General features: G+C 44.8%; 1 pseudogene; it reads left to right on the top strand.

Annotated features, from left to right (window-relative positions):
* Positions 1–118690: 118690 nt before the first annotated feature.
* Positions 118691–266999, top strand: LOC141109867 (uncharacterized; annotated as a pseudogene).
* The last annotated feature ends 21359 nt before the right edge of the window (positions 267000–288358 follow it).

Raw genomic sequence — 288358 nt, 5'->3', positions numbered from 1 at the left:
CACCAGATGGGGGATGTCACTTGCCACGCTGCCTGCCACCAGATGGGGATGTCACTTGCTACGCTGCCTGCCACCAGATGGGGATGTCACTTGCCACGCTGCCTGCCACCAGATGGGGATGTCACTTGCTACGCTGCCTGCCACCAGATGGGGATGTCACTTGCCACGCTGCCTGCCACCAGATGGGGATGTCACTTGCCACCATGCCTGCCACCAGATGGGGATGTCACTTGCCACGCTGCCTGCCACCAGATGGGGATGTCACTTGCCACTATGCCTGCCACCAGATGGGGGATGTCACTTGCCATGCTGCCTGCCACCAGATGGGGATGTCACTTGCCACGCTGCCTGCCACCAGATGGGGATGTCACTTGCCACGCTGCCTGCCACCAGATGGGGATGTCACTTGCCACCATGCCTGCCACCAGATGGGGATGTCACTTGCCACTATGCCTGCCACCAGATGGGGGATGTCACTTGCCACGCTGCCTGCCACCAGATGGGGATGTCACTTGCTACGCTGCCTGCCACCAGATGGGGATGTCACTTGCTACGCTGCCTGCCACCAGATGGGGATGTCACTTGCCACGCTGCCTGCCACCAGATGGGGATGTCACTTGCCACGCTGCCTGCCACCAGATGGGGATGTCACTTGCCACCATGCCTGCCACCAGATGGGGATGTCACTTGCCACCATGCCTGCCACCAGATGGGGATGTCACTTGCCACTATGCCTGCCACCAGATGGGGGATGTCACTTGCCACGCTGCCTGCCACCAGATGGGGATGTCACTTGCCACGCTGCCTGCCACCAGATGGGGATGTCACTTGCCACCATGCCTGCCACCAGATGGGGATGTCACTTGCCACGCTGCCTGCCACCAGATGGGGATGTCACTTGCCACGCTGCCTGCCACCAGATGGGGATGTCACTTGCCACCAGATGGGGATGTCCCTTGCCACCAGATGGGGATGTCCCTTGCCACCAGATGAGGATGTCCCTTGCCAATGTTGTCATGCTGCCTGCCATCAGAAGGAGGAGGGTGGAACAGCGGTGCGGGCAATGAGAGATGTCATCTTTCTCCCACGCCGCCGCACCGCTGACACTACTTGCTACTGTACTCTCAATTTTTTTAAAAATGGCGCCGGGCGGCGCAATCACGCTACTGCGCATGCGCCGACCGGCCGAGCGCTTACGAGCTTTCCCGAGCCCGGCCGGCTTCGGAACGGCGCATGCGCAGTTGCGTGGTCGGCTCGCGGCCATCTTTTCTATGGGCACTGGTGCCCATAATAGACGTTAATGGGCAGCACGAAAGGGGGGGCGGCCGCGAAGTCGCTGCAGGAGCGGCGCCGCCCCTACACCACTGCCGCCCCGAGGCCTGGCCTTGGTGGCCTTGTGGCTAATCCGGCCCTGCTCATGTGGCCCCCTTGATAACACCCTTATTGGATGAAACACGTCTGGGTGGGATATTTGGTGCTAACGTCTTGTCGCTGTGCAATTCCGGATCACCTGTGAGTGATTTTTATCTTTGTTTTATGCTGTTTTTACCATTGGAACATTAAACTTACCACACTATGGAAAATAAATCTGGATTCCTGGTGAGCTTTTTTTCTTCTCAGTTGCACTCGGTTTAGAGCTGACAGCGTGAGTTATACATGCTGTGATACATCCAGAGAGATCTCTACATATATTGGAAGGTGCGCGTTCAGGGCCGGATTAGCCACAAGGCCACCGAGGCCAGGCCTCGGGGCGGCAGTGGTGTAGGGGCGGCGCCGCTCCTGCAGTGACTTCGCGGCCGCCCCCCCTTTCGTGCTGCCCATTAACGTCTATTATGGGCACCAGTGCCCATAGAAAAGATGGCCGCGAGCCGACCACGCAACTGTGCATGCGCCGTTCTGAAGCCGGCCGGGCTCGGGAAAGCTCGTAAGCGCTCGGCCGGGCGGCGCATGCGCATTAGCGTGATTGCGCCGCCCGACGCCATTTAAAAAAAAATAGAGAGTACAGTAGCAAGTAGTGTCAGCGGTGCGGCGGCGTGGGAGAAGGATGACATCTCTCATTGCCCGCACCGCTGTTCCGCCCTCCTCCTTCTGATGGCAGGCAGCATGACAACATTGGCAAGGGACATCCTCATCTGGTGGCAAGGGACATCCCCATCTGGTGGCAAGGGACATCCCCATCTGGTGGCAAGTGACATCTCCATCTGGTGGCAGGCAGCGTGGCAAGTGACATCCCCATCTGGTGGCAGGCAGCGTGGCAAGTGACATCCCCATCTGGTGGCAGGCATGGTGGCAAGTGACATCCCCATCTGGTGGCAGGCAGCGTGGCAAGTGACATCCCCATCTGGTGGCAGGCAGCGTTGCACGTGACATCCCCCATCTGGTGGCAGGCATAGTGGCAAGTGACATCCCCATCTGGTGGCAGGCATGGTGGCAAGTGACATCCCCATCTGGTGGCAGGCAGCGTAGCAAGTGACATCCCCATCTGGTGGCAGGCAGCATGGCAAGTGACATCCCCCATCTGGTGGCAGGCATAGTGGCAAGTGACATCCCCATCTGGTGGCAGGCATGGTGGCAAGTGACATCCCCATCTGGTGGCAGGCAGCGTGGCAAGTGACATCCCCATCTGGTGGCAGGCAGCGTGGCAAGTGACATCCCCATCTGGTGGCAGGCAGCGTGGCAAGTGACATCCCCATCTGGTGGCAGGCAGCGTGGCAAGTGACATCCCCCATCTGGTGGCAGGCATAGTGGCAAGTGACATCCCCATCTGGTGGCAGGCAGCGTGGCAAGTGACATCCCCATCTGGTGGCAGGCAGCGTGGCAAGTGACATCCCCATCTGGTGGCAGGCAGCGTGGCAAGTGACATCCCCATCTGGTGGCAGGCATGGTGGCAAGTGATATCCCCATCTGGTGGCAGGCAGCGTGGCAAGTGACATCCCCCATCTGGTGGCAGGCATAGTGGCAAGTGACATCCCCATCTGGTGGCAGGCATGGTGGCAAGTGACATCCCCATCTGGTGGCAGGCATGGTGGCAAGTGACATCCCCATCTGGTGGCAGGCATGGTGGCAAGTGACATCCCCATCTGGTGGCAGGCAGCGTGGCAAGTGACATCCCCATCTGGTGGCAGGCATAGTGGCAAGTGACAAGAGATGGTGGCAAGTGACACGCTCAGGGCTCCCAATGATTCTGCATTATGGTGAGTTGAACTATTTCAGTTTATATTACAATGTAATGATAGAAATAATGCGTTTCAATCATCCTGACACCATAACAACCATGGTGCCGGGGATGATTGAAGCACTAACACCAGCCATTGCCTTGAAAAATTGCCTGCGAAAAATCCTTACACCTTGCGCGCTTACCCTGAAGTATTTTTAGTCTGTACAATTAAAGCCAGTTATTTTCAGTGTTCTCGTGTATGGAGATGCGTTTTTAATTGATCTATTGTAGAAGTCATCGATAAAGGACGTGGTGTGTGTGTTTATATGTGTGTGTGTGTGTGTGTGTGTGTGTGTGTGTGTGTGTGGGGGGGGGGGGGCGGCGGCGTTGAAGGACCCGGCCTTGGGGCGGCAAAGGGAGTAAATCCGGGCCTGTGCGCGTTCTGCTGTGATGGCAGCCATTTGTTCCGGTGAGTTTGAAATTCTCTCGATGGTAGTGGTTCAGCAATTTGTACAGAATCTGACTTATGCCCCGTACACACGGTCGGATTTTTTCAATGGAAAATGTCTGATCGGAGCGTGTTGTCGGAAATTCCGACCGTGTGTGGGCTCCATCAGACATTTTCCATCGGATTTTCCGACACGCAAAGTTTGAGAGCAGGCTATAAAATTTTCCGACAACAAAATCCGATCGTGTCAATTCCGACCGTGTGTGGCCAGTTCCGACGCACAAAGTGCCACGCATGCTCAGAAGAAATTCCGAGACGGAACTGCTCGGTCTGGTAAAATTAGCGTTCGCAATGGATACAACACTTTCGTCACGGTTCAATGTTAAAAATGGTTTAATAGAGCGCACTCTCTTCTTCTTTATAATGTGAGAAGAATGAAGTAGTTTTGTTGCTCATATTCACACAGACTTCTAACAAACTTCTTTCTTTATTATTTTTATTTATATTTATTATTTATCGGGATTCCCTCAATATATTTTGATTTGTCACATCTGACAAAATTATTTTTGTGTTGTATTTTTTTCTTTTATTTTAAGGCATAATTTTTTTTTTTTTTCGGTTTGTATTTTTTTAAAGGCTGATCTTTGTTTTATTTTATTTTTAGTTTTACTCCAGAATATTTTTGTGTGTGTTTTGTGTGTCAAGTTACCACAACACCATTGATATCTTGTATTATTTAATCTCAAGGAGATTGCTTGGTGTTGGTGTCCCTTGTTAATTTCACATTGTACTTTAGAAATGTATTGTACCTGAATCCTCACAAACAAACTGTCCTTTCTGAAGGAAAAAACACATAGGAGAGTATAATTGAGACAAAAATTCCTTTATTAAGGGCTCAGAACCAAACAAAGAGGGGGGCAACGCTGGAGAAACAGCAGAAATTAGCGAAGCCTTGGACCCCCAGGGCAGACATCAATTCTATAACATCAAAATTGGTGGCCTGAGGAGTCCATATGTAAGAGAGTGCAATCTGATCCAAAAGTCCCCAACAGGCTGCATCTTTTGCCAGACCAGACTGAACCCAGGGTCATCACTTTCTGGTCTTCTTTCCACGCTTCCTTCCTGGCTGTGGCTCTGCTGTTGGAGATGTGGCAGGAGGAGGAGTAGGACCTGGAAGAGGAGGAGGACTAGTAGGACCTGGAGGAGGAGGAGGAGGAGGAGTAGGACCTGGAGGAGGAGGAGGACCATGTGTGAGGTCACAAATGTGGGTAGCAGATGTTATTTGGCCCCTCAACCCCTTATTAGGAGCTTCCCACATTAAGGACTCACACATGAGTTGTTGGCCCTCCTCCATCCGCTGCATTTTGCAGGCAATTATGCCAGCAAAGTCCTCCTCCACAGTGTGGGGGCTCTCAGGGCCTCTGTAGCCTTCCAAAAGAGGCCTATGGCAGCCTCCTCCAGGTTACTCATCTTCCTGCCACTTTCTCTTTGCAGGTGGATGGGAGGGACCTGCATATCAGGCAGCCTGCTCGGCCCAGCCACCTCCTGGCCGAGACTTCCCTGTGTATGAAAAAGGTACATGGTTTTACTTTTTGCATCATCAATCACAATCATAAATTAGTACTCCAAACTAACATCTAGTTAACATCATTGATTGGACAAGCAGAAATATTTAGAGAAATGCTATACCTGGCTCAAGCTGGGCTCCTCCACATGTTGCTGCCTGGAAGGCCCAGGTTGGGCGTCAGAAGCCTCAGCTGGGGGGGAAGGAAGCGTGGAAGGAAGTCTGGAGAGTGATGACCTGGGTTCAGTCTGACCTGCCAGAAAATGCAGCCTGTCATAGTACCACATGCTGGGGACATAGATGTCATCTGCAGCTCCGGATCTCTGGGAATCCTGGACCTTCTTGTGCTCCCTTAGATATGTACTCCTCAAGCCACCAATTAGGATCTTCAAATAGGTCATGTCTGCCGTGGGGATCACCTGCTTCACAAATTCCAGCAATTGATCCAGCGCTGCCTTCCTCTTTGTTTGGTTCTTATAATGTGGTTGAAGATTGCCATAAAGTCGGTATCTTTCAAGATATCCATTTTCACTGCAAGACACAACACAAGACAAACCCTAATGTCAGGCAAAACTCTCCTAATCTTGTTACAATATAGGCCTCAATCTAGAAGCAGTATAGGCCCAAGTTTGGCTCTTACCTTCGTTATCACGATCGGCGCCTCCGATACTCCTTCCTCTGCTCACACATCGTACGTACTACACACGCGTGCTACGCTTTATACACACTGCGCATGCGTGTAACTCCGCCCGCCCCTGACAACCTTTCTAGTCTATTCCCCGCCCCTTTTCGTTCGGCGCAGTGGGGGAAGAGCACATGGCGGAGACACAGCAGGTGCGTGCTAATTATAGCAATGAGGAGGAGGAAAGCCCAGATCCGGAAACGTCCCGATCCAGAAGAAGACGATTTAAGGCCTCAAATATGTCCTTTGGTGAGATGTTGAAGATGGTCAACATCCTGAAGAAGGCTGACTATGATGCGAAGTATGGACCTTACCCCAACCCCAATGTCCGAAAGGCCAAGATCATGGCGAAAGTGGTCAAAAGTCTGCACCGGAATTTCGGGGTACGTCGATCGAAAGATCAGCTCAGGAATTTGGGGTCGGACCTGAAATTACGAGAACATGAGCAGTACAGAAAGATCCGGAGAGTGCTGCAAAAAAGTAAGTAGTTGTGCTGTGTTCCTATTCTTTTTGTCTTTATTACGTTCGTGCTGCTCCATGTGCTTTTCTTAAGTGTTGTACAGTTTAAAATGGCAACTTTCATGTTCATGGGCACATTATTCGTTCGTATCAAACATTTTTCTTTCAGCCTATAAAACACCATTGTTTTGGCCATATGCATTTGCCCACATTTTTTAGGGCCTACTTGTATGAAAATAATTTGGTTGTGTAGATGGGTTTATTACTAGAATGAAATGCAAACTAGATTCTGTGTAAGGAGAGGACACTCAGCAGCTGTTTTCACATTTGGACGCTGGAGCACTAGTGTGGGACACAAGAACACCCTTTTTATTAGGGGGTCCACACAGGTGCTCCAGTGTATACTATAGGGGTGTCTCCATCTGTGAAGCTTGTACCAAACAGGTAAAGTATTGAAGCTTGACAAAGGACACTCAAAATTCTACATCTTGGAACTCTGCCAAAATAGACAATTGTACACCACTTCCAAGCAATGTTTCCTATTCATAGTTCTGCCATCAAATATCTGTGTGCTAAGTATACCATTTTTGTTTTACATAGGGGAGCAAAGACTCGGAGGACACCCCTCATCCGAGGAGACCAGAGACCCCCCACCTAGGGAAGAAGGGGAAATACCCCCAACACAAAAAGAGCAGGAGGAAGAAGACGTGGTGGAACTAGTCACCACAACAGGTGAGTGTCTGCAACCACAGGCTCAGGTAAGAGATGGATGCCAGCATATTTATAATACCTGTTTTTTTTTGGTTTCTCTCTTTTTAGGTGGTCGTGATGTTGTGGATCCAGGGCATTTCACCGCGGAAAGTGCACAGATCCTGATCGGGGAAATCATGGGGTGTAATTTAGCATTGGAAAACCTCAAGAAAAACATCAATGATGTTATTCAAAAATATAATAACATCATTGATGTTTTGGGGAGAGTTTAAAACCCCTCCAAATCCCTTTTTTTTTGTGTGCTACAATGTTAAAAATGTTTTAGCGATTTTTAGAAAAGCCAAATTTTGAGGATGCACACAGTGTGTCAACATGTGCTATCTGCCATCATGGGAGATCAATGGAAGCGTTTTGGGGGTGCAACCCCTTCCTCAATAATAAAGTAGCTGAGAGGAAGGGGTTGCTCCCCCAAAACACGTCCCTTGATCACCGGTGTTGGCAGCTAGCACATGCTGACATTCGTAAATTGGTGTGCATCTTCAAAATTTGCCTTTTCCTGGGGTGACTTCACCCCATCTGAACGCAATATCAAACACAGTTCCTAAATACTCATGTCTGATATTGCCTTCAAGTTCTACCTAATGTGAACTTTGTAAGTTCAAGATTTGTGTCTTTCTTGTTGTTTTGAAACATGCCTGTTTTATCTTCAATGGACATTTCTATTTTTGATAATGCCACCCCAAAAATTTTTATACAACAAACATGTTGGTTTGTTTTAAAAACCTTTTCTAAATGCACATGTGATTGTGCAGGTATTAAAAAGATTGTTAATCAAGAATGTGTGGATTATTGTCTCAATGCTACAACACTTTTGTGGTGATGTAATTGCTGCTTTCTGTGACAATGGGTGTTATTTCCTAAGGGCAAATCCACTTTGCGCTACAAGTGCAGTTTCAGTGCATTTTCAAGTGCACTTGTAGTGCAAAGTGTCTTTGCCTTTAATAAATAACACCCAACAGTGCTTTGTAAGGTTACTCAATCACGCCATTTTCGGGACTCACCACATTTCGGTCAGGGTCAGCTAAAACAAACACAAGCAGTAAATGTCACCAAAGATTTGCTTAATTTTTTTTTTTATTTGATCAAGGTTTCACAAATTGTCTGGCATATTGATAGCCCCCCCTACCCGCATAGAATTCAAGGTATCTTAGCCGGACATCACGGGCACTCAGGGAGGGAAAGCCAGGACGGCCACTTTTATTATAATTCCGGCCTCAGGCCCAACTGAGCCAGCATAGTTGGCAGAATGTTGCTGTAAAAAGTTATGTAGAACACAGCACTCCAGGATTATATGATTCAGTTTATACTCCGCCATATGGATGGGTGTAAGAAATAGGCGGAACCGGCTGGCCATGATTCCAAATGTGTTCTCCACCACTCTTCTGGCTCTGGCCAGCCAGTAATTAAAAACCCTCTGGTCCAGGGTGAGGGTCCTCATCGGGAATGGCCGCATAAGGTGGTCCCCCAGTGCAAAGGCTTCATCCGCAACGAAGACGAATGGGAGTCCTCCCACATTGTCTTCTGGAGGTGGCAAGTCCAAGCTGCCATTCTGGAGACGCCTGTAAAACTCCATCTGGGCGATGACTCCACCATCAGACATCCGGCCATTCTTCCCCACGTCCACATACAGGAACTCATAATTAGCCGACACCACCGCCAACATCACAATACTATTGAACCCTTTATAATTATAATAGTATGACCCCGAGTTGGGTGGTGGGACGATGTGGATGTGTTTCCCATCAATTTCCCCTCCGCAGTTAGGAAAGTCCCACCACTGGGCAAAGTGGGAGGCCACAGTCTGCCATTCCTGTGGCGTGGAAGGAAACCGTGGAGGAAAACAAAAAAAAATTGTCTTTTTGCACATTAAAACATGGAAAGCAGATTAGACACAAACATTCTTGGCCAACATCAAGATAACATTTATTAATGGGAATTTTTAAACACCAAAGTATAAGGTACACCTATCAGATTCCCCCTCCCCCACCCCCTCTCATGGGCCATTTCTAACATTATAGGGGGGAGCTCTTGGACAGGTAACCTTCTCCACTTCATTGAGAGATGAATGCCTAAATAATGGGTATTACTTTGAACAGTCCCTCCTTAGTTACACTATTGGCAGCCCACTGGACAGGTAAGAAGTGTCATAATACAAAGATATAAATACACACTGTACACATTTCAGCACATTTGGAAATTCTGCTATTACCTATCAAGATAATAATAGGATACAAAAACTTTAAACAGCACCATTTTAAGGTATACAGGCAGGCCTTTGCACTACATGCTTTGGGGAATTCATCCATAAATCTGAGCACAAAAGAGATGGGTATAGTGTGTATGGGTTTGGCAAAGTCAGCAGATAGATGATTGAGGATAGATAGAGAATTAGTATCAGCTGACTTAGCAGTTGGGGGGAGGGAGGGTTAAAAATGATTTGGGGACACCCCAACAAAAAATCCTCTGGCACTCTGCCTGAATTTAAAGCACAAATCACATTTTAAAACATTTTAGGGGGTGTTTGGGGTAAAGCACTACTATGGAGCTGACAAAATACATTGTTAAGTGACTACATGAGGTGAATATAGGGCCTGTAGACCATGCTGGGGAGGTAAGTGAAGGCTAATATGTATGAAGGAGCAAAATAATAATTACATAAAAATCCAGCATGCATGAGGACAAAGGGGACATTCACAGCATATTACAATCATGGTAATTAGGGAATGAGGAAAGAAATACAATATATTATCAAACATTAAATACAATAAAATGAGATATTAAAGGATAAAAATCTTACCTTAATATACTCCTTCTGCAGGACCTGAATGATGGCAGAACAGGTCTCTGGGATGATGATCCCCAGATCCTGGGGAGAGATGCCTGTCGAGAACTTCAAGTCCTGCAGATTTCTCCCTGTCGCCAAGTACCGCAGGGTAGCGACGAGCCTCTGCTCCGGAGTGATGGCTTGCCTAATGCAGGTATCCTGCCTGCTGATATAGGGGGTCAGCAAAGCCAACAAACGGTGAAATACGGGGTCCGTTATCCGGAGAAAGTTCCTGAAATCATCAGTATTATTCTCAGGGATCTCACGGAGCAAAGGCATGTGACAGAACTGGTCACGCTGGAGCAACCGATTCTTGGTCCATGAACTCCTCCCCACCCTGTTCATGGACTGGACTTGTGTCAAGGTCAGGACCCCAACACCAAGCCCCCGCACAGCACGAACTCTACGAGGAGTACGTATACGCAACATGGCTAGAAAACGGTCGGCTGCTCAGAACGAAGTAACAGAACACACTGAAGAACAGCAAGGCCTGTGAAGAGCGACCTGAAAAACAATAACGAAGGAACAAGAACACAATGACTCAAATAAGTCACGCGTAGCTTGCTGCACGCACTGAAGAGCAGATACAAACCCACAAGCACAAACTGAACAGCAGAAAACGATCTGAAAACCATGAGTCTGAAAAAGCGCGAATCATCTCTCACCAAACTTTTACTAACACGAGATTAGCAAAAGGAGCCCAAAGGGTGCCGCGCTTGGTTCTGAACTGGCCTTTTCTAGTCTCGTCATACGTGGTTTACGTCACCGTGTTCTTGGCGATCAGAAATTCCGACAACTTTGTGCGACCGTGTGTACGCAAAACAAGTTTGAGCCAACATCCGTCGGAAAAAATCCTAGGATATTGTTGTTGGAATGTCCGATCAATGTCCGACCGTGTGTACGGGGCATTACAGTATCTCACAAAAGTGAGTACAGGTGGTGCCTGATCATCTGACTCTCCTACTCACTATGTTCTGGAAAGCTCCAGAAAGACAGGGGTGAAGCAGCCAGACTTGCAGTCTCCAGAGCCCACAACAGCCCAAAGCAAAAACACAGCTCTGCTGGGTACAGGAGAGAAAAACAAATTTTTCCTAATGAAAAACCCTAGCAGCCTAACTAGGATGGTGCTACAAAAGTCTATGAAAAGAAAAGCATAGGGGGGCCACAAGCGCAGCACCAGAAGATGACGGTGCAGTGTTCTCTCAACAAGCATATCCACTCATTCATTAGTGCTGAGTGATAGTACACTTTGATGTTAGTGGATATTGGTGTTTTACTGAAATTTTTCAGTAAAGATTATTTGCACAAGGAGGCTCTTCCTCAAATGTTTAAATGGTTTCTATGGCGGAGTTTGTTTGTTAAGAAATACTTTGGCTGCCAAGCTGGAATCTTTTTAGAACCATCTAGAACCACTTTTGACCTGCTCATTTATTTAAGGGTTCAAAATTAGGAGGTTGGTTTATTAGCTTTGAGATGTTCTGGTGAAGTAGATCTGGCACATTACTTCACTGAATCCAGTTTGCACAAATAAAGTGGAAACAACCTACATTTTGTGGACGAAGTTTGTTCTGAAGCACTTTATTAACTTTATCTCACCATCTTTGAGAGGTATTTCAGTTGTAAACATTATGTACTTACAGAATGCATGGTGAAAATAGAGAACAAACACTTTATGGCACACCTTGCATTGCTCTGAAAGTGGTTTTCTATGGCTATCCCAATGCCCCGTACACACGGTCAGAATTTCCGACAGAAAAAGTTCGATGGGAGCCTTTCATCGTATATTCCGACCGTGTGTATGCCCCATCGGACTTTTTACGTCGAAAATTCAGACGGACTTAGATAGAGAACATGTTCTATATTTTTTCCGAAAAAAACGCTCGTCTGTATGCTGTTCCCACGTACCAAAAATGACGCATGCTCTGAAGCAAGTACGAGACGTCGTACGTGTTGTTCCGTCGTACGTGTTGTACGCCACCGCGTTCTTGACGGTCGGAATTTGATGTGACCGTGTGTATGCAAGACAGCTTGAGCGGAATTCAAAACCGGTCGTGTGTACAGGGCATCACAAGTAAGGAGCGTGCCTTTTTTAGGTGAAATGAAGTTCATTCATCCAGCATGTTATATACACAAACTACATAATACTACATTCAAAACGTAATTCAAAGAATGTGGTTCTTTCTCTGTCATTCTTATTGGTCTCTTTATGGTTAAATAGCCAAATTTTGCATGGACCAACGTAATACATACTGTATCTTTCTAGGAAAAACAATCACATTTTTCTGTAGTTTTTTTTTTTTAAACATGACACACAGCTAATAATCTGATGCTTAGAATAAGAGGATATCCTAAAGGGATTGATTTCATTTTTTTAAATGAAGTTGGAAATACTGAACTCTGAGTAAAAGGGTTTAATCCTGGATAATACTTTCCGGTACTGCATTTACTTTCTCTGCGTTTACTGTTTCTTTACTAGGTCTGTCAGTATGATTGACTGATTGGTTGACTGATTTTTCATGTTTCTATACAGTAATTTTTTTTAACCACTTGTCTTACCAGCGCCATTCATAAATGGCGGCTGATAAAACATGATTTTAAACGCATTCCCATCTGCTTCTAGGTAATATATTGTGTGCACTAAAAGTATGTATACTGTATCTAATTATCTTAAAATTAGTATTTTTTTATTTATAGATTTTTTTTTTTATCAGAAAAAGGTTTATTAAAAGAATAAACATCCATTTGAAAAATACAACTGCATGTACATCAATCTGCTAAAGTATATTGTATAAAAGGTTGAAATACATACAACAGCAAGAAGAGTGGAAAGACGTATTACGTATAGCAATGACAGGTATGCCTCCGTTACAGAGCATAGGCGCAATAGTGTAACCGTGGATAGAATAAAAACAACAAAACACTATAAAACAAATCCTAATATTTGTGACCCAAATGTGCATGACCATGTACAATATAGACAATACCACCCAAAGTACTAATTGCTTCAATGTATGCATACTTATGGAACCCCTTGCAGAAGCCTGTCCTTGACCAGTTGATGGGGTGCAAGACCTGATGAATCCAGCCAAGGCTGCCTCATTTTATAAAAAAAATGAGATACATTCCTGTGTTGGTATGTAAGCTTTTCTAGTATTAACATAGTGTTAATTATTTATAGATTTTTTATAATTTCTAGTATATTTTAAAGTGTAAAAAAATATAATGTTTGGTGTGGGGAATAATCTTGATGCCTTAAATTTGCATTTTAACATGTGTGGAAAAACTAAAACTAAATTAAAACTAAAACAAAAATGGTAGCGACGTGGGTGTATCTATCATCAATATATCCATTTCGACACTGAATTTCAATTATTTCTAGCCTCTTCCTTTTAATCAGAATGATCTTGAGGTTTGTAAACTTACGTTGTGAAGATCATCATACGTTTAATTCCTTGAATTCTGTGACATGTTATCACTATGTCCTGTGGGTAGGCACTGCTGTCACACATTTCACAAAGCCTACCTTCTAAACTACAGAGATGCTGAGAGGAGGAGTTTCAGGAGGTGGAGTCAGTACAGGAATCACAGATTGCAAACTGCATGGAACCATTGGATATGTAGTCCTTAGAAATTGAAAATAAAAAGCAGAGGAGAAACTGCAAAGCATGCAAGGGATCCAAGTGCAATGTGTAGAATATGTGTAAGTGTTTGAATGTTGCACAGGGTTGAGTGCAGACTGTGTGTATTTTTGCATGTATAGTGAAGGCTGTATGAATGTTTACTGTATGTATAAATCACAGGACTTTGTGCATGTGTTTGTATGTATTGTATAGGACTGTATGAATGATTGTGTGTATAATGTAGGATTGTGTGGGTGTCTGAATTTTATAGTGCTATATGGTGTGTTTAAATCTACAGTACTGGACTGTGTGCCTGTTGAGCAGAAGCGTAAGTATAATACACAAAATCAATAATTTGCTTTTTGGTGTGCCCTGTGTTTCTTATTTTTATAAAAAAAAACAAAAAAACAACTGATTACTGTCCGTGAAACATTTTTTATTTGCACCAATATACAATTTTTTAGGACAAGCTTTTGGGGTATGTCGCCTTCTTCAAGGTCGAAGCAGTACTGCTTGGACCTCGAAGAAGGGGATATACCCCGAAAGCTTGTCCTGAAAAATTGTATGTAGCACCCTCGTCCTAAAAGTAGGGCTACAGGTAAACTTAGTTATGCTGGGTGGTAGCCAGCTTGGCTAATTTGTAGAGTTTAGTGGTCAAATGACTTCTGCCCTAATCCTGTTGGCTGTGGTTTCTCCCCTTCGTCAGTAGGTGGTGTTGCCTTTGACATTGGAATGATGAGCTACAGTGAAGTTCAGGTTATGGATAAACATATCTTTCTCAGCCAATCAGTCTGGTAGCTTTGCATGCTGGGAAAAGGCATTTATCAGGAAGAAGTCAGGTGATCAGGGTCAGTCTTCCCGCCCAGGGCTTCGGCCTGGGTGGATGTGTGTACAGTTCCTGGCTGCTAGGCCTGAAGCCTGAGGCCTATCCAGGTGGCTGCAGGCTGCTAGGCCTGTCCGAGGACTATCCGGGTGTTCAAGTTAAAGCAGAGGAAAGCCTGCCAAAGATCCAGAAACTTTTCTAGAGGGATGGAGTTCTGAGAAAGTACCAGAGTTTACTCTTCATGAGCTGGAGGCTATGAAGTGGCTGGGAGGACTTCAAGAGAGAACTCATCCAAGAGAATCTGAGATGAAGCTGTGAGTAAAAGTTCAGTTACTAGAGGAGACAGCCTGTCCTACAAAGTACAGATGTGCTGGTTCAGCTGGTTCAGCTTTCCTGTACTGCTGTTTACCTTATCTCACCTATTTTTGTCTAAGGAATCTGCCAATCTGCCTCTTGCTGATCGTTATTAAGGGTGTCCTGTGCCCGATCCCCTCTCTCCCACATTTTTCCTGTTAAAGAAATAAACTTCACTTTTGTTTAAGCTTAAAAGTGACGGCGAAAATGTTATTTTTTGTTCACCACCCATCATGGCCATAAACCTGCACCCTGAGAATGTATGTCGGCCATCCCTACCCCTGGTAGTCACCATCAGGCTCCCGGAAAAATGGGGTAGGCTCTACATGTATGTTAGTGCCAATAAAAAAAGTATCATGGACAGTACTCATTTTGTTGCAAGTGCACTAATACGACTACAATCACTTCAAGCAAGATGGATGATTTTATTAAAAAATGATTTATGGTCCCCAAGTCCAACCGCTTGCCGACCACCTCATATAGGAGTAATGCGGCAGAGAACAGAGCAGCTCTCCTGCACTGGATCACGTATCTAAAACATGATCCAGCTTTTCTGGGTAGGGGGCGCGCAGAAGCACACAGCCAATCAGCGGGTCCCAGCCAATGATTGCCGATGACAAATGACAGGACAGAGCTCTGTGAATGTAAACAACATTGTTTTTTAAAAATCAGCACATCCCAAAACAGCACACAGTGAAAAAACCCAGCACTCTAAGGCATGCATTTAACCCCTTGATCTCCCTAGATGTTAACCCCTTCCAAGCCACTGTCATTAGTACAGTGACAGTGTATATTTTTAGCACTGATTACTATATTAGTGTCACTGGTTCTCACAAATTGTCAAAAGTGTCAGTTAGAGTCAGATTGCCCACCATACTATCTCAGTCCCGCTATTTTTAGTCGCTGATCACTGCCATTACTAGTATAGAAAAAAAAGAAAAAGAAATTCCAGCATATATCACATCACAGTTTGTAGACGCTATAACTTTCAGGCAAACTAATCAATATACGTTTATTGGGATTTACCAAAAATATCTAGCAGAATACATATTGGCCTTAATTTATTAAGAAGTTTGATTTTTATTTAAAAAAAATTCTTGTATATTATTTATAGCAGAATTTTCAGGTTTTTTTTTTTTGTTTATCGTGTAAAAACTAAAAAACCCAAGTGATCAAATATCACCAAAAGAAATCTCTATTTGTGTGAAAAAGGTGATATAAATTTAATTTGGGTAGTGTTGCATGACCACGCAATTGTCAGTTAAAGTAACGCAGTGCCAAAAAAGCAAAAAGTGGCCTGGTCAAGAAGAGGGGTAAATCTTCCAGAGGGCAAGTTTAAAAAAAAATAGTTTTAAAAGAAAATAAAACTTTAGATGCTGACTGGTAATCATTAGTACCAGGCACCTTGTATTTGTTAATTTATTGTTTTGAAACTACCCTAGTCCCTAAGTGCTCATTGCCTCAGTCCACCCCACCCTCTAAAAAGTGATCCTTTTTTTTTTTACCTCTCCATAGTGTGGTTCCTCTTGTTCACCTCTCCTCTTATAACACTGCTCATCTCTTCCTCCTCCTGATGGCGACACTCATCTCCTCTTTAGACAAATCACTTTCTACCATGCATACACTATTCTAACTAAGCTTACCCCAAAAAAGAATTGTAAGGTCTACTTAAAGCAGAGTTCCAAAAGTGGAACTTCCGCTTAACTGCATCCCCCCCCCCCCCCCCCCGGTGCCACATTTGGCACCTTTCAGGGGGGAGGGGGGAACGGGTACCTGTTTTCGACAGGTACCCTTCCCCCACTACCAGGAGACTGCGCCACAGCACCGTCCCTCTGAAGTTTGGCACCCTCCTCCTTCCCCTGCTGCCGGGCCAGTAAGAAATCACAGCGCGCTTTGCACATGCGCAGTAGGGAACCTGGTTTCCCTTTCCAGGAATGGCAGCAGCAGCACCCGGGTGCCAACATTGCGGGCTGCCTGGTCAGGCAAGTGTCCATATATTAAAAGTCAGAAGCTACAGTATTTGTAGCTGCTGACTTTTATTTTTTTTCCCCCAGGCTAGAACTCCTCTTTAATAGCTAGCAATTGTTGAAGTAATGAACACATTGACCAGGAATATGTCATATACAGCACAGTTTACAGAATGCAGGGGTCAGGAATAGTTAGCACAGTGCCTCTTTGTTGGTGGTCAGTAAGAAAAAAAAAATGTCCCAGTGTCAGTGGGAGAAAAAAAGGTCCCATGTATAGTGAGTAGGTGAAAAAAATGCAGCAACATTGGTTATCAGTGGCAGAAAAAAATATCACAGTATCGGTACGAGGTAAAATGGCCCAGTGTTAGAGCTCATGCATACGGCCATAAGAGGGCCATACTGCATTCAGAGCCCCTGTAAAAACTTTCCCAGGACCTGCAGCTGCTGCATACTGCCACCCTTAGACAGCAATTAAAAGATATTGCTGTATACTTGTAAGCGGGTTAAAATGTAGCTAGTTAGGTACTGCCCGAGACAGGAGTGTAAGGGTTAATGCCTTTCCCAGTTCCTTGGTTTTGGCTGGTTATCCTTGGGTCCGACCCACTGAGCCTGTGTTTTAAAAGAGGAGCAGTGGTCGGAGGAGAAAGTGGGAGGGAAGTAGCGAAAGTGGTGAGAGGTAACCAAAAGCCTGTGAGAGAACCCCATGAGGGAGAAGACTGGAAAGCTGAACCTTGGTAGAGGACAAGAATGCCACCTGCTACTGCCGTAAAGTAGAAGGTCCTCTGTACCTGGAGCTCGTCCCTGAAGATACTTGTTACTGGGAAATGCCACTGATGGATCCCTGTTTTTTCATGGACTCTACCATTGCAGGTATGTTAGGGCAGCACATAGTCTGGGTTAGGATTAGGGACATTGGAAAAATCATGTTCTTGGATTTTGAGATGTTCATTTTGCACTTTTCCAAGTAAAGCTTGTTCCTGCCTGGTCTGAAGTTACCCAAGGCATGAGATGCAAGTAACTGATACATACTGTGTAGTCTATGGTTTGGGTCATTAAACACATTGGGGTATGAAGACAGCTCTGTAAGAATTAGTCTAATGTGGAGTGCAAGCAAGTGGTCATTAAAGTGGTAGTAAAGTCAGTCATTTAAAAAATTGCTGACAGGCAGGCTTTTTATAACTGAAGAGACCCTAGAGGCATCTTCTGTCATAAATGACAACCCCCCCACCGCTTGTCAGAGGGCAATGTGATCTGAGCCACAGCTCAAACCCCATTTACAGCCTGCTCTGTGTGCCGCAGCAATGGGACCCCAATGCGCATTCGCTGGAGTGATGTCACCAAGGCCCAGCCAACCAAGAGGCCAAAAATACAAAACCCGTAAGGAAGACAGGGTGAAGATGGAAGGCAGACGCGCTGACGTCATCGTTTCTATCCCATTGCGAACGGGTGCATGCAGGCCGGCCGGCTGATTTATATTACATGCTGTTTTATTCGTTCTTTTTGGGTTCCCATTGCTGAGTTATTGGGCCTTGTTGTCGGTGAGTCCCGGGTGATCCTCCCTTTATGCTGAGACAGATGGTGGTGTCCCCACTGAGTGGATTTCTGGCATAAGCTTCATTACAGCTTACCTCTGGTAAACATATATCTACATAGGTGGTGGATTCTTCTCACAAGATGTTTTTCACTAAAGTTTTCAATCACTATTGGTGGAACATATTGCAATAAGGACTGTTGATATCAGAAGTCACTTTTATTGTCACGGACTTTATCTTTTTTTTGTCACTTTTTATATTTATCTGTATCCAGTTTTATAGCACATTTCTCTGATTATTTTTCACATATGTATTGTGTTGATATCTAATTTTTATATTGATCACTTTATAGCATTCGAAATAATTGAGGATTCATTGAATGCTTGTATTTAGCGCGGTTCTTTTATGTATTGTACTTATTTGATTCTTCTACCTGGGAATTAGAACTGCAGCTTGGGGGTGTGGGGAAGCGCAGTAATTTTTTATTTTTTCTTTGAAGATGGAAGTGCTGGGGACCTGGGAGAGCCCTGAAAGTGCGTTCCTGGAGAGCTTGGGTTGTAGGTAAAGCTGTCATAATGTACTAGCATGCAGTGTATACTAATACATTATGACTTAAACCTGCAGGGGGACCATGTCTTTTATTTTGCTCTAGAGACTTTACTACCGCTTTAAACATGTGCCTGAGATAGGTGGGATAGCTTCTTGCAGGAGGGAGTTGTTGTCGGTACTCTCTCCGTGAGTGGTCTGTCTCCCATAGAAGCGGGAGCAGATTCGCACTGCAGAGGTGCATGCATGGAGTCTGCACTATGTGCACAGCGGGACCCCATAGCATTACTGGGAGTTAGGTAATAGGGTGGGTCGATGTGGACAAGGCTCAGCATATCCCTCCTAAATGCAAATTACAGAGATGTACTTTGTCACGGGGACCTGAAAGTTAACTGGAGGACAGTTATGGTACAAGTGTACATGGTGCATGCTCATCATTAGCATCAGAGGCTCACCTTTAGGTTGCGTATTCTCCCACGGCGGCCTCAGCCTTGTCCCAGGGCATTGATGAAAATGGCATGGAAGTAAAGGTACCCTGTGTGTAGTTAAGCGATCCTGTTAAGGTGCCTAGCGTAGCCCAGAAGTACCTACCCTGGGGTAGGCCTCTCATGTGACCCTTGCTTGGCGCCCAACAAGGAGAGAAACATGAAGGACATGATGACCACCCTGTCACCCTGACAGCCACCCCACAACACACTGCTATGTGCTGCGGATTTGGTAAAGCATGTAGTCTATGCATGCTTTATGCAACCCCAGTAAAGTTTTTACAGAGGCTCTGCACACTGTACAGCCCCCTAATGGCCACGTGCATGACCCCTGAATGGGTAGAAAAATGATTCCGATGTTATGTCAGTGTGAGGAAGAATGCTCGGGAGGTCACTATGGTCAGACTCCTAACTAATGTGGTGCCTGAGCTCAGGGCACAATGAAGCAGTTTATCCCAGACTTTCCTTGTGACACTGTTACATGCAATGCTTTTTTATATTATCAGAAACGGGAAGTATATAAGGATTTCTCACTCTCCTGTAGCCATGCTGGTCAGAGGTCCTTGAAGTATGTCTTCCAGCACCCAGCAATTTGACATGGATTAGGTTTGTGGGACATTGGGATTTTTCCTAACTCCCAGGATAGTCCAGTGGAAATTGAGACAGTTGGGGGTTATGCTTTGGAGTATCTGACTAGGGAATGGTGACAGTGTCTGGTTGCATAGTGGATTTGTTGAGATTTACCCTCATTTGCTTTCAAAAAAGAAAGTGATATGAATTCTCTCCATCAGGGAGGCAAGTAAAAAAAGTAAAAAACACAATTTTTACCAGAATGAGGAAAGGTTAGAACTTTCACTCTTTTTTCTTTGCCGAACTTTTGGCACTTTGACAGGTTTTTTTTTGTTTTTTTTTTTTCTTTGACCATTATCATCCACTTTCATTTGTCGTATAGGCTTCACAATAATAGTAATGCTGGCCATGCCCTAGTAGGATGTCATTAGAAAATCTTTATTTTCAGAACAACCATTTCATTTTCTAAACATATATGACCATAGTGATGAGAAAGTTTGAAGGAACAGGATGGAAAGGCACAGCTTTGTGAGCGATTACATGCGTTCAGCCACGAACAGCTGCAGGAATTGTCAGGCTCCCATTGCTTTTGGTAGAGCTTCCCGCCTACCGCTAATTGCAGGGAACCCTGCTGGGTCTCCCACAGCTAATTGCAAACTGCCTATTCCCAAGTATGAATGGGGCCTTAAAGGAATATGTAACTGCATCTTTACATTTTATTTTCATAACTTTATAAAGTTCAACTTTACAAACTAGAGGGGAGGCAAGTGCACAAAACAGTACAACATTCTCAATCACTCAGTTATCATTTTAAAACTGAGGTCATGTTTACACAAATTGTCTGACTATATGGAGAAGCTGTATCTAATTACGAGTAGTGTATATGCAAAATGATTACTTAATAGTTGCTGCATTTTACACTTTACCTTATGGTACCAGCTGACTGCTGTTCTTCGACATAAGGCTGATGCTGGGGATGTCCGCTGGAGATGTCTGGTCTGTGGGTAGACATGTACTTATGTAATATGACCATGCATGTCTAGGTACAGTATGGCTTTCTTTTAACAAGCTTGTGTTTTGTTACCTTCTTCTGCCCAATGGTAACTCATGATATCAACTTAATAGCTGAAGTCCTCTTGATAGTTGGTAATGATTTTCACTTATCTCCATATCATTTGCCATCAGTGTCACAAGAAAAAACAGTAGTGTTGTGAGGTTGCCTAGGCAGAAGCGACAAGAGGGCTCAAGGTCAGAGCACAGAGAGAGAGAGAGCAGATTGGCTTTCCAGCTGGAGAAACAGAGATTAAAACGACACAGTTTCAATCACTAATCCCATCTGCTTAACGTCAAAACATTCCACCAATTCCCAAAGACAATCTTCAGAGTTATTATCATGCACTCTGGTACAGAGTGCCCTCTAAGCCAGACATAGGTAGATGTTTATTTGAGGCAGCAGTCTAGACTGGCAGTCGGTGCATTACATTTAAAGGAAATGTTCGATTTCATAGGCCTACAGGGATTTTTACTTGAGGTGTAGGAAAAAAATCTGAGGGTGCTTGTGGTAAATCTGTTCAGGGAAGGATCACATCCTGTCATTTTACTTTAGCCCTTGAAGCATAGTTGCCAACATTTGAAAAAATGTTTAGGGACACTTTTTTTCTGTGTGGCGAGAAAGCCTCTGTAGGCAGGGCAGAACTTCCCTGGGGCATTCATATATAATGGGTGGTGCGGAAGTGGGCATGGTTTAAACCAATGCAAAATATTGGGCGTTGCTTAAAGGGGTGTGGTTCAAGAATCTGAGCTGACTTACATAGTGCACAATGTAGTAATGTTAAATAGGAAATGCACAGTGCAGAATGAGGGAGGATGGATTATACTGTGTGTGTAGGATGGTGATGACTGACAGCCATCCCCACCAGATAGAGACCCCAAATAGACCGCATGCAAACTTCATTGAAGTGGAGGAGGATCTGAGTCTGTATGTATGATTAAACTCTGTTACCCTGGTGTTTGGCAATATTGAGTGAACTAGGCTGCTGACTGTCCGTGACAGCTTAATTCTGCCGGGACAAGGTCTGAGCAAGACATCAGTCGGTTTTCCGTGAAAGTCCCTGGCAATTAAGGACTGTTGGCAACTATGCTTGAAGTAATGACTGATATTCACATACTAAAAAAAAGCCTCACTCTGAGATAATCAAGTAGTTTATGGATGTATGGTAAAAAACAGAAAACAAACCTACTTTTTACATATGCCATATGCTATACCTATGTTATGATAGCACTGCCATATACCTGAGTATAGCAGCACACAGTCACTCATGTCTACAAGAGGCTGTACACTACACAAACTGTGCAACAAGTTGCTAATGAAGTGCAGAGAGCCTAGCAGATCCAGATGACAACTGGGCACTCGCCACTTTATTATCAATTGTTTTGTGCAGTTTGATTATTTACAATGCCATGGCTGCAGAATAAGCTATTAGGCTATGTTCACACTGCTGCAATTCATTTTGAATCCAATTTCCAGTGTGATTATGTTATGCAACTTGGGTACAACTTAGATGTGGAATGCATGTTCTATGGGGCCAAATCGCACTGGAATCATACCAACGTTGTACAGGAACAAGCACAGATGAAATCAATTGTCATGCAATTCTGTGTGATTCAAGTTACATCTGAAACTGCACTATTGTGAAGGAAGCCTAAGGGGAATTTTTTACTAAAGTGGAACCTACCCTCAATCCACTTTCTAAAGATCCACCCTTCTTTTCAACAAAAGCATTATATATCTACCTTTTTTTACAGTCTTGTAACCCAGTGGTTCTCAACTTCAGTCCTCAAGTACCCCCAACAGTCCATGTTTGCAGGCTTTCCTTTAACTTGCACAGGTACTGTAACCACTTGCCAACCACTGCACGCCGATATACGTCGGCACAATAGCAGCGGTGGGCAAATGGGCGTACCTGTTCGTCCCCTTTAATTGGCGGTACTAGCGGGCGCGCGCGCTGCCGTGTACGGCGTGACCTTGCCCGAGGGTCCCGCGGACTAGATGTCCGCTGGTGTCCCGCGATCGTGTCACGGAGCCGCAGAACAGGGAGATGCCTATGTAAACAAGGCATTTCCCTGTTCTGCCTAGTGACATGACAGGGATCTACTGCTCCCTGTCATCGGGAGCAGTGATTGCTGTCATTTCAGTGGTAACCCATCCCCCCCACAGTTAGAATCACTCCCTAGGACACACTTAACCCCTTGATCGCCCCCTAGTGTTTAACCCTTTCCCTGCCAGTGTCATTTACACAGTAATCAGTGCATTTTTATAGCACTGATTGCTGTATAAATGACAATGGTCCCAAAATATTGTCAAAAGTGTCCAATGTGTACTCCATAATGTCGCAATCACAATAAAAATCACAGATCGCCGCCATTACTAATAAAAAAATTAATAATAAAAATGATATAAAACTATCCCCTATTTTGTAGACGCTATAACTTTTGCACAAATCAATTAATATACGCTTATTGCAATTTCTTTTACCAAAAATATGTAGAAGAATACATATCGCCCTAAACTTAGTAAAAATATAGTTTTTTTATATATTTTTTTGGGATATTTATTATAGCAAAAATTGTCGCTCTTTTTTTGTTTATAGCGCAAAAAATTAAAACCGCAGAGGTGATCAAATACCACCAAAAGAAAGCTCTATTTGTGGGGAAAAAAAGGACATCAGTTTTGTTTCGGTTTAAAGTCGCACGGCCGCGCAATTGTCAGTTAAAGCGACGCAGTGCCGAATCGCAAAAAGTGCTCTGGTCAGGAAGGGGGTAAAATCTTTCGGGGCTGAAGTGGATAAATAGGAGTCAATGGCTTGGTATTTTGTACAGCTATTTTATCTAAGATAAATTCCCAAAACATGGCCTGTTTGGGGTACTTGAGGACTGAGGTTGAGAACCACTGTTCTAGCCAGTCATGGGTCCTTCCTCCTCTTCCTCCACAGGGGCTACTTTTTTCTCCTGGAGTGAGCCCCCCTTAGTCCAAGAGTACTGTGAGCCCAGGCTGGGTGATGATGCACTCCCAAATGATGTGTCATGATGATCACATGATCCTGCAAATGCAGCTTCCTGTTTCATGGAGCGCTGTGAATTCCCAGGGCCATGACACTGCCCATAGGCTCCCATGTTCCAGCTGTTGTTAGCGCTCCTTTCCCCTGCAGCAGCCGCTCACTAACACAGGGGAGCTGGAGTTGCAGTGACTGGACCGGTGCAGATTTAAAAAAGGTAAGTACACAGATCTTTTTTATGCAGGGTATGCAGGATAGATAGGAGGGGCGAGAAAATTTTTATGAATAGTTAGTATTAGTCTTATCTTCCTTAACCACATAAGGACCAACCGCCGCAGTTATACTGCGGTAGGTTGGCTCCCCTGGGCGAATTGCTGTCATTGTATGTCGGCCGCTTTAAATAGAATAGGAGGCGCGCGGTGCGTTGCCAAAGCCGAAGCGCGTGGCCGGCGGCCGCGATGTCTGCCAGCCACCAACGATTGCTCCGGAGAGACAGAACGGGGATCTGTCAATGTAAACAGACAGATCCTCGTTCTGTCAGGGGAGTAGAGAGATATCTGCTGTTCCTAGTAATTAGGAACAGCGTTCTCTCTCCTCCTCCAGGCAGTACACTCCCCCCACAGTTAGAAACACCTCCCTAGGGAACACTTAACCCCTTGATCGCCCCTAGTGTTAACTCCTTCCCTGCCAGTGACATTTATACAGTAATCAGTGGCTATTTTTTAGCTCTGATCGCTGTATAAATGTCACTGGTCCCAAAAAAAGTGTCAAAAGTGTCCGATCTGTCTGCCGCAATGTCGCAGTCCCACTAAAAATCACTGGTCACCGCCATTACTAGTAAAAAAAAAAAAATTTATAATAAAAAAAAAAGCCATAAATCTATCCCCTATTTTGTAGACGCTATAACTTTTGCGCAAATCAATCAATATACGCTTATTATGATTTTTTACCAAAAATATGTAGAAAAATACATATTGGCCTAAACTGATGAAGAAATTCGTTTTTTAAAAAAAATTTTGGGGGATATTTATTATGGCAAAAAGAAAAAAATATTGTTTTTTTTTTCAAAATTGTCGCTCTTTTTTTGTCTATAGAGCAAAAAATAAAAACCACCAAGGTGATCAAATACAACCAAAAGAAAGCTCCATTTGTATGAAAAAAAAGGACATACTGTTTGGGTACAGCGTCACATGACCACGCAATTGTCACTGCGATGCAGTGCTGTATAGCAAAAAATAGCCTGGTCAGGAAGGGAGCAAATCCCTCCGGTCCTTAAGTGGTTAAAGGAGTTGTAAAGGCAGAAGGTTTTTAAGCTTAATGCATTCTATGCATTAAGCTAAAAAAACTTCTGTGTATAGCAGTCTCCCCAGAAGCCCTTAATTACTTACCTGAGCCCCATTTCTCTCCAGCAATGTCCATGAGTGTCTTAGCCATCCGAGACTCTCCTCCTGAATGGCTGAGACACAGCAGCGGCGCCATTGGCTCCCGTGGCTGTCAATCAAAGTCAGTTAGCCAATCAGGGGAGAGAGGGGTCAGGGCTGGGTCAGGGCTCCGTGTCTGAATGGACACACGGAGCTGTGACTCGGCTTGGGTGCCCTTATAGCAAACTGCTTGCTGTGGGGGCTCTTGACAGGAGGGTGGGGCCAGGAACAGTGAAGAGGGACCCGAGAATAGAAGGATCCGGGCTGCTCTGTGCAAAACCAACTGCACAGAGGAGGTAAGTATAACATGTTTGTTATTATTATTATTTTTTTTAAACGAGACTTTACAATCACTTTAACTGCTTTCCCCCTTTGTTACATTTGTACAATCAGTACAAATGTGGTTCAGTTAAGTCTTGCCTGATTGCAGAATAAAGCAAGCTGTTGTCTATAGATCAGTTACTGTATTTATGACATACACTGCATTAGGGTAGGCTATGAAGGAGTTTCTGTTATAAGAAATATTGCGTGCAAGCTGTTATTAATTGTCAAGAAAAGGGCTGACTAGCTTAGAAATAAAATTAAAATATGCAAGTGACATCATTGATGGTAAAACACTGGGCTGCTCTGTGGTTCTTAATGTGACATAATGTTATACCACTTCCTTTACTGTCTCCTTTATTTCCTCTAAACAAGTTACAGTATGCTTTTATAATTTTAGAAATGGTGTGTATATATATATATATATATATATATATATATATATATATATACACAGTATATGTATTTATTTTTCACAAATTACCGTATATTTGGATGGGTTTGAAGTGTATCTACACTGAAAAACAAAAATGTAATATATTGCAGCTTAACAGTCCTTAGATGAGGTGACTGTGTGTGTTTTCTTTGCTAGGCTTTTTTCCCTTTATTTGTTCCTGGTAATCCTGCAAATAACACACATCTTGTCCTTTTGTGGCTACACTAATTCCTCCACTGTATCAATAGAGGCAGTTGTGGTTGTCCCACAGGCTGGACATGTCTGCCTTCGATAATCTCTATTACATGGTGGTGGGAGGGTTGGAATTTCCAGAAGTTAGATAAGATTTTTTTTTTTTTTTGTCTTTTTAGCTTAAGTGAAGTGATGAGTATTCTATATTTCTGGCAAAATCAAGAAATATTTTCTGCACTCACTGAAAATGTTTTTGCCAAAAAAAGAAAACAAATGCAACCACTGCATCTAAGCATAGATAAGCTATAATTTATTGCATTTTAGTTTTTGGGTTTAATATGCTTCCATTCTTGTCCACTGCATCTGGTCTAGTCTTCCAATAAGGCACTTGGGACCTTGACTACTTTTTTCTAACTTTGTAACTTTCTAACTTAGTAAGTTTTGGAAGTTTTGGCTGGGGGGTAGGATGGGGGGAGTTGCTGAGGACAGGAAAAGGGCAAAGAACAGTTCACAAACAGGGGTCAGCCAAACCACAAAGGAATGACCTGCAAATGATCTCCAAGTATTAGGTGAGCAATAGTTGGCTCAATATTGCACAATTGATTATGGAAGGGTTGCACTTTCTGTCTGTTTTTAATACTGTCTGTGTGCCCACTGAAAAGATTACCTCTATTTCCCTTGGTGACCAATTTACTGGGATTAAAAGCAATAGGAGATCCAAAATGTTATGTTTTTCACCAGATCAGGTTTTTAACCACTTCAGCCCCGGACCATTCAGCCGGCCAAAGACCAGAGCACTTTTTGCGATTCGGCACTGCGTCGCTTTAACTGACAATTGCGTGGTTATGCGACGTGGCTCCCAAACAAAACTGATGCCCTTTTTTCCCCACAAATAGAGTTTTCTTTTGGTGGTATTTGATCACCTCTGCGGTTTTTAATTTTTGCGCTATAAACAAAAAAAGAGCGACAATTTTGAAAAAAAAACGCATTATTTTTTTTCTTTTTGCTATAATAAATATCCCCAAAAAATATATAAAAAAAATTTTTTTCCCCTCAGTTTAGGCGGATACGTATTTTTCTACATATTTTTGGTAAAAAAATTGCAATAAGCGTTTATTGATTGGTTTGCGCAAAAGTTACAGCGTCTACAAAATGGGGGATAGTTTTATGACATTTTTATTAATCATTTTTTTTTTACTAGTAATGGCGGCGATCAGCAATTTTTATCATGACTGCAACATTATGGCGGACACATCGGACAATTTTGACACATCTTTGGAACCATTCACATTTTATACAGCTATCAGTGCGATTAAAAATGCATTGATTACTGTGTAAATGTGACTGGCAGTGAAGGGGTTAACACTAGGTGGTGTTGTAGGGGTTAAGTGTGTCCTAGGGAGTGATTCTAACTGTGGGGGGAGGGGCTACGTGTGACACATCACTGATCACCGCTCCCGATCACAGGGAGCTGTGATCAGTGACAGTGTCACTAGGCAGAACGGGGAAATGCTTCTTTACAATAGCATTTCCCGTTTTTCTTCTCCGTGAGATAATCGCGGGTATCCCCTTGGACATCGAGTCCGCGGGACCCGCGATCCTACTCACAGAGCTCGCGGCGGTGCACACGCGATGGCACGGTGTCAAATTCAAAGGGACGTACAGGTACGGCCATTTGTGCAGCCGTGCCATTCTGTCGATGTATAAGTACATGCGGCGGTCGGGAACCGGTTAAAGGGAAATCATCCAATAGGACAACTTTCTAAGCTGGAATTGTGATCTTTCTATGTCTGGAGAGATTTCCTCTAACTTCCTGCTGTAACTCCAGATAGGAAGTGAAGCAAAGTCTTCCCATCAGGACACAGACAGAAAAAAAATGGAGAGGGGTTGTAATCATTCCCTGTTCTGCCCAAATTATAAAAAAAGTTTTGTCTATAGATATACTTTTATGATCTATCGATGCATCATTTTAATTCACAGATTAGTAACATGTTATCTTTACCAGCTATATTATATTTGATTTGATTTTACTTCTTTGACCTGCTAATATTTTCAAATGTTATTGGGTTATTAAGAAGTTTCCAATGAAGGCACTGTGCTTTTAGCATTGACTAGGGAGATACCTGATGAGTGACTTCGGATAAGAGAGACAAATAATATAGCATAGGGTGTGAATTCATTTCAACACCATTTACACTCAGTGTTTCTATCAGAGCTCTAGCTGGAAGTCTTCCAAGGTTGCCTAAACCATTTTCCCCAACCTGACACCAGTCACTGGCCTCCTGTAGAAACAGATGCCTGTCTTGTGTTATTTGTTTCAAGTGGCAGTCCTATAAATAGAGCTATGAGAAGATGAAGCAGAACGTGTTCTGCTTTGTGAACAACATGAACCGAGGTGACGGAATGAAATATTTCCACCTTATCAGAGAGGTGTTCATTGAAAGGTGCTTGACGTCAAGTGAACACGGTTAATTTTGTGCCTCAAGTAGGAGCAGAAAGATCAGCATTTTATAATATCCAGCCCTGGAAAAAATGTGTTCTCTAGTTTTGGATTCAGGGAAAATATTGCACTTATGTTAGGACTGCATGATGCTGCTAGAATGCTGTAATTGCATAGATGGCCCCTCAGCTTGGGAAAGGTCAGTCAGTGCAAAAGCTATTCAGTGATATTACTTTTAGGGAACCTGAACCTAGAGGGCATGTAGGCTGCTATTGCTGACCCTTTCTTCCAAAACCAGTGTTTTCCTGGACTTCATGCTAATCCTATGATTTTAAAGCTTTCTGCATCACAGACCTGGAACAAAAAAGAAATGCCCCTCGGCAAGGCATTGGGACATTGTAGGACCTACTTCAATATATCTTGTTTATTGTTGGTAGTGGCAGCTTTTTGGTGAATAAGCCTACAATCTTTGCACCTATATGACTAGTGTTTGATTATTGGCTATCCCACAGTCATTTTTTCCATTGGATAAGAGCTTTGCCGTCTCCTTTCTGACTCCCACACCTGCCCCCAGGGAGAGATAGCATGTGCTTTTGGACATGTGACACCCTCCCCCATTTATGTTTGTATCTATATCCCTCATCTCCTGTAGAAGCGGGATGCCCCCACGAAACACGTTGAGGTAAAGCAAGATTTCTTACCCACAGATTACACCTTAATTGCCTATTGTTATATGTATTGTGAATTATTCACCTAATTGATGCTCTAGGTATCTATTACTCTGTGGTACAGATCTAAGGGAGGGTAATTTTATTGCCTTTTTCTTTTATGTATTATGTTTTTAGATACATTTGGAATAATAAAAATATATTAATTTTATATTCATGAGCCTTTTGTGGCACCAAAAAAGTACACCTTGCCCCCTTTTACTTTTTTTAATATAATTTAGAATGTTAGTTTTGGAATTCTTGACATTTCACAAATTACAGAGACCTGGAATAGGTATTCAGATAAGGTATGACTTTTCTTGACTTAACCTGCGGCTCACTTATACTGAATCAGTTACTTAAACTATTGGCATTAGAGAGAGGCAGGTAACTAGTGTTTTTAGAAGGTGATTGGCAATCACAGCCTACATTATTTCTCAAACTCATAAATGACAAATCTTTCAAACTGTAAAATCAGATAATAAATTCATCAAAAGCGGCGCTCCAATCAGAAAAAAACTCTGATTGGCTAGCATATGTACAATGACACATACGAACATAAATTGCAAGATATTGAAAACATAGTAGCAAAATAATCATAATAGATAGTGATAAAGGAAAGTCCATAGTGAGTGAAGATGGTGGACCTAGAGTAATCTGCTGATGAGTGCACCTTTCACCAAACTCCTCCAAACTGTGCTCCACACACCCCGCTGGGGTTCAAACTCACCAAAAAGATGAAATAATCAAGCCTCAATCAACATTGCTATCTTGCCCCATACACGGATCGATCCACGCAAGAAAGTCTCAGGAATCTGGGAACATGAGAAGAAAATCTCCACATAGGACAGTTCCGTTTGACTTTTTATTGTGCTCATCTGATTAAAAATCAATCAATACTTGCATAAAACTTTCACATGCCTTGTCCAAGTCGACCGTGTAGATTAGTATCGGTATACTGGTCTATCTCTACCTAATGCTTAGGAGCCGGAGAAGCCTGAAGCACAGCCGGAACGATCTTAGTGAACTCACCGCTTAGCACTTCCTCCTTCCAGTTAGCAAGCTGGGTCCTTGGAATGCACAGCGTCTGTTGCGTCACTTCCGGTCGCCGTAAGATCACTCCCTGACACGTTTTGTCATTACTACTTCGACTGAGGGCGTGGTCTTACGGCGCGGTGTCCCGGAATTTATTTAGAAAATCCCAATTGAGATTAACTCTTTACGGCCCTAAAACCACCATACTTAGAAGAGGCACAATGGAGGTTAAGGGACATCAACCATAGGTAATCTATTACTAGGTATCCCTTGGTCATTACCGACACAAAACTACAGATCATTACAATAACAGTTCATGTCGTGTCTCAACAATTATACGGGCATTTATGTACAACATATAACTAAAATCTGTTGTCACATTATTCTCCCGTATATATCCTCTATACGAGTATCTGGTATAATTAAAACATACAAAAGTCCATTTAATCTAAAAACTATTATTTACACATTCAATTGAAACCTCAAAAAAGATTTTAAAACCTATAACTATCTAAAATTACTACAAAACATTTATATAAACTATATTCAACACAATAGGTTAAAAAAGAATTAAAAGGACTGCAAAATATCATCAAAGACAAAATTAATAAAATATATAAGTATAGAAAAATATGCATATACTAACTTATCATACATATAATTGACATATACATACTTCCAAAATTGATATTTAAAAAAAATAGAGAAAGCAAGAAGGTAGTTCTTAAAGGGACACTCTACCTCCAATATCTCTTATAAAACATAAAACTGTTTCAAAAACTGTCGACGGCCAAAATTAATATACACAACCCCACCATCTCAAACTTTATGTATTTAATAGTCGCTTATGAAACAGTTTATATCTAGTTCTATGTTTACACCTTTAGTGTATATGTCAAAAAAATCCACTGGCTGTCTCTTTTTGAAAGCTCCCTTACCAAGTTTGAACCTCTCCATGCTGGTTTAATGTGGTCAATCCCCCAGAATTTCAGACCAGAAGGGTCCTGGTTGTGATGTAATTTAAAATGAAGGGACACATTGTGGTCTTTGAAACCTATTGAGATGTTATGAACATGCTCAGCTATTCTAATCCTCAAAAGACGTTTGGTTCTCCCTATATGTATTAACCCACAAGGACATTCCAAGGCATAAACCTCGTGAGTTGTATCTCTGAGAGATGGTGGGGTTGTGTATATTAATTTTGTCCGTTGACAGTTTTTGAAACAGTTTTATATTTTATAAGAGATATTGGAGGTAGAGTGTCCCTTTAAGAACTACCTTCTTGCTTTCTTTATTTTTTTAAATATCATTTGATGATATTTTGCAGTCCTTTTAATTCTTTTTAACCTATTGTGTTGAATATAGTTTATATAAATGTTTTGTAGTCATTTTAGATATTTATAGTTTTTAAAATCTTTTTTGAGGTTTCAATTGAATGTATAAATAATAGTTTTTAGATTAAATGGACTTTTGGATGTTTTAATTATACCAGATACTTGTATAGAGGATATATACGGGAGAATAATGTAACAACAGAATTTAGTTATTTGTTGTACATAAATGCCCGTATAATTGTTGAGACGTGACATGAACCTATGATTACCTATGGTTGATGTCCCTTAACCTCCATTGTGCACCTTCTAAGTATGGTGGTTTTAGGGCCCATAAAGAGTTAATCTCATTGGGATTTTCTAAATAAATTCCGGGACGCCGCGCCGTAAGACCACATCCTCAGATGAAGTCGTAATAACAAAACGTGTCAGTGAGTGATCTTATGGCAACTGGAAGTGACGAAACAGACACTGTGCATTCCAAGGACCCAGCTTGCTAACCAGAAGGAGGAAGTGCTAAGCCGTGAGTTCACTAAGATCATTCCCGCTGTGCTTCAGGCTTCTCCGGCTCCTTAGCATTAGGTAGTGATAGACTGGTATACCGACACTAATCTACACGGTCAACTCTGACAAGGCATGTGAAAGTTTTATGCAAGTATTGACTGATTTTTAATCGGATGAGCACAATAAAAAGTCAAACGGAACTGTCCTATGTGGAGTTTTTCTTCTCATGTTCCCGGATTTCCTGATTCCTGAGACTTTCTAGCGTGGATCTATCCGTGTATGGGGCAAGATACAGATGTTGATTGAGGCTTGATTATTTCATCTTTTAGGTGAATTTGAACCCCAGCGGGGTGTGTGGAGCACAGTTTGGAGGAGTTTGGTGAAAGATGCACTCATCAGCAGATTACTCTAGGTCCACCATCTTCACTCACTACGGACTTTCCTTTATCAATATCTATTATGATTATTTTGCTACTATGTTTTCAATATCTTGCAATTTATGTTCGTAATACATATGCTAGCCAATCAGAGTTTTTTTCTGATTGGAGCGCCGCTTTTGATGAATTTATTATCTGATTTTACAGTTTGAAAGATTTGTCATTTATGAGTTTGAGAAATAATGTAGGCTGTGATTGCCAATCGCCTTCTAAAAACACTAATTACCTGCCTCTCTCTAATGCCAATAGTTTAAGTAACTGACCCAGTATAAGTGAGCCGCAGGTTAAGTCAAGAAAAGTCATACCTTATCTGAATACCTATTCCAGGTCTCTGTAATTTGTGAAATGTCAAGAATTCCAAAGAATTCCAAAAAAAGCACTAACATTCTAAATTATATTAAAAAAAGTAAAAGGGGGCAAGGTGTATGTTTTCAATATCTTGCAATTTATGTTCGTATGTGTATTCTCCGCAGGGTTAATCCTGCGGAGAATACGGAAAGGCCCAATAAACTGAGGTGCCAACTTCAGAGAGGGAACACGGAGTCGGAGGTTGCGAGAAGACAGCCAGACCCTGTCCCCAACCTGGTAGGAAGGCGCAGGCAGGCGTCTGCAGTCAGCATGGAGTCTGCACCTATCATTGGCATGTTGCATAACCTCCTGGACTTGTGCCCAAATGGAATGAAGACCATGGTGATGTTCCTCTAACGCAAAAATGGAACAAATGAGTCAGGCAACATGGAAAGTTGGAAATCATAGTTCGCAATAAACGGGGACAATCGGGAACCAGAATTCAAGGCACTATTGTGAGCAAACTCCGCTCAAGGTAAGAGGTCCGACCAGTTGTTATGATGGTCAGAAATATAGCAACGTAGGAACTGCTCCAAGAACTAGCTGGCTCGTTCTGCGGCCCCATTAGACTGCGGGTGATACGCAGAGGAGAAAGCAAGCTGAATTCCCAACTGTGCACAAAAGGCTCGCCAGACAAGGGACACAAACTGACTACCCTTGGGTAGCCCATGTAAGCAAAATATCTACCAAGCCAAAATGGAAGCCAGTTCCTCAGATGTGGGCAACTTCTTAAGTGGAATGCAATGAGACATTTTCGAGAACAGGTCAACCACCATAAGGATAACTGTGTTGCCCTGGGAGTTGGGTAACCCCACAATGAAATCCATAGACATATGGGTCCGAGGCCTCTCTCCATTGGGTATGGGTTGTAGGAGACCCACTGGAAGGTGTCATGGAGTCTTACTCTGAGCACACACGGAACAAGCAGCTCCGAAGGCGGCTACATCAACACGTAGACTAGGCCACCAGAATTGTTGAGAAATGGCCCAAAAGAGTTCATTCTTCCCAGGGTGGCCAGCAGCCTTGAGAAAATGGTAAGCCCGGAGCACGGCAGTACAGAGGCTCTCAGGGACAAAGCAGTGGTCACAAGGTTTCTTAGGAGGAGCATGGACCTGAGCAGCAAGAATTTTGTCACCCAAAGGGGAAGTGAGACTGGTGCGAACCTTACCCAAGATACAATTAGGAGGAATCACAGCAACCGGAACCGACTCCATCCTGGAAGAGGAGGAAAATTGTTGTGACAAAGCGTCAGCCCTTACACTCTTAGTAACGAGTAAGAATTAGATAATTCAATTGAAACTTGACAAGAAAAGAGCCCATCGCACCCTTCTGGGAGAGAGGCATTTAGCCTCAGGTAAGAATGTGAGCTTCTTATGGTCAGTAAGAATGAAAACCGGCACAGTGGTACCTTCAAGGAGATGCCTCCACTCCTTAAGGGCTAAAATGATCGCTAACAACTCTCTGTACCCAATCTCATAATTGAACTCCTCAGGGGACAATTTCTTGGAAAAGTAGCCACACGGATGCATAGCGCTCTCAGAGGTAGGACGTTGAGACAGAAGGGCGCCAACTCCAGTCTCCGAAGCATCAACCTCAAGGATAAAGGATAACGTAGGATCAGGATGTGCCAACACAGGCAGCCTTGAGACTCTCAAAGGCCTTAACAGAGTCCGGTGACCTACTCTGTGGGTTACCGTCCTTTCTGGTCAGGTCAGTCAGGGGTTTGACCAGGGACGAGAAGTTACGAATAAACTTCCGATAATGATTGGAAAAGCCAAGAAAGCGTTGCAGAGGACGTATATCTACAGGTCGGGGCCACTGTAGGACTGCTGAAAGTTTCTCTGGGTTCATCGAAAAACCAGGGGTGGAAATTACATAACCCAGGAATTTAACCTGTTCACGAAGGAACTTGCACTTCTCCAACTTACAATAGAGATTGTTTTCTCTCAGCTTCCCGAAGCACACGACAGACATCTGTGTGGTGGCTCTCTAGGGACTTGTAAAATATGAGGATATCGTCGAGATAAACCACCACACATAGCTGCAACAAATCTCGGAGGACATTGTTGATAAATTCCTGGAAAACTGTAGCAGTGTTGCAAAGGCCAAATGGCATTACGAGGTTCTGGTATTAAATGCAGTTTTCCATTCATCACCCTCCTTAATCCTCACGAGATTGTATGCCCCTCTCAAATCAAGCTTAGTGAAAACCGTTGCTCCCTTGAGGCGGTCAAATAATTCGGTAATTAATGGAATTGGATAAGCATTCTTAATCGTGAGAAGATTGCGACCCCTATAATCAATACAAGGTCTCAGTTCACCACTCTCTCTCTTAACAAAGAAGAAACCAGCACCGGCAGGAGATGAGGATTTGCAGATGAAACCTCGAGAAAGTGCATCTGCAACATACTCTTCCATGGCCTTATCCTCCGAGACCCACAAAGGGTAAACCCGGCCACGAGGGGGTATGGCATCAGGTTGAAGGTCAATTGCACAATCATATGACCGGTGTGGAGGCGAACTACCGGCTTGACCTTTGTCAAAGACTTCGCTAAAATCGCGGTACTCCTCCGGCAGGGAGGAGAGTGAAGAGGTGTGCAGGACCTTAGCCATTGTCAGACTTCCACGTACCTGACCGATGAGCCCGATATAGCAGGGGAAGGTCTCCCTTACATGTCTGGTTTGCGGTCGCTGGTAGTATGAACAGGAGGCACGGGAGCACAGAGTGGTATGAGAGCCTGGCGGGTGACTGCGGAAGTAAAGGCCCAGGATCCTGGTGCAAGTGGATTGGTGATTGCTGATCACTAGTCAGCTGGAACACAGGCAGCAGATGCAGAGCAGGAGCAGAGCAGGCAGGTCAGGTCACAGGCAGAGTTGGCAACAGGCGGGCAGCACAGTACAGAAGAGCAGGCAGGTTCAGAGTCCAGGTCACAGACAGGGTTGGCAACAGGTGGGCAGCGTAGTACAGAGGAGCTGGCAGGTTCAAGGTCAAGGGGTCAGATGCAGGCAGAAAACAGAGAATAATCCGATGGGCAAGGCGGGTAGTCAGGAGATCAAACGTTCAGATAGGTTAACAGGAACACAGACACAGGGAGCTGCAGATCAGACAGCACCGAGCAAAGTGTACAGACAGCCTAAATAGGGCAATTGGCGCCAAGCACCGTGCACACACGCACACCCGCACGCGGCCACACAACAGCGCGCACCGGCGCACCCCAGGGCGCCCAGTACTGAGTCCATTCCAGGAGCTTCTCTGACAGCCATCTTCTGAAAGCATGTCTTACTGCATTGTAGCGACCAGGAGAGAACCTCAGCACGAAGCCAATCGAAAGAAGGGCTGTGCCTCTGTAACCAAGGATAACTAATAACCAGCAGAAATTTAGGTGAGGAAATGACTTGGAATTGAATTATATCATGGTGAAGAGCCCCTACAGCCATGGACAACGAGTCAGTCTTATGAGTCACATGGGCAGGCTGTAGAGGTCTCCCATCAAGAGCCTCAATGGCAAGTGGAGTGGCACGCAGCTGCAGCAGAATCAAGTGCTTTGATATATAGGCAGCATCAATGAACAGGCCTGTAGCCCCAGAGTCGATTAGAGCCTGTATCTCGACGGACGACTCAGCCCTAGAAAGGGTAACCAAAACCAGGGGCTTATTCTTCTGGTTAACTGGGGATGAAACAACGCCACCTAAGGTCTGTCCATGACAGGATCTCAAGGTTCGAGCATTCCCTGGACGGGTAGGGCAAGACTTCAAAAAGTGACCTGCCTGGCCACAATAAAGGCACAATCTCTCCCTCCTCCTAAGGGCTCTCTCATCCGCAGAGAGATGCGTGAAGCCCAAGTGCATGGGTTCACCTTCACTAACCAACTCAGTACCAGGAGGTATGGGAGATGAGGGAGGCAAGGGTAGGACTGCAAAGCTCAGAGACAAACGTACAGGAGGCTTCCACAAGCGCTCCTTAAAAGAGAGTCTTTCTCTGAGTCTGGAGTCAATGAGGATGGAAAATGTGATCAATTTCTCCAGCTCAGTGGGTATATTTCGGGCTGCTATCTCATCTTTGATGGTATCCGAGAGACCATGAGAAAAAGCAGCCACGAGGGCCTCATTGTTCCAAGCAACCTCTGCTGCCAGAGTACGGAATTCAATGGCCTAATCTGCAACTGTTCTCGTACTCTGTTTGATGGACATGAGGCACTTGGCAGCAGAAGCAGAGCATGCAAGAACATCAAATTCACTTGGCAGCAGAAGCGGAGCGTGCGGGATTGTCAAATACCCTTTTAAAAGAAGCCACAAACTCTGGGTAACTCAGGACAATGGGTTTTTGCGTCTCCCATAGAGGATTTGCCCAGGCCAAGGCTCTCTCAGAAACCGAGACAGAAGTACAATTAAATCACACTTGTTCAATAATAAAAGTAAATAGAACAAGCGTAGTCAAAACATAGCCAAATTTCGGTAACCGTAATGGATAGTCAGACAAGCCAAAAAGTCAGGAAGCCAGGAATCAGCGTAGTGGAACAGCAAGCAGGATCTGGAGCCAGAAGCAACGTCAGCCAAGCAAATCTTTAACAGGAACTCAGGAGAGAAACTCTGTGATGTTGACCAGGCGAAGGCAGAGATCATCTGGGCTGGACGGCTTAAGTAAGCAGGACTGACAAGCAGGATATCATCAACAGGTAAGTCACTGTGGAGACATAGGAGCTGGCAGAACTGACAGCTGAGTGGCCAGCTCAGAGAAGGAAGGGCTAAGCCCAACCCTGACAGGACGTTTTCTTGGCCACTTCCGAATCAGTAGAGGGCAATCAGTGAACGTGCAAGGGGATTAATGACTAGAGGGCAGTGGATGGATCCTCTTTCCCTCATATTTTTGTGCCTGTCGAGTTGGATGGTTTGCTGTCTGAAAGATCTAACCGCTATACTATAAGCTGTTTTTTGTGCTAAGCTGATGATATCCTATTTGCCCAGTGCTGCCGGGCTGGACGCCTGAGGCACCAACCCTATATCATCTGTGCTGTTATGATTGCTTTATATATTTTCTCTTTCTGTTTTTCGGCTGTTTTATGTTTAGATTAATATGTTCTCATAGGATACCTGATCCTTGCATCTCCATCCTTGACTGCTCCTCAGCGTTACTAGCCACCCCCGTTAGGGCAGATCCATGACTGAGTATCTTGGGTGCTCAGCTAGGGACCTAAGGGTTACGTGTTTTGTAGACTACTCCCACCCTCCCCTTTTGCTACCCCCCTTATTTCTCTACTAATTTCCCTGCCTTCTCCTCTCTCCTTACCTTTATCTGTGGTCTCTGTTTCTCTCACCTGGGGCCATCTTGTGCAGTAATTCCCAGTCCAGTCACCTGCTCTTTCAAATTTTTTGTGGTTTGCCATGGGTCACTTTAAGGTCACCTCCCTCAATGTGCGAGGTCTAAATGTCCCAGAAAAATGCTCTTGGCTGCTAGCTGATTTATGGAAATGTAAAAGCCAAGTTTCTTTTTTGCAAGAAATGCATTTTAGGAGTGACACTGTCCCTAGATTGACTAATAGACTTCCCGTTGGCACACCACAGTCCCTCACCTGTTACAAAATCCAAAGGGGTCAGCATTTTGATTGTCAAGTCAGTGCCATGGTCCTTTGGTGAGGTGTGTATGGATGCTCTGGGCCGCTTTCTCTTACTTAAGGGAAAGATTCTGGATGTGCAGGTCCCCTTTGCTAACATCTATTTCCACAATACAGATCAACCCCAGTTTCTGCGAGACCTTATCTCGATGCTTCTGGCATTTTCGGAGGGACTCCTGGCCTTCGGAGGGGATCTCAATTTATCTATGTACCCTTTGCTTTATGTGTCACGTGGTTCCTCTCACCTTGCGTACTCTTGTTTGAAGTGCTTAAAAGCAGACTTGCAGCTTCTACATCTGGTGGATCCCTGGAGGTTACTGTATCCCCAAGAGCAGGATTACTCCTATTTTTCACTGGTCCATCATACTTACTCACACCTTCATTATCTTATGATCACACACAGAGATTTGCCTAGAGTTGAATTCATACGCATTGATGTCATCTCGTTTTCAGACCATGCCCCGGTCCATTTGACACTCCAAGTGGGTCCAGTTACACTGAGCCCCCCGTCTTGGCGGCTGAATGAAGCACTGTTACAATCAGACGATATGAGGGCTGAGCTGCAGACTGCCGTGACAGGAATACTTCTACCTTAACTGGGATTCGGTTGACAACCCTTTGATACTATGGGAGGCACATAAGCCTGTTGTCCGAGGGGTCCTGATTAGGATTGTGTCCTGAATTAAGCGGGAACTAACCCGTCGGACAGATGAGCTCTTGTCAAAGCTGCACAACTTAGAATGCTCTCACAAAGCGAGCCTTGCTGTCTACGGATGCGGAGAAGGCTTTTCATAGGGTGAGCTGGCAGTTCATGCATGCAACATTGGAACATATTGGGCTAGGGTCTTCAATGATGAGCTGAATTTCCTCTCTCTATTCACGCCCTTCAGCTGCGGTTAAGGTCAATAAAACTCGCTCAGATTTTTTTCAGGATCACAAACGGAACGCAGCAGGGCTGTCCTCTATCGCCTCTAATCTTTATCCTCTCCTTGGAACCCTTCCTGTGTACGGTATAGTTAGACCCTGGAATCCTGGGCTACCGGAAAGCCTCTAGGGTGCATAAGGTGGTCGCTTTTGCGGATGATTTGATCTTCTTTTTGTCTGACCCACTGGTGTCTCTGCCGAAACTGTTACATTCAGTACAGACATATGGCACATTGTCCAACTTTCAAATTAACCTGTCGAAGTCCTCAGATCTCCCCACCTTGCTAGATCAGGCCATGGTGGATAGCCTCCGCCCCTCCTTCCCTTTCCGATCTGGTGCCCGATGTTATGCGCTATCTGGGAGTTAACATTACCTGAGACCTGGCTGCCTTTTATCAAGCCAGTTTTGATCCACTGCTTACGCGAGTGAGGGCTGATCTCTTACACTGGCACACGCTTACCCTGACATGGTTCGGTTGCTGTAATGCCCTGAAGATGACCTTACTACCTCTGATCCTGTACTTGATGCAGGCGCTCCCTATCCTTCTGCCTCCCTCCTTTTTCAAACGCATAACCTTCCTATTTCATGAGTTTATCTGGTCCTATCAAAAACCACGTATCCAGCTTCAGTTCCTCCATCTTCCTAAAAATTGGGGTGGCGTGGGTTTCCCTGATGTAAGGGCCTACTACAGGGTGACGCATTCCACAAGGTTGGTCGACTGGTACTGTCATGTCGAGGCTAAGCACTGGGTGGCTATGGAATTGGAGGATTCAGGCAGCATAGCAAAAAGTAGGCCGTGGATTACCTCGCCGCTCCCTAGATCACTTAGTGACCACCCCATGTTGGGAAGCACCCTACAAGTATCTAGGGCAGTGTTCCGTAGCACCTCGATCTCTCCTCTGCCCTCCGCCATGATCCCTATTCTGGGAAATCTGGAGTTTGAGCCTGGTCTCCAGAGCCCTCAGTTCCTCCAGTTGATGTCCTGCAAGCCGAGCACATATCTGGGAATTCTTGGGGTCAAATGGCAAACTCTCCCCAGCCGTGCTTGCCTCTGCAGCCGACACTCCTTTAAACTTTTGGAGCGGTCTCCAGCTTCAACATTTTCTGGGTCAATGCTCTTGTGCTCCAGGTATCTCTCGCCAGCTCACCGAGCTGGAATGTCTGTATTATAAGGGGGAATCAATTCGTCATGGCCTTTCTACCATCTATGCTGCCTTGACTCGGCCAGCGCCTGACTTCTCTCCTACATTCCTCTTGCGCTGAGAGACTGACCTTGATATGCAATTCTCCGACTCGCAAAAGGAAAAAATCCTTCATTTTGCGCATAAATCCTCCATAGCCACTAAGGTGCAAGAAACCAGCTATAAGATCCTGACGAGATGGTATAGGGTACCTACGACCCTCCACTGTATTTTCTCGCAAGGACCTGACACGTGCTGGTGATGCAATGCTGAGACAGGTACTATGTTACACATTTTTTGAGTCTGCCTGAAAATTAAACCATTCTGGCAAGAGGTGGCCTGCACTATCAAACATCTGACCAATGTTGATCTAGTTGACAATCCTGCGGCATGCTTACTGCACCTCACGCAACAGCCCATTAAAAAATACAAGACCTCTCTCACCATCCAGCTACTGAATGCGGCCAAAGCGTGTATTCCCTTGTGCTGAAGGTCTGTGAATCTGCCTTCGAGGTCTCTTTGGTTTTCCAAAATCTTAGGGACATGGAGCACCTTACAGCCACCTTCCACAATCGGGAGGAGTCCTTTCATGACACATGGAGACCATGGCAACATTTAGTTTTCACTGATACGTATTTGCAGGCGGACTCGCAACACAGGTGATTTCCTCTCTGTTTTTTGCAAGGTTCTGGGTGAGCGAATTTGCCTCTCTGGCTCTCTCTACTCTTCAAGTCCCTATCTTTTGTCCTTTGGCGCACGCCCCCTTTATCTGCCTCCCTTTCTCTGTTCTCCTCACTCTCCTCAACCTGATTTCCCTTCTATTGCTCTCTCCCGCTCAATGTGAGCTCTTCCAGCTTGGGAACCCCCCTTGCTGCAGTTTCCTCGCTGCGTTTATGTAGCCGATCGGATATGATGGACTTTGTCCTCTTATCGAATTATGTTGACCGCTCGGGATCCTCCCCTGATCCCAGTGTTTCCCCCCTTGTTTTTATTTTTACTCCACAGGGTTACATTATTGTGCTAGGGCTTTCTACATAGAATTAGTCCCTTGGAGATGCTTATCGTTGTGCCCCCTCAATTAAGAATATTTTATATGTGTTAGATATGTTACACTGAGTATGCCTTGAATCTGTTAAGCTGCCTCTGAAACGGCGATGAATATTCAATATGTGTCTTTAACCGTTTCCGGACCAGCCGCCGCAGTCTCACTGCGGCAGGTTGGCCCGGCTGCGCAAAATGACGTTATACTAGGTGATGCGCGCAGCCGGCTGGGGGGGCGCGCGTGCCCCCCCGCCATCCTCGACGATCGGATTCGATCAGAATCAACCCCCAGGCCCAGGCCAATGATATCTGGCCTGGACCTGGTGATCAGTCCTGACAAATGAGATCCTTCCCCTGTCTGTGTAACTGTAAACACTGACAGGGGAAGTGATGTCATCTCTACTCGTGTCAGTCTTTTCGTTCCAGACCGAGAGGAGAGAAGACATCCAAGTAAGTGCACCAACACTACACTGACACCAGGTCACGTAAGCACACAATTCACCCTCGATCACCCCCTGATCACCCCCCAATTAACCTCTTCACCACCTGTCACTGTGTAACCCAGTATAGCAATCAGATTTTTTTTGATCGCTGTACTAGTGTCATTAGTGACACTAATCAGTGTTAGGGTAATTAGTCTTAGGCCCAGATAGGTCTAGGGATCCCCCTAACCCCCCCAATAAAGGTTTAACCCCTTGATTACCCCATGTCACCTGTGATCACAGTATAAGTGTCACGGGTGACGCAGTTTAGCTAGTTTATTTTTTATAGTGTCAGGGCAACCGCCGTATTTTACCCAATAAATGTTTAACCCCCTGATCACCCGGCGGGTGTTCAAAGTTAGGTTTTAGCGTCAGATAGGGTCTGCGTCGCCCCAGGCAGCGTCAGATCAGTGCCAGTACCGCTAACACCCACACACGCACCATACACCTCCCTTAGTAGTATAGTGTCAGAACGGATCAATATCTGATCTGATCAGATCTATACTAGCGTCCTCAGCAGTTTAGGGTTCCCAAAAATGCAGTGTTAGTGGGATCAGCCCAGATACCTGCTAGCATCTGCGTTTAGCCCCTCCGCCCAGCCCAGCCCACCCAAGTGCAATATCAATCGATCACTGTCACTTACAAAACACAACACACATAACTGCAGCGTTCGCAGAGTCAGGCCTGATCTCTGCGAATGCTAACAGTTTTTTTAGTAGCCTTGAATCAGTCGCTAACAGTCAGGAGCTTTTTTACCTGTGAGTCTCACTAGTGTACCACTAAATTTAGAGACCAAAATGTCAAATCGAAAGTACATTAGTGAAGAGACATACATGTTTCTGAGCATGACAGATAGTGAAGAGGAAGTCACTCATCTGTCAGATTCAGGCTCAGAATACAATCCTGTAGACGACAGTGGCACCCTGACAGATAGCTCTGACGACAGAGTTGTGGTCACTGCTATTCCTTCTGGTGAAGTGGCAAGCACCAGCGGCCTAGTACATCCTGGTTGTACATCCAGCACTGCAGTAACACGTGGTGACGTGGTGAGCCCCATGAGTGCAGTTCAAGCTGGCGAGGTGGCAAGCACGAGTAGTGTCCCACTGCCAACAAGAGGACAAACACAGGCCCGTCGTGCCCATAGTGCCCTTCCTGCTGCATTCGCCAATCCTAATTGGGAACCCACCACTTCTGCAGCACCCGTACTTCCCCCATTCACTGGCCAACCCGGAATTCAGGTGGAAACAGTTGATTTTACGTCACTTGATTTTTATTCGCTGTTTTTCACCGAAGATCTCTATAGATCTATTGTGGACCAAAGCAATTTGTATGCTGGTTAATACATCGCCGCTCATCCCCTTTTGCCCCTTGCCAGAGATTGGAAACCAATTACGGTTTCCGAATTTAAGACCTTTTTGAGCCTATCCCTCCTCATGAGCATAACCAAAAAGAATGAGTTGCGGTCATATTGATCCACTGACCCAATTCAAAATATGCTTGTTTTCTCTGCCTCCATGACCAGGACACGTTACGAGCAGATCTTGCGGTTCATGTACTTCAGTGACAATGAACTCTGTCGTCCTTGGGGTAACCCTGGATACGACTTCAACCAAAGTTTTGCAGCCTTGTTTACTCCCGATGATGTTGTATGTGGACAATTATTACACGAGCGTGCCACTTTTTAGTCACTTTTTTGATTGTGGAATTGGTGCATGTGGCACCGTGCGATCTAATCGCCGGGGCTTCCCCCAACGGCTTGTAGAATCCCATCTTAGTTGGGGGGAGAGAGCCTGCTTGAGGTGTAATAATTTGATAGCAGTGAGATGGAGGGATTCACGGAATGTTTTCGTTCTGTCCTCGCTTCATGCAGACACGGCAGTCCAAATTCCTACGGTGACTGGTGTTGTGGAGAAACCCCTCTGTGTCCATGAATACAACCTTAACATGGGAGGGGTGGACCTTAACGACTGGTTGTTGGCGCCGTACCTAATTGCCCATAAGGCCAGACGCTGGTACAAAAAAGAGTCTGTATACTTATTTCAACTGGCTTTGCTGAACACTCATGTGCTATACAGAGCTTCAGGACAGACTGGATCCTTCCTTAAATTCCAAGAAGAGATCGTCAGAGCCCTTCTGTTTCCAGATGGTGCTCTTGCCCAACTTCCCAATCCAAATGCAGTGAGCCGGCTGCATGAGAGGCATTTTCCTTTTGTCCTCCCTGGTACCCCTACCCAAAGAAACCCCCGTGTCTGCAGCAAACGCGGATTTAGACATGACATCCACTTTTATTGTCCCTACTGTTATGGCCAACCTGGTCTCTGCATTGGTGAATGTTTCAAATGCTACCACACACTAGTGGAGTTTTAGCATAGGGTACAGCACTACACAGTCCTAGGCACACGTACACAGGGTCTCGGAAGATGTGATGGCCATCACATTTTGAGAGACCCTAATCTGCAACGTTCAGTTTACAGTTTTTTTACAGTTTTTATAAAAGTGAAAAAAGTGAAAAAAAAACACACAAAAACACAAAAAAATATAAGATAAAAAATCCAAAAATAGTTGTGGTTCTCTCTCTTATGTTCGCTCTTTACTGTCCGCTCTACTGTTCGCTCACTATTGTTCTATATCTATTGTTCTCTCTCTGTTTTATTTTTACCATGTTTTATTGTATTTGCTTTGCAGATATGTTATACTGTAATGTTTGTTTTATTGTTAACCATCATTTGCCTAGCAGGTACGCCATGCAGTTGACAGCAACAGTGTTTGCTCCCACGATTTATAAAGCTGTGACTCCAGCGCTGTCGGAGGTGATTTCACCACTATAGTTAAGAAAAGAGCATATATGCCGAAGCATGGGGGTAGCAGGGGTGGAGGAGTGATTTGCTCCTAACTTTTGGGGCGGATGCCCCCATGCTTCGGCATATATAAATGGCGCATGTATGCCCATCATTAGAAGTGGGTGGATGAAAGGAGGTATTCTAATGACCAATCTCTTTTTTTCGTTCAGCCCACAGGCTGTATGAAAAAAAAGATTACAATATATGCCCAACAAGGACCAGCAACGTACTGGTATGTTGCTGGAATTTGAGTGGTTATACCAGAATGATGCCTGCAGGTTTAGGTATCATCTTGGTATCATTGTTTTCAGCCAGCGGTCGGCTTTCATGTAAAAGCAATCCTAGTGGCTATTTAGCCTCTAGACTGCTTTTACAAGCAGTGGGAGGGAATGTCCCCTCCCCCCATCTTCCATGTTTTTCTCTGGCTCTCCTGTCCCAACAGGGAACCTGAGAATGCAGCCGGTGGTTCTGCCAGCTGACCATAGAGCTGATCAGAGACCAGAATGGCTTCAATCATCTCTATGGCCTAAGAAACCGGAAGCTACAAGCATTTCATGACTTAGATTTCGCCGGATGTAAACATCGCCATTGGGTAATTGGAAAAGCATTTCATCACACCGATCTTGGTGTGGTCAGATGCTTTGAGGGCAGAGGAGAGATCTAGGGTCTAATAGACCCCAATTTTTTCAAAAAAGAGTACCTGTCACTACCTATTGCTATTATAGGGGATATTTACATTCCCTGAGATAACAATTAAAATGATAAAAAAAATGAAAGGAACAGTTTAAAAATAAAATCAAAAAAAAAAAAAAAAAAAGCACCCCTGTCCCCTCCTGCTCTCGCGCAAAGGCAAATGCAAGCGTCGGTCTAGCATCATATGTAAACAGCAATTACACCATGCATTGAGGTATCATCGCGAAGGTCAGATCAAGGGCAGTAATTTTAGCTGTAGACCTCCTCTATAAATCTAAAGTGCTAACCTGTATAGGCTTTTAAAGGCTTTTAAAATGTATTTAGTTTGTCGCCGCTGCACGTTTGTGCGCAATTTTAAAGCATGTCGTGTTTGGTATCCATGTACTCGGCCTAAGATCATCTTTTTTATTTCATCAAACATTTGGGCAATATAGTGTGTTTTAGTGCAATAAAATTAAAAAAAGTGTGTTTTTTCCCAAAAAAAAAATGCGTTTGAAAAATCGCTGCGCAAATACTGTGTGAAAAAAAAATGAAACACCCACATTTTTAATCTGTAGGGCCTTTGCTTTGAAAAAATATATAATGTTTCGAGGTTCAAAGTAATTTTGTTGCAAAAAAAAAATATTTTTTCATGTAAACAAAAAATGTCAGAAAGGGCTTTGTCTTCAAGTGGTTAGAAGAGTGGGTGATGTGTGACATAAGCTTCTGAATGTTGTACATAAAATGCCAAGACAGTTCAAACCCCCCCCCAAATTACCTAATTTTGGAAAGTAGACACCCCAAGCTATTTGCTGAGAGGCATGTCAAGTCCATGGAATATTTTATATTTTGACACAAGTTGCGGGAAAAAGACAATTTTTTTTTTTTTTTTTGCACAAAGTTGTCACTAAATAATATATTGCTCAAACATGCCATGGGCATATGTGGATTTACACCCCAAAATAAATTCTGTTGCTTCTCCTGAGTACGGGGATACCACTTGTGTGAGACTTTTCGAGAGCCTAGCCGCGTACAGGACCCCAAAAACCAATCACCGCCTTCAGGCTTTCGAAGGGTGTAAATTTTTGATTTCACTCCCCACTGCCTATCACAGTTTTGGAGGCCATGGAATGCCCAGATGGCACAACCCCCCCCCCCCCCCCCCCAATGACCCCATTTTGGAAAGTAGACACCCCAAGCTATTTGCTGAGAGATATGGGGAGTATTTTGCAGATCTCGCTTTTTGTCACAAAGTTTTGAAATTTGAAAAAAGAAAAAAAAAATACATTTTTTTTTTCTTTCTTCATTTTCAGAAACAAATGAGAGCTGCAAAATACTCACCATGCCTCTCAGCAAATAGCTTGGGGTGTCTAATAGCCTTCAAAACTGTGATAGGTAGTGAGGAGTGAAAATAAAAAATTTACGCCCTTAGAAATCCTGAAGGCGGTGCTTGGTTTTCGGGGCCCCGTATGCAGCTAGGCTCCCAAAAAGTCCCACACTTGTGGTATCCCTGTACTCAGGAGAAGCAGCAGAATGTATTTTGGGGTGTAATTCCACATATGCCCATGGCATGTTTGAGCAATATATAATTTAGTGACAACTTTGTGCAAAAAAGAAAAAAAAAGTTTGTAATTTTTCTGCAACTTGTGACAAAATATAAAATATTCCATGGACTCAACATGTCTCTCAGCAAATAGCTTGGGGTGTCTACTTTCCAAAATTGGGTCATTTGGGGGGGTGGGGGGGGGGGTGTTGTGCCATCTTGGCATTTTATGGCTTTCAAAACTGTGCTTTGTTTTTCGGGGCCCCGTACGCGGCTAGGCTGCCAAAAAGTCCCACACATGTGGTATCCCCGTACTCAGGAGAATCAGAAAAATGTATTTTGGGGTGCAATCCCACATATAACCATGGCACGTGTGAGCAATATATCATTTGGTGACAACTTTTTGTAAACTTTTTTTTTTTTTTGTCATTATTCAATCACTTGGGACAAAAAAATTAAATATTCAATGGGCTCAGCATGCCTCTCAGCAATTTCTTTGGGGTGTCTACTTTCCAAAATGGGGTCATTTTGGGGGAGTTTGTACTGCCCTGTCATTTAGCACCTCAAGAAATGAGAGCCAGTCATAAACTAAAAGCTGTATAAATTTCAGAAAATGTACCCTAGTTTGTAGACGCTATAACTTTTGCTCAAACCAATAAATATATGCTTATTGACATTTTTTTTACCAAAGACATGTGGCTGAGTACTTTTTGGCCTAAATGTATGACTAAAATTGAGTTTATTGGATTTTTCTTATAACAAAATGTAGAAAATATCATTTTCCTGACAGGCTCCATGACAGCATACGTGTGGGTTGACCCCGCCTCCATAACTACCCAATAGGACCCCTCCCTATAAATTTCAGCTGTGGGCTCCCAACCGTGTTCCTTTTTTGTCCTCCTCCGTAGGACCTTTTGTTTGGTTCTCCTACCTGAAGACGATGTCCTGCAATCGTATCGGCCGACCGATGTGATGTCTCATCCCTCCAATAAGCCTTGACTGTTAGCAGGGTATGGAGTGTATTGCAGAGTAAGCGCTGAAGAGCTGGAGTCATTTGGAATGAAAAGCACGCACAGGCCGATCGCCTAGCAGTATGCAGGTGGCCATTATCTGCCTAAAAGCCCGGTGTGTGTATGGTCGTTCCGGCCGAGTCGATCGTAGGTGGTGGTGAGCATGTATCGCCTTCATGGCAGCAGTGTGTATATTTGTTGTTGTTTGTTTTTCTCTCTTATGTGCCCTTTGTTTAATTGCCTATGCAACGGCTGGTTCCCTGTGCGTTCCAGCCGCCACTCCCTCTACTTCCAGGTTCTGTCTGCGTTCTGCGCAGGCGCAGTCCCGGAACGAAAGCGAGGCCTGGTTCGCGCATGCGCTCGAGGACCGCGGGCCTGTCGCGGCCGTGACGTCACATGGCGCCAATTTTAAAAGCCTGGGGAGGCTTGCAGAGCTCGGGAATGATCGTGGGCATAGCGGCGACTTCCCTGAGCACCTGCAGAGCCTACCCCAGGTAAGTGCAGTACAGATGGGTCTGTGCTTGCCGTTTTGCTTTCTGGTATATCTGATGTACTCTGTGTTCACCTGCAGTGATTCCCAGCATCAGCCATGGACTCTTCACTGCCTCCTGGTGGCCAGTCCTCTCGCAGCAGGTAGGAATTGAAAATATTTTTTCTTTACTTGCCTGCTGGGGGGAAGAGAGTGGAGTGTAGGGCATTATTCTGACTTTGTGCCTTTCTCTTTCTCTATTCCTGTCTTCCTTCTTTCCTTAGCCCTTCTAGGTCTGACCAAAGACAAAGTAGTTCCCGCAGAAGGAGCGGGTCATCTAAATCACACCACCAGCATTCCTCCTCTGGCTCTAGACACCATGGTTCATCCTCTAAGTCTAAAGACCACAGTAGAGGCTCTCCTCACCCCCCCTCATCTCATAGTAGGGGACCGGAGAAAATATGTTGGGGATGCAGGGCCCCAGTTCCCGCCAGCAAGTCTCTCTGTGACCGCTGTTTCTCTAAAGCAGCTAATGAGAGGGAGGGTGCAGACCAACACCTGGAAACGCTAATCAAGCGAGTCGTGAAAGAATCGCTGCAGGAAAGAGACGCTGCAAAGCCTCGTGATTCTCCTTCAGATCCACTGATTCCCCTGTCAGGAGGAGGTCCAGTCCAGGAGACGTGGGAGTCTTCTCAACCTAGTCACCAGTCAGCTCCCCCTTCAGATAGTGGGTCAGAAGCAGATGATCCTGGGATAGGCTTTGAATATGCCCTGGTTCCTTCTCTGGTGAAAGCTGTTAAAGACGCTTTGAATTGGGAAGACCCAATTATTTCTCCTGCTAAACAGAAAAAGTTTTTCAAACAACTCAGCAAGGAGCGTCATTATTTTCCTTTCCTCGCGGAAGTAGGAGCTATAATATTTGAAGAATGGGGCAAGATGGATAGAAAAAGCTCTATGCAGTCTAAAGTCTCAAAACTATACCCTTTCAAGGAAGAAGAGGTTAAACACCTTGAGTCAGCTCCCTTGGTAGATGCTGAATTAATGAGGCTTGTGAGGTATGTGACTCTGCCTCTTGAAGATACATTTCTCATTTAAAGATCCGCTTGAGAGATGGATTGATACTTAGAGGTATCTCTGAAGAAGCGGCTAAGAGCTCCCCTATTCAGAAAATCAGGCTTGCCTCCGCCTTTCTGGGGGAGGTCTCTATTGACATTATTCGCCTAGTGGCTTGGGTGATGTTGTCATCGGTCACCCGTCGGGCCTTGTGGCTGTGACCTTGGTTAGCGGATCCAGCCTCTAAGCAGGCTTGGTGCTGTATTCCATTTGAGGGTTCATCCCTCTTCGGCAACAAGCTTGATAGCGCCATTACCCGGGCTACGGGTGGTAAATCGGGGTTCCTCCCTCAAGCTAGGCGTTTACAGAACCAAAAACGCACCTTTTCAAGATCGCTGAACACCGACCGTGCTAGGGAAGCACGTAGTTATAGGCCTGGTCGGGAATTTTCTAGATCCTGGAAATCCAGGCAGTCCTCTTTTAGAAAGCCCACAAAAGGGGCTTCTACTAGTAACCAGGACTCCACTAAGTCCTTTTGAAATTGGGCCCACTCAAACATGTCAGGTGGGGGCTCGTCTGCTCCACTTCCGGCATGTTTGGGCGGCCTCAATTCGGGATTTCTGGACGGTCAAAACAGTGTCCTCAGGCCACACCTGGGTCTTCAACAGCACTCCCAGACTAAGATTTATACCAACAAATCTTCCAAGTTCAGGGGAGAAGAGACAAGTTCTTTTAGCTTACATAAGCTCTTTATTAGCTCAAAACGCAGCCATTCCTGTTCCAGATGGCGAACAAGGAGAAGGCATGTATTCCTCTCTGTTTCTGGTACAGAAGAAGAACGGCACATGGAGGCCTGTTATAGACCTGACTCATCTCAACCGGTTTATCCGAAAGGAAAAATTCAAGATGGAGTCACTATTAACGATTCAACAATTGGTTCATCTAGGAGACTGGTTGGTGTCAATAGACTTGAAAGACGCCTACTTTCATGTCCCAGTGGCAGCAGACTTCCAAAAGTTCCTAAGCTTTGCTGTAGGCGATCAACACTTACAGTTTACCTGCCTTCCATGTGGTCTCACGACATCACCTCGGGTGTTTTCCAAGGTTCTGTTGGCTGTTGTTGCTCTGCTCCGATTCAAAGGAGTTCGTCTTCACCACTATCTAGACGACCTCCTCCTTCTAGCCCAGCACAGGGGTCAGCTTCTAGAGCACAGGAGTCTAGCCACTCTCCAAGAGTTTGGGTGGCTCCTGAATTTGGAGAAAAGTCACCTGATTCCATCTCAGTCTCTCATATTTCTAGGTGCCCATTTCAACACACTAGAAGGCACCATCTTGCTACCCGAGGAGAAGATTGTGGTGATCCGGGACAGGATCCGTTCAACACTTGCTTCATCTCACCTATCCGCTCTTCAATGTCTGAAGGTGATTGGCACAATGGCAGCCACCATTCCCATGGTGAAGTGGGCTCAATGGCACACTCGCCCATTCCGGAAAGGGTTTCTCCAACAGTGGGATTCTCCCAGCAAGAATCAGCGCATCCTCCTCACTCCATCCATGAGAGAGTCTCTCCTTTGGTGGTTCCAAGGGAAAAACCTCCGCAACTGCCATTGGATTCTCCCCATCACATGGGTCACAGTGACCTCAGATGCCAGCAATCGGAACTGGGGTGCTCATTGCCTGTCAGAAGTGGCTCAGGACAGATGGAACTCGCCATCTCGGAAGACTGTATCCAACATTCTGGAACTTCGAGCGGACTTTCAGGCGCTCAGATCCTTCTACCATCTGATAAAGAACTCCTCAGTGATGCTCAATGGACAATACAACCGCTGTGGCCTATATAAGGAAACAAGGTGGGACTCACAGCTGGTCCCTCCTACGGGAAGTGGAGCCAATCATGAACTGGGCTCAGAAGAATCTGTCCAACATTTCGGCAGGCTACATTCCGGGGGTCCAGAATGTTCAGGCGACTTTCTGTCCTGTGTTCAAATGGACAACAACGAGTGGTCCCTGCACAAAGAGGTGTTCAAGTGGCTCCTGACATTGGGAGTGTCTCCAGAAGTGGATCTGTTTGCATCCCCATGCAATTACAAACTCACCATGTATTACTCGAGGTTCTGGGATCCCCAAGCATATGGGATAGATGCCCTCACGGATCAGTGGAGGCTCAACAAGGCGTATGCCTTCCCTCCGGTACCTGTGATACTCCAGTTATTCCGCAGGCTCAGAGCATAGGAAGTGGAAGTCATGGCAGTAATACCGTTTTGGCCCAACAGGCCATGGTTTCCCCTCTTAACTCTCCTCAGTTATCGGGATTCAATCCCTCTGCCTCTCAGGGCGGATCTTCTGTCCCAAGGCTCTATCCTGCATCCATGCCCTTCTCATCTACATCTCAGGGTTTGGTTTTTGAGAGGGGAAGGCTTGAAGCCTTAGGTTGTCCAGAAGAAGCCATCCTGACGCTTCTGAATGCCAGACGGAAGAGCACTAATAGAGTTTATGAACGTATCTGGTCCAAGTTCACAGAGCACATGGCCTCTAGACCTAATCCTTGTGGTTCTCCAAAAGTCCAGGATATCCTCAGCTTTCTGCAAACAGGGTTGGATTTGCCTCTAGCAGTAAGTTCCGTTTGTGTGCAAATATCAGCCATCTCGGCGTTTACAGGAATTTCATGGGCTAACCACACCCTGGTTCGCCAATTCTTCAAGGGTGCTATCAGGCTAAGACCTCAAAGGAAACCGAGATTCCCTAAATGGGATCTTCCCCTTGTTCTAGATTTTCTTTCCACGCTTGGAACGGATCCTGAAGATCTTCTATCAGTTAAAGACCTCACGCTCAAGTCCGTCTTCCTGGTGGCAGTAACTTCAGCCAAAAGAGTGTCTGAAATCAGGAACTTAGGTTCCAAAGAGCCTTTCCTGACCTTTTTTCCGGATAGAGCAGTATTAATTCCCATGTTGGGCTCAAACCCTAAAGTGACATCTATTTTTCATGAAAATCAGGAAATTGTGTTGCCTACCTTTAGCACAACAGAAGGTCAAGATGTCCATCCCCTTGATGTGGGACATACTTTGAGTCAATACTTGGAAGCTACAGAATCGTTTAGACAGACAGATTTTCTTTTGATTCTTCTACGGGGAAAAAACAGAGGAAAACGGGCCTCAATCAGATCCATCTCTGCTTGGATAGTACAGACCATTCAAAGGGCTTATAAAGCGAAGGGCTTGGCTCCTCCAGAGGCAGTGACTGCACACTCAACTCGGAGTATTTCAACCTCGTGGGCGGCTTCTCTTCATGTCGCACCCGAAGTTATATGTAGAGCGGCTTCTTGGTCATCTATCAATACATTTGTTTCCCACTATTGCGTTGAACCAGCCGCTTTGTCATCCATTAATTTTGGTTTGAAAGTGCTGTCAGTGGACAGTGTTAAATAAATTTATTTTCTTGCTCAGCATTGTGCCCACCCGGGTGTGTTTGGCGAGTTATTTCCCACACGTATGCTGCCATGGAGCCTGTCAGGAAAACGGAGAATTTATATCAAATACTTACCGTAATTTTCCTTTCCTGATAGGCTCCATGGCAGCAGGAGTCCCTCCCAATGCTTGGAGTAGGCTAGTTACGAAACACGGCTGGGAGCCCACAGCTGAAATTTATAGGGAGGGGTCCTATTGGGTAGTTATGGAGGCGGGGTCAACCCACACGTATGCTGCCATGGAGCCTATCAGGAAAGGAAAATTACGGTAAGTATTTGATATAAATTTTCCGTTTTTTTTCCAAATTTTTGGTCCTTTTCCGTTTATATCGCAAAAAATAAAAATCGCAGGGACAATCAAATACCATCAAAAGAAAGTTCTACTTGTGGGAAAAAAAGGATGCAAATTTCGTTTGGGTACAACATTGCATGACCGCGCAATTACCAGTTTAACAGCGCAGTGCCAAATTGTAAAAAGTCTTCCGGTCATTGAGCTGTCAAATCCTCCGGGGCTGAAGTGGTTAATAGGTGTATATTATTGCGACTTGTTTATATCATGCTTTATATCGTACAATACAACTGTTGGTTCAATAAAGGAATTACAAAAAAAAAAAAGAAGCAAGTCTGGGATAATGTAGCACATGATTTGGGATGATAGAAATAAGTGCATACCTCTGCATGATGTAAATACTTTGCATTGTTACATGAAAATTGTTTTTGTTTTGTCTGTTTTTTTTATATTATTTTTATTTTATTTAATACATTTTATTTTTTTATTACTTTTTAAAATATATTTTATTTCACCCCAGACCAGTGGATCCCTCCTTTCAACAAAGATCAGTGGATCCTGCCTTTTACTGCAGATCAGTGTATCCCTCCAAATCCTCTTAATCACAAGAATTTTCACAAAGTCAATCCTCAACCCTCCCTCCGCATTCATCTACATGTATGATTTAAAAAAAAAATGTATTTTCAGCTTTAATTTCATGTTCATATTGGCCAATTGCTGTGGCCATTTATTACAGTCACTGGCATCTATGGTGCCTTTTCTTGTTGTTCATTTCATTTCATCTTGTTGTTTCATTTTCATAAAAAAAAAAAAGGAAATACTTTTTGCACTTTATTAATAAACATTTTTATGGCAAATGCATTTATGTGTCATCTATTTATTTTCCAGTTCTTAGAAATGTTTGAGCTGCACTGCAGCACAAAGTGGGATACTTTTTCACCAGTGTGGGGTAAAGTTTCTATTCTTGGAGAATGGAAGCCTTACCTCACACTGGTGAAAAAGACAATACACATTTTCATCCCTGTGGGGTAAATTCCATAATTCTCATGCAGAATACCTCACACTGATAGAAAAGTACCATTCTCTTTTTTACCTGTGTTAAGTAAAGTTTCCATTCTCGAAGAGCAGTGGCCTTACCTCACACTGGGGAAAATCATTTATATTCTGTGCCACATGGAAATGAGGAAAAGAAACAAAATTAGTAACCTATAGCCAAGAGGATGGACCACTATGAGATTTGAGTCCACAAGTATCAGGACACGTCTGCGTCACAACCATGGAATGTCATAGAGCGAGTAAACAGAGATTGGGAAACAGGAAAGGCTGTTACCAGGCGCTAAATGTGTATATTATGTGTGAATGGATTACAGGGACTTACCACAATGAGTGATCAGAGACCGGGTCACACAGGAGGCTATGCCATTGCTCTGAACATGGAATGTATTTGTGAATGTTGTACTAAGAGGTACCACAGATGAGTGATTAGAGACTGGATCACCACAGAGATAGTGCCAAAGCTCGAAATAAGCATGGTACTCTGCAGCTAATAGACACAGTAGTTAGATCTAGCACACAAAATAATGCAGAGCTGAGAGCCCGTACACATACTGGCAAGCTTGGTCTCTTGCATAGTTATAAGCACAATTAAGTTTTCAGTGACTGCTTCATACCATGGGCTGTTCCATGGTACTCGACCTGTAAAGTGCTCTGTGGCTAATAAACCAGTAAATTAGTTGATATTGAACACCAGATGCAGAGTCCAGTGCCTAAAAGTCACATTACCCACAATTTTTGATCCTGGAGGGTCTAGGTTCGGCTCCCAAGGTGGTGTTGAGGATTAGCTGACCAGGATAACTGCTGTATAGAGAAAAGCTTAAGCAGGATGCCAGAAGTGTTGAGTGAAGAGAAAAAAATCATCCTCTGAATATCCAGAATGTTAATATAAGAGTAGAAAAAAGAGAAAATGCCAACCTCCTAGAATACTAGCAAAGAAATAAGCATGATGGTTGGTGGTAGGGTTCGCTTAACTTTTTTTTTTTCGTTTTGTCAATGTCTAGCCATCTTAAAGGCAACAGTATAACCCACTTGTCTATGATCTTTTTGTTATCCTAGTGTCCGTTAATGGATGATAAAGAAAGGTGGATTGCACAGATATGGGTAGCTGTATAACTATGCACATCTGCACTTCTCCTGTACAAGGCGAGCTTGGTTTTAATTCATTGCGTTAAAAAGGTTTTCATGAACCTGCTAGGAGTGGTTATTCTCATTCAACTAGACTTGTTTGTAAATGAAATTACAAAAAGGGTGTAGGTGTGGCGCTGTTCTCTTGTTTTAAAGTATATGTGATCTCAATTCACTTGCCAGTCACTGCTTTAGATATTTAAACAAACATGAGTGCAATAACAATGCTACAAGTGCAAACAATAATCATATTAAATATAAAATAATAACAATTATAAACTGATTCCCGAAATTGATCAATAGTATTAATATAAACTGATCAATAATTGAATGGATAAAATATAAAGTGACCAGTGCTCTTCATTCATGTGTGACTTCAATCCTCAGTATATATTAGCCAAATGATACAGCACCTGTGACTTTTTGGATTATTTTCACATATTGAAGGACTGCACATACAGTATATGTATATATATTTTCAGGGACTGCACATATATGTATATATTTTCAAGGACTATATCATTTGGCTAATATATACTAAGGATTGAAGTCACACATGAATGAAGAGCACCGGTCACTTTATATTTTATCCATTCAATTATTGATCAATTTATTTTAATACTATTGATCAATTTCGGCATCAGTTTATAATTTTTATTATTTTATATTTTATATGGATTATTGTTTGTACTTGTGGCATTGTTGCACTCAAGTTTATTTATATATCTGAAGCAGTGACTAGCAAGTAAATTGAAATCTCATATACTATAAAACAAGAGAACAGCACCACACCTACTCCCTTTTTGTAATGATATAGTATACTCCACCTAGGTGGCTGTATCTGTAGGGCCATGGCATTACAAACGCTCCTGTGTCGCACGGCTCACCTAGAATCTCCCACTGTGTCCTCCCCGGTACAACCTGTGTTGCAGGCCGACACTGCTGCTGCTCCAGTCTCTGTGCAGGCACCTCGAGTATTACCTCTATAAGAGGTATGCCTGGTTCTGCTCTGCTTCCGCAGCGATTTGGTAGCAATCCAGTCCAATGCAGAGGGTTTCTCAACCAGGTTGGAGATATACTTTGAGATGCTTCATGATTTCTTTGCTTTCTGAGAGAGCCTTGGCCTGGGCAAACCCTCTATGGGAGGGTTGTCTTCAGCTACTCTGAGTTTGTGGCTTTGTTTAAAAGGGTATTTGACGTTCCCGCATGCTCCGCTTTTGCTGCCAAGTGCCTCATGTCCATCGAACAGAGTACGAGAACTGTTGCCAACTATGCCATTGAATTCTGTACTCTGGAAGCAGAGGTTGCGTGGAATAATGAGGCCCTTGTGGCTGCTTTTTCTCATGGTCTCTCGGATACCATCAAGGATGAGATAGCAGCCCGAGATATACCCACTGAGCTGGAGAAGTTGATCACGTTTGCCATCTTCATTGGCTCCAGACTCAGAAAAAGACTCTCTTTTAAGGAGCGCTTGCACAAGCCTCCTGAACGTTTGTCTCCAAGCTTTGCAGTCCCACCTATGCCTCCCTCACCTCTCATGCCTCCTGGTACCGTGTGGATCAGTGAGGGTGAACCCATGCACTTGGGTTTCATGTGTCTCTCTGCGGATGAGAGAACATTTATGAGGAGGGAGAGATTGTGCCTTTATTGTGGCCAGGCAGGTCACTATTTGAAGTCTTGTCCTACCGTCCAGGGAACATCCGAACCTTGAGGACCTGTCACGGACAGACCTTAGGTGGCATTGTTTCATCCCCAGTTATCCAGAAGGATAAGCCCCTGGTTTCGGTTACCCTTTCTTGAGCCGAGTCGTCCGTCGAGATACAGGCTCTAATAGAGTCTGGGGCTGCAGGCCTATTCATTGATGCTGCCTTTGTATCGAAGCATTCGATTCCGCTGCAGCTGCGTGACACTCCACTTGTCATTGAGGCTCTTGACAGGAGACGTCTACAGCCTGCCCATGTGACTCATGAGACGGTTCCGTTGTCCATGGCTGTAGGGGCTCTTCACCATGAGATAATCCAATTCCAAGTTATTTCCTCACCTAAGTTTCCACTGGTTATTAGTTATCCTTGGTTACAGAGGCACAACCCCTCTTTTGATTGGCTCCGTGCTGAGGTTCTCTCCTGGTCACCACAATGCAGTGAGACATCAGGGATGAGCCGAACACTGCCTTGTTCGGTTCGCACCAGAACATGCGAACAGGCAAAAAATGTGTTCGAACACGCGAACACCGTTAAAGTCTATGGGACTCGAACATGAATAATCAATATCAATAATTTGATAGCAGTGAGATGGAGGGATTCACGGACTGTTTTCGTTCTGTCCTCGCTTCATGCAGACACGGCAGTCCAAATTCCTACGGTGACTGGTGTTGTGGAGAAACCCCTCTGTGTCCACGAATACAACCTTAACATGGGAGGGGTGGACCTTAACGACTGGTTGTTGGCGCCGTACCTAATTGCCCGTAAGGCCAGACGCTGGTACAAAAAAGTGTTTGTTTATTTATTTCAATTGGCTCTGCTGAACGCTCATGTGCTATACAGAGCTTCAGGACAGACTGGATCCTTCCTTAAATTCCAGGAAGAGATCGTCAGAGCCCTTCTGTTTCCAGACGGTGCTCCACCTCACCTTCCCCAACCAAATGCAGTAAGCCGGCTGCATGAAAGGCATTTTCTTTATGCCCTCCCGAGTACCCCTACCCAACGAAACCCCCAAAAAAGATGTGGTGTCTGCAGCAAGCGCGGATTTAGGCGTGACACCCGGTATTATTGTCCCCTCTGTCCTGGCAATCCTGGTCTTTGCATTGTTGAATGTTTTGAACGCTACCATACATTAGTGGAGTATTAGCGTAGGGTACAGCACTGCACAGACTAGGACACACTTTCACAGGGTCTCCCAAGATGCTGTCGCATTTTGAGAGACCCAAACCTGGTACCAGTTAAAAAAGTTAAAGTTACAAAAAAAAGTGTAAAAAAAACAAAAAAAAGTAAAGAAAAAAACACAAAAAAATATATAAAATAAAAAAAACAAAAATAGTTGTTGTTTTATTGTTCTCTCTCTATTCTCTCTCTATTGTTCTGCATTCTATACTGCAATGTTTTATTGTTATGTTTTTATCATGTTTGCTTTATAGGTATGCAATTTTTTTATACTTTGTTTTTTTATTGTTAACCACTTTTTTGTTTTCAGGTACGCCATTCAGCTGCAGAGCGTATTTATTTATCTTGACAGCAACAGCGTTTGCTCCCACGATACATAAAGCCGTGACTCCAGCGCTGTCGGAGGTGATTTCACCACCACAGTTACATACTTCAGCATATATGCCGAAGCGTGGGGGCAGCAGTGGGTGGAGGAGCGATTTGCTCCTGCCTTTTGCGGGAGGATGCCCCCATGCTTCGGCATATATATATTTTAGGTAGGCACAGGTTGCGTTAAATGTTTTATTTTTTACTATGTTTTTTTTTTTGTATTTTGCTTTGCAGGTATGGTAAGTATTACTGTTATACTGTAATGTTACTTTGTTTTTTTGTTAACCATCATTTGCTTAGCAGGTACACCATTCAGTTGCAGCACGGATTTATTTATCTTGACAGCAACAGCGTTTGCTCCCACGATACAAAAAGCCGTGACTCCAGCGCTGTCGGAGGTGATTTCACCACCACAGTTACATACTTCAGTATATATGCCGAAGCGTGGGGGCAGCAGTGGGTGGAGGAGCGATTTGCTCCTGCCTTTTGCGGGAGGATGCCCCCATGCTTCGGCATATATATACGGTGCATGTATGCCCATCATTAGAAGTGGGTGGATGAAGGGAGGTATTCTAATGGTGGGCATACCCACCGATCAATATCTTTTTTTCGTTCAGCCCACAGGCTGCATGAAAAAAAAGTTTACAATGTATGCCCAACAAGGACCAGCAACATACTGGTATGTTGCTGGACTTTGAGTGGTTATACCAGAATGATGCCTGCAGGTTTAGGTATCATCTTGGTATCATTCTTTTCAGCCAGCGGTCGGCTTTCATGTAAAAGCAATCCTAGCGGCTAATTAGCCTCTAGACTGCTTTTACAAGCAGTGGGAGGGAATGCCCCCCCCCCACCATCTTCCATGTTTTTCTCTGGCTCTCCTGTCCCAACAGGGAACCTGAGAATGCAGCCGGTGATTCAGCCAGCTGACCATAGAGCTGATCAGAGACCAGAATGGCTCCAAACATCTCTATGGCCTAAGAAACTGGAAGCTACGAGCATTTCATGACTTAGATTTCGCCGGATGTAAACAGCGCCATTGGGAAATTGGGAAAGCATTTTTTCACACCGATCTTGGTGTGGTCAGATGCTTTGAGGGCAGAGGAGAGATCTAGGGTCTAATAGACCCCAATTTTTTCTAAAAAGAGTACCTGTCACTACCTATTGCTATCATAGGGGATATTTACATTCCCTGAGATAACAATAAAAATGATTAAAAAAAAAATAAAAATGAAAGGAACAGTTTAAAAATAAGATAAAAAAAAAAAAATAATAAAGAAAAAAAAAAAAAAAAAAAAAAAGCACCCCTGTCCCCCCCTGCTCTCGCACAAAGGCGAATGCAAGCGTTGGTCTGGCGTCAAATGTAAACAGCAATTTCACCATGCATGTGAGGTATCACCGCGAAGGTCAGATCGAGGGCAGTAATTTTAGCAGTAGACCTCCTCTGTAAATCTAAAGTGGTAACCTGTAAAGGCTTTTAAAAATGTATTTAGTTTGTCGCCACTGCGCGTTTCTGCGCAATTTTAAAGCATGTCATGTTTGGTATCCATGTACTCGGCCTAAGATCATCTTTTTTATTTCATCAAACATTTGGGCAATTTAGTGTGTTTTAGTGTATTAAAATTTTAAAAAGTGTGTTTTTTCCCCAAAAAATGCGTTTGAAAAATCGCTGCGCAAATATTGTGTGAAAAAAAAAAGTGAAACACCCACCATTTTAATCTGTAGGGCATTTGCTTTAAAAAAATATATAATGTTTGGGGGTTCAAAGTAATTTTTTTGCAAAAAAAAATAATTTTTTCATGTACACAAAAAGTGTCAGAAAGGGCTTTGTCTTCAAGTGGTTAGAAGAGTGGGTGATGTGTGACATAAGCTTCTAAATGTTGTGCATAAAATGCCAGGACAGTTCAAAACCCCCCCAAATGACCCCATTTTGGAAAGTAGACACCCCAAGCTATTTGCTGAGAGGCATGTCGAGTCCATGGAATATTTTATATTGTGACACAAGTTGCGGGAAAAAGACAATTTTTTTTTTTTTTTTTTTGCACAAAGTTGTCACTAAATGATATATTGCTCAAACATGCCATGGGAATATGTGAAATTACACCCCAAAATACATTCTGTTGCTTCTTCAGAGTACGGGGATACCACATGTGTGAGACTTTTTGGGAGCCTAGCCGCGTACGGGACCCCGAAAACCAAGCACCGCCTTCAGGCTTTCTATGGGCGTAAATTTTTGATTTCACTCTTCACTGCCTATCACAGTTTCGGAGGCCATTGAATGCCCAGATGGCACAAACCCCCCCAAAATGACCCAATTTTAGAAAATAGACACCCAAAGCTATTTGCTGAGAGGTATAGTGAGTATTTTGCAGACCTCACTTTTTGTCACAAACTTTTGAAAATTGAAAAAAGAAAAAAAAAATACGTTTTTCTTGTCTTTCTTCATTTTCAAAAACAAATGGGAGCTGCAAAATACTCACCATGCCTCTCAGCAAATAGCTTGGGGTGTCTACTTTCCAAAATGCAGTAATTTTGGGGGGTTTTGTGCTATCTTGGCATTTTATGGCCTTCGAAACTGTGATGGGTAGTGAGGAGTGAAATCAAAAATTTACGCCCTTAGAAATCCTGAAGGCGGTGATTGGATTTCGGGGCCCCGTATGAAGCTAGGCTCCCAAAAAGTGCCACTCATGTGGTATCCCCGTACTCAGGAGAAGCAGCAGAATGTATTTTGGGGTGTAATTCCACATATGCCCACGGCATGTTTGAGCAATATATCATTTAGTGACAACTTTGTGCAAAAAAAAAAAAAATTGTCACTTTCCCGCAACTTGTGTCAAAAAATAAAATATTCCATGGACTTAACATGCCTCTCAGCAAATAGCTTGGGGTGTCTACTTTCCAAAATGGGGTCATTTGGGGGGGGTTTGTGCCATCTTGGCATTTTATGGCCTTCAAAACTGTGATAGGTAGTGAGGAGTGAAATCAAAAATGTATGCCCTTAGAAATCCTGAAGGCGGTGCTTGGTTTTCGGGGCCCCGTACGCAGCTAGGCTCCCAAAAAGTCCCACACATGTGGTATCCCCGTACTCAGGAGAAGCAGCAGAATGTATTTTGGGGTGTAATTCCACATATGCCCATGGCATGTTTCAGCAATATATCACTTAGTGACAACTTTGTGCAAAAAAATAAAAAAATAAAAAAATTGTCACTTTACCGCAACTTGTGTCAAAATATAAAATATTCCATGGACTCAACATGCCTCTCAGCAAATAGCTTTGGGTGTCTACTTTCCAAAATGGGGTCATTTGGGGAGGGGGGGGGGTTTGTGCCATCTGGGCATTTTATGGCCTTCAAAAATGTGACAGGTAGTGAGGAGTGAAATCACAACTTTACGCCCTTAGAAATCCTGAAGGCGGTGCTGGGTTTTCGGGGCCCCGTACGTGGCTAGGCTCCCAAAAAGTCCCACACATGTGGTATCCCCGTACTCAGGAGAATCAGCAGAATGTATTTTGGGGTGCAATTCCACATATGCCCATGGCCTGTGTGAGCAATATATCATTTAGTGACAACTTTGTGCGAAAAAAAAAAAAATTGTCACTTTCCCGCAACTTGTGTCAAAAAATAAAATATTCCATGGACTCAACATGCCTCTCAGCAAATAGCCTGGGGTGTCTACTTTCCAAAATGGGGTCATTTGGGGGGGTTTTGTGCCATCTTGGCATTTTATGGCCTTCAAAACTGTAATAGGTAGTGAGGAGTGAAATCAAAAATTTATGCCCTTAGAAATCCTGAAGGCAGGGCTTGGTTTTCGGGGCCCTGTACGCGGCTAGGCTCCCAAAAGTCCCACACATGTGGTATCCCCGTACTCAGGAGAAGCAGCAGAATGTATTTTGGGGTGTAATTCCACATATGCCCATGGCATGTTTGAGCAATATATCATTTAGTGACAACTTTGTGCAAAAAAAATAAAAAAATAAAAAAATTGTCACTTTCCCGCAACTTGTGTCAAAATATAAAATATTCCATGGACTCAACATGCCTCTCAGCAAATAGCTTGGGGTGTCTACTTTCCAAAATGGGGTCATTTGGGGGGGGTTGTGCCATCTTGGCATTTTATGGCCTTCAAAACTGTGATAGGTAGTGAGGAGTGAAATCAAAAATGTATGCCTTTAGAAATCCTGAAGGCGGTGCTTGGATTTCGGGGCCCCGTACGCGGCTAGGCTCCCAAAAAGTCCCACACATGTGGTATCCCCATACTCAGGAGAAGCAGCTAAATGTATTTTGGGGTGCAATTCCACATATGCCCATGGCCTGTGTGAGCAATATATCATTTAGTGACAACTTTGGGCAAAAAAAAAAAAAAAAATTGTCACATTCCCGCAACTTGTGTCAAAAAATAAAATATTCCATGGACTCAACATGCCTCTCAGCAAATAGCTAGGGGTGTCTACTTTCCAAAATGGGGTCATTTAGGGGGGGTTTGTGCCATCTTGGCATTTTATGGCCTTCAAAACTGTGATAGGTAGTGAGGAGTGAAATCAAAAATTTATGCCCTTAGAAATCCTGAAGGCGGTGCTTGGTTTTCGGGGCTCCGTAAGCGGCTAGGCTCCCAAAAAGTCCCACACATGTGGTATCCCCGTACTCAGGAGAAGCAGCTGAATGTATTTTGGGGTGCAATTCCACATATTCCCATGGCCTGTGTGAGCAATATATCATTTAGTGACAACTTTTTGTACATTTTTTTTTTATTTATTGATTTTTGTCATTATTCAATCACTTGGGACAAAAAAAAATAAATATTCAATGGGTTCAACATGCCTCTCAGCAATTTCCTTGGGGTGTCTACTTCCCAAAATGGGGTCATTTGGGGGGGTTTTGTACTGCCCTGTCATTTTAGCACCTCAAGAAATGACATAGGCAGTCATAAACTAAAAGCTGTGTAAATTCCAGAAAATGTACCCTAGTTTGTAAACGCTATAACTTTTGCGCAAACCAATAAATATACGCTTATTGACATTTTTTTTACCAAAGACATGTGGCCGAATACATTTTGGCCTAAATGTATGACTAAAATTGAGTTTATTGGATTTTTTTTATAACAAAAAGTAGAAAATATCATTTTTTTCAAAATTTTCGGTCTTTTTCCGTTTATAGCGCAAAAAATAAAAATGGCAGAGGTGATCAAATACCATCAAAAGAAAGCTCTATTTGTGGGAAGAAAAGGACGCAAATTTCGTTTGGGTACAGCATTGCATGACCACGCAATTAGCAGTTAAAGCGACGCAGTGCCAAATTGTAAAAAGTGCTCTGGTCAGGAAGGGGGTAAATCCTTCCGGGGCTGAAGTGGTTAACCACTTCAGCCCGGAAGGATTTACCCCCTTTCTGACCAGAGCACGTTTTACAATTTGGCACTGCGTAATGTCAATAAGCGTATATTTATTGGTTTGCGCAAAAGTTATAGCGTCTACAAACTAGGGCACATTTTCTGGAATTTACACAGCTTTTAGTTTATGACTACCTATGTCATTTCTTGAGGTGCTAAAATGGCAGGGCAGTACAAACCCCCCCAATGACCCCATTTTGGAAAGTAGACACCCCAAGGAAATTGCTGAGAGGCATGTTGAGCCCATTGAATATTAATTTTTTTTTTTGTCCCAAGTGATTGAATAATGACAAAAAAAAAAAATTTACAAAAAGTTGTCACTAAATGATATATTGCTCACACAGGCCATGGGCATATGTGGAATTGCACCCCAAAATACATTTAGCTGCTTCTTCTGAGTATGAGGATACCACATGTGTGGGACTTTTTGGGAGCCTAGCCGCGTATGGGGCCCCGAAATCCAATCACCTCCTTCAGGATTTCTAAGGGCGTAAATTTTTGATTTCACTCCTCACTACCTATCACAGTTTTGAAGGCCATAAAATGCCCAGATGGCACAAACCCCCCCCAAATGACCCCATTTTGGAAAGTAGACACCCCAAGCTATTTGCTGAGAAGCATGTTGAGTCCATGGAATATTTTATTTTGACACAAGTTGCGGAAAAGTGACAAATTTTTTTTTTTTTTGCACAAAGTTGTCACTAAATGATATATTGCTCACACAGGCCATGGGCATATGTGAAATTGCACCCCAAAATACATTTAGATGCTTCTCCTGAGTACGGGGATACCACATGTGTGGGACTTTTTGGCAGCCTAGCTGCGTACTGGGCCCCGAAAACCAATCACCGCCTTCAGGATTTCTAAGGGCGTAAATTTTTGATTCACTCCTCACTACCAGTGAGAAGGGTGTATTTGCGCTAACCATATATAGGAAAAAACGGTGCAGCTGCTCGTGTAAGCCCAAAATACAAAAGACCCAAACGTGTCATAAAATAGTACAAGCGCGCATCCACAAATCATTTCTAAATATAGAAAATATTTGAAACAATAATTGTGTCAATATAAATGTGAAAAATGAGCTACAAAATTATTATCCCAGATAAGATATGTTAGCACAAATCTTATCATGACCTGTGTAGCAAAGGATATATATTGAGTGTAACCAAATACACTAACCTAAATTAAACGTGATAAATAAAAAAAAAGTTAAAAAAGGGTTAAAAAAGGTTGTGTGGTTAGGTGTAACCAAATGTGATACAATATAACTCTTGAATTAATGAAAATAAAGTGTATCTATTTGAGTTAATAAAAAAAAAAAACAAATCAACAACTAAACGTCCATATAAATCCAAAATTATTCTCATGAATGATAGTCCCAATGTGTAGTAGAAAATAACAGCCACAATTCTTCAACACTTGGAAAGAAATCGATGTTCTTCCAGCTTGAACATGTATATAAAAGGGCCGCTTACCAGATATGTTGGACCACAAATTATAGAGATCGTATACGCCTGATGCATTAGCCTGCCGGCAGTGATGGTCACCACTCACACTTCGATCAAGGGAGAAAGATATCCTCATCTGATTTCCACGACCGGAGGGTAGATGCTTTCCATCTCAGCAACTTGGATCCACAGGTGAAGGAAATATATTGCCCTCAATTATGATTTTCTTTTCACAGACCGTCTTGAAGTTAACCCTTCAGTAAAAATAAAATAAAAGGGGGGGAGACTTCATAGTGCAGATGTATTCCCAGGAGTTTTTATTAAAAAGTCACTATAATTCACAGCAATTGATCACAACAAATTGTCACAACATGCTGAACAAACTGCAAACTTAAAATCCAAACCACACGGCAAATGCACAGGAAAAGGGACCGGATAAAAAGCTAGCATACAGCTAGCATAAAGCAGCAGAGGATTGAACCGACTGACTGCATAGGAAAAAAAGAACGTGATGGCGTCACAGCCACTTGCTCCATCCGCCGCGTTTCCCCTCAACAGGCTTCGGTTGGGAACGGAGATGCCCTTTCTGACACTTTTTGTTTACATGAAAAAAAACTTTTTTTTGCAAGAAAATTACTTTGAACTCCCAAACATTATATATTTTTTAAAGCAAATGCCCTACAGATTAAAATGGTGTTTTTTTTACACAGTATTTGCGCAGCGATTTTTCAAACGCATTTTTTTGGGAAAAAACACACTTTTTTAAATTTTAATGCACTAAAACACACTATATTGCCCAAATGTTTGATGAAATAAAAAAGATGATCTTAGGCCGAGTAAATGGATACCAAACATGACATGCTTTAAAATTGTGCACAAACATGCAGTGGCGACAAACTAAATACATTTTTAAAAGCCTTTAAAAGCCTTTACAGGTTACCACTTTAGATTTAAAGAGGAGGTCTACTGCTAAAATTACTGTCCTCAATCTGACCTTCGTGGTGATACCTCACATGCATGGTGCAATTGCTGTTTACATATGACGCCAGACCAAAGCTTGCGTTCGCCTTTGCGCAAGAGCAGAGGGGGACAGGGGTGCTTTTTTTTTTTTTCTTTATTATTTTTTTGCTTTCTTATCTTATTTTTAAACTGTTCCTTTCATTTTTTTTTTTTAAATCATTTTTATTGTTATCTCAGGGAATGTAAATATCCCCTATGATAGTAATAGGTAGTGACAGGTACTCTTTTTTGAAAAAATTGGGATCTATTAGACCCTAGATCTCTCCTCTGCCCTCAAAGCATCTGACCACACCAAGATCGGTGTGATAAAATGCTTTCCCAATTTCCCAATGGCGCTGTTTACATCCGGCGAAAAGTCATGAAATGCTCGTAGCTTCCGGTTTCTTAGGCCATAGAGATGTTTGGAGCCACTCTGGTCTCTGATCAGCTCTATGGTCAGCTGGCTGAATCACCGGCTGCATTCTCAGGTTCCCTGTTGAGACAGGAGAGCCAGAGAAAAACACGGAAGACGGTGGGGGGGCATTCCCTCCCACTGCTTGTAAAAGCAGTCTAGAGGCTAATTAGCCGCTAGGATTGCTTTTACATGAAAGCCAACCGCTGGCTGAAAAGACTGATACCAAGATGATACCTAAACCTGCAGGCATCATTCTGGTATAACCACTCAAAGTCCAGCAACATACCAGTATGTTGCTGGTCCTTGTTGGGCATATATTGTAATCTTTTTTTTTCATGTAGCCTGTGGGCTGAATGAAAAAAAGAGATTGATCGGTGGGTATGCCCACCATTAGAATACCTCCCTTCATCCACCCACTTCTAATGATGGGCATACATGCACCGTTTATATATGCTGAAGCATGGGGGCATCTGCCCAAAAAGTTAGGAGCAAATAGTTCCTCTGCCCCTGCTGCCACCATGCTTTGGCATATATCACCTTGGCTTTATATATCGTAGGAGCAAACGCTGTTGCTGTCAAGATAAATAAATCCGAACTGCAGCTGAATGGCGTACCTGAAGACAAAAAAATGGTTAACAATAAAACACAGTAAACAGTAAAGTATACAAAATTGCATACCTGAAAAGCAAACATGATTAAACATAATAACAATAAAACATTGCAGAATAGAATACAGTAAAAAAGAGCAGAACAATAGAGAGAGAATAGAGAGAGAGAGAGAACAATAAAATGACAACTATTTTTTATTTATTAAATATATTTTTTTGTGTTTTTTTTTTATTTTTGTATACATGTGGCAAGTATATGGTTAGTTTCAAGGAACCCTTTAGTTCCATGACTAACGTTACATCGGTATTCTTTAGGACAAAGAAACAAACTCGTCTATGTCCCAGATAATATCCAGGTGCTTCCTTCCCAGCAATGATCTCTTCATCCAGAACCCAGAGTGAAATATCTTCCCAACATTTTTCGTTCACCACCATGTATTGACCTGGCCTACAAAGGACATCATGGTCATGCATCTGACCGAGGGAAGTATCAACCTGCCTCCAGCTTCCATCTTCTCTGATCACATGTGGGTAATCTAGCCTCAAATGCGACAAGATAGAATCCTCAGTCAGTAAGCCCATTGATGCCACCAAATATACAGACCGAGTCTGCACTTCTGTATATGAGATCATACAGCATAACACCTTTCACAATCCAAACTAGTACAGCCCATGCAGGCATTCGACCACCACTTTGGATTAGTGTAAGCAACGTGTTTTGGCAAAGTCTTACTGAGCAGTGATGCTAACTCATCAGGCCTCTGTCCCTCATATAGAGACTGTACAATCAGCTCATTGTTGGTAACCTTTCCACCTGCCACTGCATGCACGCCAAAGCCAATGACAGATTTCTGTCCTACACCATCACATTCTCTACCAACCTCTCAACATGGTTGACAAAATCTTGAGCCACTTTAACCTGGGTATTTATGCAACTTTGTTGAATGTTATCAAGGATGCCACCAATCTCTCTGAGTAACAAAGCCCTGTCTGAAGCTATGGCTGCGAGTTTGTTCCTCAGGAGGCCGATGTCCACTCCATTAACAATACCCATCCCAGCTCCTATTCCCCCAATATAGTGCTGAATACATCCCTCCTCTTCCGGTTACTCCTCAGACATACGCGTCCTGCATGAACCTCATTCTGTGTCCGCACATCTCTGGGAGCAAGTCACTGGTATAATGACTGCACTTGATTCAGTGTATACTCATCACATATAAGGTAATAGGTTTTTATCAACCACTGCAAGATTTTGCAGTGCCATGTGGTGAAGGCATATTGTACCCTGGTAGCCAGCGTTTGTTCCCTTTATCTAACGGAGCATGCTACTGTGTGTATTCACTGGCCTTCACTGTGCCGGGTTTCATCCTCTCAGGTGAGACATCAACCAGGCGTATCCCCCCATACAAGGAAATTTTCACCCCATTGATGTATCACCTGGCCAACCTCTAGTCTGGCCAACTGACACCTTATTATGTATAAGCGCCAGTCTCCTGGGTACCTGCACCATATTACTTCCGTTACGTCAATACATGTCATACATTAAAAACCTTTTCTTCTTTCAATTCCTCCCTCCAGCAAAAAAAACATATATTTCCCATTTCATGTTCTGACGGATTGGATGTGTATATTCCTTCCCCAACCTCCAACCCATTGCACATGTATTACACACACACACAGAGACAGCAGGCAGATCCCAATTTCAGTTAACGGTGGAAGGTGTGGATGAGCTGACACATACCAGAGACACACACACACAGAGACAGCAGGCAGATCCCAATTTCAGTTAACGGTGGAAGGTGTGGATGAGCTGACACATACCAGAGACACACACACACAGAGACAGCAGGCAGATCCCAATTTCAGTTAACGGTGGAAGGTGTGGATGAGCTGACACATACCTGTAAAGAGACAGAAGGAATGATCAGGTGAGGCAGAGAATGAAGTGCATATCACTTGTAGAAAGAATCATGGTATAGTGTGATAAAGGTATATTTTAAGCTAGTAATATGGGCAAAAGGCCCTCCTCGAGACTCTATATCTGAAAGCTGGTTGATATGTTGCTCTGAATGTGTGTTGGTAAATGGTGAGTGAATGGACACCCCAGGCCTGTACTGCACCCCGTCCTGAAGATATCGGAAAGAAGAAGACACAGGATGGTGACATGGAAGCTGTCGCTGAAGAATGCTGGTGGTGTGTCACTCAGTGGCAAAGTGGCACGTGTTGGGAAACACAGCACGTTAGAACCGTTATTGACTGTTCCACAGGAGCTGGTTCTGAGGCCTATGTTGAGAGGTGTAACACGCGTTAAGACATTTATGGACTGTTCCATAGGGGCTGTTTCTGCACATGTTGAAAAACACAACACGTTAAGACAGTTAAGGACTGTTCTATAGGTACTGGCTTGGAAACACATGTTGGGGAGAAAACAGTTATGGGCTGTTCAATAGGAGCCGGGTCGGAAGAAGGGTGGTATGCGCCCTTTAGGCGCAAAGCGGAATATGTTGGATAACGACATGATTTAATATCTTACTTCTGGTATTTCACTTCCTGGTTGACACAGCCAGGTAGGAATGAAACACATCAAAGCTTTGTGATCAGAAGAACAATGGCTTGGCTCAAGCCCACCTACTGTGACATGTGTGATTACAGGCTTCAAAGAGAATAAGAGCTAGCTGAGAAGGCACAGGGCTAATGGAGCTGCCCCTAGTGGACAATACAGCATGCTTCCTGGAGAATGGGCAGACATTCGAAGGAATACCTCTCGGCAATATCCATTGGATAAAAGGCAAATGGGGGTGGCTACAAGTGGGCGTGTATGTTTGAATGAAAGGGGCACACAGGCTTTTGCTCTGTCTCTTTGTTGCTCAAAGCCTGCCATGAGGGTGTCCCTCTGCCATCTTGGGACTTTGATCTGACTGAGGGCTTGGGGCCTAAATTCCATGTGGCCCAGACCCCTTTTATCATCCAGAACCATCACATGAAACCATGTGTGATAAGTATCTTTGATATTTCATTGTTGTTATATGTTGTAGAGATATGCTGTTTAGTATAGTGTGTTCTGATGGTAAGCTATGTAACATTGCAATTTCTTGTAATACCTTTATGTCAGTTTTTTCCTAATTCTGCTGTTTTAGTACATTCCTATTTTATTGGGAAATAAATGTAACTTGTTTACTAAGCAGAGGTGTTTGCGTTATCATTGTGCTTATCAGACTCTTATAGACTAACTAATTATAGGGACTAGACAAATTAATACACAGATATAATATTAATTATTATAACGATTACTTCACATTTAAATAAAGGAATTGTCAAAAACTGTCTCTTGTCATTTTTAACACTTTTTTGTGAACTGGTAGGGGTACTTTTGTACCCCCTTACCATTTCACACAGGGGGGGGCGGGATCTGGGGGTCCCCTTTTTAAAGGGGGCTTCCAGATTCCGATAAGCCCCCAAAGACCCCAAAGCACCCTCCCAATGTTGAGGGCATGTGGCCTGGTACGGTTCAGGAGGGGGGGCGCTCTCTCGTCCCCACCTCTTTTCCTGCAGCCTGCCAGGTTGTGTGCTCGGATAAGGGTCTGGTATGGATTTTTACTGTTATGTGTATTGTCGGACCGACAATTCATATAGCCGCGAGTACTTTTAAATGACTTTTTTCCTTTGAAATGTCATTGAAATGTCATTTTGCTGTCAGACTGTTCTATACACGGGAAACATGTGCCCCTTTACAGGCATACTATAGACAACCCCCAGGTACGAAATTTAAAGGAATATTACACTTTTATTATTTCACTTTAAGCATTATTAAAATCACTGCTCCCGAAAAAACGCCCGTTTTTAAAACTTTTTTTTGCATTGATCCATGTCCCCTGGGGCAGGACCCAGGTCCCCACACATTTTATGACAATACCATGCATATAAGCCTTTAAAATTAGCACTTTTGATTTTTCACATTCTTGTCCCATAGACGTTAACGGTGTTCGTGTGTTCGAACACTTTTTTTGCCTGTTCGCATGTTCTGCTGCGAACCGAACCGGGGGTGTTCGGTTCAGGCCTATACAACATAGGTGCTAACTGTTACAGATTTAATGAATGTCCTGGTCCTTGTTCCTGGAAGGCATAGAATGAAGCTTGGTAGCACTTGTGAACTGATCGAGTATAAGTATGAATAATAAATAAACAATAGAACTTTGCTACATAGGGCCTGGTCACAAATATATTTAAAGAATTGCGTATGGACCAGATTTTTTCCTAGTTACTCGAGAAAGTGGAATAGTTTAATGTCAGTGAACCTCACTATAGAGTATATATCAGAAAACAATATATGTTTTTTTGAAAAAATCGGATTTAGAGATTAAATAGCTCATATTTAAAAAGTTGTGCACTTTAAGTACCAAATGGTCCTGCCAAGGGGATGGACTCGATTGAAGGTTACATTTCAGGCACGCTAAATTGTAAAGAGAGATTGGTGGTACTTCAAATAAAGGCTTTCAGGTTGTATGGTTCAATGGAAAATTCCAGAAAATCCAGAGAGAAACTATTTTGTTACTGATGACTGAGGCCTTTTCTGCAATTTGTGCAGCTTTACAGTACACAAAGAGGCCCTATACTATGGTGTCTGTGTCCAAAAAGGCAATCTAAGGGCCAAAACTAGTCACCTATGTTTCCTGTGGTCTCCTTGCACTGGATCTTTCCCCCATTACTGACATAGCATTCCCTGTTCTACACTGTGTCCCTGTGGGTCATTTTTGTTGAGGGAAAGGGCTTTGAATTCTCAATGACAGAGCTGCTGTTTGATGGCTGGTGATCTGATGGCTGCTGGAACAATATTCCAGAAGCAGCAAGAGAGGTGGAGGAAGCATAGACTGGATGAAGCAAAAGCAGTGCAGCCTTTTCTCTAGCAAGGGGAACAAGGAGAATTTCTCCCATAGACTTTTAAAGGGTGTTCCGTGGCTTTAGAATTTGCCGCGAACACCGCAAATTGTTCGCTGTTCAGCGAACTTTCGAACAGCCGATGTTCGAGTCGAACATGAGTTCGACTCAAACTCAAAGCTCATCCCTATGAGACATGCTTTCAGAAGGTAGCCAAGGTTCTGTGCACCTCTTCACTCTCTTCCCTGCCGAAAGAGTACCGCGATTTTCGCGATGTCTTTGACAAAGGTCAAGCCGGTAGTTTGCCTCCACACCGGCCATATGATTGCGCAATTGACCTTCAACCTGGTGCCATACCCCCTCGTGGCCGGGTTTACTCTTTGTTGGTCTTGGAGGATAAGGCCATGGAGCAGTATCTTGCAGACGCACTTTCTCAAGGTTTTATCTGCAAATCCTCGTCTCCTGCTTGTGCTGTTTTTTTCTTTGTGAAGAGGAAGAGTGGTAAGCTGAGACCTTGTATTGATTATAGGGGTCTCTATCGTTTCAGTTGATTACGGAGTTATTTGATCGCCTCAAAGGAGCAACGGTTTTCACAAAGCTTGATTTGAGAGGGGCATACAATCTTGTGAGGAGGGCGACGAGTGGAGAACTGCGTTTAATACCAGAACAGGCCATTATGAGTACCTCGTAATAAGGGCTTTTTTTCTCAGAGAATAGGTGCTGGAACTCACCCTCCCCGCCCACAATCTTGCCCCAACTCCGCCCACAACCCCGCCCCCAGACACACCTTCCTCAGAGGTGAAAATCACACGTTCGCTAAATAGTGGGTGTGATCGAGGCTTTGAACTACATATCACAGAAGGCACAAGGTTCAGAAAAGTGAAGTACAGTGTAATGTGCAGTCCAACATACAAAGTGCAGGGCTCAGGCATATGTAACGTAAAAGCCATTGTACAGAGTGCATAATTTGTGAGTATTGTTCAGGGGCCATTAATATGTAACATGTGACCCACCACACAAAAAGCTCTCTCACCTGTTCACAAATCCGCCACCCAACCCCCAGCTCTCACCTGTTCAGAAATCATCCCCTCCCCCCAGCTCTCACCTGTTCACAAATCATCCCCACCCCCAGCTCTCATCTGTTTACAAATCCCCCCACACACAAATAGCTCTCCTACCTGTTCACAAATCATCCCCTCCCTCCAGCTCTCACCTGTTCACAAATCCCCCCCACACACAAATAGCTCTCCTACCTGTTCACAAATTCTCCTCCTCCCCCCAGCTCTCACCTGTTCAGAAATCATCCCCTCCCTCCCAGCTCTCACCTGTTCACAAATTCTCCCCTCCCCCCCCCCCACACAAAAAAAAAACTATCTTACCTGTTCACACATTCTCCTCCTCCCCCACAGCTCTTTCACCTCTCCCAGAATGCAGCTGGCACCGCTCTGTTTGCTGTGCCTGGGCCTTTTTCAGAGCCAGTGACCTTTCCTGCAGCTCTGCCTATAGGGAATGTAGCACTGAGCCGAGGAGGAGCTTCACAGCACTGCAGTTCACTCGGCTCCGTGCTACACAGTGGTGACAAGCAGCAGGTGGAGAAAGAAGCCGAATCCCCAAGCTCCAGCCATATCTATAAAAAACATGTGGGCGCTTGCAGCGTCGGGACCCAGGACATCCATTCAGAATCATGTGCCCTGGGTGCAGTACTGACACTAGCACACAGAAGCTGGTGGAAAAAGTGAGTCTTCTACCAGCTTCTGTGTTACACACACATAGGTTGGACTTGATGGACTTGTGTCTTTTTTCAACCTCACCTACTATGTAACTATGTAACTATGACAAGTGGGAGAGGACAGGGTTGCCAAAGGTGGCAGAACTCCATTCTGGCAAGTTCCGGCAGAAAAAAAGCCCTGCTCGTAATGCCCTTTGACCATTGTAACGCCCCGGCAGTTTTCCAGGAATTTATTAACAATGTCCTCCGAGATTTGTTGCAGTTATGTGTGGTGGTTTATCTCGATGATATCCTTATATTTTCCAAGTCCCTGGAGAGCCACCACACAGATGTTTGTTCTGTGCTTCAGAAACTAAGAGAGAACAATCTCTATTGTAAACTGGAGAAGTGTGAGTTCCATCGTGAACAGGTTAAATTCCTGGGCTATGTCATTTCCACTGCTAGTTTTTCAATGGACCCAGAGAAACTTTAGGCAGTCCTACAGTGGCCCCGACCCATGGGTTTACATCCTCTGCAGCGTATCCTGGGCTTTGCCAACTATTATCAGAAGTTTATTCGTAACTTCTTGTCTCTGGTCAAGCCCCTGACTGATATGACCAGAAAGGAAGGTAACCCACAGATTTGGTCTCCGGAGTCCATTAAGGCCTTTGAGAGTCTCAAGGCTGCCTTTGTTTCTGCTCCTGTGTTGGCACATCCTGATCCTACGTTACCTTTTATCCTTGAGGTTGATGCTTCTGAGACTGGTGTTGGCACCCTTCTGTCTCAACGTTCTACCTCTGAGAGCGCTATGCATCCTTGTGGCTACTTTTCCAAGAAATTGTCACCTGCGGAGTGCAATTACGAGATTGGTGACAGTGAGTTGTTGGCGATCATTTTAGCCCTGAAAGAATGGAGACATTTCCTCGAAGGTACCACTGTGCCGGTTCTCATTCTTACTGACCATAAGAATCTCACATTCTTGTCTGAGGCTAAATGCCTCTCTCCCAGAAGGGCGCGATGGGCTCTTTTCTTGTCAAGTTTCAATTATATTGTCTCATTCTTACCTGGTACCAAGAATGTAAGGGCTGACCACTTCCAAGTTGAAGTCGGTTCCGGTTCCTGCGATTCCTCCTGATCGTATTCTGGCTATGGTCCGCATCAGTCTCACTTCTACTTTGGGTGACAAAATTCTTGCTGCTCAGGTCCATGCTCCACCTGAGAAACCTTGTGAGAATCTCCATACTGCCGTGCTCCAAACTTACCATTCTCCCAAGGCTGCTGGCCACCCTGGGAAGAATCAACTCGTTTGGGCCATTTCCCAACAATTCTGGTGGCCTAGTCTACATGCTGATGTAACTGCCTTCATAGCTGCCTGTTCCGTGTGTGCTCAGAGTAAGACTCCATGACACCTTCCAGTGGGCCTCCTACAACCCATACCCAATGGAGAGAGGCCCTGGACCCACCTGTTTATGGATTTCATTGTGGAGTTCCCCAACTCCCAGGGCAACGCAGTTATCCTTATGGTGGTTGACCGGTTCTCAAAGATGTGTCATTGTATTCCACTTAAGAAGTTGCCCTTCCAAGGAACTGGCTTCCATTTTTGCTCAGGAGATCTTCGCTTACATGGGCTACCCAAGGTGATTGTCTCAGACAGGGGTGGTCAGTTTGCGTCCCGGTTCTGGCGAGCCTTTTGTGCACAGTTGGGAATTCAGCTTGCTTTCTCCTCTTGTATCAACCGCAGTCTAATGGGGCCACAGAACGAGCCAATCAGTCCTTGGAGCAATTCCTACGTTGCTATATCTCTGACCATCATAACAACTGGTCAGATCTATTACCGTGGGCAGTGCCTTGAATTCTGCTTCCCGATTGTCCCCATTTCTGGCGAATTATAGTTTCCAACCTTCCATGTTGCCTGACTTGTTTGTTCCATAGAGTATTCCTGCGTTAGAGGAGCATCTCCATGGTCTTTGTTCCACTTGAGCACAAGTCCAGGAGGCTTCGCTTCATGCTAATGATAGGTACAGACTCCATGCTGACCGCAGACGCCTACCTGGGCCTTCCTACCAGGTTGGGGACAGGGTGTGGTTGTCATCTCGCAACCTCCGGCTTCGGGTTCCCACACTGAAGTTCGCACCTCTGTTTATTGGGCCTTTCCGTATTCTTTGCAGGATTAACCCAGTGGCTTACGCATTAGAACGTCCTTCTAATATACGTATTTTGAATGTAGTATATGAAATAGGGATGCGGGGATTATAGCAGTGCCAAAAAAAACAGAATATAATTAGATAAAATACATGAAATTTTATTAACAAATTTTAAAAGATAAGAAGTTTGTAAATCGTTACATAAACAAGGTGTGCATCAACATACAAGACATTTAAAACCATTTGTAGCGAGGTTTTACAAGATTCGGCCTAAAAGTATGGCGGCCAATCCCGTGGGTAGGTACTTGGAGGTCCTACATGTTTCGCCAGAAGTGGCTTCCTCAGGGACAGTTGGTTATACCTATACCGCTACTATATAATCTATAGAGAAAAATTAACAATCAATTACAGCAATGTAGAATCAATTACATCAGAAAAATGTTTTTTGAATATGAATGAACATTTGATATGTTTGCGAACTGTCAGGCATGATCCTGCAAACAACACCCAAAGCGCAACCATGGGTACCATAGTACCCACCAGTAAGCCAACCCATCCTCCACCCACTCCCCCATCCACCCAGCAAGCAACCCAAGCTACCCACGATGGAGAATGACAACCTGCAAATCACCACGGGCAGGTGCAGAGAGCCTCTAGAATGGTACCAAGGGCCGGGGTACAGTAAGCAGCTGCAGGGGGCAGATAAGAGGACCTGGCGGAGAATACATACAGTGTGAGGCAGATATGGCGGTTTCAGTGGGTCAGGGTCCACAAATCTACGAATATATACTGGACTAACATAGTCTCAAAGAAAATACTTACAATATTTATATATAGTGCTTATAAACGCAGGACACCAGAGCACACTCCGATTTTAGCATCAAAAACGGTTAAAATCGGAGTGTGCTCTGGTGTCCTGCGTTTATAAGCACTATATATAAATATTGTAAGTATTACTTTGAGACTATGTTAGTCCAGTATATATTCGTAGATTTGTGGACCCTGACCCACTGAAACCGCCATATCTGCCTCACACTGTATGTATTCTCCGCCAGGTCCTCTTATCTGCCCCCTGCAGCTGCTTACTGTACCCCGGCCCTTGGTACCATTCTAGAGGCTCTCTGCGCCTGCCCGTGGTGATTTGCAGGTAGTCATTCTCCATCGTAGGTAGCTTGGGTTGCTTGCTGGGTGGATGGGGGACTGGGTGGAGGATGGGTTGGCTTACTGGTGGGTACTATGGTACCCATGGTTGCGCTTTGGGTGTTGTTTGCAGGATCATGCCTGACAGTTCGCAAACATATCAAATGTTCATTCATATTCAAAAACATTTTTTCTGATGTAATTGATTCTACATTGCTGTAATTGATTATCATATACATTGTTTTCTGATTGTTAATTTTTCTCTATAGATTATATAGTAGCGGTATAGGTATAACCAACTGTCCCTGAGGAAGCCACTTCTGGCGAAACATGTAGGACCCCCAAGTACCTACCCACGGGATTGGCCGCCACACTTTTAGGCCGAATTTTGTAAAACCTCGCTACAAATGGTTTTAAATGTCTTGTATGTTGATGCACACCTTGTTTATGTAACAATTTACAAACTTCTTATCTTTTAAAATTTGTTAATTAAATTTCATGTTTTTTATCTAATTATATTCTGTTTTTTTGGCACCGCTATAATCCCTGCATCCCTATTCCATATACTAGTTTCAAATTATTGGGATGAGGTGCCGTGTCATATCGAGGACTATCCAACCATCCCCCTCTTCGTATTTTGAATGTATTTCATGTCTCCTTGTTAAAACCTTTGGTCTGCAACCGCTTTACCACCTCGGTGCCACGTCCTCACCCTGTACAGGTTGAGAACCATGAGGAGTATGAAGTACTCTTTGTTGACTTCTGTAGGTTCCGTCGGCGCATACAGTACCTGGTGCATTGGAAAGGGTACGGTCCGGAGGAACACTCTTAGGTCTCATCCTCGGATGTACATGCCCCTGTCTGAGGCGAAGGGGTCATTGAGGAGGGGGTACTGTCAGGGCTGGGCTCAGCCCTTCCTTATCTGAGCTGGCCGCTCAGCTGTTGGCTAATTGCCAGCTCCCATCTCTCTCCACAGTTACTCAGCTGTTGATGATATCCTGCTCGTCAGTCCTGCCTACTTAAGCCGCCCAGTACAGAGGAGCTCTGTCTTCGCCCTGGTCAACATCACAGTGACGATCTCCTGTGTTCCTGTTTAAAGACTTGCTTTGCTGACATCCCTTCTGGCTCCAGATACTGCTTGCTGTTTCTCTACGTTGATCTCTGACTTCTGGCTTGGCTGACTACCTGTTCCGGTTACTGAATTTTGGCTATGTTTTGACTACGTTTGTTCTCTTTACTTTTATTATTAAACAAGTGTGATTTAACTGTACTTCTGTCTCGGCCTGATTTCATGGTTTCTGACACCTGTCATGAAGAAGACTTCAGGAGGGAGAGGAGGAAAACTTCAGCAGAAGTGGGAGCGGATACCTGTCAGAATAAGGTACCCGGTCCCCCCCCCCTCCTCCCCAAAAGCTCCATTTCAAAAACAGGAGCTAGGGAGGAGGCCTTAACCACTTCAGCCCCGGAAGGTTTTACCCCCTTCCTGACCAGAGCACTTTTTACAATTCGGCACTGCGTCGCTTTAACTGCTAATTGCGCGGTCATGCAATGCTGTACCCAAACGAAATTTGCATCCTTTTCTTCCCACAAATAGAGCTTTCTTTTGATGGTATTTGATCACCTCTGCCGTTTTTATTTTTTGCGCTATACACGGAAAAAGACCGAAAATTTTGAAAAAAAATGATATTTTCTACTTTTTGTTCTAAAAAAAATCCAATAAACTCAATTTTAGTCATACGTTTAGGACAAAATGTATTCGGCCACATGTCTTTGGTAAAAAAAATGTCAATAAGTGTATATTTATTGGTTTGCGCAAAAGTTATAGCGCCTACAAACTAGGGTACATTTTCTGGAATTTACACAGCCTTTAATTTATGACTGCCTATGTCGTTTCTTGAGGTGCTAAAATGGCAGGGCAGTACAAAACCCCCACAAATGACCCCATTTTGGAAAGTAGACACCCCAAGGAAATTGCTGAGAGGCATGTTGAGCCCATTGAATATTCATTTTTTTTGTCCCAAGTGATTGAATAATGACAAAAGAAAAAAAAAAATTACAAAAAGTTGTCACTAAATGATATATTGCTCACACAGGCCATGGGCATATGTGGAATTGCACCCCAAAATACATTTAGCTGCTTCTCCTGAGTATGGGGATACCACATGTGTGGGACTTTTTGGGAGCCTAGCCGCGTACGGGGCCCCGAAAACCAATCACTGCCTTCAGGATTTCTAAGGGCGTACATTTTTGATTTTACTCCTCACTACCTATCACAGTTTTGAAGGCCATAAAATGCCCAGATGGCATAACCCCCCCCCAAATGACCCAATTTTGGAAAGTAGACACCCCAAGCTATTTGCTTTGAGGCATGTTGAGTCCATGGAATGTTTTATATTTTGACACAAGTTGCGGGAAAGTGACAAATTTATTTTTTTTTTTTGCACAAAGTTGTCACTAAATGATATATTGCTCACACAGGCCATGGGCATATGTGGAATTGCACCCCAAAATACATTTAGCTACTTCTCCTGAGTACGGGGATACCACATGTGTGGGACTTTTTGGGAGCCTAGCCGCGTACGGGGCCCCGAAAACCAATCACCGCCTTCAGGATTTCTAAGGGTGTAAATTTTTGATTTCACTCTTCACTGCCTATCACAGTTTCGGAGGCCATGGAATGCCCAGGTGGCACAAACCCCCCCAAATGACCCCATTTTGGAAAGTAGACACCCCAAGCTATTTGCTGAGAGGCATGGTGAGTATTTTGCAGCTCTCATTTGTTTTTGAAAATAAAGAAAGACGAGAAAAAAACATTTTTTTTTTTCTTTTTTCAAATTTCAAAACTTTGTGACAAAAAGTGAGGTCTGCAAAATACTCACTATACCTCTCATCAAATAGCTTGGGGTGTCTACTTTCCAAAATGGGGTCATTTGGGGGGGTTTTTTGCGACCTGGGCATTCCATGGCCTCCGAAACTGTGATAGGCAGTGAAGAGTGAAATCAAAAATTTACGGCCTTAGAAAGCCTGAAGGCGGTGCTTGGTTTTCGGGGTCCCGTACGCGGCTAGGCTCCCAAAAAGTCTCACACATGTGGTATCCCCGTACTCAGGAGAAGCAACAGAATGTATTTTGGGGTGTAATTTCACATATTCCCATGGCATGTTTGAGCAATATATCATTTAGTGACAACTTTGCGCAAAAAAAAATTAAAAAAATAAAAAATTGTCTCTTTCCCGCAACTTGTGTCACAATATAAAATATTCCATGGACTCGACATGCCTCTCAGCAAATAGCTTGGGGTGTCTACTTTCCAAAACGGGGTCATTTGGGGGGGTTTTGAACTGTCCTGGCATTTTATGCACAACATTTAGAAGCTTATGTCACACATCACCCACTCTTCTAACCACTTGAAGACAAAGCCCTTTCTGACACTTTTTGATTACATAAAAAAAAAATTTTTTTTTGCAAGAAAATTACTTTGAACACCCAAACATTATATATTTTTTTAAAGCAAATGCCCTACAGATTAAAATGGTGGGTGTTTCATTTTTTTTTTTCACACAGTATTTGCGCAGCAATTTTTCAAATGCATTTTTTGGGGAAAAAACACACTTTTTTAAATTTTAATGCACTAAAACACACTATATTGCCCAAATGTTTGATGAAATAAAAAAGATGATCTTAGGCCGAGTACATAGATACCAAACATGACATGCTTTAAAATTGCGCACAAATGTGCAGTGGCGACAAACTAAATACATTTTTAAAAGCCTTTAAAAGCCTTTACAGGTTACCACTTTAGATTTACAGAGGAGGTCTACTGCTAAAATTACTGCCCTCGATCTGACGTTCGCGGTGATACCTCACATGCATGGTGCAATTGCTGTTTACATTTGACGCCAGACCGACGCTTGCGTTCGCCTTAGCGCGAGAGCAGGGGGGACAGGGGTGCTTTTTTTTTTTTTTTCTTTTTCTTTATTATTATTATTTTTTTTTATCTTATTTTAAAACTGTTCCTTTCATTTTTTTTTTTAAATCATTTTTATTGTTATCTCAGGGAATGTAAATATCCCCTATCATAGCAATAGGTAGTGACAGGTACTCTTTTTTGAAAAAATTGGGGTCTATTAGACCCTAGATTTCTCCTCTGCCCTCAAAGCACCAAGATCGGTGTGATAAAATGCTTTCCCAATTTCCCAATGGCGCTGTTTACATCCGGCGAAATCTAAGTCATAAAATGCTTGTAGCTTCCGGTTTCTTAGGCCATAGAGATGATTGGAGCCACTCTGGTCTCTGATCAGCTCTATGGTCAGCTGGCTGAATCACCGGCTGCATTCTCAGGTTCGATGTTGAGACAGGAGAGCCGGAGAAAAACACGGAAGACGCTGGGGGGGGGGGCATTCCCTCCCACTGCTTGTAAAAGCAGTCTAGAGGCTAATTAGCCGCTAGGATTGCTTTTACATGAAAGCCGACCGCTGGCTGAAAAGAATCATACCAAGATGATACCTAAACCTGCAGGCATCATTCTGGTATAACCACTCAAAGTCGTGAATGGCGTACCTGAAGACAAAAAAATGGTTAACAATAAAGCACAGTAAACGGTAAAGTATAAAAAATTGCAGACCTGAAAAGCAAACGTGATAAAACATAATAACAATAAAACATTGCAGAATAGAATACAGTAAAAAAGAGCAGAACAATAGAGAGAATAGAGAGAGAGAGAACAATAAAACGACAACTATTATTTTTTATTTTATATTTTTGTGTTTTGTTTTTTTTTTTTACACTTTTTTTTGTAACTAACTTTTATAACTGTAACCGGTTCCAGGTTCGGGTCTCTCAAAATGCAATGGCATCTTGGGAGACCCTGTGAAAGTGTGCCTAGTCTGTGCAATGCTGTACCCTACGCTAATACTCAACTAGTGAATGGTAGCATTCAAAACATTCACCAATGCAAAGACCAGGATTGTCAGGACAGGAGAGACAATAATAGCGGGTGTCACGCCTATATCCGCGCTTGCTGCAGACACGACATCTTTTTTGGGGGGGTTTGTTGGGTAGGGGTACTCGGGAGGACATAAAGAAAATGCCTCTCATGCAGCCGACTGCATTTGGTTGGGGATGTGAATGGGGGAAGTACGGGTGCTGCAGAAGTGGTGGGTTCCCAATTAGGATTGGCGAATGCAGCAGGAAGGGCATTATGGGCACGACGGGCCTGTGTTTGTCTTTTTGGTGGCAGCGGGACACTACTTGTGCTTGCCACCTCACCAGCTTGAACTGCACTTATGGGACTCGCCACGTCACCAAGTGTTACTGCAGTGCGGGTTTGACTACGACCAGGGTGTACTAGGCCGCTGGTGCTTGCCAGTTCACCAAAACGCTACAAAAAAAACTGTTAGCGATCGCAGGGATCTGCAGTTATGCGTTTAGTGTTTTGTAAGTGACAGTGATCGATCGATACTGCACTTGGGTGGGCTGGGCGGAGGGGCAAAACGCAGGTGCTAGCAGGTATCTGGGCTGATCCCGCTAACACTGCGTTTGTGGGAACCCTAAACTGCTGGGGACGCTAGTATAGATCTGATCAGATCAGATATTGATCCGATCAGATACTATACCACTAAGGGAGGTGTACGGTGCGTGCGTGGGTGTTAGCGGTACTAGCGCTAACCTGACGCTGCCTGGGGCTGGTGCTTGCCAGTTCACCAAAACGCTACCAAAAAAACTGTTAGCGATCGCAGGGATCAGGCCTGACTCTGCCAAAGCTGCAGTTATTTGTTTAGTGTTTTGTAAGTGACAGTGATCGATCGATACTGCACTTGGGTGGGCTGGGCTGGGCCGGGCGGAGGGGAAAAACGCAGGTGCTAGCGGGTATCTGGGCTGATCCCGCTAACACCGCGTTTTTGGGAACCCTAAACTGCTGGGGACGCTAGTATAGATCTGATCGGATCAGATATTGATCCGTACAGATACTATACCACTAAGGGAGGCTTATGCTGCGTGCGTGGGTGTTAGCGGTACTGGCGCTAATCTGACGCTGCCTGGGGCGACGCATATCACCGCCGGGCGATCAGGGGGCTAAACCTTTATTCGGTAATAAACGGCGGGTGCCCTGACACTATAAAAAATAAACGAACTAACCAGCGTCACCCATAACGGTTATACGGTGATCAGTGGTGAAAGGGTTAACTAGGGGGCAATCAAGGGGTTAAAACATTTATTAGATAGTATATGGGGGTCCCTGACGCTATAAAACGCTGACGGCGAACCTAAATATTTACCTCCCTAACTAGCGTCACCAGCGACACTAATACAGCGATCAGAAAAATGATCGCTTAGCGACACTGGTGACAGGGGGTGATCAAGGGGTTAAAACTTTATTAGGGGGGGTTAGGGGGGTACCCTAGACCTAAAGGGGGCTACCACTCACTGCCCTAACACTGTAACTGTCACAAACTGACACCAATCAGTAATCAGAAAAAAAAAAAAAAAAATACTGCTTGGTGTCAGTTTGTGACAGGGGGGGGTGGTTGGGGGGCGATCGGGGGGGGATCGGGGGTGTTTTATGTGCCTGGCATGTTCTACTGTGTGTGTTTGTGTTTTGTGCACTTACATGTCTTCTCTCCTCGGCGCTGGAACGGAAACTGCCAAGCCGAGGAGAGATGACATCACATCCTCTGCCTGTGTGAAACTACACACAGGCAGGGGAGGATTCCGATTGGCTGGGAGCGATCGCGAGGGGGGGGGCCACGATCGGATGGTCTCCCCCTCGCCTCCCAAGGCTCCCAGTGAAATGCCGACCGCCGCTGGCACCGGGGGGGGGTCTGATCGGACCCCCGCCCGCGGGAGGCAGATCACTTACAGGTACGTGATTCTGCCTGCCCGTGCCATTCTGCCGACGTATATCTGCGTTAGGCGGTCGGCAAGTGGTTAAAGTGGAACTTCCCCTTTTGGGTGGAGCTCTACTTTAAATACATTAATTTCAACTTAGAAAGCCACTTAGATAATTGGTGGAATGTCTTCTTCAACACTTAAAAACAAGTCAAGTTTAATGTTACTAATTGCTGCTAGCTGTGAACTCCTATTTTTTCCCTTTACAATATTACTTTTTGTCAGTGCTGGCATTTAAAATCTCCTCCTCCCATGCTCGTCTCCAGGATTTCTCCAGAGCCTCTCCCATCCTCTGGAACTCGCTACCTCCATCTATCCGGCTATCCCCTACTCTTGCTACCTTCAGCCGATCCCTGAAAACTCATCTCTTCAGGAAAGCCTATCACGTCTCCAACTAATCTCCTACCACTTCCACCAGCTCATTCCCACCAGTTACAACCTTTTGTACCACCTGCCCCACCCTATTAGATTGTAAGCTCTTCTGAGCAGGGCCCTCTTAATCCTCTTGTATTTTATTGTATTATAACTGTATTGTCTCCCTTTTATATTGTAAAGCGCTGCGTAAACTGTTGGCGCTATATAAATCCTAAATAATAATAATAATATATTCAAAGCTCTGTAATTATATTTGGTTTTTAGGTTTATTTAATAAATAATGCAGTTTGAAGATAACTGCTGTCCTTTTTCACTGCCATATTGAAAAAGGATTTTTCATGTGGTCTTAGTGTTTTTTTATGATTCAATTGTTTTCATTGCTATATTTTGTACATTTGACACATCAAGGAACAATTTACATTTATTGAAAGATAAAAACACATATACATATCTGCCAGTACAAATAAAGACTGTGACAACACCTTTCAGATATAATGGTAATATATACATAGTAGTAAAACTTATACCCAGACAAAGAATAGGAAGTAAAATAGATTGGATAAGGGAAAAGAAAAAGGGAAAGAAAAGGGAAGTGAAGATAGGTAAAGGTTGGGACTGGTGGGGTGTGCATACCAAACACAACAAAAACACGGGGCGGAGGGGGGGGGGGGGTTAGAAAACAGGGCCATGGCCAAATCCCCTTTTAAGGACCAGATAAGTGAGCATCTGAACCATTGGAAAGACAATGGGGGAGCTGTACTAAAACTGGTGTACTCAGAATCAGGTGTAGCTGTGCATGGTAGCCAATCAGCTTCTAAATTCACTTTGTTCAATTAAGCTATGGCAATAAAACCTTAAAGCTGGTTTCTATGCAGAGTTGCACCAGATTTTGCGCTCTCCAGTTTTAATAAATAACCACTAATACGTAAACCAAGGGAACCAAATGTCTGTGTACTTTTCCATCATGTGTGTACAATTCTAGCCTCAGTTTTTCATGTAGCATAATCTGTGTGATTCTCAACTTAACCTCAGTCATTGAGAGAGTGGGAGATTTCCAGGCTCTAGCAAATGTTTGTTTCTCTGCTGTGACAATGTGACCTAAGAGGTTAAACTGGACCTTGAATAAGCCTGGAGGTTTTAAACAGAGGAGAATGATTTTAGGAGTCGGGTGATGTCTTGCCTTATTAGTCTAATAAGGAGAGAAAAGATGGATAACCAAAAGGACTGAGCCATCGCACAGGTCCACCAAATATGACAGAAGGTTCCCCAATAGTCTAAAGAAACATATGGGTCAGTAGACAGGGCCATAACAGGCGAATTGAACCAGGACATATACCATCTTGTCATAACTTTATATTTAGTCTCCACGGACAACACCCATGGGTTGGAAAACCTATGAAATCCAGCAGCAAAAGGCTAATGCAGACTTTGTTTCTGATTATAGAGTCTTGTGACCCAAAATACTTTGTGCTGTATTAAGCAAACAGCAACCAGATTGCTTATTGGTTGCTCTATTGCTCATCAAATCATGCTCTTCTTGGTCTTCTGTTGACAACAAGGTGTAATGGCCAATCTAAGCAGGCAGTAAGGGGCAGAAGTGGGCCAGAAGAGCCACAGAGTGACCACAAAGAGATCTGGTCTGCTTATCCTTAATGGATAGCTATTTTTTGGGGGTGAAACAGGGTTCTCTGCAAAGAAATAAAGTGTGTGTTCAGGCATGTAATGGAATAGATTGGCATCCCAACTAGGTGCTACCTTCTGCCAATCAGCACCTCCTGCCGTCCAAACCATTCCGAGCAGACCAAGAGCTAATACCAGCCCTTTTTACCCCAAACATCGTAAACAGGCAAGATGTGAGGTAAAATCCAAAGGAATGACTCTTTATTGAAACTCAGACACATACTTTATACCCTATAGGAGGACATCCTTCCTGATCTTTTTAACCTAACAATACAAACTGTAAACGAATATAAAAAGAATATAATTAACATAGCTAAAGGAACAGCCAACATATAGTAGAAACATTAAGCTAATTAAACAACTAGCCACGTGGACAATGCTGTGTGGTTAGAGCCCTCCTTCCCATTGGAAAATTACTTTAGAGACTAGATTATATTTGTCTCATGGAAGCAGTGCTGGAACAAGGTCATCTAGCGCCCAGGGCAAAGATGCTAAACTGCACCCCCCACTTTCCTGTTCAAGATGTGTGAGCTTAGGTGATCCTACACCCAGCAAAATCAATGTGCAGCTTCTGATCTGTCAGTCAAGTTTTGCATGGGCCTGGACACGTCCAGCGACGTTGTTGGACTTTCCTGCTGTGTTCTCTGCCTCTGCTGGTCTCTTTGTGCCAGAACCAAAACAAAAGACAGAGAACACATGACGGGCACTGTAAATATTACAGTTGCACAGATAAAGAAAAAGTGTTGAATTGTTTATGACAGATCACCTAGCTATAATAGGTTCTTAAATAAATAAAGATCAGGTCGGCTTTATCCCACAGCGCCAAGCGGCAGATAATGTACGCAGCACTACTAATTCAAGCAGCTAAATCACGACAAATACCCATCTGTCTCTTATCTTTAAATATCACAAAAGCATTTGATACTGTTTTATAGCCCTACCTACATTTCGTCCTGCAGCATTGGGGATTTGGTCCTCATTTTCTTAGCTGGGTCTCCTCATTATACAAAAATCCCAAAGCTTATGTTAAATATGCTGGATATAAATCAAACCTATTTGACATCTGTAGGGGTACGCGTCAGGGATGTCCACTTTACCCACTCTTATCTGCTCTACTTATTGAACCCCTTGCTCAATCAATCCGTACTGACCCCTCTATTATAGGTCTAGCTGGTCACCAACGTAAACTTTGCCTGTTTGCTGATGATATCTTAATCTTTATGTCACCCCCTCATATTTCTGCTCCTAATCTTATAAGTAAACTTGATCACTTTCCCCACATATCTGGTCTAATTAGTAACGCTCAAAAATCTATAGCCTTAAATTTATCTTTACCTCCTCATATTTTACAACAAGCGCAAACATCCCTCCCTTTCTCATGGTCCACTTCATGCCTTCTTTCCCTAGGGATAACTCTCACTCCCAATCTTTCTGACATTTTCACTGCCAATTATCCTCCAATTTTGCATCAAATATATATACTTCAGACACAATGGTCCTCTCCACCATTGTGTTGGATAGGTAAAATTAACGTAATAAAGATGGCTATACTGCCCAAAATTCTTTATCGTTTTTGAGTTTTACCTATTCCTGTTCCAGCATACTTTCTCAGAATACTACAATGCATTAACTTTCATTTGGGGCTCCTTGAAACCCCATCTACCCAAAAACACTCTTCACCTTCCAAACCCCAAAGGGGGACTAGGGTTTCCTAATTTTACCACTTATTACCATGCAGCTCAATTAGCCCATATCCCTAAATATCACAAAACGTGAAATTCCGCTTTGGGTTGCACTGGAAATCAATAGATTGCAACACACTTTCAATACCCAACCTCGTGTGGTCTAATTTCTCCGACCGTAAAAAAACTCAATAATCCTATAACTAAACATACACTAGCCATTTGGGATAAATTTAAATTAGTAAATGGACTACAATCTCCCCATATATCTTTTATCATTTCTTTAAAATCCACTTTTCTATCCTGCATGGTCTTCCCCTAAATCTTTTAAAGCATGGACCTCCACTAATCTAACTCAACTCTGTAAGCTAGCATCTTCCACTTCATTTAAAACTTTCCCTGACTTATGTGAAAGTCACAAACTTCCTAACTCGGAGCTCATTTCGATATCTTCAGATTAAACATTTTTTTATGCCCTATATTCATGGAAGATAAATTAACGCGCTTTGAATATATATGTAAACGTGACCCACACACTAAGGGGACTTATTTCCACTCTTTACACTCATCTTATTATTAAACACAACTCAAACCCACCATCATATGGCTAGGTGGGAGATGGATCTTGGATTTTCGTTGAAAGCAGCCGATTGGGATAAGATTTGGATCACGATTAAGTCATCCTCACAAAATATAGCTGCCTTAGAGGCAAATTACAAAGTACTCACGCAGTGGTATTTGGTCCCTGTCAGATTTGCGAAATATGTTTCAAATCATTCTCCATCTTGTTTTCATGGCTGTGGTGATCTAGGATCACATTTCCATACTTGGTGGGATTTCCCGGTAGCAAAAAATTTCTGGAAAGATGTATTTCTTATGATTTCAACACTATGATTTCAACATTCGCCGCACGATCACTTTTATCAGGGGTGGGAGAGTCCCGTCCCCCCGCCGCGCTCCGGGGGTCTTTCGCGTCCTCCCCGTTTAACTGGATGCCGAGTGAGGGGAAGATGGCCCCCACTCTGCTCCATAGCATTGAGTCAAACGTCACTTCCACCCAATGCTCTTAGAGGCGAATTTTTTTTGCAAATTACATTTTCTCATATGTAAGAGGTCCTGTCATGCTTTTTTTCTATTACAGGGATGTTTACATTCCTTGTAATAGAAATAAAAGTGACCCAACACATTTTTTTAAAAGGACAGTGTCAAAATGCAAGACAAAAAGTAAAATAAATGAAAAAAAAAATTTAAAGCACCCCGTCCCGCCAATCTTGTGCACTGAAGTGAACGCATACGCGAGTAGCGCCCACATATAAAACCGGTGTTCAAACCACAAATGTGAGGTATCACCGTGATCGTTAGAGCGAGAGCAATACATCCAGCAAAAGACCTCTTCTGTAACTCAAAACTGGTAACGTGTCAACATTTTTAAACGTTGCCTATTGAGATTTTTGAGGGTAAAAATCTGTCACCATTTCACGAGCGGGCGCAATTTTGAAGAGTGACATGTAGGGTATCAATTCATTCAGCGTAGCATTATCTTTCACAATATAAAAAAAATGGGCTAACTTTACTGTTGTCTTATTTTTTAATTCAAAAAAGTGTATTTTTTCCAAATAAAGTGCGACTGTAAGACCGCTGCGCAAATACGGTGTGACAGAAAGTATTGCAACGACCGCCATTTTATTCTCTAGGGTGTTAGAAAAAAATATATATAATGTTTTGGGGTTCTAAGTAATTTTCTTGCAAAAGAAAAAAAATGTTTTAACTTGTAAACACAGAGTTTGAAAAATAGGCCTGGTCCTTAAGTTGTTAAAAACTTAAAACCGGCCACTCTCTCCTACCGCCAATTCAAACTCCTATTACAGATCACTACAGTCGCGATTGTCAAAGCTTTAAAATCCCTGTCCTTAATAATTGCTAAAACTAAACATAGAATAAATCAAGCAATGATCTATGCCAAAACAGAGGCAATAACTCAAGATAAAATATCCAAGTTTGAGAATACAGGAAGTCTCCGAGTTACGAACACAATAGGGACTGTAGGTTTGTTCGTAAGTCGAAGTTGTTAGTAAGTCCCAACACTGCATTTGTAAGTGTGACTCCCGGTCAGAACACTGCATTCGTAAGTGTAACATCCGCCTGTACATGGATGTGGGATGTTCCGGGCGGTTGTTATGTTATCTGGGGCTCTTCTGGCTATGCAGTACATGCAGTACTGCAGTATGGGATGTGTCCGGAGGTATCCAGGACCAGCGTGAAGCACAAGTGGCCGGCATTTGAGGCCGTTCGTAAGTAGGAGTTGTTCGTAACTCGGGTGTTCGTAACTCGGGGACTGCCTGTATATGGAATCCTTGGGTGACTCACTTTTTGCCTTTCAATTTTGATGCTTCCCTGCTAAGACCTTGGTAATCTCAATTTATACTTCCATTCTCTACATTCATGGTATGTGTTTATTACCATGTACTACCCCGGGGACCCCTACTATCTCTCATTTCTTTCTTCCCTATCTATTTTTTCTCTTACCAAAGATTACTTTTTATTTTATCTTCTTTCTCTCCTCTAATTCCCCCCCCCCTCCCCATTCTCTCTCTCCTCTTTCAATTTATTCTTCATATAGTTCTGGTAGCAGAACTTTTATTTTCTTGGTTATCATTATACTAATGGTACATAGTTCCAATATGTAGTATAGGATTTTATATTCTATAATAAATGATTTCTTTTATTTTTTTTAAATTTTATTTAAAGACTATACTCTTGATTATAACTAAGACCTTTCTTTTCTATCTGAGGTCATCATCTTATATTAACCTGGTCTAAGTTGGTTTTATCCTTTCTTATACAATGTATGACGTAATCGTTTGAGTAGTTAGATCTATGCTAAAATTGTTTTAGTTAAACTACTTAAAGTTTATGTTGGAACTACAACTCAGTATTATTACCATATATGTGATCTTTTCTTTTTTTTTGCCACCATATGTACTTATGTACGCTAATTGTTAAAATTAAATAAACAAGTTTGACAAGGAGGGTAAGTACATGAACATTCTCAGGGCAATGTGATTTTTTTTATGATTACACTCTATAGTGTTGCTGACTGCAGGTTTTAATGCAAATCCCTACCATTCTTTAACCTAGCTTATTCATTATCTTGGGGTCTTTCTCCTGTTCAGAAGATTGCTAACAAAACACCTGGGATAAAACACAAGGATTTCCCCTTGTAGGTGCTCTACTGCCATTCATACTGAACATACACACATACAGGAGACAGTGATCAGAGGATTCCAAAGTTCACAGTTTGCAATAGTGGAAAATGCAGAAAAGTTGCTACAACAAAACAATTTAAAAATAACTATAACATAAATAACTGCATTACTTGTATACCTTATTTGATAATAAAAAATGAGATGATAAAATCTGAATAGAAGTCTACTGCCATCTAGTGGAATGTGGGCAAAAACTGATACATTTAGGCCTGGTTCTCTATGAAGTTTTTTCTAAAATCATGTATGTTCTGTATAGATATAATAATGTATATATATATATATATATATATATATATATATATATATATATATATATATATATATATAATATTTCAACACAGGGCCTGTTCCTGCGCCCAACAAGAGTATCTGTGAGGGGTTACAGTGTTGTGGCACCACCACCCAAGGCCCAATTTTTCTGCCCCTGTTTAACAGGGGCATGTAATTACAATTCTTGATATAATATTTCACAGCAGGGCCCATTCCTGTGCCCAATAAGAGTAACTGTGAGGGCTTGCAGTGTTGTGGCACCACCACCCAAGGCCCAATTTTTCTGCCCCTGTTTAACAGGGGCATGTAATTACAATTCTTGATATACTATTTTACAGCAGGGCCCATTCCTGCGCCCAACAAGAGTAACTTTGAGGGCTTACAATGTTCTGGTACCACCACCACCAAAGGTCCAATTTTTCTGCCCCTGTTTAACAGGGGCATGTAATTTCAATTTGTGATATAATATTTCACAGCAGGGCCCGTTCCTGCACCCACCAAGAGTAACTGTGAGGGCTTACAGTGTTCTGGTACCACCAACACCTAAGGCCCAATTTTCTGCAGAGTATATAGGGCAGGCCATATAGTATATATACTGCTGTTCAGAGTATATAGTCCCTGGGGGCCTGGGGGACCCCCACACCATTTTTTTTTAAGTTTGGGTGCGGGGTTCCCCTTAATATCCATACCAGACCCAAAGGGCCTGGTAATGGACTGGGGGGGAACCCATGCCATTTTTTTCAATGATCTTCATCTATATTGCCGGGACCCAACAATACATTACAGCCTCGAGTAGTTTTAAATGGCATTTTTTTCCTTTAGAAATATCATTTTGCTGTGGTATTGTTCTAAACACTGGAAAAATGCGCTACTTTACAGGCATACTAAGGCAGGGCTTGACAAATTTGCTTAGAATCTAGGAGCCAGCTGAAAAAGTTAGGAGCCAGTTTTTTAAATCTTCTGCCCTGCGCCCAGAACTGCATGTCTGGGGCATCGGGCAATAAGAATTGCTCATGCCTGAAGCCAAGCAAAAAAACCCCCCAAAATATTATAAAAAAAAAAAATCAACTTTTTTGTTGTTTGTTATAAGATTTTGCAAATACGTTTTTTTTCCTCCTTCACTGATGTGATCTGATAGGCAGCACTGATGAGCACTGATGGGCTGCACTGATGAGGTGGCATTGAGGTTGGAACTGATGGGCACCAATAGGCAGCACTGAGGTGCCACTGATGGGAACTGACAGGTGGTACTGATAGGCAGCACTGAGGTGGCACTGACAGGTAGCACTAATGTGCACTGACAGGTGGCACTGATAGGCAGCACTGAGGTGGCACTGATGGGCAGCACTGAGGTGACACTGATGGGCAGCACAAATGAGCACTTACATGGCACTAATGGGCAGCACTGAGGTGGTACTGACAGGTGGCACTGATGGGCAGCACTGAGGTGACACTGATGGGCAGCACTGAGGAGGCACTGATGGGCAGCACTGAGGTGGCACTGATGGGCAGCACTGAGGTGGCACTGATGGGCAGCACTGAGGTGGCACTGATGGGAAGCACTGATGGGCAGCACTGAGGTGGCACTGATGGGCAGCACTAATGTACACTGACAGGTGTCTCTGATGGGCAGCACTGAGGTGACACTTATGGGCAGCACAAATGAGCACTGAGGTGGCACTAATGGGCAGCACTGAGGTGGCACTAATGGGCAGCACTGAGGTGGCACTAATGGGCAGCACTGAGGTGGCACTAATGGGCAGCACTGAGGTGGCACTGATGGGCAGCACTGAGGTGACACTGATGGGCAGCACAAATGAGCACTGAGGTGGCACTGATGGGCAGCACTGAGGTGGCACTGATGGGCAGCACTGGGGTGGCACTGATGGGCAGCACTGAGGTGGCACTGATGGGCAGCACTGAGGTGACACTGATGGGCAGCACCAATGAGCACTGAGATGGCACTGATGGGCAGCACTGAGGTGGTACTGATGAGCAGCACTGAGGTGGTACTGATGAGCAGCACTGAGGTGTCACTGATGAGCAGCACTGACAGATGGCACTGAATGGAATTGATAGGCAGCACTGACAGGTGACACTGACAGGCAGAACTGAGATGGCACTGACAGAGGGCACTGAGGTGGCACTCCCCGTCCACAACGGCGGTAAGAAACGGGCGACTGATCATGCCCGCAACCTCATCCCCAGCTGTCAAACTGAGAAGATGATGTCGGAGGTAGGCGGGCAGTGAGAGCACGCCATGCTCATCACAGCACCGCCCACCAGAGGAGGGCGCTGGTACGCAGAAAGGAGCGCGTATCCCGCTCCAGCAGGCCGCAAAGCCGCGGCCTCAATTTTGGCCAGCCCGACCGAAGTCCGCGCACCCGCGGGGGGGGGGGGTGTGGGGGAGGCACTTTGCAGGTATACAGACCGATGCTGCGGTGTAGCCCAGGCGCCAGGATGCAATTTCCAGTCGCCATTGCGACCTGGCGCCTGGGTTTTGTCGAGCCCTGTACTAAGGACACCCCCAGGCACGATATTTAAATGTATATTTAATTTGTATTGTTTCACTTTAAGCATTATTAAAATTACTGCTCCCAAAAAAAATGTCCCTTTTTAAAACTTTTTTTTGCATTGATACATGTCCCCTGGACAGGACCCGGGTCCCCAAACACTTTTTATGGCAATAACTTGCATATAAGCCTTTAAAATTAGCACTTTTGATTTTTCATATTCTTGTCCCATAGACGTTAACGGTGTTCGTGTGTTCGAACAAATTTTTTGCCTGTTCGCATGTTCTGCTGCGAACCGAACTGGGGGTGTTCGGTTCAGGCCTATACAACATAGGTGCTAACTGTTACAGATTTAATGAATGTCTTGGTCCTTGTTCCTGGATAGGGATGAGCCGAACACCCCCCGGTTCGGTTCGCACCAGAACCCGCGAACGGACCGAAAGTTCGCACGAACGTTAGAACCCCATTGACGTCTATGGGACTCGAACGTTCGAAATCAAAAGTGCTCATTTTAAAGGCTAATTTGCATGGTATTGTCCTAAAAAGGGTTTGGGGACCCGGGTCCTACCCCAGGGGACATGTATCAATGCAAAAAAAACTTTTAAAAACGGCCGTTTTTTCGGGAGCAGTGATTTTAATGATGCTTAAAGTAAAAAAAAAAAGTGAAATATTCCTTTAAATATCGTACCTGGGGGGTGTCTATAGTATGCCTGTAAAGTGACGCGTGTTTCCCATGTTTAGAACAGTCCCTGCACCAAATGTCATTTTTAAAGGAAAAAATCTCATTTAAAACTGCTTGCGGGTTTAATGTCATGTCGGGTCATGGCAATATGGATGAAAATCAGTGAGACAAACGGCATGGGTACCCCCCAGTCCATTACCAGGCCCTTTGGGTCTTGTATGGATATTAAGGGGAACCCCGCACCCAAATTAAAATAAGGAAAGGTGTGGGGCCACCAGGCCCTATATACTCTGAACAGCAGTGCAAACAAGACAGGGACTGTAGGTTTGTTGTTAAGTAGAATCTGTTTGTAATTTTGAACATTTTTAACGTGTTTAGCTCCAGCCAAAAAATCTTTTCTAAGCTTTTTGGAAAACATAGGGAAGGGTTATCACCCCTGTGACATTTGTTTTGCTGTCTTTCCTCCTCTTCAGAAGATTTCACCTCACTTTTTTGTCCCAATGAAAAATGTTTTTTGAAAATTTGGGTTTTTTTGTGGAACAAGGATTGGAAAGCATCAGTGGAAAGGAGAAATTGTTTTCCCATATTAACTCTTACAGGAGAGAATTTCCCTTCCTAGGGGTAGATTTCATCTCACTTCCTGTTGTCTCCTTCCGTTTGCAAGTAGGAGTCATTTGTAAGTTAGATGTTTGAAAGTAGGGTCCTGCCCTATATACTCAGCAGAAATTTGGGCCTTAGGTATTGCTGTGGCCACAACACTGTAAGCCCTCACAGGGCCCTGCTGTGAAATGTTAGATCAAAAATTGTAATTACACGCCCCTGTTAGACAGGGGCAGAAAAATTGGGCCTTAGGCACTGGTGCTGGTGCCACAACACTGCAACCCCTCACAGACACTCTAGTTGGAACGCAGGAACGAGCCCTGCTGCAAAGTATTGCTTCAAAAATTGTAATTACACGCCCCTGTTAGACAGGGGCAGAAAAATTGGGCCTTAGGCACTGGTGCTGGTGCCACAACACTGCAACCCCTCACAGACACTCTAGTTGGAACGCAGGAACGAGCCCTGCTGCAAAGTATTGCATCAAAAATTGTAATTACACGCCCCCGTTAGACAGGGGCAGAAAAATTGGGCCTTAGGCACTGGTGCTGGTGCCACAACACTGCAACCCCTCACAGACACTCTAGTTGGAACGCAGGAACGAGCCCTGCTGCAAAGTATTGCATCAAAAATTGTAATTACACGCCCCTGTTAGACAGGGGCAGAAAAATTGGGCCTTAGGCACTGGTGCTGGTGCCACAACACTGCAACCCCTCACAGACACTCTAGTTGGAATGCAGGAACGAGCCCTGCTGCAAAGTATTACATCAAAAATTGTAATTACACGCCCCTGTTAAACAGGGGCTGAAAAATTGTGCCTTAGGCACTGGTGGTGGCGCCCAGAACCAAAAATGTTCTTACAAGCTATCAGCGTGATGATTGAGGAGGAAGAGGATAATTACTCAGGGATAGTCACTCAGCATCAGCATAGACAGTCTTTGAAGGGATCTGAGATTTCAAAAAAAATTATTCGGTTACATCAGCATCAGGTGCTTGGTAGCTGGTGGTGATCCAAGACTCATTCATTTTTATGAAGGTCAGCCGATCGACCGAGTCGGTGGACAGACGCACCCTGTGATCGGTTACCACGCCTCCAGCAGCACTGAATGTGCGTTCCGAAAGAACGCTGGATGCAGGACAGGCCAGTAGCTCAATTGCATACTGTGCAAGCTCTGGCCAGTGATCCATCCTCAAGACCCAGTAACCCAGAGGATTTTCGGTGGGAAAGGTGTCCAAGTCTGATCTTGCCCCTAGGTATTCCTGCACCATGTAAAACAGACGCTGGCGATGGTTGCTGGAACCGATCATACCTTGGGGCTGCGGACCAAAAAATTGTCTGAACGCATCGGTCAGACGGCCACCTTCTCCACCGCTCCTTCTTTGACTGACCGAAGCCTCAGCAACACGTTGTCCAGAAACAGGAGTTTGTAACCTCCCAGTCTCTGGGAACGCGTTGCACAGACCTTTCTGCAAGGCCTCCCGAAGATGTTTCATCCTCTGCTCCCTCTGCGATGGCAAGATAAGGTCCGCAACCTTACCCTTGTAACGTGGATCAAGGAGGGTTGCCAGCCAGTATTGGTCCTTCTCCTTGATACCACGAATACGAGGATCCTTACGCAGGCTTTGCAGGATCAGGGAGGCCATGCAGCGTAGGTTTGCTGAGGCATTCGGTCCGGAGTCCTCTGGGTCACTAAGAACGACATGGTGCGCAGCCACCTCCTCCCAGCCACGTACAAGTCCATGTGTTTCTTGGGACTGATCCCTTAAAGACTGCTGCTGATGCTGAGTGCCAGGCTCCACCTCCATACTGACACAATTTTCCTCCTCCTCCTCTTCCTCCTCGTCCTCTTCCTGTGTGATCGGCGGGCACGCAGGAACACTGTCTGGATAAAGGGGGCCTTGAGAGCTAAGGAAGTCCTCCTCTTCCTGCCTCTGTTCTGCCTCAAGTGCCCTGTCCATTATTCCACGCAGCGTGTGCTCCAACAGGTGGACAAGGGGGACAGTGTCACTGATGCATGCACTGTCACTGCTCACCATCCTCGTGGCCTCCTCGAATGGTGACAGGACAGTGCATGCATCCCTGATCATGGCCCACTGGCGTGGGGAAAAAAAACCAAGCTCCCCTGACCCTGTCCTGGTTCCATAGTCGCACAGGTACTCATTGATGGCCCTCTGCTGCGTGTGCAGCCGCTGCAGCATGGCCAACGTTGAGTTCCACCTGGTGGGCATGTCACAGATTAGGCGGTTCTTGGGCAGGTTAAACTCCTTTTGGAGGTCCGTCAGCCGAGCACTGGCATTATATGACCGGCGGAAATGCACACAGACTTTCCTGGCCTGCCTCAGGACATCCTGTAAGCCCGGGTACCTGCCCAAGAACCGCTGCACCACCAAGTTAAGGACGTGAGCCAAACAGGGCACATGGGTCATTTGTCCCTGTCGGAGGGCAGAGAGGAGGTTGGTGCCATTGTCGCAAACCACCATTCCTGCCTTAAGTTGGCGTGGCGTCAACCACCTCTGAACCTGCCCCTGCAGAGCTGACAAAACCTCTGCCCCAGTGTGGCTCCTGTCCCCCAAGCACACCAGCTCAAGCACCGCATGGCATCTTTTGGCCTGCGTACTTGCGTAGCCCCTTGAACGCCTACGGAGCACCGCTGGTTCCGAGGAAGAGGCCATAGAGGAAGAAGAAGAGGAGGGGGTGGAGGAGAGAGGTGTGTCACAATCAGCATTTTGGAGGCGTGGTGGCGGAACAACCTCCAACACTACTGCACCTTGTCCTGCATCCTTCCCAGCTGCCAGCAGAGTCACCCAATGCGCCGTGAAACTTAGGTAACGTCCCTGTCCATGCCTGCTGGACCATGAGTCAGCGGTAATATGCACCTTACCGCTGACCGCCCTGTCCAGCGAGGCATGGACATTGCCTTCCACATGCCGGTAGAGAGCCGGAATCGCCTTCCGTGAGAAAAAGTGGCGTTTGGGTACCTGCCACTGAGGAACCGCACATTCCACAAACTCACGGAAGGGGGCAGAGTCTACCAACTGAAAAGGCAGCAGTTGAAGTGCTAGCAATTTTGCCAAGCTAGCATTCAACCGCTGGGCATGTGGATGGCTGGGAGCAAACTTCTTTCGGCGGTGCAGCAGCTGGGGCAGGGAAATTTGCCTGGTACAATCTGACGTCGGTGTACCAAAAGCAGATTGCCCACAAGTACTTGGCTGTGACACACCTAATTCTACACCTTCATTCCTCTCACTGCAGGTCTCAGAGAGGACTGAAGGTCTAGTGGGGTTGGAAATCTCAGCTGATGAGGAGCAAGGAGAGATCCTCTTTGTTCTTTGGTGTGGGTCTTTTAGATACGCTTGCCAACGAACTGCATGGCAGGTCAACATATGTCTGGTCAAGCATGTGGTACCCAAGCGGGAGATGTTTTGGCCACGCGAGATACGCTTGAGACATATGTTGCAAATAGCAGCGGTGCGATCTGATGCACTCGTCTCAAAAAAGGCCAACACCAAAGAACTTTTTGAATAACGCGCAGAGACTGCAGCGCCCTGCACATGTGGAGCTTTGGGGTGTGATGCAGTCAATGTGCTGCCCTTAGGCTGGCCCCTGGAGGGCATCCTGCCTCGTTGGTGATGTGCCGCCGCCTCCTCCTCCTCCTCCTCCTCTCTCCTATCAGGCACCCACGTTGAGTCAGTGACCTCATCATCCCCTCCCTCCTCATCACTGGAGCAAACCTGGCAGTATGCTGCAGCAGGGGGAGCATGACTGCCAGATTGCTGTCCTTCTTCGGCACCCCCTCTGTCCGTGCTCATGTTACTGCCTTCATCGAGCTCAGTATCGTCATCAGAGCCTTCCAAACGCTGGGCATCCTCCTGGAGCATGTACCCAACACTGTGGTCAAACAGTTCGAGGGAATCCTCATGAGGACATGGTGGAGCTAGGGAAGGAGTCACTGATGACATTGAGCTGAGGGAAGAGGCCGTTGCTTTGCCAGACAAAGCACCCTGGGCATGGGTGAGAGAGGATGAGGAGGATGAGGACGGCTTGGTCATCCACTCGACCAAGTCTTCCGCATGTTGCGGCTCAACACGGCCAGCTGCCGAAAAAAAGGCCAAGCGTGTCCCATGGCCACGTGCTGATGAGGATGCACCGTCTCCACGACCAGCACTAGACACAGAGCCTGCTTGCCCTCTCTTATTGGCTTGTGACTGTCTGCCTCTCCTTCTTGGCCTTCCAGACATACTAATGGCCTGTAGCTGCACTAAGCTGGGATAGAACACCTGTAGTTTTCTTCAAGTAGCTTTATATACTGTAACCAGACAAGCCTGCCTGTCAGTAGGAAGATAACAGGAACGGATCTAGCTGAACACTGTGAGCAGGACGCACTGTACTAAATGTAAATAGTCTAGCTGCCTGACCGTGGTACTAATAGGATCAAATAGAACACCTGTAATTTTCTTCAGGTAGCTTTATATACTGTAACCAGACAAGCCTGCCTGTCAGTAGGAAGATAACAGGAACGGATCTAGCTGTACACTGTGAGCAGGACGCACTGTACTAAATGTAAATAGTCTAGCTGCCTGACCGTGGTACTAATAGGATCAAATAGAACACCTGTAATTTTCTTCAGGTAGCTTTATATACTGTAACCAGACAAGCCTGCCTGTCAGTAGGAAGATAACAGGAACGGATCTAGCTGAACACTGTGAGCAGGACGCACTGCACTAAATGTAAATAGCAGGAACGGATCTAGCTGAACACTGTGAGCAGGACGCACTGCACTAAATGTAAATAGCAGGAACGGATCTAGCTGAACACTGTGAGCAGGACGCACTGCACTAAATGTAAATAGCAGGAACGGATCTAGCTGAACACTGTGAGCAGGACGCACTGCACTAAATGTAAATAACAGGAACGGATCTAGCTGAACACTGTGAGCAGGACGCACTGCACTAAATGTAAATAGCAGGAACGGATCTAGCTGAACACTGTGAGCAGGACGCACTGCACTAAATGTAAATAGCAGGAACGGATCTAGCTGAACACTGTGAGCAGGACGCACTGCACTAAATGTGAATTGCAGGAACGGATCTAGCTGAACACTGTGAGCAGGACGCACTGCACTAAATGTAAATAGTCTAGAAGATAACAGGAACGGATCTAGCTGAACACTGTGAGCAGGACGCACTGCACTAAATGTAAATAGCAGGAACGGATCTAGCTGAACACTGTGAGCAGGACGCACTGCACTAAATGTAAATAGCAGGAACGGATCTAGCTGAACACTGTGAGCAGGACGCACTGCACTAAATGTAAATAGCAGGAACGGATCTAGCTGAACACTGTGAGCAGGACGCACTGCACTAAATGTAAATAACAGGAACGGATCTAGCTGAACACTGTGAGCAGGACGCACCGCACTAAATGTAAATAGCAGGAACGGATCTAGCTGAACACTGTGAGCAGGACGCACCGCACTAAATGTAAATAGCAGGAACGGATCTAGCTGAACACTGTGAGCAGGACGCACTGCACTAAATGTAAATTGCAGGAACGGATCTAGCTGAACACTGTGAGCAGGACGCACTGCACTAAATGTAAATAGTCTAGAAGATAACAGGAACGGATCTAGCTGAACACTGTGAGCAGGACGCACTGCACTAAATGTAAATAGCAGGAACGGATCTAGCTGAACACTGTGAGCAGGACGCACTGCATTAAATGTAAATAGTCTAGATAGAAGATAACAGGAACGGATCTAGCTAAACTGAATACAGTGTATATATATATATGCAACACCTGGGATGCATATATATACACAATACACTGTAAGTGCAGCTAACTGACTGACTGTTCTGCCTAATCTATCTAACTCAAATCAAATGACACTGTCTCTCTCTCTCTCTATCTCTCAGCACACCGGAACACACACTACACAGGGCCGCCGTGCAGGCGGCCTTATATAGGGTGGGGTGTGTACTAAATCCCCTGAGCCATAATTGGCCAAAGCCACCCTGGCTTTGGCCAATTACAGCTCTCTCTACTGACGGCGCTGTGATTGGCCAAGCATGCGGGTCATAGTGCATGCTTGGCCAATCATCAGCCAGCAATGCACTGCGATGCCGCAGTGAATTATGGGCCGTGACGCGCCACACGAATTTAGCGCGAACGGCCCATAACGTTCGCAATTCGGCGAACGATCGAACAGCCGATGTTCGAGTCGAACATGGGTTCGACTCGAACACGAAGCTCATCCCTATTCCTGGAAGGTATAGAATGAAGCTTGGTAGCACCTGTGAACTGATCGAGTATAAGTATGAATAATAAGAACTTTGCTACATAGGGCCTGGTCACCAATATATTTAAAGAATTGCGTATGGACCAGATTTTTTCCTAGTTACCCAAGAAAGTGGAATAGTTTAATGTCAGTGAACCTCACTATAGAGTAGGGTATGTTTTTTGAAAAAAATCGGATTTAGAGATTAAATAGCTCATATTTAAAAAGTTGTGCAAAATTGTACCAAATAGTCCTGCCAAGGGGTTGGACTTGATTGAAGGTTACATTTCAGGCACGCTAAATTGTAAAGAGAGATTGGTGGTACTTCAAATAAAGGCTTTCAGGTTGTATGGTTCAATGGAAAATTCCAGAAAATCCAGAGAGAAACTATTTTGTTACTGATGACTGAGGCCTTTTCTGCAATTTGTGCAGCTTTACAGTACACAAAGAGGCCCTATACTATGGTGTCTGTGTCCAAAAAGGCAATCTAAGGGCCAAAACTAGTCACCTATGTTTCCTGTGGTCTCCTTGCACCGGATCTTTCCCCCATTACTGACATAGCATTCCCTGTTCTACACTGTGTCCCTGTGGGTCATTTTTGTTGAGGGAAAGGGCTTTAAATTCTCAATGACAGAGCTGCCGTTTGATGGCTGGTGATCTGATGGCTGCTGGAACAATATTCCAGAAGCAGCAAGAGAGGTGGAGGAAGCATAGACTTAATGAAGCAAAAGCAGTGCAGCCTTTTCTCTAGCAAGGGAACAAGGAGAAAATCTCACTCCAAATCTTGTGACACTTGCCATCACAGAAAGCGTTGCCCCTCACACATCAGATAAACAGGTATGAAGCCAGGAAGTGAACTGATAATTTTCAGGAGGAATGCAAGACAAAAAGGTAAATCTTGAGGAGACTGCTAAGGTACAATTATCATTTCTAGATGTCCCATTTACAATATCAAATCTTCACTTGAATATGGGTCCACTTTAAGAAGATTGTGGAGAACCTCCAACTAACCCTTTTGTGGTAATGCATACATTTCTGAGTTTTGCAAACATGCCTACCATTCCACTATTCCATTCAGACTGATACCTATGTGGGGGAAGGGGGGGGGTAATTTTGAGGAAAGCCATCTTGCCATGGGTGGTAACTGAAGCAGGTTGGAAAGTGTGATTTGAATGCTTGTGATGTTAAGAAGCCAATCATCTGCAAACAAGATTCAAAAGTGTTTCTAATCAGAACCACCAATGGAAAAAAAGAATGGGGAGAGAGGATAACCTAGCCTGGTTCCTCTATAAAAATGAACTGGCAATGAGCAAGGGAGTTTAAAGTGATTGTAAAGGGTTTTTTTAAATAACAAACATGTCTATACTTGTCTGGAATTGCACAGAGCAGCCACAAACCTCATCTTTTTGGGTCCTCCGCTCCTGGCCCTTCCCCTCTGTCCAGTGCCCCCATGGGAAGCCCCATGGCAAGCCCTACTGCTGACACCCTGCCCCCCCCCCCCCCCGCTCCCTCGTCACTGGCTTTGATTGACAGTACCGTTGCCCCAGCAAAGCCAGCGAGACCCGGAAGTGAGGGGAAAGAAGAGCTGCAGATGTGCACGGCGCTGGATCGAATGAGGACTTGGGTACGTTAAAGAGGGGGTGAAGGGGGATGCTGACACCTAAACATTTTTTACCCTAATGCAAGGAATGCATTTGAGTTAAAAATGTTTAGGCTTTACTTCCACTTTAAGATAAGTGGTAGGATTTGAGGATAGGATTTCCAAGGCTATTATGAAGTACAAAATGACATGGGATTCAAAAACCTGTTCAGTGCTGAACGCATTAGAAAATTTTGCTTATTAGCAAAATCTATTGGGTTTTGAAGATTTATCAGAAGCTTAGTGAATTGATAAGAAACCCCAACTGGTGTTTATAGGTCCTGTTAAAAATGTATTTATTTAAAGGGGTTGTAAACCCTCATGTTTTTTCACCTTAATGCATGCTATGCATTAAGGTGAAAAAACTTCTGACACTGACTGGCCCCCTAGCCCCCCCGTTTTACTCAGCTGAGCCCGTTCATTCCCTTGGCGGAAACGCACTGTACCTCTCTGCCTGGGGTTCTCAGCTCTTAATTGGATAGATTGATAGCAGCACAGCCATTGGCTCTCGCTGCTGTCAATCACATCCAATGACGTGGGCGCCATGGGGTGGGGCCAAGTCCGGCATTATGAGTCTATGCACGCAAATGCTGGACTCGAGAGTGCACCTGCAAGGTAACCCCCAGGCAGAGCGCTTCTCCCAGGGGGTTTACCAATACGAGGAGGAACCGTGAGCACCGCCGGGGGGACCCCAAAAGATGAGCTTTGGGGCCACACTGTGCAAAACCAACTGCACAGTGGAGGTTAGTATGATATGTTTGTTATTTAAAAAAAAAAAAAAAAAACACGAGGGTTTACAACCCCTCTAATCTTTTGACCAATATTAACATACTTGTTTTCACATTAATTGTGGAACTTCAATCTCTCAGTCAACATTGAATATTTTTAATCTCTATGTTGCTAGTATTAGTAAATATATAGGAAAGTATATTATATTTACTTGTTTTAAACTTTTTTTAACATTTCAGTTACTTCCTGGTTTTCATGCCTAGGCAAATTATGTCATGCATTCCAGGAGTCTTCAGGAGGGAAGGAGGGGTTTTCTCAGCAAAGCACAGCCCCCTGCCTGCATGCCTGAGCTAAGGGCAGATAGATTCCAGGAAGTAAATGCTATATGAATCATTTGCCCTTACTTAAAGTGATACTAAAGTCTTGTTTTCTTAACTTTAAAAATAACAAACATGTTATACTTACCTGCTCTGTGAAATGGTTTTGGACAGAGCAGCCCCGATCCTCCTATTCTCAGGTCCCTCTTCAGTGCTCCTAGCCCCTTCCTCCTGTTGAGTGCCCCCACAGCAAGCAGCTTGCTATGGGGGCACCCGAGTCAGGCCGCTGCTCTGTGTGTTCATTCAGACACGGAGCTGTGGTTCTGCCCCTCCCCATCTCTCTCCTGATTGTATAACTGACTTCGACAGCAGCGGGAGCCAATAGCGCCGCTGCTGTGTCTCAGCCAATTAGGAGGGAGAGTCCCGGATGGCTGAGGCACTCGTGCACATCGTTGATAGGGATTGGGCTCAGGTTAGTATTAGGGGGGCTGAGGGGGCTGCTGCACACAGAAGGTTTTTTATCTTAATGCATAGAATGCATTAAGATAAAAAACCTGCTGACTTTACAACCACTTTAAGACAGCCAATGCCAGAAATGCTAGGGGGTGGTTTTCAAAGTGATTTCTCCACAAACTAAAGCATGGAGACATGGATGGGTGGGTGCATGGGCATAGCATAAGGGGTTGCAGGGGTCACAATCGCAACCCCGCCCCTAGCTCCAGGGGGCCTCTGCAGCCTCCCTATCATTTTATCGTATCCTCCACAAAGTCCAGCTCCGATCTGCCCTAGGGCCCCACAGCCATGCTCCAGTACTGGGCTTCCACTTTGCAGGCTTCCACTTTTCACTTTGCCTTCCACAGTTCACACCCCTCTGTTCTCATTGGCTGGGGAGAAGCTGTGAGACATTTCCTGAATGGAGAGGAGCATGGGGTGAGAACAGCTCGGGATAGGGAAGTGTTTGTGCTATGTGCTGGCAACATGGATCAGCGAGTTAAGAGGAGGAGAGTGCCGTCCTGTAGCCACGATGGGATTGATGTCACTGGTGAGGAAAGGCACCGCTCATTGTCTTCTAGCTGGGATTCTCTGTACCCCCCAACACCTGCCAACACTGACAGAGAAACCTTCAGAAATTGCTAAAACAAATCCCTTAACACCTCGTGAGGGGCTGCAGGCTCCAGATTTTATGTCACATGGCTTTGCCCCCCGATCTAAGCCCCCCCAAAGCCCCCTGACCACCCCCCCACCCTGGATGCTATGCCCACTGCTGAGCTTCTTTCCCAGTACAGCACTCTATACGGCTCCTCCTCTGCAGGGCTAAAATCACATTCCTTTACAACACAGCCAGTTAGCCATGATCTGCATAGGGTGTATTTGCCTACTGGAACTACACTGTCGCTCCGACCAGGGGATTTCACAGGTCAGAACAGCAACATAAAAGCCAGATACACCCAGTGAAGGCTGATAGACTGTGTGTAAAGGAATGTGATTTCAGCCCTGTGTCTTATGGGGGGGGGGAGGAGCTGTATACAGTGCTGGAATGGGAAAGGAGCTCTGCTAAATGAGCTGCCAGGGGTCCCTGTCCTCTGATTCTCCAGCAGTGATCCCTGTCCTCTGATTCTCCAGATCCCTGTCCTTTAATGTAAGGAGGAACTCTGGGAACTCTAAACTCTTAGGCCACTTTGAGTATCTTGGCATGCGGTGGGTGTATCTGCACACACGGTGGAAGTGGTGAGTGGTAGTGGGTGGGGGGCAGGTCAACTTTTGCATTGGGGCCCACAAGCTTCAAGCTACGCCTCTGGGTGGGTGAGTTTGCTTTGAATATTAAAAATGATTTAAATAGTGTTTTTGATTTGTGGTGCTCAGATTCACTGTAGTTCTGCTTTAAATATGAAGATGGGAGCCATAGCAGTAAACTAAAGCTCCCTTCAATATACTCACATCAATGAGTACAAAGAACAGCCACACTTGTTGCGATTACATTTTCAGATCCCAACACCAGACAATGAAGTATTACACACTCTGTGCAGAGATCTAACACCAGCAGATTGAGAGTAATCAGTGGAGCAGGTTAACTGAGCAATTAACCATTTACACACACACAGTAACCACCATCCACTGTTGCAGTTTTGAATTTTAAGAAATGTCTATAACATTTCAGTTTATGTTACATTAGCTCCTTACAGAGGCAAGGTTCTTTCATCTCTAATTAGAGTATTCAGAGATTCAGCTTATTGATTTTTAAAGCTCATTTAATTGAAAGGAAAAAACTGATGCAAGGAAATATTTACAGAAAATATATTAGAAAACAGACATAAGCAACAGTAAAATAAATGGGACTAAAGTACCCAAGTAAAGTTTACCTTCTGTGCAGAGTCAAATTCGCTTGCAAAGTATGTTTTTTTAAACTGTATTTTTATTTGTGTAAAAGAACAGGAGAGCATGAAATACAGTATGCAACATACATGACAAGCCTTGCCATAACAAAGGTGGAAACAATACAGGAATTTACAGGGAGCATAATAAAGGCTCAAAAGGATTGCACACCACCACCAGTAAAAATGCGCACTCACCTCCCAGATGAGTCAAAACTCATATGCAGATCTCCCCACGAGCTCTTTGCTCTCACTCTTCCCAATCAATGGTGGGTAATCCAGATGGCTCTTTTCTTAATGGTAACTCATTAACATCCAAAGAAACGGATCATCTCCCAGCTTGGCTCAAGATTCCATGAGTTCAGGACATGTAAATAATAAGTATAGAGACCATAGTGTTCTCCGTATAGTGTTCTCCATATACAAATTTATTCAAAGCCCCCAAACAGACAAGTTGCACTTGACAGACAAGACAAAAACTTTTAAAATCACATAAAAACCTCCAGAGTAGCACCGCCGTGTCCACATACACAGTGCTTGGCTTAACGTGACTATCAGCTCCTCCCTTCTAGACGCGTATCGGACAATCACAGGCCTTCCTCAGTAGATCTACAGTTTTATGTCACTATCTAGTGGTGCATTGACTCTTTTTGAACGCACAGTTTGACTTCTGGAAGAACTGATATGTTTTCAGATCCATCCTGAAAACATAATTGGATGTCTACTTTAAAGATATGGATTCAACAAACTTTTCAGCACAAATCAAAATCAAATCAAAATGTACAAATTAAATTAACAAGGTTATGTCCTCAGTTCCCTCATCTCTAAATATTACCATAAGAATGTTGTACCATTTTAGCTGCTAGAACAAAAATGTTTGTGTTAGCCTGGATCAACCTCCAAAAATCCAAAAATCAAATAGGACATTCACCCACATAATACATATGGGGTGCACTTCAGGTTGCCCTGACACATACAGAACAAACAAGAGAACGAGGTCTCTTAAGAGGGCAAAAAAACACCTGAACACTGTTTGAAAATGCAAAGAAGTTTATTTATACAAAAAATTTAAACACCACACTAAAAGAATATTACAAAAAATGGAACGGGCTATGATAGGTGACTATCACAGACCCTATTAAAATTTGACAACGTTGTAATTAAAAACAAGGGGACAATTTTAGCTGCTAGTAGAAGCAGGAAGAGCCAGAGCTGAATTATATTTTTTATTGAGCAGGTTACTGCAAGCATTTAAGACAGCTCAGGTCTCTTCAGGAATGTTAAATCGTTTGGGTTCTGTAACCCTAAAAATGTTAGAACCTTTTTATAGGATCTGGGCAGATATAATCGTCCTTGATTTGCCTTCTTCCCAGCACTAGTCAGCAGTTACTTCTTTAGCTATTTATAAAAATGTATGTAGCTGACCAGAGAATAATAAACACAAGCTATGGGCACATAATGAACATTTTAAATATCTGTAAAAGAAAATTTAGCATTATGCAAATCTGCATCAAATAATCTTTTGTTTCTCAATTTTATAAAAGTGCACTATGCCAGTGCCTCTGATTGGCTATCACATAGCTCCCAACAGTCCCTGATTTCGAGGGACTGTCCCTGATTTGGAGCATTTTGGTCTGATCTTTATAGCTGTATATAAAATGCACTTTTTATATATATCAAAAAGTGTTTTCCAGCGCTAAACCTTTCATCTGATTTCTAAATTCCAAAAGCCAATATAAAGGAATAGTAGTGGTAAAAAAAGCACTTGTGGGTTTAACCAATCTTGTTTTTTTTGTACAACTCTCCTTTAAGGGGGCATGTCAAGGGGTGTGTCCTATGCCTAAATACTTTTGCTGATAGGTGTCCCACATTCCCATTTCAAAAAGTTGGGAGGTACGCTATCACAATGATCAGTCACTGTCAAGTCCGCCCCGTCTTTGCGTTTTTTAGTGCATTTTGCAGAAACGCACTACAGTCAATTTAACATGGTTTCCTATGGATCTAGTTTACATTTGTGCATTTTGAGCCAGTGCCTCTGATTGGCTATCACAGTGATCAGTCACTGTCAAGCCCGCCCCTGTCCTTCTCTGTGAATGGAGGAGAGAGATACTTGTGATAGTATTTCTGTCAGAGAATGGTTCATAGAAGGACTGGCACACCTGCTAATGTCCAGTGGAACCAAAGATTGGCACATAAGCACATGAAATGTGTGACAGATTCTGGCGCCCAGTGGTCTATTTAAAGCCAGCAGCTTGAGCCAATAGTTGCTGAATGATCTTCAGCTTCCCCCGTGTGTTCCTGTGTTACTGATATTATTGGATTTCCTGTTACCGATCCGGCTTGCCTTTGACCTGTCTCGTCTTCATTCCTGGCTTTGACCCTCAGCTTGTTCCACTGACCCCGCTTCAGCCTGCTGATCCGTGTATGATCCGTGCTGATCCTTTGGCTTGCTCTTGGACTCTGATGCTGCCTGATTACTAGGGATGAGCCGAGCACCCCCCAGTTTGGTTCGCAGCAGAACATAAGAACAGGCAAAAAATTTCAAACACACGAACACCATTAAAGTCTATGGGACACGAACGTGAAAAATCAAAATTGCTAATTTTAAGGGTTAATATGCAAGTTATTTTCATAAAAAGTGTTTGGGGACCTGGGTCCTGCCCCAGGGGACATGTATCAATGCAAAAAAAGTTTATGGATTTTTTGGGGGACCCCCAAGCCACTTTTTTTCAATGACTTTTATCTGTATTGCCGAGACCCAACAATTCATTATAGCCACGAGTAGTTTTAAATGACTTTTTTTCCTTTAGAAACGTAATTTTGTGCAGGGACTGTTCTAAACACGGGAAAAATGCGGCACTTTACAGGCATACTATAGACACCCCCCAGGTACGATATTTAAAGCAATATTTCACTTTTATTGTTTTCACTTTAAGTATTATTAAAATCACTGCTCCCGAAAAAACGTCTGTTTTAAAACTTTTTTTTGTATTGATACATGTCCCCTGTGGCAGGACCCAGGTCCCCAAACACTTTTTATGACAATACCATGCATATAAGCCTTTAAAATTAACACTTTTGATTTCTCCTATAGGTTTTTAAAGGGTGTTCCGCGGCTTTCGAATTTGCCACGAACACCCCAAATTGTTCGCTATTTGGCGAACAGGCAAATACCCGATGTTCGAGTCGAACTTACGTTCGACTTGAACATTGGGCTCATCCCTACTGATTACCAGTGTATGACCTCGGCTTACTCCTGAATCTGCTTGCTGCCTTACTCCTAGCTGACATTCCGTGTATGACAGTTGGCCTGGTTCCTGATCCTGTTCTGGCTCTCCCTCCTGCCAAGTCTCATCTGGTACGTCTGAGGGACTCCTGCCCAGCAGTACATCCCACTTGTCAAGCCGCCATCCAGCAGACATCACTGCATCACTCAGCCTGTTGCAGCTGGCAACCCCTGCTTCTTTGGGCATAGCAATCCCTTTTACCACCTTCAGTAGGGTTGCCACTTTTACGGTTTTCTCCCGGACAGTCCGGGTTTGAATGATGTGTTTAGGTTTACTTCTGCCCCAGACCCGGACACATCATTCACACGGATTGCACCAAGAGTGACATGTCTCCCCTCTCCCTGACAGCAGCTTGGTTCAGCAGAGCAGAGTGTCAGTGTATCAAAGCTCCTCCCCTCCTCCTCCTTTTCCGTTCTGTATACACACAAGGAGGGGGGGGAGCAGGGACACGCTGATATCAGGTATGTAGAAAGTTTTTAATATGCTCTGTAGATGGAGGAGGGAGGGGGAGAGAGCGGCTGGAAAGGGGGACAAGGTATAAAATATGTGAAGTGATAGAGGGATTAGGAGGATATATGCTGGGGGGCTTTGGCAGAAGGAAGATATGCTAGAAGTGTGGTTTGATTTGAAATCTGGCAACCTCTCCTTGTACTCTCTCTCTCTTCCTTCCCTCCCAAAGGACCCCTCCAGCAAATAGCCTAACCCCCTACCCCTCCCGCTTGCACTGGCCCTCTTCTCTCACAAAGGGCCCCTCAGCACATATCTGACCCCCCCAAGCACCCCCAGCACATATGGGCACAGGCTGCATATGATGGGCACAGAGGCTGTATTATGGGCACAGAGGCTGCATATGATGAGCACAGTGGCTGTATGATGGGCACAGGCTGCATATGATGGGTACAGAGGCTGTATGATTGGCACAGAGGCTGCATATGATGGGCACAGTGGCTGTATGATGGGCACAGAGGCTGCATTTGATGGGCAAAGTGGCTCTATGATGGGCACAGGCTTCATATGATGGGCACAGAGGCTGCATATGATGAGCACAGAGGCTGCATATGATGGGCACAGTGGCTGCATATGATGGGCACAGATGCTGTATTTTTGGGGCACAGTGGCTTCATTTTTTGGCCACAGTGGCTGCATTTTATGGGCACAATGGCTGCATTTGATGGGGCACAGTGGCTGCATTTTATGGGGCACAATGGCTGCATTTTATGGGGCACAGTGAGGCTGCAATTGATGTTTTTTTTCCAGTTTGTTTGTGCCCCCCAAAAATTTTGAGCACCAGCCGCCACTGCCCCCCAGCACATCTCTAACTCTCCCCATCCCCCTGCTCGCACTAGCCCTCTCCCCAGGACATATCTGACCCCTGCATTCCCTGCAGAACACTCACAATTCAGCCACGCGCACTGTTTGCTGCGGCAAGCTATGCGCCACATTACTACTCTCTTTCAGGCCACAAAAGTGTCCCAGGTCTTTTACAATCTTATAGCGTATACCCCCAAAAAATGCCACCGCTAAAGTGTTCAGATTTGGCTTGAAGAAAAGGTGGCAACTTCGGCCTCCGACCAGGTACGTGACCATATCTCTCTCTCTCCTTGCAGAGAAAAAATGTGTGGGTAAAAATAATAATAATAATAATTAAATACAAAAAAAAAAAATACCTAGATCAAGGTTTATCCTAGGTCAGTGCCAAGATTAGTTAGTTTGAGTAAAAGGTCAGGGTCAGCCTTTTTTCAAGTCAGTGTCTGTGTTTTAGGTACGATAAAAAAAAGGGAAATGTGCATTATTGTTTTTGGGCTGTACTAAGGGTACAAGCAACAGCTAACATACACATATGTGGTATCGCTGCGATCGTCAGGAGTAGGAAAATGTAATTTGGGTTGTTCTTTGGTGGTAGGTTATGGCAGTAGCAAGAAATATATAGCTAAATTTTAAAAAAATGTTTTTTTTTGTTTTTTTTAACTATTTTGGGCCAGTTTTCCTTTGATAATAAAAAAAAAATTAGGAGATATCCATTACCATATGAATGGTTTTACTAATACATGTCAAAGTTGCAAAATTGTTCTTAGGCATTTATATTTGTTTTACTCTTAGGCGTGAAGGGGTTAAGCTCTTTGGTATACATGCCTTTCTCCCTTACAGCTTGCAAATTTAAAGCAAATCTTACAAAACAGAGAATAGGGCAACTTTTCTTGCATAGTAGGGGTAAAGCTTTTTCCTGTTAAAAAAAAAACTAGAGAAAACAAGTTATATGAAAATATATGACCCTAAGAATCTCAAAAAGTAAGCTTTAGTCCTCTTTCACACTACCGCGATCGCGGCAATGATTCTGACACGACTTTTGTCGCGATTTCAGGGAATGCCTGTGTAACTCGCATCAAAGTTGGACCAAAGTAATGCAGGGACTACTTTGAAGTCGTACAAATATGAATGGTAGTCATTGGAAATTATGGGGAACAACTTGTCATACGACTTTGCAGTCGTAGGACAAGTCGTACAAGTGTGAAAGGGGTCTTAGGCTGGGCTGCAGGGCTGGTGCAAGGATTTTTTTTCTACACAGGTGAAAGTGCAACTTGCATTACAGTTGCTTCACAAATATTACATTCTGCTCCACCACAAATATTACATTCTGCTCCACCACAAATATTACATTATGCTCCACCACTAATTATTACATTATGCTCCATCACAAATATTACAGTATGCTCCACCACTAAAATTAAAGTATGCTCCACAGATATTACATTATGCTCCACCACTAATATTACAGTATGCTACACCACTATTATTACAGTATGCTACACCACAAAATTTTACATTATGCTCCACTACTAATATTACATTATGCTCCACCAAAATATTACATTATGCTCCACCACTAATATTACATTATGCTCCACCACAAATATTACATTATGCTCCACCACTAATATTACATTATGCCCCACTACAAATATTACATTATGCTCCACCACAAATATTTTATTATCCTCCACCAAATATTACAGTATGCTCCACCACAAATATGGGATGTTAGGCAGAACACATTCTATAAAACTTTAACTTATAAAATATAATATATAACACTTGACTCATATTTGTGTGGATTCATATGGCCGCAGCCCTTTATTATAGGTATATAATAAATTATATTAACAGCATATAATCCAATACTGATATTAAAGTATACCGAAAACAACACATTAGCTCAGCTATTAAAGCTTAAGCTAATAAAATAATAACTTAAAGTCCCCTTTCAATAATGTGAGCCGCGACATGGGAGGGAGGGCGGGATGTGCTTCTTTCTTCAAATCCCCACCAACTGCACTGCTAATGACGCATTCTTCTTCTTTTATAGATGACTGCTCGTGCCAGGACCATTGATGACAATCAAAGGCCAATCATTGAATATGTAAAAAAACTGACAAAAACTGGTTCAACTGTAATTTTTGGTCTGCCAACATCCCATATGTGGTGGGCGGGACATTTCATACCCCACCCCCCACTCCTGAGGGATGGTATTGCAGAACACATTCTAAAAAACTTTAAATTATACAATATTTAACACTTGACTCATATTTGTGTGGATTCAAATAGCCGCGGCCCTTTATTATAGGTATATAATAAATTATATTAACATCATATAATCCAATACCCATATTAAAATATACCAACAACAACACATGTTAGCTTAGCTATTAAAGCTCAAACTAATAAAAAAATAACTTAGTCCCATATGCCGTGCTTATGTACCATAAGCATGGCATCCCCACTGGCCCACGGCCAATTCCACACATGACTGTAAATTCATATTAAAGATGTCCATTGCAATATCAGACAAGTGGATTTTGTCAGGACGGTAAAAACCAAGAATACCACCCTCCAAATCCACACGTCTGTAAGACAAACCATTCAACACAGGCATAAACTTAGCTATAACTCTATTAATTCTTTTACAAATTTTTTCAAAATGTTTCTATTTGGGGCAAAGCCAACGTAAACGAGGAATGATCTCCGAGAAGACCAAGACACAATTTGAAAGGATATTATGAATGCACATCAAATCTGATTTAATATGGGAAATTATGTCCAAAGTCCTGCGGAGACCAATGTCGTTGCTGTCAGGGCTGGGCTCAGCACTTCCTTCTCAGAGCTGGCCATTCACCTGTCAGCTAATTGCCAGCTCCTATCTCTCCACAGATACTCAGCTGTTGATGATATCCTGCTCATCAGTCCTGCCTACTTAAGCCGTCCAGCCCAAAGGATCTCTGCCTTCGCCTTGGTCAACATCACAGAGGCATTATCCTTAATTCCTGTTTAAAGCCTTGCTTTGCTGACATCCCTTCTGGCTCCAGATCCTGCTTGCTGTTTCTCTACTTTGATCCCTGACTTCTGGCTTGGCTGACTATCCGTTCCGGTTACTGAACTTTGGCTATGTTTTGACTACATTTGTTCTTTTTACTTTTATTATTAAACAAGTGTGATTCAACTGTACTTCTGTCTCGGTCTGATTTCATGGTTTCTGACAGTAGGCGAAGGCCATGAATTCAGAAGATGCAGTCAATCCACTTGTTGGTAATATTAAATATTACTATAAAAATTTTTCCAGATTGGATGAACTGGATCACCGCATAGATCAGTTTGCCATGGCATTACAAAAGCTCCTGAGTCGCACAGCTCACCTGGAATCTCCCACTGTGGCCGCCCCGGTACAACCTATGTTGCAGGCCGTCCCTGCTGATGTTCCAGTCTCTGTGCAGGCACCTGCCTTGAGTATTACCTCTATAAAAGGTATGTCTGGTTCCGCTCCACTTCCCCAGCGGTTTGGGGACGATCCAGTCCAATGCACAGGGTTTCTCAACCAAGTTGAGATTTACTTTGAGATGCTGCCCCAAGCGTTTCCCACGGACAGAAGCAAAGTAGGTTTCGTGATATCTTTGCTTTCTGAGAGAGCATTGGCCTGGGAAAACCCTCTATGGGAGACGCAAAAACCTGTTGTCTTGAGTTACCCTGAGTTTGTGGCTTTGTTTAAAAGGGTATTTGTTGTTCCCGCACGCTCTGTTTCTGCTGCCAGGTGCCTCATGTCCATCGAACAGAGTACGAGAACTGTTGCCGACTACACCATTGAATTCCGTACTCTGGCAGCAGAGGTTGCATGGAACAATGAGGCCCTCGTGGCTGTTTTTTCTCATGGTCTCTCGGATACCATCAAGGATGAGATAGCAGCCCGAGATATACCCACTGAGCTGGAGAAGTTGATTACGTTTGCCATTCTCATTGACTCCCGACTCAGTGAAAGACTCTCATTTAAGGAGCGATTGCGGAAGCCTCCTGTACGTTTGTCCCAGAGCTTTACAGTCCCACCCGCGCCTCCCTCACTTCCCATGCCTCCTGGTACCATATCGGTCAGTGAGGGTGAACCCATGCACTTGAGTTTCACGTGTCTCTCTGCGGATTAGAGAACCTTTAGGAGGAGGGAGAGATTGTGCCTTTATTGTGGCCAGGCATCACTTTTTGAAGTCTTGTCCTACCTATCCAGGGAACGCCTGAACCTTGCAGTCCTTTCACGGACAGACCTTAGGTGGCATTGTTTCATCCCCAGTTATCCAGAAGGATAAGCCCCTGGTTTCGGTTATCCTTTCTTGGGCTGAGTCGTCTGTCGAGATACAGGCTCTAATCGACTCTGGGGCTGCAGGCCTGTTCATTGATGCTGCCTTTGTTTCGAAGCACTCGATTCTGCTGCAGTTGCGTGACACTCCACTTGCCATTGAGGCTCTTGACAGGAGACCTCTAAAGCCTGCCCATGTGACTCATGAGACGGTTCCGTTGTCCATGGCCATAGGGGCTCTTCACCATGGGATAATCCAATTCCAAGTTATTTCCTCACCTAAGTTTCCGCTGGTTATTGGTTATTCTTGGTTACAGAGGCAAAACCCCTCTTTTGATTGGCTCCATGCTGAGGTACTCTCCTGATCGCCACAATGCAGTAAGACATGCTTCCAGAAGGTAGCCAAGGTCCTGTGCACCTCCCTGCCGGAGGAGGATTTTAGCGATGTCTTTGACAAAGGTCAAGCCGGCAGTTTGCCTCCACACCGGCCGTATGATTGCGCAATTGACCTTCAACCTGGTGCCGTACCCCCTCGTGACCAGGTTTACCCTTTGTGGGTTTTGGAGGATAAGGCCATGGAGGAGTATGTTGCAGACACACTTTCTTGAGGTTTCATCCACAAATCCTCGTCTCCTGCTGGCGCTGGTTTCTTCTTTGTGAAGAAGAAGAGTGGTAAACTGAGACCTTTTATTGATTATAGAGGTCTCAATCGTTTCACGATTTATGCCGCGTACACACGAGCAGACTTTTCAACCGGACTGGTCAGACGGACCGAGTCCGGCGGACAGTTAGACCGTGTGTGGGCTTCATCGGACCTGCAGCGGACTTTTTCGGTCAAAAATCTGACGAACTTTAAATTTGGAACATGTTTTAAATCTTTACGTCAGAACTCCGCCGGCCCCAGTTCCTATTGAAAAGTCCGCTCGTCTGTATGCTAGTCCAACAGATGAAAACCGACGCTAGGGCAGCTATTGGCTACTGGCTATCAACTTCCTTATTTTAGTCCGGTCGTACATCATCACGTACGAATCCGTCGGACTTTGTTGTAATCATGTGTAGGCAAGTCCGTTCATTCAGAAAGTCCGTTGGAAGTCCACTGAAAGTCCGTTGGATGTCCGTTGAAAGTCCGTCGGATAGTCCTTTGGACCAGTCCAGTCGAAAAGTCTGCTCGTGTGTACGCGGCATAAGAATGCCTATCTGATTCTGTTGATAACAGAGTTATTTGACCGCCTCAAGGGAGCAACGGTTTTCACAAAGCTTGATTTGAGAGGGGCATACAATCTCGTAAGGATTTAGGAGGGCGACGAGTGGAAAACTGCGTTTAATACCAGAACAGGCCATTATGAGTACCTCGTAACGCCTTTTGGCCTTTGCAATGCCCTGGCAGTTTTCCTGGAATTTATGAACGATGTCCTCCGAGATTTGTTGCAGTTATGTATGGTGTTTTATCTCGATGATATCCTCATATTTTCCAAGTCCCTGGAGAGCCACCACACAGATGTCTGTTGTGTGCTTCAAAAACTAATAGAGAACAATCTCTGTTGTAAACTGGAGAAGTGCGTGTTCCATCCTGAACAAGCTAAATTCCTGGGCTATGTAATTTCCACTGCTGGTTTTTTGATAGACCCAGAGAAGCTTTCAGTTGTCTCATTCTTATGGAGAATCCAAAAGAATCTCAAATTCTTGTCTACAGCTAAACGCCTCTCTCCCAGAAGGGCAGGATGCGCTCTTTTCTTGTCAAGTTTCAATTACATTGTCTCATTCTTACCCGGTACTAAGAATGTAAGGGCTGACACTTTGTCACAACAATTTTCCTCCACTTCCAAGATGGAGTCGGTTCCGATTCCTGTGATCCCTCCTGATCGTATTCTGGCTACGGTTCGCACCAGTCTCACTTCTCCTTTGGGTGACAAAATTCTTGCTGCTCAGGTCCAACCTCCTGAGAAATCTTGTGACCGTTGCTTTGTCCCAGAGAGTTTCTGTACTGCCATGCTCCAGACTTACCATTTTCCCAAGGCTGCTGGCCACCCTGGGAAGAATCAACTCTTTGGACCATTTCCCAACAATTCTGGTGGCCTAGTCTACGTGCTGATGTAACCGCCTTCGTAGCTGCCTGTTCTATGTGTGCTCAGAATAAGACTCCACGACATCTTCCAGTGGGCCTCCTACAACCCATACCCAATGGAGAGAGGCCCTGGACCCACCTGTCTATGGATTTCATTGTAAAGTTACCCAACTCCCAGGGCAATACAGTTATCCTTATGGTGATTGACCGGTTCTCAAAAATGTCTCATTGTATTCCACTTAAGAAGTTGCCCACTTCTAAGGAACTGGCTTCCATTTTTGCTCGGGAGATCTTTCGCTTACATGGGCTACCCAAGGTGATTGTCTCAGACAGGGGTAGTCAGTTTGTGTCCCGGTTCTGGTGAGCCTTTTGTGCACAGTTGGGAATTCAGCTTGCTTTTTCCTCTGCGGATCACTCGCAGTCTAATGGGGCCGCAGAACGAGCCAACCAGTCCTTGGAGCAAATCCTACGTTGCTATATTTCTGACCATCATAACAACTGGTCAGACCTATTACCGTGGGCAGAGTTTGCTCACAATAGTGCCTTGAATTCTGCCTCCCGATTGTCCCCGTTTATAGCGAACTATGGTTTCCAACCTTCTATGTTGCCTGACTCATTTGTTCCGCAGAGTATTCCTGCATTAGAGGAGCATCTCTGTGGTCTTCAGTTCCACTTGGGCTTTGCGACATGCTAATGATAGGTACAGACTCCATACTGACCGTAGACACCTGCCCGCGCCTTCTTGGGGACAGGGTCTGGCTGTCATCTCGCAACCTCCGACTTCATGTTCCCTCACTGAAGTTCGCACCTCGTTTTATTGGGCCTTTCCGTATTCTTCGCAGGATTAACCCAGTGGTTTACGCATTTGACCTTCATTCTAACATGCGTATTTCGAATGTATTTCATGTCTCTTTATTAAAACCTTTGGTCTGCAACCGCTTTACCACCTTGGTGCCATGTCCTCACCCTGTACAGGTTGAGAACCATGAGGAGTATGAAGTACAGTCCATTGCTGACTCCCGTAGGTTCCGTGGGTGCATACAGTACCTGGTGCATTGGAAGGGGTACGGTCTGGAGGAACACTCTTAGGTCTCGTTCTCGGATGTGCATGCCCCTGTCCTCCCCTGTGATTCCCATGGACGTTTTCCCCTCAAGCCTGGTGGTCCTCTGTAGGGGAGGTGTCATTAAGGAGGGGGTACTGTCAGCTCCTATCTAACTGCCAGCTCCTATCTCTCCACAGTTACTCAGCTGTTGATGATATCCTGCTCGTCAGTCCTGCCTACTTAAGCCGTCCAGCCCAAAGGATCTCTGCCTTCGCCTTGGTCAACATCATAAAGACATCCTCCTGCATTGCTGTTTAAAAACTTGCTTTGCTGACATCCCTTCTGGCTCCAGATCCTGCTTGCTGTTCCACTACATTGATCCTTGACTTCTGGCTTGGCTGACTATCCGTTCCGGTTACTGAACTTTGGCTATGTTTTGACTATGTTTGTTCTTTTTAGTTTAATTAATAAACAAGTGTGATTTAACTGTACTTCTGTCTCGGTCTGATTTCATGGTTTCTGACATTTGCCAGCCAAATGGAAGACAATAATGTGGAACAGGCCATTGTGAATACAAGATAAAGTTTTACGTAACTCAGTCCATTTCAAGCCACGTTGACCGTACCAATATATAGCAAAACTAGATGCAGGTAAATCTAAACATCGAAATTCAGCTCTTTTTGAGCCCAAAAGACATATGAATGTTCGATGATCCAAGTAATGTATGGAGAATCTAAAAATCAAAGGCAAACATTAGGATGCACATAAGAACTGTAGCATGTAGACTTCCACCCACCAATATTTTTAATAACAGATTCTGAAAAACCCAAATTTGCAACTAGTACTAAGTATAAAATTGATGCGCTTTAAATAAATAGTGCACAATATGCTGCTGCGACTAAGCTTAAATCCAGGAATAAAAAATGCATACATGTGAATAAAATAGATAAATAATTATGGTGCTAATACATGTGTTAAAATTGCCAAAATAAATCTTCAAATTGCTGATGTGACGGTGAATATAAATAAAATAATAATGACACTCTGAGTGCAATGTCCAGGCAGAGATAAATAGTGGGGGAAAGTAAAAATAATTAAACAGTTCCTTCCCTTAATCTAGATTGATTGACTCACTGGGTTAGATCGTTTGTATCAGGATATTTAGTTTTTCTTGCATCCCACTTTAGCCATAATACTGCTGGTGATTCGGCTCTCAGGATAAAGGTTTTATGCAAAGCAAGCAAAGAAAAAATAGATCATTGTGCAGTGAACTTACTAGATGGTACACAAGCAAAACAGGGACAAGAGATACACTCACAAACTCCCGGTCTATTAGAAGCATTCAAATATGCAGATTGCAGTCAGCCGCTGTGGACGAGGTTTCCCATAGAGAAACAGCTGCTGTTAACCTTCAGGTGTATTGCAGCACTGAACGTCCTAAGCTCCTCCCACGCGTTGCATCACTGACACATGACTTTCTCAAGGATCAAATTTGCAACTGCAATAGCAGCACCAATACAGAAAGAGTGGAAGGAAATTGGAAGATGTTCAAGCTTCAAAATTCTGAGACATCTGCTCAAAACAGCATTAAATTGATAAATCGTCAAAGGAACACTACTCTCATGTACAAGGAAATGCTTATTCGAAGGTGGCCGGAACGATAAATATTGTTGGACTAAAGATACTGCACATATAGAAAGATCTAGGTGCTTGTGGATGATAATCCAATGGCCATGGCCAAAGTGATCAGTTTTACTATTGATTAACAATGTGCGAAGAACCCTGGAAGGGAGAACCACAGAAGAAAACATCAGACCAGAACCAGCAGTTTCATTAGGAGGAAGCAGCTCTGAGATCCTAAAAGCGCCATAAAAACAAAGGCAGAAAGAAAGTTTAAATAATATTGACTTGAATGGCGAAAAACAAACCATCGTAGTTGCAGAGTATATCTTAACCAATAGATCTCCAGTAAGTGGCAATCTCTTATCATTTATTATGTGTTTTTTGCGATATGCTTTTAAGGCTTGTTTTACTGGAAAAAAAAAACTAATGCAGGAAGAGTATCCTTGTAGGTTTAAGAAAAAGACACTCCAGCCAATGTTTTCAAAATATGTGAATAAGAATATGTATGACTCATTAAACAATTCAAAAATAACAATACTAAATCTTCTGTAACGCATTTAATCGACACCCCACGATGTTGCAAAAATGAACACCATAGTTTCCATGCAGCTTCATAACATGCCCACGTGAAAGGAGCCAAGCTACTCCGAATAGCAAGGCTCACTGGAATCATATCAGTCTCCACAAATGGGGAGGACACAATAGTCCGATCAGATCTGCGTTTGGAACTGAAATCTGTCCATCTGTTGACGAGACAATGAGTCTGCAATGAGATTGTCAATACCCGGTACATATTTAGCGTTAAGCCATATATTGAGATCTAAACATTGAAATACCAAATGACAAAGAGTAGAAATAACTGGAAAAGATTTGGAAACCAAACAGTTAATCGCAAAGACATTCTCCTATTTTTAAACTGTTTATTCCATAGTTCAAGAGCCACAAGAACAGGAAACAACTCTAGAAGGACAATATTAGTAGTAAAACCTTTATCATCCATGAAGAATGCCATTTATTCGCTGACCAATGACCCTGCCAAAATGCCCCATATCCACAAGCTCCAGAAGCATCCGTAAAAAGATTAGGAGATGATGAAACCAGAGTTATGCCCCGTACACACGGTCGGACTTTGTTCGGACATTCCGACAACAAAATCCTAGGATTTTTTCCGACGGATGTTGGCTCAAACTTGTCTTGCATACACACGGTCACATAAAGTTGTCGGAAAATCCGATCGTTCTATACGCGATGACGTAAAACACGTACGTCGGGACTATAAATGGGGCAGTGGCCAATAGCTTTCATCTCTTTATTTATTCTGAGCATGCGTGGCACTTTGTCCGTCGGATTTGTGTACACACGATAGGAATTTCCGACAACGGATTTTGTTGTCGGAAAATTTTATCTCCTGCTCTCCAACTTTGTGTGTCGGAAAATCCGATGGAAAATGTCCGATGGAGCCCACACACGATCGGAATTTCCGACAACACGCTCCGATCGGACATTTTCCATCGGAAAATCCGACCGCGTGTACGGGGCATTAGAGTGTACAAGTCTTGCTGTTTGTTTGCTGTTTGTTTGCTGGGTTGTATTTTTGGGGCTTTTCCTTTTAGTTTTTCATTTGCTTTTTTCTGTCACTTTTTAAATAGCTTTTTTTTTCCTCTGGTTCCTTCAGTCTATCAATTAAGGGGGGTGGTTAATTGCTCAAAGGTGCCTATTTAACTGGGTGTAGGACTCAGTCTGAGCGTGCTCAGTCTGAGGCTGTGGAACTCGGTGTAAGTGGAGCTGGTATAAGTGGGAGTTAAAAACAGGAGGTTATAACAGGGGTCATAGTACCTGTGTAGTGTGAGTATCTGAGTGTTGTCTGAGTAGTGTGTGTTAGTACTTGTGTATTATGTACTGTATACTTGAGTATTGCAAGTGCACGTAGGTCTGCGACTGTTCTGCGATTGCACGTAGGTCTGTGAGTACCTGTGTATTGTCTTGTTGTGTACCTGTGTATTGTCTTGAGTATTAGTGCCAGGAAGCTAGCTGTTAGGTAATTTGGACAGGGTAAAATCCCCAAATCCTCACTAAATTTAATAGGTACGATGCCCGGCGGGTGTGGAGAGGCGACTCTTTGTACATCTTGCGGCATGTATGCGTTCCTTGATCATCCGATCGAGGGCGAATACTGCTGTGCAAAATGTAAGCACATTGTTTCCCTGGATGCCCAGGTTCTGAATCTGGGGAAGCAACTGTCAGCACTGAGAAGTCCCTCCATACTAAAGGTGAGCCAGGATTGTACACGGCAGGTGCCGGCAGGGGCCAGCACTGAGGCGGGTGGAGACAAACAGATGCAGGCACTAGCAAAGAGTAGATGGGTGACAGTCAGGAGGGGTAGAGGGGGAAGTGCCAGAGAGGCCGATCCAGGACTGGAGCATCCCAATAAGTACGCTCCATTGAGTGACATTGGTGAAACCAGTCAGGGACCAGCACTGCTGGAGATGAGGGACTCTCCTAGCTGCCAGGGGAAGAACTCCTCCAGTGAGAGTGGGGGGGCAGCAAAGGGAAAGGAAAGACAGATTCTGGTGGTGAATGAGGAGGGTGCAGATCTGCTGGGAATGAAGATGGCCAAAAAGTTAGAGGGGTTTTTAAACTAGGCGATGGGGGGGAGGGTCCAGAGACAGTGATAGCCAGCGCGGAAGATATTCCAGAGGGTAGTATTGGGGGCATTAGTGGTAGGTTAACCAAAGCACAAAAACACAAGGTGAGTATAGTAACAAGTCCTAGTTGCAATCTTGAAACACCCAATACGAGGACAATATGCGATCGGTCTAAACTATGTGGCATGTTCACCAATGCCAGGAGCATGGCGGACAAGATGGGTGAACTAGAGATACTGTTGTACAAGGAGGATTTGGATTTTATGGGAATTTCAGAGACCTGGTTCAACAGCTCTCATGATTGGCTGGCAAACATTCAAGGGTATACCCTATACCGCAAGGATAGAGAGGGTAAAAAAGGGGGAGGAGTATGCCTATATATCAAGAATAATGTACAAGTGAATGTGAGAGATGACATCACTGAGGGAGCTAGTGAGGAGGTGGAATCCTTATGGGTAGAGCTCCAAAGGGATGAGGCTAAGGGGAAAATAATACTGGGAGTATGCTATAGGCCCCCTAACCTGAGGGAGGAAGTGGAGACGGATCTCCTATCACAAATTGGATTAGCAGCAAGGATGGGAAGTGTTATCATAATGGGGGATTTTAATTATCCAGACATAGACTGGGCGAAGGGAACCGCGCATTCATTTAAGGCTCGCCAGTTCCTTAATGTCTTGCAGGACAATTTTATGGGTCAGATGGTAGACGCACCAACTAGAAATAAAACATTACTGGATCTACTGATTACCAACAATACAGACCTGATCACAGATGTGGAAATACGGGGCAATTTAGGTAACAGCGATCACAGGTCAATTAGTTTCAGTATAAATCACACAAATAGGAAACATGAAGGGAACACAAAGACACTGAATTTCAAAAGAGCCAACTTCCCTAAACTACAAACCTTGCTAAAAGGCATAAATTGGGATAAAATATTAAGAACAAAGAATACGGAGGAGAGATGGGTTTGCTTTAAGAGCATATTAAATAAGGGCATTAGCCAATGTATCCCATTGGGTAATAAATTTAAAAGAGCGAACAAAATTCCTGGATGGCTTAACTCCAATGTAAAAATGCATATAAAAGCAAAGGAGAAGGCCTTCAAAAAATACAAGGTTGAGGGATCATCCTCAGCATTCAGACTTTATAAAGAATGCAATAAGAAATGTAAGGGTGCAATTAGGACGGCTAAGATAGAACATGAAAGACACATAGCGGAGGAGAGCAAAAAAATCCCAAGAAATTCTTTAAGTATGTAAACAGTAAAAAAGGGAGGACAGACCATATTGGCCCCATAAAGAATGAGGAAGGACATCTGGTTACAAAGGATGGGGAGATGGCAAAGGTATTGAATTTATTCTTCTCCTCAGTCTTCACGAGTGAATCGGGGGGCTTCAGTAACCAAAACTGCAGTGTTTATCCTCATGACACAACACAGGAAGCACCTACATGGTTAACAGAGGACGGAATTAAAATTAGACTTGAGAAACTTAACATTAATAAATCACCGGGACCAGATGGCTTGCATCCGAGGGTACTTAGGGAACTCAGTCAGGTGATTGCCAGACCGTTGTTCCTAATTTTTACAGTCTATTGACTGGAATGGTACCAGCTGATTGGAGAAAAACCAATATAACACCAATATTTAAAAAGGGCCCAAAAAACATCCCTGGGAATTACAGACCAGTTAGCCTAACATCAATAGTATGTAAACTCTTGGAGGGGATGATAAGGGACTATATACAAGATTTTAGTAATAAGAACGATATCATTAGCAGTAATCAGCATGGATTCATGAAGAATCGTTCTTGCCAAACCAATCTATTAACCTTCTATGAGGAGGTGAGTTGCCATCTAGATAAAGGAAGGCCCGTAGACGTGGTGTATCTGGATTTTGCAAAAGCATTTGACACAGATCCCCATAAACGTTTACTGTACAAAATAAGGTCCGTTGGCATGGACCATAGGGTGAGTACATGGATTGAAAACTGGCTACAAGGGCGTGTTCAGAGGGTGGTGATAAATGGGGAGTACTCAGAATGGTCAGGGGTGGGTAGTGGGGTTCCCCAGGGTTCTGTGCTGGGACCAATCCTATTTAATTTGTTTATAAACGACCTGGAGGATGGGATAAACAGTTCAATCTCTGTATTTGCAGACGATACTAAGCTAAGCAGGGCAATAACTTCTCCGCAGGATGTGGAAACCTTGCAAAAAGACCTGAACAAATTAATGGGGTGGGCGACTACATGGCAAATGAGGTTCAATGTAGAAAAATGTAAAATAATGCATTTGGGTGGCAAAAATATGAATGCAATCTATACACTGGGGGGAGAACCTCTGGGGGAATCTAGGATGGAAAAGGACCTGGGGGTCCTAGTTGATGATAGGCTCAGCAATGGCATGCAATGCCAAGCTGCTGCTAATAAAGCAAACAGAATATTGGCATGCATTAAAAGGGGGATCAACTCCAGAGATAAAACGATAATTCTCCCGCTCTACAAGACTCTGGTCCGGCCGCACCTGGAGTATGCTGTCCAGTTCTGGGCACCAGTCCTCAGGAGGGATGTACTGGAAATGGAGCGAGTACAAAGAAGGGCAACAAAGCTAATAAAGGGTCTGGAGGATCTTAGTTATGAGGAAAGGTTGCGAGCACTGAACTTATTCTCTCTGGAGAAGAGACGCTTGAGAGGGGATATGATTTCAATTTACAAATACTGTACTGGTGACCCCACAATAGGGATAAAACTTTTTCACAGAAGAGAGTTTAATAAGACTCGTGGCCACTCAATTAGAAGAAAAGAGGTTTACCCTTAAACTACGTAGAGGGTTCTTTACTGTAAGAGCGGCAAGGATGTGGAATTCCCTTCCACAGGCGGTGGTCTCAGCGGGGAGCATTGATAGCTTCAAGAAACTATTAGATAATCACCTGAATGACCGCAACATTCAGGGATATGTAATGAAATACTGACACATAATCACACACATAGGTTGGACTTGATGGACTTGTGTCTTTTTTCAACCTCACCTACTATGTAACTATGTAACTATGTAACTATAATGAAACACAAACGGGTGCTTGCCATAAAGAGCATCCATTAAAAGAGTATAAAAACTTGTGCCAAATGAACAAATCATCATGAATGTCGGCAGTAACTCTAACAAAATGATTAGGGGAAGTAACTCCTTAAATAGCTCTATAAAGGCGTGTTGACAATATCCTACCCATAGGTATCACTCTGGATGCAAACGCCAACAAACCTAATAATGACCGAATCATTCGCAATTACACTGTCTTTTTGGATAAAATAAAGTCCAACATCATTCTGGTTTTCACAATTTTTTCCATAGGAACACGAAGTTCCATACCTACCGTGTCAATTTTAACACCTAAAAAAAATCAGGGAAACAGACTTCTCAGGAGCTAAAGGGGCCCCGAATAAACAACAAATTATTTGAAATTTAGTGAAAAGATATAAACAATCTAAAGTATCAGCCTTACCTACAAATAAAAAATCATCTAAATAATGTAGATGTTGCACATATGCTGAAAGTATGGTCAATAATTCCAATGTGCGAAGGGAGGGGGCCGGGTGAAACCAGAAATGTTTTTATTGAAAAGTTTCTGCAATGACACAAACACATGACCTTCAGACTGGGTAGCAATTATTATTGTGTATTAGTGTATTATTTTGTTCATACAAAATAATACATATCTATATCTATAATAATAACATTCACATATACTGGAATAATGTCCTCATAGAAAATAATAACCAATTGTACATATGTTGATTTGTCAATTAATCACACAGCAGCCTTTACTGATCACATGGATGTAAATTAAATCACTTCCACCCTGTTTATAGCCTTAAATATGTTCCCCCTTACCTGCAATGATGCAAACATATGACCTTCAGACTGATAGACTGGATAGCAACTGCTACTGTGTTCCCACCAGAAACAAAGGTCAGTCTTTTGGTCCCCCTTCTTATTAGTAAAGGTCCAATTAGAATGTGCTTTATGTCATTCAGGCTTTTCACTCTATGCTGCCATCTACTGGTGATTTAATAGAAATGCCATGAGTTTTACTTTCTCCATGACAAAACTATAATCCTTGTTTATGGGGTACCTGGTTTTGACATCCCTTACACTCTCCCCCACAAAATTTTATGTCGTCCCAGACATACGCAGATTTTAGCATAAGAACCATTCCTTTCCCCATCTCACAATAACCATAGGGAGCCACGGTTAAGTAGTAATCCAGTTACTGGAGGAACCGTCCTCCCTGCGACATCTACTCCCAGTTATGTCACAGCTTCCCACTAGGTCCAAAGCACTCATGTACCTAGTGAGATATTGTTGCATATAGCCAACTAAGTGGTAAACCTCCACAACACAGGTTTGTGCAGGTTATTGAGAAGATGAGGTGTGATGGGGAAACTAGGGGACACCTTATTACTTCTGTCCTTTTTCCAATAAGGTGGAATACCCATGATACATTACCAATACAGTACAGTATAACCAACTAATACTCTCTACCCTTTTGTTGTCGACCGACTTTATCTTAACTATCTAGTCCCATCACTTGAAGCTTTTTTTGCTTGACCTGGAATCTCTGCAGTGAGAGTGCAAGACATTTTTTTTTTTAGACACAGAAAATAACACCTAACATCTTTGACATAAGTAAACAATTCTAACATAGTAACCATTATTAGGCCGTACCATTCCTTTCGTCATACTTGCTTTAGAGGCCTTGATAAACTGGCAAGTCTCAATGAGATCACCGACTGTCATGTGAATCAGGTGCCCACTGACCACTTTTAAGAAAAAGATCTTTAGAGATAAAAGAAGCATGCTGACCCATTCTCTTATAGCAACGGACAACTGGGTGTGGCCCTGCACAATGAGCATATTCATGCTTGTATCTGCAATTGTTAGGCCATTTAAACTGACTCTCATTAAAATGAAAACATAATCCTTTAGGAAAAGGTCCAGCAGGTGTAATTGGCTTAATAAATTGTTTCTGTGGCAATAATAGATTTAGCCATTAGCCGACATCTTTTATTCCCCATTTCAAAGACCGGTGTATTGAAAGTTTTTGACGGAAAGATTCGTCATAGAAAAACCAGGAAAGACCTGGAACATTTTTATAAGATTCTAAAATGATCTCCACGTGCTGGAATAGACCACTGCATAAATCGCACAGTGTTCCCCGATAATACTTGCATATATACAAAAAGCTTGTAACCAGTTGTTGAAGTTATGAGGAACCGATCTGCGTCTATCATCTTCAAATTTATCTCTGTCTTTTTTATCAATTCTATTATCCTTATTAGAAGGCAATAACAAAAGTAATTCTATATATTACCTCTTCCATATCTTCGCTTTAATTGCAATATTGAGGTGGAAACCTATTGGCGACAATTCACACAAAAGAACTTCTTTCAAACATGCCTCAGGTACAAGAGATGAAGAGGCAGGAAAAGTCCCCGCTGACAGAACAGGGGCAGACAATGAAACATTTTGCGACAGTATTAGGTGACTACAGTATTAGGTATATTCTCTCTCCACTCAGAAGCTAGTCCCAAAGAATCATAGGGTTGAGGTAATACAGAAGAGGACGGTAACATCAGTAAAGTAGACATAGACATGGCAAGGTCTTGCAAAATCGAGGTATCAAAAGACTCACCTCTAGACACTTGTACATCTGACTTTGAAGGGTTAACTGTGCTTTGTGGTATCAGCTCAACCACTGAAACACTAGGAGACATAGGACTATGTGCATTGCTGGTCGCCATAGGAACCGAAATTACTCTCTGGCAGATCTTGGTAACAGAGGGACCATCTGGCAATATAGCTGTATTAGAGAATTGCTCAATGTCACTATTAGTAAATGTTGTCTGCAATGTTTGTTTCTTACCTCCTTTTTTTGGTAATTTTTTCTTCTTCCTTTGTCCAGCATCTCTTGTCCTGGACAGGGATTCGAATTTGCGTGGCCTCTTGCAAGTCTTCTTCGTCAAAGCCACAGGATGATCTGCACATGCTTCAGCTTCAGAGACCAGAGAATAGCCACAATGTCTTTGGCAATCTTCATATGTAGAATCCTGCATCACGGGGTCAATGGGAGGTTCCCAACGAGAGGAAGAGGCAGCCTCATCAGCAGGAAGATCTGGTGGCAAAGGTGGGAGGACATCAAAAGGAGGGACGAGGATGAATTGAGGTGGTCAGCATGTCGAAGCAGCTGCAGGGGGAGCCTTGGACGATGAGGAGGAAGGAGGAGGAAGCGGGAGACACAGCCGCAGCTACCGTGTTTCCCTGAAATAAGACATACCCCGAAAATAAGCCCTACTGTGATTTTTGGGGAGGGCTGCAATATAAGCCCTACCCTGAAAATAAGCCCTATTTGGAAGGGTTGCGAAGTCCTAAAGTGCACTATATTACAGTATTGTGTGGTCTGTGTATGTTGCTGTGGCCTGTTTGCAGTGAATACCTTTGCTGCGGTGCCGCTCGGCACTCAGCTGATCTCTTCTCTTGGCTGTCGGCGGGGGGGATCTCGGCCCCTCCCTCTGCAGGCGCTCAGCTGATCTCTCCTCATCTCCTGGGTGTCAGTGGGGGATCTCGGCCCCCTCCCTCTGCAGGCGCTCAGCTGATCTTCAGTGCTTTGCTCTTCAACAACTCGGGGCAGGCCATGGAAGTGCCGATATAAGAAGGTATTTGCACAAACTTTACCACAGCAACACACACCTTTTACACCACACAATCCTGTAATAGAGAGGGTTCCAGGATTTCAAAACCACTTATAGAATGTTCATACTGGGGACTCCTGCGTGGCAAGCCCTACCCCGAAAATAAGCCCTAGTGTGTTTTTGGTTGCCAAAATTAATATAAGACCTGGGCTTACTTTCGGGGAAACATGGTTACGTCCACCGTCATCTGAGCTGGCCCACTTCATCACTCGTTGCAACAAAGACTCCATGGTACAGCTGTAGATGTGTTTCTTTCTTCAAATCCCTGCTGACTGCACTGCTGATGATGCATTTTTCTTCTTTTATAGACTACTCCTGCCAGGACCATTGAAGACAATCAGAGACCAAGTAGGTAATATATTATAGGTAATATATTATATTAAAATATAAAACTGGTTTAACTGTCTGCCAACATCCCATATGTGATGGGCAGGGACATTTCATGCCCCACCCCCACTGCTATTATTATGCTCCACCACTAATATTACAGTATGCTTCAACAAATATTACATTATGCTCCACCACTAATCTTACATTATGCTCCACCATAAATATTACAGTATGCTCCACCACAAATATTACATTATGCTCCACAGATTTTACATTATGCTCCACCACTAATATTACATTATGCTCCATCACTAGTATGCTCCACCACTAATATTACATTATGCTCCACCACTAATATTACATTATGCTCCACCCCAAATATTTCCGTATGGTCCACCACAAATATTACATTATGCTCCACCAAATATTACATTATGGTCCACCACAAATATTACAGTATGCTCCACCAAATTTTACATTATGCTCCACCACAAATATTACAGTATGCTCCACCAAATATTACAGTATGCTCCACCACTAATATTACATTATGCTCCACCAAATATTACATTATGCTCCACCACAAATATTACAGTATGCTCCACCAAATATTACATTATGCTCCACCATTAATATTACATTATGCTCCACCACAAATTTTACATTATGCTCCAACACAAATATTACAGTATGCACCACCACTATTATTGCATTATGCTCCATCACTAATATTATATTATGCTCCACCCCAAATATCACCGTATGCTCCAACACAAATATTACAGTATGCTCCACCACTATTATTACATTATGCTCCACCCCAAATATTACTGTATGCTCCACAACAAATATTACATTATGCTCCACCAAATATTACATTATGCTCCTCCACTAATATTACATTATGCTCCACCAAATATTGCATTATGTTCCACCGCAAATATTACAGTATGCTCCATCAAATTTTACATTATGCTCCACCACAAATATTACATTATGCTCCACCAAATATTACATTATGCTCCAACACAAATATTACAATATGCTCCACCACTATTATTACATTATGCTCCACAGATATTACATTATGCTCCACCACTAATATTACATTATGCTCCACCACTAATATGCTCCACCACTAATGTTACATTATGCTCCACCACTATTATTACATTATTCTCCACCACCAATATTACATTATGCTCCACCACAAATATTACAGTATGCTCCACCAAATATTACAGTATGCTCCACCACTAATATTACATTATGCTCCACCAAAAATATTACATTCTGCTCCACCACAAATATTACATTATGCTCCTCCACTAATATTACGTTATGCTCCACCAAATATTACATTATGCTCCACCATTAATATTATAGTATGCTCCACCACAAATATTACATTATGCTCCCCTAAATATTACATTATGTAAACAGAAAAGGGAATGTGGGACTTTAAATGAGGCAATTGACTTTTGGAGGTAGAGTGGTCGGTAAACATTATTTATTTGTAACAATAATATAAAACAGATAAAAAAAAAGTATTTTCATATATCTGCACATACACATGGCATAAACGTAATAGATACATATATGTCAACTTGGCAGCACATAAGAGATACTAAATATTAATAAAGTATAATACAAGGTAAGGTTTATATTATTGTTACAAATAAATAATGTTTACCAACCACTCTACCTCCACAAGTCAATTGCCTCATTTAAAGTCCCACATTCCCTTTTCTGTTTAAGTATAATATAATAGATGAGCATCTTAATGAGATGCAATGTACAGGGACAGGGATAATTGTAGACACGCACACTCACTCAGATTGAACTGGATGGACTGGTGTCTTTATTCAACCTTACTAACTATGTAACTAACTATGTAACTATGTAACTATGTAAGTACTCGTACCATATAATGTGCCTCATTTAAAGTCCCAAACTACCCCCTCTTGATTATATGCAACAGGGATGGAGGCAATTGATTTTTTGGATTGGCAGTGTTCCCCTGCTGTCCATGTGTGAGGTCTGTCTTGGTTAGTAGTGCACCTTATTTAGGGGCCACACACTCGAGAAATCTACTATGACATATCGATATATGGTCCAGTTTATTGAGGCCCCAACTAGGAATGAAGCTCTGTTGGACCTGGTAATCTCAAACCATGCAGAGCTTATTACCAATGTTCAGATAAAGGAACACCTGGGTAGCAGTGATCATAACATGATTTCATTTGATGTTAGCTGTAAACAAGAGATACATACGGGAAAGATAAAAACACTTGACTTCAGGAGAGCAAATTTTCCAAGGATGAGGGTTGCTCTCCAGGATTTAGACTGGGAGGGAATATTGGCATCGATAAACACAGAACAGAAATGGGAATTCTTCAAAAAGACTGTTTGGGACCTCAATGCAAAGTTTATTCCCATGGGCAATAAGTTTAAAAGGCTAAAAATAAAACCTATGTGGCTCACGGTCAAAGTTTGAAAAGCTATAAACAATAAGAAAAGAGCTTTTAAAAAATATAAAAATGATTGAACACTAGAGTTGTTTAAATGTTACAAAGAATTAAACAGAATATGTAAAAAGGAAATCAAGGATGCAGGTAGGACAAACCCCAAAAAATTCTTCAAATATATTAATAGTAAAAAGGTCAGGTCTGAGCATGTAGGCCCTTTACAAAATAATCTAGAGTGGGTGACTGGGGACAAGGAGAAGGATAATTTATTAAATACTTTCTTCAGCTCTGTGTATACAAAAGAGCATGGGGGAGCTCATGTCCATAATGGGGGTGGTATTGACACAACCCCGAATGATCCACAATGGCTCAAAAGTGATATGGTCCAGAAATATTTAGACAGAATAAAGGTGGATAAAGCACCTGGACCTGATGGCATCCACCCACGGATCCTAAAAGAATTGAGCTCTGTAATTTCAAAGCCATTGTATCTAATTATTAGGGACTCATTAATGACGGGAATAGTACCACTGGATTGGCGCAGGGCGAACGTGGTGCCTATATTTAAAAAGGGATCAAAGTCTTTACCAAGTAACTATAGACCTGTTAGTTTAACTTCTATAGTCGGGAAGATACTGGAGCATTTAATAAAAGACCACATAGACGAGTTCTTGCTGGAAAAAAAACATTTTAAGCAACAGACAGCATGGATTCATGAAAGACAGAAGTTGTCAGACAAACCTGATTTCTTTTTATGTAGAGGTAAGTAAAACCTTGGACAGAGGGATGGCTGTGGATGTGGTATACTTGGATTTTGCAAAAGCGTTCGATACAGTTCCGCACACACGGCTCATGTGTAAGGTAAAGTCTACAGGCTTGGAAATATCAGTTTGTAAATGGATAGAAAACTGGCTAAAAGACAGAATTCAGAGAGTAGTGGTTAATGATTCTTACTCTAAATGGTCTAAGGTTATCAGTGGTGTACCCCAAGGTTCAGTGCTGGGACCCTTACTCTTTAATATCTTTATAAATGATATTGGGTCTGGGATCAAAAGTAACATTTCTGTCTTTGCAGATGACACCAAGCTATGCAGTGGAATAAGGTCCTTACAGGATGTCTCCAATTTACAAGATGACCTCAATGCTCTGTCTAATTGGGCATCTATGTGGCAGATGAGGTTTAATGTTGAGAAATGTAAAGTTATGCACTTGGGGGCTAAGAATATGCATGCATCATACATACTAGGGGGAGTACAACTGGGGGAATCCTTAGTGGAGAAGGTTCTGGGGGTTTTGGTAGATCATAAGCTCAATAATAGCATGCAATGCCAAGCTGCGGTTTCCAAAGCAAGCAAAGTCCTTTCTTGTATTAAGAGAGGTATGGACTCCAGAGAGAGAGATATCATTTTGCCCCTGTTCAAATCATTAGTAAGACCTCATCTGGAATATGCAGTTCAGTTTTGGGCACCAGTTTTAAAAAAGGATATCGGGGAACTGGAGAAAGTGCAGAGAAGGGCAACCAAACTGATAAGAGGCATGGAGGAGATCAGCTATGAGGAAAGATTAGAGGAACTGAATTTATTCACTCCTGAGAAGAGGAGAATAAGGGGGATATGATCAACATGTTCAAATATATAAGGGGTCCATATAGTAAACTTGGTGTTGAGTTATTCACTTTGCAGTCAACGCAGAGGACAAGGGGGCACTCTTTATGCCTAGAGGAAAAGAGATTTCATCTCCAAATACGGAAAGGTTTCTTCACAGTAAGAGCTGTGAAAATGTGGAATAGACTCCCTTCAGAGGTGGTTCTGGCCAGCTCAGTAGATTGCTTTAAGAAAGGCCTGGATACTTTCCTAAATGTACATAATATAACTGGGTACTAGCATTTATAGGTAAAGTTGATCCAGGGAAGATCCAATTGCCTCTTGGGGGATCAGAAAGGAATTTTTTCCCCTGCTGTAGCAAATTGGAGCATGCTTTGCTGGGGTTTTTTGCCTTCCTCTGGATCAACTGTGGGTATAGAATTGGGTATATTGGATTGTACGATTATGTATTTTTTTTTTATGGTTGAACTGGATGGACTTGTGTCTTTTTTCGACCTGACTAACTATGTAACTATGTAACTATGACATGTCTATGGCACTTGGCGGTATACCTGACATTGTACTATAAGTATAATTGAATTTGATCAACAAAATGTTTATATAATTGTGACAGACCTAGCTGGGACAGAGGCTTTTGGAGAGGACTGAATGCCAGCCTCTTGCCTTTCGACTATGGGCCCTGGATTTTAAGGGAACAATACTCTTTGTGAGGTGTATGCCTGGGAACCCTGAACTAATGTTACTTTGGATTTAAGTCCATGTCCCCCCCCAAAACACAAAACTCTGGGAACGCCGTATGTGCCATATTATAAATAGTGCCTGCTTCACAATGTAGTGTATATATTGTGTGTTGTCTCATGCTGTTGTGTACTGTTTGCTGTGCTAGTTTGGGGTGGTGCTGTATTCCACTATTCTATTGTGTTTGTCTGCCTTGGATCTAGGGATGTGTATTTCTATGGAGGGAGGGGGGATTCCTCCAGCAGCTCTCCTTGCTGATAAGACTGTGTGCTGATGAGACGTTGGACACACCTGACCTGTGTGTCCATTGTCATTGGACAGTTTGGCCTGCCCAGTTTTCCAAGGGTGAGGAGAAAGAGTCTCTGAGTTATTTTATCTGTTGTGTCCATGTGTGAAAATAAGGAGTTGATTCCTGTTGACCCTCAAGACAGAGCCTCGTCTCCTATTTGGGGGGGGGATTATTTGTATGGGTTCCTGGTTCAGGTGATGGAAGTGTTCGGTAGCTGCCTTTGTGTTAGGGTATGGAATGCCCTAAACAACTTTAACCCCTTTCATACTCGTGGTGTCGTTACAATAATAATGACTGTAGCGGTCATATATTTGGTATGTAATGTAATATATGTTATATCTTATCATGTGGTGCCATCTAGCGGCCAAAATATAAAAGAACTGCATCTTTATTTCTTTTATTATTCAAGTTGACATGGAAGTGTTCTGTTTGTTTACATTTGTTTACATCAGAACGGAGTCTTCTGACAACACTGTCCTGGTTGGGTGAGAGGGCTGTTGCCCAAAAGTTTCTTGATGCACTTTTATACATCCGTCTACCCAAGACAGTGTTGCTGGGACCCATAGTCCCACAAGTAAAGTCAAGAGGATTTAGTACTAGTCCCTGGTATCAAAGTTAGTTATAGTGCTGCTGCACCAGAACTTTACTTTCACATTTTCAGTCTACTTTGATCAGGAGTCCTTAACCCCTTGGATTACAAATCTACTTTGTTTTTGCTAGCAGAAGAAAAGAAGAAAAGAAGGACTGTTTAGTAAAAGACAAGGCCTTGTGTCCCTTTACTATATTGGGATAGTGTGATATTAAATAAGAGAGCTCTCTAATTGTTGTATTACACTTTATCAAGCTAATCTTTGATTTAATATAGTAATAAAGCGCGCAGGAAATAGGATAGTGCTCATAGTGAGATAAATTCACTCTGACGGTTATCCTATTTACTTTGCTACACCACTCATATATTATTTCAGACATTTTATACCTGTATTGTATCTTTGTAATATAAAGTTCAGTTGACTGTCAGACTATGTTGGTCTGACAGTACAACCATTGTAGTTTAAACCTTCTAAAACAATTACAGTAAATAAGGTTAATCTTTAAGTACAACTGTGTGAGTGTTGTTTTCCTCTTCATCACCAGCCAAGAGGAGGGTAAGGTACCTACAGACAGGTATATTATATTGAGTATTCTGAACTTGCCTTTATGCTTTCATTTTGACTGCACACTAGTACACCACAGCTGTGTCAGGGGGACTGAGATATAAAAAGGGGAAACAAAGCAGAGTACAGTCCCAAATAAATCAGCAGCTCCTTCGGGGGTCATGCTACACGTGGGGGCTCGTCCAAGATATCTATTACTCTGCAAGTAAACCCACCCTTTGGCCCAAGCATGGACCCCATCACAGTGGTCCAGTGGTGCAAAGCAGAAGGTGCTCGCTCAGAAGCGAGCGTGGCAATTGAACTCCCAGGAGAAGACTGGAAAGAAAAACATGTAAAAGAAGTTGTGCAGGCACTATCCCCAGAGAGGAAGGCCTGGGTGATAGCTGTGAGGCCAGACTATGGGACCTCCGGCACTTATGCCCTACTGGAGTGGAGCAAGGGTGTCCCTGAAAATTTCCAAGGTAACAGTGTGAAACTGTCTGACAGAACCAAATTCTGTCTGACGCACCCAGAGAGGCCAGGTGAGAACCCTACCACATCCACACAAGTGAAATCAGTCAAGACAAAAGTTCCCTCCCAGACACGTCTGACCACAGTTGAACCAGAGCTTTTTACAGCCTTAGGGAATTTTGTGGAAAAATGTCAGAAGGGCAACCTCACATATCTTGGAAATGCATACCAGAAACTCTCTGGAAGACAGCCTGTACCCCTAGAGGAAGGCAACTTTGAGGAGTGGTTGGAGCAAACCACCCAGGCCCTGGATGAATGGGACGTGCCAGAGGCGCACAAGAATCAGACGATCGCAGAGAGCTTGAGAGGGCCTGCTTCGGAAGCCATCTGGAACTTGAAGCTCAGCAAGCGAGATTGTGTGGCTCAGGACTACTTAGACATTTTACAGGATGTGTTTGGATGGACGAAGAAGGTTTCCGACCTGATCTACCAGCTGGAACACACTTATCAAAGTGAAGGAGAGAAGCTATCGGAGTATATAAGGCGTTTGGACAGGATCATACACCAGATTTTGTTGAATAAAGGGACTAGACCAGGGGTCTTCAAACTACGGCCCTCCAGTTGTTCAGGAACTACAATTCCCATCATGCCTAGTCATGTCTGTGAATGTCAGAGTTTTACAATGCCTCATGGGATGTGTAGTTCCGCAACAGCTGAAGGGCCATAGTTTGAGGATCCCTGGACTAGACCCTCGGAAGGTGGATGAAGTCTGAGCCAAGCAAGTCTTGAGGGGTGCCCAGCCATTGGACCCCATAATGCTCCAGTTAAAAACCTGTCAAGATGGTGGCATCCTGAAATACCCGGACCTGATCCGAATTGTGCGGGAAGAAGAAGCCATCCTTGAGAAGAAAAAAGAAAAGATCCAAAGGCCAAAATCAGTTGTTGGAGTTAGGACGGCTAGTGCAACTAATGGCGACCCTCAGATTGAACTTCTACAGACCCAGGTGGCACAGTTACTGGAGACGATGGCCCTGTTGACCGCCAAGCATGTCACTCCAACTGATGGAGGAGTTCAAGCACCCAATGAACTGTTAAGCCCCACAGTTGTGGAAAAGCACAAATCCTGTTTCAATTGTTGAGGAGTTGGACATTACAGGCGGGTATGCCCAAGCCCAAAAGCAGAAACAATACTTCAACGGCCGGCGGAAAACTTCAGAGGGCCCCAGTGAAGGAGTCAACTGGGTGCCCTACCACAATAGCCAACTCCAAACCGACCTGTACACCCCAGACCCCTACAATCACAGCTAGACCAAAACGGAAGAAAAAGAACCCACAGAAGCAAGGCGTGAAGGTACAAGCCACTCAACGGGGTAAACGTGCTAAAGCAAATGGATTTCCTCCCAAGCTAGTGGGACCTTCCCACTTGTCCCAATTCAGATAGAGGGGATATACACGAAAGCCCTGCTGGACACTGGAGCTCAAGTAACTCTGCTATACAAAGACTTTTATGAGAAATATCTCAAACATCTCCCCTTGAAGAAGCTGGAAGAACTGGAGATATGGGGTTTAGGGACACAGAACTTCCCCTACGATGGATACATACCCATCAAGCTTACCTTTGATCCACTTGTGGCAGGAAAGGCTGAAACTTTTGACACCTTGGCAGTGGTGTGTCCTCGCCCTCAAGGGGCTGACAGAAGTTCCCTTATTATTGAGACCAACACTGACTTGGTAAGAAGACTTCTAACTCCACTTGTGCAGGAGAAGAACACTCCAACCAAGGGAGTGCACCCCATGCTAACGCAGGTGTACCAGGATCTTGTGCAGGAACACAAGGCCCCCCCAGAAGGAGTGGGAAAAGTCTGGTGCCTAGACAAGAGTGAAAAGCTGGTACAACCAGGTGAGGTAGTCTGCCTAAAGGCCTCTATCAAGTTGAGTTGGAGGCAGCCTGGTCCCTTCATCATTCTTGAGACGGACAGGCAGAAAGAAGACATGGTCGTAAGGAAAAAGAATGACTCTTTGCGATTATGTATCGATTACCGGACACTAAATCGGAGGACCATCCCAGATCAGTATACCACACCTCGGATAGAGGATGCCCTACAGAGTCTAACAGGAACAAAGTGGTTCAGTGTGCTAGATCTTAAGAGTGGGTACTATCAGATCCCCATGTGCCCTGAAGATAGAGAGAAGACCACTTTCATTACCCTTGTAGGATTTTTCTAATTTAATCGAATGCCTCAAGGTCTGTCAGGAGCCCCAGCAACCTTCCAGCGATTAATGGAGAAGACAGTGGGTGACATGAACCTGATCGAGGTGCTGGTCTATTTAGACGATGTCATAGTTTTTGGCAGAACACTGGAGGAACACGAAGAGCGGCTGGAGAAGGTCTTGAAGAGATTAGAGGAAGAAGGCCTGAAGCTCTCCTTGGAGAAGAGTCACTTTTACCAACCCTCAGTGAACTACTTGGGTCACATTGTATCCGCTGAAGGAGTGGCAACAGACCCGCAGAAATTGGAGGCCGTTACCTCCTGGCCTAGACCAACTAACGTGACTGAACTTAGATTCTTTTTAGGATTCTGTTCTTATTACAGGCGGTTTGTGGAAGGGTTTGCCAAAATAGCCCACCCACTCACCGAGCTGTTGAAGAATCAAGAAGGAACTGGCCCACATTCAGAAGGCTTGGGAAAGCCAAAGGAAGGCCCCAGAAAGAAGAAAGAGTCCATCCAAGAAGAATGGACTCCACAGTGTGAAGAGGCTTTCAGACAGTTGAAATGGAGCCTTACCACTGCTCTGGTTCTAGCCTATGCAGACCCTTCTAAATCCTATGAATTGCATGTGGATGCCAGCCGAGATGGGCTGGGTGGAGTGCTTTATCAGGAACATGATGGACAACAAAGGCCCATCGCTTATGTGAGCAGAAGTCTAGTCCCCACTGAGCGGAACTACCCCACTCACAAATTGGAATTCCTGGCTTTAAAATGGGCTGTGGTAGATAAACTCAAGGATTACCTGTATGGTGCAGAGTTTGTGGTTAAGACAGACAGTAACACACTTACTTATCTGCTTACCACAGCAAAGTTGGATGCCACGGGCCATAGGTGGTTGGCTGCACTCTCAGCGTTCACATTCAGCTTGAAATATAGACCAGGAATTGGAAATAGAGATGCAGATGCATTATCAAGACGACCTCACTGTTCCCAGGGTCAAGAAGAAGAATGGACTCAGCTCACCTCAGAAGGAGTGAGAGCCCTTTGTGATGGAGCACAACAGCAAAATAAAGGTGGGACTAGAGCAGAAGAAGTTGGAGTGTCTGCTGCCGGAGTGCCTAAGTGTTACTGTGATGTCACTCAAATTGAAGAGGAAGGTTTACCAAAGCTGTCCAGGAGGGATCTTCGGTTGGACCAACAGCAAGATCCACTTTGTAGCCTGGTGCTGAAGGCTTTGGAGAGCAAACACCCTGACTTATTTCTCAAAAGCACTGAAAAGGAAGCCCGCGTCTTACACAAAGAGTGTGATCGGCTACAGCTCAAACAAGGGGTGGTCTACCGAAGGGGCCCTTCTGATGATGGTGAAGAAAAGTGGTAACTGTTCTTACCGGAGAAACACCGAGAGAAGGTACTGATTGCTCTGCATGACCATCACAGCCATTTGGGAGCAGAAAGGACTTTCCAGCTGGTGAAGGACAGGTTCTACTGGCCCTATATGAGGACCGAAGTAGAGGGATATTGTCACTCATGCCTCTGATGGGCCATTTGGAGAGCCAAGGACCGATGGAGCTGGTCTGTATAGATTTCCTGTGTGTGGAATCTGACTTAAGTGGAAAGGGGAACATTCTAATAGTTACCGACCACTTTACTCGTTATGCTCAAGCATTCCCTACTAAAGACCAAAAGGCCTCCACAGTGGCGAAGGTTCTGTTGGAAAAGTTCTTTGTCCATTATGGTCTACCACAATGAATTCATTCTGATCAAGGGAGAGACTTCGAAAGTGCTCTGATTCAAAAGCTGTTGGATCTCTTAGGTATTCGGAAATCTAGAACCACCCCATACCATCTACAAGGTGGCCCTCAGACGGAGAGATTTAACCAGACTCTTTTAAATATGATGGGAACTCTGACATCTGAGCAAAAACCATATGGGAGCCGGCACATTATTGGTACATGCATATAACAGTACAAAGTGTGATGCAACAGGCTATTCCCCCTACCGGCTAATGTTTGGAAGAGAAGCCAGACTACCGGTGGATTTGGCTTTTGGAACCAGTCTAGATCATACCTCAGCGACTTCTCACAGAGGATATGTGGATAGGTTGAGGAAGAGTCTGAAAACTGCTTATGATAAAGCTCAAGTCACATCAGAGAATACAGAAACAAAAAGAACTTTGATCTCAAAGTACTGGTTCAAGATTTACAACCCAGTGACCGAGTTCTATTGAGGAATTTGGGAATTCCAGGCAAGCACAAACTGGCTGATTGCTGGAAATCACAACCCTATATAGTGTGCAAGAAACTTTTAGGACTTCCAGTATATGAAATTCGGCCAGAGGGAAGCACTGGACCAATAAAGTCTTGGCACCGTAATCACCTCCTGCCTCTCACGGAAGCAGTCAGGATTACCGCACAAGAGGAGCTGCCATCCACATCCCCTGTTGTACACAGACCAGTGACCAGACTTAGGCCTGAACCTTCTGCTACTGAAGAAGAAGAGGAGATGGAGATAAGCTGGCTGTGGCCATCTGAGTTATCGGAATCTGGAGTGGACTTTCCATTCCAAGCAGGGGGAGAGGATGGTGGAATTCTTAGACCAGAAGCTCCTGAATTCATACCCAAAAATGGGTTAAGAGAAGATCCAGAAGAGTCTCAAGTTGTTTTACCAGAAATAACTTTAGGAGATTTAAATGCTGATTCTGAATCACAAGAAAAGGATGGAGCTGAGGAACATACGAACTTACCTGTAACGTCAAAAGCACAGAGGATCAAACGAGTCATTCGTCCCACAAAGAGACTAACTTATCAGACATTGGGCGAGTGTTCTGAAGGAATTAACTTTACCGCTAGGAGAAACCCTGAAAGGCCTGATACTCTTGCTTTTGATTCAGAACACCAAAACCCTAGCTCGCCCCTTGACACACCTGTACATGACATTGGAGTATCGGCTGTGAATGTACAGGACAGCTCCCCATTATGTGAGAATTGGTGGGAAGCTCCCCTGTCAGTTTTGTGTAACCGTGTAGAATCAAAAACATGTAACAGAAACAAAATTTTACATCTCTTTGGGGACCAAAGAGTACAAGCAGGGGGAGTGTGTAGCGGTCATATATTTGGTATGTAATGTAATATATGTTATATCTTATCATTTGGCGCCATCTAGCTGCCAAAATATAAAAGGACTGCATCTTTATTTCTTTTATTATTCAAGTTGACATGGAAGTGTTCTGTTTGTTTACATTTGAACATTAACTTGACCTACCCACAATGCTCAGTAACTCCCACAAACCTCAGGGAGCAGAACTGCATTGTGGGAAGGTTATAAAAAGGCTGGGGGTGGCCATCTTAGGTCTCTTGGACACGCATGGCCAGCCTGGGAGGATCTGTGTGAGGTCTCCAGCACAGCGCGGCCTACCTCCACGGAGGAGCGATCCGAGCGGCAGTACTGTGACATGCCAGAGAGCTGAACTGACGGCGGGGCAAGACTGGGAAGGAGCCAGAGGAGCCTGTCGGAGTCATCTGGGAGTTCCAGAACGTCTTGTGGTGTGGAGCGGAGCAGCACAGCAGTGCCGGCCGGCCGGAGACAGAGCCCTGTACATCAGAACGGAGTCTTCTGACAACACTGTCCTAGTTGGGTGAGAGGGCTGTTACCCAAAAGTTTCTTGATGCACTTTTATACATCCGTCGACCCAAGACAGAGTTGCTGGGACCCATAGTCCCACAAGTAAAGTCAAGAGGATTTAGTACTAGTCCCTGGTATCAAAGTTAGTTATAGTGCTGTTGCACCAGAACTTTACTTTCACATTTTCAGTCTACTTTGATCAGGAGTCCTTAACCCCTTGGATTACAAATCTACTTTGTTTTTGCTAGCAGAAGAAAAGAAGAAAAGAAGGACTGTTTAGTAAAACACAAGGCCTTGTGTCCCTTTACTATATTGGGGTAGTGTGATATTAAATAAGAAAGCTCTGTAATTGTTGTATTACACTTTATCAAGCTAATCTTTGATTTAATATAGTAATAAAGCGCGCAGGAAATAGGATAGTGCTCATAGTGAGATAAATTCACTCTGACGGTTATCCTATCTACTTTGCTACACCACTCATATATTATTTCAGACATTTTATACCTGTATTGTATCTTTGTAATATAAAGTTCAGTTGACTGTCAGACTATGTTGGTCTGACAGTACAACCATTGTAGTTTAAACCTTCTAAAACAATTACAGTAAATAAGGTTAAGCTTCAAGTACAGCTGTGTGAGTGTTATTTTCCTCTTCATCATCAGCCAAGAGGAGGGTAAGGTACCTACAGACAGGTATATTATATTGAGTATTCTGAACTTGCCTTTATGCTTTCGTTTTGACTGCACGCTAGTACACCACAGCTGTGTCAGGGGGACTGAGATATAAAAAGGGGAAACAAAGCAGAGTACAGGCCCAAATAAATCAGCAGCTCCTTCGGGGGTCAGTGCTACATGACATATGCAATATCTGTATTAGATATACCATTCAATACTATGCCCATTTTTTCTAATTATTTTTATATTAAAAAATATTTTCCTACTGGGCCTCTGTTGTTCTACATGACTCCATCCACACTGAGGCTGGTCGGGGATGGGTGGTGCCACTTTTCTTGTCTTGATTCCGGAGCTGTGTTTATGCTCCACCACAGATATTACATTATGCTCCACCACAAATATTATATTATGCTCCACCACAAATATTACAGTATGCTCCACCAAATATTACGTATGAATGCTGAAATTTGTGAATAATGGACTTTGTAGGCATGTATAAAAATAATAACAAATTTTAATACTTCACAGAAAAATCATACATATACAACACATTGTTTATAAAAGGGGTGCGGGATACTTCCTGTGGAGCAATACTGAGAAAATGCCCATGCTGAGATGTATGTATTCCTCTTGGTTGTTCCCACAGTGAATTTTATGTGAACTATTAAAATTTGTTATTATTTTTATACGTGCCTACACAGTCCGTTATTCCCAAATTTCAGCATAGATTATGTAGGATGTGGCACATTTATACCAAAGGTGTTTGATTGCCACCTGAGGGCAATGCAATCAATTAAATTCCACCAAATATTACATTATGCTCCACCACAAATATTACAGTATGCTCTACAGATATTCCATTATGCTCCACCACAAATATTACAGTATGTTCCACCAAATTTTACAGTATGCTCCACCACTAATATTACAGTATGCTCCACCATTATTATTACATTATGCTCCACAGATATTACATTATGCTCCACCACTAATATTACATTATGCTCCACCACTAATATGCTCCACCACTAATATTACATTATACTCTACCACAAATATTACATTATGCGCCACCACTAATATTACAGCATGCTCCACCACTATTATTACGACTGGTGTGTGGCTGATGTATCGTCTGCCACCACTTCCTAATACCACCCCTCTTTGCTACCCAATCAACCTTAGCAAAGAAATACGCAACACCTTCTGGATTTTAAATGGCCATAGCGGCCCCTTTATTAACAACCATAACAAAATTTTATATAAAATAAATTCCATTTTATATAACCTAACTTTTTGTACCCAGCTTAAACTGACTGCTATGTCTAAGGTTCATGAAGGAAGGTTTTCTATTGCATCGGCTGTATCACTACCACCTAGGCATCCTGGTCCCTATCAACAATTCCACCAGCTCAGGGACAAACTATTACCAATTTCTTGCCCGATGCAGCCCGATGACCGATAGCCCATTATTTCCATGATAGGGAAGGTACCCATACCGAGATAGGCCCAACCTGTTCCACACCGCATACTGTATTCCTTCAAACATTCTGACCTTTAGGAACCCAAGACTCCTGCCACAAATGCCTACCAGTGAAACCTCACACGTGGGTGGACCAGCAGAACCTCAAGGCCCACTGAAGCCCCTCCTGGAGACCCAGTAACCACATGTCTATGCCCAACGCTGACAAGTGTACTCCGTCTCCCCTCAAATACAGGCCATTGTCTCCCTCCAGCTCCCCATGGCGAACAACCAGCCCCATTACGGACAACAAATTTTGCCACCGCTTTATTGACCTTAATCCTGGCCTTGTTGATCCGATCAACAGACAGCGCGCCCCGCCACGCTGCCCTGCCATTGACATCTGACCAGACTAGGACAGTGTCCGGAAAGGCCGACCTCAAGCGGAGAAAATTCCACTTAATGTCTCGAATGAGCTCTCTGGACGCCCTAATACTGAGGTCATTACCACCCACATGCATTAGCAGCACATTGGGAGGCCTGTCCATCCTAGCGTACCGCTGAATTTCCGGTAGTACCCGGGATCACAGCATCCCTGATCCACCGAACCATTGCCTTATCCCAGGGGAAACCCAACTGCCTGCCTTCCAGCCTAACCAATGCCCTCTTAGCCACCCAGTGAACATACGAGTGGCCCAGTATCCACATCAGGCACACCGGGTCTGAAAAACATAAAGCACAAGAGAAATAGAAAAAAAAAAACATGTACACACCCTCCACTCACACAGACCCCCACAGTTAATCCACCGGCCCAACAGGGCCACACACATAAACATCCAAACAGACAACACCAGACAAGATGCCACTCCATCTGCCACTGAGCCAAATCTACGAAAGATCCCCCCCTAACCTCAAGGAAGATGCGAACGTACGTACAATCGAAAGCGGTGAGATTCCCAATGGCCAATCCGCTGTAGGGTCTGGCCACTCAAACCCCAACGCGCCGCCTCCGTGGCCGCCCCAATCCTAAAAGAATGTGAGGAATATTCCCTTAGCGAAAAACCACCCACCGCCAAACATTTTTTGAACACAGACACAAACGGGTACCTCGACAACGCCGACCCATCCTCGTGGATCAAGAAAGGACCAGGACCAGCAGGCCGCAATAACAACCAAGTCCTTATCACAATGACTGGGCATAACGCCAAGCCCGCCACTCCGCCAATTACCACTCTGGCCCCTTTTCGCATCTGGTTGGTTTTTGATTTGCGAATGAGCAACATAACATTGTCGCTCTGCACTGACACGTCCGCCAAATCCAACCTCCCAACCACCATCTTGGAAGGACTAACCAATTCGCCCACCCGTAACGCCCCAAAAATGGCCAAAACTAAAGCCGTCCTGAACGAATGTACTTCAAAGGGGGAAAAGCAGACACTGGACAGAACCCCCGACAAAACTTCCAGCATAAACAGCGACACAGGTCGCCGAGAATCTGGCCTACCCCGACCCTTCCTGTAACCCCTCAAGGCCATCCATACCATAAAGGACTTAGTAACATCCTCCACACCTCCCAATTTAAACAAAAAGGCAAGGCCTGCCATCTTACTGTTAACCGCAGCAACAGACACCCCCTCCTTGCAGTTCTTACCTAGAAAATACAGCAACACATGTAACCTATCCCTGTCGCTAGAGCAACCCCCAACGCTACTTACCAGCTGGTGTCATTCTCACCAAACTCACTCATAGGCCCGACTTCCGAACCAACACCGTTATGGTGTCAAAACGAGATCCACAAGTGACTGGGGCACAGGACTCCAAGCTGCTCTGCCTCTGGTGCCAACTGCCGGAATCTGTCCCACTGTAGGCGAGAAAGTACATCAGCTACCCCCATCTCCATCCCCGGGATATGAACAGCAAACACAAAAACATTCAATTGCAAGCTCAACAACACCAAATGATTCAGTAAATGGACCACAGGCAAGGAGAAAGCTGACAATGAGTTAATGGCATGCACCACCCCCAGATTGTCACAGTGAAATCAAACCCGCCGGTTCCTAAATTTTGATCCTCAAAGCTCCATGGCCAGCATTATGGGAAACAATTCCAAAAGTGTCAGGTTATGAATGAGATCAGACCCCGACAATTCCTCAGGCCATTTTTCCACACAACACCGGCCCTGAAAGTAAGCCGCAAAACCCACCGACCCCGCCGCATCCGTGTAAAGATCCAGTTCCGCATCTGGGACCGCAGGCCCCAACCAGACAGACTCACCGTTGTATTGTTCCAAAAACATGTCCCACACTCACAAGTCCACCCAGTGTTCTCAAATAATATGAACAAAATGATGCTGGGCCTTAACCCCCGCTGTGGCAGCCGCCAGCCGCCAGCAAAACACTCACCGAATGGGCATAATTCGACACGCAAAATTGAGTTTTCCCAACAAGGACTGCAACTCTCGCAACTGCACCTTGGAATGTCGAACAACTCCGGCCACCGTCCCCCGAAGGTCCTCGAGCTTGTCGCTCGGCAACCGGCACTCCATCAAGTTGGTATCAATGATTCCCAAAAACATCAACACCGTAGTGAGCCTCTCCGTCTTACCCTGCGCTAACGGAACCCCAAAACTTGAAAAATATGTTGTAAAGTGGCTAACAAAATTAGACAAGACTAATCCCCAGGAGGGCCTAACACCAAAAAATCGTCCAGATGTGAAATGGAACCAAGGCCTGACAAGTCCTTCATAAACCCATTCCAGAAAGGAACTGAACATCTCAAAATAGGAACAGGAAATGGCGCAGCCCATCGGCACGCACCCGTCAACAAAGTAATACCCTTCCCAACGGAAACCTAACAAGCGAACACTATCCGGGTGGACCGGCAACAGGCGAAAGGCTGATTCTATATCAGTCTTGGCCATAAGAGACCCCCTCCCAAACTTTTGAACCCCCTGCACCGCCTCATGGAATGATGCATTTGAGACAGTACATAGGGAGGGATCAATCGCATCATTGACCGACCCTCCCTTTGGGTGGGAAAGGTGGTGAATAAGATGGAACTGATTCGGTTCCCTCTTGGGGACAACCCCCAATAGCAAAACCACCAGGTCCTCGACCGGCGAAACGGAGAACGGACCAGACATCCTGCCCAACGCCACCTCCTTCTGCAATTTAACAGAAATTATGTCAGGAGGAGCATAAGCCGACTTCAAGTTAGCCAAAACAGGAGGGATGCTGGCCAACGAACTGGGGATTGGAAAACCCTCATTAAAACCCAACCATAAAGTTCTCACAGCAGCCCTTTTTGGATACCTACTTAGGTATGGTGCCATTTTTTCCACCCTCACTGGAGTTGTCCCTCTTTCCAGCATTTCTTTCCTTTCTTGAAGCATTTGGACAAGGAATGGGAACCCCCGCAACCAGTGCACTCGTGACGGAAACAGCAGGATCCCCCGAATCTGCAGGTGCCCTCATTAAATTGCCAGCATAACTCCTTACACTTTGTGGCTGATGGTGAAGAGGCTTGGGCACCCCCGGCCCCACCAGGAAAAGGGGACAGAGTGACCCTGGCCTGTGTAATTAGTTTCATCCACAAGCCAATGTCTTTGTGATCCCACAAAGACAGTCTCACAGCTTTCTGCTGCCGGAACTGCTCGTCATAGCGCAGCCACGCCCCCATAGACCCACTGAGCCTCGTGATGGAGTCCAAATAGCAAAACAGTGCTGAACAATTCTCCAGCGCCTTCTCCCCTATGACGCTAGCCAATATGTTAAACGCCTGGAGTCAGTTGGTGGATGTCCGTTGGATAAGTCTATAGCGATGCTTCTCTTCTTCCTCTTTTTTGCTCTCATCAGGTTTAACCTTGTCCAGGTTAAACTTCACCAGCGGTAACAGCGAAAAGATCTCCACGTAGTCCCCTTTCCAAATATCCCTCATCTCCACTTTCAAATGAGACCCAAAGGGGCCCTCGTAGCACACATAAACTTTGCAACGCACAGCATCCGTCAGCCATACCCCGTCTGATGACGATACTCCCGAGGTGGCAACCGTAGCAGTACTCACCTGCAATTACCCTGAAGAATGCGCATGCACCGAAGCGCCATTCCGCCACGCATGCGCGCAGGGACGCGGCTGAAGCGCCTGAAAGCAACACTCTTCTGACAGTGCCCCCCCCCCGAGGGGTGGCCTCTGGACATCCAAACTGGACATTAATTCAGGATGTTCCTGATGAAAAGTCTGGACCAAATGTGGGGCATGCAAATTTTTAGAAGGTTCCCAGTAATTGTTCTCAGGAGGATACCCTTTCCATTTAATTAAATACTGGAGCTGTCTTCCCCTCTTTCTACAACTCAGTATACTTTCTACCTCGAATTCGTCTTCTCCGTTTACTAGGACTGGTGGAGGAGGTGGTTCTTCTCTGCCAGGGAAAGAACTAGGGATAACAGGTTTCAGAAGAGATGCGTGAAATACTGGATGTATTTTGTACGAGTTAGGTAAGGCTAATTCAAAAGCCACAGGATTGATCATCCTTTTGATCTTGAAGTGTCCTATGAATTTTGGTCCTAATTTCCGTGCTGGAACTGGCAATCTAAGGTTAATGGCTGACAGCCATACTTCTTCACCCACCTTGAAGACTGGATTCTCCTTCCTCCCTTTATTGTAATACTTGCTGTAGTCATCTTGAGCCTTTTGCATAGCTTCCTGAATTTTCTGAAAGATCAGCTGGATGGAAACTACATGGTCTTGTACCGCAGGGACAGATATCTCTGAAAGAGAATTCGGGAGAAATGAAGGATGAAAGTCAAAATTTGACCAGAAAGGTGTCTGATTAGTGGCAGAATGAATGGAATTATTGTACGCAAACTCGGCGTATGGTAGGAGAGTGGACCAGTCATCTTGGGCATTGGAACAAAAGCAGTGGAGATACTGCTCCAGGGTTTGGTCGTTCTCTCCATCTGGCCGTTGCTCTGTGGGTGGTATGCAGAGGAGAGGCAAATTTTTATTTCCAAAGATTTACAGAGTTCCTTCCAAAACTTGGATGTAAACTGGACCCCTCTGTCTGAGGTGATACTGACAGGAACGCCATGAAGCCTAACAACTTCTTTGAAGAAAATATCAGGTGTAGCTGAAGCAGAGGGAGTACCCACCATGGGCAGAAAATGTGCCATTTTAGAGAGACGGTCAATGATAACCAGAATAGGGGTGAACCCTCCAGAGGGCGGGAGATCCACGATGAAATCCATGGAAATGTCTGCCTATGGACGTTCAGGAATTGGTAGTGGTTTTAGTAGACCCCAAGACATCAAGTTTAACCCTTTACTGCGCTGACATGGAATACAGGAAGCCACATAGTCCTTACATTCTTGTCTCCAGCCCGGCCACCAAAAGGAACGGGACACTAATTCAGCAGTTTTTAGCGTTCCAAAGTGGCCTGCCAGTTTATGGTCGTGAAATGTTTTTAGGATTAAAGGTCTTGCTTCCGGCGGGACAAAGATTTTTCCCTGGGCCCAGAGAAGGTCATCATGTTTCTCCAAAGGGAGCATTTCAGGGTCAGAAAAGTGGCTGGATGCAGTTTTAATGGCGGTCAACAGATCAGTCTGTGTGAACATACAAAAATTTTGTGGAGACAAAATAGTGCTTGGTTCAACTTCTTGAGAGGTTTCATGGAACATCCGGGATAGTGCATCTGCTTTATCGTTCTTTGAACGGGGTCTGTATGCAATGTGGAAATTAAATTCTGAGAAGAAGAGAGCCCACCGGGCCTGTCTGGGTCTTAAACGTTTGGCTGTCCTGAGGTACTCCATATTTTTATGGTCTGTGAAAATCATGACAGGGTGGGATGCTCCCTCTAGCAGATACCTCCACTCTTCTAGAGCAAACTTGATGGCCAACAATTCTCTATCACCAACATCGTAATTTTTCTCTGGTGCGCTTAACTTCTGGGAAGCAAAAGCTACAGGGTGCAGGAGGGCCTTGGGACCTTGCCTTTGAGAGAGGATGGCTCCAGTGGCCGTTTCAGATGCATCAACTTCTAGTACAAATGTCAGGAAAGGATCGGGATGCCGTAAGATTGGTGCAGAAGAGAATAAGGCCTTTAATTTGGTAAAAGCTTCCTGAGCTTCCGAGGACCACAGAAACCGACTACGTTGGCGTGTGAGCTGGGTGATGGGTGCTACAATTGCCGAGAAGCCAGCGATAAATCTCCGATAGAAATTTGAAAACCCTATAAAACGTTGTACTCCTTTTTTATCCACGGGAGCCGGACACTCCTGAATTGCCTTGACTTTTTGAGGGTCCATTGCGACCCCGTTGGTGGAGATAATAAACCCCAAGAACTGAACCATTGTTTTTTCAAACTCACATTTCTCTGCCTTGAGATACAATTTGTGTTTCCTAAGGATTGCGAGGACCAGTTTAACATGGACTTGGTGTAGTTCAATAGTGGCAGAAAAAAATTAGGATATCATCCAAGTAAACGACTAGAAAGTCATCAAGGTATTCCCGAAAGATGTCGTTTACCAGGTGCTGGAAGGTAGCCGGGGGGGTTGCAGAGCCCAAACGGCATTACGAGGTACTCTTAATGCCCAAACCTGGACCTGAAGGCAGTCTTCCACTCATCGCCAGCCCGGATCCGAATGAGATTATAGGCCCCACGAAGATCTAACTTGGAGAAGACTCTGGCAGATCGGAAGCATTGAAACAACTCTGGGATAAGAGGGAGCGGGTACCGGTTTTTAATGGTAATTTTATTCAATTCTCTGTAGTCAATGCAGGGTCTGAGAGAGCCGTCTTTTTTTTCTACAAAGAAGATGCCGGCTCCGGCCAGTGATGAGGAATGACGAATAAACCCTTTTTCCAGGTTTTAGTCGATGTAAGCTTTGAGAGCCTTTAATTCGGTTTCGGATAGCGGGAAGATGCGACCAAACGGGACTTCAGAGCCTGGTAAAAGATCAATAGGGCGTAGTTTCATCCACAAGCCAATGTCGTAGGACCAGTGGGGTGGTAGATGGTCAGCCTGTTGTTTGTCGAAGACATCCTTATACTCAAGATGAGCCGAAGGTACATGCTGAAGGCTGTCAGGTACTGGTACAACAGTGGAACAAAAAGCTGGAACTGAGAGGAAGCAGTGCTGGAAGCAGTATTTGGAGGAAAAGGAGACTTCCTTCTTTTTCCAACTGATTTGGGGTTCATGTGCCTGTAGCCAGGGAAGTCCCAATATGATTGGGAACATATGTGACGTATGATGTCAAAACGCAGGAACTCTTGATGACCGGAGTCTGTGGTGATAACAATGTTTCTCGTTTCCTGGGTGATAAGTCCAGAGCGGGGAAGAGACCCATCAGCCAAGTGTACCCGGAAGCTTTGTTCTTTGGTTAACAGAGGGATATGTAGGCTAGCAGTTAGTGCAGCATCCAGGAAGCAGCTGCATGATCCAGAGTCAATAATGGCTGGCAGGCGGGTTACCTTTTCCGTTAGCTGTAGGGAAACAAAGAGGGTAACATAAGTCTGTGAAAAACCAGAGGCTTGATAGTTCATGATAACTGGTGAGTAAGACTTACTAGGTCTCACAGGGCAGGTGCGGAGAAAATGTCCAGACCCTCCACAGTAGAGGCACAGGTTGGCCTGACGCCTGCGTAATCTTTCTTCTGGGGTGAGAGGAGCCCGGACCAATCCCAATTGCATGGGCTCGACCTCAGAAGTGGTGGAAGCTGGAGAAGCAGCAAAGGTGGATGGATGGGAGTTGGTTTAGGGAGCATCCAGCTGGGACGAGGGACCTGGAGGTTTTCTGAGCGCCGCTCTCGCATGCTCCTGTCCAGCTTGGTGGCCATTTGGATCAAATCCTCCAAAGTCGCAGGAGTCTCCATCCTGGCCAATTCGTCTTTAAGGACTTCAGACAACCCTTGGCGGAACTGATAATTAAGGGCAGGCTCATTCCAGCCGGTGTCAGCCGACCATTTCCGAAACTCAACCGTATAATCCTCCACAGGTCTGCGTCCTTGGAACAAATTATGTAAAGTAGCTTCGGCTGTGGCCATGCGTTGGGGGTCATCGTAGAGTTGCCCCATACTTTCAAAGAAAGAGTCTATTGTGTTTAATACCTGGCTCCTTTGTTCCATCAGGCTGTGGGCCCAGGCTTGTGGTTCATCAGTTAGTAGAGAAATAACAAAGCCTACCTTTACCACCTCAGAGGAGAAAGTCCTGGTCTGTAAAGCCAAATACAAAGAACAGGCATTTTTGAAGGCTCTGAACTTCTTGCGATCGCCAGAAAATGGCTCGGGTATGGGGACCCTGGGTTCTGATAACCGTGGGGTTAGATGTAACTTGAGAGGAAGACCCGCTGGCGGTTGCAGGAGCAGAGATAGGTGCTGCGGATGGACCAGCAAGTTGTTGGAGACGACCATCTATTTGGGTGTAGGCATCTTGCAATTATTGAACTGCATCCGTAAGTGCTGACACTTGCTGGCAAAGGATCTCGAGGAGAGAACGCGCTTTGTCGGCCTCAGACATGGCTGGTTTGTACTATCAGGAAAGTACTTACCGAGGCCGAAATGCCAAGAGCTGTTCACCCTTGCGACTAAGCGCAGTCCGCTCCCTGGAGGTGAGACAGGGAGTGGATGCACAAAGAGGCACAGGCTACCCAGGAAGCAGGGGGTCACTTGCGTGTAGTCCTTGCAGGGAGTAGCTGTGCAGAGACTGACAGATGGTTGATTGCCAGAGCAGGTACAAGAGAGTCCAGAACCAGGCTGAGGGTCAAACACACACAGGATTTAGTATTTCCAAACAAGCTGAGGTAGTGTGTCAGGAGGACACAAGGAAAGTCCAGGATACAAGCAGAGGTTCAAGGGCAAGGAGATAGTAGGCAGATCCGGGTCACAGGCAGAGGGTCAAACACTGGAGAGGAGCAGAATCCATATAACAAGCCAAGGGTCAGGTCCAGGAGAAAAGCAGAAGAGTCGAGGTCAATCCGGGTCACAGCAGGTAATCAGGTATCAAACAACAGGAAACAGAGATTCACAGGAAGCTGAAGACAAACCAGCAATTGGTCTGTGTGCCAGAGTCCTTTTTATAGGCTAGCCCAAGGGTCACGTAGGGCGTGCGCTAGTGCGCATGTGTGTGCGCCGGATTGCCGGCCCGCGAATGCGCATGCCCCGGAGCGTCGTTCTGCAGCGCATGCGCGCAGGGACACGGCTGAAGCGACTGGGAGCAACATTCTTCTGACAGCGGCTCTCTGTATCCTGACTCCCTCGCCGAGCCCTCTGCCAGCCTGCAGATGCTGCTCCAGGATCGTCGCCGTCATCCGAGTTACCTCCACTTTTCCCTGCGGTGGCCGCGGCTGTCCTGGGGGAGGAGCCCGCGCCAGCACCCGCTGATCTTCTAGGCCGAGCCGCACCGCGGCCCCTGAATTCCGATCCACCGTCGGTGGAGGCCTGGAGGGGGAAGGAGAGGGGACCCTCCTGGCCGGGTCCTGCCGATGCTGGGGATTCCTCCCAGCCCCCGCAGAGGGAGGAGGTGCAGGTCTCTTCGCCCCGGGGGCTGGAGGGTCTGAAATCAGGCTCCCTGTGCGGTGGCTCACCCTGGAGGTCACATCGGGGCTAAAGCGTGCAGGAGGCTGGGACCTCCTCACACATGGTGAAGCAGGGGCAGGAGTAGCAGGTACCTGCCCCAACCCCTGTAGCACAGCAGCCAGCTGTGAATTCAGCCACTGAGGGCCATTAACCAGGGCAGCCGAGCGCAGCTGCCCCAGGATTCTGTCCAGATTCTCCATAATGCCAGCAGCACAGGCTGGGAAAGAAAAGCTTTCATTATGCTCCACCACTAATATGCTCCACCACTAATATTCTCCACCACTAATATTACATTATGCTCCACCAAATATTACATTATGCTCCACCACTAACATTACATTATGCTCCACCACAAATATTACAGTATGCTCCACCACAAATATTACATTATGCTCCACCAAATATTACATTATGCTCCACCACTAATATTACAGTATGAATACATAAATTAACAGCGCTAGCAGAATATAAAACATCAACATGATAATGTGCTTGTAAATTATTGACCATGACAATATTGACAAGTTCTATACATAAGTACTCCAAATGCAAATTCTAGTGCTTTGTGGTTCAGGATAGGATTTTTCAAGTGCCACTCCCCTCTTGTGACCCTACTCACCAGAGTTAATGCACCCTCATCTTTGCAGTCTAGGGGTCAATAGGGCTGTGATCTAAAAGATCTGATGTGTAAAAACTGTAATCTCAGAGAAACTTCCATGCAGATATTCATGTGGATGGACTGAAGTATATGAGTCATAATGGGAAACAGATAAAAAAGACGATAGTGAAGTACTGCTAATACTAAATCAAATGCGCAACCAAACAAATGCCACTCATGAGACGACTCTGTAAAACAGGCATCAGTAAGTTCCGGGTTCGCCGCTGTACGGCGTGCGTTCCACGGATAGCGGAAGTTACGTCACTGGTGGACACACTGTGGAAAGCCAATAACCTGTTAGATGTCAAGGTCCTCTTTGAAAATGATGGCCGAACATCATCATTCCAGGGTGAGTTGCTGAGTATTTTATTATATAATATTAGGCGTTCCATCTTTTAATCATGCCCACAATTTTTTCATGGTGTGGGAAAAATATACTACCAATTAGCTGCAAAATTGTGCCCTTGGGTGCCAGTGCCTAATGTTAACCAATAACCACATGCACAAGCAATTTTCTAGCTTTCAATCACAAAACGGCTTATGGCAACCTACCAATACTTCTGCAATATTTCGATGTCTCAGCTCAACTTTTGCAACTCCCTCCTTTTTGGCCTACCTCTTCCTCACCATTAATATGGGGACAAGGTGCTTTGGGGGGACCCCAAAGGACCCTCCCAATGTTGAGGGCAAGTGGCCTGGTATGGTTCAGGAGGGGGGCTGCTCGCTCGTCCCCCTCCTTTCCTGGCCTGCCAGGCTGCTTGCTCAGATAAGGGTCTCGTATAGATTTTTTTTTTTAATTTTGGCGTGGAGTTATCCTTAAAATCTATGCCAGACCCAAAGGGTCTGGTATGGAGTTTGGGGGGGCTCCACGCTGTTTTTTTCGGAAAAAAATTGCACGAAGTTCCACTTAAAATCTATACTGGACCCAAATGGCCTGGTATGGATTTTGGGGGGGACCCCATGCCGTTTTTTTCCTTAATTCTGTCGTAGGGTTCCCCTTAACCACTTCAATACACTGTATTATATACTGTACACTGCCTGCACTTATATACTGTACACCGACTGCACTGTGTTATATACTGTACACTGCCTGCACTATATATATATATATATATATATATATATATATATATATATATATATATATATATACTGTATATGTACTTAACTGCCTGCAAATCACTAACTAACCTGCCTATTCTAGCTAACGTTCTCTAAATCTCTTCCACGTATCACACTACATACGGCCGCCGTGTAAGCAGCCTTATGTAGTGTGGGGCGTGGACTGCACCCTGCCTTTTGACTATATATATATATATATATATATATATATATTGTGGAATCACCTATATTTGCAATAATATTTGGACTTTGATATATGTAAGCACTTTTTATGATAGCACACCTGGAATAATTGGACTGTGTTTATTGATATGTAGCGCTGCCTTTTTGTTTGTTTTATATATGTACTAGTGACACTTGCAAATCAGCAGGTGTGAGTGGTAGCAGCTTCAGCCTTAACTGGCCACTCTCATTTACCCACTGAGGGATTTATATTTGTTTGATCTACTCCTTAACCTTAATGCAGATATACTGCGGCAGAATGGCCCCCTGGGCAAAACCCAGTACGGGTATGTCCTTCCGCTTTTCGCCCACCAGAGGGCGGCGGCACATGCAATTGCCTGCTGCATATGGCCGGCGGGCGCGATCGCCGCCCACCACGAGCGATCGACTGCACGAGCACCAACACACAAAGCCCTGTGCTGTCAGGAAAGAGGAAACATGTTGTTTGTTCCTAATTAGTAGGTAAAACGATATGTCTCCTAGTCACTCCCATCCCCACACAGTTAGAACACACTGAGGGAACTCACAGTTAAATCACTTTAAAATCACTTTAAATATAGAATCGTTCTATTTTTGGGATGTATTTATAAATATAACTTCTTTCCCAGAAGATTCTGCAATCCCTGGTCTTGATATACACTATCCAGTACTTTAAAGTGTCTTTAGAGCCACTTGTTTTAAGTTTTGGAAAGAGTGTGGAAGGGTCAGAACGGGGGGAGAATTACTAAAACTGGTGCACATTGAATCTGGTGCAACTGTGCATAGTAACCAATCATCTTCTAGTTTTTATTGTCAAAGTTGAATTGAACGAGCTGAAGTTAAAATCTGGCTGTTTTTTCTCCCTCCTTTTCAGGGACAAGAAGGGATCACTATTCCTATGTACAAATAGTTATGTGTGTTTGTGTGAAATATATAATATACTGTATATATATATATATATATATATATATATATATATATATATATATATATATATATAATCAAGTGTGTTTGAGCTTCTGTTTGGGGTGCACACCCTAATGCACTCTATGATAATACCATTGTTCTTAATTGCATGCTCTACATCTGGAATGTCGCAATAAAGCTTATCTCTGGAAAACCGAGAGTTGCTTGTCCTGAATTACCTGGTAGTATTATACAAGGACTAACTAATATTTAAAATTGTATACGTAATCCATATGCATAATTATAAAAGAAAGGATTGTAAATGACCGTAAAAATAAAGAAAGTCTATGTGTAAGAAAAAAGAGTCATAGACAGTAATGATTTTCTTGATTTTTTTAAAGGTCAAAACTTTTTTTATTTGGGGTAACATAATTTTGGCAAGTTTTTAAGTTTTGAATAGAGCAGGGAATAGTTACAACAACCCCTTTTGTGTTTTGTTTTTTTTTTTTAACGTCTTGTGTCAGGAAGATTTCCTTAATTAACCACTTGTAGACCAAACCTTTTCTGGCATTTTTTGTTTACAAGATTAATTCAGTATTTTTTGTTAGAAAATTACTTGTAACCCCCAAACATTTTATATATATATATATATTAGCAGAGACCCTAGGGAATAAAATGGCGATCGCAATTTTTTTTATGTCACACGGTATTTGCACAGGGGTTTTTCAAACTTTTTTCTTTGGAAAAAATAAATTTTAATGAATTAAAAAACAAAAAACACTATGTACCTCAACTTTTTTGTATAATAGGAAACATGATGTTACGCTGATTAAATAGATACCTAACATGTCACGCTTTAAATTTGTGCATGCTCGTGGAATGGCAACAATCTACAGTACTTTAAAAATCTCCATAGAAGACACAATATAAATATTGCTCTCACTCTAATGTTTGTGGCGATACCCCACATGTGTGGTGTGAATACCGTTTACATATGTTTGCGTAACTTAAGTATGCATTTGCTTTTGTGTGCGAGCATGGAGGGATAGGTGCACTTAAAAAAATTTTTACCCTCATTTATTTGATTTTTTATTTTTACACTGTTCCTTCATTTATTTATTTTTTTATTACTTTTATTCCTATTACAAGGAATGAATACATCCCTTGTAATAAAAATAAGGATGACAGGTCCTCTTTATGGAGAGATCTGGGGTAAAAAAAAACCCAAATCTCTTCTTTACCTTTAGAAGCAAAAAGTAAAAACATTTTTTTTGATCTTTTGCTTTAAAAAATGAAAAATTATTTACTTCCACCTTGAAGCGGAAGTGACGTCATGCCTTCGCTCCAGTCCTCCAAGGTCATAGAGGCGATCAAAGATGATCTGATCAGGCAGCCGACACTGTTGAATTGTTTCTGGGGCGAACCGGTGAAAATGGTAAGTGATTAAATAGAGATCTCTCCAAAGTGAGGAAATATCCCCTTTTAAAGTGGTTGTTTACCCCTTTTTTTTACACTTTTACCTACAGGTAAGCCTATAATAAGGCTTACCTGTAGGTAAAATAAATATCACCTAAACTTGTACGGTTTAGGAGATATTCACCTTGCATGACGTCAGCGGCGGTTGCTCTCTGAAGGTTCGGCGGAAAATCAGAGCTCCTTGTCGGAAATTAAACTCTTTCACGCATGCGCACGAGCAACGTCATCACGGCTCTGGCCACTCACATCGGTGGAGCCAAGAACCGGTGACCAGGATGCGATGCTGAAGCTTCAATTTAAGGTAAGTATTTCATAATGAGCTAGTATGCGTGCATACTAGCTTATTATGCGTTGCATACTAGCTCATTATGCCTTTGCCTTACAGGTTTTTTTTTTTTTGCAGGTATACAACCGCTTTAAGACAACTGTCACCAAAACAAGATTTGCCCCGCCGCCTCCTGTTCTTGTGACAACACAAAAAATGTGAATGTCCTATTACTTTTTGTAGCAGAAACAATGGCTACCAGGACCAGTAATGAGAGTTATTAAACCTGGTGCACACAGAATCTGGTGTATCTGTGCATAGTAACCAACCAGTATTTAAAAGCAGCACACCTTTTCACATCGTTAGACACACAGTTAACCCCTTGATGTTAGCCCTTTCCCAGCCAGTGTCATTAGTACAGTGTATAGTATTATCACTGTATTAGTGTCACTAGTGACATCAGTGTCAGTTCGTAACCCTGCCAGCCAGTGTCAGTTAGTACCAGATCGCCCGCAGAGGGGAACAATGCCCCCTTATATCAGAGCATGGCACAGTGCCCCCTGACATCAGAGCATGGCACAGTGCCCCTGACAGAGAATGGCACAGTGCCTCCTGACATTAGAGCATGGCACAGTGCCACCTTACATCAGAGCATGGCACAGTGCCCCTTATATCAAAGCATGGCACAGTAGTGCCCGACATCAGAGCATGGCATAATGCCCCTGACATCAGAGCATGGCTCAGTAGTGCCCCGACAGAGAATGGCACAGCAGTGCCCCCTGACATCAGAGCATGGCACAGTGCTCCCTGACATCAGAGCAAGGCAAAGTGCCCCCTGACATCAGAGCATGGCACAGTAGTGCCCCTAACATCAGAGCATGGCACGGTAGTGCCCCAGCATCAGAGCATGACACAGTGCCCCTTACATCATAAAAGGGCACAGTAGTGCCCCCTGACATCAGAGCATGGCACAGTGCCCCCTTACGTCAGAGAATGGCACAGTAGTGCCCTGACATCAGAGCATGACACAGTGCTCCTTACATCAAAGCATGGCACAGTAGTGCCCTGACATCAGAGCGTGGCACAGTGCCCCTTACATCAGAGCATGGCTCAGTAGTGCCCTGACATCAGAGCATGGCACAGTGCCCCTTACATCAGAGCATGGCTCACTAGTGCCCTGATATCAGAGCATGACACAGTTCCCCTTACATCAGAGCATGGCACAGTAGTGCCCCAGACATTAGAGCATGGCAAAGTAGTGCCCTGATATCAGAGCATGACACAGTGCCCCTTACATCAGAGCATGGCACAGTAGTGCCCCCTTACATCTGAGAATGGCACAGTGCCCCCTGACATTAGAGCATGACACAGTGCCCTTTATATCAGAGCATGGCACAGTGCCCCTTACATCAGTGCATGACACAGTGCCCCCTTACATCAGAGCATGGCACAGTGACCCCTTACATCACAGCAAAGCACAGTGCCCCCTGACATCAGAGCATGGCACAGTAACCCCTAACATCACATCAGAGCATGGCACAGTGCCCCCTGTCATCAGAGCACGGCACAGTGCCCCCTGACATCAGAGCACGGCACAGTGCCCCCTGACATCAGAGCACGGCACAGTGCCCCCTGACATCACATCAGAGCATGGCACAGTATCCCCTGACATCAGAGCATGGCACAGTGCCCCTTGACATCAGAGCATGGCAAAGTAGTGCCCTGATAACAAGGGGGAAGTTTTCTCACTTGTCAAAATTATAAAAGAGTGTCCTTCTCTCAATGACCATTAATATAAGGGGTCATATTCCTGTTGCCCAATGGGACCACTACACCGACTACCAATTTAAGAAGGCACTTTTTCACTGACCACCAATGTAACAACCAATTTTCGCAGTTGGTGTTTCTTTTCTGGCCATTATTATTTGTTCTGTTTCATGATTATTACTGAAACATTTTTTTCTTCTAAAGCAGGCGAGTGTTCAAAAATGATCTGCTTCTGGTGTCAAATATGCTAGACGCATTAGATTCTTTATTCTTTTATGTATTATTATATTTACAGCTTACAGACCACGCAAATGCCGCAAGCTAGAGATTAAATAATATAGCATGGGCTCCCCAAGACATTAAATTTATTTTAAGGGTTGCTCTGTATTAAAAAAAGTTTGAGAAAGGCTGCTATAAAAGATATAATTTGGAGGAGGGGCGTGGCTACCGCCGAGCAAGATGGACGCTTAACTCCTCAGCTCCTGCACTGATCGGACCATCTATCTAAAAAAACGCCATCCAGGCACCTTTCAGCGGCAGTAAAGGGCACAAAACGACTGCTAAAGGACACAGCAATGTCACATCAATCCCGCAAACGAAAAGAATACCTGCCGCCGAAGAAACTGACTGACTTCTTCACACAGCTGTCAGACACAGGAATCCAAGATGGGGCCCGCGGCCCTGTACACGGCAAGGCCTCGGCCTACACTGACCTTCCTGACGCCGAAGATGCAGAAATTTCTCCACAGCAATGTTCCTCTGACTCCAATCCGCCTTATTCCTCCGCATCAGCCGGCAACAGTCCCGCAAAATCGAGGATGCGACTGGATTCTGCAGATACCAATACGGAGGTGAGTCCTGCATATCCCCTCACATCAGCACAACAATCTGCCATAGCAGCATTCCCCACTACTAATCAGCCAGTATTAGACACCACCATGAAGGAGATGCTCATCACTCTGCAGAATTCACTACACAATGAAATAGCATCCATGTTCACAAAATTCTCCTCTCATATGCAGCTTGTGGGTCAGAAAGTACATCTGATTGAAAACCGTATCGGTGATATGGCTGAAATGGTAAACGAGCTAGTGGAAGCGCAGGACCACATACATGAAGAGCAACAATGGATGAAAGCCAAAATGGCGGACCTCGAGGACAGGTCCCGCCAAAATAACGTAAAAATTAGAGGCATACCAGAAAATATTATGCCACAAGATTTAAATACATATGCCAGAAAATTGATTTCTACCGTTCTACCCAACCTGGCTCCTATGGAAACCATTATTGACCGCATACATCGCATACCCAAACCTCCGCACCTCTCCGCGGATGTACCCAGGGATGTCCTCATGAGGGTCCATTTTTTCCATGCCAAAGATCAACTCTTGTTCAAGGCCAGACATCTAGGGAAACTCCCAGCACCCTATAGTCACCTGCAACTGTTTGCTGACCTTTCACAGTATACCAGACAGTTGTGCAGACAACTGAATACCATCACAAAATCGCTTAACAACCACAAAATCCCATATCAATGGAGTTTCCACACAAAAATTATGATTACTAAAAATGGAGTCAGACACAACATCTCCCCGGTTCAGGAAGGAATCAAACTTCTTCAACTCTGGGTAATCGTCCCTGAGTCGCCTGCAACAATCATCTCCAACCAAAAGGGAACTGCCCGCAACACACCTGACAATCCCCCAGTTGGGAAATCCTAACTTGCCCATACATGGCGGTTAACACATTAAACCCCATATAATACCTAGTCCGATCGGATGCCTTGCTTGTTGCATATTGTACCACAAACTTTCACCCTACAAATTCTTATTGCAGCCTTGTTGTGATTGGCTGTTCACAGTTACTGATCTACAACCAACCATTTGTATTATACTGCAACCTACTAACTTCTCTTTTATTTCAACTTTCTTTTTTCTTTTCTTCATCCCTCCTGAGAGCACCTGACTACAACGAAACCAGAACATACACATATTGAATAATACTGATCATCGTATCGGATTCACCAGATTGTGAGTACCACCATTTTTTTTATTTTTTTTTTTCTATCACACACTGCCACAAACCAAGCAGAATGCCTAAGTTCCTGACCCTCAACGTCAAGGGCCTTAACCACCCTGCTAAAAGAGCATCTATGTGGCGCACAGCCAAAGAATCCCACTGTGATGTCCTCTGTCTACAGGAAACACACTTTCAAAAATGAGCTGAACCAAAATGCACAAATCCTCTATTCACTCACATTTTCCAAGCCTCAGGCCCCGCTAAACGAAACGGAGTTATGATCGCATTCAAAAACTCCCTTAATCTCACGTTACACGACAGCATATCTGATAAGGAAGGTCGCTACCTGATCCTAGACTGCACCCTAAACAAAACCAGATATACCATTGTCAAAGTCTATACTCCCAACACGAGACAACTAGGATTCCTAAACAAATTAATGAAGAAAATTATCAAATTCCATCATGGCAGCCTCATCATCTGTGGTGACTTCAACATAGTACCAGACAACTAAATCGACACGTCATCCCGCAAATCTAGAATAACATCACCCATGGGTTCCTTCATAAGGAGCAATGATCTCTACGACATATGGAGATGCCACCATACCACCGAACGGGATTATTCTTTTTTCTCGCACAGACACAACTCCTATACCCGAATTGAGTATTTCCTCGTGGACAAATGGACTCTGACAAAAATATCAAACTCCTCCATAGGAACAATCACTTGGTCGGACCACGCACCAGTATCAATTGAGATGGCAGAGGGTCCTCAGCATACCCGCACTAGGATTTGGAGAGCAAATTCAGAGATTATTCACTCCCCTGAACACTCTGATTTCATTCGTAAACATCTTGAGGAATTTTTTGATATTAACGCCGGATCCGTATCCGACGATATTACCCTCTGGAATGCCCACAAAGCATTCATAAGAGGAATTATCATCCAACTAACTGCTAGAGAGAAGAGGAGGCGATCACAACGCCTAGATAACATCACATCCACTATTAAAAAACTAGATGAACAAAATCAGACCAATCCTGATCCTAAATTGAAAGACAAACTGACTCTTCTCAGACAAGAACTAAGAAACATACTCTTAGACTCTTATAACAACACTCAAACAAGATATAAAGCTCACCACTACACCACAGGAAATAAAGCAGGGAAAACACTAGCACTTAAAATCAAAGGTCAACGTATTAAATCTAAAATCCCACATCTATTTCACCCCGCCACAAACCAAAAACTCATGGACCCTCAAACCATTGCAGACGCTTTTAGCCACTACTATCAATCCCTATACAACCTGAAAGATGATATTACTACCGCCCAACCATCTAAAGAAGAGATTGATTCCTTCCTAAAAGAAATTAATCTGCCTACTCTATCTCAACAACATCTCATAGAACTCAACAAACCATTCACTCCCCTAGAAATCCTACATGTTACATCAACACTACCACCCAACAAATCACCTGGCCCAGATGGCTTCACTGGAGAATATTACAAGCAATTACGTACTACCCTAGCACCATATCTAACACTGATGTGCAATGGCGTTGCCTCCTCCTCTTCTCTCCCCAATGAAATGCTTAATGCTCTGATAATTACGCTACCGAAGCCAAGGGAAAGAACCCTCGGTACCCCAAAACTTTAGACCGATCTCGCTCCTAAACATAGACACCAAGATATATGCAAAACTAATAGCATCCAGATTGGTAAACATTATGCCCACACTAATAAATCCAGACCAATCTGGGTTTACAAAAGGGAGACAAACTTATGACGCAACACGCAGACTCATAAATATCATTCACCATGCTGAAACTCGTCGAACGCCTTCTCTGCTCCTTTCACTAGATGCAGAGAAGGCGTTTGACAGAGTCCACTGGGCCTACTTCGAAGCAACACTTCATAAATTTGGTTTCCAAGGTCATATTCTCTCAGCGATCATGGCCCTATACTCCTCTCCCTCAGCCCAAGTCTATACAGAAGAAATGGTTTCTAAACCTTTTCCAATTACCAATGGCACCCGCCAAGGATGCCCCTTATCACCACTAATTTTCAATCTTTTAATGGAACCACTGGCAGAACATATCAGAATGAACAAATACATTGAAGGATTCAAAATAGGAAAAATTGAACACAAAATTAGTCTATTTGCAGACGACGTCATTATGATGATTACCAACCCTGTGTCTTCCCTGGCTTCAATCCAAAAAGTATTACACAGATTCAGTTACATCTCTTATTATAAAGTCAACGAAAGTAAATCTTACATTCTTGATCTAGGATTAGATGCAATTTCTAGTAATATACTAAGCAACACCTATTCTTATCCGTGGGCAGAAAAAGGCATATCATACCTCGGCATCACACTCACAAAATCAGTAAAAAATCTTTTCCACAACAACTATATAGAAACCAAACAAATGTTAATCACAGAAACGTCCAAACTATCCAAACACGAACTCTCGTGGTCAGTCAGATTAGCTGCCTTCAAAATGCTAATACTCCCTAAAATATTATACACATTTCGAACTCTACCCATACCACTAAGCAATACATATCTCCAATCCCTACAAACTATAATCCTGCAATATATCTGGCAAGGTAAAAAACCAAGAAGCAGTCACAATAAGCTCATCAAACACAAGTCCACAGGGGGAATGGGACTCACTGACATTAAAGATTACTATCTAGCCACCGTTCTATCTCAACTGAAAGAGTGATCAACATACCACATTATGGGGGAACATTGAAAACAATGCTACTCCAGGGTCAAACCTGAAAAATTGGTTATTTAGTACTCCCAGCTAAATCTCCCATCTTCACCTATACTCTCCGACAGTGCGAGCTGCAATTAAAGCTTGGAAAATATTACTCAACACCAAGTGGACTTCACTACCCACTTCACACATACAGATACCCCTACACACTCTCCAGATTCTATCACCAGATCTGACCATACTAAATTGGGTAACACAGATAGCACATACTACTGAGAAACTCAGGAATGAAATAATACACAAACCCTTCCATACTATCCAAACAACCTACAATGCGCCAACATCGGACTATCTCACCTATCACCGCATTCAAATGTGCCTCAAAGCTCACAAACAGATAGAGGGATCACTACCCACCAAAATATGGAACTTCTATTTCACACAAGAGACAGACAAAAAAGGAGTTTCTATTATCTACAATACATTACAAGAAAAACTAGTGTTCTATAAATCTAAACCATTTACAGATTGGGAAACGGACATTAAAACACAATTCTCTGACAGACACTGGCAACAGGCACTCAGATCAATATATAAAGCCACATGCTGCACCTCTTTATGGGAATTAACAAATAAACTAACACTTAGATGGTACCTGACACCCCAAAGGCTAGCTAAATTCCACCCCACCACTTCCTCCCTCTGCTGGAGAAATTGTAACCATACAGGGACTCTAATCCACGTTATGTGGTCGTGTCCAATGCTAACCAAACTGTGGACAGACGTAGAACTCCTCATCCAAGAAATAGGACAATGCAACATCTCTCTCACACCACAACTAGCTATCCTCAATATGATACCAGAAAACGTACCACCATCTTTCAAAACGGTTCTCACACATATACTTCTTGCCACTAGATTGCTCATCACCAGATCATGGAAATCACCAAACACACCATCCTTAATGGAGGTGATCACCTTGGTCCATACACACAGCACATATGAAACCATACACTCAAGGAAAAACAACTCACAGGCAAAATCACAAAAACTCTGGCAACCTTGGAAGAATTGGTATACACAAAAAATAGAGAAATACTGAGAAAACTGCATAAACACAGATAACATAATTCCGACAATATAATACGTACTAAAATGCTCTCTTCCCCTTCCCTTCTTTCTTACCTCACCTCTACTATCAATACACTGGGTTGCTCACCCTTATTACTGTTCTAGACTATTGCACACATTCTGACTATAAACTTGTTGTATTCAGCAATTGTTTCATTGCTATTATATTTTTTCTTTTTTTTTTATGTTAAGCGTTCTCACTATGAGTCATTTACAATACTTACCTAGTAAGTATACATTCTTTATTGTACTATTCATATCACATGATATCTTAGCAATGTATTTTACTGTAAAATGAAAAATTTTCAATAAAAATTTACTTGATAAAAAAAAAAAAAAAAGATATAATTTGGACAAAGTTTTTTGTCATTTGGTATATACGGTACTTAATTTATTAATTTTTTTTTTGCTTTCTTCATACCTTCTATATATCTTGTACAATCCCTGTACAATTTTCTTTAGATTTATCAAAACTATGGAATAGGTGGACCCACTTATCTCTCCATTCACTCTGCATCCAATCAGGCAGGCCCTTGCACTGCATCAGGGGTGTCCAGCCCATGGCCCCAGAGAGTTTAGCATGAAGCCTGGACCTGTCTGGAGGGACGTGGGGATGCTGTGCAAACATAGCAGCTGCGGCAGACTAAATTGACACGCCAGGCAAATGTGCACATGGAGGAATGCCGGGGATGCCATGCAAACATAGTTTATGGGTGCAGGGTGTGTGCTAAATAGTTCAGCTGGTGAACTGCTTTACTGGTTATTATGTCCCAAATCTACATACCAGGAAGTCATGAATTTCTATGGAACACACCAGGGGCTATTGTAGCCATTGTTTCTGCTACAAAAAGTAATAGGACATTCACATTTTTTGTGTTGTCACAAGAACAGGAGGCGGCGGGGCAAAGCTTGTTCTGGTAACAGTTGTCTTAAAGCGGTTGTATACCCGCAAAAAAAAAAAAAAAACTGTAAGGCAAAGGCATAATAGCAAAGGGGCTATTGTAAGACCTTGTTCTAGTTGCAATAACTTCTACGCTTCCTTTACAGTCTCCTACTGTAGATCTTCACTCACTGAGCTCCCAGTCTCTCTCACTAGACTTCCAGATCCAATAGCCACTGGATCCTCTGTGCACTTCCAATCTTCTCACTAACTATCTTCCTCAAGCGTCACCCCGCTTGCCTGCTCGGTCCCTGGCTTGACACACAATGATGCTCTGCAAGTATCACCTCCACTGGCTGGGTCCCTGGCTTGGCGCTCACAGATACTCTTCAAGCATCACCCCGCTAGCCTGCTTGGTCCCTGGCTTGGCACACAATAATGCTCCGCAAGCGTTACCTCCACTGGCTGGGTCCCTGGCTTGGCACTTGCTGAAGTTTTCTCACTTCTTCACCATCCCTGGCTGGTGAGAAGACTGCTCTGGTACTTGCTTCAGCTACTCACTGTGGTTCCCAGTAACAAGGTGGATGGTCCCTTAGTGGCGACAGCTTGCCCTCTACCTCTGACCACGATAGGTTCTCTGGCTGGCAGAACTGTTACTGCTGGTTGGATTACAAGCCGTAAGTCCCAACCCCACGCTTCTCTTGCTCCTGGTACAGTATGGCCCTTGGGCAGCCTAGCCGCCAAATGTCCCTGGGATAGGCCTTAGGTTTCTGGCCTAGCAGCCCGGGCAATACAACACACGTCCACCCAGACAGCCATCCAGGTGGCACAGAACACCGATCACCTGACTCCACCCAAATAAATAGGCTTTCCCAGCGGCCAAGGGACCCAAGAAAATCCCTGCCCATTGGCTGAGACACCCAATCTATTCTTAATCTGTCCTTGCAATGCCCTTGTCTTATCTAATGTCACCAAGTACCAGGCCACCTAGCGGTAGAAGAGAGTTAGGGCAAAATCAATTGACCCTCTAACAATTGACCAAGGCAACTATCACCTGGCAACTAAATTTACTAGCAACCCTGGCTAAACATCAGGGTGCTACATCCTCCCACTGCCTACGAAACTACATCTCAGAATTTGCAGAAAAATAATTTGAGCTTTCAAGCCTGAGAGCGAATGTCCTGGCAAAAACTGGGATGGGTGGGGAAACAGGAAAGGATAACAATAACATTACACGTGGCGTACCACATGAAAATGGTATACATAACATATACATGAGCAAGTGGTAGTTCACACAAGGGCAGATAAATAATAGACAATATACACGGTTTTATGTGTGGTGTACCACCCAACAGTAAAAGGGGAATATAAACAGTAGCCTTATATCCTATCTATCTATTTTATACAATAGTGGGAAATTTAAAACGTTAGTATTATCCAAGTTGAGGTCACTGTCTCTCCTTGTCCAAGGAAGACACAATGGGTGCAGGAACACCTGAAAGAGAAAATAGACAGCAAAGAAATGCATCCTATCCCTATGGTAACACAGTGCACTATATACATAAGTGAATATGAAGTAAATATTAATGACCCTCAGCCGAGAGCAGCATAGTAGTGTAAGTACACCCTATAACATGCTCAAACTACAATAATCTCTATACATACCAACACAGGTGAAATTGGGCCCCATCCTCAGCCGAGGATGCCACCCCTTTTCATAGCAGTCCTACAAATTATATTAGCAATTCCTATCAATATTTGCATAATAAGAACCTAGGCTCAATCAGGCTAGCACTTCTCACGTCACCTGGTGGCCAGCATATCCAGAAAACAGTCCTTGTGTATTTGACAGTCCATTGTCAATTGTAAGGTGAGAACTTGTCCTTTTTGCCACAGCTTATTCTACCTAGCTGTCCATACAACAGCCGGGGACTGAGAAAGATTTCCTCAATGGTTAAAGAAATAGACACGCTGAATGTTCGATCAACATGTAATAATTTTTTTCAAAGGCAGGCACACTGGCGATTCCAGAATGCGAGCCAGCATGTTTCAAATGGGCACTCCCTGTATCTGCACAGTCCCGACAATACAGCCAACAGGAATGTCCCTCATTAGCAACACCTTTGTGCAGAAGATGGAGTGGTTTCCAGCATAGCGTCCTTGACTCCACTAAGTGCACATTTGTAATCCATAGGGAGTAAATGAAAAGCATTTTACAGTTTTACCAATAATACCTAGGATCCGGCAACTTCAAGGTTTCTCCTTTGGCATTTACCATAGTAATGAAATACTGAATATCCTTCTTGTTATGCCAGCTGATAACTACACTGTCTGAATTAATTTTACGATCGTAGCTCCAGGTTTGAAGCACTGAAGTGTACTTGTCAGCTACCATGCGTGACAACTTTTGATAGTCTACCAGCAAAGGAATCTGTAGGAAGTTCCTCACAGCTTCATCTGCCCACTGGGTTTCCTTGTCATGAATTTCTTCCTCTAGTTGGGCTGGTATATAGGGGTATAGATAACCGAATTCCTCAGCCACTTTCTTGATAATGATACTCTGTACTTTAGACAACCTGGGCAGTGTTTTAGCGTTTCCATACCCGATTAAGACCCGTGTATTTAGCGCACGCCGAACTGGATACCCAGCAACAACATTCGGTTTGCAATCAAGTTTAGCCGCAGACATTGGTTTAGTAAATTTAACTTTGGGAACCTATCTGCTCCAACTATCCTCCTCAAAGGATTTAGCAATACACACTGAGGGAGCTGCAATGGCAGACAGCTCTATTTTAATGCTGGCAGCAGAAGTAGAAGGAACTTCATCTTCTTCTAAGTCACACATTTGCTCCTCATCACTGTCAGTCCACTTCCCAGTCCAGGACAGAGTGTCTGAGAACAATTCAGAAATCCAGACAGATGGGACATCTGAATCTGAAATGGTGGAACATTCCTCAGCGGGAGATAGTTGCGCTTGGAGTGAACTTGAGTTGGCACAACGATATTCTTTCACTTGTTGGCCACCGGTATCACAGCCCCCACTGGCACACCACTTTCACCCACATCAGGCTTACCCATCTACCCGGCATCTTTCTTCCAGGTGGTTCCATCATTAGGAAATGCAGGTGGGCCTGTCCCTGGCCTCAAGGGATAACTGGAGCATGGGTTTCTGTAGCAGCCAAAGAGACAAGCAGAGCTGCTTCTTGCACAAGCCGGGTGATGGCAGGAGGGCTCTTTATGTCACTCCCAGCCGGGACAGCACCGTTCTTATCCCAATCTGCCTGTAGTGTCTGCGGAGGTTGAGCTGGCAAGACTACCTCAAGCAGGGGTTCCCCACAGCGTCCACAGACGATCCAAGGCCTCAGCTGCATGGCCAGGCCGGAACACTTCCCTCAAATTAGTCCTACGGCTTCATAGGGGAAGTCACCGAGGCATGATCTAGGGATGTACCGAAGGGCAAGTCTACTGGCAGCCAGGCCTCCCGTCTGAACATAAGCCGATAGGGAGAGTATCCTGTGGCATAATTTTCAGTGCTGTTATAAGCATGCATGATAGCCGCTATATGCTTGCTCCAGTGCTGCTTTTGTTCTGAAGTCAGAGTCCTTAGCATATCCAGGAGGGTTCGGTTGAATCTCTCTGGCTGAGTATCACCTTGACGATGGTACGGGGTGGTTCTGGACTTCTTGATGCCTAACAGGTCTAAAAGTCTCTTAATGAGGCTGCTCTCAAAGTCCCTACCAGGTGTACAGGACGCCAAGGTTGGGTCCTGGACGGGTACTATATATCACCAATATTTGAGTTGTGGTCTCTTTAAGGGAAATGTGATAGTATTCAGGGGGTCACCCAGGATGGGTGAGGAATTCCTGGGACTAGCATTAATCAGGAGAGGACTTACTTGCAGTTCTCTCTGTGTTTAATAGAGAGATATTTGGGACCCAGAATTTCGGAGCCTCTGAAGTGATATTCGAGTGGGAAAGAGCCTCCACCCCTGACTACAGGGATTCCAGCACACACAGGGCTAAGAGCCTCCAGGAAGCAGCTCTTAAAGACAGGAAGTAGTGTTAAGAGTGGTAGTGAGGAGGAGTTGGTAAATACACCTGTTTTGGAGAGCCATGAGTTTGCTGGGGGCTGCTAAAATAATCAACAAGGACTGTTAAAACCTTGGGATAAAGACCCATCCATGAACTGTAGTTGCCTTTTACTTTTACTTTGTGCTGAAGATAAGCGGACTTTATTTTGTATTTTTGCTTGTGTGCTGCTGGAAGCCTTATTTTGATTTGTTGCTGAAAATAAAAGCCTTTTTGGTTAAAGTTTACCGGCTTTGCACTCGGTCCTGTGGAGCTACAATCTCCCAAACTTTACAACTGGCGGAGAATGCGGGCAGAAGTGCATTTGCAGCCGCAAAAGTCATTTAAAACTGAAAACTGACATTTAAAGAGACAGTGTACCTATGGTATGTCTTGGGTGAAATCAGCTAAGACACTACAAACAGCAGAGGAAAAAAACATGGAGGAGGTCATCAAGGCATTGGCGCAAGCCACCGTGACCCAGCAGATAGCCTCAGCAGAGGCAAACCGTCACCATGAGGAAGAGATGGCTCAGCAGCAGCAGGCCCTGGCACAGGCTGTAGCTGCACAGCAGGAAAGCACACAGTTGCTAGCCGCCCACTTTACTGCCCAGCAGGAGTCCACTCAAACACAGGTGGCTGCCTTGCAAGAGGCAGTGCATTGCCTGGCTGAGGGATGGGAGCTGGCAACCAAGTATCCATGAGGGCCAGCCATTTCTTGCAAAAAATGACATCCAGCAATGATGTAGAGGCCTTTCTCACTACCTTTGAGAGGATAGCGGAGAGAGAGGGGTGGCCCCGTGACCAATGGGCTGGCATTATCTCCCCTTTTGTGGACCCGCAAAAGGCCTACTTTAACCTTCTGGCTGAGCACATCAACGACTATGAGCGACTGAAGGCAGAGATCCTGGCCCGCCTGGGAGTGGCCACAGCCGTCCGGGCTCACATGTTCACCGCTGGAGGTATAAACCTGACCGAACACCCAGGTCCCAAATGCACAAACTGGTGCAGCTGGTCTGGCTGCAACCAGAGAAGTTGACAGCCCCACAAATGGTGGAACGGGTGGTGATGGACTGGTACCTGCTGTCCCTGCCAGATGACCTACAGCGCTGGGTAAGCCATGGAGACCCTGCAACTGCTGACCAGCTGGTAGAGTGGGTCGAAAGGTACACCATGTTGGAGGACATGCTCGGGCCTGCCAAGCATCAGGAACCCACACCAAGGGCAACCAGGCAAGCCACAGCACCTAGGAGAGAAGCCCTGCCAGACGCTGGAACTCACAAACCTGCATCATCTTCCGCAGAACCACTGAGGTTGGTTCCTGTCCCAAGGATGTTGGGACATACAGTGTTGGCGATGCCGGTCCTGGGGGCACACCCGGGCACAATGCCCACTTCAAGAGGAGCCTATGGATTCTGGGACTGGTCGGAGAAGCTCCTTCTATGTGCAAAGAGCATGTACCACTCATCTTGATCTGGCTGCAGGACGGTTTGAGTGTGAAGTGTGGGTGAATCACCTTCCTGCCAGGGCTCTACTGGACTCTGGTAGCATGGTGACACTGGTACATGCCAGGGTGATCGGAAGACTCGGTCCTGTAAGTAAGACTCTACGGGTAGTGTATACATGGGCACACCAGGGAGTACCCCTTGGTTCCGGTGACTGTTTCCTATGGCTGTACCTCAGTGACACAAGAGGTTGGGGTGGTAAGAAATCTGATACATGACATCACAGTGGGGTGTGACTGCCCGTTGTTTATTAAACTGTGGAACCAGGTACAGACGGGGCTGCCAGGACAGCCAGGAGAACTGGGGACACTGGGCCTTTTGTAGCCAAACCTTGAGGGGTTAGGTCCAGAACCACCCACAACACACATCCATAATGTTGAGATACCTGTCACTGATAATGACATTTCAGAGAATATTGTTGATAATGCTCATCTTTCAGGTCTCAAGACCGAATTGACCTCTGGGGGGGGGGGAATCTCTCCACTACAGGTCATGTTGGGGGAGGACGAAGAGAAATCTTCCCCATTGCAGACCTTGGGGAAGATGAGGGGGAAACTTCCTCTAGACTAGTGCACCCAGATTTGGGGGGTGTCCAGGGGTGTATTTGTCACTGCGCAGCTACAGGACCACACTTTGGTCAATGCTCGGGAGCAGGTATCAGTTATTAATGAAGTCCCACAAGTGCCCGATGCCGAACAAAGGTTTCCTCACTTTGCATTGAACGGGGACTTGCTTTATAGAGTAGCTGAAAGCCGAAGGGAAACTGTGGAGCAGTTGCTGGTTCCCCAGTCGTATCGGCGGATGCTCCTTGATTTAGCCCACAGCGATGCCCCACTTGCCAGTTAAACGCCCCGGTGTCCCACTACAGAAACCCCCTGGGATCCCTGCCCATAATTGAGGTACCGTTTGAACGGATTGCTATGGATCTGGTGGGGCCCTTAGTAAAGTCAGCCAGGGGACACCAATATATATTAGTAGTCCTTGATTGTCCAACTAGGTATCCTGAAGCGGTCCCTTTAAGGAAAACTTCCTCTAAGGCCATTTCCCAGGAGTTGTTTCAAATGTTTTCACAAACTGGGTTCCCCAAGGAGATACTGACGGACCAGGGCACCCTCTCATGTCAAAGGTGATGGCGGACTTGTGCAAACTGTTTCAGATCAAGCAGTTGTGGACATCCATCTATCACCCTCAGACAGATGGCCTTGTTGAGAGGTTTAATAAAACCCTAAAGTCAATGTTGAAAAGAGTGGTCCAAAAGGACGGAAAGGACTGGGACATGTTGCTCCCTGCCCTGTTATTTGCCATCCGAGAGGTTCCACAGGCATCCACGGGTTTCTCGCCGTTTGAACTGGTATACGGGCGAAGACCCCGTGGACTGCTGGATCTAGTGAAGAAAACCTGGGAAAGTGAGTCCTCACCACACAAAATGGCAGTATAACATATCACTCAAAAGCAGGAGAGGGTGGCTAGAGTGATGCCATTAGTGAGGGAGCATCTCCAGAAGGCCCAGGATGCCCAGAGGAGGGTGTACAACTGGTCCGCTAACATCAGGCAGTTTCAAGTGGTGGACCAGGTGGCTGTTCTAATTCCCACAGTAGAGAGCAAATTTTTAGCCAAATGGCAGGGTCCCTTTGAGGTGGTTGAAAAAGTGGGTGAGGTGAACTACAGGGTGCACCAACCTGGTAAAAGGAAACCATACCAAATGTATCACATCAATTTATTAAAACCCTGGAGAGATCGAGAACTGGTGTCCGCTGTGGTAGGTGTCAATGCAGAAGACCCTGCTGGAACTGACCTGGTGCAGGTTGCTGCTACCCTCTCTAAGCCTCAAACCCAACAAAGTTTTGGTACTGAAACCCAACGGCACCCTGTGTTTCTGTAATGACTTTAGGAATGATTTTATCTCATCCTTGATGGAATCCGAGAGACCATGAGAAAAAGCAGCCACGAGGGCCTCATTGTTCCAAGCAACCTCTGCTGCCAGAGTACGGAATTCAATGGCGTAGTCGGCAACAGTTCTCGTACTCTGTTTGATGGACATGAGGCACTTGGCAGCAGAAGCGGAGCGTGCAGGAATGTCAAATACCTTTTTAAAGGAGGCCACAAAATCAGGGTAACTCAAGACAACAGGTTTTTGCATCTCCCGTAGAAGGTTTGCCCAGGCCAAGGCTCTCTCAGAAAGCAAAGATATCACGAAACCTAGTTTGCTTCTGTCCGTGGGAAATGCCTGGGGCAGCATCTCAAAGTAAATCTCACCCTGGTTGAGAAGCCCTCTGCATTGAACTGGATTGCCCCCAAATCGCTGGGGAAGCGGAGCGGAACCAGACATACCTCTTATAGAGGTAATACTTGAGGCGGGTGCCTGCACAGAGACTGGCGCAATAGCAGAAACGGCCTGCAACTCAGGTTGTACCGGAGCAGCCACAGTGGGAGTTTCCAGGTGAGCCAGGCGACTCAGGAGCATTTGTAACGCTATGGCAAACTGATCCAAGCGGTGATCTTGCTCATCAAAACTGGAAAAAATAATACCAACAAGTGGATTTATTGTATCTTCTGAATTCATGGCCTTCGCCTACTATCAGGAACCATGAATCAGACCGAGACAGAAGTAAAGTTTAATCACACTTGTTTAATAATAATAATAATAATAAGGTAAACAGAGTAAGCGTAGTCAAAACAAGCCAGAGTTCAGTAACCGGATCGGGTAGTCAGCCAAGCAAATGTCAGAGAGCCAGAGATAAACGTAGTAGTACAGCAAGCAGGATCAGGAGCCAGAAGGAATGTCAGCCGAGCAAGTCTTCAACAGAAAGACTCTGTGACGTTGACAAAGGCGAAGGCAAAGATCAAGTGAGCTGGACGGCTTTAAGTAGGCAGGATTTATCGAGCAGAAACAACAACAGCTGGGTAACTGTGGAGAGAGCTGGGAGCTGGCAATTAGCTGACAGCTGAGCGGCCAGCTCAGAGAAGGAAGGGCTGAGCACAGCCCTGACAGGATGGAGGAGGCCAAATACCTAGGGTACATTGTGGGTAGGGGGCTAGTGAAACCTCAGTTGAATAAGGTAGAAGCCATACAGAACTGGCCCCATCCACTAACCAAAAAGCAGGTTAGAGCATTTCTGGGCATAGTCGGTTACTACCGAAGGTTCGTCCCCGACTTTGCCACCATCGCTGCACCATTGACTGACTTAACAAAAGGCAGAAAGGCAGAAAGTCAGTAATGATCAAATGGAATACGGATGCTGAGGAAGCCTTTCAGAAGCTTAAGGTGGCATTGTGCCAGCATCCGGTGCTTGTGGCTCCTGATTTTGCAAAAGAGTTTGTGGTGCAAACAGATGCCTCAAGTGAGGGCTTAGGAGCAGTATTGTCTCAAGAGATCAATGGGGAAGAGCACCCGGTAGTTTTTGTAAGTAGGAAGCTGACGACAGCGGAGAAAAACTACGCTGTGGTAGAGAGGGAGTGTCTTGCCATCAAGTGGGCTCTGGGCTCCCTACGATATATTCTCCTAGGTAGGAGGTTTCGCCTGGTGTCAGACCATGCCCCATTGACCTGGATGAGACAAAATAAGCACACCAACGCCAGGGTGACAAGGTGGTTCCTTTCTCTCCAGGAGTGTAATTTCAGGGTAGAGCACAGACCCGGGAGACAACACCAGAATGCCAATGCCCTCTCCCGAGTCCATTGTATGGTGGTGAACGGTGCCTCCAAAACCTCCGCATAGGGGGTGGGATATGTACAGTATGCCAATGTTGGGTCCTGGACAGGTACTATATATTACCAATATTTGGGTTGTGGTCCCTTTCAGGGAAGTGTGATAGTATTCATGGGGTCACCCAGGATGGGTGAGGAATGCCTGGGAATAGCGTTATTCGGGACTGACTTGCAGTTCTCTCTGTGTTTAATAGAGAGATATTTGGGACCTGGAGTCTGAAGTGATATTTGGGTGGGAAAGAGCCCCCACCCCTGACTACAGGGATTCCAGCACACATGGGGTTTTAGAGCCTCCAGGAAGAAGCTCTTAAAGACAGGAAGTAGTGATAGGAGTGGTGGAGAGTAGGAGTTGGTGAATACACCTGTCTTGGAGAGCTGTGAGTTTGCTGGAGGCTGCTAAAATAATCAACAAGGACTGTTAAAACCTTGGGATAAAGACCCATCCACGAACTGTAGGTGCCTTTTACTTTTACTTTGTGCTGAAGATAAGCGGACTTTATTTTGTATTTTTGCTTGTGTGCTGCTGGAAGCCTTATTTTGATTTGTTACTGAAAATAAAAGCCTTTGCACTCGGTCCTGTGGAGCTACGATCCCCCAAACTTTACACAGGATATTTCCGTGTCCACTCAGATCCGGTGTTCTGTTGAGAAGTGCCCCCTATCGAAAAATGCCTGGCCGAAACCGCGCATGCGCAGCACATGCGTAGAACAGAGCCTCAGAACAGCTGAGTTTAAGATCAGCTGTTTTCTCGCATTGCCGAGGCACGTTCATGTAGGTGAGGGACGCATATTTACATGAAGGGAGCAGATATTTCAATGAGGGCCAGTGCTGGGGGGGGAATTTTTTATTGATGGACTAACAAATCTGCTAAAGAAATCTTTATGTAATATAGAAAAAGCTGCCCTTCAATTGACTAAACACGCCCCGCAAGCGTTCAAAATGGATAGCAGATAAAGATTTCTTTTGCAGATTTCTTTGGCCATCGATACAAATTCCACCCAAGCACTGCCCATCATTGAAATATCCGCCCCCTTCATGTAAATATTCGTCCCTCACCTACATGAACGTGCCTTTGCCATGCGAGACAACAGCTGATTGTAAACTCAGATGTTCTGCGGCTCCGTGAGGCGCATGCGCAGTTCCACCCGGGCACTATTCGATAGCCGGACACTTCTCGACAGAACACTGGCTCCAAGCACAGAAAGTCAATGCACACCGGCTCCATGGGTCCTTGGCTCTGAAGATGGCCCATCGGGATGGCTCGGTGGGGCAGAGTCTTCCTTTGGATACACCCGACTCAGGAGTGGCAATAACCCTTGACTTTGGCCCGCATGCAGTGCCAGTAGAACCGGTCCCTCAGCAGGTGGAAAGTTCTCTTGCGCCCTAGGTGTCTATGGTTGTGGTGTAGGGCAGTTATTACTGCCTCCCTATGTTTTTCTGGTAGACATAACTGCTATTTTCCTTCGGGATCATCAGCGGGGCCCCTTCGGTAGACCACTCCCTGGTGCAGCCCTTCCCCTTTGGGAAGTCAGTGAAGAGCAAGTCAGGGTATTGGCTCTCCAAAGCTCTCGATGCTAAGTTACATAGAGGGTCTTCCAAAAGGTCACTTTGCAAGTCCTTCTTAGAAAGCTTGGTCAGACCTTGGTCCCCGGCTTGGGTGATGTTGCAATAACATCTGGGGACACCAGTGGCTGACACTCCAATGTCTTCGGCCCTGGATCCACCTCCAGCTCGGTATTCTGCTCCTTGACATAAGGCTTGTAACCCTGGGTGTCAGTTGGGCCCATTCTTCTGGAGGGTCTCTGGAACAATGGGGCCTTCTTGACAAAACATCTGTGTCTTTGTTCCTGACCCCGGTCGATACTTAACACTGAAAGTAAACCCCAATAGGGTGGCCAACCATCTGTGACCCGTGGCGTCCAACTTGGCGGTAGTGAGGATGTAGGTGAGAGGATTATTGTCGGTCTTGATCACGAACTCCGCTCCACACAGGTAATCCCTCAGCTTATCCACCATTGCCCACTTCAGGGCCAGGAACTCAAGTTTGTGCATGGGGTAGTTCTTCTCAGTGGGGGCCAAGCTCCGACTCACGTAGGCAACAGGCTGTAGGTGGCCGTCCTGCTCTTGATACAGCACCCCGTCTAATCCATCTCGACTGGCATCAACGTGTAGTTTGTATGGCTTGGTTGGATCCGCATTGGCCAGGACTGGAGCGGTTGTTAGGCTCCACTTCAGCTGCCTAAAACCCTTTTCACACTGGGCAATCCACTGTTCCTGAATGGACTCTCTGGGTTTTCGGGGCCCTCTAGCTAGTCTGACAGGCGTAGTCGGATCTGGGTCGTCGTCTTCCTCTTACCTTTTCAGCAGCTCATTAAATTGGTGAGCTATCTTAGCGAATCCCTCGACAAATCTTCTGTAGTATGAACAGGATCCCAGAAATGACCTAAGCTCGGTCACATTGGAAGGTCTTGGCCAGGAGGTGACAGCTTTCAGCTTCTGGGGGTCGGTGACCACTCCTTCGGCAGACAGGATGTGGCCAAGGTAGTTAACTGAGGGTTGATAGAACTGACACTTCTGCAGAGACAGCTTCAGCTTCTCATTGTGGAGTCTCTTCAGGACCTTCTCCAGAGGCTCCTCGTGCTCCTCCAGAGTCTTGCCAAAGATGATGATGTCGTCTAAGTACACCAACACCTCAATCGGGTTTCTGTCACACACCATCTTCTCCATTAGCCTTTGGAAGGTGGCTGGGGCGCCAGACAGGCCTTGAGGCATGCGGTTGAATTCAAAGAACCCCACTGGGGTAATGAAAGCGGTCTTCTCCCGATTCTCAGGGTGCATGGGGATTTGGTAGAACCCTCTCTTCAAATCCAGCATGATAAACCACTTCGCTCCTTACAGGCCCTGCAGGGCGTCTTCTATTCTTGGGGTGGTGTATTGGTCGGGAATGGTCCTTCGGGTTCAGCATCCGATAGTCGATGCACAACCTTAGTCACCCATTCTTTTTCTGTGCCACCACTATCAGGGAAGCATATGGACTCCGGGACTTTTGGATGATACCTTCTCTCCTTAGCTCTGACAGTTGTTCTTGCAGGTCTTCCAATTGACCTAAAGGAATCCGTCTGACTTTTTCTCTGAATGGCTTATCCTCTTGAAGACGGATCCGGTGTTGGACACATGTAACTCACTCTTGGAGAATGCAGCCTGCCATCTCAGGAGCTAAGTCTTGGCCCTTTCCTTCCATTCAGGTGAGAGAGGAGTATTCTTCAGATAGAACACCTCGACAGGGATTCCATCCTTCGCTTCCCCCACCAAATCAGACGGTGAGACTGGGGTGGTCGGATTCAGCAACATCCGAGCCAGTATCTTCCCAGGCGAGGCTGTTATTTTGTGGAGACTAACCAAGATCTTTCCATGACTTCTCTGCAACGCCTTAGTTGAAACCACTTTGGGAATTATCTCCACTCCCATGTTTTCTCTCTGGCCGCCAGCTTCAAGGATGATGAAAGGGCTTGGTTGCTTCCAATTTAGCTTGACAGATGCTCGTAAACAGGCCACCTCACCAGGCTGTAACGCTTTCTCACACTGGTCCAGGTGCCAGATCTTCCCCACTCCTTCAGCTGGGGCCTTCTGTTCTTGCACCAGGCACTGGTAGGCTTGTCTCAGCATGGGGTGCACACTCATAGTTGAAGTGCCAGGCTCCAGAACAAGAGATGGCAACAGCCTTCATACATGATTAGTATTGGTCCCTATGATCAGGGAACTCTTGCTGGCCCCTGGTGGGCGAGGACAGATCACTGCCAGTGTGTCAAAAGTCTCTGCTTTCTCAGCCACAGAGGGGTCAAAGGTCAACTTGACTGGTAGATAGCCGTCATAGGGGAAGTTCTGAGTCCCAATGCCCCATATCTCTAATTCTTCCAACTTCTGCAATGGCAGGTGCTTAAGGTGCCTGTCATAGATGTCTCTGTAGAGAAGGGTCACTTAAGCTCCAGTATCCAGGAGGGCTCTGGTGTAGATTCCCTCTACTTGGATGGAGACAACCGGAGAAGGCCCTAGCTTGGCAGGGAGATGGTAGCCTTGGCATGTTTGGCGGCCTGTATCCGTGCCCCTTTCTTGTGGAAGTTTTGATCCAGCTTGAGTCTCCTTTGAGCTCTGGGAGTCTGGTGTGCACCGACTTTCCGACACCGAGTAGCATGTGTCAAAGGGAGTGTGACACTGGGTTGCTCAGAGTCCTCTGAGAGGGTTTTGGCTCTCGGCGTGGTCTCCTCGCGTCAGTGCTTTTGGAGCTAGCTATTGTAGATGGGCACCCAGTTGGCTCCTTCACCGGGGCCCTCTGAAATTTCCTACCGGCTTTCCGGAGCTGGCTGGCTTGCTGTAGTGGACTCATGCAGACAGGTCAGTAATGATCCACTCCTCCGCAGTTGAGACAGACCACTGGGTCCATAGACTTCTCTGAAGGAACAATTGTAAGGCTTGAAGTCTGTGTGGATCCTTAGTCACCTTTTCCAGGCAAAGTGGTGATTCTAGCTGCCAGCAGAATCAGCATTTCCATCATTTGTGACATCTGCTACTTCAGGATGGCTATTTCCGAACTGGGCTTGGTCACTCCCACCGACTCAACATCAACTAGAAGTGTCGATGCTGGCCTGGCTACAGCCTCCTTGTCCTCAAACATGGCTTCTTCCTCTCTCACTAATTTAATGAGCTCAGGCTACTTTAACGACATGGCACCAGCTGAATTCTTCAGCTGAATTCAAGCAGGATCAGAGCGCCTCTCAGGATTTGCTGGATTCTAGCTTGATCTATGGCAGAAAATTGCATACTTCTTTAACACAATCTGGTACATCTTATTCAAACATCTGATGTATTCAGACAGGTGTTCACCTTGACGTTGGAGAGCGTGCTCGAATTGGTAAATTAAGTCTGCTGCTGTCTCCATTGGTCCAAACTCCTCCTGTAGCATAGTAAGGTAGTGATAGGCAGTGCAGGCCTTATTACTGAACTTTAGGTACCGGATGGCTTCTGCAGCTGCCCCTCACAAATTGCCACTGATGCGCTGTCTCTTTTGGGCTTCAGGTGCATCCCACTCCTCTAGGGCCTGAACTGCTTGCTCCATCCAAGTCTCATACTGGAAAGGTCTTAGCTGTCGGTACTGAATCCCAGTGCATGTGGGGGTGTTCTTTGAGCATTTGACCATGAACTCTCCCAAGGCTGTGATGAACTCCAGCCCAATTACGGCTTTAGGTGTCGCTGAGGTATGGGGCTACTTGGCTTGAACTTTCTGGGCTCACAACGACAGGATCCATCTTGACGTTTTTAGGGGTACTGTCTTGGAGTGTTGATAGTGGAGCAGGGTATCCCGGATGAGCCCCCATGTGTAGCGATACCCCCGTAGGAGCCGCTTGTATATGTTTGGTTTGATACCCTGCCTCTCAACCCCAAGAACTGTCTCAGCCTCTCTGGCACACCTAGCAATAATGTTAGTGTAATACCACAGTAAATGACACACGGACACAATGGAAACTTAATGCAACAGTATCTTGTATTAAATGGATAGAAAGAGGGAATGCATAGGAGTGTCAATCAGCCAAATCCTGGGAAAGTACCCCAAAACTCTTTTAAATTGAGTACTCAATTCACAAATGCATTCAAATGGCTCAACAATTTAAAACAGTAATACTCCAATGCGCACAGCAACTTAAACACTGCAATAAGGCTATCAGAGCAGTTTTGACTGATTACACCACCACTAAGGGGAGCAGGGCCAGCCTAAGATACTCTGATTCTAATGAGAGATTGATTAAAATTAGAAACAGACACTACCCTCAAAGGAAAGATAATGGTGGTAGTGCTAATGTTAGACCTGAGAATTATCTTCATCGGCACAGTGTTGGAGCACAGATGTAACCAAGAGATACTCAGTAGGTACCATAAAGGGGTTCAAAATCAGCAGAGAGAGATGCTTCATTTTATAATGTGTCAGTTCCTTTAATAATCCAGGCTATGCTGTCTGCTAGCTGTGTTCATATGCTATTTGATCCTGTCAGTTTAGAGATGACTTGGGCATGAGCCTGCTCACCAGATCTAGAAGACAATAGGCGGTTACTCTGGAGCGATGCAAGTTCGTCCCTCATGTGGAGGCCCAGTGCAACTGCTCAGTTGGCCTAAAGCGATCTGCGTTGTGTCTCTGCCATCAGCTATGATGCAGGGAGGCCTCTGGCATGTCGGTGCAGGTCCCGTTCTCGTTGGCAGGAACAGCGGTGGCACTGGATGTTGCAGTAGGCTGCAGTCAACTCCCAGGATCACAGCAGCCTCTCTCCACACGTCTCTTTCCCTTCTCGTGGTGGTCTCCCCTGGTCCCAGGCAGACAAAATGGAGTCCTCTCTTTTGCCTCCCAAAGCAGGCTGAAACTTTGTAGTCTCTGCTCCCAGGGATTAGAATGGGGCCGTCTGTACTGGGAACTATATGTCCCACAATCCTCTGCAGCAGCTGGAGTCCTTTTTAATTGGCTCCTCTCCTATTGCCAATGAGGATGCAGGGGAGGGAGCAGAGTGGGTGGCTGCTTGGCCCTGTTCCAGCACCGCTTGCTTTACACATACAGTCCATGTAGAGGAGGAGATGGAGGGAGAGAAATCCTCTACCTTCAGTGAGAGCCTCGGTCAGCTTGGCATGGCCACGGGAGATGCGGGGCACCCACTACACATATCTGTAGATTGTTTTACCAAATATCTTTTTAGTAGCAATACTTGTTTTATTAGTTGTTTGCACAGATTGTATTATGAAGGCGTACAGCCTTTGACAACAAAGCTTAACCCCATATTGAACACGTGGGCTTGCAAATATGTCCATAAAGAGAAACTCAAATTTGCTTTGTCTTTCTCATCAGTTTCTTATCTCTGCCCTAAAGATAAAGTTTGGCATGGCATACTGGCACACAGAGCTGTTCATCCTAGGGTGTTGTAATACCTAGTCATTTCTTTACATCTTAATTAGTCCTGGCTCACTTTCTCACAGAACATTCATCAAGAGAATAGAAGTCTCTGTAGCTTTGTTTCTTGAATCAGTTCCGCCTCTGCTGATCATCTGATAACTGCCTCTCTAGTCTACACCTTGTAAGCAGCCCATAGATTAGTAATTTTTTTGTTGAACCCATAGTTGGAACCAAAAAAAAAAGACTAATCTATGGGCTGCTTACAAGGTGTAGACTAGAGAGGCAGTTATCAGAAGATCAGCAGAGGTGGAATTGATTCAAGATACAAAGTTAGAGACTCTTCTGTTCTCTTGATGAATGTTCTGTGAGAAAGTGAGCCAGGACTAATTAAGATGTTAGGTATTACAACCGTATTTGCCCATGAACACGCTTGATGTGAATGGGGGAACACTCACCCCTGAGGTATTGTATTCTGAGAGTGGGGAGACTTTCCTGCCGTCAGAATACACTGATCAGTGCTGCCTGCTATAGTTTGCTGCACTGATTGATTGGGGAAAATCTGACAGGCTGGTTGTACTACCAGCCTGCCCATACATGGATTGAAATTCCTCTGGTCCCTGCCTATCTGTCCGAATCTCAATCCATGTACGGCCGACTTAACACTCCTTCTGGTCATGTCATTTCACTGTGCCTCATTTACACAGGCACTGTAGCCTGTATACTGTGAACGGGCCATTTTTCAGGCATCTCTAGCCTCCAGGTGCTGCGTGCAGGAAGCCCATTGAAGTGTATTATGGAGCAGCTGTACAGTTTCTTATCCTAATGTGACGGTGTTCCTTGTGTCTGTCACATTAGTACGATTGGCTGTGTCTGTGCAGCCACTACGTCCTAATAGACTTCGGTGGGGTTGACTGCACTCAGCTTAAAAAAAAAATGTAATACATTTAAAAATATTATTTATATACATGTGATAAACGTGATCTATATATCTAAGAGTTAATAAACAAAATACACTGGGGCATTTTCATTACGCAGCAAATGTGACATTCAAAGGTGGTTAATCCTTCATTCTAGTTTAAAAACACATGCACCAGAAAGATTTTAATACTGCTGGTCTCTGGATTTTTAGCTTTCAAAAAAACTGTTGTACCACTTCAGCTCAAAACCTGTATACACCATATAGACTGAAGAATTTTTTTCAGCCGTGGGTCTAAAAATTTGGCAATAACTTTATCTTTTTCTGTGGTACCCAAATGATACATACAGAGTTTATTATAGACAATTCTTTTGGTGGTAATGTTTTTAAAATAAGATAAAAAAATTTCTACACTTACACCATTGATGCTTTTAAAATGGCTAATATTTGGCTGGATTCACACAATTGGCTGTGTAGTGGCATTCATTTTGTACCCCCCCAAATGAACGCTCATTGAAGTGCACTGCAATGTATAGTTGGTAATCCTTGTGTTGCATTCCAAAAAAGAATCAGGTCTGGTTTTTAATGCCTTAACACAATGCACTGGACTGTTATGCCGCGTACACACGATCGGAATTTCCGACAACAAAACCGTGGATTTTTTTCCGAAGGATGTTGGCTCAAACTTGTCTTGCATACACATGGTCACACAAATGTTGTCGGAAATTCCGAACATAAGAACGCGCTGACGTACAGGACGTACGACAAGCCGAGAAAAAGAAAGTTCAATAGCCAGTGCGGCTCCTTCTGCTTGATTCCGAGCATGCATGAGCTTTTGTGCGACGGACTTGTGTACACACAATCAGACTTTCCGACAACAAGTGAAGTTAGCTGAAAATTTGAGAACCTGCTCTCAAACATTTGTGGCCAGAAATTCCGACAGCAAATGTTCGATAGAGCATACACAAGGTCGGACTTTCCGACAACAAGCTCACGTCGAACATTTCCTGTGGAAAGTCTGACCATGTGTACGCGGCATAACAGCATGAAGGAGCCTCTACTGCAGATTGGGTTTATATTAACCTTGATTTTACTGTTACTCTGTGTATATACGTGTGGGCTTTAGAATTGTATAACGCCTGATGAAGGAACCTAACTTGTTCTGAAAGCTTGCAACTTTCAAAACCTTAGTCAGTCAGTGAGTTAGTCAGTAAAGGGTATCACTTTAACTTCAACTTTCTGCATTGATCAATGGCTGGCACAGTACAAGGATCTGCTGTAGACAGAAAGCATACATTTTACTGTTCGATTTTTACATACACAGTATAATGACACTCAAAGATATGGATGTTTTCTATGGGTTGTTTAAAAATATTTTATGCAAAGCTAAAAAGACAAATTGGCAAAATAAAAAGAAAAAAGTTTGTATTCAATTTTTAATGAAGAGAGAAACAGCTGTTCACTGTTCATTTACATAGGAGCCAATGTCATTGCTCCTGCAATACAGACCAGGACCTCAAAGTTGCAACTGGGTTTTGCCAGTTGCACAGTGGGTAAAACAAGCAGAGGTGGAGGGTATATAAGGCCTTTAGGTGAAATTATAGAGGGTGTATCCCATATGCCTAAGATCCATCAGTGGTTAAAACAATGTGGCAAAGCTACATAATGTAAAGTTTTTGTTAATGTTAGATGTGACACTTGCATATATGGTGAAGTTCCCCCTGCAGATATGGAAAAGGAATGTCTTTATAAACTTTTTTTGTATAACCACTAAGGGGTGAGCTGAGAGGCAAACAGTTTGAGCACGTATTAAATTATATCTAAACAAATACCTTTTAAATGATTCCATTCAGTTTAAAATTGAAATTGTAAAACATGTTTGTTTATATAAACAAATATTATAAGCAGGGCTTCTTTTCTCAGAGAATACATGCTGGAACTCACCCTCCCCGCCCACAACCCCACCCAAACTCTGCCCACAAACCCGCCCCCAGTCACGCCTTCCTTAGAGGTAAAAATTACACAGTCACTAAATAGTGGGTGTCATCGAGGCTTTGAACTGCGTATCACAGAAGGTGCAAGGTTCAGAAAAGTGAAGGGTACAGTGTAATGTGCAGTCCAACATACCAAGTGCAGGGCTCAGGAGTATGTAACATAAAAGCCATTGTACAGAGTGCAGAATTCAGGAATAGGGATGAGCTTCGTGTTCGAGTCGAACCCGTGTTCGAGTCGAACCCATGTTCGACTCGAACATTGTCTGTTCGACCGTTTGTCGAATTGCGACCGATATGGGCCGTTCGCGCCAAATTCGTGTGTCGCGTCACGGCCCATAATTCACTGAGGCATCGCAGTGCATTGCTGGCTGATGATTGGCCAAGCATGCACTATGACCCGCATGCTTGGCCAATCACAGCGCCATCAGTAGAGAGAGCTGTAATTGGCCAAAGCCAGGGTGGCTTTGACCAATTATGGCTCAGGGGGTTTAGAACACGCCCCACACTATATAAGGCCGCCTGAGGCCCTGTGTAGTGTGTTCCGGCGTGCTGAGAGATAGAGAGACAGTGTCATTTCATTTGAGTTAGATAGATTAGGCAGGACAGTCAGTCAGTTAGCTGCACTTACAGTGTATTGTGTATATATATGCATCCCAGGTGTTGTGTATATATATATATATATATATATATATATATATATATATATATATATATATATATACACTGTAATCAGTTTAGCTAGATCCGTTCCTGTTATCTTCCTACTGACAGGCAGGCTTGTCTTGTTATTATAAATTGCTGGTGTTCTTTTGATCCTATTAGTACCACAGTCAGGCAGCTAGACTATTTACAGTTAGGGTAGTGCGTCCTCCTCACAGTGTTCAGCGCTAAAGCTACAAGTTATTTTAGTGCGACCTCTGCACAGTGTTCAGCTAAAGCTACAAGTTAGTGTAGTGGGTGCTCTGAACAGTGTTCAGCTAAAACTACAAGTTTGTGTAGTGCGACTTCTGCACAGTGTTCAGCTAAAGCTACAAGTTAGTGTAGTGCATCCTCTGAACAGTGTTCATCTAAAGCTACAAGTTAGTGTAGTGCGTCCTCCTCACAGTGTTCAGCTAAAGCTACAAGTTAGTGTAGTGCGTCCTCTGAACAGTGTTCAGCTAAAGCTACAGGTTAGTTTAGTGTGACCTCTGCACAGTGTTCAGCTAAAGCTACAAGTTAGTGTAGTGCGTCCTCCTCACAGTGTTCAGCTAAAGCTACAGGTTAGTTTAGTGTGACCTCTGCACAGTGTTCAGCTAAAGCTACAAGTTAGTGTAGTGCGTCCTCTGAACAGTATTCATCTAAAGCTACAAGTTAATGTAGTACGTCTTCCTCACAGTGTTCAGCTAAAGCTACAAGTTAGTGTAGTGCGTCCTCCTCACAGTGTTCAGCTAAAGCTACAGGTTAGTTTAGTGTGACCTCTGCACAGTGTTCAGCTAAAGCTACAAGTTAGTGTAGTGCGTCCTCCTCACAATGTTCAGCTAAAGCTACAAGTTAGTGTAGTGCGTTCTCCTCACAGTCTTCAGCTAAAACTACAAGTTAGTGTAGTGCGACCTCTGCACAGTGTTCAGCTAAAGCTACAAGTTATTTTAGTGCGACCTCTGCACAGTGTTCAGTTAAAGCTACAAGTTAGTGTAGTGGGTGCTCTGAACAGTGTTCAGCTAAAACTACAAGTTTGTGTAGTGCGACCTCTGCACAGTGTTCAGCTAAAGCTACAAGTTAGTGTAGTGCATCCTCTGAACAGTGTTCATCTAAAGCTACAAGTTAGTGTAGTGCGTCCTCTGAACAGTATTCATCTAAAGCTACAAGTTAATGTAGTGCGTCTTCCTCACAGTGTTCAGCTAAAGCTACAAGTTAGTGTAGTGCGTCCTCCTCACAGTGTTCAGCTAAAGCTACAGGTTAGTTTAGTGTGACCTCTGCACAGTGTTCAGCTAAAGCTACAAGTTAGTGTAGTGCGTCCTCCTCACAGTGTTCAGCTAAAGCTACAAGTTAGTGTAGTGCGTTCTCCTCACAGTGTTCAGCTAAAACTACAAGTTAGTGTAGTGCGACCTCTGCACAGTGTTCAGCTAAAGCTACAAGTTATTTTAGTGCGACCTCTGCACAGTGTTCAGTTAAAGCTACAAGTTAGTGTAGTGGGTGCTCTGAACAGTGTTCAGCTAAAACTACAAGTTTGTGTAGTGCGACCTCTGCACAGTGTTTAGCTAAAGCTACAAGTTAGTGTAGTGCATCCTCTGAACAGTGTTCATCTAAAGCTACAAGTTAGTGTAGTGCGTCCTCCTCACAGTGTTCAGCTAAAGCTACAAGTTAGTGTAGTGCGTCCTCTGAACAGTGTTCAGCTAAAGCTACAGGTTAGTTTAGTGTGACCTCTGCACAGTGTTCAGCTAAAACTACAAGTTAGTGTAGTGCGTCCTCCTCACAGTGTTCAGCTAAAATTACAAGTTAGTGTAGTGCGACCTCTGCACAGTGTTCAGCTAAAGCTACAAGTTATTTTAGTGCAACCTCTGCACAGTGTTCAGCTAAAGCTACAAGTTATTTTAGTGCGACCTCTGCACAGTGTTCAGCTAAAGCTACAAGTTAGTGTAGTGCCTCCTCTGAACAGTGATCATCTAAAGCTACAAGTTAGTGTAGTGCGTCCTCCTCTCAGTGTTCAGCTAAAGCTACAGGTTAGTTTAGTGTGACCTCTGCACAGTGTTCAGCTAAAGCTACAAGTTAGTGTAGTGCGTCCTCCTCACAGTGTTCAGCTAAAGCTACAAGTTAGTGTAGTGTGTCCTCCTCACAGTGTTCAGCTAAAGCTACAAGTTAGAGTAGTGCGACCTCTGCAAAGTGTTCAGCTAAAGCTACAAGTTAGTGTAGTGCGTCTTCTGAACAGTGTTCAGCTAAAGCTACAAGTTAGTGTAGTGCGACCTTTGCACAGTGTTCAGCTAAAGCTACCTGTAGAAGGTTGGTGGTGCTTTCCTGATCCTATCACTACCACAGGCAGCTAAAGTATTTACACGTTAGTGTAGTGCGACCTCTGCACAGTGTTCAGCTAAAGCTACCTGTAGAAGGTTGGTGGTGTTTTCCTGATCCTATCACTACCGCAGGCAGCTAAAGTATTTACACGTTAGTGTAGTGTGACTTCTGCACAGTGTTCAGCTAAAGCTACCTGTAGAAGGTTGGTGGTGTTCTCATACTGTAGGCAGGCAGTTGATTTTGCTAGCTGCAGTATCAGTATATATATATATATATATATATATATCCCAGCTTAGTGCAGCTACAGGCCATTAGTATGTCTGGAGGGCCAACAAGGAGAGGCAGACAGTCACAAGCCAATAAAAGAGGGCAAGCAGGCTCTGTGTCTAGAGGCAACGGTGCTGGTCGTGGAGACGGTGCATCCTCATCAGCACGTGGCCGTGGGGACACGCTTGGCCTTTTTTTCGGCAGCTGGCCGTGTTGAGCCGCAACATGCGGAAGACTTGGTCAAGTGGATGACCAAGCCATCCTCATCCTCCTCATCCTCCCTCACCCATGCTCAGGGTACTTTGTCTGTCAAAGCAGCTGCCAACGCGGCCTCTTCCCTCAGCTCAATGGCATCAGTGACTCCTTCCCTAGCCCCACCATGTGCTCCTGAGGAGTCCCTCGAACTGTTTGACCACAGTGTTGGGTACATGCTCCAGGAGGATGCTCAGCGTTTAGAAGGCTCTGATGATGATACTGAGCTAGATGAAGGCAGTAACGTGAGCACGGATAGAGGGGGTGCCCAAGAAGGACAGCAATCTGGCAGTCATGCTCCCCCTGCTGGAGCATACTGCCAGGTTTGCTCCAGTGATGAGGAGGGAGGAGATGACGAGGTCAATGACTCAACGCATATTACCGCTGACTCATGGTCCAGCAGGCATGGACAGTGACGTTACCTAAGTTTCACGGAGCATTGGGTCACTCTGCTGGCAGCTGGGAAGGATGCAGGACAAGGTGCAGTAGTGTTGGAGGTTGTTCCGCCACCACGCCTCCAAAATGTCACTACTAATGATTGTGATGCACCTCTCTCCTCCACCCCCTCCTCTTCTTCTTCCTCCATGGCCTCTTCTTGTGCTTTGTCCTTGGAACCAGCGGTGCTCCATAGGCATTCAATTGGCTACGCAAGTACGCAGGCCAAAAGATGCCATGCGGTGCTTGATCTGGTGTGCTTGGGGGACAGGAGCCACACTGGGACAGAGGTTCTGTCAGCTCTGCAGGGGCTGGTTCAGAGGTGGTTGACGCCACGCCAACTTAAGGCAGGAATGGTGGTTTGCGACAATGGCACCAACCTCCTCTCCGCCCTCCGACATGGACAACTGACCCATGTGCCCTGTTTGGCTCACGTCCTTAACTTGGTGGTGCAGCGGTTCTTGGGCAGGCACCCGGGCTTACAGGATGTCCTGAGGCAGGCCAGGAAATTCTGTGTGCATTTCCACCGGTTATATAATGCCAGTGCTCGGCTGGCAGACCTCCAAAAGGAGTTTAACCTGCCCAAGAACCGCCTAATCTGTGACATGCCCACCAGGTGGAACTCAACGTTGGCCTTGCTGCAGCGGCTGCACACGCAGCAGAGGGCCATCAATGAGTACCTGTGCGACTATGGCACCAGGACAGGGTCAGGGGAGCTTGGTTTTTTTCCCCACGCCAGTGGGCCATGATCAGGGATGCATGCACTGTCCTGTCACCATTTGAGGAGGACACGAGGATGGTGAGCAGTGACAGTGCATGCATCAGTGACACTGTCCCCCTTGTCCACCTGTTGGAGCACACGCTGCGTGGAATAATGGACAGGGCACTTGAGGCAGAACAGAGGCAGGAAGAGGAGGACTTCCTTAGCTCTCAAGGCCCCCTTTATCCAGACAGTGTTCCTGTGTGCCCGCCGATCACACAGGAAGAGGAGGAGGAGGAGGAGGAGGAAGAGGAGGAGGATTGTGTCAATATGGAGGTGGAGCCTGGCACTCAGCATCAGCAGCAGTCTTTAAGGGATCAGTCCCAAGAAACACATGGACTTGTACGTGGCTGCGGACCATGTCGTCCTTAGTGACCCAGAGGACTCCGGACCGAATGCCTCAGCAAACCTACGCTGCATGGCCTCCCTGATCCTGCAAAGCCTGCGTAAGGATCCTCGTATTCGTGGTATCAAGGAGAAGGACCAATACTGGCTGGCAACCCTCCTTGATCCACGTTACAAGGGTAAGGTTGCGGACCTTATCTTGCCGTCGCAGAGGATGAAACATTTTCGGGAGGCCTTGCAGAAAGGTCTGTGCAACGCGTTCCCAGAGACTGGGAGGTTACAAACTCCTGTTTCTGGACAACGTGTTGCTGAGGCTTCGGTCAGTCAAAGAAGGAGCGGTGGAGAAGGTGGCCGTCTGAAAGATGCGTTCAGACAATTTTTTAGTCCGCAGCCCCAAGGTATGATCGGTTCCAGCAACCATCGCCAGCGTCTGTTTTACATGGTGCAGGAATACCTAGGGGCAAGATCTGACTTGGACACCTTTCCCACCGAAAATCCTCTGGGTTACTGGGTCTTGAGGATGGATCACTGGCCAGAGCTTGCACAGTATGCAATTGAGCTACTGGCCTGTCCTGCATCCAGCGTTCTTTCGGAACGCACATTCAGTGCTGCTGGAGGCTTTGTGACCAATCACAGGGTGCGTCTCTCCACCGACTCGGTCGATCGATTGACCTTCATAAAAATGAATCAGTCTTGGATCACCACCAGCTACCAAGCACCTGATGCCGATGTAACCGAATAATTTTTTTTGAAATCTCAGATCCCTTCAAAGACTGCCTATGTTGATGTTGAGTGACTATCCTGTTATGCTGAGTAATTATCCTCTTCCTCCTCAATGATCATGCTGATAGCTTTTAAGAACATTTTTGGTTCTGGGTGCCGCCACCAGTGCCTAAGGCCCAATTTTTAATCCCCTGTTTAACAAGGGCATGTAATTACAATTTTTGATGCAATTCTTTGCAGCAGGGCTAGTTCCTGCGCTCCAACTAGAGTATCTGTGAGGGGTTGCAGTGTTGTGGCACCAGTGACTAAGGCCCAATTTTTCAGCCCCTGTTTAACAGGGGCGTGTAAATACAATTTTTGATGCATTACTTTGCAGCAGGGCTCGTTCCTGCGTTCCAACTAGAGTATCTGTGAGGGGTTGCAGTGTTGTGGCACCAGCACCAGTGCCTAAGGCTCAATTTTTTAGCCCCTGTTTAACAGGGACGTGTAATTACAATTTTTGATGCAATAATTTGCAGCAGGGCTCGTTCCTGCGTTCCAACTAGAGTATCTGTGAGGGGTTGCAGTGTTGTGGCACCAGCACTAGTGACTAAGGTCCAATTTTTCAGCCCCTGTTCAACAGGGACATGTAATTAGAATTCTTGATCTAATATTTCACAGCAGGGCCCGTTTCTGCGCCCACCAAGATTAACTGTGAGGACTTACAGTGTTGTGGCACCAACACCACCACCACCACCAAAGGCCCAATTTTTCAGCCCCTGTTCAACAGGGGCATGTAATTACAATTCTTGATCGAATATTTCACAGCAGGGCCCCTTTCTGCGCCCACCAAGATTAACTGTGAGGACTTACAATGTTGTGCCACCAGCACCACCACCACCAAAGGCCCAATTTTTCTGGCCCTTTTCAACAGGGGCATGTAATTACAATTCTTGATTGAATATTTCACAGCAGGGCACGTTTCTGTGCCCACCAAGATTAACTGTGAGGACTTACAGTGTTGTGGCACCAGCACCACAACTACCATCACCAAAGGCCCAATTTTTCTGGCCCTTTTCAACAGGGGCATGTAATTACAATTCTTGATCTAATATTTCACAGCAGGGCCCTGTGAGGGCTTACAGTGTTGAGGCCACAACAACACCTAAGGCCCAAATTTCTGCAGAGTATATAGGGCAGGCCCCTACTTTCAAACATCCAACTTACAAACGACTCCTACTTGCAAACGGAAGGAGACAACAGGAAGTGAGAGTTACTCACTCACTCCTGTAAGAGTTAATATGGGAAAAACGTTTCTCCTTTCCACTGATGCTTTATCACCAATCCTTGTTTCACTAAAAACCCCAAATTTTCAAAAAACATTTGTCATTGGGACAAAAAGTGAGGTGAAATCTTCTGAAGAGGAGCACAGACAGCAAAACAAATGTCACAGGGGTGATAACCCTTCCCTATGTTTTCCAAAAAGCTTAAAAATAGATTTTTTGGCTGGAGCTACACTTTAAAAATGTACCAGTTCAAAATTACAAACAGATTCTACTTAACAACAAACCTACAGTCCCTGTCTTGTTTGCACCGCCTGTATACTGCTGTTCAAAGTATAAAGGGCCTGGGGGCCCCACGCCTTTCCTTTTTTTCGGTCCGTTCGCAGATTCTGGTGCGAACCGAACCGGAGGGTGTTCGGCTCATCCCTATTCAGGAGTATTGTTCAGGGGCCATTAATATGTAACATGTGACTGTAAGACACCCCCACACATCTGTTCACAAATCCTCCACCCAACCCCCAGCTTTCTCACCTGTTCACCAATGACCCCCCCAGCTCTCTCACCTGTTCACAAATCCCCCCTCCCCAGCTCTCTCACTTGTTCACAAATCCCCCCTCCCCAGCTCTCTCACCTGTTCACAAATTTCCCCCTCCCCAGCTCTCTCACCTGTTTACAACCCCCCCAGCTCTCTCACCTGTTTACAAATCCCCCCCAGCTCTCTCACCTGTTCACAAATCCCCCCCTCCCCAGCTCTCTCACCTGTTCACAAATCCCCCCTCCCCAGCTCTCTCACCTGTTCACAAATCCCCCCCAGCTCTCTCACCTGTTTACAAATCCTCCCCCAGCTCTCTAACCTGTTTACAAATCCCCCCCAGCTCTCTCACCTGTTCACATATCCCCCCAGCTCTCTCACCTGTTCACAACCCCCCCAGCTCTCTCACTTGTTCACACATCCTCCACCCCACCCCCAGCTCTCTCACCTGTTCACTCCCCCCTAGCTCTGCCACCTGTTTACAAATCCCCCCTCCCCGCTCTCTCACCTGTTCACATATCCTCCCTCCCCATCTCTATCACCTGTTCACAAATCCCCCTTCCCATCTCTCCCACCTGTTCACAGATCCTCCCTCCCCATCTCTCTCACCTGTTCACATATCATCACTCCCCATCTCTATCACCTGTTCACAAATCCCCCCTCCCCAGCTCTCTCACCTGTTCACAAATCCCCCCTCCCCAGCTCTCTCACCTGTTCACAAATCCCCCCTCCCCAGCTCTCTCACCTGTTTACAACCCCCCCCAGCTCTCTCAGCTGTTTACAAATCCCCCCCAGCTCTCTCATCTGTTCACAAATCTCCCCCTCCCCAGTTCTCTCGCCTGTTTACAAATCCTCCCCCAGCTCTCTCACCTGTTTACAAATCCCCCTAGCTCTCTCACCTGTTCCCATATCCCCCCCAGCTGTCTCACCTGTTCACATACCCCCCCAGCTCTCTCACCTGTTCACATATCCCCTCATCTCTCTCACCTGTTCACAAACCCCCCCTCCCCAGCTCTCTCACCTGTTCACACCCCCCTAGCTCTCCCACCTGTTTACAAATCCCCCCTCCCCCGCTCTCTCACCTGTTCACATATCCTCCCTCCCCATCTCTCTCACCTCTTCACATATCCTCCCTCCCCATCTCTATCACCTGTTCACAAACCCCCCTCCCCAGCTCTCTCACCTGTTCACAAATCCTCCCTTCCCATCTCTATCATCTGTTCACAAATTCTCCCTTCCCATCTCTATCATCTGTTCACATATCCTCCCTTCCCATCTCTTTCACCTGTTCACATATCCTTCCTCACCATCTCTATCACCTGTTCACATATCCTCCCTTCCCATCTCTCTCACCTCTTCACATATCCTCCCTCCCCATCTCTATCACCTGTTCACAAACCCCCCTCCCCAGCTCTCTCACCTGTTCACAAATCCTCCCTTCCCATCTCTATCATCTGTTCGCAAATCCTCCCTTCCCATCTCTATCATCTGTTCACATATCCTCCCTTCCCATCTCTTTCACCTGTTCACATATCCTTCCTCACCATCTCTATCATCTGTTCACATATCCTCCCTTCCCATCTCTCTCACCTGTTCACATATCCTCCCTCCCCATCTCTCTCACCTGTTCACATATCCTCCCTCCCCATCTCTCTCACCTGTTCACATATCCTCCCTTCCCATCTCTCTCACCTGCATAGGCATGCACACAGGGTGTGCCAGGTGTGCCTGGGCACACCCTAATCACCCCGTGTGGCACAGATTCCCTCTGTTTGGACCTATGATATTTCACCAAAGTCTCCTAATGAGGCTCCTAAACATATTGTAAAAAAAAAATGTAAAAATAATAAAAATGAAAAAAATACTGACATCGTCCACTACCCTACTGACACCAACCTCTACTTTACTGACACCAATCTCTACCCTACTGACACCGTTCACTGCTCTACTTAAACCATCAGTATATTTACACATGCACACACACGCATATGTGTTTGAGCTTTGGGGTGCACACCCTAATGCAATAGGCTTTGCACACCTATGCTCACCTGTTCACATATCCTCCCTCCCCATCTCTATCACCTGTTCACAAATCCTCCCTTCCTATCTCTATCATCTGTTTACAAATCCTCCCTTCCCATCTCTATCATCTGTTCACATATCCTCCCTTCCCATCTCTTTCACCTGTTCACATATCCTTCCTCACCATCTCTATCATCTGTTCACATATCCTCCCTTCCCATCTCTATCATCTGTTCACATATCCTCCCTTCCCATCTCTTTCACCTGTTCACATATCCTTCCTCACCATCTCTATCATCTGTTCACATATCCTCCCTTCCCATCTCTATCATCTGTTCACATATCCTCCATTCCCATCTCTTTCACCTGTTCACATATCCTTCCTCACCATTTCTATCACCTGGTCACAAATCCTCCCTTCCCATCTCTCTCACCTGTTCACATATCATCACACCCCATCTCTATCACCTGTTCACATATCCTCCCTCCCCATCTCTATCACCTGTTCACATATTCCCCCTTCCCATCTCTCTCACCTTTTCACAAATCCTCCCTCCCCATCTCTCTGACCTATTCACATATCATCACTCCCCATCTCTCTCACCTATTCACATATCATCACTCCCCATCTCTATCACCTGTTCACATATCCTCCCTCCCCATCTCTCTCACCTATTCACATATCATCACTCCCCATCTCTATCACCTGTTCACATATCCTCCCTCCCCATCTCTCTCACCTATTCACATATCATCACTCCCCATCTCTATCACCTGTTCACAAATCCCCCCTCCCCAGCTCTCTCGCCTATTTACAAATCCTCCCCCAGCTCTCTCACCTGTTTAAAATTCCCACCCAGCTCTCTCACCTGTTTACAAATCCCCCCCAGCTGTCTCACCTGTTCACAAACCCCCCTCCCCAGCTCTCTCACCTGTTCACATATCCTCCACCCTACCCACCAGCTCTCTCACTTGTTCACATATCCTCCACCCTACCCCCCAGCTCTCTCATCTGTTCACATATCCTCCACCCTACCCACCAGCTCTCTCACTTGTTCACATATCCTCCACCCTACCCCCCAGCTCTCTCACCTGTTCACATATCCTCCACCCTACCCACCAGCTCTCTCACCTGTTCACATATCCTCCACCCTACCCACCAGCTCTCTCACCTGTTCACATATCCTCCACCCTACCCACCAGCTCTCTCACCTGTTCACATATCCTCCACCTTACCCACCAGCTCTCTCACCTGTTCACATATCCTCCACCCTACCCACCAGCTCTCTCACCTGTTCACATATCCTCCACCCTACCCACCAGCTCTCTCACCTGTTCACATATCCTCCACCCTACCCCCCCAGCTCTCTCACCTGTTCACATATCCTCCACCCTACCCACCAGCTCTCTCACCTGTTCACATATCCTCCACCCTACCCCCCAGCTCTCTCACCTGTTCACAAATCCCCCCTCCCCAGCTCTCTCACCTGCTCACAAACCCCCTCCCCAGCTCTCTCACCTGTCCACAAATCCTCCCCTCCCCCCACACAAAAAGCTCTTAGCTGTTCACAACTCTTTCACCTCTCGTAGAATGCAGCCGGCACCACTCTGTTAACTGTGTACGGGCTTTTTTCAAAGCCAGTGACGTTTCCTGCTGCTCTGCCTATAGGGAATGTAGCACGGAGCCAAAGAGGAGTTTCACAGCACTGCAGTTTACTCAGCTCTGTGCTACACAGTGGTGACAGGCAGCGGTTGGAGAAAGAAATTGCCTCCCCAAGCCCCAGCCATATCTACAAAAAATTTGGGCGCTTGCAGCGTCAGGGACATCCATTCAGCACCATGTGCCCTGGATACAGTGCCAACACTAGCACACAGAAGCTGGTGGAGAAAGTGAGTCTTCTACCAGCTTCTGTGTTACATGACAAGTGGGAGAAGACAGGGCTGCCAAAGGTGGCGGAACTCGTACTGGCACGTTCTGGCAGAAAAAAAGCCCTATTTATAAGTACTCTTTTTTCATAAGTGATTACATAATCTCTGCTCTCAGGCAGAATAAAGGGTTTAGAGAGATAGGGGTAGAGAAACAGCAGTTTACTGAGCCTCCCAGTGAAGGGCAGTGCAATGGAGGGGCGTGTCAGCACAAGTCTGATCATTGAAGGACAGGCAGGCTGTGCTTTCATTGGATGTATTCTCATGCCTTGTGTGGTCAGTTTGAAATAGGAAAGCAGGGGAATCGGCAGGATTTCCAGGCACGTCACAAAAAAGAAGCCATACAAAGAGAACAGGATACTTTTTAACATAAATACATGGTATAACAGGCACATGTCAGTGTAGCACCTTATAGCTAGGTACTAGTGTACATAGTTGTTAGTGTAATTAAATTTGGCTTGGCTTGCAGCCAAGCCTGGGTTGAATCTGAATCAGGGCTGAGTGACGTAGGGAGGCTGGATGACTCAGCAAGCAGTACCTCTGGTAACTCCCCCTGCTTTCTGGAATCTTGGAGAAGCTTCCAAGAGTAGAAGGTGGAGTTTAGGAGGAGCTGCTTGGAGTATTGATGAGGGCCACAGACAATCCTCAGTAAAATGCACTGGCAGGGGGCAAATACCTCATAAATACTCATGAGTCATCCCAGCAGGGCAGTCAGGTGGAAGATGTAGAAGGAGTGCTGAGGAGGCTTTCGGTGGCCCTTGAGGGTGCCCCCTAGTCTAGGGGGGAGGTGAACCTGGGCCTGGGTGCTGGAGGGACCCTCTACAACACACAGAGGAATCCTTTTCTGGATGCACGGGAGCATGTGTCAGGACAGCGGGAGAGAGTCAGCACATCCAGGAGTTCTCCAGGAGAGTCAGCCGGGTGGGCTGGTGAGTGAACAGTCTGGGAGAACTGTGGAGTCAGTCTGGAAGGACTGAGTAGAAGTAGCCAGGAGGGCTAGTGAAAAGGGCAGCTGCAGCCAGTTGAGCTGGCAGTTCCTGAAGAGGTGGTGCTGGGAGCAGTAGCCACAGGGATGTAACGCTGGACACTGACTTTTTGCTACACATTTAAAGGGGGCCTTGAGTTCCTGCCCACAAAGGGCTATTGCTTTTAAAATCTGACTAAAGTGCCTTTGTCAGACCTACAAAACAGTGTGCCAGTGGAGTTCTGCAAGCAAGCTAGTGCTGAAGGAAGAGAAGGAGTGTACATAGAATGTATATAGGAAACTTGTCCCTGAAGTTGTCTGAAGTCAAGTGGGCATCCCATAATACCCCTAATCCCCATACAAGTTTTATCCTCTCAATAAAATACAAAAAAACTCCAAAGTGCTGGAGTGTTTTCTGACTCTGGGAGACTGAAAATTTGGTGTGCTTGGCTGTGTAGGGTAGGGGATCCCTTTTCACCTGGGGCTCCTACGTAGGGTGCGATACATCAGGAATATGAAATGTTGGGGTTTTATATTCTTTAAACATGTGCAATTTGGATGATGAGAAAGAATAAGGATCCAGATAAATTGCTCTTCCAGCTACAAGATTGCAGATTTTTGTATATTTGGAGTAGGGACTCTTGGTGTCGAATATCTTGGATGGCAAAAGAGGGTCAGATATTCCAATCTCCCTTCAATCCAGAAACTAAAATAAACCAGACAAGCATTCCTCTCCTGTCTCTCCTAAAATAAACCAGACAAGCACCGGCTTCACCCCTCTCCTGTCTGTCCCGTATACTCTAGGTCGGGTCAGATGAGGTATTCTTTTAGACCAATTAGCAGCATCTCTAGGACCGTAGGACCTAACCAATTAGGTGCCCTCAGTAAGGGGAGACTTTAGGGTGGAGTCGGGAGGCTAATATCTTTTCCTAAAATAATTTCTGTGATTGCTAAGCCTTTAAAAAGGATTGCAAACGCTGAGTTATGTTGATGTTATGTATATCAGTTCTAAAGCAAGGTTCTCCATGATTACCATTATCTGTAACTTTTTGAGCTCTCAAGTAATCTGATTTTCATTTTTGTTTAAATAACAATGTGTGGCATTTACCTGGGCATCACTGGGTTGGCAATTTGACCTAGATAAGCTCCCACTTATATTAACCTCACCCTTGTTTTCTACTTGTAAAATAGGGTGGAGAAGGGTGTGATAGACACTCTTTTCTTTCACTATTAACAGGTTAGATGAGGTGGGTGTCTCCTGATGTCTTCACGTTGTAATTATATTCTGTTTAAATACAAAAAGGTCATATTTTTTTTTTCGTTTTTTTTTTAAACTCTGTATATCATTTACATATTTTTTGTTTTTTAATGCAGTGTTTTTATTACACAATGTGCAGGTGGAGTACTGAGAGAAAACAGCAAAGCTCATTTTTTTAGGATCCGGAAAACTCCCTTATTTCTGTCATGTAGTAGAGTATAAATACTGCTTCATGATTTTATTATAGTACATACAATATACAACGCAGCCAAAATGAGACCACTGTGTTACTTGCTTCTCCTCTGTGTTATTGCCACTCTTCATTTAGAAGCTTCAGGGTTCTTTATAGGAAAGCCAGGTAAGCATTATTGGATATATGTTATTTCAAACTCATTCTTTTGCTCTCTGTCCTCACTTCTCATTTATCCAAGTCATGGTGTATAACTAGTAATAGTCATGTTCAACAGGACTTGTTCTGTAATGAAAATTATGTTGATGATTCACCACTCTAAGTAGCAGCAAAATAGCGGCATTTGTAACCATAGGTGTAACTCATTCATGCCAAAGTGTATCTAAAGATAAACTTTTTTATTTTTACATTTTGGGTAGTGTTGAAGGGTTAGAACCTGACAGGTTTTTATTGCTGTTTGTGTCTCTATTGGAAAAAAACATTCTTTGTTTGTTTTGGAGACCATGGCTAATTAGATACAATCACTCTTTGGGTACCCTTGACAAAAGACAACTAAAAAAATCTAATTTTGTTGACCCGTGTGGTGCCGATGAGGCCACCCACAGCTCAAATTTTGGCTGATTCAGCAGGAATTAAATACAATTTGAACAGTGTATCACCAGATACTGTATACTAGAATAAGACGTGGATGGGTACCATTATCATGGAGGATCTTGGTTTAGTTTCGGCTTGTGTAAATATCTAACACAGGGATCCTCAAACTACGGCCCTCCAGCTGTTACGGAACTACACATCCCATGAGGCATTGTAAAATACTGACATTCACAGACATGACTAGGCATGATGAGAATTGTAGTTCCTGAACAACTGGAGGGCCGTAGTTTGAAGACCTCTGATCTAACATAACCTTTCTCGACCCTTTCACCCAACAGCTACCGTTGAAGTAAATTTCATGTCCCAGGGAAGTCCTGTTTAAAATGGTTATATCTACAGCTAAGGGTAGATCACAGTGGTGGCTGGTGCTCAATATTTTGGGGGGGCAAACCAATGTCAACCCCCCCTCTGTGTAGGAGACGACGGGAATGTGGCGATCCCACCCCTCACACGTTGGAGACGGACAGGAATGCGGCGACAATCAGAGGCCTCTTTACCTTAAGAAGGAGGCGGATGAAGCAGACATGGATCTGCAGCTCCTCGCTCTGGGGCCATCGCTTCTCCTCCAGGCCGAACAGAAAGTGGGTCCTGACTGAGACCCAATTGGCTGGGAGTCCTGAGACTCCCGGTCAATTGGGTCTCAGGAACTGCTTTCCGATTGGCCAGGAGGAGAATCAGGATGACAATAGCGAATATAGATTGGGGGGCCCAGAAGCATGGATGGGGGGGGGTCGCCCATGAGCCCTGAGCCCTGCATGAGCGGCCACCACTGGTAGCTCATATAATTTTTAGCAGCCCCCCTGAACTATGATTCAATTATTTTAAGTAATAATTATTAAATAAAATCATTAATAATATTAGCCAGAAAAGAAATGCAGACATTAAAAATTGTAGTGGCCCTTTACATTGGTGGTTAGCAGAGAAATGACTACTTACAAAGGTGGTCAATGTGGTTCTTCTTTATATTGGTCATCAGCGGAAGAAGTGCCCTTAGATAAGTGTTCACTGGGAGAAAGACCCCCCTACACTGGTGGTCGAAGTAGTGCCCCCTTTCATAGAGGGTTAGACAGGAGATGAATCTGCCCCTACCCACTGCTCAAGAAACCTCTAAAAACCTCAGAAGAACCCAGGTTGAGAAAAGCTGATCCAATACATCTCTAGGAACACCCTTCTTAACAAGTCTCATCAAAAAGGTTTGCTGTGCAAGGGAAGAGATGAGGTGTGTCTGACCAGGTCTGTTAGATAAGGAAGTGGCTCCTTGGTCAAACTCTGTCTTTTATTGGACTGCGCAGTCTCATTTAGATGCATGGTGCAACTGCTAAAACAGAAAAGTAGAGAGACGAGTATGACATTTCTTACATGGTTTGTGTGATTGATTGAATATCTAATTCTTTGACTTTAATTGGGCTTTCAGAAAAATATTTTTTTTTTTTTAGCAACCACCATAATAGTCTTAATTATTGATATTCCAGAATGAATTGTTCAGTGTTTCTATATATTATTGAACTGGAAACTTGTTTAAATTAAACTTGGGTCTGTCTGGCATCCTAAAACAGCTCTCGACTTATCCTCGGACTCTAAAGTAGTATTTCAGGCAAAACCTAACCACTCTTAAAATGCTCCCTCCTCCCTCCTAACACCTATTCTGATTGACCTATGAAACAAAGATGTATATTCTTACCTATTTTCAGGCTGCGCCTGTCTGGTCATGTGATCTCCCCTGTGTCAGCCAGCACCAGCTTCAGGGGAGAGGAGAGAGTACTCTGATAACAGCTGGTACTGCCTGGGAGCATGACATCACTCATAAGCTTCCATGGCCCATCCTTTGTCAACATTCTCTCCTCTCCCCTGCAGCCTCACTGGCTGACACAGGGGAGCCAGATCATATGACTGGACTGGATCAGACTGAAAATAGGTAAGTATGCTCATCTTTCTTACACATGTTGGTTATCAGAGGAGTTAAGAGGGGGGAGTGGACAGTTTTAATGCTAATTAGGTTGAGGCTGGAAATCTACTTTATCTATTCTTTCTCCTAGCTGCCTAATTACAATCCTCACCTCCAGCAACCAAAGCCTATGTAGCCATATTTTTAAAGAGTAGGTTTGCAGATGATGGACTTTATAGGCATAACACAAGTATAAATTGAAAATAAAATTTATTACAAAAACATACAAGACAATTTTTTATTTTATGATGGACTTTATAGGCATAACACAAGTATAAATTGAAAATAAAATGTATTACAAAAACATACAAGACAATTGTCTTGTATGTTTTTGTAATACATTTTATTTTCAATTTATACTTGTGTTATGCCTATAAAGTCCATCATCTGCAAACCTACTCTTTAAAAATCCAATTTATCGGGACGTGGCATTTTATACTTAATTCCCGTATCCACAGTACCACTCTGTGGTGATCCCCAATAATTTATGTAGCCATATTATCCTTCTACCTGACCTAACTCTCAACATTTTCTCAGATGCTTGCGCTCTATTTTCCTAACTGCTACACTATAATATTTATCTCCTGCAACTTGTGTCCACTTGTAATGAAAGTGTCATTCCTCTTCTTGGAACACATCTCAGTTACTTCTTATTTCTTCACAGTCCCTTATTTAAAGCGGTTCTTCACCCTAGGAACAAAAAATGTAAAGTCAGCAGCTACAAATACTGTAGCTGCTGACTTTTAACAAAAGGACACCTACCTGCCCAAGGTTCCAGTGCCGTCCTCACCCGAGTTGGTTCTTCACTGGTCTTCGGGTCATCAGCGCTGGCATGTTAACTGTGGGCAGCCGGCCGTGACTCCCTGTGGCTTCAGAGCCAGTTGCCAATTGAGCATGCATGAGCCATGCTGAGCTTTGTTAATGGTCCCAAAGCCTTCTGGAACCTGTGATGTGTCCCAGAAGGTTGCGGGCGGGGAGGGGGAGAGGAGAAATTCCGGTGGATCAACCGATCTAACTAACTGAAGGTGGGAGGGACCGATCAAAACCAGGTACCCACTCCCCCACCCAAAAAAAAAAACTGCCCAAAGGTGGTAGGGGGGGTGGGGGGTTGTGGTGGAAAAGTGAGACTTAAAGTGGATGTAAATCCAATGTCATCCTTTCTAAAGTACTGCCATAGGGGTTATCTATAAGGATATACATGCCTCCTGCATGTATCTTTACTGTCAAATGTCTCCCCTCTGTCCGTTATGAGACCCGAAAAACTGCAGATTCTGTGGGCGGGTCTGTTGTCTGGAGCTTGGTGGGTGGAGTCTTGATGTCAGTAGACTCCCCCTCTCACCTCTACACTCCCCTTGTCAATATGCATTTTCTCCTGTGTGTTTCTTACACTGAACTTCTGCTGAACTTCTGCTATGATCTCTAACATCCAGTGAAAAGACAGGAAAGTAACCACATGACTTCAGCATGCCAAATTATGCTGAGGTGTGGAACAGCCAATCCTTGCAGAGCTGCTGAAGAAAGGAGTGGGAGGAAATTAAAAAATAATGCCTGTGTCTTAGGCTAGTGCACGAGATGTAAATCACCTGTCACTCACAGCAAGGGGGAGTGTTTGACAAAGTTTTTCTGAGTTTGTCAAGATTTTTCTCACTGAACAATAAAACAGGATTGCTCACAGCTGGATTAACTCTGTGTGGCAAGACTGGGCTCAAATGATAGGAAATCTTATACTCTACAGTATGATATAAAAAAAAAAAAAAAAAAAAAAAAAAAAAAAATTGGGTTTACATCCACTTTAAGTTCCCCTTTAAGACACTTCATTACACTCCTCTCATCTTACAAGCTATGTCTATTCCTACACAACATGTCATCCCTCTCCCTGATACATCTATCATCTCCTTATCAGGTCCTTGCTCTCAGTTCTCCTGGCTGCTCCACTATACTCCTCACCATCTGTATCTCTTCCTCACCTTCCGCCATCTGTATCTCTTCCTCACCTTCCACCATCTGTATCTCTATCTCACCTTCACATCATCTCATACTTATCTCTAGCAAATCCTTTCCTGTATGTACAGACAAAGCTTCTGTTCCTTAATTGACAGGCATGCTGCAGCAGGTGAGCGGTCTAGATGCACAGACTCTGTTTGGTGATCTATGAAGCCATCCATGCTTACCTGTCAAAGTGCCTTCAAGCAGCTCAGTGCTAATGAATAAAGGGCTCTTTATGCTGTACTGGGCTGAGTTCCCAATTGAATGAGCCCTAAATGATCTGGGTACAACCACCTTCTACTGCTCTCAGCTATTGTCACAACATACCAGAAAATACATTAATCCTGTTGCTGTTAATGTGTGAATATTGAAATCATTGGACAGTGGATAAAACAATAAGATGGCTGCTGTTTTTGTGGTCACTGTATGACTGTTTCACTTGTTAACTGCATACATTTTTATTTGGGGCACATATTACCATATAAATATGTACTGTATATTTTCTGGTGTACAAAAGCAACATTTATTTTCGTGATTTTTTTTTCTCACTCTCTTGCAGGATGTCCCATACCTAAAGTCCATAAATGTCAAAGAGCTAAGAACCTGTGTCAAAATGATTACCAATGTGGCAAATCTGAGAAGTGCTGTAGCAATGGGTGTTTCAACATATGCACTGTTGGTGGTAAGAATGTATTAAAATGGGAAAAACATTTTATTTTTTAATAGAATGGGGAAGGGTTAGAAGCCCTGTCAGGTTTCACTACCATCTTTATCAACAATATAGAGAGACTCCTCACTTTTCACTCTGCCCTTGTAACTACGGAAGATGGCACCTTTACTAGGGCTGATGGCTGTGCCTGTACATCCTTCCTGTTTAGGTTGGTGCATGAACAAAGCCGCTGCTCCCACTGTCATTAGACAGTGCAGGACATAGGCTAACGGCACAGTGCCGACTGGAGAAGCTATGTAACATGTAATCACTGTGATGACCAATCACAGTGAACACCACTGTAAAGAATGTGGTCGTGTTTGCGTTGCTGAGCCCGGCCCTCCTTCTTATAGCAGAGGAAAGGAAGTACAAAGAATTTATTGAAATAATTATTGGTTTAAAATGCCACTGACTATTAATTACTGTGGGATTGCTTTTTGGGTATAATGCCACTTACCAACAGTGCTGTGGGATTGTTTTGGGGGGGTTGAAGTACAGCTAATAACCACTGATGAAGGGTTGGTGGGGATTATTTTGGGAAGGGGAGTTTAAGTGACACTGATTGCAATTATTTGCAGAATTTGTTTGTTGGGGGGGGGGGGGGCAGTTAAAGTGTTTTGGGCTTATCCACGACATCTAGCAATGAAATGTAATCCTCCAGGTAACTTTCTTCTACTAATAACAGAAGACTTGCAATAAACTTTATTGGGTGACTTTTAAGGCTAAACATACCTTCATTTCTTTTTGAATCCCCTCAATACCAGATTTTTTCTTTATTTCCAGAAAATTGTGGCAAAAAAAAAATCGACCTCTGGGTGTCCGTTTTCCAATAAGGGATCATTCTGGGAAAGTTTGTACTGTCCTGCATTTATATTTGATATTTTTTTTTTACAAGACACTAAGGGAAACAGATTTTTTTTCAAAATGTACAGTTTTGTTTCCTTTTTTATAGGGAGAAAAAATCTCAGTGGTGATTAAATTCCACGAAAAGAAAGCTCTTTCTGTCTGAAAAAAATTATATAAAATTAATTTGGGCAGAGTGTTGCATGAACAAGTAATTGTCAGTCAAAGTATCAGTGCTGAATACTGAAAAATGGCCTGGGCAGAAAGGGGGTTAACATCCTAGTCCTTAAGTGGTTATGTATGTAAAGTCAAAACTTTATTTAGAACCCTTATCAAGTTATTATGATTACTATTATTATTTTTTTTTTTCTGTCTCTATCCTTTTAAGCCTGGTTCACACTGGTGCAATTTCAGACACAATTTGAGTTGCACAGAATCAGTGGCAATGGAAATCACATTGTTTTAAATGGTGACCGTTCACAGCAATGCAACACAGCATGGTGTGATTTTGGAAAAGGGGCCCTGCACTACTTTGGTGCAATTCCAGCCTGATTTTGGCCCCTCAGAATATGCAAACCACATCCAAAACACAACCAAGTTGCAGTACATAATCACAGTGAAAATTGGATCAAAATCAGATTGCAGTAGTGTGAACCTAGCCAAAGGGAGATCTCCCTTCCCTCCCTGTCCTGTGGAACCAATAGGAAGTAAAAAAAAAAATCTCTCCATAGTGAGGAGAATTCTAGCTGTGATTTGAACAGGTATCCCCATTGGAAGATTTATTTTCCCCTTGAAAGACTTCATTCATGTCTCTGGTCAGCCATGCACTGCACTGCTGTCTGGTGCCTCTCAGTGTGCTGTGGCAAAATGCTACGTCTGCATTTTACCACATCACACAATTCCAGTGTGTTGCAGTGTGAACGAAGCACATAGAAAACAATTAGATTTTTATGTATCCTAGTGACCACTGGTGTTTATCTAGTGTGGAGAATGCCAGTCACTCACTGCACTATGTGTGAATGGGTCCTGAAAGTGCTTATAGTTGTTACAATTTAAAGCAGCCTTTAATGTGCCTTAACGCTATAAAATGAATGTGCATTTTGGGTGTGTTTGAAAGGCGTTGCACAGGAGTTCAAGCCGCATCAAGGGACACTTCTCAAAGCTCTGTGAGATGTTATTTTTTACAATGTTAGTGGTCATTTTTGACGCTTTGTGACCGCACCATAAACGTGCATATGATGTTTATAGCGAGTTTGTAGCATGTTTCAGAGGAAGTGAATGGAGGCACTCCATTCCAAACCCAATGACTCCAATGACCTTAAACCAACCCCAATTTATAGTTGCTCATCTCCACAGACACTAAAAAGAAAAAAAAGCTATAGGTGTGATAAAATAAAACCCAAATCTTTAATTGGTTTGAATGTTATTTTATAGCTCTTACCCTATTAAGCTGTAGTAAACTCTACATTTTGGTTTTATCCTATAGGTAAGCTTATAATAAAGCTTACCTATGAATACCTCCTAAACGTGCACCGTTTAGGAGATATCCGTTTGGTTGGCAGCCGGTGATGTCACTAGCGTATGCGCTCTGAAGGACTCCTGTGTTACTCCTGCGCATGTGACGTCATTATGGCTCGGCCATTCAAGTGGCCACAGCCACCCGGAAGGAAAACCGGGTGGAGATGGAAGCCTCTGCATGCAGGGAATCCATGTTGTAGACAGAGATGGCCAGGAGACAGGCAGAATTCACAACATGAAAGGAGTGTTTTCTGGTACAATGTTTTTATTGATATGCAAAATAAAACCAGGTGCCAAATTCCCACGCAGGGGATATAAACAGGAACATAATACAGATTTTCACATAAGAGCATGAGTAGAAATGTGTTATAGAATTTAAACTATAAATCAACAGTGACCCTCAGGCCACAGCCAGGACCAACATGAGGTGCCTGAGCCGGCAGACTCAGGGGCTAAGGTGGACAGGGGTGTGGACCTGTCCACGATAATGAAGTAAACCAAACTAAGCACAGGACACAGAAGTGAACAAACCAAAAAACAAACAAAAAAACACAACGGTGGGAGGGAGGGACAAAGAGAAGGCCTAGAGGCCCAGGAATAGAAGAAAGGGGTAGGAAGGAAGAGAAGGGTGGGAAGAGAGGCGAAGAAGAGGTAGAGAAAGGAAGTTCCCCCAGGCTGGGGAAGGTAATGCTAATTTGGAAGGTTTAGGCTGGTTGGGTGTAAAGTTGGAAATGCATAGGACCACCACGGGGGCCCATACCCTGAGAAATCTAGCATGGGAGTAGTGGAAGATACTGGACATTTTTTTGTGGATCATAAGAGTTGTCGAGGTGCTCTTCACCTCTGAAAAGGATACAGCCAGCTTTTTCCATGCTCTCGCTATTGTGCGCTTAGCTGAGATAAACAGAGAGATAGCTAGTTTGCTGCTGGTAAGAGAAGAGGCCTGGGATTGGGCAATGGAGCAATGCAAGTTTAGGGTCCTTATGGAAGGGTACGTGGAAGAGGGTAGACAGGAGCCCGAAGACCCTTGACCAAAATCCCACGAGGAAGGGGCAGGACCACCAAATGTGCATTTCATCACCTCGCTGACTGCACCCCCTAAAGCATCTATCATTATGGGATGGGTTTGACTTGGCAATGCAGGCTGGAACCCAGTACTAGCGAAGGAGGACCACGTAGCTGTGTTAAAGAAGCATTTCGCTATGCTGGACCAGGCTTTACTCTAGTTTGTAAGGTCAATGTGGGACAGGTCTCATTCCCATTTGAGCACATACGAGAGGGAGTTTAGGTGCTGTTGGCCTGGAGTGAGGAGTAAGTCCCAGAAATGGTGCCCGGGGCACCTGGACTGTGCAGACAGGTACGTTTGAAGGCAGTCTTTTGGTAAGGGAAGGTGTCGTGGCACTGGAGGGAAGTGATACAGTGCTGCAGCTTAAGATAGTGAAAGAGTTCAGCTGGAGGTGCTTTGTGGGTCTCTTAGATCAAGGACCATGTGGGGAAAGTGCAGGAACTAAGAAAGTGATGAACCCATGAGAACCCACGGTCAGGCCAACAAGAAAATACATGTGGTTGTTCTAGGCCTGGTGGGAACATGGGGTTATTCAAGAAAGGGAGTAGTGGAAGGAACAGAGACATGAGATTACTGGAGTACCGTATTGAATCACAAAGTTTCATGGGCCATGAGGGGGCTGACAGAAAGGGGGGCGCAATTTGGGGGGCAGCCACAGTAAGGTGGAGGTAGGGACCGGCGCACAGTTAGGCACCTCTAAGAGGACCCATAGAGGGATGTCAGACATTGCATGGAACATGGTGAGTTGGGAAATTTGGGCTGCATGGTAATATTTTGTATTATTTGGGACACCCAGTCTGCCTTACAGTCTTTGAACATACAAAGTGGAGCAGGAAACCCTGAGACGCTTGTATGCCTAAATGAAGGAGAGGAGTCTGTTCTGGGGGAATCATAAGTAGAACGCAGGGACTCGAACAGGCAGGGTCCGAAAGAAATATCAAATCTTTGAAAGCATGGTCATCTTGACTGCGTGAATGCGGCCAATCCAGGATAACATGGGAAATCGCCATGATGCCATAAGAGCAGTGATGGTGTGCAAAAGAGGATAGAAGTTGGCGGAGAAAAGGGAAGCATAAGATGGAGTCAAATTGATAGCTAAATAGTCCAGGGAGGAGCTAGCCCAGTGATACGGGAAGGAGGAATGGAGATGTGAGGCCAGGGATTCCGGGAAGGTGATGTTTAGGGCAGTTGTTTTGTGCAGATTAATTTGGAGTCCGGAGATAGATGCAAAGCGGGTCAAAAGGGCTTGAAGGTTGGGCAAGGAGAAAGTAGGGTTGGTAAGGGTCAGGAGGGCATCATCTGCAAACATGCTCAGTTTGTAACATTCTCCCGCATAAGGTATTGAACAAAAATGAGCTGCATGGTTGAACTGCCAGAAGGTAGCCTTTACTGCGTCAATGCCACAAAAAAGCCCAATGAGACATGTCAAGGTGTTGTTGGGCATATTGTAACCAGGCTTTTTTGTGGAACGTGTGCAGAAAAGGCTTCTTTCTGGCAACTTGACCATGCAGCTCTTTTTTGTTCAAGTATCATCGTATTGTGCTCTTTAAAAAAAACACACCATCTTTTTCCAGAGCAGCCTGTATTTCTCCTGAGGTTACCTGTGGGTTTTTCTTTGTATCCCCAACAATTCATGTGGTAGTTGTGGCTGAAATCTTTCTTGATCTACCTGACCTTGTCTTGGTATCAAGAGATCCCCAAATTTTCCACTTCTTATTAAATGATTGAACAGTACTGACTGGCATATTCAAGGCTTTGGATACCCTGTTATATCCTTTTCCATCTTTGTAAAGTCTCATTACCTTGTTACGCAGGTCTTTGACTATCCTTTTCTGCTCCCCATGGATTAGTATCTAGCCTACTTAGTGCATCCATGTGAGAGCTAACAAACTCATTGACTACTTATACACAGACACTAATTATGATTTAAAAAGCCACAAATGTGGGAAATTAACCTTTAATAGCTATTTTAACCTGTGTGTGCCACCTTCTGTGTCTGTACCAAGGCCAAACATTCCAGGGTATGTAAAATTTTATCAGGGCCATTTGGGTGATTTCTGTTATCATTATGATTTTAAAAAGAGCCAAACAACTATGTGATAATAAATGTCTTCATGTGATCACTATCCTTGAATAAAAGACAGTTTTTTGGCATGATTAGTCATACAGTATTTTCAAAATAAATACCAAAATTTCACAATTTCTGCCAGGGTATGCAAACTTTTGAGCACAACTGTATATATATCGAGCAAAAGGAGGAATCCTGGAATTTTGCATTGTAGCAGGAGGGTGATCAGGTGGACAATCTTCTGGACATTGTTCCCTGCCTGACGACCAGGCACAAAGCCGACCAGATCTCTATGAATCAAGGAGCGCAGATACATGTTAATGAGGGAACATAAGATCTTTCCCAAAAGTTTCACATCCTCATTCAGCAGAGAAATTGGGTGGAAGGCTTGGGGTTCATAGGCCTCTTCAGGTGGTTTTGGGAATCATTGAGATATGTGCCTGTAATAAGTCTGGGGAGGGTAGCACTCCCTGTTTCATACAGTTGAAGTAGGTAGTCAAGTGGGGGAGCAGAAGTGAGGAAAATTTGCGGTAATATAGCCCAGTGAATCCATCCGGATCCGGAGCCTTTGAGAGTCGGATGCCTTTGATGGCCTGGGCCACCTCCATTTTGATGATTTCAGCATTGCGGGGCTGTGCAGGCTGTCGAAGAGAGAGACGGGAGACAAAGATCACGAAAGAAGTCGTCAGCTTGGTCAAGAGGGAAAGGGGAGTTTTTACTATAGAGAGAGGTCAGAAAATTGGCCAAAGCTGCTGAGATTTTGTTTGGATCAAAAGTGAGATCTCCATTGGCGGAGCAAAGGCGGATGGGTTTGTGGGCATGAGCTGCTGTATTGAGTTTCCTGGCGAGCATCGCGCCAGGCTTATTTGCAGAGGAAAAAGGAGTGTTTTCAAGCGATCTTATATTGGATTGTCAAAAATTAAATATTGTTTGGATTGTTATCATTTAAGTTCATTTTTTTTCCTCTTTAATGTACACACAGCACCCCATATTAACAGAAAAACACAGAATTGTTGACATTTTTGCAGATTTATTAAAAAAGAAAAACTGAAATATCACATGGTCCTAAGTATTCAGACCCTTTGCTCAGTATTTAGTAGAAGCACCCTTTTGATCTAATACAGCCATGAGTCTTTTTGGGAAAAATGCAACAAGTTTTTCACACCTGGATTTGGGGATCCTCTGCCATTCCTCCTTGCGGATCCTCTCCAGTTCTGTCAGGTTGGATGGTAAACGTTGGTGGACAGCCATTTTTAGGTCTCTCCAGAGATGCTCAATTGGGTTTAAGTCAGGGCTCTGGCTGGGCCATTCAAGAACAGTCACGGAATTGTTGTGAAGCCACTCCTTCGTTATTTTATCTGTGTGCTTGGAAGGTAAACCTTCGGCCCAGTCTGAGGTCCTTAGCACTCTGGAGAAGGCTTTCATCCAGGATATCCCTGTACTTGGCCGCATTCATCTTTCCCTCAATTGCAACCAGTCGTCCTGTCCCTGCAGCTGAAAAACACCCCCACAGCATGATGCTGCCACCACCATACTTCACTGTTGGGACTGTATTGGACAGGTGATGAGCAGTGCCTGGTTTTCTCCACACATACCGCTTAGAATTAAGGCCAAAAGGTTCTATCTTGGTCTCATTAGACCAGAGAATCTTATTTCCATCTTGGAGTCCTTCAGGTGTTTTTTAGCAAACTCCATGTGGGCTTTCATGTGTCTTTCACTGAGGAGAGGCTTCCGTCGGGCCACTCTGCCATAGAGCCTCGACTGGTGGAGGGCTGCAGTGATGGTTGACTTTCTACAACTTTCTCCCATCTCCCAACTGCATCTCTGGAGCTCAGCCACAGTAATCTTTTGGTTCTTCTTTACCTCTCTCACCGAGGCTCTTCTCCCCTTATAGCTCAGTTTGGCCGGACGGCCAGCTCTAGGAAGGGTTCTGGTCGTCCCAAACGTCTTCCATTTAAGGATTATGGAGGCCACTGTGCTCTTAGGAACCTTAAGTGCAGCAGAAATTTTTTGTAACCTTGGCCAGATCTGTGCCTTGCCACAATTCTGTCTCTGAGCTCTTCAGGCAGTTCCTTTGACCTCATGATTCTCATTTGCTCTGACATGCACTGTGAGCTGTAAGGTCTTATATAGACAGGTGTGTGGCTTTCCTAATCAGGTCCAATCAGTATAATCAAACACAGCTGGACTCAAATGAAGGTGTACAACCATCTCAAGGATATGAGTGTCACAGCAAAGGGTCTGAATACTTAGGACCATGTGATATTTCAGTTTTTCTTTTTTAATAAATCTGCAAAAATGTCATCAATTCTGTGTTTTTCTGTCAATATGGGGTGCTGTGTGTACATTAATGAGGAAAAAAAATGAACTTAAATGATTTTGGCAAATGGCTGCAATATAACAAAGAGTGAAAAATTTAAGGGGGTCTGAATACTTTCTGTCCCCACTGTATGTCTTACAGGGTATTGTAGTCTTATACATAACACATGGTATCTGTAACACAGATTTTTTTTTCTTTCTTTATCTCCAGGAGTGTTAACGAGCATCTCAAGCCTTTCCAATCCAATTCTCTGGTCTGTTTTTGGTCCGTTTCAAAACAAATAAATCTAAGCATTCTTCATGCTTGGGAACGACTGTTGTTTCATTTGCCAACATATGTCGTATATACACAATTCATTAGATTCCGTTATTGTTACCTACCTTTCAACTGCTGGACTAAAACAATTAACTCATTGGTCCTGAAAGATGCTTTCACTTTCATTACATGAAGACCATACCTGTTCAGTACACTTGAAGGACTATCATCTCCTATGGCTGGAAAAAATAAAATGTTTATTTCATCAAAAATGATGCAATGGCACTGCCTTGAAAAGACAAGTCAATAAATGTACAAATAAAAATGTATTATATATGCTTGTCTCGTGTGATTGATTGCTCAATCAGTAATTACCATATCATGTGTAGCCAATGTGCAATTTAGCATCATGGAACTTAAAATGGTTCCAAAGTGTAAAAGTTTTTTTAACCTAAAGTGGAATTTCACTCTCTCAATTAACACTGACCATTTTTAATCCTTATGCTGTTAGCATTAGTAAATAGATAGCAAAGTATATCATATTTAATTGTTTTAAACCTTTTTTTAAAATTTTTTTTTTCTTACATTTCTTCAGTTAATTCCTGGTTTCCAGGCCTAGGCAAATGATGGCATACATCCTAGGGGTTTTCAGGAAGGGAAGAAAGTTTTTTTTCAGCTAAATCACCCTCCTGTTTACATGCTTGAGCTAAGGGCAGATGGATCCCAAGATGCAAATGTTACATGAATCATCTGCCCTTACTCAAGATGGACACAGCCCAAAATTCTAGAGAGTGTTTTTCAAAGTGATTACTGAAATAAAGCATAGAGACATGGATGGATGAGTTTGCTTTGAACATTAAAAATAAATTAACCACTTGCTGACCGTAGAATAGCCAAAAGATGGCTACAGCACGTCATCTAATTCTAGGAGGGTCTATTGACACCCTACCAGAACCTCGCACCCCTGCACTTTGTGTTTATCATGTTATCAGCTGTGTCCAATCACAGCTCATCATCACATGTAAACATCGGCTTTTCTTTTCCTCAGCACTGTCACTGTGAAAGGAAAGCTTATAACCGGCTATCATGTGAAAGGGGATGTTTACACTGATAATCAGGGCACTGATCATCAGTACCTGATAATCAGTTCAGCCCCATCAGTGCCCATCAGTGTCCATCTGTGCATCCTATCAGTGCTGCCTATCAGTGCCCATCAGTGCAGCATATCAGTGCCCCTAAGTCCCGCCTATCAGTGCAACCTTATCAGTACCTCCTCATCAGTGGCCATCAAAGCAGCCTATCAGTGCCACCTCATCAGTGGCCATCAGTGCAGCCTCATCAGCGCCCATCAGTTCCACCTATCAGCCAAATAAGCGCAAATGAGTGAAAAAGAAAAATTACTTATTTGCAAAGTATTATGTACACACACAGGAACGTACCTGAATGGGTGCCCCTAGAGCCCAAAAAGACAGGTAAGGGACCGCTTTGTGCAATATTGTTGAACAAAGCAGGTGCGTATAACCTCCTTTTTATTTTAGTTAAATAAAACTTTAGCCTTTCGTAGCACTTTAATCAAGACATTATGAAAGCAATTTCAACACTAAGGCCTTATAGTGGGGAGGGGTGATAAATCCACAGGGTTGAGACATGTTTTTACTGCCCTCAACTGCTGCTCTTTAGCTACAAAGGCAGCGGATGTGTATCGCCTACTGAATATGACTTATTCAACTGAATGAGGTTACCTTGCAACTGAGTACAATGCAGTCATGATGTACTAGTGTGGAGTGCAAAGGGTTAAAGCAGGTGGTGAGAAGGAAAAATATTGCCTCCTCACTGCTTGTCAAATACTCTCTGAAGAATGATCCAACACTAATGTAAACTAGCCCTAAAAGTATCTCAACCACCACAAATTACATAAAAACTAAGCTCCAGTCAAAACTTGTCCTGGTAGATTTTGGTACAGTTGGGAAGGGCTTTTATAAGTAAGGAGAATCTTCCACCTGAAATACGAATGGGTTGTAACTCTTCTCCACTCAGAGCTGGCGCAACCATTAGGCAGCTCTAAGATGGGGTGGGCGGTAAAATCTGAAACCCAAGCCGCTTGCTAGGGATTCAGATTTTTAACTGCTGAAAACATGTGCTTTTAACACATGCCCGGCTTAGTGTGTGTACTTTTCTAAAGCCAACTATCGGAGATCTCTCAATATCTCACATTCAAAAGAATTTTACTATGGACCTATTACAATTTCCTATTACCCATAATTATTTTTGGCACAATGGTTCAAAACTTACAGGGAAGAGGTGTTGCCATGGGTTCTAAATTTGCTCCCAGTATGGCCAACCTCTTCATGGCCAAGTGGGAAGAGGATGTCATTCTGCAGGAAAGGTGCCCAGAGTTAATTCTTTGTAAATGCTTTATAGATAGTGTCCTCTTAATTTGGGATAGCATAGTGACTCAGTAGAATCCTTTTTAAAGTGGATGTAAACCCGAAAAAAAAAAATTTTTATGTCATAATGTAGCGTATAAGATTTCCTATCATTTGAGCCCAGTCTTGCCACAAAGAGTTAATCCTTACAATAGCGCCGCTTTACCGCCGACGCCGCCCCAGTGTGAAAGGGCCCTTAGGTCAAAATTGACCTGATCACCCGCGGGTTATTTTTAGGGGAACACAAAACTTGAAAAACAACTAGCACCTAATGTACTGGATCCCCCAGTTAGGCCCACCTTTTTTGGCAGTTTAGAGGGTTATTACCTTTGTGTTAAATGCCAAGCCTGTAGGATTAAACAGTTTAGAGGTAGGAGAATGACAGAATTTACCTCAGCAGGCACTGGGAAAACATATAAAATTATGTCTTTCATCTCATGCACAACTAAAAATTTGGTATATCTTTTGAAGTTTGGAATATGTAGGGTATACTACACGCATGTTACAAGTGAGGTTAGGAGAGAATATTGCTGATATTAAAAAAAGTTTCAGTTCACAAAGTGTATCTAAGCACTATGCTCTCAAACACAAAACAGACCCCACTGGTACTACTTTTGTAGCCCTAGAGAAATATGTTCCCCATTGGAGGGATAGTAAGGCCAACATTTCTAGGGCAGAAACTAACTGGATTTACAGACTTAGACTACATACCCCTCTGGGGTTGAATATGGAGTGGGTTGTTAACTGTTTTCTCAATGGTAGTTGATATCCCCCTCCTTGTTTTGCTCCCCATTTTTAATATGATTTAAAAATTAATTGTTGGATTCAATATTTTTTTTTTGTATTTTATATTAGTATGTACAGAATTATGTTGGCTATTAATTTGATGGCCAATGAAGTGCTTTTTTTTCTGTTTTTTTTATGGTTTGTGTCCCCTGAATGGCAAGGATTCATAGTTTTATTTTTAATTTTGTGGAACCTATTATACCGTCATTGATTGAGAGTTACAGTAATTATGGGGTGTCTTCTCGTTGTGGACCACAAGATAGCAGTGGCACTTAGTTACATTCTAGCACTCCGGTGGCATGTAATCAGCTGCGGTGATGGTTAATATTCAATTGGCCTCCATTTGGGTACTCCCTCTTTAATTCAGTTTCATCCAATCATTGCAGATCCTCCTCATTGGGGCTTCGTATTTATTTACATGGTCCGGGTGTGTGTGCGTGCCCCTGATGACGTCATATCTGATGAACTGCGTAGGGCTACCCTGAATGCGTGCCTCAATGTCAGCCATTTTGGTTATTGGAGGAAGAACTTTTCTCGACTCATGTTGTTCTCGATCAACATGGATGTAAGTGTAATACTTTTTAATAAACACCTGTGTTTTTACAATATCACACTATGTTGAACCCTTATTTTACATATCCTATGATCCACTGAGAGCGGCCCAGGATCCATCTTTATTGCTTGCTAAAGTTGACATCCTTGCTGTGGTCATGGGAATCATCTTTGCTGTGTAGCTGAGAGTTTTCTGACCATCCTGAACAAGGGGGTCACTGGCATTCTGATAAGCCTCTGGTGTGGATATTCTTATGGGTGTCACATCGGCTATCCCTGGATTCCTTTCCAACTTAGCACGTAGTTTGAATGGGGCTTTGTGTTTTTCACATCTACAGTGTTTTCACCAGTACATTTCACTGTGTACCTTTTCGACTTTTTATGGACATTACTTATAAGTTCATTACCTTATATTGATGTATATAATTTTTATTGATATAATTTATTGTCACTTTATTCATATTTGATATATAATTTGTTTCTATGCGCTGCACTTTTTGATGTTTTTTTATATGTACCTGGTATCAGAGGTATAGTGTTCAGCAACCGTTTTATTTACCACTAGCGTAGATATCTCTTTTTTTAAATCTACAGTATATTGTTGGTCCAGCTCAAAGGATTATACATACCATTCACCACAAGAGGTCACTACTTCCCTTCCATGTATCAGTAGCTATAGTGTGAATTGCTACCCTCTCCTGTGGCTGTATACACACACCGTTTTTTGTTGTTGCTTTTTTCATTCAACCAGCAGGTTGAATTAAAAAGAAATTGACAGATCCCCACATCAACATAAGCGATGTTGATGCAGGGATCTCTAATGCCAAGACAGAGGAGTTGATTTAGAGTGCAAAATCTGGTGCAGCTCTGCATGGTAGCCAATCAGCTTTTACCTTCAGCTTGTTCAGTTAACCACTTCAATACCAGGCACTTTCCCCCCTTCCTGCCCAAGCCAATTTTCAGCTTTCAGCGCTGTCGCTGTTTAAATGACAATTACTCAGTCATGATACACTGTACCCAAACAAAATATTTATCATTTTGTTCTCACAAATAGAGCTTTCTTTTGGTAGTATTTGATCACCTCTGGGGTTTACATTTTTTTGCTAAACAAATAAAAAAAGACCGAAAATTTTGAAAAAAAAAAGTTTTTCTTCCTTTCCGTTAAAAATTTTTGTAAATAAGTACGTTTTCTCCTCCACTGATGGACACTGATGAGGCTGCACTGACGGGCACTGATAAGGCAGTACTGATGAGGTGGCACCAATGAGGTGGCACTGATGAGCACTGATGATGGGCACTGAATATACAACACTGATGGGCACTGATAGGTGGCACTGATAGGCAGAAATGATGGGCACTCATAGGCGGCACAGATGGGCACTCATAGGTGACACTGATGGGCACTGATGGCACTGATAAGTGGCACTGATGGGCACTGACGGGCATGGGTGGGCACTGATAGGTGGCACTGATGGACACTGATAGATGGCACTGATGGGCATCACTGATAAGGAGGTACTAGCAGGCATTATTGATGGGCACTGGCACCATTTGTGGGCACTGATTGGCACCATTTGTGGGCACAGATTGGCATCCCTGGTGATCCTGGAGGCTTCCCTGGTGGTCCTGGGTGGGCATCCTCAGGGTGGCTGTGCTGATAATCAATCAGCACAGACCTCCCCTGTCAGGAGAGCAGCCGATTGGCTCTCCTCTACTCGCATCTGTCAGACACGAGTGAGGAAAAGCCAATACACAGCTCTTCCTGTTTACACCATGATCAGCTGTGATTGGACACAGCTGATCATGCAGTAAAGAGTCTCCGTCAGAGACTCTTTACCTAGATCGGAGTTGCGGTGTGTCAGACTGACACGCTGCAACAATGATCGCCGCGCTGCGCAGGTGCGTGGTGGCTTGTTATCTTGATCACGTCATATGATGTCCGGTCAGGATAACAGAACCGCTTTACCGACTTCATATTGCTATATGGCGGGCGGAAACTGGTTAAGCTTTGACCAGAAAAACCTGGAAGCCGATTGGTTTCTTTGCAGAGCTGCACCAGATTTTTCATTCTCCAGTTTTAGTAAATCATCGCCTTTGTATTGTGACACGGAGGGACCCCCTTGGCCAGAATACACTGATCAGCACTTGCAGCCAATGGCTAAAGTATGTAGGCATAGGACACGCTCCCTTAAATGAGAATTACCTAAAAAAAAAAGATTTGTTAAAGGGGTTGTAAACCTTCGTGTTTTTTCACCTTAATGCATCCTAGGCAATAAGGTGAAAAAACACCTGGCAGTGACCGGCCTTACAGCCCCCCCCCACCGTTTTACTAACCTGAGCCCTGGAACTTGACCCGGCGGGGACGCCCCGTCTCTCAACCCGGGGTTCTCGCCTCTTGATTGGATAGATTGATAGCAGCACAGCCATTGGCTGCACAGTGAAGGTAAGTATGATATGTTTGTTATTTAAAAAAAAAAAGGAACCCTTACAATCACTTTAAATCCACAAGGGCTTTTTTTTAACCACTACTATTCCTTTATATTGGCTTTTACATTTTACAAATGCAGCCATTTATAATTTGGATGAAAGGTTTAGCACTTGGAAACACTTTTTGAAAGATAAATAGTGCATTTTATATACAACTATATAGATCAAACCAAAATGAGTGAAAATGAGGAAGAAAGAGGGACAGAGGGACATTGCTTCAAATCAGGGACAGTCCCTCAAAATCAGGGACAGTTGGGAGCAATGCAATAGATAAAGACTTGGGGGGCACACCCTAAAAATGCATTACATTAAAGATGTACCATTAGTTCTCCCATAAAGAGGAGTGTATTTCTCCAATGGTTGAGAAGCAGGATCTTCCATTCTATGAATAGTGTAGGTCCCACTAATAATGGGGGACTTTGACTTTGGCTGCGGTGCGTCTTTAAAAAGAGTCCTATACAATTTTGGGTCTGGTTCAGGTGCGAATTTAAGTAAAAATTTGCACTTAAATCGCACCTGAACCGGTGAACAATACTGCATGGACTCCTTTTAAAACTGCAGCCGGACATGTTTGAATAAATGCCTGTAAAACTGTGCTGACACAAGTGATCCCAGGGTTTCCAGAGTAATTTCAAAGGCGCATTCACTTTATCTTTATAGCAGCCAAAATATCCAGTGCTAGATCATGGCAATCATCTGCAGTGATTTTAGATATGGCCAAGAAAAAAATGACTTGGATAATGATCCACACAAAAATTACTCAGTTTTGCTTTTGGCAAGAACAATTCCCCATGAGAGAATCTGAAATCCCTGAAATCAATCTAGTAGGCAAAACATTGTACCTCTCTATCATTTGATGAGTTGAAGCTGCTAAGAGGGAAATCTAATCTGGTGCAACTTAAATTGGAACTATAGTCTAAAAACAAATTAGTGCTGTCATGTGGGCTTTTATTGTAGGAGAGACTCTGTATACCTCTTCTGCAATAAATACTTATCTGCCTGAACAGCAGAGTTCTCTCTAAAGGCCCGTACAAACGATATGAAAATTGGAAGTAAAATTTAGTCCGGCGAACGATCTGCCGATTTTCGGATCATTAGTATGGTGCTTTTGACAGCCGATTCCGATTTTACGTCCGACAAAAGCTGGATGTACAGACTATAACATTTTTGTTGTATGTGAATTCAACGTCCGATTTTCATTTATTTAGTACGGTTTTCGTCCAAAAAAAATCGTAAGAGCAAGACTATGCATGCTCAGGAAATAAACAATACATACCAAACTATTCAACACATTACGTCACTTCTGAAGTTGTATTCAAGACTTTTCGTATTGTGAGTAACCTCTTCACTTTCGACATGAGACTAGCATGCAACAAAAAATGGACAAACGGTCGTCTGAAAATCTGATCGTGTGTACAAAGCTTAAGGCTCACACTGACGCAACTTAGGATCTGACTTCTGAGTCCCATGACATGACATGTGAAATCTCATGTTAGTTAATGAAAGCTGTCTTAATTAGCCCTACTGAATAACTAATTACTAATTAGTTATTAGTTATTACTAATTAATTGCTGCGACTTTAGAAAAGGTTTCTGTACTACTTCAAGACAACTTCTATCTGACTTGTGCCCATAGACTTTAACTTGTTCAGATCCACGCTATAGCCGAATGACGGCTACAGAGCGGACCTACTTTGTCGGGAGGATGTCTATTGACGTCCTTCCGTGCCCGAGCGCCCTGCGCGCCCCCCGCAGGGCGCGCGGCGCGCTCTGTGATCAGCTAGTCTATGAGACTTGGCTGATCACAGATCAGAGTAAGGGGTCGATCCTGACCCCTTACCGCGTGATCAGCTGTCAGCCAATGACAGCTGATCATGTGATGTAAACAAAGCCAGTAATCGGCTATTTTTTCTCCTCGTGCTGACAGCGTGAGGAGAAAAAAAAAAGCAGATCACTGGCGGCTGTGAGAGGGACATCGATCCCAATCAACGAGAGCTGCAGCCAGCTCATCTGTGCCCACCTGTGCCACCTGCCAGTGCCACCTAGCAGTACACAACAGTGCTACCTAGCAGTGCCCACCAGCGCCACCTACCAGTGCCCACAGTGCCACCCATCAGTGCCCACAGTGCCACCTATCAGTGCCCACAGTGCTAGCTATCAGTGCCCACAATCAGTGCCTCATCAACAGTGCTGCCCATCAGTGTCACCTACCAGTGCCCATTAGTGTCACCTATCAGTGCCCATCAGTGCCATCTATCAGTGGTACCTATCAGTAACACCTATCAGTGCCACCCATCAGTGCCACCAATTAGGGCCCATCCGTGCCATCTTATCAGTGGCTATCAGTGCCGCCTTCTCTGTGCCCATCAGTACCGCCTTATCTGTGCCCATCGGTGCCGCCTTATCTGTGCCTATCAGTGCCGCCTTAACTGTGCCTATCAGTGCCCATCAGACCTGTTTCCTGATTGGCCAAAGCGCCAGGCCACCCTATTGGAAGCCTGGCGCTTAGGAAGAGGAGCGGAGGAGACACACGCTGGAGCGGAGATCGCAGCCTCTCTGGTGCACTTGGAGAGGAGCTGCTGCCTGACGGTAAGTGTCAGGGGGTCTGTCAGAGCCACACGGGAGGGGTTGGGGGTGCTGCCAGAGCCGCGAGCCCCGCGAGTGGGGGGGGCACAATGGCTGCATATGATGGGCACAGTGACTATATTTTATGGGCACAGTGGCTGCATATGATGGGCACAGTGACTGTATTTGGTGGGCACAGTGGCTGCATATGATGGGCACAGTAACTGTATTTGATGGGCACAGTGACTGAATATGATGGGCACAGTGACTGTATTTGATGGGCACAGTGGCTGCACATGATGGGCACAGTGACTGTATTTGGTGGGCACAGTGGCTGCACATGATGGGCACAGTGGCTGTATTTGGTGGGCACAGTGGCTGCACATTATGGGCACAATGGCTGTATTTGGTGGGCACAGTGGCTGCATATGCTGGGCACAGTGGCTGCATATGATGAGCACAGGGGCTGCATTTGATGGCAAAGTGGCTGTATTTGATGGGCACAGTGACTGAATTTGATGGGCACAGTTGCTGTATTTGATGAGCACAGTGGCTGTATTTGATGGACACAGTGGCTGCATATGATGGGCACGGTGACTGCATTTGATAACACAGTGGCTGCATTTGCTGGGCACAGTGGTTGCAATTGATGGCACAGTGAGGCTGCAATTGATGGGGTTTTTCAGAATTTTTGAGTTTGTTTGCGCCCCCCCAAAACTTTTGAGCATCATCCGCCACTGCCTCCAAGTGGGATCTCCTCATTTTTCGATTTTCCTATGTAAGGACAATTTCATACCCTCTCTCTGTGTAACGATCCCTTTCCTAGAAATATCAGACAGAGTAGTTCATTCTCTATGTAAGTCTAATAAGGAAGAAAGAACAAAATTGTCACCAAATGAATTATTATGACAGTATTGCGGACAACCCTTTGCTTGTCTGGGACACAGTCCAGTACATTCAAAGCCGGCAGAAGCACGCGGCCCTCATCAGTCTTGACCAGGAAAATGCCTTTAACAGTGTCTCCCATGAGTTTATGTGCAGATCTCTGCGCAGGTTTGGTCTTGGGGAAATGTTTTGTTCGTATTGTAACCTGATGTACAATGACATTTGTAGTATGGTGTTGGTGAATGGCTGGAAAAATTACCCCTTCCCGATCCTCTACAGGGTCAGACAAGGCTGCTCTCTCTCACCACTGCTTTTGTTTCCTGTATAGAGCTCTTCGCTGAATGCATCAGACGGAACCCAGAGATCAGGGGGATCACAGCACCGAGACTGGACAGAAGGGAAGTCAAGTGCTTACTCTACATGGACGACGTGATGGTGTTCTGTGCTGATCAGCGCTCCATCAACTCACTCACCCAGACCTGTGAGGACTTCTGCAAAGCTTCAGGGGCAAAGGTCAACTGCGGGAAGTCAGTAGTCATGCTCTTTGGAAAGTTGTTCCTGCCTTCTTCTGCATCCATCCCTTTCAGCATCAAGACAGACTTCATCAAAATACTTGGGGTCTGGTTTGGAGCTGATTGCATAGCCCTGAAGTCTTGGGAGGAGAGACTGTTCAAGATGAGGCAAAAGTTTGGACTATGGAGCCTCAGAGAACTTACCATCGAAGTGAAAACACTGGTACTCCGCAGCAAGATTCTTCCTGTGTTGCAGTACCTTGCTCAGGCCTGGCCCCCTCCCCGGGTCAACACTTGCAATTCCATCAGCAGGGCGTTGTTTCACTTCATCTGCTCCAAAATGGACAGAGTGAAGTGGGATAAGTGGTGAGTACTGATAGGGAAGACTGTGAAAGTGGAGTTTCAGCTGTTGCATTTACACATAGCTGTGTGTCATCAGCATAACAGTGGAATTAAATTTTATGACGACTGATAATTTGGCCAAGGGGAGTAAGGTAGAGGATGAAAAGAATGGGGCCAAGGACTCCTGGGGAACACCGCAAGTAACTGTATGTGGATTTGATTTAAAGTGGCCCAGGGAGATGTATTCTGTCCAGTTTGTGAGGTATGATTTGAACCAACTAAGTGCTGTGTCATTGAGTCCAGTAGTGAGGTGGAGCCGATTTAAAAGAATGCCATGGTCAACAGTCTCAAATGCAGCCAAGCGGTCCAGTAGGATGAGAAGGGAAGGAGAGCCAGCATCGGATGATATGAGAAGGTCATTCGTAACACTAACAAGAGCAGTCTCTGTACTGTGAGCAAAACGGAAGCCTGACTGGAATTTTTCAAAGAGGTTATTATATTTGAGATGATCCTGAAGATAAGTGGCAACTACTTTCTCAAGTACTTTTTGATATGAAGGGCAGATTGGAGATTTGCCTATAGTTGGATAGGACTTCAGGATCAAGAGTTGTTTTTTTGAGCAATGGTCTGATAATGGCACTTTTTAAAATAGAGGGAACATGACCAGTTTGGAGGGAATGATTTATAACAGGCATGGGTTTTTACCAGGGAGGTTGGGAGAGGGTCCAGGGGACAGGTGGAGGGTTTCATCTTCCTGATGATCTTCTGCACCTCTTCTGCTGAAACCTCAGGAAAACAGTTTAGAGGTTGGGAAACAATATACAGTGGGGATGGAAAGTATTCAGACCCTGTTAAATGTTTCACTCTTTGTTATATTGCAGCCATTTGCTAAAATCATTTAAGTTCATTTTTTTCCTCATTAATGTACACATAGCACCCCATATTAACGGAAAAACACAGAATTGTTGACATTTTTGCAGATTTATTAAAAAAGAAAAACTGAAATATCACATGGTCCTAAGTATTCCCTTTGCTGTGACACTCATATATTTAACTCAGGTGCTGTCCATTTCTTCTGATCATCCTTGAGATGGTTGTACACCTTCATTTGAGTCCAGCTGTGTTTGATTATACTGATTGGACTTGATTAGGAAAGCCACACACCTGTCTATATAAGACCTTACAGCTCACAATGCATGTCAGAGCAAATGAGCATCATGAGGTCAAAGGAACTGCCTGAAGAGCTCAGAGATAGAATTGTGGCAAGGCACAGATCTGGCCAAGGTTACAAAAAAATTTCTGCTGCACTTAAGGTTCCTAAGAGCACAGTGACCTCCATAATCCTTAAATGGAAGATGTTTGGGACGACCAGAACCCTTCCTAGAGCTGGCCGTCCGGCCAAACTGAGCTATCGGGGGAGAAGAGCCTTGGTGAGAGAGGTAAAGAAGAACCCAAAGATCACTGTGGCTGAGCTCCAGAGATGCAGTCGGGAGATAGGAGAAAGTTGTAGAAAGTCAACCATCACTGCAGCCCTCCACCAGTCGGGGCTTTATGGCAGAGTGGCCCGACGGAAGCCTCTCCTTAGTGCAAGATACATGAAAGCCCGCATGGAGTTTGCTAAAAAAAACACCTGAAGCACTCCAAGATGGTGAGAAATAAGATTCTCTGCTGTGGGGGTGTTTTTCAGCTGCAGGGACAGGACGACTGATTGCAATCGAGGGAAAGATGAATGCGGTCAAGTACAGGGATATCCTGGACGAAAACCTTCTCCAGAGTGCTAAGGACCTCAGACTGGGCCGAAGGTTTACCTTCCAACAAGACAATGACCCTAAGCACACAACTAAAATAACAAAGGAGTGGCTTCACAACAACTCTGTGACTGTTCTTGAATGGCCCAGCCAGAGCCCTGACTTAAACCCAATTGAGCATCTCTGGAGAGACCTAAAAATGGCTGTCCACCAACGTTTACCATCCAACCTAACAGAACTGCAGAGGATCTGCAAGGAGGAATGGCAGAGGATCCCCAAATCCAGGTGTGAAAAACTTGTTGCATCTTTCCCAAAAAGACTCATGGCTGTATTAGATCAAAAGGGTGATTCTACTAAATACTGAGCAAAGGGTCTGAATACTTAGGAGCATGTGATATTTCAGTTTTTCTTTTTTAATAAATTTGCAAAAATGTCAACAATTCTGTGTTTTTCTGTCAATATGGGGTGCTGTGTGTACATTAATGAGGAAAAAAATGAACTTAAATGATTTTAGCAAATGGCTGCACTATAACATAGAGTGAATAATTTAAGAGGGTCTGAATACTTTCCGTCCCCACTGTATGTTGGGGAAACAATTTGGGTAGGAGGACCAGAAAGGGCAGAGCAAATATGTGCAATTTTTGATGTAAAAAAGTCCATGAATTTATTGCACTGCTCTTCAGTAAGGGCAGTAAGTGGAGGGGATTTTGGTTTAAGAAGATGTTTTAGAGTGGAGAAAAGCTGCTTGGAATTTCCTGGGCTATTTTTAATGGTAGTGGAGTAAAACTGTGATTTTGCCTCCTTGAGGGACTGTGCATATTTTTGTTGTTGCTCCCGGTAAATTTGTTTGTGGACATTAAGACCAGAGACTCTGAAGCGCCGCTCAAGGACCCGCCCTGCTGCCTTCATCTTACGAAGCTCATCTGTCAACCAGGGAGCTGAGCGGGTTAAAGTGACTGTTCTTGTTTTAACAGGTGCATGGAGGTCCAAGAGGTTACTAAGTTGACTGTTGTACGATCAACTTAGTATGGGACAAATGGGTCAGTTCCATTCACTACTGGGACACTCCTTGGTACTACTTGGATAAATTTATCAAGGAGCAGGGACTGCATGGAGTTAAGCCCAACTTGTGGAAGCTAAAAAATATCTACAAGTTGACCTGAGCCATGGACACTGTGGAGACTAGGGGTGTTGAAAATAATCAATGCATCGCAATTCAGCCTTGCTCGATTCTCCATTGATGCAGCGATCAGCTGAATCGCGATGTGCGATGACATCATCGCGGCTCCTCCCCCTTCTCACATTCATCTTAATGGAGGCTTAATGGAGGCTTAGCAGACACTCAAACTCGAGGTGCCAGACTGTGCTGTCTAAGCCCACCCCCCCCCCACCAACCTGTCACCATATAATACTGTTCCAGCTGCCAGCCCCTGACCAGTGTCACAACGGATCAATTTCCATCCTTCTCGACCAGCATCCACACAGTCCTCTGTTCCCCTTCCGCCGCTCTGCTCTCACCCCCCCCCCCCCACCTATGACAATAAAACATAAAATGGTGTGCAGCGCTTTGCAGTGATAAATGTACAAAAGAGTCCTAGTAAGTCGTGAACAAATAGTCCTGAAATATATATAAATCCATGATATGATTGAAAGAAATCTTCTGTGTATTCAAAGAAATTCCAGTGCTGAGTGTGCTGTGTTCCAACCATTCACCAGAAATCAGAAATGGTTTGAACACAGCACTGGAATTTCTTTGAATACACAGATTTATTTCAATCATATCATGGATTTATATATATTTCAGTACTATTTGTTCACTTAAGTCACTTTTGTATATTTATTACCACAAAGCGCTGCACACCATTTTTTGTTTTATTGTCTATTAAAGGTTGTATATTCACTCTGTGCTAGCTGCTAACTAATCATACAGCGCCCACTTAATTTTGTTTTTAATGCAGATATGACACATTGTTCCCCAGTCAAACTGCCTAATGTCCTCCACAACCCATTCCCCCCCCCCCCCCGCAAGTCACATTGTCTCTGGCCCACCCCCACCCCCCCTTTATATGTCTCAAACTGCTCCTAGATCACCCAAACTCCACATCAGACGGACATGGCTCCCAGCCCTAACCTCTTCCACCTCCCCATTTAAACCAATGGCCACCGCATAGCCACCACCCTCATCTACCCCACCTCCATTCACAGTCTCCAATCCCCACCCCATGCAACTCTGAACAATCTGAGGTTCCACCCATTCTTATATTTGGACCCCCCCATCCTTCAGTTTCTATCACCACCTGCCCCAGCCCCCCCACCTCCTAGACTCCTCCATCAAATAATATCCAGCCTTCTATTCCTATCCTCAGATTCTTCCCTTGACCCCTCCATCCTTCAGTTCTATCCCGAGACTCTTCCATCCTTTAGTTCCTATCTTCAGACAGACTCCTCCATCCTTCCTTTTCTATTCATGGATTCCTCCTTCCCTATCCTCAGACACCTCCATCCTTCCTTTCCTATTAATGGATATCTCCTTCCCTACCCCCAGACTCCTCCATCCTTCCTTTCCTATTAATGGCTTCCTCCTTCCCTATCCCCAGACTCCTCCATTCTTCCTTTTTCTATTCATGGATTCCTCCTTCCCTTTCCACAGTCTCCTCCATCCTTCCTTTCCTATTTATGGATTCCTCCTTCTCGATCCCCAGACTCCTCCATCCTTCCTTTCCAATTCATGGATTCCTCCTTCTCTATCCCCAGATTCCTCCATCCTTCCTTTTTCTATTCATGGATTCCTCCTTCCCTATCCACAGACTCCTCCATCCTTCCTTTCCTATTCATGGATTCCTCCTTCCCTATCCCCAGACTCCTCCATCCATCCCTTCCTTTTCATAGATTCCTCCTTCCCTATCCCCAGACTCCTCAATTCTTTCTTTCCTATTCATGGATTCCTCCTTCCCTATCCCCAGACTCCTCTATCCTTCCTTTTTCTATTCATGGATTCCTCCTTCCTTATCCACAGACTCCTCCATCCTTCCTTTCCTATTCATGGATTCCTCCTTCCCTATCCCCAGACTCCTCCATCCATCCTTTCCTATTCATAGATTCCTCTTTCCCTATCCCCAGACTCCTCCATTCTTCCTTTCCTATTCATGGATTCCTCCTTCCCTATCCCCAGACTCCTCGATCCTTTCTTTACTATACATGGATTACTCCTTCCCTATCCCCAGACTCCTCCATACTTCCTTTGATTCTTCCATCCTTCAGTTCTTCTGACTGCTTGAATTTGTTGATGAAAAACATGGGCAGTAATCGTGATGCACTGTGATGCATCGCGGAATCAAATCGAATCGTTGACATGATAATCGTAATCGAATCGTGAGACCAATGAAGATGTGCACCTTTAGTGGAGACTGTTCCAGGCCTACCTTCAGCCACCTGCAAAGTGGTCTGGAGGAATGTTTCTTCAAAGGGACTCACCAACAGGCACAAAGATCTGACATGGATGGCAATCTAGAGGGGGTTGCCGCTCAGGACATTTATGCATGCCAGAAACCTGTGCAGATACAGGCACTGCCTATTCGCCATCATCCAGGAGGAAACTGCTTTGCATGTTTTTTGGGAGTGCCCCTTTGCACAGGGCCTGTTGAGAGCCTTGGAATCAGAACTCAAGGACTTTGTACCACAGACACACACTTTGGTGTGCTGAATGGGCTATTTTGTGGGACTTTTTTCTAGGAAGATATTGACAATGCCTGGCGGGTGTTGTGCTGCTTTAACCACTTCCCGCCTGCCCAACATCATATGACATCGCAGACTTTGAGTGGGGATATTTTAATAATGCCTGCAGTTACAGACATCATTCAGATATTTTCTTTTACAGTCGGCAATTCCCTTTACTGTAAAAACAATTATAGCAGCTGTTCAGCCGCTTGATCATTCTTACAGGTGGCAGGAAGGGAACACTGCCCGTGCAATCGGTGAGCCGGAGAAGGGATTGAACAGTGCCGGATGTTGACCATAGAGATTTCCAGTGGACCAGATGGTCCCCGAAGTCTCTATGATCGTTCGGAGGCCTAAAGGTGAGATCTGGGGACTTATAGACCTTATATGTCACTGTACAGAGGACCTGTCATGCCCTATTCCTGTTATAAGGGATGTTTACATAATAGTAATAAAAGTGATAAAAAAATGTAAAAAGAAAGCATCAAAATATAAAAATAGGTGTAAAATAAATAAAAAATAAAATAAATAAAATAAAAACAATTAAAAAAAAAATTGAAGCGCCCACGTCCCCGCGTGCTCGCTCACAGAAGTGAAGGCAAATGTAGGTCGCGCCCACATATGTAAACGGCATTCAAACCACACATGTGAGGTATCACCATGAACGTTAGAGCGAGAGCAATAATTCTAGCACAAGACCTTCTCTATAACTTTGAACAGGTAACCTGTAAAAAAAATTTAAAGCGTTGCCTATGGGGATTTTTAAGTACCGAAGTTTCACGCCATTCTACAAGTGTGACATGTTAGGTATATATTTACATTAGGCATCATACCGCAGGGTGAATGTATTTATTGTTTGACTGGAACTATATTGTTAAGTAGTGTATTTATGCGTTGCATCGCAGTACAGGGTGGAATGTATCCCAATTAAATATTTGTTTTTTGTATATTTTATTAGGCAAAATAAAGTACACCTTTAAAAAAAAAAAAAAAAGTACGTCCCAGGGACAATAACTACCTGCCAGTGGTTTTCAACAGACAGAGAGGCCTGACTAGACTTATAATAGCAGGATTCTTTGATCATGATAGGCATGCAGAGGACTAAGTTATAGTAATATGGTCCTCTAAACCATGGTGACCTGACCTTGCAAAAATTGGCAATACTAGCAAAACATGGGTCACAAATAGGCATATGTATACAATTCACAGCCAACAACAATTATTTGTTACAATATGTATGTAGCAAATGGGCAATTATTTAAATTAAGAAGTAGAAAGGCCATAACAATTGGGCAGAAAATGGGCAATCATAACAATATCTGGGTAAAAAAACAGGCAAACGATAAAATATCTAGGCAACAAACAGGCAATAGTGACAATATATAAACAATAAATGGGAATCGTGAAACTATGCAGGCAATAGACAACAAATGGTCAATAGGGGCAATTGTTCCACCACCAATTTAATAATTATTATTTTATATTTATAAAAACAATGAGGAAGGTGCAGCGCATAAAAATATACTGAAATTGTCCATAGCAGAAAATGACAAAAAAAGTAAAGTCCTGGAAGTGTCTGTGTGCTTGAAATCCCAAAGACGACAAAACACCAGTCTCCTTGTGACAATGAGACCGCCACCAACACAAATAGAGTTTTGCTCACCTTCAACAATTGACCTCTGTTCTCACAGACAGGTCAAAAGCGCAGTTTACCCACTGATAAGGGGAGACAGAACTGTAGATGGAAAGTGGCCAGGCCCAGATATCTCAGAGGATAACCATTACCACAATGTCATATAAAATATATAAAAAGATCTAAGTGCTCACTGAGTAATGTAAAATGCACTTTAATGAAAAGAATTGCACTTACATAATTATTTGTCTTGTATACAGCATAAAACAGAGCTGCCATGCAGCTTACATACACACACATGAGGTGTATGTCAGCGGGTGACGTCAGCGGAACGTGGCTCCTCCTTCCGTATGTGTTACATCTAACGGGACTTTGTCAGCGGGGCCCCACTAATGAAGTCCCGTAGGATGTAACGCGTATGGGAGGAGGAGCCACATTCCGCTGATGTCACCCGCTGCCATCGGACCTCAAGTGTGTGTATGCAGGTTGCATGGCAGCTCTGTTTTATGCTGTATACAAGACGAATAATTATGTAAGTGCAATTCTTTTCATTAAAGTATGTTTTACATTACTCAGTGAGCACTTAGATCTTTTTATATATTTTATATAACATTGTGATGACGACTATCCTCTGAGATATCTGGACCTGGCCACTTTCCATCTACAGTTCTGTCTCCCCTTATGAGTGGGTAAATTGTGCTTTTGAGAAGGGTGGTAGTGATTCCACACAAGGAATAAGTACTGGCAGAGAAAATTGGATTAAACAACTAATTTTAATGAACTGCTGCTTCTACTGGTTACTACCACTAGGTGGAGTAAAATTAAATAAAAGGAAAGTGAAGTAGATGTGGCACTGCTTTATTGTGTTGTGTATTTGATCACATACTGGTAAACATAAATACAGTGTAAAAAATTTTTTGTGAATGTTCGCTAATGTATTTAAACGTGCACTAAATCCCTTATATTGACCATGATGCGTAAGCTTTAACAATATTCCATACGTGATTAATACCAAATGAACAATAAATATTATATAATTAGTGCATAAAATATATATATATATATATATATATATATATATATATATATATATATATATATATATATATATACACATATATATATATACACATATATATGTGACTTTGATGGAATTAATTCTTATTTAAAATAAAAATAGAAAAAAGTAAAATAAATAAAAACCTGAATCCCAAAAACAAAAGAGGGAAAAATCGGTCCCCTGTAGCATGCGTTAGACCAATATAAATATGTATAGTTCCATTTAATAAATATACAATAAAGTGCTTCTGTGCTGGTGAAAAAATTAGTGTTGATCATTTCCACTTTCCAAGGGTGATCACAGCATGTCTTATCCGTGCTCTTATTGTGGCTGCACTCACCGGAAATTTCCCCCCCCTTTTGGGGTATGGAGCATTCAGAGTATCTGCCACTGCGTAGCACTTTAAAGGCTGGATGATCCGCGATGTATTGGCAGTCCTCCAATGTTGTATCATATATCATATAAAGTCTCAGACCAGTGCCCTCATTCCCGCAGGGCTTTCAAGCACACAGATACTTCCAGGACTTTTCTTTTTATGTAATTTTCTTCTTTGGACAATTTCAGTATATTTTTATGCACTGCACCTTCCTGATTATTTTTATGTTTTTTTGGGCTTCAGAATTTCCCCCGTGTTCAGCTGGCATATACCATTCTATAAGTAGATATTTTCACTGAGGTTTGCGCTGATTGATTTTACCTTTATTTATTTATTTTATTTTATATTTATAATGTTTTCTCCCTGGTGACTCAAAGCGCTTATCAACCTGGTGTTGGAGGCAGCCATCTTGGGTGCGCTCAATAGAATAGCATACTAGGGCCAAATTTTTACACATGGGCCAAATAACTTAAAAGTAGGCCTTACCAGCTGCAGGAACACATGAACACAGGGAGAACTTGCATGCTCCATGCTGATGGTGTCCTGGCCAGGATTTGAAAAAAGGGCATCCAAGAGTCGCTGGGAATTTGATATGTGTTTAAAACAAGGTAGTAAGAGGGAAAAAAACATTGGATGAGCCCACTGGTTAGGCTGATCACAACAGATAAGGCTACCCTCCAGGGGGTACTCCAGCAAGTTACCAGAGAAAGACATATATATATATATATATATACAGTTGTGCTCATAAACTTACATACCCTGGCAGAATTTGTGATTTCTTGGCCATTTTTCAGAGTGTATGAATGACAACACAAAAACATTTTTTCACTCATGTTAGTGTTTGGCTGAAGCCATTTATTATCAATCAACTGTGTTTACTCTTTTTAAATCATAATGGCAACAGAAACTACCCAAATTAACCTGATCAAAAGTTTACATACCCTGGTGATTTTGGCCTGATAACATGCACACAAGTTGACATAAAGGGGTTTGAATAACTATTAAAGGTAATCATCCTCACCTGTGATCTGTTTGCTTGTAATTAGTGTGTGTGTGTATAAAAGGTCAATGAGTTTCTGGACTCCTGACAGACCCTTGCATCTTTCATCCAGTGCTGCACTGACATTTCTGGATTCTGAGTCTTGGGGAAAGCGAAAGAATTGTCAAAGGATCTGCGGGAAAAGTTGAACTGTATAAAAGAGGAAAGGGATATAAAAAGATATCCAAGGAATTGAGAATGCCAATCAGCAGTGTTCAAACTCTAATCAAGAAGTGGAAAATTAGGGGTTCTGTTTAAACCAAACCACGGTCAGGTAGGCCAACTAAAATTTCAGCCACAACTGCCAGGAAAATTGTCCCGGATGCAAAGAAAAACCCACAAATAACTTCAGGTGAAATAAAGGACTCTCTGAAAACATGTGGTGTGGCTGTTTCAAGATGCACAATAAGGAGGCACTTGAAGAAAGATGGGCTGCATGGTCGAGTCGTCAGAAGAAAGCCATTACTACACAAATGCCACAAAGTATCCCGCTTACAATACGCCAAACAGCACAGAGACAAGCCTCAAACCTTCTGGCACAAAGTCATTTGGAGTGATGAGACCAAAATTTAGCTTTTTGGCCACAACCATAAACGCTACATTTGGAGAGGAGTCAACAAGGCCTAAGATAAAAGGTACACCATTCCTACTGTGAACATGGAGGTGGATCGCTGATGTTTTGGGGATGTGTGGGCTACAAAAGCACAGAAAATGTGGTCAAATTGATGGCAAGATGAATGCAGTATGTTATAAAAAAATACTGGAGGAACATTTGCATTCATCAGCCAGGAAGCTGCGCATGGGACGTTCTTGGACATTCCAACATGGCAATGATCCAAAACACAAGGCCAAGTCAACCTGCCATTGGCTACAGCAGAATAAAGTGAAGGTTCTGGTGTGGCCATCTCAGTCTCCTGACCTCAATATCATTGAGCCACTCTGGGGAGATCTCAAACGTGCAGTTCATGCAAGACAGCCCAAGAATTTACAGGAACTGGAGGCTTTTTGCCAAGATAAATGGGCAGCTTTACCATCTGAGAAGATAAAGAGCCTCGTCCACAAATACCACAAAAGACTTCAATCTGTCATTGATGTTAAAGGGGGAAATACAGGGTTTTAAGAACTGGGGTATGTAAACTTTTGATCAGGGTCATTTGGGTAGTTTCTATTGCAATTTTGATTTAAAAAGAGTAAACAGTTGATTGATTATAAATGGCTTCAGCCAAATACTAACCATTAGTGAAAGAAAAGTTTTTGTGTTATCATTCATATTCTCTGAAAAATGGCCAAGAAATCATAAATTCTGGCAGGATATGTAAACTTATGAGCACAACTGTATATATATATATATATATATATATATATATATATATATATATATATATATATATACACATATATATATGTATCAGGCATGTTGTAATGCAATTTCTCCTTTTGGCCACAAGACGGAGACAGAGAGATGCTGACTTGTCCTTCCAGAAAACTTGGAAGCACAAAGCACACTGGGAAAAAGCGGAGTTTCAGGAAGTGCTGAGGTAAATGAGGAGAGGGGAGTGCTGAGGTGAGAGAAAAGAGAGAGAGAGACAGGTTTTCCACACAGCACTACAGTGAGAGTGCTGACAGAAGATCTGAGGAGGGCTGTCTGAGGAGAGTGGTCTGAGGTACCAGCATCTGATTGAGGCAAGAGACACACGCTGACACCAGGGACTGTGTGACCCAACAGAGGGAGAGAAAGCCACGTTTCTCTTGAAACTACTGGGGAGAGTTACTGTGAGGAGAGGGGATAGAGGACAGGAGTGGTGATGTGACGGGACTGTGTGGTGGAACTTCACCTAAGAGAGAGAGAGCCACACTGTCTACCAGCATCTGAGAGAGAGAGAGAGAGAGAGAGAGACACACGCTTTTCCCGAGACTGCTGCCAAGAGACTGAGGATAAAGGAGCCAGGAACAGTGTCACTCACACGGTCCTCCACTGTTCAGCCCAGGGACCCTGGTCAGCAACTCAGCACCATCTAACCCAGCGGAGACAATCCACACACCGCTTCGGGGATCACAAGACCCATCCAGGTGTCCTGTTGGCCGTTGTACCATCACCCTGCCAGTTCAGCTACCAGCCATCCTGATCGGCCAACAGGAGGTGATCCAGTGCCTTAAAACATTGCAAGGAGCCTGAACCACCATTTGGGACTTCCGTTGTGTCATCACCCAGAGGATTGGTGAGCGGGTGTAAACCCAACATCTTTCTTAGCACAGTACAGACACTGCATGCAGACACCTATTCCCCTTTCTACTGTGAGAAGATGCTTGTTTGGAGCTGCCACTTTTAGCCATTCTGTTCTTACAAAACCACTACCTAACAGGATTTCCTAGAGGATTACTGTTTCACTTTTGATTGATTAAACCTACTCTCTTTACAAAGGGCCCAAACGTTTGCTAGCAGAAGACACTAGTATCCTTCAACTCAGGACCTGTAACGTTACAAAACTGTGCTTACTCTACCTGTTAACCCATTTTTTCTTTTTTGTATTGTTACTTTCAATGTTTGCAGCCCAGAAGGAGCTGAGAAGTTGACCAGTCTTCTCTCCTCCCTCTCAGCGTCTGTGTTAAGGGCATGTAGATTACTACCTTTTCTATACTTACAGTTTCTAAGCATTGAAGGTTGTCTTTTCTAAAATATTAATTCTTTGCAGCAAGGTTTAAACATGTTGTAAGTTTCCATATGCTTTAAACTGTGATAATATATTCAGCTCATTTATCACTACCAGCTGTGTCTGTTTCTGCTATCAATCCACAGCCAGGATATTGGTACTTTCTTCACTTGCATTCTTGAAAGTGTTTGCAGTAAGTTTACAACTAACCAGGTGTGCCAGAGGGGCTGAGGCCATTCTTGGAGTTGAGGCGTAGAACAGAGAAACCAAAATTTCCAAGGGGCTCTTTCAGGGGTGGTGCTACATATATAAAAAATAACATACCGTATATACTCGAGTATAAGCCAAGTTTTTCAGCCCATTTTTTAGGCTGAAAAACCCCCCTCGGCTTATATTCGAGTCAGGGTCTCGAGAGGGGGTCTCGAGTGAGGGTGCAGCCTCACTGTGCCCATCTGCAGCCGTACCTTTGATTACTAAAACAGCGCGTGTCTCCCGCTGTGTTATGCAGTCTGTTCGGCAGCCGTCCATTGTAACAAAGCCCTGCCTCCTCCTCGTCCATGATAGAGAAACACTGATACAATGTTGGGAAACTGTATCAGTCTTCTGCCTATCACGGATGAGGAGGAGACGGGGCTTTGTTACAATAGACGGCCGCCGAACAGACTGCATAACACAGCGGGAGACACCCGCTGTTTTAGTAATCAGAGGTACGGCTGCAGATGGGCACAAGGAGGCTGCAAATGGGCACAGTGAGGCTGCAAATGGGCACACGGAGGCCGCAAATGGGCACAGTGAGGCTGCAAATGGGCACAAGGAGGCTGCAAATGGGCACAGTGAGGCTGCAGATGGGCATTGTTTACCCAGTAGCTGCTGCTTTTTCCCACCCTAGGCTTATACTTGAGTCAATAAGTTTTCCCAGTTTTTTGTGGTAAAATTAGGTGCCTTGGCTTATATTCGGGTCGGCCTATACTTGAGTATATATGGTTATAGTACATAGTACCACGACACTACCTGCCTGGAGTTTGCATGTTCTCCCTGTGCCTGCGTGGGTTTCCTCTGGGTACTCCGGTTTCCTCCCACACTCCAAAGACATGCTGGTAGGTTAATTGGATCCTGTCTAAATTGTCCCTAGTATGTATGAATGTGAATTAGGGACCTTAGATTGTAAGCTCCTTGAGGGTAGGGACTGATGTGAATGTACAATGTATATGTAAAGCGCTGCGTAAATTGACGGCGCTATATAAGTACCTGAAATAAATTAAATAAAATAAATTAATTATATTATGTTCTGTTGTAGCCCTGAAGGGAGAGTTCCTTTGATCCCTGAAATGTATTGGGTGTCTTTTAACACATAATCAATAAATTAATTCAGACTCCTTTACTTTTTGTACTGGAACTCCTTCCATATATGCACGCATCTTTTTCAGAATTTGAAATAAGGAACCCAGTGCTGCAAAGCAGATGTGCTAACCACTAAGCTGCCCTCCAAAAATGTATTCTCTTTCAAGCAAAAAATACCCACTCCCCACAGCAAAAAACGCCCTGATAGGAAGTCCATGTAATATTGCAACGCCAAAAAGAAGCCTCTTTGGCTTTGGCCTTGGCTCTGTGCATTCTTATCTGAGATTTGGTAGGGCTGGCACATTGCTGCAATGTGGGCGCTCCTGCAGAACAGTGGGCAACAGGCTTTGTATATGGGTGGGTGGGGGCTGCAGTCGCCCCACGGTGAAACACTGGCTCCTTCTACTAGTCTAGTATGATTTGTATAGCTTGCTGGCTGCTGAGCCTCATTTAGATTTACAGTCTGTCTTATTTATTGAAACCAGACATAAATTTCCAAACGATAACTGTGTTTGTCATCTCTATGGCAATGCTATATGTGTAACTTTTATTTCATAGAAATGAGGAAGCTTCTGTTGCAATCTGAGGTCCATCTATGAGCTACTGTATATGTCATTACTGGAGGATGTTTCATTCTTGCTCACTTTTGTAACCATGCTAGCTAGAGCAGCTTATTACCGGCAGGATCTGAGAATTCTCACAGCCTACACTGTAATATGTGTGCTATAAATAATAAGTATTATCGCTATTAGGAAAAAGCAGTATAAAAATGAAAAGTGTAACTAATAGGGAACAAAGAACCCAAAAACTCTGTCTTTTCCATCAAGGCCTACTCCATATCCCACCACTTCCAGCAGAACTTCCACAAGATGTCTGCATATAAACTGACATCAGTTTTATGGAAATAGCAACAACACTTACATTTTTTAAATTAAAAAAAAAAACATTTTAGCCATCCTAAGTATAACTCACTATGTGAATGATTTAAAACGCAGCGGATGTCATAGACTGAATAGCCAGATATGGCTTTTCAGTTGTGTTTTTGAAGTGGCCTCAAGCTGCTTTATCTCAAACAAAAAACCTGTATAAGAACAAACAGACTTGTGTTGGCTTCCTTTCATCTCAAGACGGATCAAGTGATCTTATCTTGTTTCATTTTCATTTTGCTTTGCAGTTGAGGCTCTTCAAATCATAGTGATATATTTATTCCATTATAATGTTTTTACTGCTGTACAGATCAAAATCCGCCCCGGCTTTTCTATGGCACAGTGCCACAATTGTTTCCATTCAAAATATTTAGTAGGAGATATGAAATCTTGCATATAAATATTATGTAGTCTTTTATCTGGCCAGCGGGTGAAGCTCTTGGGCCTTTTTCTTCATTTCGTCTTTTTCCTTGCCGCCAGGTCCATGTCACAATTTGTAGGAGATTTGTACCAACTACAAATCCCATTTTTTTCTGGTGATTTGTAACTAGCTGCAGAGTTAAAGTGATTGTAAAGGCACAAGGTTTTTTACCTTCTGTGTGCAGAAGCCCCCTAACCCTCTCTAATACTTACCTGAGCCCCCTCTTGACCCAGCGATGTCTACGAGAGCCTTGTCTCTCCAGGGACTCACACTCCTGATTTGCTTTTGTCAATCACAGCCAGTGGGCCAATCAGAAGATAGAGAGGGCAGGCCGAGTCGCGGGCCCGTGTGTGAATGGACATACAGAGCCATGGGTCGGGAGCATGCCTGTTTGGGTGCCTTTAGAGCAAACTGCTTGCTGTGGGGGGGGCGTTATTTAAAAAAAGAAAAAAAAAACAAGACTTTAAGGACCGGGCCTCTTTTTGAGATTTGTTGTTTACAAGTTAAAAACAGTTTTTTTTTTGCTAGAAAATTACTTAGAATCTCCAAACATTATAAATTTTTTTTCTAACACCCTAGAGAATAAAATGGCGGTCGTTGCAGTACTTTCTGTCACACCGTATTTGCACAACGGTCTTACAAGCGACCACCCTGTGTGCACGCCTATGTGTGGCGCATTCCTGTGGCCATGACAGGGTGTGCCACCTGTCAACTCAACAAGCTATGGTAAATTTTCTGCCGCCGTACATGTGTACAGTCCCATCCAACTGCATGTTAGGTAGGTAGTTGGGAGGCAATAAAACCACTGCTTAACTGTCTGCTTTTACCACCTCCTGGTCACCCATGTAAGGCCTTACAGCTGTAGGTGACCACAATGCTTTTCTAGGCGGCTACAAAATACTGGGGTGCTATGATCACTGCACTGAATACAAGTAGCTAGCAAAGCTGGCTTCAAACACTAAAAAAATACAGTAAAACCTTGGATTGCGAGTAATGTGGTTTACACGTGTTTCGCAATACGAGCTGTTTTTTTTTTTTAATTCTGACTCGATTTGCAAGCGTTGTCTCATAAGACGAGCAGGATTCAAGCCTCTGGGGTGTTCAGTACTGCATGTGGCCAGAGGTGGGAGGACACCAGAGACACTCAGGGACACTCGGAGACACTCGGAGACACTCGGTTCCCAAGTGTCTCCGAGCGTCCCCGAGTGGTCTCCAAGCGTCTCCGAGTGTTTCCTAGTGTCTCTGGCGCCCCCACCTCTGGCCACATGCGCTAATGCATATACACTAGCAGCGACACTGGAACAAATTATCTGAGTTTCCATTGATTCCTATGGGGAAACTTGCTTTGATGCTGCTTAGGGCTGACAATATCAACTAAAAGGGGAATATACAAAGATTGGTGCACACCAAAAAAATGTGCCTACAGTGCCTTGAAAAAGTATTCATACCCCTTGAAATTTTCCACATTTTGTCATGTCACAACTAGGGTTGCAATTTTTTAAGACGGAGTACAAATACCGATACTTGTTTTCAAGTACTCACCAATATCAATTACTGATACTTTTTTAAATGTCATGTGACAGTGGACTGTGTCAGTAGTTTTTTATTTTTATTTTATTATTTTTTCTACAATTTATTTTTTTAATATTTTTTACAATTTAAATATATATATATTATATATATATATTTTTTTTTTTTACGCTTTCTTTTTTTGGAGGGGGGGGGACAGTGTTTTTTTAATTGTATTTTTTATTTTTACAATGTCACCTTTTAAATATTTATTACAATTTTTTTTATTATTATTATTATTTTTTAATTAGTCCTGTTGGGGGAGGGGGCCTTGGTGAGATATCAGGGGTCTAAACAGACCCCTGTCATCTCCCCTTTGAGACAGAGAAAGGGACTGAGGACACAGATTCCCCAGTCCCTGTCTCTGCACCCTCCGCTGCACTGAAAATGAATGGACAGGAGCTCCTTTCCATTCATAAACTGAGACATCGTAAATACAGATTAATATGCTCAGTTATGTGGATGGACAGAGTCAGTGATCACTGGCTCTGTTAATTCAGAAAAGGAAGAAGCCAGTAAATGACAGATTACCGACTCCTTCCTCCGCTCTCCATCTTGACAGATCCGGGACAGGGGGGACCGGAGGAGGACAGAGGGGGACCGGAGGAGCATGGAGGACTTGGCGGGGACGGGAGGATTAGGCAAAACATGGCAGGGGACCGGAGGAGCAGGGAGGACATGGTGGGTACCGGAGGAGCAGGGAGGACATGGCGGGGGACCGGAGGAGCAGGGAGGACATGGCAGGGGACCGGAGGAGCATGGAGAGGGGAACACAGTGGAGGACACAGAGGACAGTCAGGGGTGATCGGTGCTGCGGTGGGAGGAGTTACAAGCACCGATCTCCCTGTATAGATTTCAATAAAGCAGCTGAAAGCTGCAGGGGGGGAGAAGCGGCTGTCAGCTGATTTATTGAAATCTTTACAGAAAGATGAGTGCTTGTAACTCCCCCACCGCCGCCCTGATCACCCCTGACTGCCCATGTATCGGGTCAAGCATTGGATCATTTGCACGTACAAGTACTCCTGCAAATGCTCGGTATCGGTACCCTAGTTACAACCAAAAACATAAATGTATTTTATTGGGATTTTATAGACCAACACAAAGTGGCACATAATTGTGAAAAGGAAGGAAAATTATAAATGGTTTTCAAGATTTTTTACAAATAAATATGTAAAAGTGTGCTGCGCATTTGTATTCAACCCCCCTGAGTCAATACTTTGTGGAACCACCTTTCGCTGCAATTACAGCTGCAAGTCTTTTTAGGGATGTCTCTACCAGCTTTGCACATCTGGAGAGTGAAATTTTTGCCCATTCTTCTTTGCAAAATAGCTCAAGCTCTGTTAGATTGGATGGAGAGCGTCTGTGTTCAAGTCTTGCCGCAGATTCTCATTTGGATTTAGGTCTGGACTTTGACTGGGCCATTCTAACACATGAATATGCATTGATAAATCATTCTATTGTAGCTCTTGCTGTATGTTTAGGGTCATTGTCCTGCTGGAAGGTGAACCTCAGCCCCAGTCTCAAGTTTTTCGCAGACTCTTATGCCGTGTACACACGAGCGGAATGTCCGACAGAAAAAGTCCATTGGGAGCTTTTCATCATATATTCCAATCGTGTGTATGCCCCATCGTACTTTTTACGTCGAAAATTCTGACGGACCTAGAAAGAGATCATGTTCTAAATTTTTCCGTCGGAACCAATTTCGGGAAAACCGATCGTCTGTATGCTGTTCCGATGTACCAAAAACAATGCATGCTCTGAAGCAAGTCTGAGACGGAAGCTATTGGCTACTGGCTATTGAATTTTCATTCTCTAGTCCCGTCGTACGTGTTGTACGTCACCGCGTTCTGGTTGGTTGGAATTTGGTGTGACCATGTGTATGCAAGACAGTTTCAGCGGAATTCTGTCGGAACTCCGTCGGAAAAAGATTCAGTTTATTCCTACGGGAAAACCGGGAAAAGTCTTGTGTACAGGGCATAACAGTTTTTCTTCTAAGATTGCCCTGTATTTGGCTCCATCCCTTTTCCCAGAGGCGTTGCTAGGGGGGTGCGGGGGGTGCGGTCCGCACCCGGATGACACCCGTTAGAGGGGTGACACCCTCCCGACGATGAGGAAAGCCCTGGTTACTTATCAGGGCTGGTCTGGACTGTCATTCTGACAAGCCATGCCCCCCGGTGGGCGGGAACCGGACAAAGGCTCTGCTCAATTGGGCACCTGCTGTGACAGACAGGGGAGCAGTGAGTGTGTCAATGCTGTCCGAGGAATCCCTTCCAAGCATGCTCTGCACCTGGAGTGCAGATTACAGGAGGGGACACTCATCCCTGACAGGCGGTAAGTCCCCAAACTCTCTCTGCACACAGGATTAACTTCTTCAATGCCACAGGGCAAATACCCTGCCACCTCTATGGTCACATTACACTTATGTAAGTGCAAGTGATTTTAATACTGTATAACTTCCATCCCAGTGTAGTGTACAACAGAACTGGAGGAAAATAATTTTTGCAAAGATATGCTCATATATATACATTGTATATGTGTCTATTAATATGTATCCATTTTTTATGTATAATATGTATGTCTGCATACACACACACTGTGCTGATTTACAAATAATATGGTAACTTTTTATATATATATATATATATATATATATATACATATATATATATAAATATGTGTCTATACTATGTATGCATATAAAATATATACTTGTGTATGTGTGTGTGTGTATATATATATATATATATATATATATATATATACACACATACATACCAGAATAATCAACAGAACCGCGCTAACAATTAAATTATAAGGATGTGAATAGACCACAATTTAAAAAATATTAGAAACTGATCTCGCAAAGTGCAGCAAGTTTATAAATGAAAAAACACACAATATATAATCCAACCCAGATAGTGATACTTGGAAACCATATGTGATTTAAAATAAAAATGGATGATAAATAAATAAGTGAATAATGGTGACTCAAATATAAGAAAGTCCTTAAGGTCAATTAAATCCACAAATGGTGATTGAAAAGTTTGTCAGCCAGCACCCAGTGAAAAAAATCCACCACCTATAACGATGCACGCTTACCAGAGGTAAGCTTTAACCCAGCTTATATTAGAAATCCCCTCAGCAGGGACACCACCATCAGTCTCATCACAGAGGAAGGACAACCGGAACTCTCCGTCCAAGGAAACCGAAGATCAGCAAGGGGAACCCAAGGAAATGAGAGACACATTCTCCATAGTGTGAATCCGTATAAACAGTTTATTAAAATAAAGAATAGTTGCACTTACATTAGAAAGTACGATTAAAAGCATGTATCATGGAACAGCCGGTTTTGAGGAATTTTTAGTTCAGGCTGATGTCCTAATAGGACGTTTCCTTGAGAAAGGTTATCCTGAGGCGTCTCTTAAAACTACACTAGATGAAGTTATAACCCTCGATAGGGGTGCCTTGTTGAAAAATAAAGCTCCTAACTTACATAGGGCACCTTCAGTTCCATTTATTACCACCTATTCCTTACAACACAGAAATGTGGCGAAACTGATCAGGAAATATTGGCATGTTCTCATGAATGATCATATATTGGGGACCATCCTTCCAGCTAAGCCACAAGTGGTATATAAGGGTGCCCCTTCACTCAGAGGGAGAGTGGCCCCCAATGTTTTACCAATGTAAAAAATGTAGGGTGTGCTCCCTAAGTGGATGCACTCACAGAAGAACACATAAGTTCACCTCTACCAGTACCTTGGCTGAATTTGAAATTAGATCTTTTATTACGTGTTCTACTGAATGCGTGGTATATCTTCTACAATGTCCCTGTGGATTGCAATACGTGGGGAGGACTAAATGTCCTCTCTTTGTAAGGCTCAACGAGCATATAACTAACATTTTGACAGGTTTCCCCAAACACCCGGTCTCTAGACATTATCTTGAGGCACATAACTGGGACCCCAGTAAGACCATCTTTTTGGGGATTGATAGATATACTCCACCTTGGAGGGGGGGCTCCCTTATAAGGGGGATCTCTAGACTTGAGATGGCCTGGATATACAAATTAAGGTGCTATATTCCGTTTGGGCTTAATGTTGAGGTAGATCTTAACGCCTTTTTAGACAACTTATGAATTTCCATTGTAGGTACCATATATACCGGCTGGGGAATGTGGGGGTTAATAGGCTACATAAAGTAACTAAAATATATAGTGTGAAGTGTTAGGATTACTAGCCATTGGTTGTTTCATTTCGAAATTATTGTTTTATTGTAAACCCGCTTTGAACCTCTGGAGGCCCAATCCCAGTAGTATCCATTAATTGCTATTTAGAATTGGGAGTATATTTCTTGGTCTGGGGTGTTACACATTTCCTTGGTGTAACATTTTTATTATTTAATATATACCTCATTTAATCCCTTCCCTCTACTTATCGCGCGGAATGCCTTTGTTGTTATAACGTTAATATATGAAGGCATATTATATTTATGAGGCCCACAGGTCTCCTCTAGCCTTTTAATTATTTGAATTACTTTTTATGTTTATATTGTTTATTCAGTAGATTTCAATATATGTAGGCATATCTAATGTATGAGGCTTGTAGATTTTTCTTAATTTTAATTTTATTATAGGGGTGACCTATGATGCCATTTGAGCCCTTATATTATAAAGTTTGCCCATAACTTTATAAATCTTTATATTCAATATGGGCCTTCTCCAATGTTTCCACAAGATGGCGTGTGACAACAGGGGATATGTGCTCTCTCTAATTGTCTCCACTAGATGGTGTATTGGAACACTTATATGTAATTGTGGCGTTTTACATCTTACAATCCTAAAATGATTTTCGGAATTAGTCAATTTTATATGGTCTAAAAAGTATTGAATTTTCCTGTAACATTATTCTTTTTGATTCAGGTTTGGTGTTGCCTAATTTTTAACACACGTAGAGATATGTGTACATGCTTCCTGGTTCTTCGGTGGATTTAGTAGTATCATCATCCGAGCACTAGAGCGAGGCTTGGTTCTATATATATATACTTCCTGTTTCCCTTGGAAGGTAGGATATGGCCACCAGAGCTTCAGAACGAGGTGTGGTTTTTTAATAGTATTTAAGGAGCGATGCGTCACCCGTTCCTATGACAACGTCCAATAGGACGAAACGTACGTCGGAAGGCAGACGCGCTGACGTCATCGTTTCTATCCCACTGTGTACGGGTGTATGCAAGCCGGCCGGCTGTTCCATGATACATGCTTTTAATCGTACTTTCTAATGTAAGTGCAACTATTCTTTATTTTAACAAACTGTTTATACGGATTCACACTATGGAGAATGTGTCTCTCATTTCCTTGGGTTCCCCTTGCTGACCTTCGGTTTCCTTGGACGGAGAGTTCCGGTTGTCCTTCCTCTGTGATGAGACTGATGGTGGTGTCCCTGCTGAGTGGATTTCTAATATAAGCTGGGTTAAAGCTTACCTCTGGTAAGCGTGCATCGTTATAGGTGGTGGATTTTTTTCACTGGGTGCTTGCTGACGAACTTTTCAATCACCATTTGTGGATTTAATTGACCTTAAGGACTTTCTTATATTTGAGTCACCATTATTCACTTATTTATTTATTATCCATTTTTATTTTAAGTCACATATGGTTTCCAAGTATCACTATCTGGGTTGGATTATATATTGTGTGTTTTTTCATTTATAAACTTGCTGCACTTTGCAAGATCAGTTTCTAATATTTTTTTATTTTTTAAATTTTGGTCTATTCACATCCTTATAATTTAATTGTTAGCGCAGTTCTGTTGATTATTCTGATTTATGCATTTTTTGTTACCTACAAATTAGAACTGCAGCTTGGGGTATTGGGAAGCGCAGTAATTTTTTACTTTTTGGTTTACACATACATACCACCCACATACATATTTGTTCTATGAATAAGTTGGTCTTTCTCGGGGGAAATGAAACATTAATGTAGAGTAACTTTTTGTTTTATATATATATATATATATATATATATATATATATATATATATATATATATATATATATATGATATCACTGCAGCCCCATGGGAATAGATAGCAATAAATAAATAAATACATAATTTAAATATCCTAGGAAAGTCTGAGTACACAATGCTATAACTCACTCCACTGGAGACATAAAGCTCAGGCTCCATGCACACTGGGCTTAAAAAAGGTCAGTTGCCTTGGCACAAATAAAACAAAAATGCTCATATAGAGCATTTTTGTACGCAGCAAGTTTAGGAGAGCAGCGTTTTTTTTCTGCCAGTTTGCTCCAATCAAAAAACGCAGACCAGAAGGTTTTTTGTTCCTGCCTGTAAACGCTGAGCGGCTCCATGCACACTGGATTAAAAAAATGTTGCTTTTACAGGAGCTGTGTTCTGCCTGTAGAAGAAACTCAATGTTCTCCAATGTTCTCTATCATGTGTTCTATGTGTCCATGTACATTAAGAGGTAGATGCATATTTTGAGTTTAACGCTTTAGATGCAGAAAAAAAACCCTTCTGGTTCATGTTTCTGATTGGAGCTTGGAGGCAGAAAAAACATCAAACTCCTAAACTTGTTTAAACTTTGTACAAAAAATGCTCCATATGAGCGATTTTTACTCCTGAGAGAACAGACTATTTTTAAGCCCAGTGTGCATGGAGCCATTGGATAACATTGAGCTGCTTCTATAGGCAGAACACAAAACTCCTGTAGAAGCAGTGATTCTTAAACCAGTGCAGAGGCGTTGCTAGGGGGGTGCGGTCCACACCTGCGTGACACGCGCTAAAAGGGGTGACACCCTTCCGATGGTGAGGAAAGCCCTTGTATTTTTTTTTTTTTGTTCAGCTGACCCGTTTACCCCGCAGCCCGCTGAGCTGGAACAACACACCTCCAGCGCCGCGGCCCTGCCTGGTGTGTCACTGTGTGAGTGTGTCCTTCGTCTTCTTCCTCCTCCCTACCCTACTGAGCCAGCGAGCCTCAGCCTGTCACATCTCACACTGCACTGCAGACATGATGATGATGTCACTACACACACTACTAGTATCTCCGCCCGGTCGGCGCGGCGGCTGCACGCTGTGAAGCTGCCCTCCTCTCCAGACTCCAGCTGCCGCCCGGCGCCCAGATTCGGAAAAGGTGCGGGGTGGGGGGGGTTGTCCTGGTGTCCACCGCCTGCCCGAGCCCAGGGTGAGGTGTGTGTGTGTGTGTGTGTGTGGGGGGGTGGGGGTGGGGGTGGTGACACCATGTTATACCACACCAGGTGACACCAACCCTAGTGACGCCACTGCCTCTTCCCATCAACACTGACCAGCTTCCCTGTCCCTGCTGAAGAAAAGCATCCCCATAACATGATTCTGCCACCACCATGTCTCATGATGGGAATGGTGTGTTCAGGGTGATGTGCAGTGTTAGTTTTCCGCCACACATAGCGTTTTGCTTTTAGGACAAAAAGTTCAGTTTTGGTCTCATCTGACCAGAACATCTTTTTCCACATATTTGCTCTGTCCCCCACATGGCTTCTCGCAAACTGCAAATGGGACTTCTTATGGCTTTCTTTCAACAATAGCTTTCTTCTTGCCACTCTTCCATAAAGGCCAGATTTGTGGAGTGCACGACTAATAGTTGTCCTGTGGACAAATTCTCCCACCTGAGCTGTGGATCTCTGCAGCTCCTTCAGAGTTACCATGGGCCTCTTGGTTGCTTCTCTGATTAATGCTCTCCTTGCCTGGCCTGTCAGTTTAGGGGGACGGCCATGTCTTGGAAGATTTGCAGTTGTGTCATACTATTTCCATTTTCGGATGATGGATTGTATCGTGCTTAGTGAGATGTTCAAAGCTTGGGATATTTTTTTATAACCTAACCCTACTTTAAACTTCTCCAAAACGTTATCCCTGACCTTTCCGGTGTGTTCCTTGGCCTTCATGATCCTGTTTGTTCACTAAGGTTCTTTAACAAAACTCTGAGGGCTTCACGGAACAGCTGTACTTATACGGAGGTTAAATTACACGCAGGTGGACTCTATTTACTAATTAGGTGACTTCTGAAGGCAATTGGTTCCACTAGCTTTTAGTTAGGGGTATCAGAGTAAAGGGGGCTGAATACAAATACATGCCACACTTTTCAGATATTTATTTGTAAAACATTTTGAAAACCATTTATCATTTTCCTTCCACTTCACAATTATGTGCCACTTTGTGTTGGTCTATCACATAAAATCACAATAAAATACATTTATGTTTTTGGTTGTAACATGACAAAATGTGGAAAATTTCAAGGGGTATGAATACTTTTTCAAGGCACTGTATATGCCTGCTTAGTTAGTGCCTCTAGCAACAAGTCAGTAAAAGTGATGGATGCAATTCGTTAATGTGTCGCATGGTGGTGTTACTCCAGATTTCCATGCTTACTTCACACGCAACCAAATTTTGGTGCAAAACTGAATTTATTTTCACTACAGTATTTACACCATTCTGATAATGGTGTATATTTTAGAACTGTTTTTAAATTATAACATTAGTGCAAGTGCTTTATTATTTTTGGCGCAAGTGATCAGACAGTTATAAAAAACATTAAATAGCTTTTCTAATGCAGTTTGGCGTGGCTGATGCAACATTACATAGAACTTGTCTTATAACTTTGTTAACTTGGCGCACAGAAAATGCACCAATATTTACACCACAAAACTGACATTTTTCCTTTTGTTACAATTACAGGCTATTAATGTGTACATGTCTGCCTTAAATGAGTCATGCATAGAATGCCCTTGGCTTCAGTCATTCAGCAGAGGGCATTCTGCGCGTGCGCCACATGAAGGGTTCATTTAGGGCCAACATGAACACATCAATAGTGTGTAATTGGCTGTGGCACAGCTGCTGATTACACACTATTGTGTATATGTCGGCCCACCACTGCCACTGCCTTGTCATTGACTCACTTGAGTCCTTCAATATGCAGGGGAGATATAAACAGGCCATGCAAACTTTCTGTACACATCTCGGCTTATACATACAGAAGCGCACAAATGTCCATATGAGCTGAGCTATGGACCAGTTTTTACTCAGGATCTTTCTAGCAGATTTCTACTATGAAAAGCTTCATAGATCATAATGGAAATTATTTTCCCAGTGGTATTGGGGGAGCTATGAACACGTGTTTTAACACACAATGCGATGGTGTGATTATAACGTAGTTTTAAACCCAATCACTAAAATCTAATTTAGGCTGCATTCACACTTTCCTGTAGCGGGTACAAGTGTTCCCGCTCGCAATTTTGTTTGAGCGATTTGCACCAATTTTGCATGTCACATAGGGCCAACCTATTTACTTGAATATGCTGCCCTATGCGTGTTTGTCACCAAAAAAAAGCTCCTACTTTCTTTCTGCTGACATGGTTCACGTGTGTTGTGCGTTATTCTGCGATTGCCCATCGATTTGGAATTGCTGTGATTCTGCCTGTGATTTCAATTGGTGAAGTGTGAATGGAGCCTTAAACGATAAAATGTTCATGTAATTTTCAAAAGTTGTTTCAAATTTAGAAATCTGCCGCTTTTAATAAAATAATTCCTATTAATCCAGCCACTAAAGCATTTGTTTTGTGTAGAGGGAAATATACCTGGTTGATCCTGCCTTCAACTGTCCCTCCCATTTTCTCTGTGTCCCCACTGCAGCTTGAAATTGTGTAGACCAGCTGATGTCCTCTACTGAGCATGTTCAATTTTAGTTCCCTTCTAAGCTCTTCATTTCCTTCTCTTTCTTTGCCGCCCACATGGGTATAGAGTCGCACATGTGGGCGTATACACAGTGATAAATGACACTCCCCTTCCTCCCTCCTCCTCCATGACCTCCTATTGCTAAACACTATGGGAGTGGGATATACAGTAGTATGCTGATTGATTACATTAACTAAGAAACTCACAAAAACACTAATATCTAATGTAATTGCTAATTCCAGTAAAGTAAAAAAAGAGCCTTGTATGCAAATACCATCTAAACAAAATGAAAGCTAGCGTCAATCATCTTTGACTCTGCCTACATCATATTAATGCACAAAAAATACACATTTGATGTTGAATAAAGATTTACTGGGAGCTATGAACACGTGTTTTAGCACACAATGTGATGGTATGAATGGGCCCATAACCTGGACCTGAACCCAATCACTAAAATGTAATTCAGGCTGCATTCACACTTTCGTGTGGTGGGTACAAGTGTACCCGCTCATGAATGGCACACGATTCTGCATGTTGCATGGGGCCAGCCCATTCACTTGAATATGCAGCCCTATGCACATATGTTGCCCTATGCACGTATTTTGCTCCTTTCGGGCGACAAGCTTCATGCGTGTTGTGTGTTATGCAGCGATCACCATGCAATTTGGAATCGAGGGCAGAATTGCAGCAATTCTGCCCACAATTACAAATTGAAAAGTGTGAATGGAGCCTTTGTCAGGGCTGGGCTCAGCCCTTCCTTCTCTGAGCTGGCCAGTCAGCTGTCGGCTAATTGCCAGCTCCTATCTCTCCACAGTTACTCTGCTGTTGATGATATCCTGCTTGTCAGTCCTGCCTACTTAAGCCGTCCAGTCCAGAGGGGCTCTGCCTTCGCCTTGGTCACAGAAACTATCTCTGCTGTTGATGATATCCTGCTCCTCAGTCCTGCCTACTTAAGCCGTCCAGTCCAGAGGGGCTCTGCCTTCGCCTTGGTCACATAAACTATCTCCTGCGATCCTGTTCAAGACTTGCTTTGCTGACATCCTTTCAGGTCCCAGATCCTGCTTGCTGTTCCACTAAATTGATCCCTGACTTCTGGCTTGGCTGACTATCCATTCTGGTTACTGAACTTTGGCTATGTTTTGACCACGTTTGTTCTTTTTACTTTTATTATTAAACAAGTGTGATTTAACTGTACTTCTGTCTCGGCCTGATTTCATGGTTTCTGACAGTAGACGAAGGCCATGAATTCAGAAGATGCAGTCAATCCACCTGTTCACACGGCTGAGTCACACGGCTCACCTGGAATCTCCCACTTTGGCCACCCCGGTACAACCTATGTTGCAGGCCGACCCTGCTGCTGCTCCAGTCTCTGTGCAGGCACCCGCCTTGAGTATTACATCTATAACAGGCAAATCTGGTTCCGCTCCACTTCCCCAGCGGTTTGGGGGCGATCCAGTCCAATGCAGAGGGTTTCTCAACCAGGTTGAGATATACTTTGAGATGCTGCCCCAGACATTTCCCATGGACAGAAGCAAAGTAGGTTTCATGATATCTTTGCTTTCTGAGAGAGCCTTGGCCTGGGCAAACCCTCTATGGAAGACACAAAAACCTGTTGTCTTGAGCTACCCTGAGTTTGTGACTTCGTTTAAAAGGGTATTTGACGTTTCCGCACGATCCGCTTCTGCTGCCAAGTGCCTCATGTCCACCGAACAGAGTACGAGAACTGTTGCCTACTACGCCATTGAATTCCGTACTCTGGCAGCAGAGGTTGTGTGGAACAATGAGGCCCTCATGGCTGCTTTTTCTCTTGGTCTCTCGGATACCATCAAGGATGAGATAGCAGCCCGAGATATACCCACTGAGCTGGAGAAGTTGATCACGTTTGCCATCCTCATTGACTCCAGACTCAGAGAAAGACACTCTTTTAAGAAGCGCTTGCGGAAGCCTCCTGTACGTTTGCCTCCAAGCTTTGCAGTCCCACCTGTGCCTCCCTCACCTCCCATGCCTCCTGAGTTGGTCAGTGAAGATGAACCCATGCACTTGGGCTTCACGCGTCTCTCTGCGGATGGCAGAACCTTTAGGAGGCGGGAGAGATTGTGCCTTTAGTGTGGCCAGGCAGGTCACTTTTTGAAGTCTTGTTCTACACGTCCAGGAAATGCCCGAACCTTGAGGTCTTGTCACGGACAGCCTTTAGGTGGCGTTGTTTCGTCCCCAGTTATCCAGAAGGATAAGCCCCTGGTTTCGGTCACCCTTTCTTGGGCTGAGTCGTCCATCGAGATACAGGCTCTAATCGACTCTGGGGCTGCAGGCCTGTTCATTGATGCTGCCTTTGTATTGAAGCACTAGATTCGGCTGCAGCTGCGTGACACTCCACATGTCATTGAGGCTCTTGACGGGAGACCCCTACAGCCTGCCCATGTGACTCATGAGACGGTTCCGTTGGCTATTCTAAGCCAATTGGAATTCCAAGCCATAGTTATTTCCTCACCTAAGTTTCCGCTGGTTTCTGGTTATCCTTGGTTACAGAGGCACAACCCCTCCTTTGATTGGCTCCGTGGTGAGGTTCTCTCCTGGTCACTACAATGCAGTAAGACATGCTTCCAGAAGGTAGCCAAGGTCCTGTGCACCTCTTCACTCTCCTCCCTGCCGGAGGAGTACCGCGATTTTAGCGATGTCTTTGACAAAGGTAAAGTAGGTAGTTTGCCTCCACACCAGCCTTATGATTGCTCAATTGACCTTCAACCTGGTGCCATACCCCCTCGTGGCCGGGTTTACCCTTTGTCGGTCTTGGAGGATAAGGCTATGAAGGAGTATGTTGCAGACGCACTACCTTGAGGTTTCATCCACAAATCCTCATCTCCTGCTGGTGCTGATTTCTTCTTTGTGAAGAAGAAGCGTGGTGAACTGAGACCTTGTAATGATTATAGGGGTTTCAATCGTTTTACGATTAAGAATGCCTATCCGATTCCGTTGATGACGGAATTATTTGACTGCCTCAAGGGAGCAACAGTTTTCACAAAGCTTGATTTGAGGGGCCATACAATCTCGTGAGAATCAAGGAGGGCGACGAGTGGAAAACTGCGTTTAATACCAGAACAGGCCATTATGAGTACCTCGTAATGCCTTTTGGCCTTTCTAACGCCCCAGCAGTTTTCTAGGAATTTATTAATAATGTCCTCCGAGATTTGTTGCAGTTATGTGTGGTGGTTTAGCTCGATGATATCCTCATATTTTCCAAGTCCCTGGAGAGCCACCACACAGATGTCTGTTGTGTGCTTCAAAAACTAAGCAAGAACAATCTCTATTGTAAATTGGAAAAGTAAGAGTTCCATCGTGAACAGGTTAAATTCCTGGATTATGTCACTTCCACTGCTGGTTTTTTTGATGGATCCAGAGGAACTTTCGGCAGTTCCACAGTGGCCCCTACCGGTGGGTATATGTCCTCTGCAGTGTTTCCTGGGCCTTGCCAACTATTATCAGAAGTTTATTCGTAACTTCTCGTCTCTGGTCAAGCCCCTGACTGATATGACCAGAAAGGACGGTAACCCACAGAGTTGGTCTCCGGAGTCCATTAAGGCCTTTGAGAACCTATCCTTGAGGTTGGTGCTTCTGAGACTGGTGTTGGCGCCCTTCTGTCTCAACGTCCTACCTCTGAGAGTGCTATGCATCCTTGTGGCTACTTTTCCAAGAAATTGTCACCTGCGGAGTGCAATTACGAGATTGGGGACAGAGAGCTGTTGGCGATCATTTTAGCACTGAAAGAATGGAGACATCTCCTTGAAGGTACCACTGTGCCAGTTCTCTTTCTTACTGGCCATAAGAATCTCACATTCTTGTCTGAGGCTAAACGCCTCTCTCCCAGAAGGGCGCGATGGGCTCTTTTCTTGTCAAGTTTCAATTTCATTTTCTCATTCTTACCCGTACTAAGAATGTAAGGGCTCATGCCTTGTCACGACAATTTTTCTCCACTTCCAAGTTGGAGATGGTTCCAGTTCCTGAGATTCTTCCTGAACGTATTTTGGCTACAGTTTGCACCAGTCTCACTTCTTCTTTGGATGACAACATTCTTGCTGTTCAGGTCCATGCTCCTCCTGAGAAATCTTGTGACCGCTGCTTTGTCCCAGAGAGTCTCCGTACTGCTGTGCTCCAGACTTACCATTCTCCCAAGGCTGCTGGCCACCCTGGGAGGAATCAACTCTTTTGGGCCATTTCCCAACAATTCTGGTGGCCTAGTCTATGTGCTGATGTAACCGCCTTCATAGCTGCCTGTTCCGTGTGTGCTCAGAGTAAGATTCCACGACACCTTCACAGTTATCCTTATGGTGGTTGACCGGTTCTCAAAGATGTGTTGTATTCCACTTAAGAAGTTACCCACTTCTAAGGAACTGGCTTCCATTTTTGCTCAGGAGATCTTTCGCAGACATGGGCTACCCAAGGTGATTGTCTCGGACAGGGGTAGTCAGTTTGTGTCCCGGTTCTGGTGAGCCTTTTGTGCACAGTTGGGAATTGAGCTTGCTTTCTCCTCTGCGTATCACCTGCAGTCTAATGGGGCTGCAGAACGAGCCAATCAGGCCTTGGAGCAATTCCTATGTTGCTATATTTCTGACCATCATAACAACTGGTCAGACCTATTACCATGGGCAGAGTTTGCTCACAACAGTGCCTTGAATTCTGCTTCCCGATTGTCCCCGTTTATGGCGAATGATGGTTTTCAACCTTCCATGGTGCCTGACTCGTTTGTTCCGCAGAATATTCCTGCATTAGAGGAGCATCTCCGTGGTCTTTATTCCACTTTGGCACGAGTCCAGGAGGATTTGCGACATGCTAATGATAGGTACAGACTCCATGCTGACTGCAGATGCCTACCTGCTCCTTCCTTCCATCTCGCAACCTCCGACTTCGTGTTCCCTCACTGAAGTTCACACCTCGGTTTATTGGGCCTTTCCGTATTCTTCGCAGGATTAACCCAGCGGCTTACGCATTAGACCTTCCTTCTAATATGCGTATTTCAAATGTATTTCATGTCTCCTTATTAAAACCTTTAGTCTGCAACCAATTTACCACCTCTGTGCCACGTCCTCACCCTGTACAGGTTGAGAACCATGAGGAGTATGAAGTACAGTCCATTGTTGTCTCCCGTAGCTTCCAGGGGGGGGAAACAATACATGGTGCATTGAAAAGGGTACGGTCTTGGTTCTCATCCTCAGACGTACATGCCCCTGTCCTCCTCTGTGATTTCTACTTCCCCTCAAGCCTGGTGGTCCTCCGAGGGGGAGGAGTCATTGAGGAGGGGGTACTGTCAGGGCTGGGCTCAGCACTTCCTTCTCTGAGCTGGCCGCTCAGCTGTCGGCTAATTGCCAGCTCCTATCTCTCCACAGTTACTCAGCTGTTGATGATATCCTGCTCGTCAGTCCTGCCCACTTAAGCCGTCCAGTCCAGTGGAGCTCTGCCTTCACCTTGGTCACATCACAGAAACTCCTGCAATCCTGTTCAAGACTTGCTTTGCTGACATCCCATCTGGCTCCAGATCCTGCTTGCTGTTCCACTACATTGATCCCTGACTTCTGGCTTGGTTGACTATCCATTTTGGTTACTGAACGTTGGCTATGTTTTGACTACGTTTGTTCTTTTTACTTTTATTATTAAACAAGTATGATTTAACTGTACTTCTGTCTCGGCCTGATTTCATGATCCTGACAGCCTTAAAGTGGCACTCCACCCATAAGGGGAAGCTCCACTTATTTGCCTCCTACCCCCCTCAGCTGCCACATTTGACACCTTTCGGTGGGAGCGGGTACCTGGTTTTGACAGGTACCCGCTCCCACTTCCGGGTGACTTTGCTACAGCGAAGTAATCCCAAAGTTCGGCCCCTTCTCCTTTCCACTGCTGGGCCATTCACATAGCACAGCATGCTTCCCACATGCGCAGTCGGGAACCGGCTGTGAAGCCACAAGGCTTCACTGCTGATTTCCCTTACCTGAAATAGGGCGGCGGCAGCATCCAAAGTCTTTTAATTTATTTCTGAAGGAGCCTGGAGCTCTTCTTTAAGCTTTAAAATGTTGTTTCAAATTTTGAAATCTGCAGCTTTTAATACAATAATCCCTATTAATCCTGCCATAAGGGCTTTGTTAAACTGACACTAAACTCTGGTTTGGGACACGCTGCACCACTTTTAGAATGCACACGAGACACTTTAGAAAAATCTGTATGCACTAGTTTCTCTCTGTATACCAAAAGACAGTTGAGCTTAAAGTGTCATTAAACCCAGACTATGAAAAACTCTCATTACATGCTATATAACAGAGTGTTCATACTAATGCATTTTTTTGTGTGTAGATTGAAATATACCTGGTTGATCATGCGTACAGCTGTCCCTCCCATCTTCTATGTGTCCCCACTGCAGCCTGAGATTATGTAGATCAGCTGGTGTCCTCTACTGAGCATGCTCAATTCCAGTTCCCTTCTAAGCTCTTCATTTCCTTCTTTTTTCTTATCTGTGCAGCCCACATGAGTATAGAGTCACACATGTGAGCATATACACAGTGGTAAATGACACTCCCCTTCCTTCCTCCTCCTCCAAGTCCTCCTATTGCTAAACACTATATGGGCAGTATCAGGGGTCATCTCCTCAAAAAAAAAAGTGTGTAACACTCTTTGTTATATTGCAGCCATTTGCTAAAATCATTTAAGTTCATTTTTTTTCCTCATTAATGTACACACAGCACCCCATATTGACAGAAAAACACAGAATTGTTGACATTTTTGCAGATTTATTAAAAAAGAAAAACTGAAATATCACATGGTCCTAAGTATTTAGACCCTTTGCTCAGTATTTAGTAGAAGCACCCTTTTGATCTAAAACAGCCATGAGTCTTTTTGGGAAAGATGCAACAAGTTTTTCACACCTGGATTTGGGGATCCTCTGCCTTTCCTCCTTGCAGATCCTCTCCAATTCTGTGTTTTTTCTGTCAATATGGGGTGCTGTGTGTACATTAATGAGGAAAAAATTAACTTAAATGATTTTAGCAAATGGCTGCAATATAACAAAGAGTGAAAAATTTAAGGGGATCTGAATAATTTCCATGACCAGTGTAGTCCAGATTTACCCCCATCTTATCCCTTACTAAAGGCCACCCATACTCCAACCCCTTTACCTTCCTGAATAATGAAACCACACCATGCTTTTGGAGTATAAAATGGCCACGAGAGCCTCTTTATTAAACAACCGTATAAAATTAACTCCAATATCAAAATGTAAATATATAAATAACATATAACATATAACCTCAGATAAAGATCAACATATTTAAACCAATCTGTTGGTTAATGACGGAGCTACACCCTTTTTACCACCCATCAAAAACAGTACACTGTGAGCACCATGTTTTAAACTGATAAGGCCTCCAGCTGTACCACTCGGAGACAACCCCTTCCCGCAGTGCAACATACCGGTATTCCATTTCGGAATACACAGGAGGGGCCATACTATTGATGACCCCCACCCCTTTTTCACCTTTTATTTACCGCTACCGTCACCGACCAATATCAAAAACCAGCCATCCAGCTGTCATGACGACTCACGTCCTCTGATCCTGAAATGAAAAACACACACATTAACCGAAACAACAACACATCACCTAGGGAGGGAGGGTGGGAGATTCTGCCTCCTTGTGTCTTTTTCCCCCACGCACTGTCCCGTTCTGGCTCCGCCCCCTCCTTTTATCTAGCCACTCCCCCCAACTTTCCTTCTCTCTCCTCCCCTTACCTTTCCCAAAAACTTAACCCTATGTGTGTCACTAGACACACTGTCATGCCCAGCCCTGCACTAACTTCACTTCTTTCATCGTTCCGGGCCACACTTGACCAGTGTAGTCCAGATTTACCCCCATCTTATCCATTACTAAAGGCCACCCATACTCCAACCCCTTTACCTTCCTGAATAATGAAACCACACCATGCTTTTGGAGTATAAAATGGCCACGACAGCCTCTTTATTAAACAACCGTATAAAATTAACTCCAATATCAAAATTTAAATATATAAATAACATATTGTCAGGCTAGAGCATATAACAGGTAACAGTTCAGGTGTTCTGATTATGCAAAGAGTTCAAAGAACAAGAGCACATACCATGAGCAGGTCTGAGCAGAGCAGGTCAGCTGGGACTTGTAGTTCACCGCTGTAGATGTAGGTAGATGTTTGCTGGACCTTGTAGTTCACCGCTGCAGATGAGGATTGATGGTGTCTGGTGTTTGTAGTTCACCGCTGCAGGTGGAGGATAGATGTCTGGTGCTTGTAGTTCACCGCTGCAGATGAAGGTACTAGTGGTATCAGGCAAAAACGTAGTCTAGGCAAGCTGGGTCATACACAGGAAGATCAGAGTCCAAACGGTACAGAATCAGAAGCAAGCAAACAGGGTCAAACGAGCCGGGTCATACACGAAATACACAGAGCAGATATCAACTGGATCAAACACAAGGTAAACTCTAACACGAGCAATGATTGAATGCTGATGCAAGTTATTTAAAGGTGAGCTGGCCAATCATTGTTGTTTCCCAGGTAAAGGCTGTGTCAGGTGAGTTGTGCTGGGTCCTAAAGGGTTCCTAGTACTGACAGTACCCCCCCTTTCTCGAGGGGTTGCTCCTGCACCCCCAGGCTTACTTGGATAAAGAAGATGAAACTTCTTCTTAAGTCGGTCAGCATGAAGATCACGAGCTGGGACCCAAGATCGATCCTCTGGCCCGAAACCTTTCCAATGAACGAGATATTGTAAGGAATTGCGCACTCGTCTAGAATCAAGAATAAATGCCACTTCATATTCCTGACTGTCCAACACATCCACAGGTTCTGGTTCATTTACTTGGAGGCTGGAATGAACAGGTTTCAACAATGAAACATGAAAGACATTTGGAATGCGCATGGATGGGGGGAGTTTTAATCTATAGGATACAGGATTAACAATCTCCGAAATTTCATAGGGCCCGATGAATTTTGGGCCAAGTTTTTTAGATGGAACATGCAGGGACAGATTCCTGGATGATAGCCACACTTTGTCACCAACTTTATATCATGGTGCCTTTGAGCGCCTCTTGTCCGCCATTTTCTTAAAAGCCAGCACAGAGCGAGAAATAGCATGATTAACATCGGACTAGATTTTGGAGAAATTTTCTATTGTGGTGTTGGCATCTGGCACATCAGAGGGTGGAAGATCAAAGGAGCACACACGAGGATGCAACCCGTAAACACAGAAGAAAGGAGAGGTCCCTGTAGATGTGCTGGCACAGTTATTAAAGGCAAACTCTGCCCATGGCAGGACGTTGACCCACTCCACCTCATCATTGGCCATCAGACAACGTACCATCTTCTCTAGAGTCTGATTAGTCCTTTCTGTTTGGCCGTTTGTCTCAGGATGATATGCTGAAGAATATGATAACTTAATCCCCAGCTGAGAGCAAAGGGCCTTCCAAAACTGGGCTATAAACTGAGAGCCACGGTCTGAGACAATGTTTATTGGTGCCCCATGGAGCCTGAAAACATGTTTAATGAATAAAGATGCCAGTTCTTTAGCAGATGGAAGTTTCGGAAGCGGAACAAAGTGGGCCATTTTACTGAACCTGTCTACCACCACCCAGATCGTGGAACATCCCTGGGACGGAGGCAAGTCAGTGATAAAGTCCATAGATAAATGGGTCCAGGGACAGGTAGAGGACGTAGGAGACCAGGCGGCTTAGAGGTACTGCTCTTGCTTCTGGCACAAACTTCACAGGCCTGGACGAAGGCTGACACATCCTGCCTAATCGATGGCCACCAGAGGTTGCGAGAGATAATCTCAAAAGTTTGTCTAAACCCCGGATGTGCTGCAGGTTTTGATGCATGTACCTGCTGCAATACCTGCAAACGAAGAGCCAGGGGCACAAAAAGCATACCGGAGGGAGTGGAGGGAGGGGCTTCAGCCTGTGCAGGTAACAAGGCCTCAGAGATGTCAGTCTGGGTGAAAGCCAAAATCCTATCCTCAGAGATAATGGGTTGTGGAGGAAGCGGAGGAGGAGACTCTGAAAGAAAGCTGCGAGACAAGGCGTCAGCCTTAATGTTTCTTGGTCCTGGTAAATATGAAATTGTGAAGTCAAATCTGGAGAAGAACAATGACCACCTGGCTTGACGTGAGTTCAGTCTTTTAGCAGAACGGATGTATTCAAGGTTTTTGTGGTCAGTCAGAACTATGAATGGATAGCGAGCTCCCTCCAGCCAATGTCTCCATTCCTCCAAAGCGAGCTTTATGGCTAGAAGTTCTCTGTTGCCTATATCATAATTGCGCTCTGCTGGGGAATATTTCCGAGACAAGAAGGCACAGGGGTGGATGGCGGCATTTACAGGATCCTTTTGTGACAAAAGCGCCCCCACCCCTACTTCAGATGCATCTACCTCCACAATAAAAGGTAGCTCAGGAACAGGATGGCGTAGGATTGGTGCAGAGGTAAAGGCTTTCTTTAACTGAGTGAAGGCTGCCTGGGCTTCAGTAGTCCATTTAAAGGTAGTTGGAGTCTTCCTGGTGAGAGAGGTGATGGGATGTGCAATGGTGGCAAAGTTCTTAATGAATTTTCGATAGAAATTTGCAAAGCCCAGGAAGCGCTGAACTGCCTTCAGGTCTGAAGGTGGTGCCCAGTCTAAAATGGCTTGAATCTTGGTTGGATCCATGGTGAGGCCTGTGTCAGAAATTAGGTAGCCTAGGAAAGGTACTTGTTTAACATGGAATGAGCATTTCTCAGGCTTTACAAAAAGGGAGTGAGTCTTTAATCGGGCCAATACTGAGCAGACATGTTTCTGATGTGTTTCAAGATTGGGAGAATATATCAAAATGTCGTCTAAATATAAAAGCATGAAGCGACCCAACATGTCACGGAAAATGTCATTCATAAAGTTCTGAAAGACAGCTGGTGCATTTCTGAGACCGAAAGGCATGACAAGACATTCATAATGACCATTCTTGGTGTTAAAGGCTGTCTTCCACTTGTCGCCTGCACGTCTGCGCACCAGATTATAGGCTCCCCTTAAGTCCAGTTTGGAGAAGATTTTGGCTCCCCGGATTTGAGAGAACAATTCTGTGATTAGAGGAAGAGGATACCGATTGGGAACAGTTATTTTATTTAGACCTCTGTAATCAACACAAAGTCTCAGTCCCCCATCCTTCTTTGGGACAAAGAAGCATCCTGCTCCTGTGGGAGAAGTGGAGGGATGGATGAAACCCTTAGCTAGGTTTTCCTGGATGTATTCTTGCAAGGCAAGATTCTCTGGCTCAGACAGTGGAAAGACTCTCCCTCGAGGAGGTGTAGTGTCAGGCAAGAGGTCAATGGGACAATCATAACTGCGATGAGGTGGTAAAGTGTCAGCAATCCCTTTAGAAAACACATCCCAAAAGTCCTTATAACAAAGTGGAATCTGTTCCATTCCCACTTGACAGGTAGCCAGTCGAACAGGGTGCTGGATGCAGTTCTTCTTACACTGATTGGACCAAGCCAGAATATTTCCTGTTCGCCAGTCAATTACAGGATTGTGCTTCTGAAGCCAAGGAAGGCCTAGGATCAAAGGAGTGGATGGAGAGTCAATGACAAGACATGAAGTCTTCTCCCAATGCAAAGCCCCCAATTGTAACTGGAAAGGCTTGGTGGCTTGGAGCACTAGATCTTGTGAGAGAGGACGATTATCCACGGAAATCAGGCGGACTGGGCAATCTAGAGCATGAGTTTCCAAGGACAAAGAGGTAATCAGAGTCTTATCAATAAAATTCTCAGCGGCTCCAGAATCTACCAAGGCCAGCAGTTCATGAGCCCCTGTCCCAAAGTGAATGACAGCGGGTAAAAGAATACGATTGTCCCCCTGGGGAGATGAAAGCAGACCTAAGGTAACCTCCCCGCAATTACCTAGGTCCTGGAGTTTCCCGGACGTGTAGGGCACGAACGTAGCATATGAACCTTGAGGCCACAATACAAGCAGAGTCCCATGTTACGCCGGCGCGTGTGTTCCTGGGCAGATAACCGGGTGGAGCCTAACTGCATGGGTTCTTCCTCAGATTTGGCACTGGAGGTGGAATAGTCAGGCGGCAAGGGAGGTATATAGTTTGCCACAGCTGTAGTTTGTTCTCGTCTCCTCTCTCGCTGGCGGCGGTCAATTCTAATGGCTAGACTCATAGCCTCCTCCAGTGAGGCTGGGTAGGAGAAGTTGACCAGAGCATCCTAATTGCATCTGAAAGGCCCATTCTAAACTGGCTGCGGAGTGCTGCATCATTCCAGCCAGATTCCGGGGCCCACCTGCGAAACTCTGAGCAATACATTTCAGCTGTGGTAGTTCCTTGCTTTAAGTTACGCAGGGTTGATTCTGCAGTAGCAGCACGATCTGGATCATCATAAAGCAACCCTAGGGCTTCAAAGAAGGCATCTACTGTTAGCAAGGCTGGATGGTTTGGTTCCAGGTTAAAGGCCCAAGCCTGGGGGTCACCCTGTAGTAGAGAGATAATGATTTGAACCCTCTGAGTTTCAGGGCCAGACGAGGATGGCCTTAACTTGAAATATAATTTGCAGCTGTTTTTAAAGTTGCAAAACCCTTTACGGTCACCAGAAAACCGGTCAGGCAAAGGAATTTTTGGTTCAGATGGAGTTTTTGTAGCAGTGGTAATAGAAGGAGATTGCACCTTGGTGAGCTCTGTGGCCATTTCCTGAACTTGATGGGATAAGCGGCAAACTTCCTGTGCAAACAACTGAGCCTGCTCAGGATCCATGATAGGTTTCCTTTATTATGTATGGCTCGTGTTAATGTCAGGCTAGAGCATATAACAGGTAACAGTTCAGGTGTTCTGATTATGCAAAGAGTTCAAAGAACAAGAGCACATACCATGAGCAGGTCTGAGCAGAGCAGGTCAGCTGGGACTTGTAGTTTACCGCTGTAGATGTTTGCTGGACCTTGTAGTTCACCGCTGCAGATGAGGATTGATGGTGTCTGGTGTTTGTAGTTCACCGCTGCAGGTGGAGGATAGATGTCTGGTGCTTGTAGTTCACCAGTGCAGATGAAGGTACTAGTGGTATCAGGCAAAAACGTAGTCTAGGCAAGCTGGGTCATACACAGGAAGATCAGAGTCCAAACAGTACCGAATCAGAAGCAAGCAAACAGGGTCAAATGATCCGGGTCATACACGAAATACACAGAGCAGATATCAACTGGATCAAACACAAGGTAAACTCTAACACGAGCAATGATTGAATGCTGATGCAAGTTATTTAAAGGTGAGCTGGCCAATCATTGTTGTTTCCCAGGTAAAGGCTGTGTCAGGTGAGTTGTGCTGGGTCCTAAAGGGATCCTAGTACTGACACATATAACATATAACCTCAGATAAAGATCAACATATTTAAACCAATCTGTTGGTTAATGACGGAGCTACACCCTTTTTACCACCCATCAAAAACAGTACACTGTGAGCACCATGTTTTAAACTGATAAGGCCTCCAGCTGTACCGCTCGGAGACAACCCCTTCCCGCAGTGCAACATACCGGTATTCCATTTCAGAATACACAGGAGCACAGGAGGGGCCATACTATTGTTGACCCCCCACCCCTTTTTCACCTTTTATTTACCGCTACCGTCACCGACCAACATCAAAAACCAGCCACAGCCTGAAAGGATGAAACCTTATCCTTAAGGGCCCCTCCACACCCGCAAAGCCCTTTGAATTCCGTCCTGCAAACCCATGGACCAAAGATCATTCCCCACATCCGTGAGGTGAACCCCATCCTTTCTCAAATAGAGGCCTACATTTATCTCTAACTCTCTATGCCGAATCACCATGCCCCCTTGTTGCACTAAAAACCTTCCAACCATCTTATTAACTCGTATACGTGTCTTGTTGATTCGCTCTACCGACCTGGCATTGCGCCACGCCGTACGTGTCACAATATCAGACCATAACAGCAATGTATGCGGAAACTTAGCACGAATGTGTAACAGATCCGCCTTTACATCCGCTATCAGCTCCCTGACTGTACGCACTCCAAAATCGTTACCACCGGCGTGAATAACTAACACATCTGGTAGTCTATCTAGCCATGCATATCGCTCCACCTCTGGCACCACTCTACCCCACAACATTCCTGGTTTCCCCAGCCACCTGATAAAAGCCTCCTTCCTTGATATGCCCAACTGCCTCCCATCGGGTCTCGCATCACCTCTCCTTGCCCCCCAACAAACATACGAGTGTCCCAGTATCCAGACGAGGCGTGGAGACACTCCATCTGAAACGAAAAGACAACAAGGAAAGGTGACACCATTAAACTAAGACTACCCCGCCATATGCGTACAACATCCAAACCTGTTTTCTTTTTTTTTTTTTTTTATTATTATTATATTGTTTTTTTTTTTTTTTTATTCCACTACCAGTTGAGGACGAATGTAAGTGCGGAATCTCTTCGATTCCCATCGCCTGATCCTCTGCACCGCCGCCTCATCCAACCCACATCTAGCAGCTTCTGTTGCCGCCCCAATGCAGAAGGAGTGTGAGGCGTAAGCCTTCCTATCCAAACCTACCTCATATAAGCATTTCCTAAACACTGCCACAAATTGAAATCTTGATAAATGCGACCCATCCTCATGACACAAAAATGGTCCTTCGCCCAACGGTCTAACTTTCTGAAAAGCGCCAACATTTCTTACAGGACACACTGTTGATCCTGGCAGGGCGAACAACCACACATCTACACCCCTTCCCAATTGATCTGTTTTAGATCTCCTCAGCCGTAAACCCACCCTATCAGCGTGAGTACTTACATCCTGAACCAAGATACCTCCCGCCTCCCGCCTGGACGGACTAACCAACTTCCCCACCCGCAAAGCCCCAAAAAAATGCTAACGAAAAAGCTGCTGTAAACAGTAAACACTCATAACTGGATTCACACACGAACCTTAACTGCGCACAAATTGATACCAAGTTTTGAAACGTGACAGGCCTGCGGTTATCCCTTCTTTTGTGACCTTTTCGGTACCCTTTTAATGCCTGCCTCACCCAAAAATCTTTTGTCCAATCCTCCTTTCCTTGTAGCTTAAAAAGAAATGACAATGCTGCCAACTTTTTCCCAATAGACGATACCGCCACCCCACTTTCCATATTCCTTGAAACAAAATATAGTACCATTAGTCTCACCTCTCCGCCGGCCTCACCAACCCCAGCTTCACGGATAAGTCCCGACCATTCTTTCCATACCTTCACATTCGCCGCCCAAGTGGACTCACTCACAGACTGTTGTATCCATCCTGCGGCGACTCCAATGCCAGCTCCCAGATCCACCCCGGGCAAGGAATTCCTTCCAACTCTGCAGCTGGAGCTAATGCCCTGAACTTGTCCCACTGAAAGCGAGACAGCGAATCGGCCAGTGTGTTATCAATCCCCGGTATATGGACAGCATATATGAAAATATTCAATTGCAAGCATCGCAAAACCAACTGCCGTAATAACCTTATGAAAGGTTGGGAAGACGCTGACATGCAATTGACTACCTGCACCACTCCCATATTATCGCAATTCAATCGCAACTTTAGGTTCTGACCTTCCCCACAACTCTATAGCCAATACCACCGGAAACAATTCCAGCAATACCAGGTTACGAATGAATCCCGCTTCCACCCAGGATTTTGGCCAAGGCTCCGCACTCCATTGCCCTTGAAAAAATGCCCCGAAGCCAGTCGATCCCGCCGCGTCTGTAACCAACTCCACATCGAAATTACTTACCGGGCCCTCCATCCACACCGACTTCCCATTATAATCCATCAGAAAATGATACCATACCTTCAGGTCTTCTCGATGCTCCTTCTTAAGCCTAACGAAATGGGTCGGTGCTTTTACCCCCGCTGTAGCCGCTGACAGCCGGCAGCAAAAAACTCTGCCCATGGGTATTATCCTACAAGCAAAGTTCAATTTTCCTAGCAATGATTGAAGTGCCCGCAGTTGTACTTTCTTCATCCCATGTATCTCCCTGATTTCTTTTTGCAGGTCCCCCAATTTGTCCTGCGGTAACCTACATTCCATTGCCATGGAATCAATAACAATACCCAAGAAGCTAATCTCCGTCTTGGGGCCTTCTGTTTTTTCTGCTGCCAGGGGCACACCAAAACGTTCCGTAATGTGTTGCAACGTTGACATTAAGATCGCACACACATTGGATGAAGGGGGGCCTATGCATAGGAAGTCATCCAAATAGTGGATCACAGATTCCAGCCCCGACACATCCCTTACCACCCACTCTAAGAAGGAACTGAAAACCTCAAACATGGCGCAGGAAATAGAACAACCCATGGGCAAGCACTTGTCCACGTAGAATTGCTCTTGCCAGTGGCAACCTAGCAGCCAAAAACTATCCGGGTGAACCAGAAGTAGTCTAAACGCCGCCTCTATATCCGATTTTGCCATCAGTGCTCCTTTCCCATATCGCCTGACCCATCGAACTGCCGCATCAAACGAAGTGTACGACACGGTACATGCCTCTGGGTCAATGAAATCGTTAACCGAACCCCCTTTGGGGAATGATAAGTGGTGAATCAACCGAAACTTATTCGGTTCCTTCTTTGGTACTACGCCCAATGGAGACACCACTAACGCCTTGAACGGCTTTTTCCCAAACGGCCCACCCATGCGTCCTAATTTCACCTCCTTTGCCAATTTTTCCCCTACCACCCCTGGGTTTTGCAACGCGGATCTCAGATTCCGAGCCACCGGAGGCACCACCTCCAATGAACACGGTATTTTAAACCCCTCAGTAAACCCCGTAACCAACAACCGCGCTGCCTCCCTATCCGGATACTTACTTAGGAAAGGCCGCATCCTTTCCACCATCACCGGCGTCGTCCCTCTTGTTAACAGCATCCCCGGTACGCTTTCCTTTTTTGAAACACCGAGCCAGGATGTGGGTTCCCCCACACCCTGAACACTCGTGCTTTAACTTTGCAAACCCCCAAACTTACATGACCCTTCATTATACTGCCAGCACACTCCCCATTTTCTGCCAGCCGGTAGTCCTGAGGAGTGGGTACCCCCGGCCCCCCCCTGAAATAACTGAGGCGGGGCCCTAGCTGACGCCATCAGTCTCATCCATAAACTAATGTCCTTATGGTCCCAACGCAGCTCCGGACGAATCGCTCTGCGTTGACGAAACTGTTCATCATACCGTAACCAAGCAGTACCACCATAAACTCTGTGTGCCTCTCCTATAGCATCCATATAACAAAACAACCCCGAACAATGTTCGGGATTCTTTTCGCCAATGACGCTGGCCATGATAGCAAACGCCTGTAACCAATTTACAAATGTCCACGGTATCAATCTATATCTCCTCTTCTCCTCATCCTCCTTCTTGGAATCGTTGGGCTTAACCCTATCCAGGTTAAACTTTTCCAATGGCAACAAGGAGAATATTTCGACATATTCCCCTTTATAGATTTTTTCTCGCACTTCCTGTTTCAGATGAGCTCCCAGCGGGCCTTCGAAACAGACATACTGTATATCTCGCATTTTGCTGCATCGGCCAGCCTAACCACATCAGTCCTACCCTTAGCTTCCGGGACCCCTTTCTCACCTGACGTTTCTTTACCTGTCACCGGCTCCAATGTCTGTTCAGCTTGTCCATTTTCGTATTTTCCACAGGCCCACCCCCTGAGTTCACACCCCCCGCAGCCTGTTCTGCACCCTGGGCATCCCCTTGTGTATCCACTTGTGTATTGCCAAAACGACCTACCAGTACCCGTAAACCCTCCAATAGCTCCTGGAGCTGTCCCGCGGACCCCGAACTGGCGGATACTGTACCCGCCACTTGTTGGTCCAAGGCCTGTCTAACCGCCCGTGGCGAAGGTGCCGCCACCCCCCCTGCACTTGTTGCCACTACCCCCAACAAACCCTGCAACGCATTGGTAAATGAAACACTAGACTTACCGATCTGACCAGGAGACTTCCCAACAGCCGCCGTGCCGCCTTCCTTTGCCGGTGCTTGCTGCCTTGGCTCCTCTGCTTCATCCGACACCTCATCATCCGACTGTGCCCTGTGCGCTGGAACTGACGCCACAGGTGAATCCCTCCTGGAGCCCCGGCAATCTTCATGCTGTGGAGCTTGTCCCCTGCTGCGATCGGATGGCAATACACGCTGCCCAGACGTCCCTGCAACCGGGCCAGCCTGCTCCCGATTCCGTCCACCATCTTGCGACACCACCGCACCGCCGAGTGAGCTCCGCCCACTCGCAGCGTATCTCGACCCTCTGCTCACCGCTTCTCTGTCTCCAGCCTCTGCTCTGTCCCTTCCATCCTCCCCCCACGCTCGTTTAGAGCTGCTGGGGTCCCAGTCTGTTGTCTCCCTCTTATAACAGTACGCAGGGAAGCAGCGCCATTTTGGCCCATGGCCCCGCCCGGAGAACATTGAACTCGCCGTGTAGTGCGCCTGGGCCTCGCCACTGCCTCCTTACTGCTCCGTTTCGCCGGCAGAAGCGATCGCTCTTCCCCTGGACTCCTCTCTGTTCTTCCCAGCCTGCGTGCAGGCCCCGGAGAGTAACGCGCCGGAGGCCTCGATCTTCGCGCACGCGCCGCCGGCTCCTCTACCCTCGCCGATCCACTTGCCTCCCCACCGAGCATCTCCGCAACTTGTCTATGCAGCCAGTCTGACTCTCTCACCTCCGCCGCCTGCTTCAATCACGCCAACAAGTCTTCCACACCGGCCATCGCTGAGGAGCAGAGAGATTCTGCCTCCTCGTGTCTTTTTCCCCCACGCACTGTCCTGTTCTGGCTCCGCCCCCTCCTTTTATCTAGCCACTCCCTCCAACTTTCCTTCTCTCTCCTCCCCTTACCTTTCCCAAAAACTTAACCCTATGTGTGTCACTAGACACGCTGTCATGCCTGGCCCTGCACTAACTTCACTTCTTTCATCGTTCCGGGCCTCACTTTCCCACTGTATACACACACACACAATGTTCTCAGGCTGCCTATGTTGATTGTGCAAAGTGGGACCCAAGCCCCGGGCTGCTCACTCCTCAGTGCCCATCAAATGCAGTTTGATCAGTGCCCATTAAATACAGCTTTACCTGGGCCCAGCAATGCGGCCTCACCAGTGCCCAGCAATGCAGCCTGATCAGTGCCCAGCAATGCGGCCTTACCAGTGCCCAGCAATGCAGCCTCACCAGTGCCCATCAATGCAGCCTCACCAGTGCCCAGTAATGCAGCCTCACCAGTGTCCAGCAATGCAGCCTCACCATTGTCCATCAATGCAGCCTCACCAGTGCCCAGCAATGCAGCCTCACCAGTGCCCAGCAATGCAGCCTCATCAGTGTCCCCATCAATGCAGCCTGATCGGTGTCCCCATCAATGCAGCCTGATCGTTGTCTCCACCAATGCAGCCTGATCAGTGTCCCCAGCAATGCAGCCTGATCAGTGTGTCCGGCAATGCAGCCTAATCAGTGTCCCCATCAGTGCCCCCAGATCAGTGCCCCAGCAGTGCAGCCAGATCAGTGTCCCCATCAGTGCAGCCAGATCAATGTCCCCATCAGTGGAGCCAGATCAGTGTCCCCATCAGTGCCCCCAGATCAGTGTCCCCAGCAGTGCCCCCAGATCAGTGTCCCCAGCAGTGCCCCCAGATCAGTCTCCCAGGCAGGGCCCCCCAGGTCAGTGTCCCCAGCAGTGCCCCCAGATCAGTGTCCCCATCAGTGGAGCCAGATCAGTGTCCCCATCAGTGTCCCCAGCAGTGCCCCCAGATCAGTGTCCCCAGCAGTGCCCCCAGATCAGTCTCCCAGGCAGGGCCCCCCAGATCAGTGTCCCCAGCAGTGCCCCCAAATCAGTGCCCCAAGCAGTGCAGCCAGATCAGTGTTCCCATCAGTGCCACCAGATCAGTGCCCCAGATCAGTATCCCCAGATTAGTGTCCCCAGCAGTGCAACCAGATCAGTGTCCCCATCAATGCAGCCTGATCAGTGCCCCCATCATTTCCCCCAGGTCAGTGTCCCCAGATCAGTGTCCCCATCAGTGCAGCCAGATCAATGTCCCCATCAGTGTCCCCATCAGTGCCCCCAGATCAGTGTCCCCATCAGTGCAGCCAGATCAGTGTCCCCATCAGTGCAGCCAGATCAGTGTCCCCATCAGTGCAGCCAGGTTAGTGTCCCCAACAGTGCCCCCAGATCAATGTCCCCATCAGTGCCCCCAAATCAGTGTCCCTAGCAGTTCCCCCAGGTCAGTGCCCCCATCAGCGCAGCCGGAAAAGTGGCCTTATCAGTGCCCCCAATTCAGTGTCCCCAGCAGTGCCCCCAGATCAGTGCCCCCAGATCAGTGCCCTCAGATCGGTGTCCCCAGCAGTGCCCTCAGATCAGTGCCCCCATCAGTGCCCCCAGATCAGTGTCCCTAGCAGTGCCCCCAGATCAGTGTCCCCAGCAGTGCCCCCAGATAGTGTCCCCAGCAGTGCCCCCAGATTAGTGCCCTCAGATCAGTGCCCTTAGATCAGTGTCCCCAGATAGTGTCCCCAGCAGTGCCCCCAGATCAGTGCCCTCAGATCAGTGTCCCCAGATCACTGGCCTCAGATCAGTGTCCCCAGATCAGTTCCCTCGAAATCAGTGTCCCCAGATCAGTGCCCTCAGATCAGTGCCCCCAAATCAGTGAGGCGGGACCTTGTACAGTGGCCGCCGGAGGAGGAGGAGGACCAAGGGAGGGGAGGACGGGTGCGCTGGGATGACAACCCCCTCCCCAATGTGTGGTACCCGGGGCGGACTTGGCATGGATGCCGCACACCCACACAGTCCTGCAGGACGCGGCTGCTAACGGGGATGGCGTTCCTGCTGTGAAAAAAGTGCAGGAACGTCATTCCCACAGGTTCCTGCAGGACTCGAGCCCTGGGCAGTATATAGCAGCAGTTGCCAAACTTGTGGAAAATTTTGATGCTCCCTAGGGGTTCTGCCACAAATCAATATTGTGGTCCAATGTTGTTTCCAGTGGTGATCTCAATGCACGCTGATAGTCAATATGCATGCATTGATACCTGACGGCAATCCTCTGTAGCTCCTGTGCCTGTGAACTCAGAGGGAGTAGTGCAGAGAGCGAGAGGTGGAGAAGGAGGGCACTTCCAATGGTCACAGACTGTGGGAGGGAGCATGGAGCTTGAGCAAATGGCTGATGAGTCTGTGTAAGGCAGCAATGTGATGCAGAGTGTGTGGGTGGTGAGTGGGGCAAAGAGCCGGAGCATTGTGTGTATAAGGCATGTTAAATTTATGTTAATGGTCCACGGGATCCAAAATTGTGAGTTTAGTGGTCCTTAATGTCCAAAAGGTTGGCGACCACTGGTATATAGTATGCTGATTAATTGCATTCACTAAGAAACTCACAAAAACACTTCTATCTAATGTAATTGCTAATACCTGTAAAGTAAAAAAAAGAGCCTTGGATGCAGATGCCTTCTGAACAAATTGAAAGCTAACGTCAAACATCTTTGACTCTGCCTACATCATATTAATGCACAAAACGTACACATTTGTTGTTTAATAATGATTTATTGGGAGCTGTAAAACAGCTATTTGATATTTATAATGTCCTTTGAATTGCTATTCTGGAACTGTTTTTTTTTTTTTAGTCATGTGACCTGTACAGCACCAATCAAGGCTGGCCAGACATAGACTCACACTGAGAGCCTACATCAGCACAGTAATAGAAGCCCCTCCCAAAGATCTTTCCCTGCAGATGCCAAAGAACAGGAAAGATCATGTGTCCACACAACAGCGCTGCAGGAATATGGTACTTCGATGATTTAAAAAAACAAAAAACATAATACAGTGACACGATACAGTATATATGATTTACAGTATGTGAATGAATTATAGCAATTAACACTTCTCTGTTTAGTATCACTTTAATTAGCTCCACTTTCCTAAGGTACAAACTGTCAGCAATTTATTTTCATAAATTCAGCACGATATGTTAGCGAGAGGAATTAACGTCCCTCCTATTGCTCTCAGCCTTCTCCAGATTTCTTTATTTTTTTCTGCTGCGTTCCGACCTCCAGTTATAGGGTGGAAAAAGAAGGAAAGGCTGCACAGCAACAAAAACAATCAAACGTGATTTTATTCTTCCAACATACGTCACACACAACAGCCACTAAGACCAAGACACAAACAGAAGTGAAGGGGAAAAGGAGAGGTTCCGGAGCCCACAGAGGATGTTACAAGGAGGCAGAAAAACACAGTAAGAAATGATTTCATGAAAAATAGATTACAGGGCCAACAGTGGAAATGTGTGGATTATTTTGGAAAAATAAGGATATTATTTAGTGTAATTTTACCACCTGTTCACACCGGTGCGATTTTTCATGGGATTTGACAGTTCCAAATCGCATGACAAGTCGCACCCCATTGTTGGCAGTGGAACCGTTCAAATTGCCATAACTCATGTAACAGTGACTTTGAAAAAGGTTCCTGCACTGCTTTTTGCCAATTTCATTGCGACCTGCATTGACTTCTGTTAAACTCTTAAAATGATCCATTCCCCTCCTAACACCCATGCTTACTAACTTGTGTAAGATAGATGTGTATACTTGCCTATTTTCGGGCAGATCTGGTCCTGTCGGGTGATCTCCCCAGTGTCAGTCAGTGGCAGCTGCAGGGGAGGAGAGAGAGAGAGAGAGTGCTCCAACATTGGCTGGTAATGCTTGGGAGCTTGAAGTTACTCAAAGGCTTTCAATGCCCCATCCGTTGTTGGCTCTCCCAAGTCCCAGGTCATCTGAGGGGGTATTGGTCAATTGCATTGGTTATCTGAGGGGGTATTCTGCACTACTGTGAGCAGGGGCGGACTGACCATTGAGCCACTTGGGCACTGCCCGAGGGCCCTAGGCCACTAGGGGGCCCCATCAGGGTTGCCAGCCTCAGTAAAACCAGGGACAGTATGTATAAATCTGTGTTTTTTTTACATCTGTCTCTGAAATGTCCTATACCGACATCCTTTTGGTCTAAAAATCCTGAGATTATAGCTGCCCCACCTCTCCAGTACCTTCTCAGCCAATAGAAACATGTCTGTGTATACTGTGTGATTGTATACTGTGTGTGTATACTGTGTGGCCCCATAATCTCTGATTGCCTGGGGGCCCCGTAATCTCCTATTGCCCGGGGGCCCCATGAGTTGTCAGTCCGCCCCTGACTGTGAGTACAGAAATAAATGTCCACTAGATGAATGGCAGTGATAAACTCATTACATTTAAATTTGGACTACAGAAAGGTTAAAAACAATCAAGACCTTCACACTCCAAAGGACTCCAAGACCTTCACAATCCAAAGGACTCCAAGACCTTCACACTCCAAAGGACTCCAAGACCTTCACACTCCACAGGACACCAAGACCTTCACACTCCAAAGGACTCCAAGACTTTCACACTCCAAAGAGTACATAATAAAGCCAATTATATTTCACAAATATATTTACTACTGCTGATTAGGGATGAGCCGAACACCCCCCGGTTCGGTTCGCACCAGAACCTGCGAACGGACCGAAAGTTCGCACGAACGTTAGAACCCCATTGACGTCTATGGGACTCGAACGTTCGAAATCAAAAGTGCTCATTTTAAAGGCTAATTTGCATGGTATTGTCCTAAAAAGGGTTTGGGGACCCGGGTCCTACCCCAGGGGACATGTATCAATGCAAAAAAAAGTTTTAAAAACGGCCGTTTTTTCGGGAGCAGTGATTTTAATGATGCTTAAAGTAAAAAAAAAAAAAGTGAAATATTCCTTTAAATATCGTACCTGAGGGGTGTCTATAGTATGCCTGTAAAGTGACGCGTGTTTCCCGTGTTTAGAACAGTCCCTGCACCAAATGTCATTTTTAAAGGAAAAAATCTCATTTAAAACTGCTTGCGGGTTTAATGTAATGTCGGGTCCTGGCAATATGGATGAAAATCAGTGAGACGAACGGCATGGGTACCCCCCAGTCCATTATCAGGCCCTTTGGGTCTTGTATGGATATTAAGGGGAACCCCGCACCCAAATTAAAATAAGGAAAGGTGTGGGGCCACCAGGCCCTATATACTCTGAACAGCAGTATACAGGCTGTAGGTTTGTTGTTAAGTAGAATCTCTTTGTAATTTTGAACAGGTACATTTTTAACGTGTTTAGCTCCAGCCAAAAAATCTTTTTTAAGCTTTTTGGAAAACATAGGGAAGGGTTATCACCCCTGTGACATTTGTTTTGCTGTCTTTCCTCCTCTTCAGAAGATTTCACCTCACTTTTTGTCCCAATGGATTGGAAAGCATCAGTGGAAAGGAGAAATGTTTTTCCCATATTAACTCTTACAGGAGAGAATTTCCCTTCCTAGGGGTAGATTTATTCTCACTTCCTGTTGTCTCCTTCCGTTTGCAAGTAGGAGTCGTTTGTAAGTTAGTTGTTTGAAAGTAGGGTCCTGCCCTATATACTCAGCAGAAATTTGGGCCTTAGGTGTTGCTGTGGCCACAACACTGTAAGCCCTCACTTGGCCCTGCTGTGAAATATTAGATCAAGAATTGTAATTACATGCCCCTGTTGAACAGGAGCTGAAAAATTAGGCCTTAGGCACTGGTGCTGGTGCCACAACACTGCAACCCCTCACAGACACTCTAGTTGGAACGCAGGAACGAGCCCTGCTGCAAAGTATTGCATCAAAAATTGTAATTACACGCCCCTGTTAAACAAGGGCTGAAAAATTGGGCCTTAGGCACTGGTGCTGGTGCCACAACACTGCAACCCCTCACAGACACTCTAGTTGGAACGCAGGAACGAGCTCTGCTGCAAAGTATTGCATCAAAAATTGTAATTACACGCCCCTGTTAAACAGGGGCAGAAAAAATGGGCCTTAGGCACTGGTGCTGGTGCCACAACACTGCAACCCCTCACAGACACTCTAGTTGGAACGAAGGAACGAGCCCTGCTGCAAAGTATTGCATCAAAAATTATAATTACACGCCCCTGTTAAACAGGGGCAGAAAAAATGGGCCTTAGGCACTGATGCTGGTGCCACAACACTGCAACCCCTCACAGACACTCTAGTTGGAACGCAGGAACGAGCCCTGCTGCAAAGTATTGCATCAAAAATTGTAATTACACGCCCCTGTTAAACAGGGGCAGAAAAAATGGGCCTTAGGCACTGGTGCTGGTGCCACAACACTGCAACCCCTCACAGACACTCTAGTTGGAATGCAGGAACGAGCCCTGCTGCAAAGTATTACATCAAAAATTGTAATTACACGCCCCTGTTAAACAGGGGCTGAAAAATTGTGCCTTAGGCACTGGTGGTGGCGCCCAGAACCAAAAATGTTCTTACAAGCTATCAGCGTGATGATTGAGGAGGAAGAGGATAATTACTCAGGGATAGTCACTCAGCATCAGCATAGGCAGTCTTTGAAGGGATCTGAGATTTCAAAAAAAATTATTCGGTTACATCAGCATCAGGTGCTTGGTAGCTGGTGGTGATCCAAGACTGATTCATTTTTATGAAGGTCAGTCGATCGACCGAGTCAGTGGACAGACTCACCCTGTGATCAGTTACCACGCCTCCAGCAGCACTGAATGTGCGTTCCGAAAGAACGCTGGATGCAGGACAGGTCAGTAGCTCAATTGCATACTGTGCAAGCTCTGGCCAGTGATCCATCCTCAAGACCCAGTAACCCAGAGGATTTTCGGTGGGAAAGGTGTCCAAGTCTGATCTTGCCCCTAGGTATTCCTGCACCATGTAAAACAGACGCTCGCGATGGTTGCTGGAACCGATCATACCTTGGGGCTGCGGACCAAAAAATTGTCTGAACGCATCGGTCAGACGGCCACCTTCTCCACCGCTCCTTCTTTGACTGACCGAAGCCTCAGCAACACGTTGTCCAGAAACAGGAGTTTGTAACCTCCCAGTCTCTGGAAACGCGTTGCACAGACCTTTCTGCAAGGCCTCCCGAAGATGTTTCATCCTCTGCTCCCTCTGCGATGGCAAGATAAGGTCCGCAACCTTACCCTTGTAACGTGGATCAAGGAGGGTTGCCAGCCAGTATTGGTCCTTCTCCTTGATACCACGAATACGAGGATCCTTACGCAGGCTTTGCAGGATCAGGGAGGCCATGCAGCGTAGGTTTGCTGAGGCATTCGGTCCGGAGTCCTCTGGGTCACTAAGGACAACATGGTCCGCAGCCACCTCCTCCCAGCCACGTACAAGTCCATGTGTTTCTTGGGACTGATCCCTTAAAGACTGCTGCTGATGCTGAGTGCCAGGCTCCACCTCCATACTGACACAATCTTCCTCCTCCTCCTCCTCCTCCTTGTCCTCTTCCTGTGTGATCGGCGGGCACGCAGGAACACTCTCTGGATAAAGGGGGCCTTGAGAGCTAAGGAAGTCCTCCTCTTCCTGCCTCTGTTCTGCCTCAAGTGCCCTGTCCATTATTCCACGCAGCGTGTGCTCCAACAGGTGGACAAGGGGGACAGTGTCACTGATGCATGCACTGTCACTGCTCACCATCCTCGTGGCCTCCTCAAATGGTGACAGGACAGTGCATGCATCCCTGATCATGGCCCACTGGCGTGGGGAAAAAAAACCAAGCTCCCCTGACCCTGTCCTGGTGCCATAGTCGCACAGGTACTCATTGATGGCCCTCTGCTGCATGTGCAGCCGCTGCAGCATGGCCAACATTGAGTTCCACCTGGTGGGCATGTCACAGATTAGGCGGTTCTTGGGCAGGTTAAACTCCTTTTGGAGGTCCGTCAGCCGAGCACTGGCATTATATGACCGGCGGAAATGCACACAGACGTTCCTGGCCTGCCTCAGGACATCCTGTAAGCCCGGGTACCTGCCCAAGAACCGCTGCACCACCAAGTTAAGGACGTGAGCCAAACAGGGCACATGGGTCATTTGTCCCTGTTGGAGGGCAGAGAGGAGGTTGGTGCCATTGTCGCAAACCACCATTCCTGCCTTAAGTTGGCGTGGCGTCAACCACCTCTGAACCTGCCCCTGCAGAGCTGACAGAACCTCTGCCCCAGTGTGGCTCCTGTCCCCCAAGCACACCAGCTCAAGCACCGCATGGCATCTTTTGGCCTGCGTACTTGCGTAGCCCCTTGAACGACTACGGAGCACCGCTGGTTCCGAGGAAGAGGCCATGGAGGAAGAAGAAGAGGAGGGGGTGGAGGAGAGAGGTGTGTCACAATCATTAGCATTTTGGAGGCGTGGTGGCGGAACAACCTCCAACACTACTGCACCTTGTCCTGCATCCTTCCCAGCTGCCAGCAGAGTCACCCAATGCGCCGTGAAACTTAGGTAACGTCCCTGTCCATGCCTGCTGGACCATGAGTCATCGGTAATATGCACCTTACCGCTGACCGCCCTGTCCAGCGAGGCATGGACATTGCCTTCCACATGCTGGTAGAGAGCCGGAATCGCCTTCCGTGAGAAAAAGTGGCGTTTGGGTACCTGCCACTGAGGAACCGCACATTCCACAAACTCACGGAAGGGGGCAGAGTCTACCAACTGAAAAGGCAGCAGTTGAAGTGCTAGCAATTTTGCCAAGCAAGCATTCAACCGCTGGGCATGTGGATGGCTGGGAGCAAACTTCTTTCGGCGGTGCAGCAGCTGGGGCAGGGAAATTTGCCTGGTACAATCTGACGTCGGTGTACCAAAATCAGATTGCCCACAAGTACTTGGCTGTGACACACCTAATTCTACACCTTCATTCCTCTCAGTGCAGGTCTCAGAGAGGACTGAAGGTCTAGTGGGGTTGGAAATCTCAGCTGATGAGGAGCAAGGAGAGGTCCTCTTTGTTCTTTGGTGTGGGTCTTTTAGATACGCTTGCCAACGAACTGCATGGCAGGTCAACATATGTCTGGTCAAGCATGTGGTACCCAAGCGGGAGATGTTTTGGCCACGCGAGATACGCTTGAGACATATGTTGCAAATAGCAGCGGTGCAATCTGATGCACTCGTCTCAAAAAAGGCCCACACCAAAGAACTTTTTGAATAACGCGCAGAGACTGCAGCGCCCTGCACATGTGGAGCTTTGGGGTGTGATGCAGTCAATGTGCTGCCCTTAGGCTGGCCCCTGGAGGGCATCCTGCCTCGTTGGTGATGTGCCGCCTCCTCCTCCTCTCTCCTATCAGGCACCCACGTTGAGTCAGTGACCTCATCATCCCCTCCCTCCTCATCACTGGAGCAAACCTGGCAGTATGCTGCAGCAGGGGGAGCATGACTGCCAGATTGCTGTCCTTCTTGGGCACCCCCTCTGTCCGTGCTCATGTTACTGCCTTCATCGAGCTCAGTATCATCATCAGAGCCTTCCAAACGCTGGGCATCCTCCTGGAGCATGTACCCAACACTGTGGTCAAACAGTTCGAGGGACTCCTCAGGAGGACATGGTGGGGCTGGGGAAGGAGTCACTGATGACATTGAGCCGAGGGAAGAGGCCGCTGCTTTGCCAGACAAAGTACCCTGGGCATGGGTGAGAGAGGATGAGGAGGATGAGGACGGCTTGGTCATCCACTCGACCAAGTCTTCCGCATGTTGCGGCTCAACATGGCCAGCTGCCGAAAAAAAGGCCAAGCGTGTCCCATGGCCACGTGCTGATGAGGATGCACCGCCTCCACGACCAGCACTAGACACAGAGCCTGCTTGCCCTCTCTTATTGGCTTGTGACTGTCTGCCTCTCCTTCTTGGCCTTCCAGACATACTAATGGCCTGTAGCTGCACTAAGCTGGGATATATATATATATATATATATATATATGTACTGATACTGCAGCTAGCAAAATCAACTGCCTGCCTGTAGTATGAGAACACCACCAACCTTCTACAGGTAGCTTCAGCTGAACACTGTGAGGTGGACGCACCCCACTAACTTGTAGGTTTAGCTGAACACTGTGAGCAGGACGCACTGCACTAACTGTAAATAGTCTAGCTGCCTGACTGTGGTACTAATAGGATCAAAAGAACACCAGCAATTTTCTTCAGGTAGCTGTATTTACTGTAACAAGACAAGCCTGCCTGTCAGTAAGAAGATAACAGAAACGGATCTAGCTGAACACTGTGAGCAGGACGCACCCCACTAGCTTGTAGGTTTAGCTGAACACTGTGAGGTGGACGCACCCCACTAACTTGTAGGTTTAGCTGAACACTGTGAGCAGGACGCACCCCACTAACTTGTAGGTTTAGCAGAACACTGTGAGCAGGACGCACTGCACTAACTGTAAATAGTCTAGCTGCCTGACTGTGGTACTAATAGGATCAAAAGAACACCAGCAATTTTCTTCAGGTAGCTGTATTTACTGTAACAAGACAAGCCTGCCTGTCAGTAAGAAGATAACAGAAACGGATCTAGCTGAACACTGTGAGCAGGACGCACCCCACTAGCTTGTAGGTTTAGCTGAACACTGTGAGGTGGACGCACCCCACTAACTTGTAGGTTTAGCTGAACACTGTGAGCAGGACGCACCCCACTAACTTGTAGGTTTAGCAGAACACTGTGAGCAGGACGCACTGCACTAACTGTAAATAGTCTAGCTGCCTGACTGTGGTACTAATAGGATCAAAAGAACACAAGCAATTTTCTTCAGGTAGCTGTATTTACTGTAACAAGACAAGCCTGCCTGTCAGTAAGAAGATAACAGAAACGGATCTAGCTGAACACTGTGAGCAGGACGCACCCCACTAGCTTGTAGGTTTAGCTGAACACTGTGAGGTGGACGCACCCCACTAACTTGTAGGTTTAGCTGAACACTGTGAGCAGGACGCACCCCACTAACTTGTAGGTTTAGCAGAACACTGTGAGCAGGACGCACTGCACTAACTGTAAATAGTCTAGCTGCCTGACTGTGGTACTAATAGGATCAAAAGAACACCAGCAATTTTCTTCAGGTAGCTGTATTTACTGTAACAAGACAAGCCTGCCTGTCAGTAAGAAGAAAACAGAAACGGATCTAGCTGAACACTGTGAGCAGGACGCACCCCACTAACTTGTAGGTTTAGCAGAACACTGTGAGCAGGACGCTCTGCACTAAATGTAAATAGTCTAGCTGCCTGACTGTGGTACTAATAGGATCAAAAGAACACCAGTAATTTTCTTCAGGTAGCTGTATTTACTGTAACAAGACAAGCCTGCCTGTCAGTAAGAAGATAACAGAAACGGATCTAGCTGAACACTGTGAGTAGGACGCACCCCACTAGCTTGTAGGTTTAGCTGAACACTGTGAGGTGGACGCACTGCACTAAATGTAAATAGTCTAGCTGCCTGACTGTGGTACTAATAGGATCAAAAGAACACCAGTAATTTTCTTCAGGTAGCTGTATTTACTGTAACAAGACAAGCCTGCCTGTCAGTAAGAAGATAACAGAAACGGATCTAGCTGAACACTGTGAGCAGGACGCACCCCACTAGCTTGTAGGTTTAGCTGAACACTGTGAGCAGGACGCACTGCACTAAATGTAAATAGTCTAGCTGCCTGACTGTGGTACTAATAGGATCAAAAGAACACCAGTAATTTTCTTCAAAATACTGTAACAAGACAAGCCTGCCTGTCAGTAAGAAGATAACAGGAACGGATCTAGCTGAACACTGTGAGCAGGACGCACTGCACTAAATGTAAATAGTCTAGAAGATAACAGGAACGGATCTAGCTAAACTGAATACAGTGTATATATATATATGCAACACCTGGGATGCATATATATAGACAATACACTTTAAGTGCAGCTGACTGACTGTCCTGCCTAATCTAGCTAACTCAAATCAAATGTCACTGTCTGTCTCTCTCTCTCTCTCTCAATGAACGCCGGAACACACACTACACAGGGCCGCCGTGCAGGCGGCCTTATATAGTGTGGGGCGTGTACTAAATCCCCTGAGCCATAATTGGCCAAAGCCTCCTTGGCTTTGGCCAATTACGGCTCTCTGTTAACGCGGCGCTGTGATTGGCCAAGCATGCGGGTCATAGTGCATGCTTGGCCAATCATCAGCCAGCAATGCACTGCGATGCCGCAGTGAATTATGGGCCGTGACGCGCCACACGAATTTGGCGCGAACGGCCCATAAAGTTCGGAATTCGGCGAACGACCGAACAGCCAATGTTCGAGTCGAACATGGGTTCGACTCGAACACGAAGCTCATCCCTACTGCTGATAAAGTCTCTTAATATGTAGATACTGCCATCTCTTATTAGGATTTGTAATACAAGATAATCATCTGCAGTCTCCTAATCCATGTGTCATTTTTTGCAGGATACACTATATAATAATGGTGTTAGATTGTATTTTTTACACATCTGACATGTAGAAACATGCAGTCCCTGCTGGTGTGCCTTGCGGTTCCCAGGTCCTAAGAGACACCTTGCTGCTACAGTCCCTGCTGGTGTGCCCTGCTGTTCCCAGGTCCTAGGAGAAACCTTTCTGCTACAGTCCCTGCTGGTGTGCCCTACCTTTCCCAGGTCCTAAGAGACACCTTGCTGCTTCAGTCCCTGCTGGCATGCCCTACCGTTCCCAGGTCCTAAGAGACATCTTGCTGCTGCAGTCCCTGTTGGTGTGCCTTGCAGTTCCTGGATGCTAAGAGACACCTTGCTGCTACAGTCCCTGCTGGTTTGCCCTACTGTTCCCAGGTCCTAAGAGACACCTTGCTGCTACAGTCCCTGCTGGTGTGCCCTGCGGTTCCCAGGTCCTAAGAGACACCTTGCTGCTACAGTCCCTGCTGGTGTGCCCTGCGGTGCCCAGGTCCTAAGAGACACCTTGCTGCTACAGTCCCTGCTGATGTGCCCTGCAGTTCCCAGGTCCTAAGAGACACCCTGCTGCTACAGTCCCTGCTGGTGTGCCCTACGGTTCCCAGGTCCTAAGAGACACTTTGCTGCTACAGTCCCTGCTGGTGTGCCCTGCTGTTCCCAGGTCCTAGGAGAAACCTTTCTGCTACAGTCCCTGCTGGTGTGACCTACTCTTCACAGGTCCTAAGAGATACCTTGCTGCTACAGTCCCTGCTGGCATGCCCTACCGTTCCCAGGTCCTAAGAGACATCTTGCTGCTACAGTCCCTGCTGGTGTGCCCTGCGGTTCCCAGGTCCTAAGAGACACCTTGCTGCTACAGTCCCTGCTGGTGTGCCCGGCAGTTCCCAGGTCCTAAGAGACACCCTGCTGCTACAGTCCCTGCTGGTGTGCCCTACGGTTCCCAGGTCCTAAGAGACACTTTGCTGCTACAGTCCATGCTGGTGTGTCCTGCGGTTCCCAGGTCCTAAGATACACCTTGCTGCTACAGTCCTTGCTGGTGTGCCCTGGGGTTCCCAGGTCCTAAGAGACACCTTGCTGCTACAGTCCCTGCTGGTGTGCCCTACCCTTCCCAGGTTCTAAGAGACCCCTTGCTAGTACAGTCCTTGCTGGTGTGCCCTACCCTTCCCAAGTCCTAAGAGACCCCTTGATGCTACAGTCCCTGCTGGTGTGCTCTGTGGTTCCCAGGTCCTAAGAGACACCTTGCTGCTACAGTCCCTGCTGGTGTGCCTTGCAAGTCCCAGGTCCTAAGAGACACCTTGCTGCTACAGTCCCTGCTGGTGTGCCCTACCGTTCCCAGGTTCTAAGAGACACCTTGATGCTACAGTCCCTGCTGGTGTGCCTTGCAGGTCCCAGGTCCTAAGAGACACCTTGCTGCTACAGTCCCTGCTGGTGTGTCCTGCGGTTGCCAGGTCCTAAGAGACATCTTGCTACTACAGTCCCTGCTGGTGTGCTCTGCAGTTCCCAGGTCCTAAGAGACACCTTGCTGCTACAGTCCCTGCTGGTGTGCCCTGCTGTTCCCACGTCCCAAGAGACACCTTTCTGCTACAGTCCCTGCTGGTGTGCTCTCCGTTACCCAGGTCCTAAGAGACACCTTGCTGCTTTAGTCCCTGCTGGTGTGGCTTGCTGTTCCCGGATGCTGAGAGACACCCTGCTGCTACAGTCCCTGCTGGTGTGTCCTGCTGTTCTCAGGTCCTAAGAGACACCTTGCTGCTACAGTCCCTGCTGGTGTGCCCTATGGTTCCCAGGTCCTAACAGACACCTTGCTGATACAGTCTCTGCTGGTGTGTCCTGCGGTTCCCAGGTCCTAAGAGACACCTTGCTGCTACAGTCCCTGCTGGTGTGCCCTGCAGTTCCCAGGTCCTAAGAGACACCTTGCTGCTAAAGTCCCTACTGGTGTGCCCTACCTTTCCCAGGTCCTAAGAGACCCCTTGCTGCTACAGTCCCTGCTGGTGTGCTCTGCGGTTCCCAGGTCCTAAGAGACACCTTGCTGCTATAGTCCCTGCTGGTGTGCCCTGTGGTTCCCAGGTCTTAAGAGACACCTTGCTGCTACAGTCCCGCTGGTGTGTCCTGCAGTTCCCAGGTCCTAAGAGACACCTTGCTGCTACAGGGCCTGCTGGTGTGCCTTGCGGTTCCTAAGTTTTAGGAGACATCTTGTGGCAACAGTTTTTATTTGGCTGTGAGTGCATTGAGACCACCTATAACTTGGGGTTGTTGAGAAGGGGATTGCGGCCTACCACATTCCAACCCAGATGAGAGGGGCCTGGCTCTGTTTGCTGTTTGTCTGGCATCCATTCAGCACCACTTCAGTCGCTTGCCAGTCGGTCTTTGTCAAGCTTCATGTCGGGAGATCGAGACAGCGGATCCGCTGCACAAGTGTCACTACACAAGTTCCTGTCCAGAAGACATTGAAGCGATCTGGTCATTGGTGAGAGGGCAAATCGCTTGACCTTTACCCATTCTTTGTCACAGTTACATTGAGACACTTTGCACAGACTGCATTTATTTGAACACTGTGCTTATACATATTTAGCCTTTTTCATTACACAATATTTACTGTTCCCACTTAGGGTTGCCACCTTTTCTTCAAGTCAAACCCGAACACATTAGCGGCACACAGCAATTAATTTTTTTTATAGTATAAACTTACAAACCATACATATATTTAGCAATAAATAACAATACTAATCATTCAAAGTTAATCACAAGTGTTTCCCTTTTACATCAGAGTCCACAGAGTCCTCCTTTTACATCAAAGTCCACAGAGTCCCCCTTTTACATCTGAATGCACAGAGTTCCACTTTTATATCTGAATCCGCAGAGTTCCCCTTTTATATCTGAATCCGCAGAGTTCCTCTTTTTTATCTGAATCCGCAGAGTTCCCCTTTTATATCTGAATCCGCAGAGTTTCCCTTTTACATCTGAACTCGAATAGTTCCCTTACACTGTAAAGGGGGGACTCTGCAGTCTCTGATGTAAGGAAGGACTCTGGGGACTCTAACATAAGGGATGCTCTGGGAACCCTGATTTAAGGGGGAACACTGAAAACTCTGATGTACGGAGAGGACTCTGATGTAAGGGGGAACACTGTGCCTTCTGGTGTAAAGGGGAACTCTGATGTAAGGGGTGCTCTGAGAATCCCGATTTACCTTAGTGTACTTACTCAGAGGCAGGAGGGAGAAGGATGGTGAGCTCACTCCCCCATTAGCAGTCAGCACCTCTCATCCAGATGTATCTGAGGCTGCTGGACTTCAAATTTCTGGCCCCCATGTTCCTTTTCTGAGGCACAGTGCTGGGGATTAGAGTGTGGTCAGACACAGAGGGCTAAGGGCGGGACGGAGAGGAGCAGATTGAGCCCCCTCTCCTCTCCTGTGTGTGTGTGTGTGTGTGTGGGGGGGGCAATTATTAGTGCTGGCTTTGGGCAGTGTGAAAGAGAGTGTAACAGACAATCTCGGCTTAGACAACTGCAGCCAGCAACCCTGCTGGGAAGCCATAGTCCAGTCTGAATAATGTGTCCGGGTTTGTAACCCGGACACATGATTCCAAACCCGAACTGTCCGGGTGAATCCTGGACAGGTGGCAACCCTATTCCCACTACACCTAATTGGATTACAGTTAATAAGCTCCAACAAGCCGGTGAAGAACATCAGATATGCAATGGGGACATTGCTGCTATAAAGGCCCTTAAACCATTACCTTTAGGTCAGATATCTGATTAGAGTTAAAGGTTAATAGCTTGGCCTGGGGTTCCCCTTTGGTATTGGTTATATCTACAAGTATTCAATAGTTTTGAAGAAGGTATTTATGGATTATCTGTCCCGGTGTCAGGGCTGGGCTCAGCCCTTCATTCTCTGAGCTGGCTGCTCAGCTGTCAGCTAATTGCCAGCTCCTATCTCTCCACAGTTACCCAGCTGTTGATGATATCCTGCTCGTCAGTCCTGCCTACTTAAGCCGTCCAGCCCAGAGGATCTCTGCCTTCGCCTTAGTCAACATCACACAGATGCTCTCCTGCATTCCTGTTAAAAGACTTGCTTGGCTGACATCCCTTCTGGCTCCAGATCCTGCTTGCTGTTTTACTACGCTCATCTCCGGCTCCCTGACGTTTGGCTTGTCTGACTATCCATTCCGGTTCCTGAACTCTGGCTATGTTTTGACTACGTTTGTTCTATTTACTTTTATTATTAACCTCCCTGGCGGTATGATTATTTCAGATTTTTGCGTCTCAAAGCGGTACAATTATTTTGCATAGAAATTTGGCGTTTTATACTGTAGGTCTGTAATTCTTACCAATAACACACTTAGATCTGTCCACCAAGAGTCTAGTAGATATCCTGGGTATGATGAAGTTTGAAACACAAAATCATAAATTATAATATAATAAATAAATATAAATAATAAAAAAAAATAATAATAATAATAAAATAAATTTCCCCACGATTCACTATCGCTCAATTCTGCAAGTGTTCTAATTTACTATTGCTGTTTTCTAGCTGGTCTAAAGCCACTTTTGACGTAAAGGGACACTTTTTGGTTGCTATGGACAATCTCAGGTTTCCAGGCAGAAAGAACAGTATATATAATATAAAACTGCATGCAGGGCATGGGCCAAAGCACTGGGGACAAAAGGGAAGTGAAATGATTTCATACAATACTGTAATCTGTAAGATTACAGTACTGTATGTGTTATGATTATTAAATTTTTTTGAATTTGCCGCCAGGCTCCACCCCCGTGCGTTGCGACACTCGCAGGGAACGGAGCCTGGCACAGAGAGGCTTCGGGCAGAGGACGGAGCCCGCAGACAGTGCGGGGGGACATCACAGGATCCTGGGAACAAGGTAAATAACCTGCACCAGGATCCTGAGATGTAGTCCCAAGTGTGGCTCGGGGTTACCGCTAATGGTGCTGAAATTTAACCCCGAGGCACACTCGGGAATACCGTCAGGGAGGTTAAACAAGTGTGATCTAACTGTACTTCTGTCTCGGTCTGATTTCATGGTTTCTGGCATTAGGCGAAGGCCATGAATTCAGAAGATGCAGTCAATCCACTTGTTGGTAATATTATTTCCAGATTGGATGAGCAAGATCACAGCATGGACCAGTTTGCCATGGCGTTACAAACGCTCCTGAGTCGCATGGCTCACCTGGAATCTCCCACTGTGGCTTCTCCGCTACAACCTGAGTTGCAGGCTATCCCTGCTGCTGCGCCAGTCTCTGTGCAGGTACCCGCCTCAAGTATTAGCTCTATAAGAGGTATGTCTGGTTCCGCTCCGCTTCCCCAGCGATTTGGGAGCGATCCAATTCAATGCAGAGGGTTTCTCAACCAGTTTGAAATATACTTTGAGGTGCTGCCCCAGGCGTTTCCCAGGAACAGAAGCAAAGTAGGTTTTGTGATATCTTTGCTTTCTAAGAGAGCCTTGGCCTAGGAGACGCAAAAACCTAATGTCTTGAGTTACCCTGAGTTTGTGGCCTCCTTTAAAAGGGTATTTGACATTCCTGCACGCTCCGCTTCTGCTGCCAAGTGTCTCATGTCCATCAAACAGAGTACGAGAACTGTTGCCAAATATGCCATTGAATTCCATACTCTGGCAGCAGAGGTTGCTTGGAACAATGAGGCCCTCATGGCTGCTTTTTCTCATGGTCTCTCGGATTCCATCAAGGATGAGATAGCAGCCCGAGATATACCCACTGAGCTGGAGAAGTTGATCACGTTTGCCATCCTCATTGACTCCAGACTCAGAGAAAGACTCTCTTTTAAGGAGTGCTTGTGGAAGCCTCCTGTACGTTTGCCTCCAAGCTTTGCAGTCCCACCTGTGCCTCCCTCACCTCCCATGCCTCCTGGTACCGAGTCGGTCAGTGAAGATGAACCCATGCACTTGAGCTTCACGTGTCTCTCTGCGGATGAGAGAACCTTTAGGAGGAGGGAGAGATTGTGCCTTTATTGTGGCCAGGCAGGTCACTTTTTGAAGTCTTGTCCTACCCGTTCAGGGAACACCCGAACCTTGAGGTCTTGTCACAGACAGACCTTAGGTGGCGTTGTTTCATCCGCAGTTATCCAGAAGGATAAGCCCCTGGTTTCGGTCACCCTTTCTTGGGCTGAGTTGTCAGTCGAGACACAGGCTCTAATCGACTCTGGGGCTGCAGGCCTGT

Source organism: Aquarana catesbeiana, linkage group LG10 (genome assembly GCF_042186555.1).
Source record: "Aquarana catesbeiana isolate 2022-GZ linkage group LG10, ASM4218655v1, whole genome shotgun sequence".
Taxonomy (NCBI): Eukaryota; Metazoa; Chordata; class Amphibia; order Anura; family Ranidae; genus Aquarana; species Aquarana catesbeiana.
Note: the sequence above shows the minus strand (reverse complement) of the source record. Positions and strands in the feature narration are given on the sequence as shown.